The sequence below is a fragment of the Acomys russatus genome, chromosome 1 (assembly GCF_903995435.1).
Source record: "Acomys russatus chromosome 1, mAcoRus1.1, whole genome shotgun sequence".
Lineage (NCBI taxonomy): Eukaryota > Metazoa > Chordata > Mammalia > Rodentia > Muridae > Acomys > Acomys russatus.
Genome location: NC_067137.1, coordinates 110,883,191 through 111,089,887, shown reverse-complemented (window position 1 = coordinate 111,089,887; position 206,697 = coordinate 110,883,191). Strand labels below are relative to the sequence as shown.

The 206,697-nt window shown below is 51.2% G+C and overlaps 2 protein-coding genes across 2 annotated transcripts; one reads left to right on the top strand and one right to left on the bottom strand.

Moving 5' to 3' along the window:
• The first annotated feature begins 34,704 nt into the window (after nucleotides 1-34,704).
• Itpk1 (inositol-tetrakisphosphate 1-kinase) lies at nucleotides 34,705-176,244 on the top strand. The gene is made up of 10 exons (XM_051150728.1): nucleotides 34,705-34,916; nucleotides 68,765-68,789; nucleotides 120,675-120,800; nucleotides 138,594-138,711; nucleotides 156,120-156,218; nucleotides 156,486-156,526; nucleotides 160,004-160,169; nucleotides 165,654-165,721; nucleotides 171,243-171,405; nucleotides 175,110-176,244. Exons 1-10 carry the CDS (start codon nucleotides 34,822-34,824, stop codon nucleotides 175,469-175,471), a joined length of 1,263 nt encoding a protein of 420 aa, XP_051006685.1. The 5' UTR covers nucleotides 34,705-34,821; the 3' UTR covers nucleotides 175,472-176,244.
• Nucleotides 176,245-181,034: 4,790 nt separating this feature from the next.
• On the bottom strand, nucleotides 181,035-192,577 carry Chga (chromogranin A). Its single transcript, XM_051150716.1, has 8 exons — nucleotides 192,343-192,577; nucleotides 191,562-191,608; nucleotides 189,356-189,449; nucleotides 188,514-188,582; nucleotides 186,481-186,591; nucleotides 184,295-184,690; nucleotides 183,298-183,755; nucleotides 181,035-181,460 (listed from the first exon to the last, which is right to left on the bottom strand). The coding sequence occupies exons 1-8, from the start codon at nucleotides 192,386-192,388 to the stop codon at nucleotides 181,377-181,379; spliced, it is 1,305 nt and encodes a 434-aa protein (XP_051006673.1). The 5' UTR covers nucleotides 192,389-192,577; the 3' UTR covers nucleotides 181,035-181,376.
• Nucleotides 192,578-206,697: the final 14,120 nt, after the last annotated feature.

Below are 206,697 nucleotides of genomic sequence, written 5' to 3'. Positions count from 1 at the left end.
AGCACTCGGGAGGCAGAGGCAGGCGGATCACTGTGAGTTCAAGGCCAGCCTGGTCTACAAAGTGAGTCCAGGACGGCCAAGGCTACACAGAGAAACCCTGTCTCGAAAAACCAAAAAAAAAACAAAAACAAAAAAAAAAAAATGGATGTTAACCACTGCAGTCAAACATTAGGGAGTAACGGGAGCACCCACCTTTCCCAAAAGTTACTCATTTAAACACCGCTAAATGGCCCAGAGCACTGAATAGATCCAGAGCAGGCAAATCTCTATGAGTTCAAGGCCAGCCTGATCTAGACAGAGTTTTCCAGGTCAGCCAAGGTTACACAGTGAGACCCTGTCTAAGAGAGAAAAAAAAAGTTATATTTCTGCTTTGCTCCAATGAAGATTTCCTATTTGTGTAATGTTGCAGAAGTTGGACAAATAAGGCAAAATGAAACAAAGGAGATAAAATACAAAAAGCCATTTCTTTTTTTTTTTTTTTTTCCTAAGTTTGTTATGAATTATTCACATGTAAAACTGAGTAAAATGGCTCCTCTTTAGCAAGTGAATAGGCCAGCTGCTCAGGAGTCTTCCCAGAGCAGAAGAAAGGTCCAGCCTGCGGAACTGCCTGGTCCCTTTGAGCTTAGTGCAGACCAGGACAACTGAAGGGACAGGTGTTCCCATCCTCCAGGGACCCTTGCTGTCCTCCTGAGCTGAAGTCATCTTCCTCAGAACAAGCCCCAAGTTTGAGGACTTTCCCTCACCCTAGAGGCTCAGCCACTGACTAGAGGTGGGTGGATGACAGCCTGCGAGCCCAGTTCTTCCTGACTGTACCCCTATGGATTTAGAGGAGGGCTTGTGACACTAGGCTGTCTAGACTTCAGCTCCCAGCTTCCCACTGACATGTGCAGTACGCTGGCTGCTCCAGTGGTCTCAATGCCGTCCTGGTTTGCTTGCTGGTTGCAGTGATAGGCATCGAACCCAGGGCCTCCTGCGTGCTCAACTACATCCCCTGTACCTCGCTTTACCACTCTTTGTTTTGGTTTGGTTTTTATGGTTTTTTGTTTTTTGGTTTTTTTTTTTTTTTTTTTTTTTTGAGACAGGGTTTCTCTGTGTAGCCTTGGGCTGTCCTATGCTCACTCTGTAGACCAGACTGGCCTCGAACCTCACAGTGATCCACCTGCCTCTGCCTCCTGAGTGCTGGGATTAAAGGCGTGTGCGCCACCACGCCCAGCGCTTTACCACTCTTTCATACTTGTGTATAGTCTCTTTCTGCCTGCCTCCCCCCAAGTGGAGTTGCTTGTCTGTGGCCTCAGTTAGAAGTCCTGGAAGTTGCATGAGGTTCATCACTCATCCAGCTATTGGCGCTTGGTCAGCTCATGCTGTGCCGTGTATCCACACCCAAGATTTCATCTGCCAAGACTGTCTGCGTGACCAGGGTTTCCTTACAGCACAGTAGGGGGATTTCTGTCAGCAGTGGCTTTTTTTTTTTTTTTTAAAGATTTATTTATTATGTATACAGCATTCCACCTGCACAACAGAAGAGGGCACCAGATCTCATCCCAGATGGTTGTGAGCCACCATTGCTGGGAATTGAACTTGTGACCCCTGGAAGAGCAGTCAGTGTTCCCAACCTCTGAGCCATCTCTCCAGCCCCCTCAGCAGTGGCTTTTATTCTGAGGGGCTGTGCTATGTTTGCTTCATGATGGAGACATGGCAGTTCCTATTAAATGAGCCTCAGGAGAATGTACACCCAGCGGCCTTATCTGGAGCTAGAATGCTTTATCACATGCCCAACTCTGAAGACCTTTAGCCCTGCCCCAATCCATATGGATTGTGAAAACAAGGCGTAGACGTGCCCTGTACATAGGCGTGGTTAATTTAGAGGGATCTGCATATATCTGAAACAGTTTACCGTTTCAAACTTTTTTTTTCTTTTCTTTTTAACTTGAAATCTGCTAGAAGAAATAGCAACTCCAAAATCTGTCTTTTTTTGAAGGGTAGTGCTGGAGATTGGACCCAGGTGTTTCTAAGTGCTAAACAAGCTCTGATAGTATACTGTGCCTCAGGCCCCTCAAATTCTGTTTCATGCCAGGTGGTGGTGGCACACGCCTTTAATCCCAGCACTCAGGAGGCAGAGATAGGCGGATCACTGTGAGTTCGAGGCCAACCTGGTCTACCAAGTGAGCCTACGACAGCCAAGGCTACACAGACAAACCCTGTCTCCAAAAAAAAAAAACAAACAAACTCTGTTTTATGTAATATAAGTTTATCCCACAGGCAAATAAAAGCTTGCCATAGGCAGAAGTCTTGTTTTTTTTCATGGAAGAAACACACTCCAACTTCAGGCACATTCTCACTCAGGTCAGGAGGTCCTCATCATTGTGTTGAGTACAAGGGCCTGCTGGAGTTGATGTTCCCTGTCCCTTTTCTGACAACCACACATGTCCCTTCTTGCCAGGGTTGTGTATTCTCCCAAACATTGTCAAGCTATGAAAGAAAGTGCCCGGAATTGTAACCTTGTGAGAAGTTAAGCAATCAAGTCTGGGTACATCCAAAATAAATAAATAAATAAGAAAAGGCCTCAAATGATGCACAATTGTTGGAACGTGGACTGTCACACAACTTTTTTTTGTTTGTTTTTCGAGACAGGGTCTCTCTGTGTAGCCTTGGCTGTCCTGGACTCGCTTTGTAGACCAGGCTGGCCTCGAACTCACAGCAATCCGTCTGCCTCTGCCTCCCGAGTGCTGGCACACAACTTTTAAAAATTGACCCAGGATCCCTTCAGTTCAAAACTGGCAAGAGTAAGGATGATGATCAGCAATGGAGTGTTTGCCTACTAGCATAAACAGGCCCTGAGTTCCACCTGCAGGACGGAGGAAAACACAAGCCAAACAGAAAGCAAAAAGAAAAGAAAAAAAGGAAGAAAACAGTAACAAAACAACCTGCCGGGGTCATATGCTATTCACAATGTGGCCACAGTGTGGCGCCACTCTAGCACGTAGAAAGAGATAATAGCCTCACAGCAGCCAGGGCACCACAGCTGGCTGAGATGTGCAGGGACACATACACCTTCCTATGGAAGTGCTTAGGCTGCAGAATGCTTTGGGGTTACAATCAACTTTGCAGGCAGATTGGCTGAGATAAAAGTGCTCTGAGAAGAAACTAGGTACTACAACTGTATTATTAGCCCAAGAGCGGGAGCAAAAGCTTCCCCAGCCCATACTGCTGTCCTGACTGTAGAATCCATATTCCTTGAGTCATGCCCTCACATTTACAGTTGTTTGTTTGTTTTTCGAGGTTGTGTAACCTTGGCTGTCTTGGACTCGTTTTGTAGACCAGGCTGGCCTCGAACTCACAAAGATCCGCCTGCCTCTGTCTCCCGAGTGCTGGGATTAAAGGTGTGTGCCACTCCCCCCAGCTAGAGTTATTTTATGAGGAAAAACATTCTTGAAATTACACTTTTAGATGATCCTGTCCCAGAATCCCATTATTTGCTCTCAGTTCAACTGATTAGGTCAGACAGAGCCTACCGCCACACATAGGAAGTACAGCCCCGCCCCCCCAACACACACACACCCCTTAGCCTTGGCTTCTTGTCTGAAGATTCTGCCCACTGAGAATCAAAGATATTTGGGGAGAAAAATTATGTCTAGGACTGGAAAGACGGGCCACTAGTTAAGAGTGCTTGCTGCTCAGCTAGGGGGTGGAGCATGCACCTTTAGTCCCAGCACTCAGGAGGCTGAGGCAGGCAAATCTCTGTGAGTCCAAGACCAGCCTGGTCTACAGAGCTAGGGAGAAAAGAAAAGAAAACGAGGGGCTAGAGAGAAGGCTCAGAGGTTAAGAGCACTGCCTGTTCTTCCAAAGGTCCAGAGTTCAATTCCCAGCAACTACATGGTGGCTCACAACCATCTATAATAAAATCTGGTGCACTTTTCTGGCCTGCTGGTGTACATGCAGGCAGAATACTGCATACATAATAGATAAATAAATCTTTTTTTAAAATGAGGTTCCAGATTCAGGGAATGGCCCTGATTCATAACCAAAATGATTTAAAGTAGGTTATATAAAGGGCTGGTAGTCTTTTTTTGTTTTTGTTTTTGTTTTGTTTTTCATGACAGGGTTTCTCTGTATAGCCCTGGCTGTCCTGGACTCGCTTTGTAGACCAGGCTGGCCTCAGACTCACAGCGATCCTCCTGCCTCTGCCTCCCAAGTGCTGGGATTAAAGGCTTGCGCCATCATGCCTGGCACAGGGCTGGTAGTCTTTTGTTTTGTTTTGTTTTGTTTTTGTTTTTGTTTTTCGAGACAAGATTTCTCTGTGATAGCTTTGGCTGGCCTAGACTCACTTTGTAGACGAGGCTAGCCTTGAACTCACAGTGATCCACCTGCCTCTGCCTCCCAAGTGCTGGGATTAAAGGCGTGCGCCACCACGCCCGGCCCAGGGCTGGTAGTCTTAAACCATTTCTTGATTACTTTATAATTCCTAATGCAATGTAAATGTTATATAAATGGTTGTTGCACTGTATTGTTCAGGAAATAATAGCAAGGGGGAAATGTATCCATGTTCAGTATAGACACGATTTTTAAAGATTTGTGTATTAACCGGGCAGGCGTGGTAGCACACACCTGTAATCCCAGAACTCTGGGAGGCAGAGGCAGGCAGATCTCTGAGTTTGAGGCCCGCCTGGTCTACAAAGTGAATTCAAGACAGCCAGGGCTACACAGAGAAACTGTGTGTATGTGTGTGTGTGTGCACTTGTATAGTTCACCTGTAGTGGTCAGAGGATGACTCTATGAGTCCCAAGGATTAGATTCTGACCCTGTGTGAGAGTGTGTGTGTGTGTGTGTGTGTGTGTGTGTGTGTGTGTGTAAATCAGTCTTCCAATGATGCCAAGAGGTGCTTATAAAGGAGCCCAAACTGTACAGCGCATACAGCGGACAACCCACAGAGAGTTTGCCTAGAACTAGGTCAGGCTGACGAGGCAGTCACCTTCCTGCTTTAAGTCAGGGTGCATCCACTCAGTGCCTGAAGGCTTACCTGAGGACCGGCTCAGCAGAACCAACAGGCAGGTGTCTGTGATGAGGGGGAGAGCCAGCACTTCTCATCAACTATGTGAGCACTTCTAAAGTCTGTATGATTTTGAAAGCCGGGAAGCTGGAAAGAGTCACACCTTCTCTCCAGAAATAATGTCACCGTCCTGAGGTTAACAAGGCAACGGTGCATCAATCAGCAGAGCTCTCAGTGATTCACTCCCAAGATTCTTTCTGTGAGTCAGCAACCTTCTCATTTTAAAGGCGATGAAAGGTCCCTGGGAGCAACACAAAGAGGGAAGGGAACCTGTCACCCCACAGCAAGGACCTATACCAAACCTTTCCTAAATCCTTGGGAAACCCGACTGGTATTTCTATCAAAACAAACGAACAAACAAAACAAATGCTATTGCATCACTCTAAAAGAAGGTGGCTTAGATGGTTCCTGATTAAGCAGAAAGGGAAAATGCAATTGATTCTCATAATTACAAGTGAATTACACAGCCAGGGCGGTTCCCCAAGTCCCCTTTTACATCTGTTATCTTAATTTATACCTAGGCAATCTCCTGCTTTGAATAACCTTTTATGACAGCACTCATTCTCCTGGTAGTTAATGTTTAGTGTATATGTCTGGCCCTCTTGCTGATTTTATGACCTTCTTGGGGGCAGAGCCCCCAAGCACTTGGCATGGTCTTCGTTAAGACTTGTCTTGCAATCCACAGAAACCCACTGGTTGCACCTGAAACAGAGAGAGGGCTTTGTTCTGAAGAGGCCCCAGGGCAGTGGTGCAGCCACATCTTGGGCGCCCAGAAACCAGGTCCCACAATTACTCCAATCTTTCGTCTTCCTCATTAACACCTCGCACTGTTTCTCTTCATTCGCCTGAAAAGCTGGTTGCCGGCATCCGCCTAGCCAAGGACCCAACTTGTCCAGCCCTGCAAGCAGAGCCTCAATCCTTCTCTGGGTCCCAACCTTCCCAAGTCTCCAGGGCCTGAGTCTCTGGTTGGTCCAGCTTCGGTGAGGTGTTCATCTCTAGTCCAATCAACTGTGGCCAGAGGGGTGCGGTCCAATAGTAGGAGCGAAGTTGTTCCTATGGTAACCATGTGAGGTGGGGGTGGGGCGGCGCAGGAAGCAAAAAGGCACTGTTCCCAGAAATGGGGAGAGGGCAGGGCTGCTGAACAATAGGGGGCCACGTTCTGGTAAATTCTTGGTGTTCCGTCAATGCTCGCTGAGCTGCTTTGCTTTGAACACAGTAGGTCCCTAATCGCTGCCGAGTCGTTATGGCTCTGGCTGTCTGATGGCTCTCGGTAACCTGCATTCCCTTGGCCTGGCTCACTCCTGCTCTCCCTTGGGCCTCCAAAAGGTCTTGTCTGACCCGGACCCAGAATACGCTGGCGATTGGTGTTCCTTCAAAATCCTCACCTAGGCTGGGCGAAGGAGTTTGTAATTCCCAGCAATGGGGAAGGGGTTAACTGAAGGAATTACAGTCCTTTGACCCACTCCTCCCTATGAAGTATCCGGAAGTACCCCTGGGGAGGGTTCTGGGCATCCAGGCTTCCTCCCGTTGAAGGGGCTGCTTGTCAACTCACCTCCCTTGCTTGCCTTCCATCCCTGGTCTCTGGTCTTGCTCTTCCTTATGAAGGAGGAGCCAAATAGCCCTTTATTTCCCATTCTTTTTCCTGGGGAGCTCTGGGTGTCCTTACGAAAAATTACTAATCGTAATAGACGCAGCACTTAAGCAGTGAATCAGGCACTGGAAAGAGAGCTCAGTGGGTAGAAAGGCTTGCCATGAGTTCCAATCTTCAGAACCCACCTAAAAGGCAGATACATAACACAAATGTTTGTAATTCCAGCTCCTTTATGGGGAGATGGAAAGTGGAGACGGGAATCCCTGGAGCTTGTGGAACAGTGAGCCTGCCGTACACAGTGGAAAACCAAGGAGGAGGGCAAGGACTAAGACCCAAGGATGTCCTCTAATCTCCACAAGCCTGCCACGGTGTGCACATGACTACATGTACACACGTGTATACACCCACATACACGTGCACATGCATACATGCACACACACATACATGTACACACGCATGCACACATACATGCATGCATGCATGAGTGTGTGCGGCAGCACGCGCACACATACACACACACACACACACACAGGAACACCAGGGTTGTCAGAATCCCCTGTTTATCTTTGAAATTTGAGTTCTATTTTTCTCCACACTGGTTCTCTGTTTACTCAGATATTCTCTCCCTCTCTGTCTCTCTCCTCTCTGTCTCTGTCTCTCTGTCTTTGTCTGTCTTTCTCTCTCTCTCTCTCTCTCTCTCTCTCTCTCTCTCTCTCTCTCTCTCTCTCATTTTATGAAACAGCCGTCCTGGACTCCTTTGTAGACCCCGCTGGCCTTGAACTCACAGAGATCCACTTGCCTCTGCCTCCCTGAGTACTGGGATCACAGGCATGCACCACCACACCTGACTTCTCTGTTAATCAGACTTTCCATAAACAGAAGCAAGTTTGTTTCCAGACCTATCTCATGTCTATTATTTTGTTTTTTCCCTTAAAAAGATGTATTTATTTATTATTTACATTTATGTATTTATTTATTAACTTATTTATTTATTTATTTATTTTTTTCGAGACAGGGTTTCTCTGTGTAGCCTTGGCCATCCTGGACCCACTTTGTAGACCAGGCTGGCTTCGAACTCACAGCGATCCGCCTGCCTCTGCCTCTCGAGTGCTGGAATTAAAGGCGTGCACCACCCACGCCCGGCTCTTATTTATTTATTTTGAGACAAGTTTTCTCTGTGTAGCCCTGGCTGTCCTGATGTATTTATTTTTATACTATGTCTATGGTTGTTTTGCCTGCGTGTATGTCTGTGCACCACATATTTGCAGTGCCTACAGAAGAAGACGTTGGAAGCTCCTGGAACTGGAATTAGAGATGATTGTGAGCTGCCACATGGGTGCTGGGAATAGAACCTAGGTCCTCTTTAAAAAAAAAAAAAAAAAAGTTGCCAGTCTCTTAACTACTGAGCCATCTCTCCAGCCCCTTACTTTGCTTTTATTTTATTTTATTTTTTAAAGACATTGTATATAGTCCTAAATGGCCTCAAACTCACAGTGATGTTCCTGCCTCAGAATCTCAAATGCAGGGATTACGGGTATGAACCACAGTGTGAGGCTTCCACTTCGTCCTTAAATGCATAGACTGCCTCTTTCCCCACAGGTCCAACCTAAGAAGCTTTCCTTGAGGGCTCTGTCCGACTGGCCTTTGGGGTGCTGTGTGCGTCTCAGGCCAATCACTAGGAATCGAGCACAGTGCTTGCTCTCCAGACTCTTGTCTTTTTAGGTTTCTAGGTAAACTGAGGTAGTACTGCGCAGAGAACAGCATAGGTGTGGAGAGCTAACGTTTTTGTTCCTCATTCTCCCCAAATCCAGTGGCTGTGTGGAGAGGAAGCGAGTAGAAGGGTAGGGCTGAGCCAGGCGGTAGTGGCGCACGCCTTTAATCCCAGCACTCGGGAGGCAGAGGCAGGTGGATCGCTGTGAGTCTGAGGCCAGCCTGGTCTATAAAGTGAATTCAGGATAGCCAAGGCTACACAGAGAAACCCTGTCTCGAAAAACCAAAAAAAAAAAAAAAAAAAAGAAGAAGGGTAGGTTGGGCAAGCAGCTGTCTGAGTACGTGAGTGGGAAGATTGCGTTTCTCACTGCTGTGACCAAAATACCTGACAAGAAGCAACTTCTGGAAGGAGGGCTTATTTTGGCTCATGGGGTCAGGATAAAGCCTATCACAGCGAGGAAATGAGCCACACAGCTCACTCCCGCACTCCTCTTGACGGAGGCCCCGCCCACCGGCTGCCACCACCTGGGTTCAGGGTGTGTCTTTCCTGTTCTGCTAAACCCTTCTGGAAACACCCTCAAAGGTATGTTGCCATGGTGATTTCAAACCTCATCAAGTAGCCAATGAGGAGCAACCATCACCGAGACTGAAGCCAGAGCTGGCTAGGGGCACTGTCTGTAGACAAGGTCCTGGCACCCAGCTGGGCCCACCTTTCTTACTCTGTGGCCCTGGCTAGGGTCTTATCTGTCGCCAGGTTCTCAAACTGGGCGCAGGCACCTCCATCACTCAGCAGCCAGGGGCCACGCAGAGACCCGGGTCTGTGGGGTCCTCACTCACCACAGGCATCCAGATGGCATAGAGCCCTTCCCCTGCAAGACACACAGGGATGTTGGCAAGACCAAACTCGAGAAAGCTGTCGGTTCAAGGAGAGTCAGGATTTCCCCAGAGGTCTCAGGCCAGCAGCTCCCCTGTGGGCCATCTGTCCATTCACTGGGTCCACTCTCTTGTCCTTTTCTGATCTCCTGGTCCTTGCCTTTCTTCTCATATCCCCTTATCCTCACAGTGCCACACTACATCTGTCCCTGAGTCCCCTCTCATTTTCTTTCTATGGTGTTTTTCAAGACAAGCTTTCTCTGTGTAGCCCTGGCTGTCCAGGGACTCACTTTGTAGACCAGGCTGGCCTCGAACTCACAGAGATCCTCCTGCCTCTGTCTCTCGAGTGCTGGGATTAAAGGCGTGCACTACCCTCTCCTGGCAGCTCTCATTTTCTTTTGCCTAAAGTGATCTGCACTCACAGAGCACGATGTAAAGAAAGTTCCTGGGTTTGGTGACTCTCAGCTGTAACTGGGCACTTACTATAAATCACCTGGGAAGAAAGTATTACTGAGGGATTGTCTATGCTGACTTGGTGGGGAGACCCATCCAGCTGTGGGTGGCACCATTCTCTAGGCAAGGGGCAGTAGTGGAGAAACTGAGGTAAGCAAGCAAGCATTCACTTCCCTCTGCTCCTGGTATGGATGGTCCTATGACTAGCTGTATGGGGTTACTGCCTTGGTTTCCCCCACAGTGATGGGCTATAACCAGGGCAGTTTGTCCCAGCAAGTGAGGCTGGTACAGGCTTTAGGGTTGCTGACTCAGACCACAAGGCTAAGACCCTCTGGACACCATGCGTTGGTCTTGACTAGAACTCCATCTGAAGAGCACAGCCAGGAAAAGGCACTTAGAGGACCTTTAGGTCAGCCTGAGTGCAGCTGGGGACAGGGTTGCATAGAGGAGTCGCTGTTGAAGGTCGGGCTGCCTCTGCTGTAGGGGGATGTCATTTCCTTAAGCACACCTAGTCACTTAGCATGAGATTCTGTAATGTCCTATGCTTTTCTTTCTTTCTTTCTTTTTTTTTTTTTTTTTTTTTTGGTTTTTCGAGACAGGGTTTCTCTGTGTAGCCTTGGTCATCATGGAGTCACTTTGTAGACCAGGCTGGCCTCGAACTCACAGCGATCCGCCTGCCTCTGCCTCCCGAGTGCTGGGATTAAAGGCGTGCGCCACCACGCCCGGCTGCTTTTCTTTTTGCTGTTGTTTATTTTGTTTTTTGTTTATTTTTGTTGTTGTTTTGTTTTGTTTTGTTTTTGGAGGGAGGCTGGTTTTTGGTTTTTCTTTCTTTTTTTTTTTTTAAGATTTATTTATTATGTATACAGTGCTCTGCCAGGCCAGAACAGGGCATCAGATCACATTATAGATGGTTGTGAGCTACCATGTGGTTGCTGGGAAGCGAACTCAGGACCTCTGGAAGAGCAGTCAGTGCTCTTAACCTCTGAGCCATTTCTCTAGCCCAGTTTTTAGTTTTTCAAAGCAGAGTCTCTGTGTAGCCTTGGCTGTCCTGGACTCGCTTTGTAGACCAGGCTGGCTTTGAACTCACATTGATCCTCCTGCCTCTGCCCCCAGCGTGCTGGGATTAAAGGCATGCATCACCATGCCCGGCCCATTAATTTTTTAAAAAGCTTATTTATTTTATGTCCTATTACAGATGGTTGTGAGCCACCATGTGGCTGTTGGGAATTGAGCTCTGGAAGAGCAGCCAGTGCTCTTAACCACTGAGCCATCTCTCCGGCCCCGCTGTTGTTTGTTTTTGAGACTGGGTTTCATCAGATAGTCCTGACTAGCTTGGAACTTGCTGTATAGCCCAACCCTCCAACTCACGGAGATCTGCCTGCCTCAGCTTTCCAAGTGCTGGGATTAAAGATGTGTGTGCCACCACAGCTGGGATTAAAGATGGGTGTGCCATCACATCTGTCTACACTTTAAACTGCTTCAGTGATTAGGCTAAGTGTGGTGTCACATGCCCGCAATCTCAGCACCAAGAGGCTAAGGCGGCTGGATAGTGAATTTGAGGCCAGCCTGGGCTGTACTGTAAGGCTCATCTCAAGAGAACAAGAGGAAAAGGAAGAGAGACAGAGGATGCGGAGGTCAGAGGGCAACCTGTAGAAGCTGGTTCTCCTTCCACCCTGTAGGTTTGGGTTTTGAACTCAGGTAGTCAGGCTTGGTGGGAAGCGCCTTTAACCACTCACCTCAATCGCCCTGATCTTGCTGGTTTTTTTTTTTTTTTTTTTTTTTTTTCCTTGCCATCAACTACCATCTTGCTATATATAACAACCTCTTGTTCCCTAGTCATAACTGGACTGGGCCTCTGACCTACGCTGGGCCAGTGGGCTTCCTCTAGGGAATTTGAAACTGGGACACAGCTTCAGTCTGGTTTCTTTCTTGTCAAGAGACATGAAAATGCAGCAAATATGAGCAAGAGGGATTCTTTGCTCCTTGGATCAGGCACAGATGCCAATTTGCCACAACAGGAGAGGAAGTGTACCCAGAATGGTGCAAATCAAGAGAGAGAGAATGAGATAACCCAGGCTGCGGAACAGTGCCAGCCCCTGACTCCAGGCAGACCAACACTCGAGTCATTCCCCTGTTTCAGTCCCCAACACACACCCCCATGCTTTTATAATAAATGGGGTGCAAACACGGGTGTGTGGAGGCAGGCCTGGGCTGGCTAACAGGGCCAGTTATGTATGCATAGTTACCTGGCACTGGTGGGTGGCAGTCAGCTAGGGGGGCACGTTTACACTACAGAAATTAGAGCACGCTACCAGACAGGAACCCCTCCCTGAGAGTACCTTGTGCATGTCCCAGTGCCCCCACCCTCCACTCAAGGCAGTTCCTGGACAATCCCAAAAGTTACAGCCCATAACTTCTAAGTGAATTGGCTGCTGAGCGAACCCCTGTGTGTGCTTTGAGTCCCAATACTCTGAAGAAGCCTTCTGAATTGCCAGCAGAAAGCCAGTTGGATGCATATTCTCAGTGCCAGGAGGACCTCCTGAAGCAGCCCCGAGTCCGGAGGCTTCTGTGACATAGCCATGGGTGGGCACAGACTCATGCAGGCCGTAAACGCCAATGGGCATTGGGACTGACATCCGTACTTGTGTGCCCGACAGGTGTCCCTTGTCCTCCTGAATGATAGATGACCCTCAGTGCTTCCTTACCATCCCAGCCCCATGCCCTGGCCTCCTCAGCTCTTCCACCATCTACTCCATGTATGAGGCTCCAGTTGGAGAATGAGATAAAGATGGTTGACCGTCTCCCTGGAACCTCCCAAAATTCTCTAAGGCTTTCCTCCCCCCACATCCTACGTGGCCCACTCTGACCATGACCCCAGCACACCAACACCTTAGAGCTAGTAGAGCTTTTGCGTCTCCATATCCCTTTTGGAATCTTCACTATGCTGGGAGCTCCTTGGGGGTGGGGTGGGGGGATGCCCAGGCTGTCACTTTTTTGAGCAGTGGAGTGACTGAAGGACAAGGTGTGTCCCCCCACTGAAAGCACTTATTCGCATGAGGCCAGGGTGGAGCTGCTGGAAAAGCACACAGGTGTGTCGTCCAGGATGCCGTTGACATTTAGTAAAGGAAGATGCTGCCCACAGGGAGGCCTGACGCCAGCGGGGACAGCTCTGGACAACGTACCCCCAGCACTGGGGTCACAGGGTGGAGAACCTGCAGGCCAAGTATGAGGCTAAGAACCTGAATGGGAGAGTCCCAGAAATCTTGGCTCCTACGCTAGCTGCCACAAGGTTTGAGAAGAAAAGCAAATTGTCCTTCAGATAATCAGTCCCCTCACTTGTTCAAACTGTTTTATTGAATTGCTATCAAAACTGTAGAAGATGGGTCAGTAAGATGGTTCAGTGGGTCACGTCCCTGCAACTAGCTGGAAAGAGAACACTGATTCAAGTCCTCTGACCGCCAGCATGCTGGGGCTCATGTGCGTTGGCACGAGTTTGCCCTGCCCCCTGAATGAATAAATATTTAAAAGAATGAAATGGGGGACTGGAAAGATGTCTCATTGGTTCATAGCACTTGCTCTTTCAGAAGACCCAGGTTGGGTTCCCAGAACCCATGTGGTGGCTCATAGGCATCAGTTCAGGAGATCTGATATTCATGGCACACATATGATATATTCAGGCACATACTCTACACATAAAAAGTACCTAAATCTGGGCTGGAGAGATGGCTCAGAGGTTAAGAGCACTGACTGCTCTTCCAGAGGTCCTGAGTTCAATTTCACATGGTGGCTCACAACCATCTATAATGTGATCTGGTACCCTCTTTTGGTGTGCGGGTGTACATGAAGTCTAGAGCGCTGTATACATAATAAATAAATAAATCTTTTTTTTAAGTACCTAAATCTTAAAAAAAAAAAAAAATTAAAAATAGCTGGCGAGGGGCTGATGACACACAACTTTAATTCTAAGCACCTTGGGAGGCAGACGTGCTTTGAGTGGTCAAGGCCAGCCGAGGCCGCATGGTAAGGCTCTGTCTCAAAAATAACTAAATATTTAAAAAGTAAATATACATACTGAAAGAAGACAGAGCTGTCAATCTGGAGTGCCTTGTGTAGAGGATGGTGGGTGGAAGTTAGTGTCACATTTGCCTATGTGCCTGTGCTCTGCTGGTCACGTGTGAAGGAACTAGTTCTCTTTAAGGGAAGCAAAATGAGGGATTTGACAACAGGAGCAGAAGTGCTCACTATCTCTCGGCTCTCACTACCCCGTTTCTTACATGGTAAAGTTATTTTTAGCCAGGTTCAGAATTGCTTAATTACTACGCGCTTCCCCAGCCTCCCTTACAGATTGACACATTCCATAACCAAGCTCTAGACGTCGGGGGTGTGAACAGAAGTGAGAGAGAGAGAGATATGTATTCTAGGTCATATCCTTAAAGCAAAGGCACATGTTGTCATCTTCCTTTTTATAAATTTTTTTTTTTCTCTTTCTTTCTGGCCTAGAACAGCAAAGTGCTGCCAGGAGTCGGGCAGCCATAGTGGTTTGTGAAGGAGAAGATGTATGTTTGGGATGGAGACAAGAAGAAAGCAGAAAGCAAGGTGTGGTGACACACCCTTTTCATCTCAGCACTTGGGCGGCGGAGACGGGCAGATCTGAGCATTCTAGGCCAGAGTGGTCTACATCGTGAGTTCAAGGACAGCCAGGGCTATATATTCTCATTCTCTCTCTCTCTCTTTCTCTCTCTCTCTCTCTCTCTCTCTCTCTCTCTCTCTCTCTCTCTCTCTCTCTCTCCCCACCCCTCGTTTAAAAAAAAAAAGCAGGGGATGGGCTGGAGTGACTTGGAGCCATGCCATCCCATCCAACAGCTCAGACTTTCAAGTACAAGAGAAAGTCAATTTCTGTTCATTTGCAAATCAGAGACATTAAGTGTCCATTTATTCCTGACTTGTCACCTTTGGGTTTTATTTTTAGCATCCAAACCCAACTTCTACCTTGTTCGGTCATCAGGGAACTAATGACATCTGAGAAAGAGGCAAGATTCAGACAGCAGGGGAACCAGCCACGGGCAATGCCCCCTTCCCAACTGCCAAAGGTCAGTCTGCCTCTGACAGCTGGGAGTTTATCCACTTGGCTCTGCTGTTTTGAGTCCTTTCTTTTCCATACAGTGTTTTGGGCTCAACTTGTAATTTTCCAGCTCCGGCGTTAGAACTGACATTCCAACAATCGCTTGTCATTTTATTTTGTCATTGCAGAATGGTAATTAAATATCTGGGCACTAGGCATGCAGGTTTCTAAGGGCTGTTGTTTTTCCTAGGTTCCATCAGGGAGAGCTAGGAATTATTTGTGGTGTGTGTGTGTGTGTGTGTGTGTGTGTGTGTGTGTGTGTGTGGTGTTGTTTGTTTGTTTTCTTTTGTTTTGAGACAGAGTTTCTCTGTGTAGCCTTGGCTGTCCTCAACTCGCTTTGTAGACCCATCTGGCCTTGAACTGACAGAGAACCACTTGCCTCTGCCTCCCCTAGTGCTGGGATTACAGGCGTGCACCACCGCACCTGGCTATCCATATATCCTTCAAACCTAGAGTTCACATCTGCATCTCTGGTCCATCCGGAGCACGAGGTTGCCACAGTCCTGTTTCCCCGGGAAGTTGACTATCTGCTGGGACAATGAGAAGCTGTCCTATTCACTCAGCCTCACTGTCTGAGCCAATCCTCATCTCACAGCTCACATCCTCCAGCGTTGGCCCCATTGGTACCCGAGTTGGTCCTCAGCCCCCACCCAGTGATGAGGGAGGAGCCCAGAGGTGCTGCAGTGTAGAGTGGGCACCATGCATCTGCTCATCAACACATTTCCTCCTACACTCTGGGCCCCTGCGCCAGCTCCTGGAAGGACCATTTGCACTGTGCCCGAGTGTCTGTGCGTGCGTGCGTGCGTGCGTGCGTGCGTGTCTGTCTGAACAGCTCAGATTGGTTTTGTCCGCTCTCAAAGAAAGGGCTCCAGAGAAGCAGCTGGACGGTAGGTTACAAATAGTAGTGCTGGGCTCTGGGGCAGCACTACCCCACGGCAAGGGTCCAGCCAACTCTCCATGTCGGGTGTGGTGGCAGACACCTTTAATCCCATAGACAAGTGAATCACTGTGAGTTCGAGGCCAGCCTGGTCTACAAAGTGAGTCTAGGACAGCCAAGATAACACAGAGAAACCCTGTTTTCGAAAAATAAAAATAAAAAAGCCAACCCGGGGCTGGAGAGATGGCTCAGCGGTTAAGAGCACTGTCTGCTCTTCCAGAGGTCCTGAGTTCAATTCCCAGCAACCACATGGTGGCTCACAACCATCCATAATGTGATCTGGTGCCCTCTTCTGATGTGCAGGTGTACATGCAAGTAGAACACTGTATACATAATAAATAAATAAATAAATAAATAAATAAATAAGCCAACCCTCCACCCAACCCTCTGGATCCCGTCCTCAAGTGTAGATATATCCCTATGTTTCCTGTCTTCAGTTGGCTGACTCCAGGAGCCAAGCATCCTGTGAGAGGCTTCATAGGGGGACAGTCCTCCCTCAGGACCCTCATGAGACACCTTCCAGGACCCCTGAACCTAGACATTAAAAAGTTCACTCAGGATGATCTTTTCTAGTTCCATCCGTTTGGCTGCAATTGTCAGGATGTCTTTCTTTTTAATAGCTGACTAGTATTCCGTGCCAGGTGTAGTGGCACACGCCTTTAATCCCAGCACTCGGGAGGCAGAGCTCTCTGAGTTCAAGACCAGCCTGGTCTACAAAGTGAGTCCAGGATAGCCAAGGCTCCACAGAGAAAGCCTGTCTCAGGAAAAAGAAAGAAAGATAGAAAGAAAGAAAGAAAGAAAGAAAGAAAGAAAGAAAGAAAGAAAGAAAAGAACACCTGTAAAGTATAACGTCTCTGTGGAATCTGAGTCAGATATGTATCAGCCCACCTGTGTCCCTGTGACAGGTATTGTAACTCTAGGTACCCATGCAGACAGCTGCCAGAACACTTATATGTGGAAATATATATTCAATGCCCCCAGCCCCAAGATGTCTTCCACCACCCCAACCACAGGGTGCCATGGGGTTCAGTATTCATTGGCCTGATTTCCCCACTCTCACCCCCAGACCCTTAGCTTCTTGAGACTAAAGATGGTGTCTTCCTTCTTGGCCTCTCCAGAGTGTGACTGGCCCCTCCACAGACACATGCTAAATGAACCCTGTGGATGCTGCAAAGGCGGGCCCATAGCGTGGGGGTTAAGCATCCCTCCCTCTATCTTTATCCCTGCACATTTTGTAGGCAGGGTACATTTTGGATTAGAGTTTTTCTGTGGATGAGTTGTGTTCCCCTCCCTCCACTAGGAGGTCCTGTCTAGTTAGAGGGTGTCCTCTTCAGTCTCATGGCCCCTGCTACTAACAGTCCCAGCCAGAGTCACCCCCAAGAGCCTACCCTGTCCTAGGTCTCCAGCTTGGCACAGAGATGACCCCACCCACCCATGGTTTTTCTTCTCTCTGCAAGGCTCTGTTCTCCCACCCCTCCCCCACTGCTCTCCCCAGGGCTGATCTCTACCCTCATTTCTCTCCTTGATCCCTCTTCTCCCTCTTCCCTTTCTTCAGCTCTACTTCCTCCTTTGAGGAAGGTTTAACCATTCTCCCTCGGGTCCTCGTTGTTACTTCTCTTCCTTGAGTCTGCGAAATGCAATGTGCTTATCCTGTACTATATGGCTAGAATTCTCTTACAAGTGAGTACATACCATGCATGTATGGTATGGGTTTGGGTTCCCTCACTCAGGATGATCTTTTCTAGTTCCATCCATTTGGCTGCAAATGTCAGGATGTCTTTTTTTTTTAATAGCTGACTAGTATTCTGTGTTGTGTAAATTTTCTTTATCCATTCTTTGGTTGAGGGACATCTGGGTTGTCTCCAGTTTCTGGTTGAGGAAATGTCCAACCAATGCCTGGCCCAACTCAAGACCCACCCCCATGGGAGAGAGCCAACTCCTGACACTATCAATGACAGTCTGCTATGCTGACAGACAGGAGTCTAGCATAGCTTCCTCTGCGAGGCTTCTCCCAGCATTACATTGAAATAGACGATGATGAGACTTACAGCCAAACATTGGGGGCGGGGAGCACAGGGAGACTTCTGGAAGAGTAGGGGAGGGGATAGAAGGGAGGGGACCAGAGGTCCACAAGAAGACCAACAGAGCCAACTAACTAGCTCCCAGAGAGGCTTTTGGAGGCTGAAGAACCAAGGAAGGACCACGCATAGACTGAACCTAGGCCCCCTGCACAGATGTAGGCAATGGGCACCTTGTTCTTCATGTGGGTCTACTAGTAAGCGAGTGGGGCCTGTCTCTGACATGGACTCTGCTGTTGCTTGCTTTTTGGTCACTTCCCCCTGGGGGAGATACCTCAACAGGCTGCAGGGGAGAGTACTGATGCAATTTGGTATGGTCCCAGTGGGTTGGTAAAGGGGGGGCTCTCCTTTTCTGAGGAGTAGGGGAGGGGGGATAGGGGGAAGAGGGAGGGAGGGTGGGACCGGAAGGGGGCTATGATGGGAATGTAAAGTGAATAACTAAATAAATAGTACCCCTTCCTCTTCCTTACAACAGCAAACAACTCCTATGGAGCAAAGACCTGCCTTCCCTTCATGTGCATGACTCTTGAACTCTCAGTGAGTATAAAATTCTTAATATATAATGATAAAACTGAGGTGGGAAAGCTGGGCGTGGTGGCGCACGCCTTTAATCCCAGCACTCGGGAGGCAGAGGCAGGCCGATCGCTGTGAGTTCGAGGCCAGCCTGGTCTACAAAGTGAGTCCGGGACAGTCAAGGATACACAGACAAACCCTGTCTCAAAAAACCATAAAAACAAAACAAAACTGAGGTGGGCTCTGCAGGTATAAGCAAAAATTTTAGCCTACATAATTGGCCTTCTACCAGGCATGATGATCCAAGCCTGTAGTCCCACCACTTGGGAGGCAGAGGTGAGGCCAGCTTGGTCTACAAAGCGAGTCTAGGACAGTCAAGGCTACACAGAAAAACTCTGTCTCAAAAAACAGACAAAGAAAATAATCTGGCCTTCTGAGACATTCTTGAGTGACAAAAAACGGGTTGGTTTCATTCCTTATATCGTTAGCTCTCTTGCGTTATAGCGGGATGTCTGTTGACCTTGGCATCAGTCAACTAACACCTGGTGTACTCTGTAATTAACGGCTAACCTATGCCAAAATTCCAGAATGACCACTAGGTAGCGCTGCTGCATTGGGCAAGAAACGGTAAGGTCTTGGTACTATTTCCGCCCCCCCATTCCCACCACCCACCACTCTCTGTACCTGCCGCTTGTGTGTGTGTGTGTGTGTGTGTGTGTGTGTGTGTGTGTGTGTGTGTGTGTGTTGCCTTTTCTGTACCTCCAGTGTGAGCATCAGGAAGTGCTCCCCAGTGGACTGCCTGGGACAGAGTGGGCACTAGATGGAGAGGCTACCTGAGTCAGGTCCCTAAGAACCCTGAAAAGGGTTCAGACTCAACTCTAGGAGACTCAAGATTTGGCACATTCCATCCTTTTTAAAAATCCACTCCCTGGTTGGGGGAAGCTGGGAGTGGAGTGCTTGTCCGGTGTTCATGAGGCCCTGGGTTCAATTCTTGGGACTACATAAACTGGGCGTGATGATGTATACCTCTAATTCTGGCATTCAGGAGAATAAAAAGTTTGGGGGCTATCCTCTCCTGCATAGGGAATTTGAAGTCAGCTTGGGATATATGAGACCCTTGTGTCTCAAAAAATAAAATCTGAGGCCGGGCGTGGTGGCACACGCCTCTAATCCCAGCACTTGGGAGGCAGAGGCAGGCGGATCGCTGTGAGTTTGAGGCCAGCCTGGTCTACAAAGTGAGTCCAGGACAGCCAGGGCTACACAGAGAAACCCTGTCTCGAAAAACAAAAATAAAATAAAATAAAATCCGGGCTGGAGAGATGGCTCAGCGGTTAGGAGCACTGACTGCTCTTCCAGAAGACCAGGGTTTAATTCCCAGCACCCACATGGCAGCTCACGACTGTCTGTAACTCCAAGATCTGACACCCTCACATAAACATAGATGCAGGCAAAACATCAATGCAGTAAATAAAAAAAGAAAGAAACTTTTTTTAAAAAAGTAAATAATTAAAACCCACCCATTAACTTTGTATATAGTGTTGGGATTTTCCCACAGGCTGACTGAGGTCATCCCCTTCTTGCTCACACTATATTTTAGTTTGGTTGTGGTAATAGTTACCGGCATTTGCACCAGTGCACACACTGCAATGAGCGGTCCCATTTTATCCTCAGGAAATGCCTGCAGTCCGGTATTGCCATGTTCCATTTACAGATGAGGGAACCAAGACTCGGTGTCACACACTCAAGCACAATGCCTGAGGCATTCACTGTCCACAGGCAGAGGTCAAGACCGTATGCACCCTTTGGTTATACTGTGGGCAGGAAGGTGTCCTTAGGAGGCCTGCATTCATCACGTTAACTCTGCCTCAATCCTGGGGTGTGACTCTGAGAAGGTCACTTAACGTCAGTGGCTTTGCTGATGAAGCAAGAGAGCTGCTCAGAAATGTAGTTTGCCTGCAAGCCACAAATACTGCAAATCTATTCCAGTAGGAGACAATGAGAGTCTGCCATGGACCAGGCAGGTGTGCCCAGGTGTATCCAGGTGTGCCCAGGTGCGCCCAGGTGTGTCCAGGTGTGTCCAGGTGTGCCCAGGTGTGTCCAGGTGCACCCAGGTGTGTCCAGGTGTGCCCAGGTTTGTCCAGGTGTGCCCAGGTGTGTCCAGGTGTGCTCACAGTATATTGGAGATTGTTGTGAGTGAGCTTGAGGGGCAACATCAAGGTAGGAATGGCTTATTGTGACCTTAGAGACAAGGCTGGAGGTGGCTGTCATAGAGCACAGAGCAAGGGCTTGCTGGTCACAGCCCCTAATCTGGCTAGATCCCAGGCCGCTGTCCACGCCCTAGCTGTCCTGCTCCTCATGGCGCCCTCAGCCTCACGTTAGAAGTATAAAGATCCAGCTGGGCATGGTGGCGCACACCTTTAATCCCAGCACTCGGGAGGCAGAGGCAGGCAGATCGCTGTGAGTTCGAGGCCAGCCTGGTCTACAAAGCGAGACCAGGACAGCCAAGGCTACACAGAGAAACCCTGTCTCGAAAAGCAAAAAACAAAAAAAAAAAACAAAACAGCCGGGCGTGGTGGCGCATGCCTGTAATCCCAGCACTCGGGAGGCAGAGGCAGGTGGATCGCTGTGAGTTCGAGGCCAACCCGGTCTATAAAGTGAGTCCAGGACAGCCAAGGGTAACACAGAGAGACCTTGTCTCGAAAAACTAAAAAAAAAAAAAAAAAAAAAAAGAAGTATAAAGATCTGATTCCACCCTGGAGGAACCAACCAGGGGTGGGGCACAAAGGGAAGAAGAACTTTCTAGAAGCCAAGGAAGTAGATTCAGAACAGGTTGTCCTGGTAGAAGCAAAAAGCTGAGGTGTCCAGTCAGGAAAGTAGTCCAGTGAGGTTTAGTAAGGTCTTTAAAGCCCTTTCTGTCACCAGGATGTGGGGCAGATGGTCCTAGACATTCCAACAGTCCAGCCTGCATGTTTCATAAGGCCAAGAGGCCTTCCTTTCTCCTCTGAGTGGTCCTCCAAGTCCTGGCTGGTGGCTTTCCAAGGGACAGCAGGGAAGACGCATCTGTGACTTATTTCTCCAAATCTACTGGAGCTGGGCCTGCCTGGATATTTCTGTCTCTTCCAAAAGAAAAACAAAGCTTTAATAACTAATATAAGCAGGCAGTATTTTCACCCAGGAGAACAAACAGGCCAATTCAGATAAGCCATGCCCAGCATTCCTAATATGGCATTGAGGACTGTGCCCTGGGACCCAGTAGACATGAATACCCCGTTCCCAAAAGAGGAAAGGAGATGGATTCCAGGTGGTAGACGAAGGTTTCAGAGGTTGGCTGGGGGCTCTTCAAGACAAGGGTTGCCAGAAACAACTGAATTTCCTACCCACAGTGATGTTTTCCGTGTGAGTATATCTCATTTGGGATATACTCAAGCTTAAGAATTATTCCTTGCTTCTCAGAGTTCATCTACAACCTTGTGGGCTGCACATAAATATGGCCAGAGACCTAGAACGAACGGCTTTAAAGGGACAGAGTACCTGCCAAAGAGGGTGGGGCTCCTACCCCAAGGCTTCTGTATGAAAACACAGCCTCTTTTGTTCCCAAAGCAACTAAGGCGGAAATGGTTGCTGCTGAGAAGACTTCACCACCCAGGAAGTTAACGTCACCTTGAGCCTTTGGGAAATACCTATGAGTTGGAATTTGACCCTGTAATCCACACAGGAGGAGCCATTTCCAAGAATGGAGTCATAGGTAACTTATACAGGCCACAATGCCCAACCCACACTATCTCGAGTGACCGCACACACTTACATAGCTGTGCTGAGCTGCAAACGAGTGCTCAGCTTATACAATTCCAGCACATCAAAATAAGAGGAATAAGCAGCGCGCTCAGTACGCATGGACTGGTGAAGGCGACGACCCGATTCATTGTCAGGCTAAATATTAGGCACCCATTAAAGCTAATGATTATTAAGGTTGTTATAACACAGGAAATGAGCCAGGTGGTGGTGGTGCAGAGAACTCTGTGAGTTCAAGGCCATCTGGGTCTACAGAGCAAGTTCCAGGACAGCCAGAGCTATACAGAGAAACTCTGTCTTGGAAAACAAAGGCGACACATGCCTTTAATCACAGCACTTGAGAGGCAGAGGCAGGTGAATCCTGTGAGTTCGAGGCCAGCCTGGTCTACATAGTGAGTCCAGGACAGCCAAGGCTACACAGAGAGATCCTGTCTCAAAACAAACAAACAAACAAACAAACAAAAAGGAAAAGAAAGAAAGAAAACAAAACAGAAGACTACAGGAGACGTGTAAGGGATATTGACAAGAAGGGGAAGCAGGCTATAAGATTAAAGATACATTATCCATTTAATAGAAAAGCCACAAGGAAGAACTCTTTTAACTGTGATCACTTTGGGTAAATTTTACTCTCAGAGTTCCATTTTTGCAAACAGCCTTTAATGAATGCATTGTCACCAGCATTTAAACCAGAGCAAGCTTAGCACACCTGAGGCCCTGGAGTAGCTCTCCAGCATCCCACACATGTGCACAAAAGCATGAGAGAGAGAGAAAAATGTCAAAAGGCTTCCAGAATCTTCCTTTTCCTCTGGTCAGGCGGAACCCTGAGTCTACTCCTGGCTGTTGCCCAGAAACCCGCCTTGCTGCTTTTGCCTTCTCCCCTGCTTTCCATTGAACTGAAAATAACATTTCACAAGGTCATTTTAGTTACCAGGACCTGCGAACAAGAGCAGTTGATGATCGGTAGCTGAGACACACACATAGGCCTGCCTTCCAGGCCAGCGGGGCCACAGCACTTTCATCTTAGTGGTTATGACTGCTCTTAAGGTCTCTAGCCCCACTACCCCAACCTCAGGGCACCTACCTTAGGGCCCAGTAGTCGTTGGCCTGACTCTTGCCACTCCCCACTCCTGGACCCTTAGCTTCTTGAGACTAAAGATGCCATCTTCCTTCTTGGCCTCTCCAGAGTGTGACCTGGCCCCTCCACAGACATGCTAAATGAGCCCTGTGGATGCTGCAAAGGAGGACCCATAGCTTGGGGGTTAAGTCTCTCTCTCTCTCTCTCTCTCTCTCTGTCTCTGTCTCTCTCTCTCTCTCTCTCTGTCTCTGTCTCTCTCTCTCTGTCTCTGTCTCTGTCTCTCTCTCTCTCTCTGTCTCTGTCTCTGTCTCTCTCTCTCTCTCTCTGTCTCTGTCTCTCTCTCTCTGTCTCTGTCTCTGTCTCTCTCTCTCTGTCTCTGTCTCTCTCTCTCTCTAGTTTGACGTTTGGTTTTGTAAGTCAGCTGCTTGTGTGTTTCCGGTAGGGGCCCAGGCTCGAGGGGGACTAGCAGATGCTGTGTCAATGACAAAGGTAAGCCCTAAGGCTTCCTTCCTTCTGTGGTAAATGTTGTCATGGTTCACACATCCAGACACTCCTAACATTTGTAGTCACGGAATCAAGTTCGCCCACCAAATATCCTGGACGAGCAACTGCTTGACTTTTTTTTTTTTTTTTTTTTTTTTTGGCTTTTCGAGACAGGGTCTCTCTGTGTAGCCTTGGCTGTCCTGGACTCCCTTTGTAGACCAGGCTGGCCTCGAACTCACAGTGATCCGCCGGCCTCTGCCTCCCTAGTGCTGGGATTAAAGGCGTATGCCACCACGCCCAGCATTTTTTTTTTCCGAGACAGGGTTTCCCTGTGTAGCCTAGGCTGTCCTGGACTCCCTTTGTAGACCAGGCTGGCCTCGAACTCACAGTGATCCGCCGGCCTCTGCCTCCCAAGTGCTGGGATTAAAGGTGTGCGCCACCACGCCCAGCTAACTGCTTGAATATTAACTATGATGACAACAACAACGATGATGTTGTTTTTATTTATTTATTTATTTATTTATTTCTGATATGGATGGGTGCCATGCCATGCCATGTATGTGGAGGTCAGAGAATATTTATTTATTTATTTATTTAGTGCGGATATGGATACGGGTGCATGCCATGCCATGCCATGTATGTGGAGGTCAGAGAAGAAGTAGAGGGTTATTTCTCTCTTTCCACCATGTGGCTCCCAGGCATTGGACTCAGGTTGTCAGGCTTGGCAGCATGCATCCTTACCCACTGAGTCATCTTGCTGGCCCTTGCTCGACTTTATAAATCTAACTTTAAATATGTTTAAATTTAGTGGTCCTTGGCATCTCAGTGAAATGTAAGAGAGAATGGGGAAGAGTGAATAGTGAAACCCTTGTGAGCAGGATTGGCGGGCCTGTTCTACAAGACTGGATGGCAAAGATTCTAGGCCTTGCCAGTCATCCTAGTCTCTTCCCTTACGGCTGGAGTCGCTGTTTCAACAAGGCTTGGTACCGGCGGGATGCTGGGTTGTTTTGTAACAAATTAGGAATGAGGGCGATGCTTTTGCCTCTCACCCTCAGCCATTTAACTGTGTAAGCCTTTTTTTTTTTTTTTTTTTCCCTGAGACAGGGTTTCTCTATGTAGCCTTGGCTGATCTGGACCTCATTTTGTGGACCAGGCTGGCCTTGAACTCACACAGATCCACTTGCCTCTGCCTTCCCAAGTGCTGGGATTATATCTGTGTGTCACCATGCCCAGCCTTTCCTTTCCTTTTCTTTCTTTTCAAGACAGGGTTTCTCTGTGTAGCCTTGACTGTCCTGGATTCACTTTGTTGACCAGGCTGGCTTTGAACTTTTTTTTTTAAGATTTATTTATTTATTATGTATGCAATGTTCTGTCTGCATGTACACCTGCAGGCCAGAAAAGGGCATCAGATCACATCATAGATGGTTGTGAGCCACCATGTGGTTGCTGGGAATTGAACTCAGGACCTCTGGAAGAGCAGTCAGTGCTCTTAACCTCTGAATCACCTCTCCAGCCCCTGGCTTTGAATTTATAATGGTCCGCCTGCCTCTGCCTTCCCAGTGCTGGGATTAAAGGTATGCCCCACCACTAGACAGTCTTCTTTTTTCTTTTCTTTTCTTTTTTTTTTTTTTTTTTTTTTTTTCGAGAGAGGGTTTCTCTGTGTAGCCTTGGCCAGTCTGGACTCACTTTGTAGACCAGGCTGGCCTGGAATTCACAGCGATCCACCTGCCTCTGTCTCCCGAGTGCTGGGATTAAAGGCGTGGGCCACCACGCCCGGCTTTTCTTTTCTTTTTTTATTGAGCCCATGGAGATTTCTTTTCTTTTTTATTCAGCGCACGGAATGGCTCTGCCTATATTTTGGGTGTGTTGTCATCTTGACTCAGTTAACCTAATCAACATAACCCTTGGCCAGCATGCCTAAAGTCTTCTCTCCTAGGTGACTCAGGAGCCATTCAAGTTGACGGGGAACACTAACCATCACAGGCCCCACTGGGTCAGAAGTGGCTGCAGGTCGTTGTTTAGGGGGGTTGCAGCTTGTGGTTGAACCCAGAGCCTTCCACATGCTCAGTATACAACTCTTCCACTGTGCTCCCCTCTAGGTCCCCAAACCCACAGTGTGACAACAGTCCCAATCAAGTGAAGTGACACAGCTCTTGGGTGCGTGCACACTGCCTTCCTTTCTTCACCGTCCTGTGTCCAAGCATGGTGTTTGAGCCATATAGCTAGAAGTGGATACTGTTTGGACCCCTGCAGGTACCAATTAAAGCTCTGCTCATTGAGGTCTGTGGGCTGTGAGCTCCCTCTATTCCTTTTCCCTTGGATCTAAATATCTCATAAAGGGAGTTAACTGCAACGGTCGGTCTAGCAGAGCTCGAGGGCAGGGCTCTGCCAGGAAAAGCAATTTAGGATCCAAGAGGCTACCAGAAGACTATTTCCCCATGACCCCATAGGGTGGACGTCACCAAGGCCCAAGGGGCTGGCTGAGGGTAGGCAGTAGTTGGTATTTCTTAATATAGTTAGTCAGCCGCTGTGTTTTCCAAGGACCACAGAGGAGTAGAGGAATGTCACTAAATGCTTGGCCCAGATGGAAAGGATGGCTTTGCGAGGGATATTTCCCAGGCTTTGGGGACAGATATCAATTACACAGGGGCATTTGTGGAGAACACTCCCTGTTGCTAGGGCTGCTCACTGTGTCTGCACAGTGGCTTCAGGCTGAAAGCAGTGGTTTGGGCAGAACCAGCAGGTAGAAGGATGGTTGAGCTCTGAGCTCCAGGCTCTGTCATGCTCAGGTGGCAGGTAGGCAGGGCTGTGTGTGGCAAGCTCTCTGACAGACTCCCCTAGAGGCAGGCTCCCCCTCTCCATCTCTGTTTACTGGCCTGTATAGAAGGCAGTTGCTGGAAAGCTCCCTTTTAAAACCATATGTCTCTGAGCCTGTCCTTCCTTCCCCTGGAGGGTCTAAGAAGGAGGATTGCTCTGTACCCTTCCCCATGGACTCCATGTTTTTGTTTTTGTTTGCTTTTGTTTTTTTGAGAGAAGGTTCACTGTGTAGCCCTGGCTGTTCTGGAACTCACTCTGAGACTAGGCTGCCCAGGAACTCATAGGAATCTGCCTGCCTCTGTCTTCCAGATGCTGGGATTAAGGCCTGTGCCCCCACCACCCACCGACTCCATATGTTTAAGTGTCTCTTTTATCTCGTCTTTTCCCCCTCTCTCTTTCTCTCTCAGTCGAGGATTGAACTCAAGGCTTTGTATAAGCTAGATAGGCACTTTACCTCTATGCTACATTCCCAGCCCTAAATAAACAGCTCTTTAATCACTTTTTAAAAAAAATTTACAGTTGTTTATTGTGTGCTATGTGTGCCACAGTGCACTGAGTACAAGTCAGAGAACACATTGCAAGATTAGATCTCTCAGCCGGGCGTGGCGGCACACGCCTTTAATCCTAGCACTCGGGAGGTAGAGGCAGGTGGATCACTGTGAGTTCGAGGTCAGCCTGGTCTACAAAGCAAGTCCAGGACAGGCGCGGCTACACAGAGAAACCCTGTCTTGAAAAACAAACAAACAAACAAACAAACAAAAAGATTGGCTCTCTCCTTTTACCATGTGGCTTCTATTGAATTAAGGTTTTAGTACAGGTCTTTTTAATACACTAGCTCTCAAATAATTGACACAGAGATCTAGTAGGCTTTTTTTTTTTTTTTTTGTATTTTATTTATTATTTTATGTGTGAGAGCTCTATCTGCATGTATACCTCCATGCCAGAAGAGGGCATCAGATAATATTATAGATGGTTGTGAGCCACCATGTGGTTGCTGGGACTTGAACTCAGGACCTTTGGAAGAGCAGACAGTGCTCTTATCCACTGAGCCATCTCTCCAGCCCTCTAGTAGGTTTATTAATAAGCTTTAAAGCACTACAGCTGGACAGATATTCTAACCCATCTATACTAGCCAAGCAACCTCCCAGCCACGCGTTCTTTTATCTGTCATCTCAGTCTTGCTTGGTCTTCTGCTCCATGTTTGTTCTCTCGGCGACTGCCTCATGGCAACCTCCTCTCTTTCTCCCACCTTCGCTGGGATAGGAAGTCCAGCCTTCCTATCTCCTCTGCCAAGTCATTGGCTGTTCGGAATTTTATTAACCAATCAGAGATAATTGCCCCCCCCCCCCCCGCAATACTTTACACATGCTGATACAGGAGATTTTTCAATAATCATGACAATACCCATGTCCGGACTGCATCCTGATCTCAGGGCACAGAAATCAGCCTCTGAACACACAGTGCACCAGACCAACACCAACAGGCTTCTGAGGCTCAAACTTAGGCGAGCACCTCCACTTCCCAGCTCCTTAAATGATCATCTCTTGAATGAACTCACCTTTCTCCTTCTGGGTTCCCAGTGTCCTTTTAAGTCTCTTCTGCCCCACTCTCTTCCAGGGATGACTTTAGTGTCTGCCCTGTCTTCCTACCTTCAAGGAAATCACTAATTTAGGCAATATTATCTATCAGGATTTAGATCATTAGGAAGTCTATTGTCAGCAGGGAAACATAGGACGTTTGGCTGGAGAGATGGCTCAGCGGTTTAACGCACTTGACGTTCTTGCCGAGGTCTCAGAGGTTTGAGTCCCGGGGGCAACATGACTAGCTATAACTTCCATTTCAGAGGATCTGGTGGCCTTTTCCGGCATGCACATGGTTGTAAGCAAACACATGCACACCTATACACAAAGCAAAATAAAAATACATTTTAAAGGAAAAAAGTATAGAAACACACTCTTGGGTGCTTCAGATAGATCTCTTCCTGCAAACATCCCTTTTTCAGGGTAGCTGTGTCCTGGACTCATGCTGTGCCCAGCCCTTTAGAGACGTTCCCAGTTTGTGATGGCCATGCGTCCATCCCTTGCTATAACTATTTCTAATATATGTTAAATAATATACAATGATACATATTTTTACTTATTTATGTATTTATGTGTATGTAGTCTATGTGCGTGTGTGTGTGTGTGTGTGTGTGTAGTAGGCCTGAGTCAGTGTTAGATGGTCTTTTTGTTGTTGTTGTTTTGTTTTTCTTGTTCTTTCTTTTTTTTTTCGAGACAGGCTTTCTCTGTGTAGCCTTGCCTGTCCTGGACTTGCTTAGTAGACCAGGCTGGCCTTGAACTCAATGATCCGCCTGCCTCTGCCTCCCAACTGCTGGGATTAAAGGCATGCATCACTACCCCCAGCATTAGATGGTATTACTCTCCATCTTTTTCATTTTCATTTTATTTATTTATTTTTGCTTTTTTGTTTTGTTTTGTTTTTTGTTTTTCGAGACAGGGTCTCTCTGTGCTAACCTTGGCTGTCCTGGACTCGCTTTGTAGACCAGTCTGGCCTCGAACTCACAGTGATCCGACTGCCTCTGCCTCCTGAGTGCTGGGATTAAAGGAGTCTGTCCGCCACCTCGCCGGGCTTTATTTATTTATTTTTGAGGCAGAGCCTAGTCACTGAACCTGGAGCTCACCAATTGGCTAGCCTGGCCGTCAATCAAACTTGGGCTCTTCCTGTCTTAACTCCTGGGAGCTGGGGCTACAGATGCCCCCTTCCCACAGCCAGCTCTTATGAATGTCTGGGATGGAAACTCAGGTCCTCATGCTACATTCAAGCCAAGAACTTTACCCACCGACTCATCTTCGCAGTGCTCCAAAGCATTTCAATAGTTCAATAAATAGGCAGTAAGTCTGTATTCTTATGTATCTTTTCAGAAATGAGACAATCTCTGTTCACACAAAAATATCAAGGGTCACGGTTCCCTGAGGGTGTTTTGTTTTGTTTTGCTTTTCCTGAGACAGGGTTTCTCGGTGTAACCTTGGCTGTCCTGGACTCCCTTTGTAGATAGGCTGGCCTCGAACTCACATCGATCTTACCTGCTCTTTCTTTCTCTTTCTTCTTTTAGTGCGTGTGTTTCTGTGTGTGTGTGCTTGTGGGTGTATGTGTGCAGGTATGTATGTATGCATGGAAAGTCTTGGAAGTTGTCTTCAGAAACACCATCCAAATCCTTTGAACCAGGTTCCCTTACTAATCGGCAACTCTCAAGTTAGGCTAGGTAGAGCCCCAGGAGCTGCCTGCCGCTGCCTCCCGGCTCCAGGGATTACAGGGATGTTTCACCACACCTGGCTTTCTATGTAGGTGCTGGGGGCTGAACTCCGAATCTCATGCCTGTGATGCAAGCACTTTATGCCGGAGCCATCTCCTCAGCGTTGAGCTTTCAATGCAAAGGTGGCCTGCCACCGGCTTTCTGCTGCACCCAAACGGTCTTTCCTCTTCTCTTTGCTGTTTTTTTTGAAACAGGTTTCCTCTCTGTCGCCCTGGCTATCCTAGAGTTCGGCTTGTTGACTTGGCCAGGATTAAAGGTGAGCACCACCACGCCTGGCAGGTTTTTTCTTTTTTAAATACCATATCTGAGAGATAAAATTTGATACCTGCCCTTCCAAGGGTCACCAATAACCATTCTGGCATTGACTATACTAGCAGGGATCTCAGGTCACCATCGGTCCTGCTCTTGCTCTCCAGCTGGTGACCCCTTTGTGACAGAAGTGCTTCCCTGACTACACATTCGCTTAGCTCCCTGACTACACAGTCCCTTGGCTTCCCTTTTCTCTCTTTATGGCTTTGCTGGTTCCTCGGCTCCTCCCGGCCTCTGAACCACGACCCTCAGCTTCATCCTTGACCTTTCTTCCGCTTGCTCTTACACCCTAGGTGATCTCATCCAGTCTCGTGGCTCGCAGTAACAACTTGACACTCACACCACCCCTCCCGATGCTATCTCTGGCCTGAGTCACAGGCAAGAACTCCAGCCTCTTTCATCGAATGGCCTTCGTGATGTCTCTCCACCGAGTAGCTGGTAGAACTCCTGATTCAGGGGGTGGTGGGGGGGGGGAGAGCCCCCGAGCCCCATGCCTCCTTTTGTCTCCCTGTCTACATAGTTGGTGACTCCATCCTGCAGTCATTCGGGCCAGGATCCAAACCACGTATGCAGTCGCACGTACCACTCCTAGCGGATGCTACTGGCTTTTCCTTCCAGCTCCTCCCTCAGTCTGACCATGCCTCACCACCTTCCTTGCTGCGCCACCGTCTTGGGTTACTGCGATAGCGCCCTGCTTTCCTCTCTCCCCGCCTCTTCTTGCTTCCCCGACAGGGGGGCTCAACACAGCAGCCAAGTGATCTGAGTCAACAGACAAGGTCCTCTTGTCATCCGTGGGCCTCCCTTTGTATTTAGAGGAGGAGGCCCACAGCCCTCTGTCACTCAGCAGTCCCCTCCCTACCAGGCCCTCCTCAGCTCATGCTGTTCCAGCCAGCTGGCCTCTTCAAGGAAGATTGCTAACACCAGACCCAAGCCCCACCTCAAGGGACTTGCTGTTCCTCAGCCTTACTCTAGTCAGGTGTCTGCCTCATTCGCTTGTTCACCTTGGTGAACTTTTGTTCAATGATCACCTCCCTAAGGCGTCTACTTCTGTTCAAATCTTCTAGCTAAACATTCCAAGGCCTGTACTAGGACTCTTTTTTCTTTTTATTTTTTTCTGAGACAAGGTTTCTCTGTGTAGCCTTGGCTGTCCTGGACTTGTAGACCAGGTTGGCCTTGAACCCACAGTGATTCTCCTGCTTCTGTTTCCTGAGTGCTACAATTAAAAGCATGTACCACCATGCCCAACAATGGACTAGGACTCTTCTTGGTTTTTGTTTGTTTTCTTTTTTTCTTTTTTTTTTTTTTTTTTGGTTTTTCGAGACAGGGTTTCTCTGTGTAGCCTTGGCTGTCCTGGACTCCCTTTGTAGACCAGGCTAGCCTTGAACTCACAGAGATCCGCCTGCCTCTGCCTCCCTAGTGCTGGGATTAAAGGCGTATGCCACCACGCCCAGCATTTTTTTTTTCCGAGACAGGGTTTCCCTGTGTAGCCTTGGCTGTCCTGGACTCCCTTTGTAGACCAGGCTAGCCTTGAACTCACAGAGATCTGCCTGCCTCTGCCTCCCAAGTGCTGGGATTAAAGGCGTGCACCACCACGTGCAGCATTTTTTTTTGGTTTTTCGAGACAGGGTTTCCCTGTGTAGCCTTGGCTGTTCTGAACTCACTTTGTAGACCAGGCTGGCCTTGAACTCACAGTGATCCTCCTGCCTCTGCCTCCCGAGTGCTGGGATTAAAGGCGTGTGCCACCACGTCCGGCATTGGACTAGGACTCTTAAGATAGGTCTTCCTGAAAACATTGCCCAAGGGGCACCACCACCCTTTCCCTCTCTCCCCTGTCAATGCATGGCACATTTTAGCTGGCACAGCCATTAATTTTTCCTACCCTGAAGTGCTTTGGCAGAATACAGCTTAGTCCTTAACTAGAACAGAGGATCTGAGACCCTAAAGGCTATGTGGGGACCTGCTAAATCACCAAGCAAATCAGTGGGTCCCTGGTCACTTTGGAACTCTTAGTGGGGACAAGCCTTTCTTAGTTGCAGTTCAGAAGGCCAGAAGGAAAAAGGGTTCAGGGAGGTAAACCAGCCCTGAGGCTGGGTCTCAGGAAAGGTTTTCTGTGAGCTCAGAGACATCTAGGGCCTTGCACATTCTTGCCCGGAAGGCCAGGTCCCTGCTAGCATATTCAGGTCTCTAGGAAACTCCAGGTGGAGCACTTCCTGCCCATATTACAGAGGAAGGCAAGAGAGGACCTTCATCCAGCTCACATGAGGAGGCGACCACATGAGTCAGTCCTTGGTGTCTTTCCCCAGAACCCCTGGCTATCTCTCCCATCACCTCATACTTTCTTAAGTAGGTCCACTGTTCTTGCCTCTTCACCCTTTGAACCACTGCACACACATTCTCTCTGTATTTTTTTTTTTTTTTAAATCTAGAAAACTGTCCCCAACCCCAAGTTCCTTCATCTTTCAATGCCACAGTCTCAAGGCACTCAGTAAAGCAGGGCAGACTTCTCTGTCCCTTCCATTCTCTCACAGGGCTCTAATCACATGCTCCGGGAGTCAATGGCTTGTGTGCCTCTGCCTTACTCATCTCTGGACTCCAAGAGATTACCCAGCCACACCCTGGCTTCCCTGCTCTGGTTGAAGGAACAAACTCCGGCAGGTATGCTGAACCACCCAGACACTGGGCTCCTGAGAAACTCACAGCCTGTGCCAGGGTGCAGGGATATCTACTGTTGACTCCAACAGTGAGACACTTACTGTCTGTTCCCTAACCTTTTCTTTTGACCCCCTTTAGACTTCTTGTCTCCATTTCTTCCCTCAGCCCTAGGCTTCCCTCAGTCCGTGATGTTCCCACAGAAGCAATCTTCCTGATGCCCGTGCAGGGCTGAACCTTGTTGCTGTTCCTCCTTGCTTTCTGGCTCCCACCGTCCAGGATACAAAGTCCCTGCTTCCCAGGACCACATGGGTACTCTGCTTCTCATCCTTTTCTCCAACTACAGAAAAATTAAAGTCATTAGATCTTATTTAAAGAAACACCTCGGCTCCACAGGCAGCAAGCAAATGAGCTCCACGCTGGCTACAAGGAGAGATGGGAAGTTAGTACCAACGGGGCAGAGTGGGACATCTGTGGGTGGAGAATTACCAAGCAAAAACACCAGGGCTCCTGGGATTCCCACTCAATTTACTTGACAGGATTATTATTATTATTATTATTATTATTATTATTATTATTATTATTATTATTATTATTAACATTTGTGTGTGCATATGCCACAGCGGGAGTGTAGGTCAAAGGAAATCATGGGAGTTAGCACTCTCCTTCCAACCTGCGAGCCTCAGTTGTCAGGTTTGGCCTGACAAGTGCCTTTACCAGCCCCCCTTGACAGGGATCTTACTGTAGGCAGGCCTCGGTGATCTGATGTCAAGGATGGCGAAATTTTCTGACTCAGCAGGATTCTTGGTTAAACTGAACTTAGGGGACCCAAGGACATCGCCCAAGGTCAGGATCTACGGTGAAAAGAGGAGGCAATCTGACTTCTCCAGTCCAGTCAAGGCCCGGTTTCTACCAACAACTTTCGTTTCTCCTTTGATCCAAGCCTTTTCTCATCTCAGCCCTTCAAATATTGTCTTTACTTTCAAAGCTATCTTAAAGGTTTCTTCTTTTCCCACGGGAACCCATTTTTCCTGTCTGTGTCTGGGGAGGGCCTCTGATTTCGCCTTCCTATCCCTGGATCATTCTGATGGCTGGAATTCTAAGTACTGACCCATACATAGGCCGGGGCAGGGCAGGTGGCTCAGTGAATCCAGACAGTGAGGTAGACGCCGCCAACTATGACCCTTCACCTGGCAAAGAAAAGGCTTCCCCTGAAGATGATCTGTGCACACTTGCTCTGCCTTCCCTTTTCTCCCTCGATTGAAAGGGACCCCAGAGTGTGAACCTTGGGGGAGCCGTGGAGACAGTACAGTACAATCGCAACGAATTGCCTCGGGGGCAATCCCGCAGGGCTGCCAAGGAGCAACGAAGCCCAGTGGTTTGGCCGCCCTCCAAGACAGACACAAGGCGCCCACACCACGACTCCCTCACTCCACACTCTGCACTGGCCACCGTCCAGCACCCCGCCACTAGAGGCGGCGCCTTTAAGACTCAGCGGCGCCCCCTGGCGTCAGCCCGCGCTTCCTCCTTCGGGAGCTCTGCTCCAGGCCCCGAGTGTGCGCGGGCGCCGGGGCAGGGAGGGCGGGGGACACGGCGGCGCGCGCCCCGAGGGGTCCACGCGCGCCCAAGAGGCACGCGCAGAGGGGGGAGGAATCCGGCGCCGCTGGAGGGCGTGGTCCTACTCGGGCTCGAGGCACGGGTGCGGTCACGGGCGGCAGTCCGGGGATCCCTAGAATCCTTGAGCCGCGCGCGGTGCTGCGGGGCGTACGTCCCAGCGCGGGCGAGCCCTGCGGGGCCGAGGGGGCGGGGCGGCGACGGTGCGCGCCCACCCGCGGGGCCCAGCCAGTGGCGCGGCGCGCTGAGCCTCCGCCCCCGGCCGCCGCCCCGCCCCGGCCCGCCCCGCCCACCGCCCCGCCCGGTAGGATCGCGCGCTGAAGCCCGCTCCGCGTCCCCGCCGCCGGAGGAGGTGCCCGCACGCTCGCGGCGCGCGCCGGCCTCACACGCTCGGCCTGTGGGCGATTTCCTCCGGACCCAGGCTCCCGGGCCGAGGAGGAAGAAGATGCAGACCTTCCTGAGAGGGAAGAGAGTTGGCTACTGGCTGAGCGAGAAGAAAGTCAAGAAGCTCAATTTCCAGGCCTTCGCGGAGCTGTGCAGGTGAGGAGGGAAGCGGCTTGGGGACCCCCCGCGGCCGGAGCCTGGCTGCTCTCGGCGGACGCGGGGCAGACTACGGCGACCCAGGAAGGAGCGGCGCGCTCGGAGGCTGGTTCGGAGCAGCAAGGTGGCCGCGGGGGGCCGCGGGCTGTGTCCGAGGGGAGCCTGGCCGCTGTGGGCGATGGGCTCGGACCGCGGCTCTCAGGTGCATTGGGGTCGTGCCGGCAGATCCCCGACCGTCCAGGGTGGTGGGACCCGGGAAATCGGGGAGTCCACGCCATCAGTCAGAAGCTTGAGGGTACTTTTTGAACCGGTGTGTTTTTCTTCTTCTCCTTAGTAGAGCAGGGCACCCGCGTTTGTGTGGAGCCTACTACGTGCCTCGCGTGTGCACAGCTCCTGAAGCGAATCACCCGGCTTAAGCCCAGTTGAAACAGTAGGGATACTTGGCTTGTCTGTGGTGATTTGCTGTCTCATTAGAGCCTCGCAGCAGCCTTGCAAATTAGCCAGAGTGGTGATTCTGGGCCACGTGTCTGAGAAGAGGTTCACCCGTCCCCAGAGAGGTGGGGTACCTGCCTGTGGTCCCAGGGGCAAGGAGTGGCAGAGCATAGAAAGTGATGGGTGGACCCATGTAGGGTAGAACTGCCTTCTACCAACCGGGCTGGCCACCTCATTCTCACCGAGCTGGTGCTCCAGTGGCAGAGACCCGGGGCTTTGATAGATCTTGTTCCTAATACATTACTGAAGCGCTGAGTGTGTGAGTCAGGTGTGCCTTGCCTCTCTGCAGAGCTGTTGGTTAGCAGCTTCTCAATGAAAGCCTAAAGATAACCGGGCCCTCGAAGCCTTTTGCAAACTTGGGGCGGAAACCTTTTGTTAAGTAGCGTTTCCATTTGGTAGATTTGACTCTTGAGAATGGGGTTCACTTGTATTTGCACTCCTGGTGGGTCCCCGGAATCCTGGAGAATCGAACAGTTGGCTTTCCTTATCCCTCGGTACACAGAGGTTAGTAGCAATCTTAGCTGGCACATAGAGGCCGTCCTGGCATCACTGTCTTGCCCCCTCACGGCTGTCCAAGAGCCTCCTTCTCTGCCTCAGGCGAGCCTTACAGGCCCTCTTTTTTTTTTTTTTTTTTTAATCACAGCTGGATGGGATGACGCTGGCATGTGTTTATAAGGGGCCCTGGTTCTGCACCCTTTAGTACCCTTGTGGGTTTGGCCGAGTCTCCCAGACAGGCCTCTTAGGAGAAAGCAGGCTTTTCACGGTTGGCAGGGTGTTCAGTGCAGCCCAGAATTCACAAGGAAATCCAGAGGAACTCGAAAGCCAGAGCTTTGGAAAAGCCCAGGGCTTATGGAACTTTTTTTTTTTAAAGGACAATTGGATGTTTGTACCACAAATACACACACTGTGAAACGGATGCCCTAGACAGCAAAGAAATTTGGAGAAGCCCCTCTGAAATGTTCTGGAAGTCCAGTGCTGACGTGAGGGGACCAGAGCTCCCCCTGCTGTCATACAGTTCTTGGGAAAGCCTAGTTCATCCCTTGCATCTTTTTTTTATTGATAGGAGTTTGTGTCACCCTTTACCTACACCTGAGGCTTGCCCTTGGCCTGGTGCTGTCCATTCTGCAGCTCGCAAGCTGAGGCAAACCAGTCCCTCTAAGACATAAGGGTTGGGGTACACACACACTGCCAGAACCTGCAGCTTAGCTTGCCCTCCTTGTAGGCTCCCCACCTTTAAAGCAGCCAGGGGGACTCAGGGCACTCCAGGGTGCCAGACCATCTCAGGGAAGTCTTTTTGAAGCATTGATTTCTCAGGAAGGGTTTTTGAATTCAAGGTCTAGTTGCCTTCCTGTGCTCAAGTACTGGCTTCAGAGAAAGGGCAAACAGTCTCTGGGCCATCCTAGCAGCCTAGGAATCTTAATGTGGGTCTCTTACATTAGTATAGCTTTTGATGCTTTGGCCGCTGAAGCTTAAGAAGGAAAACACCAGAAAGAGTTTTTCTGTTGCTTCTTTACTTTCAGGGCAGTGCCCCCTGGTGGCCACATTATTAACTAAACAACTGTTGAGATAGTGACCCGTTCCCCCCTCCCCCACCCCCAACCCCACTACTGTATTTTGTTTATTGTGAGTACTGGTGTAGTCTGAGTGGCTCCAGAGACATTGTGAATGGGCATCGACCTGTTCCCCAGCAGCGCTTGTCTGTTGATGGCCAGTGAATCGGCTTTGAGTTCCTGACGGAAAAGGGCCGGGGACGTTGGGAAATGACTTGAACTCTATTCCAAATGTTTGGAGCAGCATCCGTGCCAGGAGCACTGCCTGGCTGTGCTGGGATGAGGGATTTAGTTCACTGTTGAGGCCTTGTAAAATTTCTGTCATGGCCACAAGAGATCATCTCATTGAGCCCTTGTTTTATAGACAGGGAAGCGGGTGCCAGAGGGGGCAGGGACCATGTGCCTCCTTCCCTTTTAGAGCTCATAAGTCCACCCTGGAGACCTTGAGTCTTGCTCAGAGAGCAGAGCCTGTCTTTTTAGTCACCCTTGTTAAGGCCCCAGGGTCCAGCCTGCTGCTAATTGCGTCTCAGGACACCTTCCCTTGCCAGACCTGTGCCCTCTGCTGTGTGACACCTTCTGTGTTTTCCTGAAGGAGTGAGCAGGGCCTTTCCATAGGTAGTTGGAACCAAATGTATCAATGGCAGGTTACAAAAGCCAGCCTTTTAAATGTGTGCCCTATAAGATGAGACCTCTAGCTGGCCAGCCAATGGGCTTCGAACCAACCTGTTTCCAACAGCGTTGTTTATTCCTGTTCCTCCTCTTTGTCTTCTTCCAAGTACAGGGACACGCTCTGGTTGAGTTCATTAGCTCTTCCCACTTGCTTCTCTGCCCCTAACCTGAGAGGGACTTAGACATCCCCTCATGCTTCCTCAAATGGCTTTTCGAAGTCAAGGTTCCCCGGGGGGGGGGGGGGGGGGGGGGGGGGGTGGAGTGGAGAAGCAAAGCTGGGTTGGGCCTTGAGGAATGCTCAGCTGAGGGTAGCTGGCTGGGCTGGGTTTCTGTCGTCTTCGGTGTTTAAGCCTCTCTTCCATTGCCTCTCCTCTCTCTTTTCTTCTGGGAGACCAGAGTTGTAGGTCGTGGTGGTGGGAGATCTTTGGTGAGCCTTGTCCGTCTTCACTGTAATTGTTGTTTGTTTGCTTTGAGATAGCGTCTCCCTCTAGCCCGTTCTGGCCTCAAAATCCTGGTGACCTTCCTGCCTCAGGCTCCTGAGTACTAGGATTAAAAGGGCGAGCCGCCACACCCAGCTTTCCACTGTAGATTTTAATGTGCCTTGCAGGCTTTCTAGTAGAAATGGGTATTGGGAGACGTGGGAGCTGTGAGGCGCTGCATTACCAGTTGGAAGGCTTCTGTGAGCTCAGCCTGAGTCTTTTTTTTTTTTTTTTTTGGTTTTTAAAGACAAAGTTTCTCTGTGATAGCTTTGGCTGTCCTAGACTCACTTTGTAGACCAGACTGGCCTCGAGCTCACAGTGATCCACCTGCCTCTGCCTCCCACGTGCTGGAATTAAAGGCATGCGCCACAACGCCCGGCTCAGCCTGAGTCTTTATTGGAGAACACAACCTCCTTGTTTGTTCAGTGTCTGTCTCTTCCTCGTCTGGCTAAGTGAGCCTTTCCAGAGGCTCACTGCTGCATGTCCAGGAGGCTCTTGACTTCTAGAAACCCGGAGGCCATCTGGGGCTAGCTCAGCTTTTGGGGAGATGTCTCATGGGGACATCTCAGACCAAGCTGTGTCCTAACTCTCCTGTTTAGATGGGTCTCAGAAGGAGACCCAGGAGTTTGCTGATGTTTATGTATACCAAGCACTTTCTGGGGTCCAGGCTGGGTGTTGGGCAGCGGGCTGGAGGACAGTGGCAGTGTAGGAGGTTCGAGGGGTTTGGGGATTGGTGCCTACAATAACCTAGTCCTGGAGGGGGCGTCTTTCTGGGCCTGTCTCTTTCCCTTGGGCTCTGCATTCCCACCCCATCCCACTGATTGGAGACAAGAGGTTCACTATGTAGCCTAGGCTGGCCTTGAACTTGTGGTCCTTCTGCCTTGGCCCTCTTCCTCAGTGTTGGGTTTATAGGCATTCCCAAGTGTACCTGGCAGTGCCTATGCTGGAGATTGAACCCATGAATGGGAGGCAAGTGCTGCTAAGCTACCCCCACCCCCCCCGCCCTGTTTTATCCTTTAAAACAAGGCCATCTGGAGGTTGCTTTCTGCTGAAATAGCTTAGTATTCTGGGCTGGAATTCTAGGGAGTCTGCAGAGGAGAAAAGATTGTCCTTACCAGGAGTGAATGATGCTGGTCTGTGTGGCCCGGCATTTTTTTTTTTTTTTTCCCTGTGTATTTCAGTGGCGGGCTCTGACACAGTCTCAGAGCTGTGGAGGAGGGACGCAGTCTGAGTCAGGTTTGGTTTACAGCAGCACAGGAAAAATGTAACCCATGCAATAAACCCTTTTCTCCAGCTCTGAGGTGCAGCCTGGACCTGCCATGGGGGCAGACAGACATCCAGTCTGTGACTAAAAACGGCCTGGGTTTCTGTGTCTGGATGTACAAGTGACCGTCCCTGTGATGCCCGTTTGCCTTTGTAGACTTAGTGATCTTGGATCACTAAGATCTTAGCGATCTTAACCATCTTAAACTGTGAACTGATGGTCTGTGAACTGACCCTCTTGCCAGAGGGTGGGGCTTATGGACTTAAACATCAGGTCATTGGGTCAGGCCGAAGACGGGCCCAGCCTGCCTACTGGCCACCCTTTACAACCTGTCTCTGGCTCTTACAATTCCTGTCTCAGTCAGGCTGCTGCAGCCTCCTACTGGGGAAGCTGAGAAAATTAGGAAAGCAAGGAGGTCGCCTCACTTGGTTTGGTCACTCAGAAGAATTCATTCTGTGCTTTGTGAAAATGCCATCTTCATTAATAGTCTTGTTATTATTATTAGCTAGTATGTCTTATTTTCTCTCTTTTTTAAAAAGATTTATTTATTTATTATGTATACATTGCTCTGCCTGCATGTATACTTGCACACCAGAAGAGGGCATCAGATTTCATTATAGATGGTTGTGAGCCACCATGTGGTTGCTGGGAATTGAACTCATGACCTTTGGAAGAACAGACAGTGCTCTTAACCGCTGAGCCAGCTCTCCAGGCCCCCCCCTTTTTTTTTTTTGGTTTTAGAGACAGGGTCTCTCTGTGTACCCTTGGCCATCCTGGACTCACTTTGTAGACCAGGCTGGCCTCGAACTCACAGCGATCCGTCTGCCTCTGCCTCCCGAGTGCTGGGATTAAAGGCGTGTGCCACCACGCCTGGCTTTTTTTTTTTTTTTTTTTGAGACAGAGTTTCTCTGTATAGCCTTGGCTGTCCTGGAACTCTCTTTGTGGACCAGGCTGGCCTGGAACTCACAGCGATCCGCCTGCTTCTGCCTCCCAAGTGTTGGGATTAAAGGTGTGCGCTACCACGCCCAGTTAGATTTTTTCCCTTTTAAGTACTCAGGGCTTGAGTTGTAGACTGCGTTACCTAGCATATAAGAGCACCTCAGGGTTGTTCATCTCCAGCACCACATAAACCCGGCCGCAGCGGCGCATGCTCCCGCAGTCGCACCCCTCTCAAGGCAGAGGCAGGATGATCCGTTCACGGTTGGCTGCTAGTGTGTTCAAAGCCATTCTGGGCTATGTCGCTCAGAATGGTGACCTGGGATTTGCTTGGTAGTTTAAGCTGGCCTCGAATTTACAGAGAGATCTTCTGTCTCTGCTTCTCAGTCCTTGGGGTTTAAGGTGTGCACCACCACACCTCCCTTCCCACCACCCCTTTACAATAGGCACATGCTGCAAAATTCAGAGGGCCTAAAGCACATAGCAAAAAGCCAACCTGGGCCCTGAGTTCAGCTGCTTAGGGAACTCAGCAGGCTGTCTTCATGGGGGTTGATGTGACCGAAGAGGAACATGCAACCAGTCTCCATTCTGACAGTGGTATACTTACTTGGTGCATGGGGCTGTGTGTCTTGGAGATATTCCACATTGCTGCTTCTTTTATTGCATGTATATGTTTCATTCATTGCATATATATATGTGTGTGTGCATATATATATATATATATATATATATATATATGTATATATATAGCAGTGCAGTCCAGCTTGTCAAAGGATGGGACATTTTCCTTTTTCCTAAGGTTATCTCCTGTTGGCCTAGACAATTTGACGGTGGATGGCCCATCCCTTGCCTGGATGCGCCTTGCTGGATGAGTGTGGTGCTGAGTCAGAGGTCACAGACGTTCTACTTTTTCTTGTAGTTCTGAAACAATTTCACTGTTTCAATTCCAGTGGGTGACAGGATGGGAGGGGACACAACCCACGTGTTCACTGGGCAGTGCCTGGCCAGATGCAGGGGTGAGAAATGCTGCTCTGGGTTTGCATTTCTGTCACCATAGCGAGGTCTAGGGGACTCGGCAGGCACCAGACACAGCTGGGCTCACGACCCTGGGTGCCCGTTCCTAATCATCAGGTCTCCCAGGCTCCAGTGGTTGTTTCTGTCACATGAATTACTGGGTTTGGGGCATTCAGTGGAGACTTTGTTGTGTGGTCCCTGACCGGTTGGATGTAAGGAGGGCTGTTGTTTTCGTTCACCCTGGTAAACTGACTTCTGAGAGAATGGTGCAGCACATCCTTTTAAAAAGCAATATTTGGGTGGCCAGGTGTGGTGGCGCATGCCTTTAATCCCAGCACTCGGGAGGCAGAGGCAGGTGGATTGCTGTGAGTTCAAGGCCAGCATGGTCTGCAAAGTGAGTTCAGGACACAGAGAAATCCTGACTTGAGAAACCAAAAAAAAAAAAAAAAGTAGTATTTGTTTTAGAAAGCAGCTCCCTCATGGGAAAAACCTATGTTTTGAGTGTCTTCTTCCTTTCTGCTTGAACTGGCTCTACCCAGTTCCCCCTCCAGTGCTTCTGCAGAACTGTTTTTTAGGGAAAATGTTGGAGAGAGAAGCCGAGACAGACTAAGGGGTTACACAGTGGGCCCAGCTCCAAGGCCCGTGCCCCCCTCCTCTCAGGGGAACTAAAGTCTCCAGCGAACGGCCCTTTCCAGAGCCGTGAGTGAGGGCATGGTTGTACTGGAGCCGTGAGTTAGGGCGTGGTTGTACTGGAGCTGTGAGTGAGGGCGTGATTGTGCTGGAGCCGTGGGTGAGGGCGTGATTGTACTGGAGCCGTGAGTGAGGGCATGGTTGTACTGGAGCCGTGAGTGAGGGCATGGTTGTACTGGAGCCGTGAGTGAGGGCGTGATTGTACTGGAGCCGTGGGTGAGGGCGTGATTGTGCTGGAGCCGTGGGTGAGGGCGTGATTGTACTGGAGCCGTGGGTGAGGGCATGGTTGTACTGGAGCCGTGAGTGAGGGCGTGATTGTGCTGGAGCCGTGGGTGAGGGCGTGATTGTGCTGGAGCAAGTCTGGCTGTTCCTGTTTGAGTTTGTCGGGGGCTTTGTCTTGCCTGCTCTGAGCCTCCTCAGAAAGCAGCCTTTGTGGCCTGCGTCTCCCAGCAGGGCCTCACAGGCTGGTGTCTGGGCCCCTTAGGGTGCCAAGCTGCAGACTGACGCCCCCCTCCCCCCCCCCACGGTATCCTCCTACCACCTGTTTTTAAGGTTCAGTATGGTGGCTCTCCTTCTAGATCCATGAAGATGTGAGCATCACTCCCAGCAGGGAGCCCCCCCCCCCAACTGTTTCAGCACCTCCACAGCCTTTTTTAACCACCTCCCCCTCCAGACCTGAGTGTGCCTGGTGCCCCGCCCTGTAAACTGCTCACAGTGTCCCAGGGCACACCTAATGGACTCTGCTAAGCCACCAGTTGTCCCTGGAGGGGTGAATCAGGATAGGACAGGCCAAAGGCCTTCCCCCAAGAGCTGGTGGAGATGCCTTTCCTCTTCTACTCCATCTGCTCCTCAGTAATGCCCTGAGACCCGCCCCACCCCCATGGTTAGGCTTGCCTTCCCTTTGGTCTGCCTTGTATTCTGTCTCTTTTAAAAATGGGCCCCTTGAAGGGAGAGATTTGGGATGTCAATACCTACAGCAGTGCACATGGGTACTCAAAGGCGTGCATGCAATAGGGGCCAAGCAACTTCCTGGTGCTTTTAGGAGCCTCTGTTGATCTCTGTGGCTCAGCTGAAGCTCCTTGTGACCCTGAAGTTCTCTGGGTCAGGAGGGAAGAACCTGAGGTGGGAAGTGTAGAAGGAGGAATGGATAAGTCCCCGGTTTGCCTCATCCATTAGCTCAGTAAATCCTGAGCATCTGCCCAGTGCCCCTGTGCTGGGTTCTGCTCTTTCTCCACTGGTGCCTGTGGAAGTGAAGGGGAGCCAGCACGCATGCATGTCACACACTGCAAGGTGCAGTGAGGGCCTGGATGCCTACAAACTGGAGAGGACTGTCCTGGGCCACTTAGTGCTCTGGTCAGAGAGGGTCTCTCCGGGGAGGTAGTATTTAAGGCTGAGAGCTCCTTGAAGGAGCTGAAAGACGTACTGAGTGTGCAGAGTGCCTTGGTGGTACAGACATGGCTGCCTTGGTGGTACAGACATGGCTGACTTGGTGGTACAGACATGGCTGCCCTGGTGGTACAGACATGGCTGCCTAGGTGGTACAGACATGGCTGCCTTGGTGGTACAGACATGGCTGCCTTGGTGGTACAGACATGGCTGCCTTGGTGGTAAAGACATGGTTGCCTTGGTGGTAAAGACATGGCTGCCTTGGTGATACAGACATGGCTGCCTTGGTCACAGCTGTGAGTTCCACTTGCCTGAAGGGAGCCATCTAGGAAAGGGCAGGCGGCTTTGTGTATACTGCAGGCTGGCGCCCTCATCTAGAGCCTGTTCCTTGAAAGTGTGGTGGAGGTCATGTGGGTGGCTGTGTGACCTTCCTAGCATCCCAAGGAACTGCCACCATGCCCTGGGGCTGGGGACAGGAGAAGGCATGCTCCCCTCTGTACTAGCTTATTAGTTCAGCCTTTGTGTTCAGGAAGTCAGGAACTGGGCCCAGGGGTGGGATGAGTGGGCCCTAGGCCAGCCTGCCTTGCCCAGAGCCTGGGTTGGTGAAAAACCCAACTGATGCACGCGCATTTTTGGTAGTCATCTGTTACTAACTGGTGCTTGCCCAACTTAGGGCACCTGGGCTGACGGTGAGACACACATCTGTCTTCATCTTCGTCAAGCCATCCCAGAAGGTGAAGCTTCTTTAGGAAAGTGGGCTGGGGATCTTCTGTGCAATGCCCTGAGGATTCTTCTGGAAGATTTCCTGTGTTACTGGGTCTCATAACAAAACTCTCATGTGTAGGCAGCGTTGGGTTTAAGAAGCAGGCTACCAAGGCTAGGCAGGTCCCTGCTTCTTGGGCAGGGCCTTTTTAGGTGAGCACACTGGAAGCAGAGATTCCCAGGCAGGTGGTCTGTGCATATAGTCTTTTGCTGTGGGATCTTTTTTTTTTTTTTTTAAAGATTTATTTATTTATTATTATGTATACAGAGCTCTGGCTGCATGTACATCTGTAGGCCAGAGGAGGGCATCAGCTCACATTATAGATGGCTGTGAGCCACCATGTGGTTGCTGGGAATTGAACTCATGACCTCTGGAAGAACAGTCAGTGCTCTTAACAGCTGAACCATCTCTCCAGCCCAGCTGTGGGATCTTGATGTCTGGGTTTCTCTGTCCCTGGTGCTCACACTAGGTCTACCACAAGGTAGAGGTCAGCTGATGCCTTGCCTGGATCCCCAGCCCACGGAAGAGAGGCAAGGCAGGGCCAGCAGGCAGGCTGCTTGCCGTGTTTTCGAAAATATGCTCTCCACATTTTTAAAAAATAATTCTTGTCTCTGGCTGCTGGTTTGCCTTGGAGTACACCGGTGGGGCTGGAAGGAGACATTCCTGGGGCCTGACCTGGCCACATGCAGTACTGGATCTCCAAGGAGGCTCAAGGCTTCGGGGGAGAGATGAGGACACAGCCCCAAGGCTGGGAAGCTGGGAAGCTGGGACGGCTGCCTTGTGCAGGTGGCTGCCAAGCTTCTCAAGGGCTGTGTTTTACCTCCTCCGCTCTTCTTTCTCCCTTGTATGAGAGCAGCTCACATTAGACCTCAGAGGCTGCTGGGAACCTCCACAGACCTGACATGGTTCTAGATGGGAAACGGACTCTCCCAGGTGGGCGGTGCATCTGTTTGCTAGATGAGGATTTCGATTCAGAGAGAGTCGGATTCCCCCTTGGGGCTGGTTGACTCTTGAAACCACATTGCCTCCACCCCGCCGGGTCACCTTGTCTTAAACATAATATCCAGCCACCATCCACTTGGTACCCAATTTCAGGGGGGAGGGGGGAATCAAAGGATTGTAAGCTGAGCATCCTTGGTGCTCATTTGCCGTCCCAGAGGGTGGTGGGCGGTGGAGATGGCACTGAGCTCAGAGCTCAAGACTTGGCCAGCTGGCTCTGATGACTGTGCGCACTATTCCTCCCGCCCCTGCCTCTGGGCCGGCGAGTGTGTCTGGTGCTTAGTGTAGGAAGATAGAATCCTCTCCTAGGGCTAGACTAGAGGTCAGCGGACTGAAGGCTGTTTTTCCCCCCTGGGGGAATGCTGTCTCCAGGAGGGTTGAGGGTGGCAAGTGGGCCCAGGGGTCAGAGAGGCGTCTTGTTCAGTGGTTTCACTTTCATTTCTCTCTTCCACTCTTGTTTTCACCCGGCAGCCAGGCCTGGGCTGCTGTGGTGAGGGCACATTGGACAAATAAAATGGGTCATTTGTCCTTGTGAGGTTCCCAGGCCACTTCTACCTCCGGAAAGGATCTGGGGGGTGGGCCCGGTGTCTTCCTTTGAAAATCTCCTCATTCTCATTCGCTCATAGGATAGGTACCAAGACTGCCTGTTCCATGCCGGCCACCCCTGGGGTCAGGACAGCTGAGCAAGTCCTTTCAGGGCCATTGTTTGGCCACAGTGTGACAGGTTGGGGGCCTCTCAGGACCCTGTGATCAGAGTTTCTTTACAAGGGCCTGTTGGATGACAGTTCCTCACCGCCCTGCGTTTTCCTACTTGCCTTTCGGAGATGGAGAGTAGGCTGCGAAAGAGGAGGAGTTAGCCCGAGTATAGACCTGGCAGATGGGGAGCCCAGATTCGAACCTGGCCTGACTGACACCACAGCTTAAAGATATTATTGGGGTCCTATTCATTATGATGCCCCCAGGGCCAGTGGTCTTCCTCCTGAAGCAAGCCTGCCTGGCTGCTTGGTGTAGAAACACAGGTTCTTCCTCATGTTTCTTTTTTTTTTTTTTTTTTTTTTTTTGGTTTTTCGAGACAGGGTTTCTCTGTGTAGCCTTGGCCATCCTGGACTCACTTTGTAGACCAGGCTGGCCTCGAACTCACAGCGATCCGCCTGCCTCTGCCTCCCGAGTGCTGGGATTAAAGGCGTGCGCCACCACGCCCGGCCCTTCCTCATGTTTCGTGTACCCTTTTCCTCATCTTGAGCCAAATTCAGCCACATGCTCGCCTGTGTTCAGGGAGGTTTCGGTACCCAGTCCCTTTAATGCTTTGGGGGAAGAAGGCCAAAGCTGGTGGGGGGTGGGTAGAGAGTCCCATTTCCAGCTTCCGGCTTTTGAGCATCTGAAGGTGCCCCAGCTGGTGGAATGTGGTTCCTCACAGGGTGGTAGAGCTGTCATGGGCTGCATGGGGTCAGGAGATCTTCCTTTTAAAGCCATGGGAGCCGAGCTTCCCGGAAGACGCAGCAGCCCTTCACAGAGCTTTGGCGTGTTCACAGCCATGCCGCAGGCTGTTCGCAATGTCACCCACTGCTTCCAGGCTCCCTGTGGAAAGTGAGGCTCAGAGAGATGCCTTTCTGGAGTTTCATGGTTGGTCCCTCTGGCGTGTGGAATTTGGATGTCCGTATTGGTGACTCTGTAGCCTATATCCTTGGCTATGTATTGCTTGCCCGAGGGTGACAGGTACTGATTCACTTGTCCCCCACACTCTGGTTAGGGTCTGCCAAGGAGCCTTGCCAACAGCATAGCTTTCTGTCCTGTGCATGGCTGCCTTGTTTGTAAAGTGTTCTGCCTAAATTCTGGCCCTGGGTAGATCCTAGTGTCCTTACCCATCATGCCCCGAGGCCCTCAACCCCCACCCCAGACAGGGTTTTCTCTGTGTATCCTTGGCTGTCTTGGAACTCTCTTTGTAGACCAGGCTGGCCTCGAACTCACAGAGATCCACCTGCCTCTGCCTCCCGACTGCTGGGATTGCAGCCATGCGCCACTATGCCCAGCTATGCCCTCACTCTTGAGCATAAGGCCACGGGATCTACTCTCTCTGTTTAACAGCTATTCATAGCCTTCTGGGGGCCAGTCTGGGGACCCAGGGACCTTATCCACTGAAACTAGATCCTTAGAAGGCTTGGGACACTGTTTATAAAAAGATCTCCCAAATCTGGCAGTCTCTTGGGAATGTTTCTCTCAGGGGCAGTCCCTGGGCCTCAGAAGGGCGGCTGAGGGACTGCTTTCTGACTGTGTGACTTTGGGACCCGGGCTTAATTTCTCTGTGCAGATGCTGAGTGAGGGCATCTGAGTGGCCCGTTCCACCAGCTCAGCAGGTGGGAACTGTCCTCTGGAGTTGGCCTAGGAAATGGTGCCACTGTCCTGGAACTTCAGCAACCCTGCAAGGAGGGAGACAGGGGACAGCCACACTAGGTGGCTGACTCGGCTATGTTTCAGTCGTCTCTTCCTTCCTGGCTGGCTTGGCGCTTGGTACGTGTGCACCAGAGGTATTCAGCACTCAGAGGCTTCCCTTCTTTATCCTGTAGGCCAGAGGCTAGGCCTGGAAGGAGCTGCCCTCAGCTACCTGGGTCACACAGGTGCTAAGGTAACCTTGTGAAGCATGGGAGGAGGGTGGCATAGTTTGTGATGGTAGGGGAACACTGGTTTAGAGCCTTTGACCTACAAAGGTCTTTGCAGGTGTGAGGTCCGAGGGGCAGGCCTTGCAGGTCTGTGCAGTGGATGCCCGTCTTTACAGGGTCCTCAGGGAGCCGTCTTTTGACCTGAACAGTGCGTCACTTCTGTTCTTGGCCATGGCTGATGGACCCCCATTCCTGCTGTTGATGAGTTACTTTTTTTTTGTTTTGTTTTTTGAGACAGGGTTTCGCTATGTATCCTTGCCTGTCCTAGACTCACTTTGTAGACCAGGCTGGCCTCGAACTCACAGAGATCTGCCTGCCTCTGCTTCCCAAGTGCCAGGATTAAAGGTGTGCTGCACCGCGCCCAGCTTATGAGTTACTTTTGTTGATGAGCCCAAGGCGAGCAGTACCCTCCTTGCCCCAATCTAGTGGTATTTCTTTTGGCCTTGCTGAGAATTCTTTGGTTTTGGGGTGCTGTCATAGGCAGGAAGGATTGGGTAAGTATCCCTTCACCTGAGGCAAACATTTGGGATGTTTGTATGGTTGGTTTGTGAGCCAGATCTGTGGGTGCCTTGACCAGCAAGTGTGAGTTGTGAGGATGGATGGGGTGACTGCTAGTCCTGCAGTCTGAAGGGGGGATGGGTTCTGGGAGAAACCTGGGTACTACCTGGGACCTGTGATATGGGGGGTTGTGCTGGCTCCCATAGTATTTGATGCATGGAGAATCTGTTTTCAGATGTAGGTGAATCCAGGGCCACAAGGGGTGGTCCTTGCAGCCTGTCTGTCCGTTTCCCTGCCTCTATTTATCTAGCTGGTTTATTCTCGGGCCCATGTGGTCTGAGGCGAGTCCTCACAGCTGGCTTCTAGTCAGTACAGAGAGTTGGACTCAATTCCTTGGTGTGTTTCCTCATTTGTTCTGTCACAACCCTGTGACTGCTGTATTTTCAGTACCCCAGTTTCCTCACTGAACCTACTTGGGGTCACACAGCTTATGGGTGCTGGAGTTGGTTCCCTGCTGGGCTTGCTAGCTCTAGGGCCCTACTGGGTCCTCAGGCCCAGGTTCATAGGGATGGGGAGTCACTGTGATCTGTCATCCTGAGCCGAACCCTGCCTCTGAACCAGGCCTTCATTTAGGCAGTGATGTGTGCTAGGTGTCTGAGATGAGCCATTCCTTGTCACAAGGTCTCAGTGGTAACTAGGTGAACCCCCCCAAAGGAGCTGGGCTCTTCCAGGAGGTGGTGAAACAGAAGTGGCAGCCAGGTATAGGGAGGGCCTCTCTGTTTCTGGGCTTTAGTTGCCAGTCCTGTGAGGGCAAGGGCTTAGACTGCAAAGACCCTGGGTGGATGCCTATGATTTCACACACACTGTCTAGAACCAGTGTGTGTTCCTAAGAGGAGAGAGGTGAAGACCCCAGAAGTCAGAACCTCAGCACTGACCACCTTTGTCCTTGAATAAGCCTGATTCTGGTCTTTTTCTTTGGTTAGCCTACACAGGCACATCCAAGGAGCCAGGGTCGAAGGCTGGTCAATGGACATCCTTGGAGCCGGTCCTTCTCCCAAGTTCACAGGGCCTTGGGTAGGCTTCCCAACACCTCAGAGTGAAGGATGAGGCTGCTGTGCAGACCTTGTGGTATCGAGACTGAAGTGTTTTGGTGTGAAACAGTCCATGTGTTCTGTAAACATATCGGCCTGTTGCCATTTGGCCGTGCTTGGGGAGAGCTGAGCTTTGTATCTGCCAGGATCCCTGAGGATCCTGTGAGCTAGGAGCAGCTGTGACCAATCAATTGGGTCACTGGATCCGGAGGGGTTGCTGGTTAAAGGGGGGGACATTGACTTGTCCGGGCCTCAGCTCCAGTTATGTGTCAAGCCAGGTCCTGGCATCATGCTACTTAGCAAATCCCATAGGAAGTGTAGGAGGCCCCCCTAGGAATATTTGTACCTAGAAAAGTGGAGGCATTGGCCACCAGGCTGCTGCTGGCCACAGACTCCAGCATTCTCCCCACCTGAGGACCCCTCTGCAAAGTAGACCTGTAGCATGGGGGATGCTCAGGCCTGGTTAGGGTTTGGGGCCTCATAGTTCTTCCTGGAGCCAGAGGAAGAGGATGCCTGTTTGGAACCCTTCCCTAGGCTTGCTCATCCCCTGCAGGTGCTTCTCTTGGCTGGCCCAGATTCCCAGGTGTGGACCTTTGTAGGCCGGGTTAACAGCTAAGCAGAGACTATGCTGTAGAAGCCGCCTTCTTCGCTATGGCCACCATGGACAGCAGGGTTGGCCCGACCTTTGTCCTGTCTGCTAGGAAGAATCCTCTTGGGCCCAAGCTGCCCGGGGGAAGCAGAAGCTAGTGTCAGAGCTCAGCCCACTCTGTTTGGCTGTGTGGGGACGTTTTAAAGTTCCTATGTGAGGATCCAGCTCAGAGGTCTTGGGGAGTGAGCTTGCTACCCACTTCTGCTTAGCTGTGGAGCTTCCTGGTGTCAGGCTGGACATCTGAGGAACCCCATGGCAGGGCCAGCCCTGGCATAGGAGGCCATGGAAGGTCGCGAAGAGGGTCGTTGGTTAATCAGCTAATGAAGTCAGGGCTCTGAAACTGAAACCAGGCTCAGGAAGTCCAGTGACTTGACCCGTGCAATTCTGAGAAGCCTCTGGGGCCTTCTCTGGGAGACTGTGAAAGATACCAAACAACTTTGGTTAAAAGATCTTACCCCAAGCCGGGCATGGTGGCGCATGCCTTTAATCCCAGCACTCGGGAGGCAGAGGCAGGCAGATCGCTGTGAGTTCGAGGCCAGCCTGGTCTACAAAGTGAGTCCAGGATGGCCAGGGCTACACAGAGAAACCCTGTCTCGAAAAACCAAAAAAAAAAAAAAAAAAAAAAAAAAAAAAAAAAAAAAATTAAAAGATCTTACCCCAAAAGCAAAGAGAGATGGAGGGGGGCACACTAGCAAATCCCCAGAAGTTGGATGTGGTAGTCCATGCAGGAACCCTAGCACCGGGGAGGTCGAAGCAGGGAGATCGCAAGTTCAAGGCCAACCTGTACAATATAGCAAGACCTGTTTCACATGAAAAATGATCAGGGGAGAGCGAGAGGGGAGGGAGAGAACAAGAGAGCAAGGGAGAAAGAAAGAATGAACTGCACATGCTAAAAAGTCAAATGGCACCAAGGTCCTGTGGGTAAAGAGAGTCAGTCCCCTTACACTAAGCCAGTTCCCAGAGATAGTTGTGTTGGCGTGTGTGTGTGTGTGTGTGTGTGTGTGTGTGTGTGTGTGTGTGTGTTCATGTATGTTCTTAGACCTGTTCTAGGTTTTGTTTTGTTTTTGTTTTTGTTTTCAAGACAGAGTTTCTCTGTGTAACGTTGGCTGTCTGGACTCACTTTGTAGACCAGGCTGGCCTCAAACTCACAGAGATCCACCTGCCTCTGCCTGCCAACTGTTCTATGTTTTTATAAGCAAACATGAGAACGGACATACATGCACTCCTGCAGGCACCTGAGGCTCTGCTGCACTCTTTCTCTGTGCTGACTGATTGTCAGTGTCTAGAAATTACCTCAAGCAGATACTTCTGCTGTTCTTTGGGAATACCGGGCCTGTACATATGCTCTTGTCAGGCTCTGCAGGCTTGGCCTCCCCAGGGCCTCATGGTGACCCCTTCCCCTTGTGTCAGTCAGCTCCTATAACAAGCCTGGGGGCTTGAAACACATTCAGTTGTCCTGCTTGGAGACTAGAAGTTCAGGGAAGGCTTGCAGACCTGGCTCCTGCTGAAGGCTTTTTTCCTTAGCATACAAATGGTTGCTTTCTAGGTATACCCTCAAGTGTCAAGGAAGGAGAGCAAACTGACCTTTCTTTTCTTTCTTTCTTCTTCTTCTTTTTTTTTTTTTTAATAAGAGCACTAATCCCACATGGGAGCCCCATCTTTATGTCTAAACCGAATTGCTTCCCAAATACTTGTCTCCAAGTACTGTCGCAGTGAATAGTGAGGCTTCATGTCTGAGTGCTTTGGAAGGACACACCTTCCGTCTGCCATCTCTCTTCCACTGTGGAGGGGATCCACCTCAAGAGTCACTGCCCTCACCAGCCTGGTAGGGACTTCAGGATCTGGCCATCCGGTCAGATACGGTCTAGGAGGCAGGCTGTCCGGCGTGCTAAAACCTGAGCAGCATGTAGGGCATGGCCAAACTTGAGTTCTGAGAACCGGGTTATCAGCATCCATCTGTGGGGCAGTTTGAGGATGAATTGGTGGGTGTGGGTTCTAGCATGGTGAACGGTGTGATTCTGATTCTCATCTCATCTAAACTTCCCCCCCCCCCCCCCAGCTGAAGATGCATTTGAGGGCTGAGCTCAGAGCTGGTGTAGGGCAAGTAGCTAGCGTGGCCCTTAAGCCGAGAGGGGCCGATCTTGGGCTATGTCTCTCTCCTGTTTTTTTTCCAGCCAGGGTGGGAGCCGAGTCCTGTGGAGGGCTGGGGAGGTTCCTGGAGGGGCCTCCTGTGGTGAAGACCCCTCTTCCCTTTCAGCACAGTCTCCTCCTCCTCACCCTTATCCCATTTGCTTTCCAGAAGGGTCCCAGCTGCCCTGGCTTGCACTGAGCCCCAGCTGAAGGAAAACAAAAGGGTGTCACCTCCTCCTTGATGCAGACAGCATCAAGCCAGAGTCTGAGGAGACATAATACCACACGCCTGTCCCTGTCTCTTTCCCGTGCAGCCTCTTCCTTTTAGTATATAATTGCCTAAGACGCCGAGTCATTGTACATGGAGCATTTTGGTTTCTGCTTTCTACACCTGGCATTGTGGGGCAAACAGAGTCCATATTTATACTTTATACTGTCTTTAGCACTCTCTTCCCCTCCCAGTACCCCCCCCCCCTTCCTCTCTCTCCTTTTGATGCAGCAGCAGGCACATGTTAAGGTCTCTTGGTGACCAGGAGCCCAACAGTCTCCTCCTGAACTACAGCCCCCCAGTCCTATATAATGGTCTTTTAGAATTTTTTATTTTGAAGGCTGGGTGCAGTAGCACACACCTTTAATCTCAGCACTTGGGAGGCAGAGGCCGGTAGATCTCTATGAGTTCCAGCCTGGTCTACATAGAAAGTTCCAGGCTAGCCAGGACTACAGAATGAGACCCTGTCTTGAAACAAAACAAACAAAAGCCAACCGACCAAACACAAATTTTGTTTTGTTCAATTTTCTTATTATAAAACTTTTCTAACATAAACAACAGAAAGATTAATAAAATCAGCAATGACCCCTCCTTTTCTCTTAGTACCTACCAAGGGCTAACTGATTTCTATTTTTGTAAGTATTTTTTGTGAGAAAATATAAAAAAGATTTCCAAAGATGTTGACCTATCTGAGATGAAAGTACAGTAGATTTTTTTTGGTTGGTTTGTTTATTTTTGTTTTTTTGAGACAGGGTTTCTTTGTATAACAGCTCTGACTATCCTGGACTCTATTTGTAGACCAGGCTGGCCTTGAACTCACAGAGATCCGCTTGCCCCTGCCTCCCGAGTGCTGGGATTAGAGAATCATTATTTTTAATTGCTATAGGGTGAGTCTACTTATTGCCTATGCTATGCTTTATTGAGCTGTATTTTATTATTGCGTTTTTAAGATTGTTTCAGTGTTCTTGCCAGGGTTGGCAACACTATACATACATTGTTTTTGTTTTTGTTTTTTCGAGACAGGGTTTCTTTATGTAGCCTTGGCTGTCCTGGACTTGCTTTGTAGACCAGGCTGGCCTCGAACTCACAGCGACCCGCCTGCCTCTGCCTCCCGAGTGCTGGGATTAAAGGCGTGGGCCACCATGCCCGGCTACACATACATTGTTATGATTGTAAATGTCTTCCTTTCTGTTAAATTCTTTTTTTAAAAAAAGTTGCCGATAGTATTGATACAAGCCTTTAATCCCAGCACTCAGGATGCAATCAGGTAGATCTCCCAGTTCAAGGCCAGCTTGGTCTACAGACCCAGTTCTAGGACAACCAAGACTACATAGAGAAACACTGTCTCAAGAAAAAAAATTATTTATTTTGTTTTTAATTATACGTATGTGTCTGTGTCAGAGTGTGGGTGTGTGCACATGAATCCAGGTGCCCATGGAGGTCAGAGTCCTGGGACCTCCCTGGCCTGTAGGTAGTTGTCAGCTTCTTGTCCCTTGGAGCTTTAATCTGTGGATGCACGTGGGGACAGTTAAGGGGGTAATTTCAGCAGGGACCAGAAGAAGGAGAATAGATGTAGGAGTCCAGGGCAGTCCCCGCTGTGACCAAGGAAGCCACCTTCAAAGACTGGGCTCCTGGCTGCTGTCTGTTGGTGGGAGAGGAATTAGCTTCAGAAAGGCTGAGGTGGGGGAACCTCAGGCAGCAGGGACAGTAAGTTCAAAAGCCCCAAGATATGCCATGGGAGTTGGGAGCTTGTGTTTGGCGATGGGGTCTGTGAGAGGGAGGGCCCTGGAAAGGCTGGCAGGGCCCAGTGCTTGGAGATTTAGGACCATGGAGTGCCTGAAGGGCAGAGCAGCTTACCCTAGAAATCAGTTCATGGGCATCAGGTGCCCAGCCCTGTGCATGTTATCCCCCAGGGGACATTACGTGTCAAATGAAAAGTCCTCCAGCCTCTGGGGCCTGCACACCTTCTGTGGGTGACAGTGTTCTGGAGTGGGCCCTTCTCTTTAAATGGGTGGAAACGTGCCCTGGTCACCGGACTCTCTCCTGTGCTCTCAGAGCAGCCTGAGCTCCAGCAGGTTCAGTTCTGGCTCTTCTTCCAGCCGCCCGCAAGACGCAGGTGTTGGCTCTGGAACAGGAAGGACCTGGGTCTACACTTGTTTCTGCTGCTGTGGATTGAGGCACATCACTGAGCTTCCCGGGGCCTGTTTCTACATTTGCTGCATTAAACAGAGCCCTTCTCTGCAGGGTGGCGGCAGTGGTGCACACCCACACCTGCAGTTGCAGCACTCGGGAGGCAGAGGCAGGCTGTGAGTTCGAGGCCAGCCTGGTCTACAAAGTGAGTCTGGGACAGGCAAGACCACACAGAGAAACCCTGTCTCAAACAAACAAACAAACCCAGAGTCCTTCTGTCTTAGTCACTGTTCTCTTGCTGTGAAGAGACTCCATGACCAAGGCAACTCTTAGGAACTTGTTCCTAAGTATTTCAGTTTTCTTGACGCTGTTGTGAATGTTTTTGGTTTTTTTTTTTTCTCTCTCTCTCTCCCTAGTTTTTTCCTTGGCAAGTTCATTATTGGTATGTTGAAAGGCTACTGGTTTTTCCATAGGTTGAAGGTTCACCCTGCTGCTTTGATGAAATACATATCAGCTCTAAGAACTTTCTGGTGGGATTACCAGGATCTGTTAACCACAGGATCATGTTCTTTCTCCTTTGTGTCCACTTGCCTGTCTTGTCACGGTGCTCTGGCCAGGATTGTGAGCCCTATCCTGAGTAGCAGAGCTGTGAGTGGGCAGAGAGCGGGCATGGGAGTGTTGCCAGCTAGCTTTTATGAGGCTAAGACATGGTGGTTCTGGTTCTAGTGGCCTGTGTACTTTTATCAGATATTGCACTTTGTCAAAGTCCTCTGTGTCTGTTGAGATGACCATGTGACTCGAATCTGTGTGTTGTATTACATTTTTTACTTGCATATGTTGAAGCAACATTGTCTCACCTAGGATGCAGCCAACTTAGTCATGGAGTGTATCTCCTCTTAATGTGTTGCTTATTTATTTTTAGTTTTCTGAGGCAGGGTTTCACTGTGTGTCCAGGCTGGCTTTGAACTTATGGTGATGCATTAATAAGCTCTTGACTATGATCAATCTGCAAGAAGTTTATTGAGGATTTTTGCATATGTATCTCAGGGATATTAACTAATCTGTAGCTTTCTACTTGTGCTGCATCTACCTGGCTTTGGTATGAAGATCTTAGTGACTTCATAGTGTTCCCTTCCTTTCTATTTTGTTGAACAGTTTGAGGGGTACTGTATTAGTTTGTGGCACTGAGGTCCCGCCCCTAGCTGAGGAGCTACTGGTGATTGATAGCTGTGGGAAAGGGGGAGTTGGTTTTCTTTAATGGCGTGGTGCTTGGTAGATTAAACGTACTTCAGTGGATGGCCACACATCCAAGAGTATATAGCCAGGACTAACTGTGTTAATTTTTTTGAATACCAAAAGTTGGGTGGGTTTGGAATGAGGCAGATCTGGGAAGAGGTGGAGGGTATGGGTATGATCAAAATACAATGTATGAAATCCTCAAAGAATTTATAGTGGTTTATAGTGTGTGTGTGTGCGCACATGCGCAATACCCCATTCCTGGTACCAGCTTTGGTCTTAGTCACTGTTCTGTTGTTGTGAAGAGACATCACGACCACGGCAACTCTTAAAAAGAAAACCTTTAGCTGGGGGCTGGCTTACGGTCCCAGAGGTTTCGCCCATTATCGCCATGGCGGGAAGCATGGCAGCATGCAGGCAGACATGGTGCTGGAGAAGGAGCCGAGAGTTCTGCATTCAGATCTACAGACAGCAGGAAGAAGAGACGCTGGGCCTGTGACAGCCTTCTTCTAACAAGACCACACTTCCTCCAAGAGGGCCACATGTCTGAATCCTTCTAATCCTTTCAAAAGTTCCATTCCCTGATGACTAAGCTTTCAAATATATGAGCCTATGGGGACCATTCTTACCCTACCACCACACCTTTTCTTTTCTCTTCTTTCTTTCTTTTTTCTTCTTTTGGTTTTTCAAGACAGGGTTTCTCTGTGTAGCTCTGGCTATCCTGGACTTACTTTGTAGACCAAGCTGGTCTCGAACTCACAGAGATCTGCCTGCCTCTGCCTCCTGAGTGCTGGGATTAAAGGTGTATGCCACCATGCCTGGCTGGCCTTCTTTTTGAAAAAAGATTTATTTATTTTATTTTATGTGCATTGGTGTTCTGACTGCATGTATGTCTGTGTGAGGGTGTCAGATCCCCTGGAACTTGAATTACAGACAGGCATGGGTGCTGGGAATTGAACCCAGGTCCTCTGGAAGAGCAGCCAGTGCTCTTAACCACTAAGCCATTTCTCTAGCCTCTGATGCCAACCTTCTTATGGTCTGCCTGCTGTTAGCATATAAGCCTGTGAGGACGGGAATGTGAGGAAGAAGGGAGATTGCCAGCTGCCTTCTAGGGAAGGCCCCGAGCTGAATATGTGTTGCTCCCCAAGCTGGTGCTTTCCCTGGGCCACTGGAAGCACTGCTGTGGGTGCCTCCTGGTCCTGGCGCCTTTGTTGGCTTCATTCTCTGCCTGCAGGGAGGGTCTTGGGCTCCAGGTAAAACATTTATAATCAGCCAGGCGTGGTGGTTCACGCTTTTAATCCCAGCACTCGGGAGGCAGGTGAATTGCTGTGAGTTCGAGGCCAGCCTGGTCTACAAAGCAAGTCCATGACGGCCAAGACAACATAGAGAAACCCTGTCTTGGAAAACAAACAAGACAAAATAAAACAAAAAACATTTGTAATCACTCTGCAAGGACATTTGCAATTATATGTGTATTTGGGAAACTAATTTTCAAGAGGTTTTTTGTTTGGTTGGTTTGGTTTTTCGAGACAGGGTTTCTCTGTGTAGCCCTGGCTGTCCTGGACTCACTTTGTAGACCTAATTTGTATTGTTAGCATGCATGTATTTGCAAACACATGTGCATGGCCAGTGCCTGCTGAAGCCAGAAGAGAATTGAATAACTCTGGACTTGAAGAGACACGTGATTATTTGCTACCATGTGCATGCTGGGAACCAAATGTGGGTCCTCTGTAAGAGTAACAAGTCCCCTGAGCCACCTCTCCAGCCCACGGCAGCTTTTGTTGTTCTTGTTTTTCAAGACAGGGTTTTTCTGTGTAGCCTTAGCTGTCCTGGACTCACTCTGTAAACCAGGTTGGCCTCGAACTCACAGAGATCCTCCTGTCTCTGCCTCCCTGAGTGCTGGGATTAAAGGCGCGCACCACCATGCCCGGCTCAGGCTTTTCTTTTTTTTTTCCCCCCTTCCTAATTATGTCCAGTCAGCCAACCAGTGCTCTTAGGATCCTCTATCCATCCTCAGCTGAGAGGCACTTGCTTTCTAGCTCTGGCCTGCCAGGATATCACAGAGAGTCCTTTTTGTGGAGACAGGGGTGAGAGACAGGAGGATGGGGCTGGACTCTGGTGTGGTTCCAGGTTGGAGGAGGGTGGTCAGTATCAGGAGCCAGGTTGGTGGGGCAGTTGATGGACGCTGAGTGGCAAGTGACAGCAAACTCAGTTCAGATGAGCGTCAGCCAGAATTTCTGGATTCAGGCAGTAAGGCCAAAAAAGGCCTGGCCCCTGAGGCCTCAAATCGTTACCTCTGTCCCCTTCTCTACTGTGGCCCGGCCACTGGGGACCTCTTCTCAGATCCAAACTCTGCTACTGCCAGCTTCCTACCTTAAGCCCTTTGATTGTGCTTGCCGACCCCAGTGACTGGCAGATTCGCTCCTCCTTCCTCCATCTCGGGTTCCTCCTACCTTTAGAACCAGGTGCAGCCCTGCTCCAGTCTCTCATGGTCCCAGCCTGTACCTATTTCAGGGCTTGCTTATTTACCTTGGGGTCAGGAACCTTTCCTGCGAGTTTCACTGTTACGATCCATGGGTGAAACCGCCTGGCACTTAGTCAGTCTTCAGAAGCATATAAGTGAATGGATGAATAAAACAATCTCTTAGAATAAGGAGGGGAGGGGCTGAGGTGAAACCCAGTCACCCCGAGGACTTTAGTTTGAGAAACTTAAAACCAACTGACCCATTGTGAACTGGTCTCATGGCTCCCTCTTGAGCTGCACGCTGACATCTGAGGTCATTCTTGGACACCCACCGCCTTCCTGAGTGGGTTTCAAGACACAGATGGCCTTTGCATTGACCTAGACAAAAGAGATAGGTCCAGAGCAGGCTTCTGGCTGATGGACTTGGCAGGCCTCTGGGCACCATGGTGTCCCTCCTTCTATACCCTTTGAGGGGTCCTTCTTGGGCAAAGATTTAGTGATAAATTATAGAAAACGGGGTGTATCTGGCGCTGGGGTGAAATACAGGCAGGTGGTCGGTCAGTGTGTGTGGGAACCGGTCTGTAGGCAGGACACAGCAGACGGGGTGTGGACTGTGGGTGGGGAGGTGGCATCTGTTAGGGGCCTCGGTGCCAGGTGCTAAGAGAAGCTGCATGACGGGGCAGGATGGTGAGGCGAGTCATGCTTCTGAAGTAGAAGGTCAGTGGCTGGAGGGTGGACACATAGGGCAGCAGGGAGCCTGTCTGGAGACCTGCCTGCTGGCCCACAGTGCACAGGTCTGTGCCTTTTCACGTGTTACTCCTGACGCCTGGCAGGCATGTCTCCCGCTTTCTTCTCTTCTAGCTAGAGGAAGCTATTCCCGTGTTTGTCGTTTCTTCTACACAGGGCCCCGGCTCTTGGCATTGGTGCATTGGCTGTTGTGACCCCCATGTGGGGCTCTGAGGGATTACTGCAGATGTTTGGGCCCCGTTGCCATGACTCCCAGCTGCAGAGGCTGGCTGGGCTTGAGCACTGGGAAGGAAGGGGGTGTGTGTCATGTGCCTGCCTGCAGGGAGCGAGCTCTGGAGCTTGACTCTGGGCAGTGGGGTCTTCTGAGACCTCATGCTGTCCTCACCTCTTCCAGCAGCCTCCTCCCTCTTCCCGCCTGTACCACAGTCCTTCAATGCAGCTGGATTTTCTTGTTAGCAGGTTCAGGCATTTTTGGAGGTTTGGTGGTACTCTCTGGACTTTTGCTCCAATCTCCTCTCTTGACTGTTGGCAGGCATCTAGAGCCTGCTTGCGTTCCTGTCAGCATGGGCGCCCACCTCCTACCCGGCAGTCTTTTGCCCTGGGAGCTAACTGCCTCTTTTTGGTTTAGTAGACACCTGCTTTCTCATCCCTTTTGATTCTTAGAAGTTCCCTTCTGCTTGAAAAGTCAGCCCTGTGCTGAGGGACGACCAAGGGGACCCTGGTTTATCCTAGTTCTAGACCTTGGCTGTGGCACGGCACATCTTGGCCACAGTATTTCCGGATGTTTGAGGACAGTCACACCTTAAGGAGTGTCTTCTGTGCCCTTGGCTTTTTTAGTCATGGTTGCTCCTCAGGTGTGGAGGACTCTGCCCCCTTGTGCATCAAGGCCCCAAGAGAGGATTTTTAACCAGGCTTGGGCCAGGGGTGGGCTGAGAGACCAGAGGCAGCTGTGGTTAGAACACTCTCTCTTATCAAATGTCCCATAGGCCTCATCCAACAGACCTGAGCCCCATACAGGCAGGTGAACAGCCCCATACAGGCCACCGTACCTTGCTGTGGGCTTAGGAGACTCTTGCTGAGAGATGACCCTGAATGTAGACTGTGGCTTTACTCTCTGCTTGCTCTCAGCCTTGGGCAAGAGTGTTAACGGACTCTGAATTTGGGACCCCAAGTGTGTGTCAGTCCCCTGCAGCAGAGCGGCAGAGAGCCTACAGGAATGAGACAGGCCAGGTACTGCAGGTGTTGGCTGTACAGCATTTGTTTGGCCGTACCCAGGCGTTCAGAATCCTTGGAAACTGGAGGGTTTCAGGCACCAGATCGAGTTGCTGCCTGCTGGGATAAGGTGCTCAGTGCATTTGGGGTGGAGACTGGGGCCAGGTCACTGTACCCCCTTGGCCTATAAATGGGGAGCTTGACTGGCCTTTGCATGGCCCTGGTATGCCTGGGTGCTGACCCCGTTTTAGGTTCCAATTGGCTCCATCCATGCTTGGAGAATCTGTTACAACTCAGAGCATTGGCAGAGTCTGGGGGTGGGGGCTTACGTCAGAGCAGGGAGACCTGGAGTTAGATGTGGCTGGCCTGGGCATCTTTCCTTGACCTCAGAACAAACCTGGGGTCAGGATCGAACCTGGGGTCAGGATCATCACCCTTCTCCCCAGCTCACTGCCAGTACCTGAGACCCAGGTTCTTAGGGTTCCAGGGTCCAGGACCCTTCCCTGCCCGCCTCCTCCTAGGTCTGCTGTTCTTGTCAGGGACACCTAGGGTTGTGTCTGCGTCTGCTCATTGACCCTGTGGGTACCATATAGATTTTCTTTGGCCATGTGGGTTCCCTTGAACTCCTGGCAGGTCCCCTCTGTCCCCTTTCTACCCTGGGTGCTTCAAGGGAGTGTCTGGGTGTTCCAGGGTGGCAACTGCTGCAGCCTTGGTGCTGTAGCTGACAGAACAAGATCCCTGCCAGAGATGGTCGGTCCTCCTGTTCAGACTCTGTGACCCAGCCGCCTCCCATGCTCAGAGGGCGCAGTGCCATCACAGGGATGATCCTGAGGCAGGGAAATTGCCCTGAATTAGCTGGGTGGACCCAGGGCAGTCACAAAGGTCCTGATAAGAGGAGAAAGGAGTGCCAAAGAGAGGGGATGAGGCAGTACAAGTGGAGGCTAGTCAGCGATGTGGCCGGGAGCCAGAGACTGTGACAGTTTCCAGAACTGGAGAGGACGGGGCAGGGTGGAGTCCTCCCATCCTGGGAAGGAAGAACAGGCTGACCCACTCCATGGAAGAGTCTGTGTTGCTCTTAGTTATCCACTGCGCTGTTTTAATTTGTTACAGAGGCCAGAGACTATGAATACAGGACTCGCTCACATTGCACAGCTCAGGGTCCGGGGTGGGGTGTGACTGCAGCCTCAGAAAGCCGGTTCGGGTCAAGGTCAGTGTCCGGCTTCTTGGCTTTCTACCCTACCACAGACCAGTGGACAATGACAGGGTAGAGTCATCCATTGTCTGCTCCTTGGGCTTGCCATCTCAAGGTGCCTAAGGTTTGAGCAGTATTTAGACAAGTCTGAGGGGTTGGGTGGTGGGTGGGAGGCCAACTCTTGCCCTTGCTGTGATGTGAACCCTCAAGCGCCTCCTGCTGGTGAGGAGAGTGAGGATGTTGGCTCAGCTTGGGACCTCAAGGCAAAACACACTAGCTCATGGTTTGTTACTCTGCCACCTTTCATGTGGCTGTTAGCACAGGGCTGTTGCCTAGGGTCTCTGTGCCAGGGTGGCACGGTGGCAGTCAGGTAGGGAAAATCTGTGCCCCTGAGTTCCTGTATTGTCTGCGATCAGAATCCCCTTTGGTGGTCCTGGGACTAGGGACCAGGAGGGAGTTTATAGTTGAAGGGTGTGTTGTTGCTCAGGACACACTTTGGTTGCAGGTGTGTAGCCTTTCAGACTGTCAGTGCTCCGCATGCTTGCTGTATACATGCAGGGCTGCTGCTGTAACATCCGGAGTGCCTTGAAACTAGGTGTTAGGAGTGTGTGAACCACGGAAGGCAGACTTCTCCCTCTCAGAGCCCCCAAGTACTGGCTTTCTGCTCACAGCTTACCTTGCTGTCCTGACCAAGATTGATGCATTCTTGGGTCTCAGAGTACAGTGTCCAGGAAGCAGGCTGCACTTTGGGCCTCAGTAAGGCTGGCTGATAGCTAGTTGGGGGAGGCCTAGAACCCTAATAGGCTCTTCTCATAGTCCGTTTCTCCCAGTTGAGAGCCCAGAAGATTTCAAGTAGAGATTCTTTTACTTAAGAGAGTTTAGCTGGGTTGGCCATACTGTGGATCTGTAGAACACGTCCTAGAGGGCTTTGTGGCTCACCCCAGCCCCACTGTGACTCCATTCTGAAAACCTAGGGCTGGGTTGCGTGGGCACTGTATCCCCAGATGCATGCTTCTGGAAGGGCAGCCGAGTGAGTCACTTGCTCTGCCCGTGTGGGTTTACCATCATGAAGAGCCACTTCCGGGGCCCCACCAGCTTGCTCAAGGTCCGAGGAATTGATGAGTCAGTGTACTGAGACCCACACCTGGGCCTGATTGCCTCCCTTGGGTGGGGCACATAGTATGGGCAGGGTCTTTAGGATGCTGAGTTTCCAATGAAGGGAGTGAGCCCCCATCCCATAAAAAAAAAAGACACATGGCAGCTTTTAGTTTATCTGGTTCATTTCTGGTGCTGTCCAAACAATTCATATGTTTGTACTGGCTTTAAAACTCTGTTCATATGTTTTCTTTATATCAGGCCATTTCAGTTCTTGGCACTGTTAAATAGAAGGGAAATCCAAATCACAGAACAGTCGGCAGGGAAACCAGGATTCCCCGGAGGGAGCAGACAGGCAGGTGGCTCCAGGCTGAGCCTGGTACTGGAAGTCTGGAAAATGGGTGCTAATGCAGTGTAGCAGCTTGCTGGGCCTGGGCTGTGGGCATGGAAGGCAAAAGATCAAAACCAGCCTCTGGGTCCAGGGCCTCGCTGCCTGCAGCCTCATGTGAGCTACTGGCAACATTGGCTGGTGGTGCGGCCGAAGAGCCACTGACCCTTGGTGTCTGTGGTACGAGAGCTGGCCTCAAGGGTGGGCTGCAGTTTGCTATGTGAAGGCAGGCGTTTGTGAAGAGGAGACAGCTGTGAGAGACCAGATGTCAGCCAGGGTTAGGGGACTTAGAGAAGACTATGGGAGGTGGGATGGTGGTGAGAGAAAGGTCCTGCTGTTGGTACTGGCTGCTCAGCACCTTTATAGGCTGCGTTTTCGCTACTGGCCAGGAGTTGTATTAAAGCTTGGGGGGTGTAGTGATAGGGCATAGCCCTGCTTCTCGAAGGGCAGTTGTTATTCAGGGCAGGCTAGGTCAGGCTGCAGGGACAGATGCTCAAGAGGGCAGAGACACCAAAGGCCTAGCTCAAGCTCATACAGAGTCCACTGTGGACTCTCCAGTGCTGTGGCCCCTTAGCCTTAGCCTTAGCACTGTGGTCACTTTAGACCGGATGATTCTGTCCTGTACATCACAGAGCCCCTGTCCTCTAGATGCCTGCCTGTGGCACTATTCCCAGTTGGCAGCACCCCCTACTCCTGTGGGTGGGGTTGAGGGAACAGCATCTCTCCAGCTTAGGCTGTTCTCAGACTCAGTCCTCCTGCCTCTGGGTGAGGGTCCATTGGGTGACTAGCTTCTCTTCCCAGGCTGGAACCTTCTTATCCTCTAATGTTGCCCAGGGCAGGAGGACTAGTCAGAGGGGCCAGTGGTCATAGTTGAATGCTGCTTCCTGAAGTACGTGCCATTTCTATTCATGTTTCATTAGTCAAGGCAAGTACTGGGCCCATGGCTAGCGGTGAGGGATGGGCCATGGAAGAGGACTGCTGGTGTGGACGGCCCCATCCTGAACCTGGAGCTGCTCCTCTCCAAAGGAGGGGCCATCTTTCTTCTCTCCAGAAGCTTTTAACTCCTGTAGGGCACACTGTCCCTGGAGTTCTGGGGAGGAACGTGCCTGGAAGACAAGATTATAATAATTCTAAGTAGACCTCTGTACCCCCAAACTTACCAAACTTTACCAAAGAACTTCCCCTAAGTACTGGCTTCTAATAATATTTAAATTACAAGGCTTTAACATTTCTGGTGTAGTTGAAAGTAATGGATTTGCTCATAGTAGAAACACAGAAAACGAAGACTCGCCTCCAGGTCATCTGCTGCTGCCCCAGCCTTGTAGCCCCAGTGAACACTGTACTCTCTGGGCCCTTCTGACCTGCCTCCCAAGGACCCGGATGTTGACACTGGCCTAGAACCTCAGTTCTGAGTGTCTGATGTGGCCGTCCTCGATGTGCGGCCCCGCCATGGGGATCACTTCAGCTTGACTCTGGGGAGGACTTGGGAGACTGCCTGATGTTTCATTCGCTGGCTGTCAGGGACACAATAGAGAAGTCCTTTCTCTCCAGCCCCTCCCCCTAGCTGCCCTTGCCCATGACCCCGAGGCCTTGCTGAGGTCATTTTCTTGTGGCTCTTTTGGATTCATTCTGTATACACAAGTACTCCTTCTTCTGGGAGATTGTTCTCAGCGGAGCTGTGTACGGAACACAGGGTTCTGCCTCTCACAGCTCTCTTGTGGCCTTGGAGTTGTTCCTCATGGGCACACACAGAGCTTCCTGCTTTATTCTTCTTACTGCCTCATGCTGTTCCTTCAGTGGCGTGTGGCTTGTCAGTGGCGCTTCTCCTGGCAAGTACTTTGCTCTGGTCTTCCCCACTCACAAACAGTTTGGCAGCTGCCATCCCAGAGCCCACAGCATTCATCTGGGTGATGAGGTGGGACGGTGGAGTCACGTGACAGCCAGCATCCCTGGTTTCTCTCCCCTCTCCTGCCTTTTATGTTCCTTTCTTTGGGCGTCAGATTTCCTTTCTGAACTTTCTGGTTGCAGCAGGATTTCAGAAGTCTGCCCTTTGAGACTCCCTGATGAAGAGTTGAATTGAGTCCAGTGGGCTATTTAATTTTCCTGTGAGTGGATGTGTAGTAGGAGATGAGATGTGGTTGCTATGACCCCCACCTGCCTCTTCCCTAGCACATGGAGGTCTCAGAGGCTCAAGCGCCTTACCCAGCACTGAAAGCTTTTCTTGCTTATCTGGGGGTCATGTCCAACTGTGTCATGCCAGTCTGGGAACCTTTCCCAAGCCTCTGAAATCCTCCTCCTTCCTCAAGTAATAGGATAACCCAGGCCTGCCCCTTGTGGGACTGAGTGTTGCCAGTGAACAGTGAACGCATGTGCATGGGGTGTGGACTGAGAGGGGACTCTCTGGCAGTGTCCATTTGTCCTATCTTTGCCTAGAGGCTCTGAGCTGGGTGAGCTGCTGGGGCTTCTGGGGTACGAGCTCAGCCCTTTGTAGGGTGCCAGTCAGGCCAAACTTGCTCAGCTACCTTTTTTTTTTTTAATTAAATACATCCCATCTGTTTTCAAAGTTAGAGACCTCCCATTGCTTTTCAAGGATGGGGTGGCATAGAATGGGGACTGTTTGGACGTGACTACAGGTGCCTTTGCAGGTGAGAGCCATACCCTGCCATCATTTGGATATCAGCAGATTTCCCCAGGGGACAGCAACCAACACCATAGGGAAACCGAGGCCCTGGTGAAACTGGCCCCACCAGGCTGGGCGATATGTGCCTATCTGTCACTTGCCCTTCCCATCCAGATCTTGTTGATGTTTAAGAGTCCACCTCTGGGGGCTGGAGAGATGGCTCAGTGGTTACGAGCACTGCTTGCTCTTCCAAAGGACCCAGGTTCAATTCCCAGCACCCACATGGCAGCTCACAACTGTCTGTAACTCCAAGATCTGACACTTTCACACCAATGCACATAGAGTAAAACTAAATAAAAATATTAAAAAAAAAAAAAAAAAAAAAAAGAGCCCACCTCTGAGCAGCTCAAGGCTGTGTGGCCTGGGCCAGTTTCCCTCACCGATGATGCCAGCCACAGTTTTCTCTTTCCAGTTGATTTTGGGGGGTTCCTCAAGATGCTGTCTGTTCCCTTGCTGTGGGCATGGGTAGCCTCAGGCCTTGCTGCTGCGTGTCTGGCCTGTGCCTTGTGCGGTCATGGGAGCAGGTGGGGGAGTGGCTGCCATTTCTTCAGGAAGTGAAGGGACATGGAATGGCCTCAGAAACCCCAGTGATAATCAACAATGGCATTCTCTTGTCGGGCTCTTTAGGGCCACATTGTTTTGGGGCACAAAACTGAAGGGTATTGTAGCCCTTGCTGCCTCCAGTTGGCCCAGCTTGTTCTAGTGGCCTCCAGCCCAGCTGTACCAGTTCCTGTGCTGGTCCCCAGGAAGCGTTTGCCAAGCAGCTGGCAAACATGTCAGAAATGATGAGGGTGACCTCAGCTGAGGGGAGATCTTGCCTGCTTCCCGAGGCTGCAGGGATGCAGGCTGGCTGTGGTATTCATTATACCTTCTGAATGCTGTGCCAGGGCCGGGAGCTAAGCTGTTTTTTCCATATTTATAGCTCTACTGGACAGCAGCCCTTTATGAGGAGCTGTTGGCTGGTTGGTCCCAGAACTAGGCCTGAGGCACGGTTTTTAGTTTTACTCAGTCCCTGTCTCAAAGAACCTAGGTGAGTAAACTTCAGGCCTCCGACCTTGCTTGGGCCCAGCATTCTCTAAACAAATACTTTTTCTCAGTAAAATACACACATGGGCCATTTCAGTCCGTGTGGGTCTTGCTTTTACCATTTCTCCCTGAGTGACAGCAGTCTATACTCGGGGACTAAGGGATGGAAGAACGGAGACACCGGTTTATGGGTGGGTTTGGGGGGGGCGAAGGTTGGGGGTGGAGAGTGCACACCCAGGAGAGGGCTGAGACAGCCCTGCATGCTGGACTTCACAAAGAGGGGCCGTAGCTGGGTCTTTCAGTAAAAGACGCGAAGGCAGCAGGGAGCCCCAGTGTGACAGTGTGCACTGGAAAGATGCACACAGCGCCCGTGCGCTTAAATGGGGTGAGTGAGACAAGTGTGATGGATAGTTGGCTGTGGGACTGTGTAGGAAGGTGGTGGAGAAAGATGGAAAACACAAAGCCAGGCTAATTCCACTGTGAGCGAAAACAGATTTGTTTCCCTGAGCCTGGCTTATTTCATTTAGCACGGTGATCATTTTAGTTCCATCCATTTCCCTGCAAGTGCCATGGTCTTTTTCTCTTTACAGCAGGATGAAATTACACTATTTGTTTGTTTTGTTTTTCACTGTATGTATTTCTTTCTGCATTCCTCTGTTGACAGAGCTGTAGACTGGTCCCATATCCTTATCTGTTGCGAATGGTAGCAGTAGACATGGGTGTGCAAGAATGTTTGTGGTAGTCTCACTTAGAGTCCTTTAGGCATATACTTGAGGACAGGTTGAGGGAAGGAAGAGGTCTAACAGAAGGGAGAGGGGAGCTAGTGAGGGTAATGAAACACATGTGACATGCAATCAGGAAGAAGGACTGTTTGAGAGGAGAAAGGTGACTAGAAAGGAACAGGCGAGAAGAGTGAGTGTGAACAAAGTGCAATGGTGTATATGTATAAAAATGTCACAGTGAGTAATAGCATAAAAGTATATGTAAGCCGGGCGTGGTAGCTTAACGCCTTTAATCCCAGCATTTGGGAGGCAGAGGCAGGGGGTCGCTGTGAGTTCGAGGCCAGCCTGGTCTGCAGAGTGAGTCCAGGACAGCCAAGGCTACACAGAGAAACCCTGTCTCCAAAAAAAAAAAAAAAAAGTTCATAATAATGGTTGGGTGGTGGTGGTGCACTCATTTACTCTCAGCACTCAGGAGGCAGAATCAGAGGCAGGTGGATCTCTGTGAGTTCAAGGCCAGCCAGGGCTAAATAAAGAAGCCTTGTCTTGAAAAACAGAGGTGTGGGGGGGGATTCATAATAAAATATAAAAGCTATATTGGTTACACAGAAACATGGTTAGTGGCAGGTATGGTGGTGCAGACCTTTAATCCAGCACTTGGGAGGCAGAGGCAGGTGGATTGTTGTGAGTTTAAAGCCAGCTTGGTCTCCATAGCAAGTTCTAGGCTGAATACAGCTAGACAATGAGTCCCTGTCTGAAAAACAAAACAGAAAACCAAGACAGAGAAAAATCTTAAGAGTTTTGTCAGGTACAGTAATCACTCCTCCCCCCCAAACCCAAACAACCTCCCCCTCAAACAAACAAACATACAAAACCAAGCTCAGGCTAAGAGTGATGTGACCAGCGAGAGCTCAGGGAGTCCCAGAAAGGGCCAGGATTGAAGAGGCACAAATGAGGATGTGGCTGGCTGGTGTGCTAGGCTGTGACAGACCTGGGAACCAGGCCAGGGTGTTCAGATCCAGGTGAACGCTTGGACATCACCCTGTGATAGTTGAGGCAAACCGGAGTCTTGGGGCTGACCAGGCCAGAGTGCTTTCTGCTGAAGGCCCAGCCTGGCTCAGGGCTGGGAGGGTGGGGGGTATGATGGGGCTAATACTTGCTGTCAGTTCTACAGGGCTCCATCCAAGCTCCCCTGGGAACCAGCCATCTCTTCTGGTTATGAGAGGAACTGGGGGTTCAAGGGCTCATAAACTGTGTCCTTGAAAGGAGCTTCTTCTGAGGCTGCTGGCAGGAGAGGCATGGCCCGAGCAGCCCTCATGCCTCTGTCTTAGCTGGCCCTGCTTCCAGCTGGCTGTAGTGGCTGGTCTGGAGAGGACGCTCCCTTCCCACTGGAGTAACACTCCTTTTCTTTGTTTTCTCCACAGGAAGCGAGGGATAGAGGTCGTGCAGGTGAGTATGGGACCACTTCTTCACATTGTCATGTGATAATGTAAGCATGCACTTGATCTGTCTGTGAGAGTTTGGGTGGCTGACCACTTTTTATGGGCACCTGGAATTGTGACACCTCCCCGTCGTCGTCTCCCCCCTTCCCCCTGAGATCTGCCATAGCTTCTGTCCCCAGCTGGGTACACACTTGGGCTGGTGGCTGCTTGTGTTGGGAGAGTTACAGTGGGCGAGGAATAGGAAGGGCCAGGGTCCCCCGGGGGTCATGACACTTGGGTTGGATTAGGAAGGATGAAGGAACAGTAGTGCCTACCTGTGTCCCATCATCCCGTGCTCTTGTCTGTGCTCAGTCTTGGGCACATTGGCTGGTGGAGGAAGGGAAAGGGGAAAAAAAATGTAAGGAGGAGGCGGGAAAAGAAAGAAAGCATGGATAGCGTGAAGGAGGGAGGGAGAAGAAAGAATGGAGAGATGGCCTTGAAGTGCATATCCAGGCTCCAGCAGCGGCCGTCTCAGGAAGGCTGGCAGCTTTGACCTGTCTGAGAGAGCCTAGCTGTGGTATTACCTGCTGATATTCCGGGAAGAGACATTGGCCCTCATGGTTGTGTTTATCCAGGGATGGGGAAGTGGCATCTACCTCCATATAAACTCAGAAATACAGACCCACAGTGAGGGACAGGTTATGACACATGCACCAAAGCTGTGCCTGGTTCCCTATGTCACCGTCACTGCCCCTTCACTGTCCCTATCCAAGACAAACTTGACCGGACCGTGTAGCAAGCTGCTCATCCTCCCTTCCAGTCGCTTTGAAGGCTGTATCTGCCTGCAGCTGCAGAGGGTTTACCTGAGATGAGGACCAGACCAAGGCTGAAGCAGGCATCGGGAGGAGGGGCATACATCGAGCCTTAGTTTGTTCAACTTTAAGGAGGCCTCCTATGTAGCAGCTGTCAGAAAGGGTTTCCCCATCCAGGCATGTACATACCTGGTGGGCCGAGATCGTCTCTGTACCCTGGCTGTGGGTGGAGCAGGAGCCTGGAGCCGTTGTTTAGAGTGGGCCAGGAAAAGTCTTCTGAAATCTTTCAGGATGTGTCTGTTGTTCATTTGGCTGGTAACTTGAGGGAGGAAGTGGTGGCTGGGGGCAGAGTGAAGTCAAGCTGGGCACTTTCTACTCAGGCATCTAAGAATAAAATCTGAAGGGATGCCTCCCCCTTCCCCCTCCTCATGGCATCCGGGAGAGTCGTGAGAACTTAACAATTTGAAGACATTGAGAGAGACTGCAAAAAAACCGGGGCAGCAAACCACTTGGCTGGATTTTCAAAATCATCTGGGCTTTCCCAGGATATGGTCTCCTGGAAGCTGGGCATAGGCAGAGGGCGCTGGTCACTGGGTTAGATGTGAGTGAGTTAGAGAATCAGGGTGACCTTGTTTGAGCCATCCCCGCATCCATGGCCTCTGTCAGGGCCCGATTGTATGGGAGGAGGAGGTATCGCTCTTGTAGAGATGTGGAAACATTGTGGCCCTTTGGAGCAGGCAGCTGTATGGTGAGGTTAGGGTTGCATTCACAGCTGTGGTCTCCTTTCTGCATTAATGCATGATCCGTTCATAAGATACTTCCCACCTAGTGTGGCTGGCCTTTCACTATTGTCTACGTGGACGTAGGACCTCGGTTCAGGACCCAAGCATATGAGGAACCTGGGGAAGATCCTGCCTGTTTATCCAGGTCACGAAAGCCATTTCTCTTCCTGGTACCCATTGGCAACAGTGACAGCATCAGTGATGGGCATTTATGGGGACTGTGGTGTACCAGGAAGTGGCCGTTTATTCTAAAGGAACGTTGCTGTGTATAGCCTTCCCTAGGCATGGGATGTGCACTTCCTCGTGATGTGCAGCAGGGAGAGTTGGCAGATCCATTCTTTTGCCCAACCACTCCTGACAGGGAAGCGTATCTGGCAGAGCATGGTGGCCTGGGCTCAGGTTTCGGGCTGTGTGATGAGCCCGCCGGTGTATACAGTGGGCTAATCGGCAGGCCTGTCCCAGGCTCACGAGGCCTGAGTCAGTCCAGGTGACATGACTGGCACTGGGCCTGGCACACAGAGGCTGATGATCCACAGAACTGTACCTCAGTGTGGCACCACAGGACACAGCCCTCCATCATCGAGGGAGGCAGCTGGTCATTATAACCCCGGGAGATAATGGCTGGACATAGTGCCTTGGTGCTAGTAACAAACCTGAAAGAGGACCCGATAGAGTTATCAGCTGGCTAACACATGGGTGATGAAATAACAGTCACCTCTCCTTTCCTTGATTTTTTTCTTTATCGTTCGTGTCTATAAAAACTGAAAGCTGGAGGTAGAATTAAAACTGTCTTACTCTGGCAGTAGGTAAGACTCATCCGTGGGGGCATGAAATGACTTTTTGGAAAGTCCCATTCATCCCTTCAAAGTTGCGTTTCTAACGGAGTTTTCTTTTTATTTATATCACTCGTGCAGTTTTGAGTCTATGTTGGCTATGTTGATCAATTATATATTAATAACCGATAGTGATTTAGTTCAGAAGAGACTTCTGATGTATGCAAGAGCTTTATGACTACATTAAAAGTCTTTGAAGGAGGAACAGTATATACATAGATTTCCTTAGCTCTGCGGTATAGTAGAATAATTAGTGAGAGGCTTTCTGATGTAAAATGCCCTGACAGTTTAAACATCTCCAAGGGAGGAAAAAGGAACTGTGTTTGCTTTCCAGCTGTCTAAGAAGGGCTTGATTATATAATCTGAAAATGGATGGTGGTGGATCGCAGATCACCAGGGTATTTAGACCACATTGGATCCATTTGAAAGAGAAATAGTAACAGTTTTACTTTCTAATGTTAATATTTACATCATGTTGGATATGACATCCTCCACAAGTATTTAAACTACAGGACATTTCAGATGTCAGCTTAAAAAGGGGGCCATTGGAGACAGTTTTAGACATTAATCTTGCGGTTTGGTTTGAAGACTGTTTACATCTCAGAACCAGGTACTTCCTTAAAGAGGGACAACGGCAGGTTCCCCCACAGGGTGTCTGCGAGGTGTCCTTGGCTGCCTGGCTTCTCCTGACCTGATTTACTGTAAGTTGTCACTGTGTGCTCAGGTTAACTCAGGAGAAGGAGTAGGGGCCCAGCTTTGTGTTTAGTGCTGAAGCGCTGGGCGGAACCCAAGGGTTGAGGCACAAGGTGTGGATTGAACAGGCATCACTCTCTCCATGGCAGCCTGGGCACCTGCGTGAACAGTCTGCACTAGGTGACCAGGGGCATATCTGGTCAGACGGGAAGCCTCCCCAGGGGAGGAGTCTGGCTGGTGAGGGTAAGCTTTACGTACCCAGTAGGGCCTGCCTGAAAGGCACGATCTAAGCCATCAGACTTGCTTACCTGCCAAGCCCGAAAGCTTCGAACATGGCCAGGTGCTAAATTGGCCAAGTGCTAATACAGAGCGGTGTCCACCTTTTTGGAGAAATGAATCCTGGGAACAGCTGGGGGCAGCGGACTGTTGGATTTAGGGCTGGGCCTTGGCCTTCCCTCAGGGCTCATCAAAAACCCTGTGTTTCTCTGGTCTGGTCTGATAAATTCAGGAGAGAGGCCTTCCTCACATATCCCCGAACTCAGTGGAGCAAGACCCAGGAAGCCTGCAGCTAGGATGCTGAGGAGAGCCCCCACCCCAGCATAAGCCTGGCTTCCAGCCCGTGGGGAGAAGGCAAGGACTGTTAGCCTAGGCTTTTATTTTAAAATGCAAATGAGTAAGCCACAAGTGTGAAAAGTACAGTAGCCAATTATAGATTCTTCTTTCCAAATTCTTGGCGAATTCAGACATTATGAAACCTAGTCTTGGGACAGGTGCTGTTTCTCAGGCTGACAAATAACGTTTCCCAGATTCACGAGGGGGCAGGCCCTCTGTGCTGGTCTCTCCTGAGCTGGCACCCATTTGAGATGTCATATTTAAATTTTTTTTTCTTTAATGCATGTAAGTATTTTGCCTGTGTGTATGTCTATGCACCACATGCATGCAGTACCTGTGGAGGCCAGAAGAGGGCATTGGATATCCTGGGACTGGAGTTACAGATGGTTGTGAGCCACTGTGTAGGTGCCAGGAATTGAACTGAGGTCTTCTAGAAGAGCAACCAGCCTGCCTCCAAAAGCTGGCCGACAGACAGCCTCCAAGGACAGGCAAGACGGAGAAGCAGAGAGGAGCAGGCCGGATACCTCCGAGAGGAGGCCATGTGCTCAGGGTTGGAGTCGATTTGGTGCTGTGCCTCTGCGGTTTCCGGGGTGGGGTGTAACTCTGGTGATGCCTGCTTGGAGTTGATGGGCAAGTCCTGTGGATGGAGCAGGCTTTCTGTGGTGAGTTAGAGTCTTTGAGGGAATGGAATGAGGAGGAGGTGGCAAAGTGGAGGCCCCGTGGAGAAGGTGGTACCTCTTGATGAAGAGTAAATGGGGCTAAGTGTGATGGGACGGTGTCAGGGTGGCATGGTGGGATGCAGAGTAGGCCTGCATCCAGAACTGGAGGCCAAGGGAACCAGTCTTCTTAGTGATTAGTGGTCTAGGCGGGCTTTGTGTCCTGAGATAGTTAGCAAGAGACCAGGCTGGAGAGAATGGGAGCGGCATCTCCCACACTAAGGGGCTGGGCAAGCTTGGGTGGGGCCAGAGCCCGGGCACTGAAGGGTATCTGATGGGAATGAGGTGTGCTGTGATTGAGGTGGGAGGAAGAGCCCCCCTGCGGGCACAGGGAGGTTGTCAGGGAAAAGCTGGTTTGGAAGGCAAAGAGCCAGGTCTCTAGCAGGATGCTTGGGTTATAGCCGAGCAAGGGGAGAGCCAGTATAGCTATAGCTATAGTCAGTTTCCATGGTGACAGGAGGAGGCAGGCCAGGTGGCACATACTGGTACCTGGGTAGGTTTGGAAGTAAGAAAGAGTGAGGGGTCAATCCCCAGGTGTTCTTTGTTTCTTTCTGGGTTCCAGGGACAGGAGGAGGAACAGCCAGGAAGGGGAAGGTGTTGATGACGGAGAGGTGTACTGAATTCAGGGGACACAGACTTGTCCTCAGGTGTTGGCTAATTTAGAGCGGGGCCAGTTGCCTGCCTGCACAGTAGGCTTCTCTGTAGTGATCACAGCTCTGAGTTCTCCAATTCAGCAAATGTTACTTATAGGATGTTTATTTTTTGCCTAGTTTCAGGTGTGTTTTGATAGGTTCATTAAAGGTATCGAGTGATCAGCCCAGCTAGGTCTGCTCTGCTGCTCCATTCTGTCCCGTGTCCCCAGCACCTGGCCATGGTACCCTTGTAGACTGTTTCCAGATGGAGGGACCGTTCTTACAGCTCTTCTCTCTTTCCAGTTCTCCGGGGCTAACAGCACAGTGGACTTTAGTAGCGCTTTGGCCCTTAGAACAGGAAGAACCTGTGGAAAACCTGTCTGATCACCCCCATTGTACGCAGTGGCTTTCTGGGGACTACCTGCCCACAGCTGACCCTCAGCAGACCGGTACCACCAAGGATGACCACCACAGTCTGAGAGGCTGGCTCTGCATGCCTGAGTTTCTGCCAGGGTGTTTCTGGTTGTGGAATTATTTCTTCTTCTTCTTCTCCTCCTCCTCCTCCTTCTTCTATAAAAGTGGACCTTACTTGGCACCTTGTAAGTGCTGAAGGAATCTGAGTCGCTGCTCTTCATCCTTTACTGTGGACAAGGTGGCCTCTGAGGGGACAAATGTGGCTTAGAAGAAGCTATATGACTCACTGGAGAGGACTTTTGGACAAATTGTATATGTCCTTTTTTTTTTTTTCAATTAAGATACAGATTTTTTTTCTAAATACAGAAAATTATTTTCACTTAGTTACTTATTTGGATATGTTAAATAGACAAACTTAATAATGGCACATGGGGTAGGAAAGTTATGTAAATCAGTGTCTGTTGTTCATACCAGGTTTTTTTTTTGTAGCCATTAAAGACTTCTCATTTTTGGAAGACCTTTAGTACCAGCACTGTGGAGCAAGGAGTGGGCAGATCTCTCTAAGCTCAAGGCCAGCCAGAGCTACATAGTGAGACCCTGTCTCCAAAAACAAAACAAAACAAAACAGAAATCCCATCTTGGAAGACAGTGTGAGAGCATTCTAAAGATGGCTGCTGAGTCCTGTTAGCATTTTCCAGGCGGTTTCTGTTCTAGTTGCGTGTGTGTGTGTGTGTGTGTGTGTGTGTGTGTGCGCACGCGCGAGTGAGTGCCTTCCGCTGCTCAGGATCCCTATAGGTGTAGCCCTGATGGCTAGCAGGCCGCAGCCCCATCTAGCCTTCCTGTTCTCCAGCCTGACTCACTGAGTCAACAGGGGAACATATTTGAACAGAACAGTTCTGCTTCATCATGTAGGTGAGAGAAGGTGCCCAGAGAAACAGGCTCCATGTGCTTGCCCACGCGTGTCCTCCCTCACAGGCATCGGAAACCAAGGTCTTTCTTTCATTTATTTATTTATTTATTATGTATACAGTGCTCTGCCTGCATGTACACCTGCACACCAGAAGAGGGCATTAGATCACGTTATAGATGTCTGTGAGCCACCATGTGGGTGCTGGGAATTGAACTCAGGACCTCTGGAAGAACAGCCAGTACTTTTAACCTCTGAGCCATCTCTCCAGCCCATGGTCTTTCTGACTCCATTGAAGTGAACTGGGACTGAGCTTCCACAGGCTCTACTGTTAAAACTTCCTGATGTCCTCGGATGGAGCGTGGCAAGCAGGTTCACATGAGGCTAAAGGAAAGCGAAGCAAGAAGAGCAAAGAAAAATATGAAGGGATGGAAAAGGATTTGGAGGGGGAGGAGGTGATGTTTGGAGGGTGACCTCCAGGGGTGACATTGCTACTCAAAGGGTGGGTCTTGAGATTCCACCTACCGGTGCAGGTGCCGTGAGAGGCTTCCCCAGCCCAGTCGGAACCTGTTTGCGATCTGGTCCATTCTGCAGCCGGAGACATGTGGTGCCGAGGACATGAGGTCATGCTGGACTGGGCACGTTGGGTGGGGGCACATTTTGGGGAGCGTAGGGGCATCCCTGCAGCTGAAGGGATGGTGTGTTGATGTGACAGCTGTCACAGTTGTCACAGTCACAGGCAGGACTTGTGCTCACCTCCAGAGAACACAAAGCACCATGCCCAGCCCCTCTTGAATTCTGCCTTCAGAGCCGATCAGGCATCCTCTTGCCCATGGCCCCTCCCTGCTTCTCTCCCAAAAACCCCTTCTCCGGTCTCCAGCTGGAACTGCCTGATAACTGTCGTCCAGGGCTGTAGTCTGTGAGGGCCGCTGGGTCCAGCCTGTGCTCCATGCTTGTGGGATGAGTGACTGGAGTGTGACGCCATTGCTTCCCTCAGGCTGTGCCGCCTCTGGTGGTTAACAGCAGCTCTGGATTCATCTAGCACTTCTGAGTAGCTGTGCTCATTGCTGGGATCTTGGGAAGTAGAACCAGAGACTGTCGTGATGACACACTGTTATGTCTGGGTGCTCGGACCTGCGTTTGGGGGCCAGACGGACTGTTACACTGGCTGTTTTCCATAGCGCACCATCCATGTGACTGTCCGGAGCCTCGGTTCAAGATTGCTTCTGGCCTACAATGGCTGACAGTGTTGCCGTGGATGTCTGAACCCAGATCCTTGTAGGCGTAGATCGTGTCTCAGGGTTCACTTTGGATAGAATTCTAGAAATGACCTTACTGAGTCGGAAGCATCCAGACCCTAAGGTGTGATGGTGGCTTGCTTGCAGGCTGTTTGCATTCTGTGCAGTCCCACCCACAGTTCCTATAGGCTGTGTGTCAGGCCAGTGTCTACCACAGTGTCCCTCAAGCCTGGCTCTGTACTAGAAGTAGGACATTAAAGAACCCAGGGGGGTGCACGGCAGCAGTATTAAACAACCACTTTCTAGGATGACTTACAGTCACCACCCCAGCATAGTGCCTCTGGGTAGTGACCTTGATCGAGCACACATTTTGTTCTCTGGTGCAAATATTCACATACATTCATGTCCTTATATATAGTCCAGTTAGGTCTATAAGATTGTCATTTGTGTTATAAATATGGAAACAGAAAAGGCAAGCGGCTGCCTAAGGTTGCTTAGGACAAGAATAGAGGAGTAAGGAGGTGGAGGAGAGGTCGTTGAAGGCAGGCAGTAAGGTTCTAGAAGGCTTGTTTATTATTACTTTTAAAGCTTTCTATTATGGGGAAACCACAGGACATTCCAAAGCTGGGAGAGCATAGTCTTAAGGAGCTGCATGTGTCCACATATGGCCAGCATCACTTCAGGGAGGCCTCACTCTCACTGGCTTTTTATGATCAGCCTCACCATTCTGTCATGTCACCTGTAAATGTTTCTGAAGATAGACATGCTCCTCTCCTGGGCAGCGGTTTGGGGATGGGTGAGGCTGCCACGTGGTGGGGCTGTATCTGATTGCTCCTGCCTCTGCCTGCAGGAGGTGAGGAGAGCATGATGCCCTGCACTGGGCTCTGAGCTTCTGGAGTGGTGGTGGTCAGAGACCTGGTGGAGCCACTGGGTCCTGAAGACCTTCTTGCCTCCATACCTCTTCGAGAACACGAGAAGTGGCCACAGCAAGTGTGCATACAGCCTCGCTGTACTGTAGGATCTTTCGCCAGCACCAATCTACTCGAATCTTCCTGTAGCCATCTGACAAGGGACTCGTAAATAGTTCTCTTTAGTAGATAATCCCCCATTTGACAGGCAAGCAAACGGAGAATGCTTACCAGAGTCCTACAGCAGGGAGGCTGTGAAGCTGGCCTTTGCATTAGTACATTGTCTCTATGGCCCACCTCTTTTTAGACAATAGTAATGCTAGTTATAAATACATAGGCTACAGAATCTCATTCCGCAGTCTAGGCTGGCCTCAGACTTGCTATGAAGTGCAAGCTGAACCTTGCTTCATTCTGCATCAGCCTTTCGAGTACTGGGATTACAGACATACCCCACCATACCAGCGAATTCAGGTTATCACTTAAAATTTTTATTTTCTCCAGGTGTGGTGGTGCACGCCTTTAATCCCAGCACTCGGGAGGCAGAGGCCAGCCTGGTCTACAAAGTGAGTCTAGGACAGCCAGGACTACAAGAGAAACCCTGTCTCAAAAAACAAAACAAAACAAAAATTTTGAGTCTCTCTTACTTGTGGGATCATAAGCATTTCTACCTCTGAGCCATCTCACTGTCCCTTAGTTAACTAATTAATTATACTATATTGAGAGAGAGAGAGAGAGAGAGCGCGCGCGGGCGCACGGGGAGTGCTTTTTGAAACAGGGTTTCTCTGTGTAATAGCTCCAGTTGTCTTGGATTTGATTTGTAGACCAGGCTGGCTTCAAGCTCACACCTGTCTCTGCCTCCTGAGTGCTGGGATTACAGGCGTGCACCACTGCACCTGGTAGGTGTTCTTTCTCAAACAAGTCCTGTGTTGTTACTGTTTGCCACTGTCAGGGTGTAGATTGATGGACCTATTTCTGGAAGGGTCAGTGACACCCGTGTTGTTGATTCTTGCTACAGGGAACCCAGTTCTAGCCTCAACCACATGTACCTTTAAAGCCCCCTGAGCAGAGCCCCTGTGTCCCTTAGTGTCCCTGAGACATGCCCCATCCTCCAGACATTCTGTCCCTACAGCCACCCACATCCCACCTCTCCCATCTGGTAGACATGCATCGTTCCCTCAGAACCAGTCTCACAGTCCTCAGCTGCCTAAAGCCATCCTGGACCGCCCCCCCCCCCCACCTCCAGGACCCTACCCTGATCACTCAGCCCCACAGGCAGGCATCCGAGCTCTCATCTCAGGGCGTCATCAGGCTAAGGGCTTTCCCTGTCTTTTTCTGTAAGTTCTTTAGGGACAAGGATCACATCTCATTCTTCTGGGGGGTTTGGATGCCTAGTGTACATTCTTGCATATAGAAGCATCTTGCCAAGACATCTTTGGAAGTCAGCAGAAAATAATTTAATATTACAGAGATATATTAACTGGAGACTGGTTCCATAATACTTATTTTATACCTTTCAGTGCTTTAAAAATTGAGACATTCAGGTTTGCCATTTTGGCCATGGGGAAAAGTGCCTTGGAGATGGTGATGGAGATGGTGGTGGTGTGTCTGTGTGCCATGGAAGATTGGTCCTATGTGTAGGAGGGCTTGCGGGGGTGGGGTGGGGCTGCTGTTGGCTCCCTAGTCCAGGTTGATGCATCATCTGGCATCTCTTTCTTTCTTTCTTTCTTTCTTTCTTTCTTTTTTTTTTTTTCTGGCATCACTTTCAAAGGTTCATCCCTTGGGAGACTGATTCCAGAAACGCCATGGATGCTTTTGTTTCTCATAAAGAGCATGGGGTGTTTGCACACAGCCCACACGCTCTAACCATCTCTGACCACTTATCACACCTCGTACAGTATAAACACTATGCAGGAAATAAGGAATAAGAGCGCGCATATTCTGTACATGGTAAGCATGCTTGTAGCTATTTCTTTCAAATATTTTTGATGTGAAATTGATTGACGCTTGGAAGCAGAACCTGCCAGGCCTAGAGACTCAACTGTATTCATGAACTGGAAATAATATATGTATTTTAAATGCTCGGGTTTGTTTGCATCTATGTATGCGCACCATGTGTATGTAGTGCTTATGGAGGCCCGAAGAGGTCACTGAATTCCCCTGGACCTGGAGTTACAGATGGCTGCGAACCACCACGTGGGGGCTGGGAACTGATCCCAGGTCCCCTGTAAGAGCAGCCAGTGCTTCTGACCACTGAGCCATCTCTCTAGTCCCCATTTTCTTTATTTTTACAAAGTTCTGTTTTCAGAAAGTGATGCATGAGCTTTTGTGGTCTAGAGTGACTAGGTTTTCAGCATTCTGCATGTCTTTTTACCCCCTTCTCCCAAGGAAACTCTAGTAACTATGATGAAGATCGTCAGGGACAGAGGAATCCCTCCGCTGCTGTAGGAGCACATCAGGGTAATTCTGAGCCTCCTGGCAGCCAGTGCGTATGGGAAAATGAGATTAGTTACCATGGCAAAAGTCCCCAGGGGGGAGAATAAGAACTGTGGAGAAGGCTGGGTGTAATGACACATGCCTATAATCCCAGGAGTCAGGCGGTGGAAGCCGTAGGATTGCAAATTCCAGGCCAGCCTGGACTGCATAGAAAGAAAAACAAAGCAGAGCAAAACACAACAACCCACACCAAACAAACAGGATCAAGTCTTTCTTCTGCACATTGAAGAACGGGGCAGGTTTTAACACAGGGAGAAAAAGAAGACTTACAATAGAAGCAGGAGACGGGGCCTGGAGCCACTGTGGTTTCCTTGTGCAAAGCTATTGCACATTAGGCCAGGGTGCTTCCTGGTCCCAGCCTCACCCTCTTGCTCTGTCTGGCCAGCTTCAGTTCTCTAACACCCTACACCCCTGAAGCTTTATTAGGGGGACTGGTGAGATTTCAGCTGTAAATAGGGGACTAGAAATGCCAGCAGCCCAGAGAAAACATGATGTGTCTGTCTCCCACATTAAAGATGCTGGATACCGACAGCCCAGGGCTCCAGAGTGCTGCACCACGGCCTGTGACATTCCACCCCTCTCTGCTGGCCTTGTGGCTCCGTGTTGGTGGGACTGCTGCCACATTGTTCCCTTTCTGAGCAGTGGAAGCAGTGTGGGACTAGGCCCTCACACAGCACCCGGGCGAGTTCTCCCTTGGTGGCCTTCCTAGAAGTCTCTTGTAATAGTGCTTATGTCCATGCCTGGGTCAGAACCGAGCCACACATCTGGTGTGAGCAGGCAGGGAGTATGATGTTTTCACTGGGTACACTGTCACCTCGGACGACCTCAGGATTCTGTTACTGCGAAGGACGGGGAGGTGGGGAATGGGTGTTGGGCCTTAGCTGGTGAGTCTCATGAAGGTGAAGCTCAGCAGGGCTCTCACTTATAGCTGGACAAGTTGATCACCTCCCCCAGCCTCCGTCTCCTCATCTGCAGAGCAGGAATACTGATAGGCTCAGTCTCACAGGGTCTAAGCATTGGGGTAATGCAGGTACGGTGGGCACAGAGCTTGGTCCGTGGTTTGTCTTGGAAACAGTGGTTCAGTGCTGTCGACAAGTGCTAATGGAGTTGTCATGATCTGCAGAAAATGCAGTTACAAAGGGGGCTGAGCCACGATGCAGGGGTCTCTCTGTATGATGTATTCCCACAAAGAAGGAACCAGCCACTGCAGCCGTGTGTACACCTGTGTGGTTTGCGCAGAGTAGGGATGACCGGGCATGATTTCTCCACAGTGGTCCTGGCTTGTGGTCTCTCCAGTTCTCCCCTATGATTAGGGGTGGGTGCTGTGTGGCCTGCAGCACCCTTTGAGGCAGGAGTGGCTTTTGTTCTTGGGTCTGTTAATGGGCAAAGGCTGATTAAGTTCTCCTTCCTCCTGGCTCTTCCAGGGTCCAGCAGTGAAGGGGTGTAAGCGATGTGGATGCTGGTCCTCGCCTCATAAGCCTCGGCTTTCTCTAAACCTAGCATGCCATTTATGGCTGTCTGGGGAGGTCCTAGGGAACCCCCGTGCATAAGAGTTTTTAACAAAAGCTGGAGTTATAGCTTGGCTCTGCTTTTCTCTCCCCATTTTGTCCAGCCCCTGACTTGAGACTCCCCTGGGAAACAGAGTGGCCCTTCCTTCTCCACAGATCGCAGATGCTATGTACAAGCAGCAGGCGGGGACAGCCTTTCCAGACCCAGACGCTCTGGGGACTTGAGCTCCTGCCCCAGCCTGCTCTCCAGCATCGCTGTCTGCATCTCGCTTTCTCTTGGTTTTGTAGAGTGGCTATAGAGCATGCCCTATAAGGCGATGCCGGCTTGCTGGGGCCCAGCCAGCAGCGGTGTCCCAGAAACTTGGTGTTGTGGGGCTTAGTCACACTCCAGAAGCTGCTTGGGAGGCCCTGCTGATCCAGTGGAAATGAGGTGCAGGGCCTGGGCTGCGAGTTTTGTTCGGGTCGCAGAAGGACATCTGGAAGTAGGAGACAGCAGTGGAGTTTGGGAGCTAGGGAATACCTGTGTGTAGGAATTCCAGAATGCTGTTGTCGTTGCCTGGGCCTCCATGATCCGGCCCTGTAGTATCAGGATCGGCTATCTGTGCCTTCCCTTGCTGGCTGCTCTTATTAGTGCCCACGTTCAGGCAAAACTCGGCCTTCCCGCGTGGAGCCAGCTTTGCCCTGTGCTGCCTGGTAAGATAGCAGCAGAGCTGGGTTTGGGTCCCAGAGGCAAGTGCTCCCCTGTATGCCACAGGCCACTGGCTAGAACTCACACTCTTTTATAGCTGTGTAGCTCTGGGCAAGCGGACACAATCTTTCTGGGGCCCACTGACTGACCAGATAATGGCAAGGCTTGAAACTTGAGATGAGGCGAGGACAGGTGAGAGTACCTTGTGTATCTCAGCCCCACTGCCAGGAGGCCAGGCAGAGCTGTGCTGGGCAAGGACTTTGTAGAAGCTCATCTTCTTCCAAGATGACTCTGGTCTTATGAAGCCCACCCTTGACTAATTGGGAATTTGGCCTTGATTGGTGCTTCTCCCATCTCAGGTGGGAGATAGTGTGGTTTCCTGGTGGGAGGAAGGCTTTGGTTTGCCACCTTCTCCCATTGTTCCTGGTGTTCTGACAAGATCGATAGGAGCCAGGTTGTGCAAGGATGCCTCTGGGACTGAGCTGAGGGCCCAGGAGTAGGGCAGCAGCAGAGCCCGGTGTCGGGGAGGGTGTTGGAGTACACGGTTCCTGAGCTTGACACACCAGTGGCCCAGATGTTCTGGCCTGTCACTCAGAGCATTTTGTTACTTTGTTACCGGTGACCTCAGTGTCTTCTCTGGCTAGTGGGGATGGGGACTCCTGACCATCCATATTCTAGGGAGAAGACAAAGTATCCACTGGCCAGGACTCAGCCTCTACTGCAAGCTATGGGGTCCCTCCAGCTGGACCGTTAGTGATCTCTTTTACTTCTGGGACAGCACAAAGCTGCTCTAGGACCAGGGCCCCCTTTGGAGCTGTCCTTCGGTCCTTGTGATTTTTTTCTGACCTTCTAGGAAGCATCTTTAAGTGGCCTTCTAGAAGGTCCAGAGCCTCCTATGTAGCCTATAGAAGCAGAATATGTATCTTCACACTCCGGGCATCTAGTGGTCATGCATCCTTTGACTGTAGAGATAGGCTGTTTGTTGCTGCACTTTAAACAAATTATGGCACAAATCTTGTAATTTGCTCCCACAATGCACCTAGCTGCCATGAGCGCTGATAACTGTGGCGTTTGTTGTACTTATTTGATGGTCTAGTTGGATTGGATGCTGTCCCTGGTTCTCCTTTGTGGCTGTTGTAAATAGCATTGCTGTGCGTGTCCAGCTCTCGTGTTGTGGGGGCAGTGTGATAGTCACTGGGTTTTACATAAATACAAATATTTATTGGGTTGTAGCTTGTTGAAGTAACATATACTTCCTAAGGGGAAGTGACCTGGGCATCTGGGGGCATTGCAGAGCGAACCCTGCGTTGGAGTGTGACCTTCTAGGCTCAGCATGCTGTCTTTGCACGTACAACAGGGATGCATATGACATTTGCTTCGCTATCCTCCTTACTATGTCACTCACATTCTAGATCCTTCTGTCTGACCTGGGGTTGCCAGGCTCCAAGGCAGGAATATGGACCGGTGAGAGGTGGACCAGTGAGAGGTTCTGCAATGATTCTGTTGATGGCTCCCACTCAGGGCTCACTGCCAGGCCCTGTGTGGAGTCCTGTGAGGACTCTGAGATGACCAAGCCTCTGACTCACTCTTCACCTGAGACTTTGGGACGTGGATGGCCATATGACTGCATTACAGAGCTGGGAAGAAGGGCGGTTTCCACCTGGTCCACATCTCTCTGTTGCTAAGCAGGTCTCCTGCCAGTTCCATGCGGCACCTGCTTAAAGTGGTCCCTTAAGAGATTTGCCATTACTCCACCAAACCTCAGGTCATGATCCTTTCTCCATCGAGGCCCGTCCCCACGAAGCCTAGTGGACACCCGTTGGGCATGTGGTACCTACTACAAGAGAAAGCATTGGGCTAAGGCTGTTGGCTCCCTGCCTGCCCCACAGCCTAGCCACTTTGGTTTCCTGCCTGTAAAGAAGAGTGTGCCGTCCCCTCGGTCCCATCTTTGATGTGCCTTTCCAGAGTCCCTGACTCTTCAGAAAGCAGGGGTTGGAGGGATCTCTCCACGGGAACCATTCCTTCCTGCCTCCTCTCAGACTTGCATCTTATGCTGTGCTCATTCTGCAGACTCCTGGGATCTGAGCCCTCCACCCCGTGGGTGGTGAATGTGTGAGACTTCCTTGATCTGCTTGAGGCTAGCCCTGTGGATGGTCAGATTTCCAGAGAATTCAGCCAGCTCCCTACACCCAGCCTCACTTACATGTGATAGTTCTGTGCACAGCAAGTGGACATGAGGTTGTGCGTGCACACATGCAGGAGATTTGGAATCCTGCTGACCTGCGGGTTTGCATCTTGCTTCTGATCTCGGCTGGCCTTGTGACCTTGGGCCACTCACCGTGTTTTCACTGGCTGACTGAGGTCATGCATGCTTGAGTTCTTCACCCTTGGCTCGATGCGGCCCAGGTGGCTTTGGGAGGGCCAGGTGTGGAAGCGCTGAGGGGCAGGCACACGCACACTGGCGTGCTCCTGGTGTGCAGGCGCAGGAGGCATTTCCCAGCAGGCCCGCTTTTAGCTTCTCACCATCATGCTCCAAAAATGCTCGCGCGCAGTTTATTTAACTTTAAGTGGGGCAAATTCTGAAATGGGTTGTTTATTGTCGAAGCTGAAATTTTAATTTCTCATAAATTCCCCACAAATTGCTGTAGTACATTTATATTTATTGAATCTGTCAGGATTGTTTGCAATACTGAAGCCTGGGCTCCCTATGTTTATGGGCCGTTGCTACAGCGACACTGGGGTCTGAGGCGCTGGGCTGGAGGCCTTGCTCTCATATGGTGTAGAAGGTTCTGGATTGAGCTCCGGGTGGAAAGTGTCGCTGTGCCCGGCTTTGGCTGGAGTGAGCTATTTAAGATGCCGGGTTGTGTTTTAACTTTGTCCCCCTTGTCTCTTTCCCCTTCCTTCAGGGGGTGCTTTACCTGTCAACTCATTCTACTCCCCAGACCCCTTGAAACTGCAGTGTGGTTTAGAACCAACAAGTATGCTGTCAGTTCCCCAGTGAGGAAGGCAGGCTCCCTGTGAAGCTGGCTGCCGTTCCACAGGGATCTTCTCAGCATGGGCACAGTGTAGCCCACACCTGCCGCACAGCCGTGCACGATCAGAGGCGCCTTGCCTAGCGACTCTGTGCTGCATTGTTACCATTACTCTGTACTCTCTCTAATTCCCCCCCTTTGTTCTTACTGGCCAGGAATGGGTTTTGCTCCCAGCCTTGCCACACCCGGCCCAGTCCCAGTGTGTGCTCCAACTGCCAACCCTGTCCTCTATGTGGGAGCTTTGGAGTAGGGAACCGTGGAGATACCACTGCTGTGAAACCCTCCCTGCTTCCTCAGACCACGTCAGGCACAGATTCCCAGAGCCCCCCAGGGGCCTGAATACCTCACTCTCTGCCCCTTCTTCCTCACTGCACCCTGCCCCACCCCCCAACAGTGCTATACCAATCTCCTGGGTACTCAGCCACCATCTGGTCGTCAGGAAACCTGAGTCTGGACTTGTCCCAAGAGCCACTGTGATCTCTCTCTCTGTGTCCCAGGGGCTATAAAAGTGGCTGGGGGCCCTCGGCTTCAACAGAAGTGTTATTGGCAGCCAGGCCTCCTGGATGAGGCCAGAGCCTTGGGGGCTAGGAAGGCATCTCTTGGAAGAAGGACTCTTAGAGGTGCCCTGTGGGAGGAGCCCTCTGTGTGTGCGCACAAGTGGAGGCCGAGGTCCTCTGGCTAGCCAGTACTTCTGGTGCATCTGTCCGGGGCCAAGCAGCGCCCAGGGGACACAGCGAAGAAGCCTGTCCTTCTGGAGTGCACATTGACTTTCAGGGTAAGGGACCAAAACAGTATTGAATGCATGCCATATGTGACAGTAGGGGGCGGGGGCGGGGAGGAGAGAGAGCCCAGCAGGTAAGGGACTGACTGGGTTTGGGAGAGTGGCTTGCTTGGTCAGAGCAGAGCCCAGGCTACCCTCCAGGGAAAGACTTGCTTATGCCAATCAAAAGTGTAGTGGATGCCACAGTGAGGGTGAACTGGCTGCTTACCGTAGCTGAGTCCCACAGATGAATCTAACAAAGGGGCTAAGCTTGGAAGCATGCTCGGCATACCTGACATGCAGGTGGAGGGCGTGGGCAGGCAGATCTGTCCTCTGGGGTGAGAGGCAGGCCAGATGTGGGGAGAGGATGCTGCGGGGGAACACAGGATATCTGTAAACATATGTTTCTCAGTCTTGGTCCTGGCGTTCACTTACACTAACTACCCTCTTTCTTTTTCCCTCTTCCTTTTAAAAGACACCACCTCATTTCCTTGTGGTAATAGGGGTTGAACCCAGAGTCGTAGCCTTTTTGTTTTTGTTTTTGTTTTTTGAGACAGGGTTACTCTGTGTAGTGTTGGCTGTCCTGGACGAGACCAGGCTGGCCTCAAACTCACAGAGATCTGCCTGCCTCTGCCTCTGCCTCCCTGAGTGCTGGGATTACAGGAGTGTGCCACCATGCCAGCTTCAGAGTCCCATTCTTATCATGTGTTTGTAGTTCAGTCAAAGCGTTATTAGAGAGGAGAGGCAAGGCAGTCCTGGGAGACGGGGGAGGCTGTTTTCTGCTGTAACTATGGTTCTCACATGGCCGTGACCATCAGAATAGGGGTGCCCCTCTTCCTGAGGCTGCTTGCTGGGGAGGCCCCTCCCCTCCCAAGACGCGGGCTTCTTATGAAGCGAGCTGGTAGAAGCTGGAAGCCTCAGCAGACAGGAAGGGAACTTCCGTTAGTCAGGGGGTACAGCCTGTATTCCAGCCTGGAGTCTGCACTGGAGCAAACGGACAGTACTTACTGGATGGAGGGACCTGCGTCCCAGTGATGTCCGCTGTTTTGGGGAGTGTAGGCTCTGATTCTGGGTGGGCAGCATCATTCCCCATTGTGATATCAGTCTGGCCCCCAGTCCAAAGTGGAGCCGGCAGGAGCCGAGGCAGTCCATGTATGGTACATTCGACACAGCAGGTGCTGGCTCTCCTGTCTTTCAGGAACTTTGTGCTACCTTGTTCCTGGCTGAGGCTCACTCAAGCTCAGAGGTGAGACAGTGCACACAGGCTCAGGTTCGATTCCCAGATTGGGGGGGGCGGGGACACCTCTGATGACCCCATATGGAGTGAGCCCCAGGCTGATAATTTGCTCCACAGTCTGTGCTGGGGAGCGGTGACGGCCATGTGGGGAAAGAGGGTGCTGATCCAGGGTTGGGTGGGTGAATGGATGCTTGAGAACCTTCGAGAGGATGTTTTCATGCCCTTGACTTTAGTGTTTTATCTATTGTCTGTGAAGCCTGGTTTTCCTGGCTATACTCCTGGCGTTCTTCCAAGTTCCACACACAAACAGAATCACCTTTTATTTATTTATTTTTTGCTTTTATTTACTTTTTCTTTCTTTTTTTTTAAAGACAAGATCTTTTGTAGTCCAGGCTAGCCTTCAATTCACTCTTTAGACAAGGATGACTTTGAATTTCTGATTCTCTTGTTTCTATCTCCCAAATTCAGGGATTATAGGTGTGTACCACTGCACTCATTTTATATAGTGCTGGGGGATTGAACTCAGGACTTCATGCATGCTAGGCAGAGTCTCTCCAGAGCTACATCTGCAATCTTTTACTTTGGGGATTAAAAAAAAAATTGGTTTTTGTTTTTTGTTTTTGTTTTGAGACAGGATTTCTCTGTGTAGCCCTGGTGGGTCTAGAAATAGCTCTGTAGACCAGGCTGGCCCTGAACTCATAAAGATCTGCCTGCTTCTACCTCACAAGTATTGGGACTAAAGGTATGCATCACCGCCTCCTGGCTGGAAAAAAATTTTTTTTTGATAGCAGTATTTGGAGAGGAAGTAGTGCATCATGCAATTGCTATGCCCTGCCCCCATCCTCCCCTCCCCCATCCACCACAGTATACATCCCCCACTACTGAAGTCTCCCCAGAGTGGTGAAGTTGTAGCCAATGAACCTTCTTGGACACATCATTCAGAGTCCACAGTTGGCATTAGTGTTCATTCCTGGGGCTGTGCCTGTGGGCATGGGCGGACTGTCCTGAGATGTACCTGCCGTCTTGCTGCTGCACAGAGCACGTCCTCAGCCCTGAGAATCTTCCTGCCTGCTTCTCACAACATTTAAAGAAGGGGAAGGGCACCACTAAGTAGAGTGCCGCTCCCTAGGGTGCACCCTGACTGACTGACTTAGACATACTCTAAAGTTTCCAGCAGGCTCTGACTGAGCCAGGCTCTGCAGTTGCAGACACAGATGAAAGCTGTGGCTCTCAGTTGCCTGTGTGCCTAAAGGCCCAGGATGCACATTGAGATTGGGTGGGGGGGCAGCTCCACTCAGTGTCTCTGTGCCCGCAGATGAGAGTGGGGGCTCAGAATGTCCAGGTAAGGTTGATGCCACGTGTCTGAGCAGCCTGACCTGAGGACAGTTTTGAACAGCGATGCGGAAGGATGGGCTTGCATTCCGATTGTTTCCCTCCAAAAGAGACAAAATAGCCTCCCGAGTCCCTAGGCCTGATGTCTAGAAGCTGACCCTTTCCCAGCTTGCAGTGCTTCCTTTTAGCAGGGGACCAAACCAGCAGCATTGTCAGCATCACCAGTCCTGGGGAGACTTGGTTTAGGAGGAGGTTTGTGGCAAAGTGGACTGACTCAGGAGGCCCCGTAAGACTTATGGGTGTACTCTAGCCCACTGAGTCTCTCTAAGGCTGTCTCTATGCCCTCTAGGGACCCCGTCCCTCCCACCTGGGCAGACAGAACTTCTACTATAAGGACAGTCTGGATAGGCCTTCCCAATTAGGAGTGGAAGTTGGGAATTCACAAGACCTAGACCTTGCACAGTGTCCACCAGGGTCTGGCAGTCCTATGGGAGCAACAGCCTGTCCCTCAGCCCAGCCTGTGAGGGTGCCTGGCATCAGTTGCAAAAAGGCCTTGAATAGAAGCCGAGTCAGCTCCTGGGAGTCCAGCAATAAAATCAATGTAAATATAGCTAACATTTGGGAGTGCTTTATAAAGCACTTGAAAAAAAATCCCTCATATAAACCCAAAGCCAGTCCTGCAAGCTCTAAGGACAATTAATTGTCCTACCTCTTGGCTGTGGTAACTGAAGTTCAGAAAGGTTCACCTGATTACAGAGCAGTTGAAGGGCAGAACTGGGACTCGCACCCAGGACTCTCTGTTAATTTCTGCTCTCTTGGATGCCTCATTGGTGCATCCTCCTGCCAGGATGCAGGCTCTTCCTGTTTTTGTTTTGGCTAGAGAAGGGAGAGGGGGGTAGGTGCTCTCCTGCCTGGAATATGGTAGAGTTTCTTGTGGCACCATCTCTGAGGTGGTGGTGGTTCTTGACACCTCTCTGTACAGAGAGGCATGGAAATGTGTCCCCGTGTGGATGGTGGCAGGGTCTGGGGGTGGCTTAGCTCTTCAGCAGGCCAACAGGCTGAGGAGTCTGTGTATTCCAAATTCACTGCAGTAGGGGTCCTGTGAAGGGATAGTATGGTTGTTTTCAGCCTTGATTCTTATCAAGCGCTCTGGGGGCACTGGAGGAGGCACCCATTCTTGGGGTGACCTCACCCCTATTTACAACAGACAACTTTTGGTGTCTGTGCTCTGGAGTTCCCATGCTGTCAAGAAAGACTTGCAGTCAGAGAGCATGGCACCCTCTGGTGTGGGGGTGGGGTCCTGCGATGTATGGCTTCTCTGCGCAGAGTTCTGGGAGCCTACCTGGTGTCATACCCCGGAGAGTGATGTCAGCGGTGACTTGGCTCATTGCTCGTTTCCCTGGCCAAAGAAATGCACAGACCACCTCACCCTCCTGCCAGGCACTGCCACTTTGCAGAGGAGACCAGAATGTCTAGGGTGAAGTTGGACCCTCCTTCAGCACCCTCCTTTTCCCACACAGGTTCCCCTGTGGGGGGGCTTCCTCTCCTGTCCTTTTTGTTAACTGTCTCTCAGCATTTGCAACCCGGCCCTGTCTTCCTCTAGCAGAGCTTAGCCACCTGCACTGTGACTTGCCTGTCACTTTTTTGACTGGGTGCAGCTCACAGGAGCCCAAGCAGGCCCTCAAGTGTACTTGAGTGCATTCAGAGGTGGGCAGCACTGTGCTTCAGTGCTGGCTCAGTCTCTGAACCTCTCCTGTACTATAAAGGAGAGAGTTGCCAGCCTTCGGGCTCTTGGAGAATCCTTTGGAGTGTGTGGTGTATTGCTTAATTGCTATTATGTGGCCTCACTGGCAATGTGTACAAGACAGTGGTAAGTACTTTACTGTGCCTGCAGGAGAGAGAGGAGCTGCCTCCCAGCTCCCACACCCTCACCCCCTCGTGGATATGGTGGACAGTAGAGCCACCTCAGACCTCTCGTTAGATATACAGCCGCAAACCCTAGTTCTCTTTCGCAGGCTGGCATAGGTGGTAGGCCAGTCTAACCACTGAGATTCCTTTATAGCATTCTAGCCCACAGCCCATCCTCCTCTGCAAACTCTCCACCAGCCCTGGCTCGCTTCTATTTGAGCCAGAGAGTGCACTTCCTCCGGCCTGCTGCCCCTGGCCTTTGCTTTGTCCGGGAAGCATTTCTTACAAAGGCCTTTTGGGACTGGGTGAGGCCACTGGGAGCTGCATTCTGGGGAGAGGGCTGTCTAGCCACCACTTCCTGCAAGCCTTTACTATTGGGGGTGCCTAGGCTTGGAGAGGCTTGAGCCCAACAACTCCAGAAAATGCTGTCTCCATTTGCGTGCTGCACTGGACCCACCTTGGCACCACAGCACCACCTTCTCTAGACCTGGGCATGGAGCAGACCAACACCCCTCTCCCTGGCTGCTGTATGCTTCTTGTGCCAGCCTTGCAAGGGTTCCGCAAGCTTTCTGGGCTCTTGGCACACACCACAGTACCTAGCAGAGCGCCTGGCACAGAGGGGGCATTGGGAAAGGGTTCTTGTGAACTTGTTTACTTTACCCTAGGGCCAACTTAGAAACTACAGAGTGATTTTTTTTTTTTCCTAAGGATTTCTAGGGGCTAATAGACTCTTCTTGTTTGTTTGTTTGCTTGCTTGCTTATTCAGCGTGAATGATTGAACCCAGGACCTTCCTTGCACATACTAAGCAAATGCTCTGCGCTACACCTCAACTCCTTTTGTAAAAATTTGAGGCGTGCTCTCGTGAACTCATTCTGTAGCTCAGACAGGCCTTGAACTCACCTCTCCTCAGTGTAGCTGGGATGACCACGCCTGGTGCTTCTCTATTCTTATTTGTTTGTAGACTTGGCTTACCAGCCTGTCTTCACTCTCACCCTCCACCATCTCTTTGCATCGGGAGGCTTTGGATTGGCCTACGCTCGCCATGCAGACATAGCTTCCCATGCACTAACTGATTTGTTTCACTTCTGACCAATGAGAGAACAAGCACAGCTCCTTGGCCACGCCCCCTTCTTCCTTCCAGGTACCCTGTTGGCAGCTGTGGCAGTCAGTCATTTAATGACCATGAAGCAGACCAGAGTCACTCATAGTAAACATGGCAGAATGGAAACTTGAAGGAAAAAAATTCCTCAGTTTTTGCTGATAACAAGCAGTAGAAGCACCCAAGATCCCTACCTCTAAAACTTTGTTTTTTATGAGGAAAACTGGTTTTCATCACCATTTGAAACCAAGCATCTCTTTACTTACCATTCTGAGCTTGGAGGTACTGTTGTTGTTGTTGTTGTTGTTAGAAAATTCCAGGGCTGGAGAGATGTCTCTTCTTCCAAAGGTCTTGAGTTCAATTCCCAACAACCCCATGTGGCTCACAACTATCTACAATGAGATCTGGTGCCCTCTTCTGGCCTGCAGGCACAACACTGTATAAATAAATAAATAAATAAATAAATATTTAAAAAGAAAGAAGGAAAATTCCAAGCTGAACATAACAATGAGCACACCTTTATTAATAACCCTCCCCCACCCCACCCCGCACTGGGGAAGGCAGAGGCAAGCGAGTCTCTTGAGTTTGAGGCCAGCCTGGTCTACAGGGTGAGTTCCAGGACAGCTAGGTCTACATAGAGAAACCTTGTCTTGAGAAGCATTGTTCAGGTACGTGCAGGCTAGTCATCCCCGAAGCAGAACTTGGAAGGGTGAAGATGCTGGACACAGAGACCTGGCACTTCAGGAAGGTTCAGGTCCCGTGGGAGATGACCACTGGTGTCACTCTGCTGTAGACATGCTTACCCATATATGAGAGATTGTAAAGGCCCTGGAGGGGATCATATGTCTTGAGCATAGGTGGAACTGTGGAGGGGACGTCAGAAAATTGTGTGTGTGTGTGTGTGTGTGTGTGTGTGTGTGTGTGTGTGTGTGTGTGTGTGAGAGAGAGAGAGAGAGAGAGAGAGAGAGAGAGAGATATCAATGTCCCCAGTGGTCCAGAGATAGTGTAGAGAGGTTTCTAGTCCTTAATAACTCACTTGTCTCATTGGAAATATTTCCTCAGGCTCGCTGAGGAAGCTCTTTTGGGTAGGCCTTTGCCACGTCACGGGACGAAGGCTGCCAGCGCTGTGTCCCCTTGGCGTATCAGCTTCCCTGGGCCAGGACTCAGCTTGAGGCTCGGGGCTGGCCGGGGTAGTTGGCTCCGATGGATCTGGCAGGTCCTGTAACTTTCAGCTGAGGCTGAAAAGAACTGAAGCTTGTTCTCAGCTCCTGTCAGCGTTTGAAGTCGGTGTGCTGACAGGGCCAGGATGCCCCCAGAACCTCCTGGAATAGGCCCTTCTCCAGCTGCAGATACTGGCCCAGGAGAGCCTGGTTCTAGTCTCTGCCTCCCAGTCTTCCCGAGGCCATCTTTGTGTGTAGGCCTGTGTTGTCGTGGGTTTTCCTTGGTGGGTGGGGGAGAGGGTGAGTAAAGTAGTGGGTGGCGGTGGCAGAGGACAGCTTTGAGTGACTCCTGAGTGCTGCTTACCTCTTTTTGAGGGGGTGGCCTATGTAACTGCTTAGTTAGGGAAAAGTAGGTGGCTATGGAGCCCCCCGACTCTGCCTCCCTAGAGCTGGGATTATAGGCACATGCCACCATATCCTTCCCCCCCCCCCATGAATTCTGGGGATCAAACTCAAGTCCTTGTGCCGATAAGGCAAGTGCTTTCCCACTGAACTGTCTCCCCAGCCCTGACCTTCCTCCTCCTCCTCCTCCTTCTTCCTTTTTTTGTTTTTTTGTTTTTTTGGGTTTTTTTTGTTTTTGTTTGTTTGTTTTGTTTTGATTTTTGTTTTTTGTTTTTTTCGAGACAGGGTGACTGTCCAGACTTGCTTTGTAGACCAGACTGGCTACAAATTCAGTTATCCACCTGCCTCTGCCTCCCCTAGTGATGGGATTAAAGGTGTGCACTGCCGCCACCCCACCTCACCCCTTAAACCCCCCCACTGCTCTGACCTTTTTTTCCCCTGAAGACACTTAGATCAGCATGCCCTCGATGACTTCACTAACCTTAACCTGATATCTGCAAGATCCTGTTTCCAAATGCATTCACACATGCAGCTTCTGAGAGTGAAGACTGCAGCTTGTCTTGCTGGGGGACCCCATTCAACCCACGTGCCAGTCGCTAGTCTGTGCGTTGTGATGTTCTTACTGGCCAAGCCCGTATCACCCATCTACCTGGAAGTAAATGGAAGATTCTCTGAGGGGGACTGCACTGAAGCAGGCCTTGGCTTAAGGCCTGTTAGAAGCAGCAGTCAGCGGGGGATGAGGGGGGCGGGGTCACCAGCATGGGAAGAGGGCTTGAGTGATCTTTCTTTCATGTTCCTATTCTTGTGTCCTAGTGCAGGCCTCCCCTATACTTTGTCTTGGGGGAAAGGGCAGATCGGTAGGAGACAGAAGAAAGATAGCCAAGTATAGTAGAGGCCTCTTGTGTTATCCCCAACCTCATCCTGTCCGCACTGTCTGAATCACGGACTGAGGCTACACACACACACACCTCGTATGGGAGTTTTGAAGAGCTGTTGCAGTACTGCCTAGGTAGGTGATGTCATCAGAGGGCTGGGAACTGATGGGCCCACCGATGATGTCCCTGTTTACCGACAGGTTTTCCATCTACCTTGGAGGGCATGAGGCTGTGTCACAAGCAGGAGAAGGCGTACAGGTCACGGAGAGATGGTGGAAAAGTACTGGTTCCCAAGTTCTCCCAACTTTCCAGTTGGCCACTCATTTGGTGATGCATTTGGCTGTTGGGTTTTTTGTTTGTTTGTTTTGTTTTGTTGTTATTTTCTCTTCTTCCTACGCAGCTTTCTGTAGAAGGTCCCAGAGCCCCAGAGCTCTTGGTAAAGCCTGAGAGCTGACCTGGGCTCTGCACGCTCAACGCTTCCTGTGTGCTGGCCTTATCGCCTTTGTGACAAAGATATGGCTCACAATTTCCTTATATTTAGAACACATGGGGTGACATGTAGGAGAAGAAGCTGGAACCAGGCCGACCCCATGCAGAAACCTGGTGCTGCCATTGAGCCCCGAGTTAGTGTTATTTCTCTGAACCTGTTCCTTCCCTACAAAATAGGAAAGGGAAATAGCCCCCAACCTGTGCCGTGCTTGTAATGTCCCTGGGCTGGTGTCCTGCAGGCTGGTCTATATATGTCTCAGACCCTGAGCTAATGATTGTACTGGAAGCTGAGCTCACAGTACCCTGGGAGGGAAGGGAGAGGTGTGTGATTGCTCTGTCCTCCCCTTCACTCTGGACCCCCTCCAGTGGAAGAGCTGGGAGCAGAGAGCTCTTTGATACACGATGGAGAGCCTGGGGCCAGGTGCCCAGGCCAGGAGTGGACTGGTCTGACCAGAGGAGTGAGCTGCTTCGGGAGGCAGTGAGGCGAGAGGAAGGGAGGGAGCCAGAGGGAGCACTGTGTCCTACTTTAGGGCAGTGGGAGCTGTGGAAGATTTTGAGTGGGTGAGAACATTTTCAGGAGGGAAGGCATTTTGGCAGTTCTTATCCAAGGTGGGTTGGCTTTTGCCCAAGCTGGAGACTAGATTCAGAAGTTAGTCCTGAAACGGCCAAAGCATCTGAACTAGAGGGTATAAGCCCTATATTTAGTTCTGGTCCTCTGAACTGGTTTGTTGACTGTAGCAGGCGGAGACCCTGGTGGTTGAATGGATCTGAGTGTTGTAGTGTTAGGCAGGCCCACTCTTTGCTTTTCTGTGTCCTGTGTTCTGGTCGTCAGTTGCAGAACCTTGTGGGAGAGGCATAAAAGAACCTAGGCCCATTTGTTGTCAGCAGAGCCCTTTGGAGACCTCAAGGGAGCTGAATTAAAAGGTCTGGGTTACTTGGCCCTGTGGTTTCCTTGGCTGGCCACCTGGCCCAGCACTCAGTGGGGCTGAGCATTGCAAATTGGCCAAGACAGTGGGCCCTGAGGTTTGACTAGGGAGGGGCCCTTTACCCTTGGGTAGAGGTTCCTTGCTGTCTGTGCATGGCTAGCTAAGCCATGATGCCTGGCAGGCTACTGCTGGGCATTGTGCTCAGGCAAAGGCTCTAGGCATGGGCTGTGCACTTAGGGTTCTGAAGTTGGGTAGCTCTAACCAGCGTGGGTCTTTGGCTGCTCCTTCCCTGGCCTGATGGGGGTGGGGCTGGGGCTGGACGCTGGTCCCAGTGTCAGAGAGCTCTTCCACTACTGCGGCTTCATCCTTAGGCAGGCTCTCTTCTGGCTGGACCGAGGACAGAGCGACAGAAAGCACTCTGCAGAGCTGGCGTCCTTTGGGCAGCTTCTACTCTCCTCCTTGTTCTTTTTTCTTCATAGATCTGTGGCCCAGAGATAGTGGAGCTCAGCCAGACCACTGGTCAAAGCAAAGCGTGAATGGCCCAGGCGGCTCTGGGTCCTGTGGTTGCGGGGCCCTGTGACTTCAGCTTTGCTGGCCAGTGTTGTGAGTTGACTTTTATGCTGCCTTTCTCAATTATTACCACCGTATTTAGTCACTGTCCCTTCCTCTTGGCTGGGCCTCAGCTTCCCCTTTCTGTGCAGAAGGGGTTGGACTCTCATCACAGACGGGTGACTCAGATGTATACCCGGACCCATCCATGGCTTCTTTGTCCTACCTAAATAAGTTTTTACTTTTTTTTTTTTTTTTTTTTTTTTTTTTTTTTTTTTTTTTGGTTTTTCGAGACAGGGTCTCTCTGTGTAGCCTTGGCCATCCTGGACTCACTTTGTAGACCAGGCTGGCCTCGAACTCACAGCGATCCGCCTGCCTCTGCCTCCCGAGTGCTGGGATTAAAGGCGTGCGCCACTACGCCCGGCTGCTTTTTTTTTTTTTTTTTTTTTTTTTTTTTTTTTTTTTTAATTCCTTGTCAGCATGTAAACCAGTTGCCCTGTTCCTGCACTGGCCAGGCTCATGACCATGTCTTCTGTGGCCATTTCAGGTTGGTGTTGTCTGTGTATGCTGAGGCTCCCCTGCAGCCTCTGGTTCTGACTTCCGGAGTGTTGAGGCAATAGAAGAGAGAAGTGAGGGGCTGATTGCTCCCCAGAGTGCCTGCAGCTGGGGACCTGTGCTTGGAGGAGGAGGTTTTTGGGGTGTGGGAAGGAGTATTGGTTAGCCGACTTGGCTCGGCTAGAAATACCTCAGGAACAAAGCTGCAACCAGGATGGTAGCAAGGTGCATGCTGGGGCCACGCAAAGAAAGAAGAATGAGCAAGCGATATGACAAGAGCCTGGAGCGTGTCCCCTGCAGGGCTCAGTCCTGACCTCCAGACCTCAGCTGCAGGGTTAAGAGAGGCTATGGCTTAGGGTGCCCCATGGAACCTCGGTTCCCTTCTATGGCTTAGACCCAGATTTGGCAGCACTGCAGCCTTGGGGTTTGTTGGCCACAGAGGTCAGATTTCCACTGAGCCCCCCAGGTAGGACTTGCTGAGTCCGTCCACGTGTGGGTACATAGTCCTCCTGGTGCCCTTTGCTCCTCTGGGAAGGGGAGCAGTTTGTACCCAGATATCATTGCCTCTGTGTCAGACGTGCATGGATTTCCTATTGGAAGTAGCCCCTAAAGGAAAAAGCAGTCAGCTGGGTGACTGTGTGAGCATGGGGAGCTTTAGACTGGACAGAAGAGTGAACATGACCCTTTTTGTGCACACTGGGGTGGATTTGCACCCTTGCACCCCAGTGTGTGAGCTGCCACTGAGCTTCACACCTTTGTGTTCTTAACTCACCTGTGGCCTACTTGGCCTTCCTAGGCCAATTTTTAACTGATGCCAAGAAGTTTCAAAGGTTTTCCTCAAAGAGTAGGCTTTGGGGGAAAGCTTGCCATGGCTGCATGAGAATTTGTACTTGAAGTCAAACCTGAGAGAGGACTGAAGCTCTGTCATGTCCCCCCATCTCCCCTTGAGGAGACCCTGCCCTACCCCACCAGCTTCACCCTCTTTTCTTAAGGTCCCTGTCCAACCTGGGTCTCCCCACAACTTGCAGGGCTTGGCAGCCCCAGTGGAAAAAAGGGACAGCCCGGGTCTGAGTTTGGATCCTTGCCTCGGTGCTCTGTCAGGGACAGCTTACTTGGTCTCATTTTCTAACCTTGTCTCTTGTCTCGTTCAGGGTGTGTGGCGCATCAATGCCTTCAAAACTGATGGGACTTCATCTTTTTCCCAAATGTCTGTGTGGCAAGGGGGTTGTGGGGGACCTGAAAATGACCAGACCCACAGCATCGGGTCTTCCAGGCATCCTGGTTGAAACTGTTTGGCTGGGAGGAAGGGGACCCACGTGCCTCACTAGGCACAGATGAACAGAAAGCAACTCTTTTCCAGCAACTGGCTGCTCATTGGAAGTAGCAGAGTATAGATGGGTCTGTTTTGTTACCTATGTTTGAAGCTCGGCTTGTTCCTGTGGGATCCAGGACACGTATTTATTACACTCTTAGGAAGTTAAACCCAGGAAGTGGCCAACTGGCCCCACTGCAGTGGATTGTCAAGAGAAGGACAATTGTTTTGTTTTTTTGAGACAGGGTTTCTCTTTGTAGCCCTGGCTATCCTGGAACTCACTCTATAGACCAGGCTGGCCTCAAACTCAGAGATCCGCCTGCCTCTGCCTCCAGAGTGCTGTGATTACAGGTGTGTGCCACCGTGCCCAGCATATAAAAGAAGCATATATTAAATCAGTGAAGGTTCATAGTATCCTGCAGTGCTGTGTAGATAGGATGACATTTATGTTATCATTTTGTGGGTACCTGTAAAAGGGACCTTTATTCTTCTGAGGAAGCTGTTGACTTGGAGGCTTATAGCCTATGTCTGCTAACCTAGGCCTAGTCCTGGAAACTTCTAGCCTTTGTACAGTCTAGCCTAGGCCTACCATGTTTTCAGCCCCTGAGACTTACTGATGAATAAGCTCACCCCTTTCTTGTTCTTTACTGAGCTCGGGGTTGGTTGTAGAAGATTTTTAATCCAGAACATTGCTGGCTGCTCTGGCAAGAGATCACATCCAAAGGTCTGTGTGATCTGGCTGGAATACAAACACGCCTTTAATCCAGGAGGCAGAGGCAAGCAGATATGACTGAGTTCAAGGCCAGCCTGGTATAGAGCAAGATTCAGGTAAAGAAAAGCTTAGGTCCAGGTGTGTGGCACATGTCTTGAACCGCAAACTGTGAAGGTAAAGTTAAGTTGTGGAAGGAAGCACCCAGGTTTGAAAGTGATGTCTAATTGAGTGGCAGAGAAAGTGACGAATCAGAGAAGGATTTGACAGGCTAGGATATGCCCAACTCTCATGAGAAGAGAGAGGAAAGGGAAGCTGCTTAAGGGGCAATGCAGGGAGAGAGGAGGCAGTTTTACAGGGAGAGTTCTACAGAGAGAGGTTGATGGAGAGAACAAGCTGGACACAGGTGAAGACAGAACGAGCCAGAGAATGAGGAGGAGCCAGGAGATGAGAGCAGGTTGCTGGAGCTAGTTTGAGGCCAAGCAGAGCAATTCAGAGGCCGAGAGGAAAGCCGGTTTGAATAAGTCAGCCGGGAGCTGAGTTTGAAGCAGAACAGCTGAATTTAACCAGCCACGTTTGAGCTCAGAAAGAACAAGAAAGGGTGAGCTTTGTAAGTCTCAGAGGCTGAAAACATTCTAGGCCAGGTTAGATTTAGCAGGAGGCAGTAAGCCTCCCAGACAACAAAAGAAGCAGGGTAATGAAATTTCCCTTTGTAGGTACCTGTGGCATTCATTGCAGTTGAGGACACAGACTAGTGAGATGGGACCCTTGGTACCTAGAATTTAAAGGATATTGGCAAGGACTGTGTGTGTGTGTGGGGGGGTGTTGCACTGTATTTTGGATATTCCTAGCATCTGACCTCCCTCACCCTAGTTTATACACAAAGATGCTGTAGTCTGGATTTGACCACCTCTGGCCTTAGAGGCCAGTCCCAAATGACCTTCTTTCCAGATGGTTCTTCAGGACAGCTGTCGTGGTGTTTCTACAGCAGAGGAAGGTTGTAGGTGAAGAACAGTGGACACTGTGGTTGGATTCAGGCAGGGTGACGGGTCCCACAGCGGCTGGGAATTATTTTATGTACCTTTGGGTCACTGGCTTCTGAGCAGGTCTCTGGCTTCCTGCTTTCTCTGAGCTGCAGAGTGGCATTCCAGTGAGGCCCTTTGTCGCTCAGGCCAGTCTAGTGAATTCTGTTGCTTACATCCTGGATGTTGAACCCCTAGGATTTACTATTCACACTTGCTGAACACAGGCTACCCAATCCAGAGAGAAGGGATTGCCTCCAAGCTCGGGGGTAGGGGTGGGGGGTGGGAGATGATCAACGGAAGGGTTTTCGAAGGAGGAGTTGCTTGAAGGGGCATTTTGTAGCACAAGGACTCAGAGCCCCCAGGGAGGTTATGGAAGAGCCTGGACCCTGTCCAGTGTGGGCTTCATTTGTTCACAGAGGTCATGGAGCAGGGTCAGCCCTCCTCACATCTCAGCTTGCCAGCCTCACCCTGGCCCAGTAGCTTCTTTGAATCTCATTCCTCACTGTGAATGCAAATGACACTAGTGTGTGAGTGCTGGGGCCTTGGGAGGAGGGGACTCCTCTGGGTATGGGGCTCCGGCTCTGAGGCATGCCACACACTGAGCCTGCTCATCCTGCATGGATTGGGATAGGTGGCAGGGAGGGGTTGGGGTGGCTGTGTCTTTTGACCTATAGCATACCTCGTGAAGTGGGCCTGAGCTGCCCTTTATACAGGTAAGGATGTGTAGCTTTGGGGAGGTAGTAAATTGTCCTTTTCCCAGGCCGGCCAGCCGGCCAGCAGTCACCTCTAGTGCCGTATTTAGTTCTTCTGCCTCCCAAGCCTGGCTGGTTCCCACCACGTCATAGGCCTGCCCCGAGAGGGCCGGTCACAGAGAGTGAGCGTGGCAGTGGTCCAGGGTAGGCACAGAGCCACTTCCTGCTCAGGGAGTGCCAAACGGCTTCCGGCTTCCCAGAGTGCAGAGGGCATTTAAATGGCCCTCAGAGATGCAGGGTGCAGCAAGCAGGCAGAGAGCTAGAGGAGCTGCACACTGACCCCTCGGAGGGAGGCAGGAGTAGGCGGTGTGGGAGTTGGCGTTCGGGGGAATTTGATGTCGTTGGTGTGTGAGATGGCTGGGCAGGGATAGTGGACAGGAAGCTGTGCACTCAGGTTAACCTAGAACTCACTCTGCACTCCTGGTGGGCAAATACGCGTTTGTGTTTCTCATGTCCTGCTTTGCCTTGTACCTCAAGAGGATCGTGGGCCCCTAGACACTGCTTTGACAGGGAAAAGCAAGCCTTGCTTCGCGAAGTCAGTCTGAACCCAGCTGGTCCCAGTGTCCCCCCATAGAGGTCCTCTAAATCCTAAATTCCCTGGTCTATAACATGGCCATGGATCTGGTGTTGTGTTTTCCCTCTGGCTAATGGAGACAGATAGCAGCTTATAAAACATGTCCCCAAGGAAAGCAACACTGCTGGAATTCTCAGATATGCCAACATCTGGCCAATGGTCTGAGTGGAAGAAATGGCCCATGCCTGCTCCAGCCTCTTCCAGACCCTCTCCCCCTGCTGACAGGAGGAGGCAGTGTTGTGAGGGTAAGGTTGGGGAGAACCTTTCTAGGCACAGCCGTGAGTAAAGGGCAAGGTCTGAAGGTGGAGGTAGGTGGGCACTGAACCATGGCAACCAGAACCTTGGCTTCGCTGGGTAAGAGAAGGAAAGTCTGTGCTGTTAAGCATTGTGGCAGACGATGTATGTCATTTGGGGGTGACAGGAGCTGGGGTCTGGGGAATCAGGGAATTTACTCTCAAACTTAGGCAGGCATCCTAAGGTCTCAGTTCAGGTGGGAAAAAAGGCAGGGGATAGCCCATAACTTTTTGGACCAATTCTCAGATATCCTTGTTTTCGGGCCTGCCCTGGAGGGAAACGCCCTTTTCCCCTGGGACCAGGTTTCAGGTGGCTGCCAGAGCCTGGTCCTTTGTGGAAAGTGCTTTTTCAGATTTAAATTCATTCTACTCTCTTTCCCCTCTAACAAGGGCATATGGGTGTAATTTCCTTTTCCTGTGTTATTATAATTGTACAGTTAGAAGCAGCCAAATGTTAAATAGTGGGAATTAGCTCAATAAATGACACTGTGTTGACCTTTTGCTGGTAGTCCTTTGGAAGATACAAATAGCATTGGAACCTGCTCCTTATAGCATGTTAGTTAAAAGTGGCATCCAAACTTGTCATCCCCCCCCTCTCCAATTTTGGGGGGGGGCGGGTAAAAGAGTTGGAAGGATATATTAAAAATGTTATCAAATGCCTCAGAAATCAAGTTGAGATTGTTTAGTATGAGCAAGTGGGAATTTTAGACCCCTTATGATGATATGGGTTAAATTGATAAGGAGAAAAAGACAGCGTTTTAAAGCGGCATTTCCTTACAGTGGCAGAGACTCTGAAAAGTAACTCAGGCGAAGCTGCAGGTTCTACCCCCAGGCTAGCAGAGGAAGTGGCACCTGATGCCTCTCGGGCTTGAGCCCTCAGACCTGCCCTTAACTGGAAGTGGGTTTGAATCTCAACCTTGTGTGCTGAGGCCCAGCCTCGGAGGACTGGCCAACTCTGTAGATGATCACCCAAGTAGTCACAGAAGGTATAATATGTATCAGTCCAGGTTACTTGGGCCTAGAGCCAGGCCCCAAGGCCTTGTTGGCTTTTAGTCTCTGGCTGCCTTTTCCTTCCCACTGTGTGGCCCAACCTCTGTGGGTCTTAAAATACTCTTAATAATTTTTAGTAAACTTTGAATTTTCATTAGAAGTCGGTATGAGTTTGGTTCACAACTATCTCTGAAGAGAAGGCTTATTATCTGTGTTCTGTCCTGTCCACTCATCAACATTGTTGTGGTCCCCTTTCCATGCAGGTGGGATCTGATGTCCTTTGTAAAGAAGTGATGACCTGTTTGGTTTTTGTTTTCTTTTGGTTTTTTGTTTTTGTTTTTGTTTGGTTTTTTTTTTTGTTGTTGTTGTTGTTGTTGTTTTGTTTTTCCTTTTCTGAGACATGAGGGATCTCTTTTATGTAGCTGGCTGTCCTGAAACTTGTTCTGTAGACCAGGCTGGCCTCAAACTCTCACAGATCTGCCTGCCTCTGCCTCCCTAGTGCTGGGATTAAAGGCGTGCAGCTATGATGGGCATGTCCTTTCCTGTCAGCACGATAGCTTCTTGCAGGACAAAACAGGTGGCTAGGAGGTTTGCTCCTGACAGGAGCTTCTATAATCCCCAGGAATTGGGACTTGCCGGACCCAGAGCGACAGCTACCTGGCGGGGAGCAGGGCAGCCCTCTTGGCTGGTGGCCTGGCTGCGCAGACTCCCCTGACAAGCAGGAGTCATTCATTAATTTAGCAGAACAGGAGCGTTGCTGACTTTGTAGGGCTATTGCCAGAGGGAGGCATTGTGTCCTGAAGTTTTCCCCGCATCTTAGCACTGGACACTGGAACTCCCACCCCGTGGCAACAGGTAGCCTTCTTCTGTCCTTCATGGTTGCTAGTGTCTTTCAGCCCTAATCCCTCTCTACAGCGAGAGGTTTTTCTTAGCTGGTCCCTCCCCCACCTGCCCGCCTCCCTGAGTGGAGAAGGCAGCTAGTTGTTAGCAATGATCCCAGAGCAGCAGAATAAGGCAGTGTTTCTTGGGGAGAGCCCTCAGCTGGTCCAGGCCTGAGTCTGATGAGTCATGAGCCACATGGGTTTCAGAAAGCTGGGGGTAGGCTGGGGGTGGGGAGCACGGGGAGACTGTCACCAGCAGGGACAGGTCTTGAGGGCCAGATGGGGGTCTGTATCCCCGCCAGCATCGTGACCATCATATTTTGGTTTGGTTATATTGGTATGACAGGCGCTGACATTGGAAGCCTAAAGGCACTTTGATCCTTTGCTTTCTTGGCATCTTTGAACTTAATCTTGAACTTCGAGAGATGCCTGCAGTTCTTCTCATACGGCCTTAGAGAACTTGCCTCAGAGCCCTGGCCATTACAGATTGGTGCAAGGGACATGGGCCAGGAGTGCGTCCTCCCGGCTCATGGGTCCTTCTGGGAGGGGCAGGTTCATTCACTTGGGCAAAGTTGGGCGTGGGCTTGGTGAACATCTCCCAGCATAGCTGCCTAATAATTCCAGACTCTAAGAATGTTACTTAGGAAGGACAAAGCTTTGAGTTAGGCTCCCTAGCGCTCAACGCAAGCTGGGACAAAGTGGCCGCTTAGTGCCACGTGCACATGTCCTAGCATTTGGAATGTTCAGGTCCACTACGCACATGACCCAAGGTGCTGGCCTTCTCCTCAGCTGGTTCCTTACAGGGAACAATGGGGCTAGTAACTGAGGGGAAGGCTCTGGCAGACGGCTACTCCAGGCTCCTGGACCCTGCCTTTGCTGTCTCATGGTGCCAAGTAGGACTGGTAGTATGTGGTGCTGCCAGGCAGCAGTTCCTGTCAGCTGTGCTCCCCACAACAGCCCTGGATGTGCCTGTTTGACCATTCTTTCCTTTTCACTAGGGTCCGGAGCAGTCATGTGGGATTGTGGTCCTTCTTCCTGTTTCCCAGGCAACCCCCCCCCCCCCCCGCTGCCCGTCCCCCCACCCCCCTCCCCCCGGGCTGTCTGCTGACCTCACATTCCTTCTGGCTTCATACACAGCATTTCAATATTTATTTGGGACTTTGTAGTGAAGGCATTCAGTTATATCCACCTCCGCTGAGTGGACTTGACCCCAGCCTGAATTGCTGTCATATTCCTGCCATACCCTTGGGCCATTCATGGTGAGCCCCTATATTCACTTACCTCCTTGCCCCATGACACACCATGTCTCCCGCGATCCTGCCACCATTGCCCTGGTGCTAGCTATGAAGTGAGCACTGGTTACTATGTGTGAATGAGAGACTGACACAGTGTGACCAGGGCCTCCTAAATGAGAGCTGGCTGACCCCTTAGTCAGCTTGTTTCAAAGAGGGTGGAGGGCAGAGGAGAGCAGGTCGCTGTCTTAGATACCCTAGAGCCCGGTGGAGCAGAGAGAAAGGCCTAGAGAAGCCACAGAACTGGATCGAAGCCTGCAAAGTGGCCAGGGGTTGGGCTTGTCAATCCTCCTGGTCCAGGGGAAGCTAGCCAGGCTGAGGTGACAAAGTGACCGGAGGGCCAGAGTGTTGGGATGTAGGGTACCTGGGAGACTGGGCCCAATAGTACAAACCCCTGAGCTTTGGTGTTGTCCACTGCCCCTATATGTTGGGCAACTCCATTTGTCCCTGCTTACACCCACTGCTAAGACCCCCATCTCACTTCTCTTTGGCTCTTCTTGGTGGGCCAGTACATGTCTACAAGTTAGCACAGACATTCCTTGAGCCATCCCCAGCTGCATGACATAAAGGTCCCAAGGCATCCAGGCAACAGGCGGTGCCCTCCGGGAGAAAGCACAGGTTCCCAGATGGCCAGCTATGAGAGAGCCTGCCTCAGTTTCCATTCTAGGAGAGGGTTCCCACAAGCATACAAGTGGGTAAGGAAGTCATGTGGGAACTAGATGGAGAAGCTGGGGTCACCTTCTGACGCAGCTGCGGGGCCTCCAGAGGATCTGCGGGGAAGGTTTGGGGAAGGAGAGTTGCTGAGTCTGAATTGAGAAACCTGGGAGCCTGTCTGCATCCCAGTGAGTGCGATGGCTTTGCCCTTGATGGCGTGGACTTTCCATAGTCAGCTTGCTTCTGCAGGGCGTTGGAGGGTGGTTGCCAAAGAGACTCTTGGTCTCAGCGGGTGGTGTGTGACTGAAGCCACCTCCCAGTTCATTCCAGTGTGATGGGGGAAGGATTCTGAGAGGGGCCACAGGAGGCCAGGGGTTAGGAAACTGGAAAGCACTGGTCTACTACTTTGGGCCTTCACATTTGGATAGGAACCTGGCACCCCAGCGCCAGAGCCCACTCCTCTTCAGTTTCTGACAATGGAGAAAGGCCATGGGCCAGACCTTATCCCCCCACCCCTTGACTGGAACAAAATTCCGAGCTCCTCCTCGCTGTCCCCAGCCCATGGCTCTGGCCATGCAGGCACTGCGTGTCCTCAGCTCCACTGTCCCTTTCTGTTTCTTCCACTTCTGTTTGTGTTCTTGTTCCAGATCCATCCTGGCTGCGTGCAGACCTTCCGGCCACTCTCCCTTACCCTGCAGGCCATTCCTTCTTCCCCCAGGCATCTCACCCGGTGATCAGTCTAGTCAGGACACAGTACCCTCCCAGAAGGACACCCCTGATTGCTCCACCGCGTACCCCATAGCTTCTGTAACAGTCCCATTCTGGGCCTCACTCCCCTGCAGCTACTGTATGCTCACTGCACCAGTTTGGCCACTGTTAGGGTGTCGGATGAGAAGCCACCGCAGGAAAATTTTATCTCTGTAATTGAAGTGAGGCCTGTGGGGGTCTGTGGCACACCCTGCCAAGTCCTTGTGAGGCGCAGCCCTGCTGGTGCCATTAGTACAACTTGGCATCACCCTTGAGAACCCCTCCCCACCACCCCTGCTTGCCCTCAGCTTAGTGAGACCAACCAAGGTCCTGCACGTAGTCACAGGCTTCTGAGTGTAAACTGGGGCCCTTAGTAAGTATGTGGACGTCCTTTGTAAACCTAGAGAGCCTCAAGCCTGGTCAATTGTGATGACCCAGGGCACAAAGCACATCTTTTGTCATCATCCCTGGTGACATCCCTTCTTAGTGGCTCACACTGATGACCAGTGAGATAGAATCCTTCAGGGCCTTTGCCAAAGGCCCCATGTCCACTTCCAGGGGGAGGAACTGGCCTCCCAGAGTATACAATTGTTGCTGGTCTTTGTCACGGGTTGCCCCCAGTTTCCAAACAGTCAGCAGACACCCTCCTCCCCACGAATCGTAGTCATTTGCCAAGGTCACAGCTAGAGCCAAGCTGACACAGTCATCCAGGATATGGCTAATTGGAAGCTTCTAGCAGCATTCTCTCTCTCTCTCTCTCTCTCTCTCTCTCTCTCTCTCTCTCTCTCTCTCTCTCTCTCTCTCTCTCTCTCTCTGTGTGTGTGTGTGTGTGTGTGTGTGTGTGTGTGTGTGTGACATACGTATATGTGCATGTATATTCCACAGGGGTCTTCACCTCCTAGAGAGGCAGATGGTTTAGCTGGATCTTAACATGTCTTTGAATTCTGCTTCGCTGTCTGGTATTCTTCCAGGTGAATCAGGCAGGTTTCAGCAACACCTGTCTCTAGTGCATCAGCCCATTATAGGAGACCTTTAATACTCCTTGATATTATGTCAAATACCGGGTTGGAAACTGCCACAAGGGATGCTGTCTTTGGTTTGGAAAGAAATGAATATAGAGAGAATACTACCCTGGGGCTTCAGAAGAAATCCATGTAGGCTTTGTAGAACTTAGACTCCAAAGTTTTCGCTCTTTCTTGTTAAAGAGAGTAAAAGGAGATTATTTTGGGCTTGGAGAATTCTCAGTGGCTTTGGTGAGGGCTGCCATTTGCCGTTATGGAGGAACATGGAGATAAAGGAAGCATTGAGACACTGAGATGTTTTCCTTTGTCAGCACAGAGAACCATCCTGGGCCTGAAGCCAGAACGGAGGAGAAGGGAGGAAGCTTGGAGCATGAGCTGGGATCTGGATAGGACTGGCAACAGATCCTTAGAGCTAGACCCCATCTGGGCCCACAGTTTCAAGCTGAGATCTTAGGCTGCCATAAGGGACGGTGGTTCACACAGAGATCCCCTGCCCACTGCCGCCTTCATAGCATTGTAGTGTTGAGGTTCTTACCTCAGCCCCCTCTTCCATGGAGCTAGGAAAGTGACCACTGTAAGCACTGTGTGCTTATGTAGTACGTGAGGCGCAGTGTTGATACAGCTTGTGCATTGGCTCATGCAGCTCACAGAGTAACCTCAGAACAGGGCTTGTCTGACACCCTGCTGAGCCACTGGCCTCTTCCCACCACCCTTGGAATACCAACTTGTAAATACTTCTTTTGGTTTTTGGTTTTTTGAGACAGGGTTTCTCTCTGTAGCCGAGGCTATCCTGGAATTCGCTTTGTAGACCAGGCTGGCCTCAAAGTCAGAGAACCAGCTGCCTCTGCCACTCGAATGCTGGGATTAAAAGTATATGCTGCCTCCACCTGGCTGCAAGCACTTTTTTAAAAAAAAGATTTATTTATTTATTATTATGTATACAGTGCTCTGCCTGCTGTTCATCTGCAGGCCAAAAGAGGGCACCAGATCTCATTATAGATGGTTGTGAGCCACCATGTGGTTGCTGGGAATTGAACTCAGGACCTTTTGAAGAGCAGCCAGTGCTCTTAACCTCTGAGCTATCTCTCCAGACCTTGAAAATACTTTTTTATTTAAAATATTTTATTAGAGCAGGGGAGTTGTCTCAGTGGCTGAGAGTACTTGTTGTTCTTGCAAAGGACCTGAGTTCAATTCCTGGCCCCACATGGAGGTCCACCCTTTCTTCTGGCACCAGGCACACACATGTTAAACAGACATACATGCAGGCAAAGCACTCCTACACAGAAAATAATAAAATCTAAAGGTTATTTAAAACATATTTTATTAGTTGTGTGTTTGTGTGCGCGCGCACGTATGTGTGTGTATGTGCACGCGAGCTTTCAGGAGCTAGTACTCTCCTATCTATCATGTGGGTCCTGAAGGTCAAATTCACGTCACCAGGCTCATGTGGGAAGCCCTATGTCATCTTGTTGGCCTGCTCTTATTTTTTGAAATAGGGTCTCTCTGTATCATACTGGCTGGCCTTAAACTCAAGGAAGTCCTCCTGTCTTTACCTTCTGAGTGTTAGGCTAATAAGTGCTACCATGTTTGGCTAGCCAACTTTTAATTCCATGTCCTCAGCTCTAAGCCTCTAGACTACCCCTCCAACCCCCTCCCCTCCCACTTCCTCACACCCACACTGCTTGTTTTCAGGACACCTAGATGCACCGGTCTCACCTGGATCCTTCTGCTCAGGTCTCACTTAGGCACCACTTCCTTGGAGGGGTCCACGTTTGCTTTTTGGGGCTGCTGTGACAAAGCGCCACCGTCTGAGTAACGTAAACAACAGAAATGGGACACCCCGATAGTTAGGAGGCCGTGGTGCGGGTCAAGGTGCAGGCTGTTTTTCCTGAGCTGTGAGGTGGGATCTGTGTCAGGCCCCTTCCGAAGCCTCTGGAGCTCTGGTAGCCTTGACCGCAGATGTGCCACCCTGGTCCCCGCCTTCACTGTCAACTTGTGTTCTCCCAGTGCGCAGACACCCAAATGTCCACTTCTGACAAGGACAGCAGTTCTTCTGCACTGAGGGTCTACACCACTCCCAACATGATGCCATCTGAATTATATGTGCAGTGGCTTTTTCAGAAAAGGCCACATTCTGGAGTAATGGAGGCGAGGGCTTGAACGCACTGTCTTTGCAGAGCCAATTCCACTCCGGTCAGGCCTCCTGTGATGAGTGTCTGCTCTTCCCACCAAGCACCCTGACTCCCTGGCCCTCGATGGTCCCCGGCTTTACCATATTTCTTTGTAACCCGACACCCTCCCTGTCGTGTTGCGGTGCGCTGCCTGAGCAATGCCTGCACAAAGCGACAGTCCAGGGGCGGTATTAGGATTCAGGAAAAGCAGGACAGAATAAAGAGCCATCTTTTGTGGGTGAATGGTGAAGGGCTGTGTGTTTCCTTTATATGTGTGTGTTAGACAAAGGGCTGAAGCAAAGAGGGTTGTTGCTAGTGAGCACTTGCTGTTCTCAGCGCTCGTCAGGTGGGCACACGCCACCCTTCCGGCTTATTATTTTTGTGCGTGTGCTCCAGGCGCGTGCTGAGCACAAACACGCATCCTTTTGCATGGAGTGTTCCCTTGACCCCAGTCTCTCCACCTCCTAGTGAGCTAGGATGGGTGTGGTTTGAGTGCCGCTGCAGAGGGTGGGTAATTATTGAAGGGGGTCAGGGGTTGCCATTTGCCTCTGGGAGGGTTGCATCCATCTTCATCCCACAGTGGAAGATGCAGGGGAAGTGGGCAGCCCCGTATGGAGTGGCGTTTCTATGGCCCGTTCTGAGTTTATCTGGCGGGGAGCTCAGAAACTCACGCCTTGCCGTAATCGTGCGTTCACTATGTGACAGTCAGATATGTTGAGGAAGCTGAGGCCTTGAGTGTGGATTGCTTCCTGTGCTGTCCTTTCTTGTATGTGTGTAGGACAGTTCAGTCTTCTAGGTAGATGCTGAGAGGGAGAGTCAGTCACCTGATAGGCATGGCTGGCTTGGAGCAACAAGCCTTAGGCCAGCAAGCCGGGCTGACTTCGCCCTGCCTCTTTTGTTGTGTCTGTGGGAGCCATCGCTCCTTTAGCTTCTAGGATCATGGCTGCTAGGGTTGCAGTGAGCATGGCTGTAGAAAGTCTCTTGGCCTCCTGAATACTCCATGCTGTGTCTCCTTTCTAGGGACTGTCACAGGGCTAGAGCCAGGCTCCCATGCCCTTGCTTGCTTGCTCCATAGCCCAGAAAGTCCGGGGATTTTCTTTCTTTCTTTTCTTTTTTGGTTTTTCGAGACAGGGTTTCTCTGTGTAAGCCTTGGCTGTCCTGGACTTGCCTTGTAGACCATGCTGGCCTCGAACTCATAGCGATCCGCCTGCCTCTGCCTCCCAAGTGCTGGGATTAAAGACATGCGCCACCACGCCTGGCTGGTCCGCAGATTTTCTTTCCCTGGTAGGTCAGAGCTTGCAACTTACTCCTGAGCTACCTTGGACTCTTGGGGTTGTTAACTTCCCTCGTAGGACCCACAGAGAAGCACCCCCCGACACACACACCCAAGCCCAGCACAGAGGTCCAGAAGTGCGAGCGTTAGGGAGAGAATATAGGCAGAGGGTCAGAAGTTATGGCTGCAAGAAAGTAGTTGAATTTGTGGTCAGAAAACATTTGCGCCAGCCCCTTCCAGGCAGTGACATTTTTATGACTGACCCAATGACTGAGAGGGATCTCAGACTTCATTCCACTCAGTGCGAGATAGGGTAGCATTTGTTTGGAGTGGTCCCTGTCACGTGGAGGGGTGGATGGGAGGACGAATGCGTGGGCCGTGTTGCAAATCTCTCCTGTCAGGGTATGTCTGCTGCCTTGGTGCAAGCAGGTACTTCCAGGCCATGCAAGGCCAAAGGGAGGGACAGGACCCAGGACTCAGAGAGGTCATAAACACAGGCCAAGAAGTCTTTTTGCAGCTCACAGTGGGCATGACTGGCCAAGCCAGGCTGTGTCAGTTCCTCTGAAGAAGGAGGCTGAGGGCGCCTGGGAGCCGCCATTATGGCCAGGCCCCTGAACCCAAAAGACACGTCCTGTTTGTCATTGGAAGTGGCAGTTCCCCCAAGAACTGGGACTAATGACGTGTTAGAAGGATGAAAGCAGAGAAGCCCAGGACACATGCTGGCATCTCCTACGGGTGAGGCCTCCTGAGAGCCTGCTCTGGGCTGCCTTGTTGCTGAAGCCTTGCCAACATCGCCTCTTCCAGTGAGGAATGTCCGAAGGGACTCCAGGGCTCCATCAGACAGATGAGGAAACGAGCTAAGATGGGCTAAAGGTCACTGCCTACAGCTGCCTGCCCTTCTTCCTCAGTTGTAGTCCCAGTCACCAGAATCCAAAGGCCACTGCAGGGTCCCAGCGAGAGGTCCCCGCCGCCCCATAAATGCAATACTTTATGTGCGGCATGCTTACAGGTGGGTCTGGCGCACAGAGCAGGCTCTCAATGGGTGTTAGCTACCAGCTAGATTTGAATCCAAACCTCTTTGCTTCTATACCTGTTCTACACACGGCAAGTTACTACACTGACGTGAAACTCTCGTAGCACAGGATGAAAAGATTGATCTCACCTTGTCCCAAGGAACCCCTGTTACTCTCTCTAGGGGGAGTATCACTTATATCAGTCCCCTGGGGTAGGCTGAGCTGCTTTGGGCCCAGGCTGGTTGGTGGCTGTAGTCTCCCTCTGCCCATACACTCCACAGAACACTACACTGGATCACTTCCTAAGCCTTCCTATGGCAGCTTTGATCACTAACCACATCCCTTCTCGGTGGATTCAATTTATCACTTTTGGGTGATTATAAGTAATGTCCTGTGTGTTGGCTTGCCAGCAGGATGAAAAAACCCAGAGTCCCAGTGCTGTGTATGGAGTGGTGTGGGGGTAAGGGGAGGGGGCAGAGGTAGGATGTGTGTGTGTGTGTGTGTGTGTGTGTGTGTGTGTGTGTGTGTGTGTGTGTGTGTACACTCTGTGCTTCCTGATGAGGGGTCAGAAAATAGGATTTTGCTGGAGAGGTTTTGGTTCTTCCTACTGGAGTTTCAGAATCTAGAGCTGTAAGACTGCTGAGACCCATGTGGCCGAGATGCCCAGGCAGACACTGTCCTTCCTACCTCAGACATAATCTTTGGTTACGTTGTCACTGCCTGTCACTTCTACGAAAAGTGTCTAGCTATCACCATTTGAGGAAAGCAGAGGAGCTTTGAAACTAGACAGAACCTGAGGGTGGCCATTCCCCTTGCTTACTGGGCTGTCCAAACTCAGTTTATTGTTTTTGCCTTCTGGAATCTTCTTCGCCTCACCAGGCCTCAGCTGCTTCAGTGTGGGAGATTAGGGAAATAATATGTATGACTTGCTCAGCTCAGCACCTGGCACGGGGCTGGGCTCCTGTACTTCTGGAGAAGGGATTACTTGGATCGCCCTGGCCCAAGCCAACAGGGATTAAATTGAAGCTAGTGAAATCCGTGCAGCTGACATCTGCATGGTGGGCTGGCTCTGCTCAGAGGGATTGCCTGATGTCTGGGCTCTAGTGTGCACTATGGAAGGAGGCTTCCTTACCTTTGCTTTGCAGGTGAGGAACCTAGTCTGAGGGTGAAGGGTGCACTCTCCCTAGGCCGGGGCTTATGCATCCAGACATTTAGCCCCAGTCTTTCATCCTTTGGTGCCCTTTTGTTTGGAGGGGCCACCTCATGCCTTGGGTAGCTCAGGAGGAGTGGAGGCAAGAGGACCCTGGGAGTCTCTTTCTCCAGTCTTCGTCTCACAGCACACAGGACAGAAAGCCATTCAGATGTGGCCTGTGGCTCCCCTGCATGTTGGTACAGATTTGCCAGCTCTTGTCTATCTCTGTCTGCCAGCACGTGCTGTGTGTGTCTCTTCAGGACAGGAAGAGACTGCCTGGTGACATAGGGAGGGGTTGTTTCCCATCATTCTGTTCTGGGCCCATGGACGCCACTGTGAACAGTAACAAGATGAATAGCCAAAGTGGCCAGAATGGCTGCCATCAAGGGATTCATGGCCAGGTGGAGGAGACTCTGGGGGCTTTTCTGGGTGTTGGAGAACAGCCAGGTTCATGTGTGGCTTGTTAAGGTTTCTGCCTAATGAGTCTAAGAATCAGGAAGTATTCTTCCGTTACAGGATAAATCTCTGTTGCTGTATTCTATCCAGATTACAAATGGTAGCTTTAAAAGCTCATCCAAACCCAATGGGGGGCCGTTTGCTAGCATCTAACAAGCCCTTCGTCTCCGTAAATGAAGGGAGAAATGGAGCAGGGGACCTTCCTGTCACATCAGTCAGGTACATGTACAGTTCTAGGTTGACAGGTTCAGGTTATCAGGGTCTCCAGGGAAAGAGGGAGAATATTCCACGGCCCTCACTCATTAAATCTCTTCCCAAATGGTGGACATGGACCACTTGCTCCGAAGCCAGAGCTCATCACACCTGGTTTCTGATGAACCAGGGGGTATGCTGTCCTGTGCCTTGCTCCTGCCAGATCACCTTCTCTATTTCCTGTTTCCCACAGGGACTTCCCTGTCTCCACTGGGACTTCTTTGCTGCCATCTTGGTGGCTTCCAGATGTCTCCTTGAGGTGGGCACATTGACACTCAGCCAGCCCCCGTCTTCTCACAGGGGCTCTGGGACTGTACTTGTCCACAGGGGCATTTTCCTTAGACTTCTGAGAGTGGGCTTTCTGAACAGACACATGGCGTGTAGGCTTTCCATCTGTTCTTTAACTTGGCCCTCAGGCACTGGGATTTTGCTGTTCTTTCTTTTTTTTTTAGTTTTTTTGAGATAGACTCTCTCTATAGAGCTGTGGCTGTCCTAGAACTCACTATGTAGACCAGGCTGGCCTCGAACTCACAGAGATTCACCTGCCTCTGTCTCTCAAGAGCTGGGATTAAAGGTGTGTGCTACCATGCCCAGCTATGCTTTTGCAACTCTTAAGACTATTTTGTTCTCTCTCCCCCGTCTCCTGTCTCTCTGTGTATGCCCGTGTGTGTGTGTCTGTCTGTCTGTCTGTCTGTGCTTATATGTGAGCATGCAGATGTGCACGCACATGTGTCCTTGTGCACATGGAGGCCAGAGGTAGGTGTCAGCTATCGTTCTTGATCACTCTCTACCTTATTTTTTGCAGCAGGATCTCACTGAGCCTGGAATTCGGTGATTCAGTTCAGCTGCCTGGCCAGGGAGCTGCTGGGATCTTTTGGCTCCCTAACTCCTCCCTCTAGCCCTAGGCTCACACATGTGTGCTGCTGTACCCATCTTCTATGTAGTGACTGTAGATGTGGACTCAGGCTGCTATGCTTATGTAGCAGACTGGACAATCATCCCCTGCTGCTCAATGCTATTTTTTTTTTTTTTTTCTTTACCCTGTTCAGATTTAAATGTAAGTGTTGGTGGGGCTGGAGAGATGGCTCAGGGGTTAAGAGCACTGATTGCTTTTAGAGAGGACTAGGGTTCAATTCCCAGCACCCACATGGCAGCACACAACTGTCTGTAACTCCAAGATCTGACACCCTCACACAGACATACATGCAATGCACATAAAATATATATATATATATATATATATATATATATATATATATATATATATATTTTTTTTTTTTTATTTAAATGTAAGTAATGTAAGTATTAAGTGACTGTAATGTTACTGGAGCTGTGAGGATCACAGTCTGGATTCTAGCTTCCTTAAGAAGCTGGACCTGGCCACTACCTGCCAATTAGACAGACAAGTAGGAGTAAAAAGTAGAGAAAGACTTATTCTTTGTGCCCACATGGAGAGGAAGAGAAAGCAGTCCAGTGACCACTCCTGCCCCCTCCAGAGTCCATCCTCAGGGTCCTGACCTGAGGGTCAGGTTTTAATAGTGGTTAAGAAGTTTTGGGCTGGAGAGATGGCTCAGAGGTTAAGAACACTGAATGCTCTTCCAGAGGTCCAGAGTTCAATACCCAGCAACCACATGGTGTCTCACAACCATCTATAATGTGATCTAATGCCCTCTTCTGGCCTGCAGATGTACATGCAAGCAAAACATTGTATACAGAATAAATAAATTAATTTTTTAAAAAAGGTTTGCAAGCTGAGCAGTCTTGGTCAAGGTGTGGTGCCACCATCATTGTCCAGGCCACAGTCTCTCCTACAAGGTGACCTGACAAGTTGTTAGTTAGGACTATGTGGAATCTCTTCACAAAAGACAAGTTCTTCTGGCTGGCTACAGGCTTCGTCAAATCCACAAGCTCTATAAAATTCCAGCTTGGAGAGGGGAGGTAGGCACAAAGTCCATCTATAGCTATTGGTCATTGATTGCTGTCGGGGTAGGAGACTTGTTTTTCTCTAAGTGGTAGCTTGGCCGTGCTTAGTGGAAGGGCATATGGGCAGCTCCCACTGTCCTTGATGGGCTAAAAACAAGTAAAGTTGGGTGGGTAGGGAGTCCGAGGTGGATCTGGGAGGAGTGTGTGGAGGTGAATATCATCAAAATACATTGTATAAAATTCTCAAAAAACCAATGAAAATGGGAATAAAGACTTTCACTTTTAAAAGGGTTAGTGTGTGTGCATGCACTGTCCTGAAAGAAATGAAGATGTTTATCCAGTACAGTTCTTCAGAAGCCGTGCTGCTGGGTGGCTCTGTACCTCTCAGAATGTTCCTGGAGATCTTAGAGTCAGAGCTTGGTTTCCGGCAACCCTGACAAGCCAGGCTTGGCACTTTACCTGCAGTAGGCTCCTGGTCTCTCAGACGTTGGTGCCGCGAGGCACTGCCGTTGTCTTAGCCCTCCGTTGGGGTAGGATGCTGTCTACTCTTCTGCCCTAACTGAGTTGATGCTGCTTCCTGTCTCCCTAGTCCCTGGGAACAGCCCTGGGGGGGGGGGGGTTGGGGATGTGGGTCAGGGAAGATGAGCACCAACCTCTCTCTTTGATCTGGGGCAGAGGCCATCAGGATGGCAGTATCTTTCTTGGAATCAAACCCACAGAGAGATCCTACTGCCTTTTGGGGCCTATTGTTGAGAGGCCCAGACTGGGAGACCTACTTCTGTCTACTAGACTGGTTCTTCTGCTAGATCCCAGGCCTCTCAGAGCGTGGCCACTCGCACCAGGCCTTTGATCGGGGCCATTTGCCCCACTCAGCCTTGCTAAACTTTTGATGTGGTGGGTCCCCATTGAAGTCACAGCTGAAAACTCCTGGACCACATGCTGGGAGGAAAGGCGGAAGAAATCCCTGTGTGCCCTTTGGCGTGAACAGACGTCTAGTGTCAGCAGGAGAGAAACCCAGGCTTCCATATCGTGAAACTCCATGCCTTTGGGCATGTCGCTGAACCTCTGTGTGACTCAGTGTCTTCATCTGCACCCCGTGTAGTCAGCGCTTGTTAGGAGCACAGCGTGTAGCTTCCGGTAAGCACCGTGTGGGTGACAGTTGTCATTTACAACCACAGAGAGCTGAGGTGTGGCAGCACGCTCTTTGAGGATGTTAATGGGAGCCAGTGCTAGTCCCCAGGCTCTGCAGATGTCCAGCTCTGGCCCGTGCTGAGTTTTCATGACGTGCCACCAGAGGGATGGGGGGCTGGTGGTGGTCTCATGGTGGTCATACTATAAACAGCAAGGAGAGGGCGATACAGCAGCTGACATTTGTTGAACATGCCATACTCATTGGCAAAGCACCATCAACATGAGTGTGAAACGTTGGCAAAGCACCATTAACACGAGTGTGAAACGGTGTCACATAACAGGTGCACGCTGCACTATTTATATCTAGCCAGTCTGCTCCTCTGAGCAGCGTCTGGCCAGGTGTGCAGCCGCTATGTGTGCTGCTGGACAGTTGAGGCTCTGAGAAGGTGGCAGCCTCAAAAGCCAGTCCTTGCACCTGGCTGATTTCCCACTCCAGCTTCAGGTGTAGCCTCTGAACTTTGAAGGCAGGTTGTATCCTACCCTCTGGGAAGCCATAGGTAGGTTTTGCTTAGCAGCCCTGTGTCCCCGTAGCCTAGGGGTTTTGCTTAGTAGCCCTGTGTCCCCATAGCCTACGGGTTTTGCTTAGCAGCTCTGTGTCCCCATAGCCCCTTGTTGGGGACTTGCTTTGCAGTGGGGAACCCCGAGGGGCACAAACTGATGAGCAATCCACAACATGGTGATGGGGAGAGTTGCCCTGGGGAAGCAACAGGAAGTCGGGGTGTTCCTGTGGGTATGGGTGGCATGAGGGACCTATGAGGTCTTCCTGTTCATTGCAAGATGAGTTGAGAGATGTAAAAAGTCAGGAAGCTATTGCCTTGAGACCCACCACAGCCCTGGGCAGCATGTGCAAGAGTCAACAGCTTCCTTGTTTTATGAATGGGGAAACTGAGGCACAGTATATAGTTAGGTGACTTGGCTACCCAGAAATAATGGAGTTAGCTGGGTTTCCTGGCCTTGCTCACAACTCTGCCCCATTCCAGGTACTGGTACTGGGATGGAGCCACAGTGTCAGGGCCTAGCTTGCTTACCAGATGCGGCACGGCACGGTTATGCTAATTATTGCTGTTTTGGAAGTCAGAGGTGACTCAAGGGCCACTGGGGTTTTCCAATTTTGTTCCATACCCTACCAGCCCTGCCTGCGCCCCTCATGAGCCTCACTGCCTTTGTCAAACAAGGGACACAGTCGCCCTTTGTTCTTTCTGAATTCAGAACTCTGTGTGCCACTGGACATGAACCATGTCCAGTGTTGGTCTCATAGGACTGCGGGACTTAGAAGCAGAGCAGCCATGGACTTCCTGGCCTCAGTGGGCAGGCCTTTCATTGAGATGCCCTTACCTCTCACTGAGAGATCACACCCCTTCCGAATGGGAGAGCAAACCATCTCTGGGAAAGTTCTGGGGGCGGAGTGATCAGAGAAACAGAACAGAGGACACAGATCAAGTACTTTATCCTTAAGTCCTATCCTCACCCTGTCGAGGAGATTGCGCTTTGGCTGTGCCATCTCATCCTCTTCTGTGATGTACTCTCTCCTTAAGGGACCCTCCTTTGCGGTGTCCTCTTTGTAGCATTCTGGTTTCAGGAGTTCTCTACACCCATCAGGCCATATTCAGGCCTTGGATGAGACCCATCTCCTCTCAAGGTAGTGGGGAGAGACTGAGCCTTCTTCTTTTGAGGTCCCTTCAGGGCACCATCCCTTGAGAATGCTGGTGGCTTCTTGGGCCACTTGAAAAGCAGAAAGGCCCATTTATACAGCTCAGAGGTGCAACTGCAAGGCCAGCAGCTATGGTGGCACACACCTGTTAACCCACCACTCACAGGGGAGAATCAGAAGGATGGTTGCAAGTTCAAGGCCAGCTTGAGCTCTAGAGAAGAAAGAGTAGTGGTTCTGGAGGCAGAGACAGGCAGATCTTTTGTGAGTTCAGTGCCATCCTGGTTCACCTAAAGGCTACATAGAAAAACCCTGTCTCCAAAATAACAAAACAAAACAAAACAGAAAAACCCAAACAAACAAAAAACCAGGGAGGGGGTAGGTGGGAGAGAGATGCCATGGCAGGAAGTGGCTGTGCTGTGGAGTAAAACCACAAGGGGCCTGATGTGTGTGTCCCAAGTTGCTTTTCTTGTGAAAGTGCTTTATTGGCATTTATTTAAAAAAAAAAAATGCTTGGAAAATACACAAAGGAAGGTGGCTGGCTTCCAGACTCAACTGTTTACCTTTTGTAGAGCAGCCAGGAATGCAGGGAGCTTATTTTCCAAACAGCCTCCGTTGTCAGGTCTACAGGCCTCAGGCTGATGCCCACCTCCTTTCTCAGTCCCCAGGGCGACCCCTGGCCGCTCTCTGCCTGGTTTCTGTCCTTCCAGACTCCGGTGGCCCAAGATTCACCTCTGACTTGCAAAACAACAACACTTGACACAACCATGCCATACCTGGTAACAGGTTAGGCCCTTGCACTGTCCCCACCCCTCTCCACCTTCCCCATACCTGTCCAGGGAGGCCTGGAGATGGAGACCAGCGTGGCAGTTCTGTCTGAACTCGGGAATGTACCACTATCACTCTTAGGACCCACTTATCTCTTCATAGCTGTCATGGTCTGAAATACTGTCCTTCTGTCTGTCTGTGGTGCCTATCACAGAAGAACCTAGCAGGCATGGCTGTGGTGCTCTGGGTGCCTCTTCTCATCCTGGTAGCTTCTTTGTTTCCCTTCAAATCCTGCTGGGCTTGGGGGGAAAAATCTAGGGTGAATCATCAGGTAGAGCCAGAGAGGCCCTTCCTCAGGGGAAGCTGGGGCCAGAGCCATGACAAGCACAGGTCAGCTGGTGGCTTGGCAGGGCCTGGTGCTGGCCTCTCTCCTGGGCCTCAGTCTACTTCCAGCTGCATGACGTGGTTAGCCCCTTTCCCGTCCTAGGTTCTTGGTGTTCTGTCGTAGAAGGTCGGAAGGTCACCCCCGTCTCCCAGCCTTGCTGTGAGGTCTCTGGAGACACCCGGGAGGCCAAGTCAGGGTGACCACCTCAAGTCTGAGACCAGCCGGACCCAATTTCAAACAACAACAAAAGACAGTTGGGCTGCATCCCTTCCCCTCCTCAGTCTGGTATCTTGCCTATGTTTGTTTTGTTTGGTACACAAGCTTGTCACCATGGGAGGGGAACATAGTCCTTGATGATTTCTTATTAGGAGGTCTCTGGTACACTCCCCCCCTCCCTGCTTTAAATATGAGTGACCTTTTAACATCACTCCTGGCAGACCATAAAAATTGGAGTTAAGGACAGCAGGAAAGCGCTGACACATTCCAAAGGCTTATCAGAAAAGAGTTAAAATAAGGGTGTATCTGCGACAGGTGTGAGCAGGGCCCAAGAGACCGGCAAGGCGGAATATGTTATATGAACAAGTGTGGGCTGTTGGGACAGGGCAGCCAAAAAATGTAACTGGAGCCACAGAGATAGCGGGTAGTCTTGGAAGATGGGCTTTCCAGAAATACCAGGATTGAAGGTGGCATGAGGACCAGGTGCGGGATCAGTGTCCTGACCTGCCTCCTTTCCCACCTTCTGCTGTGGCCCCTGTCTAGGATTCTGCCAGGGGCCAGCAACTCTATGGTTATGACATATGATTGTCACAACCAGGGGACAGAGTGGACATGGAGCAGAAGATAGAGTCCCTGCCTCCACTTGCTTTTTTGTGATATCTCTTCCCATAGTGTGTGGGAATAAAAGGAGACAGGTATGTGTCCTGTTAGCTTGCTGTCTCCTCAGAATGACTGTCTGTAGCTGTCTTACGTCACGAATGACATGGACACAGCCAGCCCTGAATCCCTGGAAGGAGCTGGCTGCCCTCAAGGGTGAGAGTGAATCAGGGTTAGCCTCCTCTGGGCTGGCTGAGGCTGTGCAGGGGGTCAGCCAGGTGCCAGGCTGGCGCCACTTTGCCTCTAAAAGTCTGTCCGTGCAGGTGGTGGCGGCCACATGCTGGCGGCAGACATCTGGCTCATCAGGAAGCGTGGTGTCAGCCTGCCCCGGCTGTTGGCAGGTGCTTTTGGCTTGGGGTCCGGTGATGCTGACTATCAGTCGGCCACTCTGGCTCCCTCGAGGCTTGATCTTCCCAACCTCGTGTTCTTGAAAAAACAAACACATTCCCTAGTGGAGCAGTGCTCGCAGCTCTCAGCCGATCACAGGCAGCGCTGTAGCCCTCCTGCACTCCTCCCGCTGTCAGTGACACACCCCGGTTCCAGGGTGGAATGCAAGTGCTTCAGTTCCGAGGCGTGCCCGGAACACCACTTTGCATTGGCCTTAGAACATTAGGCAAGGATATCTGCTTAGATGGAGTTTTGACTGGTCACGCCTGGTCATTTTTCTTCATCTCTGAGCTCTGGTTTCTGTGATTGGGTAGATGAGGCATGTTCAGTAAATGCTTTCTCCGTACAGCCAGTGCGTAGCCTCCCCTGCTTGTGTGCTCTCTGCCTTTGGGGACCTACGTGCAGACATGGGATCCATTCAACTCCTAGGAATGATGAGTAGAGGAGCCGCTGGGCTCTTACTCTGTTGGCCCACGCCCTTTCCCTCCCGGGTGCTAGCAACGAGGCTCAAGTGTCCCAGATGTGGGCTCGGGCACTGAAGCTCTCTCTTGTGTCTTCTCGCCTTGCAGCTGAACCTCAGCCAGCCGATCGAGGAGCAGGGCCCCCTGGACGTCATCATCCACAAGCTGACCGATGTCATCCTTGAGGCTGACCAGAACGACAGCCAGTCCCTGGAGCTGGTGCACAGGTTCCAGGTGAATGGGGGTGGTGATGCCTGGCTGTGGGGCCTGTGGCGCTGTGGGGCCTGTGGCGGGGTGGGGGTGTGGGGGGAGGGGGGTTGGACAGAAGGGTAGCTGTAAGTAAGCTTAGAGCCGTGACATCTGTGGAAGCGGCTCTGCCACTGGCGAGTTGTGGTTTCCCGGGCAAGTGCTCAGCTGTGGTCTGGACCTCAGTCTTGAGTGTAACCCAGGTTTGATGTCTGTTGCTGGTCAGGTGCTCCTGAGCCCAGGTAAGGTTGCTGTGTCTTTAGGCCTCTGGCTGGTGACTCCGCGTTGACCCCAGGATGGGCCCTTTCTGTTGCGCCTGGGGTGAAGGGTCCCTGGAACGCCTCTGAAACCATGGCCTGCATTGGTTGAAAAAGCCTCTGTGTTGTTTCATTTGATATTGTGTTTGCCTTGCTTGACATTTCTCATGGGCCGGAGGGATGTTCCCTGCTCCCCACCCATTTCCCCAGCAGCTCCAGGGCCTATCACCTTTGGGCTTTCGTGTGGGGTGGCAGCTGCTGCTGTCACCACTGCTGACTTGCTCCGTGTGTCCTCTTTTGTGGACAGACGTGATTCTCTCCTCTGACAGGCAGCTCCGGGGTCATGAAACAAACTCAAGTTATCAGCGGAAATCTGAAATTGTGGCTGTTCCCGGGCCTCCCTCAGGGCACGCGGTGCTTGAACCAGCACTTTTCATCCGCAGTAATTGGAGGTTGGAGATCCTTTCCTCTGCCAGGACAAAGGGACTCTTGTCACACAGCAGGCATCCTGCTGACAGTGTTCCTCCCCTGCCACGTGTTCAGGGTTGGTGGCCTCAGCTCTCTGAGTGTCTCATGGCTTTCACCTACTTCCTGGAGACCTCTTGCTGCTGCTGTTGCTGCTGCTGCAGTCGTAGCGCCTCCTCACCTCCTGCCTGTGTTCTAGGGGCAGCTGTGGTGGGGTAGGGGTTGTGTCCATGGGCCTCTGTGTGAAGTCCCTCTCGTTTGCTCATGGGCTGAGGCTGTGGCCGTGGGCCTCCTCCACCTTGTGGTACCTCAGTTTGCTTGTTTGTAAAGTGAGTGCCTGCAGGGAGGAGCATCTGGGCAGTAGTGGGAAGTGCCTCAGTGCTCAGCCCCGAGGATGCTCACTGCTATGTAGCTTGCACGCTCTCTGGGTCCCTGCCGTGTGGTAGTTCTCCAAGGCCCACTCAGGAGAGAGACAAGGTCTGAAGCTTTGACCTGAGTGGCCCTAACATGGCCTTGACTCAGCCTGAGCCTGTTTCATCTCTTACTTCCCTCAGGGCAGGCCTCATCAGCTTTGTTTTATAACCAGGAAACTAAGGCTAGGAAGCGCGTGGGGTGTGGCAGAGCCAGCGCGCAATATTGACTTTCTGAGAGAACCCACTGCTTGTTCCCTGTGAGTGGCTCTTACACAACCTCTCATGACCAAGTCTGTCATCACTCCCCACTCGTGCCCCTAAGTGTCCAATTCCTATGCCTACAGCTCCTCAGGCAGTGGCTGTTCTCTGGGGAGACAACGGAGCATGTGTGGCTGTGTAGCCCCTCGAGGCAGAAATGTCTGCCAGTCCCACAGAGCTCACACCTTGCAGGGACCCTGCCAAGCTCTGTCTGGGAAGGCCAGGCCAGGTGTAAGGAAAGTGGTGATGACTCCAGCAGGAGACGGTCAGAGTCACTCCGGTCCTAAGTATCTCATGTTGTATTACTTGGACCAACATACATCCTGACTGCCTCAAGGCGAGGAAGCCAGGACAGGTTGGATAGTGTATTAGTTACTGTTCTGTGACTATGATAAAGCACCATGACAAGATGACTTATACAAGAGTTTATTTTAGCTTATGGTTCCATAGTGTAGAGTCCATAGTGTGAGGGATACCTAGGGATAGTGTGGCAGTAGGTGGCAGCCTGGCAGCAGGAGTAGGAAGCTAAGAGCTCACCTCTTCAACTGCAGGTGTGACCTGGAAGTAGGTGAGGGATTTATTCTCAAAGTCTGCCCACAGCAATGCACTTCCTGCATCAAGGCTGCACCACCTGAACTCTCCCGGAACAGTGACACCAACTGGGAGTCAAGTATTCACATGCCTGAGACCACAGGGGGCATTTCTCATTCAAACCGCCATAGGTAGTTCTTGCAAGTCTTTGCAGTTAGAGAGTGGTCAAGTGACACCGGACTCACCAATGGTGATTTTGCTCTCCTCCTGCCCTGCCACTTCTCCAGAGTCAGGTGAGGGGGAGGACTACAGAGTTAAGCCACACGGGAGGCGGAGCCAGCCTCCAAAATCCATGGGCCACGTAATACACATGTGTTATTGTTAAGATGGCACCTTTTGGAGCTGGAGAGATGCTGCACGTTTAAGAGTGCTGGCTGCTCTTCCAGAGGACCTGGGTTCATCCCAGAACACCCGTGGTGGTTCATAACTATTTGTAACTCCAGTTCCAGGGAGTACAAGGCACTTTTCTGGACTTCATGGACACCAGGCACACATGGGATGCACAGGCATATATACCGGCAAAGCAGCCATATACATGATGATTGTAGTGGTAGCAGCAGCAGCAGTAAAATAATAATAACAACAACAATTATAATAATAATGAGTGAATGTGGCCTCAGATGTTGCCACATTCTCGTTCACTCCTGTCAGTACCATTTTTCTGTAAAGCTGTGGTCTGGTCAGTAGTTAGCTCAGTGCTCCCAGAGGAGTGACCCTGACCCTGTCCCTCTGCCCCAGACACACCAGAGTCCTCAACCTAGGGCGGGTAATTGCTGAGTGACCGCCAAAACTGCTCTGGGTGTAGAAAAGGATATTCTGTAGCGCGTGTGCTTGTGGGATATCTCACAGGGAGGGTCTTGTCTGGAGCCTTAAGTCTGCAGAGCACACACATCGCTGGTCCACAGCCTGCGATGGTGACCTCATGACACCCTTCAGCTAGGGGCTTCTGGGGGAAATTCTTACCACAGCGCATTTCAGCAAGAAGCCACATACATGGTAAAGACCAGGATGTGTCTTCCTGGGGAAGAGACCAACCCTTTTGAGAAAGAGCATCAGGCTGTATTCCGCAGAGGCCCCAGGAGGTGAGTAGGAGTGTGTGTAGTCACGGGACAATGACACCAGCCTAGGAACAGGTTGAGGGACTCAGGACAAAGGCTAGGGAGTAGGTCACTTGGGGCTGTCAGCACTGATTTGGTCATCTCTTCCTGAGAGACACAAGTTCAGAGTAAGACCACATGTCCCTGGAAGCTGACACTTGACCTTGACCATGCTATGGCTTAAATTTCAAACTCTTGTTCAGTCTTCCCTACTGGACATTAACAGGAAGGTATTGGTTTGGCTTGGGACCCAGAAGGGACAGGGATGTCATGATGAGGCATGTGCATTGCAGGAACAAGAAGCAGACCCCTGTACCCTCCTATTATGTGCAGTAGAGCAAACTCAAGGGGCTCTGCCTCAGAAAGGACTCTGTCAAAAGGCCTTATCTGTATTCAGATCCCCAGGGAAAGGTTGTAGGATCACATATGGAAAGAAATGAGTTTTGGAGATGCTCCTCATGGCTCCAGAGCATTGCACTATGGATGCTCCCTGGTCCTTGGGGAAGGAGGGGTTCGGAACTAAGGTCAGCTTCTTCCTTGTGCCCAGGTAGGCAGGTTGGAGGGTGTAGGCCTGGTGCATATTGCAATCATTTGAGGCGGCTGTCATGGAAACCACCCCCAGTCAGTTTTCCTTTTGGATTAACCTCACAATGAAGGATCACTGGGGTGATTCAGTTTTTCTGCTCCAAGGGTCATGTGGAGTCAATAGTCTGGCGCCATTGCCCTCTGCCTGAGACTTAGTTATCTGTGCACACACATGGGCAAAGGTCCCCCAAGGCCCTGCCTCCTGGGCCACTGGGGATGGGTGTGACTGGTATACAGGTACCCCGGGGCCTCTTGGCTTCTCTGCTATTTCCTCAAGAGAGCAGTGGCAACCCTCTCTGTCACCTTTGGTGCCACCTGTCTAGAATAACAACAAGGGTAGGACCTGGTGGCCTTTGGGCTCCAGAATCTCCCTATGCTGGTTGTAACCCACCAGGCATGTGGCTCTTCCAGGCATTGTCCCTGATGTTAGAGGAAAGAGGCTTGAATTCAAACTAATGTTCTCTCCCCATCATTCGTGTGTGCATTCATGTGTTTTGTGTGAGTGTGTGGGCACATGTGTACATCATGAGTGGGGAGGGTTTGTCTGTTGATTAATTGATTGTTTTTGAGACGGGGTCTCTCTTTGGCCTGGAAATTGCTGAGTAGGCTAGACTAGCTAGCAAGCTCTAGGGGTCTGCCTGTCTGCCTCTGCAACACTGAGATTATAAATATATGCCACATGCTCTCTCTCTTGCGCTCTCCCCCTCCCCCCCCCCCTTTGAGGAGGTTCTTGGGTTTGAACTCAGGACCTTGTGCATTGTAAGCCAAGCGTTTTACCAGCTCACGTTATGCCTCAGCCCCTCCTCTGCATCTTGGTCAGCTGAAGGAGGTTGAGTGCTCCCGGACACTGTCTGGCTGTTTGACTATCTTGCCCCCCCCCCCCCATTCCCCCAGACAGGATTTTTTTTTACCTTGCTCTTGCTGTCCTGGAGCTCGCTATATAGACCAGGCTAGCCTCTAACTCACAGAGCTCAGCCTGTGTCTGCCTCCCAAGTGCTGGGTATAAAAGCCTGCACTGTACTGCTGTTTCTGGACTCTTTCTAAAAGGGCAGCCTTGGGCTGTTCCTCCTGCCTCTTCATTGCATGCTAGCCCTCCACAGCACTCAAGCCCGAGCCTTGCCCACCCTCTGTGCGGGCCGGCAGTTCCCGCAGCCAAGGTCCCCTTCCCGAGGCTTGTCTTCATCCTGATAGCCGGGTCAGTTCCTGTTCCAGGCCCTCCCCCACCTTTGCCTTTACTTCCCACTGTTTGGAAGTTGGCATTTCATTGTCTCTCCTGGGGCCACCTGCTCCCAGGCCCTTTGTTCTCACTGCTGCCCTCCACCCCTGGCACATTTTGAACCTTTGCTTGTATGTTTGTAAGTAGGACCGAGGGGAGAGGGTCTGGCTTGGTGCTCCATGGACCCTGTGGGTCAGTAGTGGGTGGAGTACATAGCTCTGATGGATGACCAGGAGCAGGGAGGGAGAAGGCCAGGAGACTTAGGGGACACGTGCTGCTTGCCTGGCATGTATGGAGGAGTGCACCCTGGGGCCAGCAGGCCGGAGAGAAGGATGGCAGCGCCAGGGCTCAGGCAGCTTTGGAGCCAGGCTATAGCGTTTGGGTTTTCTTGTGCAGACAGATTGGAGAATAAGATGACGGTGATACGGTCACATTAATTGGCAGGAAGAGGCTCTGCTCAGAAGGAGTTTTGCCAATACAAGCAGAACTTTGAGCAGGCAGGACACCAGGCAGTCACCAGAGCTTGGCCATCTGGGCTGAAGAGGGAACCAGGTCTCCATGCTCAGCCCCAAGTATGCTATAATGCAGTGTCCCCTCCCTCGGCTGCCAGGACAAGACAAACGCCACACCACTTGCTACATCCTGTGGGTCCTCAGTGTATAAAGGGAGTCTGCGGCATGAACGCTCTAATCAACCCCCCAAAGATACGGGAAGGGAATTCACACCCTTCACCCCTGTGTATCGGTTCCTTAGTTTGCCATTGGGTACCAAGGGCTATTTGGTCACCCTGTAGGAGCCCTGAGGCAGGAGACAGAAAGCAGTTGGGTCTGGACTCAGGCAGAGCGTGCAGCTTGCTTCTGGCTGGCTGCAAGCAGTGTCCAAGGCTCCTCCTACCAGCTGGCTGAGGCTCTCAGGCTTTCGGGACCTCAGGTACTGGAGCAGTCCCTAATGATTGATTATGGCAGGGGGATGAGAGAAGGTGGTAAAGCTCATGCTGTTCTCAGTAGGCTCACTCTGCAGACGAAGGACTGAGCTCAGTCCAGGACTCTTGTTTCCTTTAAAAGTTCAAATAGTCCATAAGGTTTTGTGAGCGCTAAGCAAATAATGTATGCTTATGTGCTTGGAGCAGTGCCTGGCGTGGAATGAGTCCTGTGTGTCCCGGCTATGTATGTGGGGTGGGGTGGGGTGGGGTGGGGGGTGGGAGCATCGATCACTTTGCTGCTTGGTGGTACATGTAGACCCTGTGGCACTCAGCCATACTTGTAGTAACACTGTTACTACAGTGACAGTAGCACTTTGCTGCCAGCCTTAGCTGTAGCCACAGCCAACTTAAGAATTCTCTATTGTAGTTGGAGTCAATGAGGCAATCAATGATTATGAAAGTGTCCCTTGGTGGGAGGCACGCCTTGAGGGGGCTGTGGAAATGAGGGCTTGCTTAGCCTAAGAGGCAGGGTCAGGGAGACGAGGTGGTCAAAGGGACTTGGCTGTTGCTTCTGGCTCTGGCCCTCGCCAGTTAGCCCACATGGGTTCCAGCCACCCCGCCTGCCACACAGGGAGCATTTTAGATGGTACTTAAGACAGTGACCTTGGGGTCAACCCGAAGTGTGGCTTACACCTTCCAAGTCATAGCTCGATCCCACTCTTCGCCCTCAGGTGCGGATGTGAGAGCACCTCAGGGGTGGAGTTAGGCCTGGCAGCCTCCGGTGTTGAGCAGCCACTAGCGGAGGGTCTGCACTGTGCTGAAGGATGGAGGGGAAGGGCAGGGGACAAAGGTTTCCTTGTTCTTGGCCTTCCAACCCAATTAGGAAGCCAACAGCTGAACCCACAAGAAGTTGTGTAACAGTCTAAAGTGAGCTTCTGTTGGCTTGTCTGTGGACCTCTGGGATCATAGTGAGAGCATGGGGCCCAGAAAAGATTTGTATTGTCACAGCACATCTATGGCAGAGGCTGCCTTCGGCTAGTCACGTGCCATGTAGACACGTTCATCTCATACTAGCCAGTCCTCATCTCAGTCCTTGAGATACTAGAATTAGTTATGCAATTCTCAGGCAAGAAAACCAAGGCCTAAGGAAGCTGCCGCCTGCCCAGGGTCATTTAGAAAACAGCAGGGCCAGGGTTGTATATTCTTTTCACATGTGCCTACTTTGGACACTAGCTGGTGGTGTCCCTTCCCTGTCCTTCAGCTGGCTGGAGGATCAGTGGCTCAGAGTCACCTAGGAAGAGGTCATTACCTTAGATTGCTTCTGAGCCAGCTGGTGCTGATGTGCTGATGAAACATAGGCTGGCAGAAGCCAAGGGACTCAAAGTTGGGCATATCCCAGTTCCAGAACAGCAGACTCAGTACCGGGGTGACCATGAGGCCAACCTCAAGATGACTGCAACTCTGGGTCAAAAGGCCAGTTCCCCAAACCCCCCCCCCCCACACACACACACAGAAATGGCCACACAATCTGCCCATTGTTTATTTAGGCTGAGCCAGGCAGTTGGGACTGGGCACTGTTCTTTCTGCCAAAGGAGGGAACTCAGTTTAAAGCCCTTGTCTGCTAGAAAGGGAAAGAAGACCCAAGCCTTACCGCCCACTGCCCAGGATCTGAGTCCTAACGAGTGACAGGGACTGTGTGACCTCAAGGTTCAGAGCATGATGAATTTTAGAAATGTGTTTATTAGCGGAGCCTAGTGGCACACCCCGATATCCTCGGTGCATGTGAGGGGGAAGCAGAAGAGTCAGGAGCTCAAGGTCTGCTGACACAGGACGATGAGATTGTCTCAAGTTGAACAGACAGACAAAGATGGCTCCTCCTATGTTTTCTGCCAGGCATGGTGGCACGCACCTGTAACCCCAACAGTTGGAGGACTGAAGGAGGAAGATCGTGAGATGCTGCCTCAAAATTAAGCAAACAACACCAAAATACTTTCTAGAGTTGTTAAGAGAGCTTTTGTACCCATTATCACATGGTTTCTTAGCTGCAGTATTGCTGACGTCTTGAATTGGATTATTCTCTATTGTTGGGACCTGTCTGTCCTCTGCCAGCCAGGATTTTAGTGGCCTGTTTGGTCTATGCTTGCTATATACAGTAATACCCCCACCCCAAACTCCCTGTTATAAGAACCAGCTGTGCCCCCAGATACTGCCATGGAGCTGTTGGGAGTTGTCACCCTGCTTAGGTGCCACTGTACTTTTAAAAAAAATATTCTTTTTATCTTTAGGTGTAGATGTGTGTCTGTGCACAAGAGGGCAGTGCCCACAGGGCCAGAAGTGGGCATTGGATTCTCTGGAGCTGGAGTCGCTGGGAGTGGAGCCTCTTGGCATGGCTGCTGCCAGCTGTGCTTGGATCCTCTGAAAGCCTGCTCTTGACTGCCGAGCCATCTTCCCAGCTCCCACCGTGCTTAGGAGATGGCTTCAGTAGCTTTGAGAGGTTGGGGTCAGAAAAGCTGGTTCTGCTTGCCAGTGTGGATGCCAGAACCCCAAGGGGTCTGTGGATGGATGCTCAGCCCTAGAGGACTTTGTCCCAGGGGCTTCTTTTCCTGACTGTACAGGCAGAATGGTGCCTATCTCCATGCTCATCACGTATGTAAGCGTTCTATATGCTGACTGGTATCTGTGTCACCCACCTGGGCCGCAGTTACGAAGCCACGTGTCCTTTGACTTCATGTAACACACCCTGTCTATGTGGATGGTGTCTACAACCCCAGACTCGGGCCTCCACACCTTCTGAACTCCAGCCCCAGGTCTGCCCCGCTCCCCGGCACCACATTTGTAAATCTCTCCACTGATCTGTGGTATCAGTCAGCAAATGACTATTGGAGTCATTCGCCCATTCATTCAGCAAGCCCTAATTGGGTACTTGCTGCATGCCAAGAGTCAAAAAACGTTGCCAAGACCACAGTAGATTAGACAGGCCAGGCAGATACAGCACATGCCTCATGGACTGAGCTCACACGTGTGCCTGGGCCTGTGTGTGTGTGTGTGTGTGTGTGTGTGTGTGTGTGTGTGTGTGTGTGTGTGTGCAGGAATGGCGCAAACAAGGCACAAGTTAACAGAAGAGGAAAGAACACAGCTCCAGTTACAGTAAGGACCAGGGTTAAAATAAGACAAGGCCTGTGATAACTGTGCCTGCTGGTTTTGTGTGTCAGCTTGACACAAGCTAGAATCATCAGAGAGGAAGGAGCCACAGCTGAGGAAATTACGCCATGAGATCCAGCTGTAAGGCATTTTCTCAATTAGTGATCAATGGGGGAGGGCTCAGCCCATTGTGGGCAGTGCCATCCCTGGGCTGCTGGTCCTGGGTTCTTCTGTAAGAAGGCAGGCTGAGAAAGCCAGTAAGCAGCACCCCTCTATGGCCTCTGCATCAGCACCTGCCTCCAGGTTCCAGCCCTGCTTGAGTTTCTTTCCTGAATTCCTCCAATGGTGGACTGTGATCAGGAAGTGTAAGCCAAATAAACCCTTTCCTCCCTGGCTTGCTTTTGGGCCATGGTGTTTTTGTCACAGCAGTGGAAACCCTAAGACAAGTGGAGACACGTGGCAGGGATTGGTGACATGAGTGCGTTATACACTTACTGGAAGAGCAGTTCCCTCCTCTGCGCATGCCCGGACCACTGTTTAGAGCATGTGGCACTGGGTCCCTCAGTTAGTGTCTAGCAATGAGAACTATCCTCTGCAGCTGGAGCCTGTTGGAAACCAGAAGGCTGGAAGGCTGCAGGAGCAGGTGAGATGCTCAGTGCCCTCTCCCGAGTGAGCCCTGGCCTTCCCAGAGTTCAGCAACACCACTGCAGACCGAGGGAGCCCCCAGACCGGCTTTTCTCTGCGAGTTCCAGGATGGAGGCTCTGAGTTTTGGTTGTGGCTTCCAGCAACAAACCTACAAAGCCCTGGGCGAAGAGGGTGGAGAGCCTGTGGCCGCCAGGAGTCCCTGCTTCCTGGAACCCAGTCAGGCAATCCTGCAGGCTGCCCTGGCTGTGCTGGGGAATCATGCACCGGCCCATCTCTCCTGCTTCCTGTGCTGTTAGGCTCTGACCATCCCACCTTGCTCACGAGTGTAAACAGTGCTGAGGGGCAGGGAGGGCTCCTGTGGATTCTGTTGTCCTTCCTGTCGGCTCTCCCAAATCACAGAGGCAGTGTTGGTGTAAAAAGACAAGTTCCAGGGCCTGGAGAGATGGCTGCTCTTCCAGAGGACTGGGGTTCAATTCCCAGCACCCACACGGCAGCTCACAGCTGTCTGTAACTCCAAGATTTGATATCCTCACACAGACAAAACATCACTGTACATAAAGTAAAAATAAATAAATAATTGCCAAGCTGCAAGAGCCTCTCAGTATTTCGTGAATGTGCAGTACAGCCCACATGCCCCAAGGCCAGCACTGCATCACACTTACTACCAAGGCTCTATTTTGTGTGGCCATTCAGGGTGCTAGACTGGCCACTCTGTGCTTTAAGGATGTCTCCGTCACCTCTACTCCCCGGGCCAAGGGATTTTATTGCTTGAGGATCAAGTCCAGACCCTTGGCTGTTCTGTCTCCAGGACCTCTGCTTGCCTGAACTTCCCTTTGAGAGCCATGTCTGCTCCAGCAGCACCAGCTTCCTGATTCTCAGGTATGCCAAGCGCTCTGCCTGAAATGACGGGTCTCCTCCTGTGCCTGTGACTCTTTAGCGTCAGTGGCCTCAGAAGCCCCCCTGACCCTGCATCCCCTGTATCAGTAACCTCCTGTCCCACAGTCATCCATGCTGACCCTTGGGAGTCCTTTGTCTCCGTGGTGGTGGGTGGGAAGTGGTTGTTCTGTAGCCTTAATAGGGGACAATTATACCCGCCCGCCCCACCCCCCTTCCCAGGGGCTGGCCTCTTGTACTCCTGGAGGCCTTGGGCTGAATGCTCAGACATGAGAGAGCTCTCTGGAATACAAATGAGGGCCGGTTAAGACCCTAACTGGCCCATGTGTCTGCCAACAGGAAGCTCAACTCTCCCAAGAAGCCTTTTCTCAGAGACAGACAGACAGACAGACAGACAGACAGACAGAGACAGAGACAGAGAAAGCTGTGGTTGAAGAAGTACTCTCTGCCCACACCAGGCAGCTCAGAATGTGTGTGTAGACTCAAGAAAAGGCAGCCCCTTCCCCCCCTCCGGGGCATGGCCTTGTCTGGCCTACTGTCTGACTGATGGGGGTGAGGGATAGGGGTTGGGAGGGTGGGAGTGGCTGTGCTCAGCCCAAGTGCTTTCTGCCCCAGCCTGTGTGGGTGCATGCCTAACTGGCCCACAGCAAGGAACCTGTAGCCACATGCTCTGCTCTCAGGGCAGCAAGGCCACAGACTTCCTAAATTTGTATGCCTCAGGCGTGCCTCAGCATAGAGGCCCAGGAACTTTTTCTGGTTTGTTCTGCACATTACAACCCGAGTCCCAGGATCCTAAAAGCCAGCAATGCTGTAAATAAGTCACTTCAAACTGTTCACTGCACAGCTAGAACAACAGAAGCCGCTAACTTAGGTGACTTTAATGAATTCACAGAAGCACAGCACTGCCTCAAGGGCTTCATCCCGTTTCTTCACTCTGCTTTTCTCTCTGCCTGAATGGTGTCTCTGGGTCCTTGTGTTGGGCTGAGCTGGGTGCTGCTGGGCTGAAAGGATGATGTGCATATGATTGGAAGGCAGAAGCCTTGACCAACCACCAGGCACTGTTACCACAGCTTGCACATAGCACAGCTCTGTCTTTGATACCATGAAAGGCTAAGCTTGGCACCTTAGCTCCTGGTATATTCTATATGCTGCTAAACTGCCTCTTAGCTCCTGAAAGCCTAGCTCCAGGATTTAGCTGTGTGTATCCTGAGGTTCTGGCCTACACTAGGCCTGCTGCCATCTGGACATGTCTTTCTGCTCCAGGACAGCCAGAACTATGTATGCTCTTCTCTAAATTGGGAGGAATGGGCAAGTGATGGGAAAGCAAGCATTGCCTGGGGGATGTCGGCCTTGGTTAAAGTGAAGTCTATCAACAGTGGGTTGACATCTTGGCTTCTTTGGTATGCTGTAGGGTCCACTACTTGTCCTCCCCCAAACCATTTTGCACTATGGTGGTGTTGAAAATATAAAATGTTATTAATTGTTTATTATTAAATGCCTATAATTATTACGGTGGTTATTATTAGCCCATTACCATATCAGTAAAAGACACGGACACCTGTTGTTTTTAAATACACCTTGTTTCACCTGGGGCTGGGCAGATAGTACCCCCTAATTACCTTGTTACCTCCCAGCCCCACATCCCATGCCATTTGCTTTAATCCTTCCTGTCTGGGCTACTTCCCATCCTGTATCTCCATAAACACTTGCACGTGCTTTCCATCTGGGCCGCGTCTCCTCAGAGCTCCTCCTTCCAGCCCATGTGGTTCTTCACTTGTCCCATGGTGACTCTCCTCAGAATCTCTCTCCTTCCTGTGATCCTTCTGTCCTCAAAGCCCTCAAAGCCTTAGCTCTGCCTCTCATTTCTACCCTGCCCAGGTGTGTAGGCCTTTTATTTAGCCAATCAGGGATCATTTTGGAGGCAAGGCTACACAGCAACATTTGGGGTACATGATATTCGCTTCCAAGAGACAGCATCGGGGAGCGAAATAATTAACAGTCAAATACAAAGCACTAGGCTGTGCTGTTACGCTGTGGCCTGCCTCTTCATTCTCGCATGGCCTCGGCATCCTGGGGCCAGGTTCCCCTTTCTGCAGAACCTACCGTACCTTTACAGTATGGCTTCCTTGACCCCACTGGAGTCCCGCCTTCTTCCCTCCATCCACATGGTCCCCTCATTTCTCAGTAGGTTTCCACTACTGTCCTGCCCAGCTCCGTGTCAGTCCCCTGCCTCAGAGTCCTGCCCAGGCCCCTTGTCTGCGCCTTATGACTCTTCCTCACATTCACTCCTCTGGACTGTCATCACTAATGCAGTCTCCCAAAGGTATCTGTCTTCATTTACGTTGGTCTTAATCTAGGGTTGGGAACCTTGACATAGTTACTGCTTCCTTCCTGAGAAGACGGGCGTGCCTAAGGGACATTTTCTTTGCTTCTTGCTAGATCCACAGGACTCCCACACCGGGAGAGAAGGATGCAACCTCCCTGTGCATCTTTTCCCTGCGTGCGTTATCCCTGCTGCTGCCGCCACGGGGAGTGTTACATGTGTACAGCTGTCAGGCTGCGGGCCAGCGCCTCATTGCAGCACAGGAGAAAGACCTCTTAGGAATGAGCTACGTGGTTCTGGCCCAGATGCAACTGAACCATCCTTCCTGGAGCCAGGTTTCCTTGTGCTGTCTTTCTTCTCCTGGTATTAGAACCAGGATCCCATACGGACCATCTTGCGCTGAGGCCCGGTTTCTTTGTCAGAGTGGCTAATAACAGGCCCCCCCTTGGTAGGGTAGGTGTGAGAGAAGTGCGCCTGTGCCTGTATGTAATTAGTACGATGGTAGTAATTCACGCTGAAGGGGAGGCCGGGTCCATCATGGTACCAGAGCGTGGGTGACAAGAAGACTCCTGGCTCTCAGCCAGCGTGGGAGGAATGCATACGAAGGCCAGCCTTTGTGACTGTCAGAGGAACAAAGAGGACGAAGAAGGCTCAGGGTCCACTCCTTCTCGTAAAAGCCCTCACCAATAATCGTCAGCAGCTATAAGAAGTTGGTTCAGCTCTGATTGGGAGCCACGCCTGCCATTCCTTTGGTGGCCAGGTGCTACTGAAACACACACCCCCTGATTTCCAGGGGCCCGTGATTAGAACAGGGTTTCCCCTGGGCTTGACCTGCCGGCCCAAGATGCCCAGTGTGTCCCCTTCCAGAGCCCAGTGAAGCTGGACTTAGCACACAGGTAGCTGTCATCCACAGGGCATAGCTCTGGGTGAGCGCTGGACTTAGCACACAGGTGGCTGTCATCCACAGGGGATAGCTCTGGGTGAGCACTCGGTTGGATTGTGTTCATTGTGTCCTTGGCAGGCTGGGAAGTCAGGGGACAACTCCCCAGTGCACAGCCGGTGATCTTAAGAGTCTTGGGGGAGGGGGGCAGGGTGACCTCAAGGCCTTGGATGAGGTCTGCTGAGTCCCATGTTGCAAAACCCCAAACATTTTTTTTTTCCTGTGTCCTACTTGCTCCTCACGCATCGGTCATCCCTGGACCTCCCAGCAGCTCCCTGGGGTCACATTATCCAAAGCTTAGGCCACATTGTGGGATTGCAGACTTGACTCCAGAGTCAAAGTTCCCTCCTCTTGCTGTGTTAAAACCCATAAGTAAAAGCAGTTGAGGATGACGAGGTTTATTTCACCTTACGGTTACTACCACCATTGCCGAAGGAAGCCAAGGCAGGAACTCATGGCAGGAACCTAAGCAGCAATCACAGAGAAATGCTGCTCACTGGCTTGTTTTTTTTGTGGGCCTGCTCAGCTTCCTCTCTTAAACATCCCAGGCCCACCTGCCTAAGGATGACACCATTCACAAGGGTCGGGCCCTCTTACATCAGTTAGCAGTCAAGACGTGACGTGCCTTCTGCAAGCCAGTCTGATGGGAGGGAGCAGTCACTCAGTTGAGAAGTCCTTTTTCCCAAGGATGTCCAGGTTTGCGTCGGGTCAACCAAAACTAACCATAGCACACAGGCAAGATCTGAACCTAGAGCTTCTGGTGGCACTTCTCGTTAGAGAGCAAAGTCTACCTCGCTGCCAGGGGACCACAGAGGTGCAGTACAGGTGGTGGCCCCCTGTATTCTCACTTATCTCAGATTGCAGTGGAAAAAAAACCTGCCCCCCTCGCCCCGTAGTGTGTGTAGCATCAGTGCCCCTAATGACATCATCCTGGACCAGCTTGTGCTTGCGTGGGCACCTGTTGGCCTATGCCTCCTTATCCCCTCTGTGGGACTCCCTGCCTCCTCCTGACCTTCCTGGCCCCAGACTGTCCATTCACTTCAGGATCTCACTCCGGCCCTGCTTGGCAAGCCAGCTTTCCAAGGGAATGGGTGTTTAACATTTACCATGGAGATGGTTTGTGCCTTTCTCCCAGCAATTTGGCGATTCTAAAAGACTTGTTGAAAATGCATGCAGCCCTCCATACAGTTGATGAGCTGGAAAGCTTTGGAAGAAAACATGCTTGTGATTGCAGGGAGGCTGGGAGAAGCCTCTGCCCCTCTCCCGTCTCCAGAGAGATCGCTCGCCTGGCCAGAGATTCATTCTTCTCTGTGCACCGCTGCTTTCATCCCAGGCCCAAAGCTTGTTGGCGCCTGCTTGTCAGATTGCTTCCCTCTTCAGTTTCATGTGGCTTCTTTCCCTTGTGATTTTGGCTTACGTTCCTGCTTTGGTGATACCGGGGGCCCCGTGAAAGGTTTCTGCCCTGGTGCAGGAACATAAGGGCCAGCATCAGCTTTGTTGTGACATAGGGGACACTGTGAAGTGACATGTCTGAGTTTAGGTGGCTTCAGTTGCTGGGGAGAACAGGTCACCCCTAGGTGCTGAGCGTCTCAGACAGTAAGTGCGTGCAGCCCTGCTGTCACCTGCAGTGCTACCAGCAAACAGGTGTCCTTCTCTCTCCAGGGAAGCCCCCTGAGCCTTTGGAACTGTGCTCCTTAGGTTTCCCCAGCCAATAGACTTAAAGGCATTTGTGCAAAAACCTGCAAGGTCATCTGCAGGGAGTCTCAAGAGACCCTGAGAAGCCTAGTGGGTGGCTGCTGTGGTCGCTGTCACATGCTGTCTTCCTGGCACCCCAGGCTGCTTCTGGAAGCGTGCCGTGGGAAGGGGTTTGAAGGGCTGGCACTTTCAGGGCCAGCCAGACCCAGCCGGGAACCAGGCACAGAGGTTACCACTCACTGGTGTGTCTGCTGCACCTGCAAGACACCCCAGCGCGGGCATTTGTAGAGTCGTGTTTATAAGGCTGTGTAAGCAGGGTCTGGTGGAGGGGAACTGGTGAATGCTGGCCTTGTGCGTCAGCATGCCTCGACCGAAGGAAAGGCCAGCGAGGACGCTTGCCCGTCAGCAGCCTCTATGGGAGAAGCAGGGCACAGAACGGCTCTTAAGTCAGCTGAGACTAGGAAAGGGTGGCAGTGGGCACAGCAGTGTGGCCTCGTGGCCAATTATTCAGAGATCTGCATAGTAGCTGTACACGCAGCAAAGGGACTCTCAGGAGTGAGCTGGTGACTGGAATCTACTAGAGTTGTTAGAGGCCTCCCAAGGTGGCACACAGCCACTTGCAAGGGAGAGGGAGAATTAAGTATTCATGGGAGAGGACAGAGAGGAGGTCCTGTGGGAGTTCCGTGGGGAGGACAGTTTCAGACAGAGTGGGTATGAATCTGGCTTTTGCCTCAAATGCTCTCAAAGTGATACTAGGAACAAAAATAGATTCTCTTTAAAAAGGGGAAAAAAATCCAGTGGGTCTTTCTTTGCGATGATAAAGCTTACAAGAGAAGCAGCATTGTGGAGAAAAGCAACATTGTGGGTGTTTTTTCCTCAGCCTGGCCGGTAGACCAGGGTGGGGCTGGGTGGAAGACAGCCGTGGATAAAGTGACCTTGTGTGATTGTTTGCCAGAGCTGTTTTGACCCTATGCTTCGTAGCTCAACTGTTGTTCATCCTGTCACAGCTTGGGGTCTGGTGCTCTAAAATCGAGGTATACCAGCAGGGCTAGCTCCGCTTGGATGCCAAGGGAAGGTCTGGTCCACACCCACTCATGCGCAGTGTAACGGTACCCTAACTTGATAGTGGCTAAAGACCCCATTCCCAAGTAAGTCTATATCCCCAGAGGCTAGAAGATTAGGCTCGAGGGCTTTGGGGGGGGGGGGGGGGGGGGAGCTCAGTTCAGCCCACTACAGTGGGGAAGGCCTTCCTCAAGCCCGGCCCTGTAGCTGAAGCCTTCAGCATCTTGTAATTGTATCTTCCGAATCACAAATTGGCAGAGCCAGAAGACAGTCTCATTTCCATTCGCCAACAAGTTGCTGTGACTCACCGAGGCGCCTGGGGCTTCTGGAGTCACAATGGAGTAGCTTTTTTTTTTGTCTCTTGGTGGGTGTTACGGTGCGTGCGTGTAGGTGTGCATGTAAGTATGTGCACATGTGTGAGGGGGCTAGAGGGCCCTCAAGTGTTGTTCCTTTGAAACTGTCTACCTTGTTTTTGGAGGTGTTCTCTTACCCACCTGGAACTTGCCAAATAGGGTAGGTTGAGTGGCCAGCAAGCCTATCGGTGTGCCTGCCTCCTCTCCCCCCAGTGCTGGGATTACAAGCGTGAGCAACTGTGCCCTGCTTTCACCTGGGAGCCTGGAGGTTAAACTCAGATCCTCATGCTGGACCTTATCCATTAGTGAGGGAAGCTGGACTGGCATTCTGATGGACCACACTGAGCATATGGACCAGGTCTGCGTTCAGACGAAGCTTTTACCCAAGGGTGAATGGCCTCATCAAAAACTGACTGCTGCTGGGGTGTGGTGGTGGCGCACACCTTTAATCCCAGCACTTGGGAAGCAAAGGCAGGTGGATCTCTGTGGTTCGAGCCCAGCCTGGTCTACAAAGCCAGTCCAGGATAGCCAAGGCTACACAGGGAACCCTGTCTCAAAAAATAAAAAACAAGAAAAAGCCTAAAAAAAAAAAACCCTGACTGCTCTTCAGTCCTGAGCTCAACCTGAGCTTAAATTCCCAATGTGGCTACTCACAGATTCCCAGCCTCAGTGTTTCTTCCTTCATGAGGCAGAGAACCCCTTTGTCCCAGCATCCCAGCAAGAAGCCCCTAGCCTGCCTCTGATTGGACAGATTTAAGATCACGTGTCCACTTCTGAGCCCTTTATAAAGTCATGTGACCAAATTAGTATACCCAAAGAAGGACGAGAGAGGGACAGATGCGCAGAGGGTTCTGGGCATAGTCTTGTCACTGCCCTTGTCACAGTGTCAGCCTTCACTGACCATACGCTGGCTTTTCTTTCAGGAGTACATTGACGCTCACCCTGAGACCATCGTCTTGGACCCACTTCCCGCCATCAGGACCCTGTTAGACCGTTCCAAGTCCTATGAGCTTATCCGCAAGATTGAGGCCTACATGAAAGGTACAGACACACGTGGCTCAGCCTTCTGGCAGGTGCCCCACTTCTGTGGCCACAGGTCATCACTGTCAAGGAAGGGCAAGGAGTCTTGACTTCGATACAGGAAGGAATTGAGTTATGGGGGCAGCCATCATAGGGAGGGAGGGCCTGCGTTCACCTTTGCAACTAGGGTTAAGAGGTAAAAAGCCACAGGATGCTCTTGAGAGCTGCCCTGCCTGTTCCTCCCTGGAGGGGAGATGAGGTGTCCTGATAACCCTGGGACTGGGAACAGGAGTATGTGCTGAATTGCTCATGTGGAGTTATATAACAGGGCAGAGGAGACAGTGGGAAATCAGGGGCCTTTACTCAAGCACAGAGAGACACACGGTACTGCTGCTGGACATCATGGAGTACACGCTGTTCCCCTGGGCGGGGCCTCCCTCTTACTGTGGAACCTCTGCCAGCTGCTGGCTCTCATCCACCTGACCCCAGGGAGCAGAGCAGAGTCCCCGAAGTGCAGACTGCCTTTTCAAGGTGTGCATTTCTGTGAGAGAGGTGTTCTAGAATGGTTCTTTAACTGCATAGTCCCTCACCACCACCGTGTTCCCTGCTGAGCCTTTCTGTTTTCATTTTAAGCAACAGTTTTTCCTTTGCCGTGGCGTGCACTGGGGGGCATGGGGGCGGGAGGCAGGCAGGGGGGTGGGGGACAGGGGGCAGAGAAGGTTGCTGCTGAGTGGTCCTCTCCTGCCTGGCCATTATGTAGACCACATTTGTGGCCCTAAGCTGCCTTGAACCCTAACTTGGATGGTCGTTTGCTGTGCAGTGGGACCAGTGAGCACATTTTGGTGGACAGGACCAGAGCTAGTCCTCAAAGAGGGGAGAGGAATATGGGCGTGTCCACTCATTGGGTAGGCGTCACGTGCTTGTCTTAAGCTTCTTGCGGTCTGTCTTTCATCATTGTCCCCTGGGCCACGCTGATCCCGTCCGTCTTACAGATGGGTCACAGAGCCTATGTTAGTTGGCTTTTTGTACACCTGAGCTAAGCTATCTGTAGAAAGGGAAGGTCTAATTAGGTCCCAGTTTTGAAGGCTGAAGTCCAAGCAGAACAGTGTAGAGCTGTCCCTGGACTCATTACCTCACGGTGGGTGACACTGGCAGGGACACAGATGGAAGCAAGCAAATGGCTACGTCCTGAGCCATGGACACAAGAAGCTGAGCAGAGCCAAACTCTCTTCTTTTATAATAGCGCTCCTCGCCTGGCCCTCCAGTTCTCGTCCTTCCGCTCCCTGCCCCTAAGTTTGCCTTTTACAGCCATGGCCAGAGGGTGGACAGTGCAGCCAAGGTCCTTCCTGGAGCAGTGGCAGTCCCTCCCTTCTCTCTAAGGAACATGTCCTGCGAAGACCTGGGTTTGGCTGTCTTGGAGGGGGTCTAGAGGCTTCATTCCTGGTGCCTGATGCATGCTCGTTATCATGGGACCATGCGTGTGCGAGGGGGCACAATGGCAGGCAGCCAGCCACCTTCTTCCTTGGGCGTTGATGGTTTGCGTTGCTTTCCCGAGGATGGGTCCATCCAGACCCCTAGGTGAGAAAGAAGAAGGACACCCATCACATAAAGGACAAGTAGCGTTAAGTATCAGAGAAGGACCAGCTGGTGAAAGATGGCAGGTCCGCAACCTCACCTGATGTTCTAGGCCTGCCCATGACAAGTGACAGACTCGGGTATCAGGAAGGTGTCACCATGGAGCTAAATGAACAGGCCGTGGAGGAAGACAGGTTGAGGTTGGATTGGAATCTGGCTCCATCTGCCCGTGTGATCTTGGACCGGTCACTTAGCCTGTTCTGTGTACACTCTAGACGCAAGTAATGTGGCTCATCCTCAAGGCACCAGTTAGAATAATGGGGATTTCATCTGTAGAAGCACAGTGTGTTGTTTGGCCCACCGGGTCACCTCAAGTAGTGGTTTCTCGCTGCTCCTGCTGCAGCTGCCGGGTTCAGACATCTTTATTGGGTCTTAGAGCTCGTTGAACACTTTTATGAGTGGGGTATCAGAGCCCTTTACACACATTTCAAGGGCAGCTCAGGCCTTGTGGTCAAGGAGCAGGGCTGTGCTGACAACTCGGCCTCAGCCTGTACAGGAAGTAGTGAGCCTGGGTTGTTGCTGAGTGGGTACAGACAATCAGGTCCTACAATGAGGCAGTGAAGACTAAGGTGTGAGGGGCGTGTTCCAGGGGGGACCCAGTGGCTAGGTAGCTGGGCTCTCCAGGCCCCAGGTAGATCCTGCTATTCTTGGGCACAGAGAATGCTACCCTGGGACACTCCCAATTGTGCCCACGGGATGGTGGTCTGTTTCCTTGAGTCTTTAGGGCATCTAAGGGGCATAGGGATTTCTGATTCATAGTTCCTTTGCTCGAAGAGACTTCATTAAACACTGGCTTTTATTGTAGCCGCTGTCTTTGTCCCTGTCTAAGATGGGAGCAGGCCAAAGACTCAAAGCTTCTGTGTGAATGACAGTCTCCCCTGCTGAGCAGGGCTTCAGAGGGCAAAGGCGCTAGAAGGGCCAGCAGCACACTTGCCTGCCTAGAACTGCTCTGAGGCCAGCTGCTAGGCCAGGCCTTCCTGACCTTAGGAGCCTTACTCTTTGTTTTAATACAGCAGCGGTTCTCAACCCGTGAGTCAAGACCCCTTTGGGGGCTGACCAGCCATTTCACAGGGGTCGCCTTCAACTATTGGAAAACACGGATACATACATCACCGTTCATAACAGTAGCAAAATTACACTTACGAAGTAGCAACAAAAATAATTTGTGGTTGGGGGGGTCACCACAGCATGAGGAACTGGATTAAAGGGGGGCAGCGTTAGGAAGGTTGAGGACCACTCTGCTACAGCATCAAATGTGGAGCAGTGGGCCCTGTCCTAGGAGTCTTTTCTGACAAGATGACTCGGATTCAGAGAAATGTAGGGGGCCTTCATGCCAGCTCCTTCCCTAGGTCCCTTTAGTGAGGGACTTCCCAGGATGCACAAAGCTAACGTAGGTGAGGACTGAGGGCGCAGTGCGCTGCCCTGAAGAGGCGCATCGTGGTGAGGACATTGGGGAGAGCTGCTCAGTGGCTGCTTACACAGGACTTTGGGAATGTCAGGCCAGAGAGGAGGCTGCCGACTTCGTTTTTGTTTTCAGGCTGTGTCACGGTGCTTGAGTGAGCAAGTGTGAGCATGAGATGAGTTTCTCACTCATCAGACTGGTATAGAGGGGGCCGGAAGCAGCCTGGAACAAGCCATCACCGGTGTCCTCATCACCCGTGTCCTGCGAGGGGTACCTGGGTTCTGAACCTTTGGATGATGGCACACACTAACTAGCACAGGCTTGAGAGGCTGGGGGTAGATTGCTGAAGTGAAGGCTCCAGGCAGAAGCCCTTGAGATGGATCCATAGCCACAGCCTCAGGCATTGTCCTCTAGAAGCAAGCAACAGGATGGAGGAACTGTGTAGCTCCTCCAGGCGGGGGGGGGGGGGGGGGACCACTAACTGCACCCTAAGGCACTACTGGTTCTGGGGCAGCAGGATGTGTTAGGGGATGGGGTGGAGCCTGTGAGTGCTGCACCCTGAATTTTCCTTATTGTCTGTACCAGGCCAACTTGTATTCTTCCAGGAGGGCAGTGGGCCTGGAACTTCCTCAGCCCTTCCCTGCAGGTGGGGCAGTTCCGTGGCAGTATGTATGGCGGGCTTTCTGCTATATCCTGCTAGTTCCTCTGCAGGCGCAGGGACCCTTCCTGGGAAGTGCCCCCTTGTGCCTGTGCCCCCAAACTCTTGCTTTTCCTTGGAGGCACACAGCCCTTTTCAGGCATGTTCTTAACAACCATAATTACCCCTGAAATTCCCTCAGATAATTATAGCAATCCAAGCGACAGGGCTTTTGTGTGGAGAGAAGGGGCTGGGTGAGCCTCTCCAATGCTGCCTGCACCCCTCAGGCTGAGGTGGCCTTCCCTGTTCTTCAGGGAAGCCAGAGCTGGGAGAGGCTGCTGCAGAGTCTTTTGGCTTCTCTGGACTAGGGAAGGAAGATGACTGTGGCCCTTAACTTCAGCCCATGGCGAAGGCACCCCAAGAATACATAGCATGTAGACCAATCAGTGTCTATACGTATGTGTGTGGCAGTCATCTCCAGGCAGCTAAAGCATTCCCTAAAAGAACCATCCTCCTTTGGTATCAGGGAGACAGGGAGGCCTGTGGCCTAGAGCCCCAGCCTCAGCGGTCAGAACACCTGACCACCTGTGTGTGGTTAGTGCCTTGTGTGGTCTTAGCCCACACTCCCAGGGCCAGCAGGGGAACCAGGGCCCGTTGGCTGCCTCACATCTGCCAGCCGAAAACTCTCAAGTTAGCAAGCATAAGCAAAGCAGGGCGTCCCTGGACCTGGGTAAAGGGTGGCCTGGCCTGCCTTGGCCTTGCAGCTTTGCTGTGTAACAGCACCCAGGCAGTTCTAGGGACCTCATTCTCTGGTAACATGGCCCTCCTGGTTCACAGTGGTGCCTGAAACTTGAGCCATCACATCCCAGGACTGTTACGATGGAGAGCAAGCAAAGGGGGAGCAAACCCTATTTATCTTTCGGAATGCTCTGGAAGCTGCAAGAGGTTGTCTTTGTCACCCCCACCCTTACCCCCCTCCCCCATGGCCAGAATTAGGTGAATGCTTAGCTTCAAGGGAGTTGGGAAATGAGTTTTTCTTCTGGATAGCTATATTTGTCCAGCTAAAACGTATAAGTTGTCACTGGAAAGAGGGGCTGGCACGAATCTGAGGGAGCATTAGTTATCTGCCAGGTCACACCAAACATGTGAGCTCCTCCTTTGGAGACCTGACATGCCTTTCCCATATGAATGGCATTTGGAATAGCCAGTGGGCCTCTGGCTGGTGTAGGGTGTGGCCTTCACACCCCTGACCACTACAATAGTCCCCTCAGTGCAGCGGCTTAAGATCTTGAGGCTAGGAGGTTTTCACATGACACACCCAGAGCCTAGCCCAGACCCATTAATATAAATGCTCCTTGGAGATAGTCACTTGGTGACAAGCCTGTACCCATGCCTATACCCACCACCATCCCAGCCCTCAGGCAGAGAGAGGCACAGGAAACCCCGAACCTCATCTCAGCTTAGACTAGAGGTAGAAGTTCCCCCCAAACATGACATTGCCTGGTACAGGCCTTGGGGAGGTAGGGAGAAGGCCATGATGACAATCCATAATTTGCTTTGTATGCCTTTGAAGGCCAGTTCTCATAGGGACAACCCACTGTGCTATACAAGGTCAGGGTCCAGAGACACAGGGCCCAAAGCCAAGGTTCAGGCCTGCTGTGCCAGGCTGGGTAATTCTAGGCATGACTCTAGCCAGTTCCCAAATTGACTGAAGCCATATGTGAAAGGCAGCTGAGTGTCACTGGATGGCATGGGTTAGTGTCATTGTCCTCAGGGATAAGAGATGTGAAGGGTCTTGGAATAAAGGCAAAGCCTAGAAGGCTCCTTTCGGGCTCCAACAACTTGAGGGTGAGGTTGGCTTTCCTGCCCTCCTTTTCCTGTAACCTCCCACACAATCTGGGGAGGTGACCAGATGGCCTGTCCCGGGCCTCCCCAGGGAGGGGTGTGCACAGTGGAAGCAATCTTCTCTGCCTGTGGTTTTATGGGAATTTAATCATGGTTCATCTTGGAGGCAGTTTTGGAAGCAGGATTGAAATTGAGTAATCCTGACACCAAGAGGAAAGAAAAGATTGTTGCTTAGTAGGGCTCCGGACAAATGGCTCGCTAAAGATGGGGTGGGGGGTGGTGCAGCTGTCTACCCTAGGAGAGCTAGCATCACCCACCTTCTCTTAGCCATGCTTCAGTCAGTCACTTGGCTTCCTGTATGCCTGACACTGCCAGAGCTCTTCCCAAGATGCCTCTGTGAGGAAGGCTTGTCCATTTCAGAGATGAGGATACCCGGACACATTTGAACTGGATGACTCAGGGTCCCAGGACGACCAGAGGCAGGTTTGGGATGGATTTGTGTTGTTCTGATTGCTTTGAGCCAGGGTTCCTGAGTTTGGCTCCTAACCCCCAGGGTTCTCTGGCCCCTGTGTGCTTGCTCATCTCCATGCCTATTAAGGGCTGTGCTGTGGAGGCTCGGGTACTTGTGCTTGTCCCATGATTCCTAGGTCCTCCCATTATGGGTCCTTGCCAGCTTGGCAGCGTTCCTAGGAGTGAGTGCCTTTTATGTATAGGAGGTGACCATGACCAGAGAAGGTCCCAGATGACCACTAGGTGCTCTTCAAGTGATTAATCACCACATCTCAGCCCTCTGTGGTTATTGGAACATAATCCTGATCATTCTTTGCAAGGGCAGCAGTCCTGAGGCCAGAACACACTGTAGGCAGATTGCCTGAGGGTCGCTGAGGGTCGCTGTCCATGGCAGCCTAGGTCCAACAGGAGAGCCAAAGGCTGGTTGTGTCCCTTCTGTGTTCCGTGTTAAAAGCTGTGGCCCTGCAGGAGGAGGGAGACAGACAGAATTATAACAAGACTTGGGAACAGAAAGCTAAGTTGAAAGATTGTAAGTACCAACACTGACAGTCTAGCCAGAGAAGAATTCCTTCTAAAGTTTTGGTCCCTGGGGGATGCTGAAGAATCCAAAGCCATTGAAAGAAGCAGATTATTTGCATGGGGATGAAAATGTAGACAGTCTCCTCCCACCCCCCCCCCCCCCCCCCCCCCCCACCGCCCAGCCTGGCCTTCCAGGGACCTAGCAGGGTTCTTGACAATTGCATTTGCTGCTATGAAGCCTGCCAAGTTGTCTCATGAAATTCCAGCACGGCACCTCTCTGATCTACTTGGTACCTCATGGAGCCCCAACAGAGGGAAAGGGAAACGCGTGGATTTTCCTTGCTGTAGCATTTGCCAGAGCCTTGATGGCTACAGTAGTGCAAAATTTCAGTCCAAGCATGGGTTTTAGCAGTCATAAGATGTGATGGCATTTTGTATTCCAGTAAGTGGTAAGTGAATTGTGACATCCCCCCTGTTATGAGACCCATCCCCATGTCATAGATGGAAAACAGAAAAATGTGCCTTAGAATCAATAAAATACAGACATTCGTGTATCCCTTTCTGTCCAGTCAGCTATAGAATTATGCACGTCCCCCAACCCCTGCCATTTTGTGAAGCTTCTAGCAAGAGACCTGCTCCACCTGATATAGTTACATTCCAGGTTGGGTACCCCAAAGGGCTCCTCGCTGCTGCTGACTCCAATATTTTTTAATCATTTATTTTATGTGTGTGTGTGTGGGGGGGTGTTGCCTGCATGCAAGGCTGTGCACCACATGCATGCAGTGCCCATGAAGGCCAGAAGAGGGCATCTGATCCCCTGGAACTGGAGTTACAGATGATTGTGAACTGACATGTGGTGCTGGGAATCAAACCTGAGTCCTCTAGAAGAGCAGCCAGTGCTCTTAACCTCTCTACAGCCATCTCTACAGCTCTGTCTGACTTAAGTCTTCAAAAACAACTACTAATCTTCCTTCTAGAACCTTCTCATACTCTGAAGGAATGTGTGAAATCTACACACATTTTTTCAGGTTATACTCACATATACTGCTATAGCCCACACCACCTTTATATCTGTTGCCCTGTTTCTGAGTCAGGGATTTAAAAAAGGACAAAGAGAACTGGGTATGGTGGCATACACCTTTAATCCCAGCACTTGGGAGGCAGAGGCAGGCTGATCTCTGAGTTCAAGGCCAGTCCAGGTACAGAGCCAGTCTAGGACAGCCAGGACTACAAGAGAAACTGCTTCAAAAAACCAAAAATAAAAATAAAAATAAAACAAAAATATGAGGGAGATTGAGCCAACCTTGTTTTAATAACAACATAATATTTCTATCATTTGATTTATTTTATTATTTGGGTGTGTAGTGTTGTTTGGACTTATGTAGGTATTTTGTTTCTGTTTTAAACTGTTTCTGCATAGTTTTATAAAAAAAATTTCTCCAGAAGTGAGATTTCTTGCTTGAAGACTCCAGGCATGCTCACATTGGCAGATCTTGCTGTACGATCTTGAACGATTTATGTCTTGGGGAGAAGATGCCCATTTCATCTTAATGCCATGGTTAGACAGGTCCAGCGTCTCTTCCAGTGCTTATTGGCCATTTGTATTTCTGTTCAAATGAATCCTCCATGGGGTTTCCCCTTCTCTTGGCTTAAGAAAAACATTGTTCTATTTCTTTGACTAGTTAGAATCCCCTTGGAATGGAGGGAACTATTTTAAAATACAGCTTCTCCGGCGTGAGCATCGTCTTTGTGCCGGGGCCAGGCTAACATCCCTGCTTCCTGGACGCATCCTGTAGAGAGGGCACTCCAAGCGTTGTGTTTTATGTGTCTTGGAAACACAGGGGCTGCTGCAGTTTGTGAGTTGAAGCTGGGAGTAGGGGGGGAGCCCCGCTAGGGTCTGGAGGGGCTGTAAATCAGTGGGGACAGCTGCCACTGAGCTAATCCACATTTCCAGCAGCTGGTCAGGGTTCAGGAATGTCTGGCCCTGTCCCAGCCTGTGTCTGACTCCTTCACTCCTGGGCTCTGAGCATTCCGGGTGCAAATAGCTGCTTGGCTCCAGGAGAAAGAGACAGGTCACCAAGCCCGGTCTGCAGGAAAGCCTCTCACCCAACTGACTATGGGGTGCATCCTCGGGCCCCACTAGCCCCACACCCTGGATATTTATTCCCTCTGGCTCTGCTCTTTCGGTTGCAGTGGCATCCTCCCAGAAGAGCTTACCTGAGGCCAGGGATGGTAGGGAGGGGGATGGGACAGGAAGCTATAGGGAGCAGAAGAGCAGCTGTGGCCACTGTGGAATGCTTCCTTCATCCCCTAGTGGCTCCAGATGACCCCAGCCAGTTGCCCTCTTAGGACTTACAGTGACTGTATGTATAGTAAGTAGTTCTCAGGATAGCATGTGCTCTTATCGTTTGGCACCTTAGCTCTTTTTTTTTTTTTTTTTCTTTCTTTTGAGGCAGGGTCTCTTGAGCTTGTAATCCCTCTGCCTTAGCCTCCTGAGTAGCTGGGGTGCCACCAAGCTCAACTCTGAAGGCCTCTTACAAGGACATCGGTTGTTTTGGACCAGGGCCAACCCCAGTGACCTCGTTTTACCTAGATACCTCATTAAAGAGACCCTCTCTTCTATATCCCCAAGCTGAGAGAATTGGGGCTTCCGTGTGAACTTCAGGGACTAGGCACACCCCTTTAGTGTAAGCTACCTCAGTAGAGGGAGAGTTTGAGAAGTGATCTGAGGTCTCGGTGACGGAAAAGCAAGGGTGCATCGTGGTGCTGGGAGATGTGAGATGCCAGGGAGCCACAGGTTCGATAGAACACTGTGGAGAGGAGATGGTTATGGGTGGCAGTCTCGGGGGCAGTTTCCTGACTGTGAATTCCAGGAACACTTAGGGGCAGCTGGGACGAAGTCTCAGTGCTAGAACCATCTTTCCCCCCCTGTCTGATGTCCTAGAAGGTCAGGCCTAGATGGCCTGGTGCTGAGTGACCTGCAGCTGGGGCACTCCAGATGTCTGTCCTCCAGAGGGTGCCATCACATTGGAACCTCTTGACATTTTCTACGTGTCCTGCATGAATGTAGCCTCCTGTGTTCCTTCAGCAGGTCAGGGGGTGGGTGGCATGATTGGGCCATCTTCAGATGAGGGAGACAAGTGCAGTGACCTGACTAGAGGCACAGGGGCCTGGGGCCTTGGGTAATGCTTATCACCACTGTCACATTTTACTTTGGGGGATCTTCCTCCCAGGAATGGCTTTGTCTTCACAATCTCCCGGACCTAAGTGTCAAAGATGTCAGTGTTGAGCGTGCCCACTGTCCATGCTCTGTGGTGCACTGTCAGCGTTTGACCCACTCTGCTGACCGTCTCCAACCATGGCTTACCCCTGCTGCTGATCTGCAGCAGCCCGGGGTGACAAAGATAGAACAGCCAGGATGGAGAGGTGGCTCAGTCTGTAAAGGGAGCATGTTTCGCAGGCACGAGGACCCAAGTTTCAGACCCCTAGCATCCACATAGAAGTAGGTGCATCAGTGTGCAGCCATAACTCCAGTACTGGGGGCAGGAGGTAGAGATAGGGTGGATCCCTGGAGCTTGCTAGCCCGTCCGTCTAGTTGAAATGGTGGGTTTTAAGTTTAAAGCGAGACCCTGCCTCATTAAATAAAGTGGAGAGTGACTGAGGAAGGTACTTAATAATTGCTCTGCCCCCAGTACCATGGGTACATGTGTGTGTGTGCGCGCGCACACACACACACACACAAGTCACTACAACCAGTTCTCGGTATGTTCTACTAGGACTTGAAACCATGGTAGCTCTTGCTTCCCAGTGAGGCAACAGGCCCTCCAAGCCAGGCAGCAGAGTAGGACCACACCCTTAACAGTTTATTTCTTACCAGAGTTTGAAGCAAAGTTGGGAGAACGTTCATAATTTAAAGTGCATTCTCTCCACACTGGGTAAGAGGAGTGCCAATACTGTTTTTGTCTTGGCCCCATTGTAGGGAAACTGAGGCACAGAGAAGTAAAATTTCAGATGGGCTGATAGTGAGAGGTGGATCTGGGGTGCAAACTTGGGTGGCGTGGGTCCTCCTTGGACCCGTTGGAGGCCTAGTCAAGTGGGAGACGGGCCTGTGTCGTTGTAAGATGGGGGCAGGGGGCACGCACAGCAGGAGGGTTCTCCCCCCCCCCCACGTGAGCAGAAAGGGGTCTTCAGCAAGGCACAAGAAGTTGCTTGAGTGACAAGAGTTTCCCAGGCCATGAAGGGGTCCCTGGGGGCCAGCACATGCAGAGAGGAGGCCCGAGACCTGATTCTGTGTGAATGCTTGCTTTCTGAGAATTCGACAGGAACCTTGAACCTACGTCTCACCTTCCTGTGGCAGCAACACCCTGGAGTCCTCCCTCATGACCCCTTGTGAATGAGAAACTGCTTCCTACCACACTTCAGGGACTTTGGGAGAAGGAGACAGCAAAGCCCAAGCCAGTTCTGATAGACCCTGGCTAAAGCACATAGCCCAGCTTGTGGGAACCCACTTTTCACATGGACTCCTCCTCTCAGAGCTGGGGACAATGAGAGTCCTCCAGCATGCTGTGGTGTTCATTTGTGTGTTCACCAGCCCACCGGGGTGCAGCCACAGTCATGGCTTATTGCGTTGACCTCTATGAACCCCAAGCTCTGGGGAGTCTGGGAAGTACCCCGCTCTGCCTGAGCCCGCAGAGTTTGTACGGAGAGGGACCTGCATGATCACATGTGGCCTGATCACGTGTGGCCTCCTGTGGGCCCTCCCTTGTCTGTCCAGGGTGTAATTAGAAGTGACAGCCTGAACAGGGAGCACCACCCTACGCTGCCACACCTTGGCAGCCCCTCTCTCCTGGGAGTATGCCATCGTTCTACTGCCTGGGAATGGCAACTGCTGGCCCTGACTTCTGTCCTGGGAGCATAGTGTGCCCTCTCCACATCCTGGAGGAGGGTGAGGACAGACCACCGGGCTCTGCCTGCTACCCCAAGAGTGGCTGGGTTTGTATCTTCCGCATCACACACAGCAACTTTGCTCTTCCTCCTCCAGCTGGGCTGCGGCTCCTGCACATGTACAGAGCCAGCTTATTGTCCCCAGACTACTGAGCAGGAATTCCTCACCACACTCCTCATTGTCCTTTCATAAAGGCACTGCCTGAAGAGGGGGCCACCAAAAAGGGTTGGTATCACAGCATACGTAGTACTTCCATCCTACAGGGGACCTAGTACGGAAGAACCAGTGACATGTCCGTCCCATGGACCCCACCCCAAACCTCAGTCCTGGGAACTCAGCCTGTGGAAGCAAGTCGCCACAAGAGCCGCATGCGGGAATGGTGTTCTTGAAGCTGGCTGTGGTGGAGAACAGTCACAGCACGCTGGGGGCAAATTTCAGCAGTCAAGCAGCCCAGGGTCATAGGAATGAAGGGAGTAGCAGTGTTCTGTAGAAGCAGAGATGGAAAAGGAAAATTCACCTATTAAAAAATGAACAGTGAAGATGAAAACAAAAATATACCAAGGAAAGCCAGTGAGAGCTGAGCTCTCGACCTTGAGCTCGGATGTCTGACATGCCGGAGGAAGCTGGACATGGACTGGTGAGTGGCCGTGACTCAGAACATGTCTGCTCCTCCGTGTGTCTCCTCAGCTGGGCTCTGGCTGTGTGCCAGACGGCTAACAACCCAACTCGGCTCCTTGAGTCACCTTCCACAGGTTCTAGCCTCACAGTGAGCGGCTCTGCCCCTGGTCTGCACCGTCACCACTCAGTTGTTGCCTGCAGAACACACAGGGCACCGAGCGACCTGGGTGCCAGCGCTCATTCCTGCGTGAGCCTCTTCTCAAAGCTGGGGCTTGGCCCTCCCCGAGGGCATTCCAGCCTCATGCTCTGTGTGAAGCAGCAAAGCTGTGTGCCTTGGAGTTTCTCAGGGCCTGATGTTACAGCCCTTAGAGGAAGGCAGCCCACCACCTAACCAAAAAAAGCCTCTTACCAACTTCCATCCAGAAATAAGATGACAGATAAATCAACAGCAGTACCCTTCCTCCAGGAGCCAGAAATAGCCTCCCCGGCTCCCAGCGCAGACTTACCAAAAATTCCTTTATCCTGTCCCTGCTCGTGAGGCCACCCTGTGCTTTCTGTGGCTGAGCTGCGGGAGCCTCTGCAGACGCTTTCCCTTCCACGGGCAGCTGATATACTCTATGGGAACCGAGGTGGTGGGCAGCCACCTGGTCCCATCCTCATTTCTCTCTTAGCAAGGTGGTTCTCTGTTCACCTGCTGAATTGATCCCAGAGACAGCCTTGTCATTGGCTGTGCCTTCTGCCTGGAAGACATGTTTTTATTCAGATGTGCAGCCCTTTACTGTGCCTCCCCACCCTGTTCAGCTAGTCTCTCCCTCGCTTTGGTCATGTGCACACACTACCTCCAGGGACACCTCAGTACATGTATGTCTTTGTACCATGTGCATGCCTAGTGCCTACAGAGATCAGAAGAGGCATCGGAGCTGGGCATGGTGGGGCACGCCTTTAATCCCAGCACTCGGGAGGCAGAGGCAGGCAGATTGCTGTGAGTTCAAGGCCAGCCTGGTCTACAAAGTGAGTCCCAGACAACCAAGATAACACAAAGAAACCCTATCTCGAAAACAAACAAACAAAACAAAACCAGAAGAGGCATCGGATCCCCTGGAAGTGGAGTTACAGATGGTTGTGAGCCACTATGTAGGTGCTGGGAGTAAACCCTGGGCCCTCTGCAAGGGCGATCAGTGCTCTTAGCCAGACCATTTCTCCAGCACCTCAAATGTTTTAGAAACATCTGCTGCGATAGTGTCATGGGTTTTGTCTTCTGTTGTCTCATCCAGCCACCCCCACCCATAATCCATGGGTGATGCATTCCAGTACCCCAGTGGATGGTTAAAACTTCAGACAATACTGAGCACTGTGTTTCCCGTGGGTTTCCCTGTTCACACATACCTACAGTGACCTCTAATATATGAGGCTGGAGATAGGGCCCAAGGGGCAGAGTACTGAGTATTTGCGAGTCTACAGGTTCAGTCCCCAACACCACAAAAGTTTAATTTATAAAAAATTGTGTTTAGTGAGGGATAAATCATAATTATATAACAAGTAGAGCAATTATGACAACAGACTACAATCCAGTGGCCACTGCCCCTTTTAAGAAGTCTATTTATTGTGTGGGTACAGGTATTTGTATATGTGGAAGTCAGAAAAGAGCTTGTGGGAATCAGGCTTGGTGGAAGGAATCCCATTGGGTACATTGAGTCACTTTAAGCACTACCTGCCTTTTTTGAGACAGGGTTTCACCATATAGCCCAGGCAGCCTTGAACTCCTAATCTCCTGCCTTAGGCTTCCAGAAACTAGTAAGCATATATCAACTCACCCCCAAAGTATCCCTGATCTGCACTTCGGACCTATATTTGGGGACATGACAGCTGAACTGGCAAACCCAGTCGGCTCCTGAGTGTGTGCAGCATGGAGTTGAGACCCCACTGCAGTGGATGACCAGAAACCCCAGCACCTCAGCAGGCACACAATTTAGGATGTGTGAATTGTTCCCGTACATGTTTTGGGCTGTGCGTGACTACAGCTGATGGAGCCTGTGGTCTGGGTTGGGTGAGGAGGTCTGAGGCCGGAAGAGTTGCCTTGGTGGTCTCCATGATATGTGCTGAAACAACTGTCTTGGGAGACCTGCCACAGACTGGGTGATCATACTGTTCCAGACACCCTGGATTGCACTCTCAATGGATACTTCACATCCCCATCCCACCCCAAATTCAAGTGTCATCCCCTCCCCTCCCGTTTTTCATGACAGGGTTTCTCTGTGTAGCCTTGGCTGTCCTAGACTCGCTTTATAGACCAGGCTGGCCTCGAACTCTCAGCGATCTGCCTGCCTCTGCCTCCCGAGTGCTGAGATCAAAGGCGTGTACTGCTATGCCCAGCTCTCTCGGTCTTTTAAAATAATAACTCACTGAGTTTGGTGTTTGCTGCCTATATGCTCGTGGGGATGGGGTCATCCACTGAAGTGCAGTTGACCTTCTCTTGGCCACCTCTGATACTTCCTCCCGCAGATGCTTGGTAGCTGTCGGTAGCTCCTAATTTAGGGGTTGGTTCTTGTGAGCTCTACCCTGCTGCCATCTTGAGTGTTGACTGGCTTGACACTCAAGCAAGCCTCGATCTCATGCAGGCAACCACAGCTCCTGTGAGGGTCTGAGTGCAGTAGTCTGTCTGTGTCTAGAACACTGTTTTTTTTTTTGCTCAGTCCTTCCAGACCTCTGGCTTTGACAAATCTTTCTCTCTGGTCTTCCTCGATGGTCTCGGGGTGGGGGTGACATCAGTGTCCCATGTGCAGCTGAGCATTCCACTGACACTTATTCCCTGTACTTTGTCCGTTGTGAGTGTCTGAGTCAGCCACCCTTAAGGATGCTTCCACCAGGGCGGTTGTGGCCAGAAACACAGAGACCTGGGGCCAGGCCCCCTGGTGTGAGCCCTTGACCGCACTGCTTGCTCACTGTAGAACTCCATTCAAAGGGCTTCACCTCTCTGGCTGGTTTCTCCATTTGTAAATGGGATGACTGGGTGCTTCCTTGCAGGGAGGGGAGTAGTGTGAGGGTGAGTGACTATGGAGCTGTGTCTGGCACAGAACAAGAGTTTATTGAGATGTTGCTGTAATCGGAGGGGCTGTGTAAATGCCTGCACGGGCCACAGCAGGGAAGGTGCTGAGCTCTCAGAAGCCAAAATCAGAAGGTCAGGCTGGCCTCCCCACTGAAAACTACGGTGAGGGGAGTCTGGCCACTCTTAACAGGACATAGCCTGTAAGACCCAGCAGCTTCTGAGTCTTCCTGAAAGAGGAGGATGGGCCAAGTCCTGGGCCAGAGGTGTGACCAGACCCCTGCCAGGCCAGGTAGTCCCTGCTAAGGCTGCTGCGTGCAGAATCCTGCAGGTTATTGGGTGTGAGCACCACCCTGGGCTGCAGGGTCTGTACCCTGCTACATAAAGCCTCATGTACAGCTTGTTTTTTTCCCCTCCATTGACAGCTGTGGAAGGAAGGGCTGCTGGTCACTCACCAGCCTTCCTGGCCAGTCTCTGGCTGTAGGTCAATGCAGACCTGAGCCTCATTCAGATGATAAAAGCTTACAGCTGTGTGGTCGGACTGTCCCTTCCACCTCCCAGCCCTGATTTTCCTGCAGTCTCTTCTGCTGAACCGCTAGGTCAGCCTGCACCCACTCTGCTCTCTTGGGACTGTCATGTGATTTGGGGTGATGCTTGCTCCTGTGCATCTTATTGGATCTATACAACCAGATACTGGGGACCACAGGTTGAGGGCGAAGACACATAAGTGATTGGAACAGTCTACAAATGCTGGCTTCTGACCCTCCTCCCACGGTCCCCAAGGAACTGCAGCCCCAGACTATTGTGCCTACTTGGAGTTTAGACTTTGCCTAAGAATGAGCTGGGAGGTGGGATTAAACACTTGTATCCTGCTGTGTTGTTTTTCATGAGAAGGATGGGGCTGGATGTTGACTTGATGTGCCGATGAGACAGTGGCATTTGCTGGTTTGCTTTGGACTTGGTTTCTAATCTGTGGGTAGAAGGCTGCCTGCTCCCACTAACACTCAGTACAGGGTGGTCCCCACTCCTGGAAGCTCATGGTCTTTTCAGGGATGGGGACTATGACAAGAAGCAGCAATAGCAAGCCAATAATTGAATAATCATTAGGGATTAAAAATACATTTGCTTTCTCACCATAACCTACGTTGTGGTGACCTTGTTTGGCAACAGAAGTATCAGGAAGTATGCACAGAGCTAGTGAGCCTCCGTGGCTTTTCCCCATATCCAACAGTGTTAGAACCCATGGAGTGGTGGGGGCAATGAGATGCCTCAGCGGGAGAAGGAACCTGCCACCAAGCCTGAGGACCCGAGTTCAATCCCCAGAACTCCCATGGTTGAAGGAGAGAACCAGCTCTGGCAAGTTGTCCTCTGACCTCCACACGTGCCCCTTTCCACACACAAACAAATAAAATCAGTATTATTTTCTCTGTATATCCCTGGCTGTCCTAGAACTCACTTTGTAGACCAGGCTGGCCTTGAACTCACAGAGATCAGCCAGCCTCTGCCTCCCAAGTGGCAGGATTAAAGGTGTGAGCCACCACGCCTGGCTATTAAAAAAAAATTTTTTTTTAAATAAGAAAAGAAAGAATCCTCTGGATGAGCTCCAAAGGAGACAGCCACAGCTTCTGAGGCCAGTGGGTGTGGCAGGTCTGGAGCTCGAGAGGGAGGGCGGAGAGATTAGGAGGCTGAGGCAGGAGCCTGCTGTGTCTGTGTAAGGGTTAGAGTTCTCTTCGTTTCCTCCTTAGAGAGTGGCTTTGCAGACTATAGAGGATGTGTGGGGCACTATCAGAACAGTACAGACCTGTGCTCAGAGCTAACCACGTGACGTTGTGATTCTCATGAAACCATCATATAGGTAGAGGAGGCTAGCTACTGAGTTACGGAGGTGGCAGCAGTGCATCAGGTTAATTTTCAGTGTGCAAAATGGCATCCTGTTGGATAGCCCTCTGGGTGTAAACATAAACTCAAAGACTAAGAATTTAGTGATTATAACTGTTAAACTGGGGAGTTTTCAGCGCACTTCACATTTTCCAGTTAGCTTATGACAGAGGGCTGGAGAGATGGTCCAGCCATTAAAGGCCAGGCTCATAACCAAAACAGCAGGGATTTTATATTGACAGGAACAGTCGTGGAAAATGTGAGCAAGTGCACTGTGCTCATTGCACACACATGTGCGTGGGCTGTGGAGTCGGGAGCCAGTCAGAGTTGGGGGCCGTGGAGGTCGGTGCAGAGCGTGGCTCTGGCCAATGTGCTCACTCAATTTCCTCTGCCCTAGATGACAGGATCTGCTCCCCGCCCTTCATGGAGCTCACGAGCCTGTGTGGAGATGACACCATGAGGCTGCTGGAGCAGAACGGCCTGGCCTTTCCCTTCAGTACGTACGCTGTGGACTCCAGGGTGAACCTCACTGTTGTGGGAGGGAGTGGTCCTTACAGTTTCCTGGAGATTTGAGCTTGCTTGAAGCAATTGAAGGCTCTAGAAGGTCCTTAGCACCCCGAATCCCCTGACTCACCCAATATCAGTATTAAGAGACTGGGTCTGGTTAATGCTTAGGTGGGAGGTTCCTGTCCAGAGGGGCCCAGTCCCCCTTGTCTGGCTATGTGGTTATTCTAATCCCTCTCTGCTTCTCTTCCCCACATAGTCTGCAAAACCAGAGTGGCTCACGGCACCAACTCTCATGAGGTGAGTGGAAGACTTTCCTAGCTGTGCATCGCTCCCGCACCTGCCCATCGCTCTCACTGAAGCCTAAGTTCTGTTGCTAAAGCCGTGCCTGCTGCCGCTCGCTGTCCTGCTCTGAGCAGCGATAGCTGTGTAGCTCTGTCCTGTCTCCCACTTCCTGTGCCTGTTCCTAAGGCTGCCTTCCCCACCTTAGAGCCTGGCTTAGTCTTCCGCAGGATGCTGGGCAGTTCACACAGCAGATCTATCTACCGTCTGGGCCACAGCCTGCCTCTGGTAAGAGTGTACTGTGGGCTACCGCCTTGGTGCATCTTTCTCTGCATGTGTGCAGACATGTGAGGGGGAGATAGCGAACTCTCATGAGGGCTCTCAAGAAGGACCCATTCTTGAGTCGGGGCGTGGTGGCGCACACCTTTAATCCCAGCACTTGGGAGGCAGAGGCAGGCGGATCGCTGTGAGTTTGAGGCCAGCATGGTCTACAATTGCAAGCCCAGGACAGCCAGGACTACACAGAGAAACCCTGTCTCGAAAAACCTAAAAAAAAAAAAAGAAGAAAAGAAAAAAGGACTCATTGTTGAGACCTCATCCAGGCCTTACCACCTGAAAACACCATTACGTTGGGGCTAAGGTCCTCTTTTTATGTTTGGGAGACACACACATGCCGTTTGTAGCAGAACCTACAGAAGTCACAGCACACTGATCTGTCCTTGGTTTTCTGGCCTTCAGTCCATCAGTGGTAGGTGCTGGCTAGACTCTCAAAGAGGCTCTTGAGAGGAGTGTCTCGGTCCTGCTGGTTCAGAGGAGTTTTGGGGATAGACCCCACACCTCCAGTGTGCTGAGACCCTTCCTTCTGCGTGAGTGCCCTCCCTACCGTGGTACCGTGTGAGGACTTAGGGGAAGAGGGGCAGTAGCTATGCAGAGGAACCTTGGGTCCCTGCAATGTTCTTAGCCCTCAAGGCCCCACAGTCTCAAGGGTAAGCTAAGCGGCCCCGTGAAGAAAGCCCGCCTATCAGAAGTGCTTCCCCAAGAGAAGACTAAAAATGGAAGCTCAGACGCCATGACTTTTACCAGATCTAGGCCATGCTCGTCTCCTGGCAGATGTTTACAGGGAAATGTCTATAAACAGTGTCAGAACACCAGGGGACAGGCTGTGCCAGGGGGTGGCCCTGCCCTGGGAAGGAAGTCATTTCCAGCTGCAAGGGCAGCTGTCTGCTAAGGTCAAGAGCCTTGTGGGGGAATCCTAGCTGCCTGGGTTCCCAGCTGTAGCAGCACCCTGAGGTGCATCTCATGAGGAAGCCAGGAGGGAGCAGGCAGGCTCTAGAGAAGGCACAGCGTTGTTCCCTGTCACCGCTAAGTAGCTCCTCAGCTTTGGGATAGCACAGGGCCAGCTACTGCCAGTGCTGTGTGTTGCCCGCTGCGCACCTCCAGGTAATTACTATGCCTCTCTGAGCATCTGCCCACAGTTATAACGGGAGATTTGACAGTTATGGGGTAAGGGAGTTACCGTGGGAGCTTGCCGTGGAGCCAGGCCCACACAATTGTTAGATTCACTATTGTAGCTGTTCCACGGTGTGATTTATGCATACAGATCTGGGCAGGCCCCTGTTGGGTCACTGGCATTCAACCCCTAGGTGTGGTCATCACACCCCCAGGGAGGCCACCTGGCTCCCAGGTATATGCAGACGCATGTCCTCTGTTGCTGTTCTTCCACTCCATAGCCAGCAGTGTGCACCCCATCCTTAGGCACATGAAGACCCATTGCATATGGGGGGGGGGGCAGGAAGTTTGTCACTTCAGAGAATACCTTCTTTGGAGTGGACGGGGTGGGGGGCCGGTGCTCCTATCTTTCATGAGGGTGGAGATGACACCGCATGCAGAGGGCTGTAGGCAGGAAAAAGGGGGCTTCTCAGGGGGGCCTCTCATCTATATCCCAGCCTGGTGCTCCATGCCTCTGCCTCTCCCAGCTCCATCAACAGCCCTCACTGACCTGGAACCCCTGGCTCCTGGCCATTAGTAAGCTAGTGCACACATATGAGCTCTGCAGAACAGGGCAGGGCAGGGCAGGGCAGGCAGTCCTTCTCTCTCCCTCACATCCCACCTACAACTCGGCACAGCCACATTTGCTGGCAGACATTGCTTCCAGCAAGGAATGTGGGACTGGACAGGTCTGTGCTGGATAGTGTGTGTCAGCACCAGGGGCCTTCAGCCTTCAGGTCCACAGCATCTGTACTCTTTGCTGCGTCCCACACTGGGCCCCTCATTCTTGTAGGAAGCTCGAGGGGTCGTCTCTTGAGACCCCCCCCCCCAGCCCTACCTACCCGCATACATACTGGTTTTTTCACATGGCTTGCATTTTGGCTTCTGTCCTGCCCTGCTGAGCTTTGGCAACGGAGCGGTGTTCTGTGGGAGCTGGTGTCCTGTGAGCCTGACAGCTGGTCAGGTGGCCATCTGTCCAGCCTCCTTAGACCTACCCAGTGGCCCTGGAATGTGCCTGGGCTCTTTCCTGGCCATGAAGTGAGTGATCTGGCTCAAGCCAGTACTTTAGGTGGGCAGGGGCAACCCATCATCCTTAGGGCAGATCAGAGTAGACTCCAGACACAGCTTGTGACGGAAGAGAAGAGGGCACAGTTGCCCTCCCTGCCACACTCAGTCCCCATCAGAGCCTCTATCAGCATGTTTGTCCCTAGAGGAGCTGGAGTCTAGAACAAACTTGTATTCCAGTTCGCTAAGTATCATGTGACTGTGTAAGAGGGCATGGTGGGGTGCCCGTCCTCTCATTGTCCTGTAGATCACTCACTGAAGCTTGCGGGCCCTCAGTTTCTTTACCTGTAAAAGTCTTAGGCACTGTGAGACTGGCACCGGGACACTCAGTGCTTGCAGCAATGGCAAAACAAGAGGCGACTCTGACCCAAGGCCTCCTACTCCCGGCCGGTAGTATCGGCTTCCAGTCTTTATCTTTTGGATCTTTGGTGGAAGGGCCACCAGGTGTCATAAGCAATGACTAGCACCCAACCTAGGGACCCCTCCATCTCCAGAATCACAGTGAATGATGCTCTCGGAAGCTCTGGGGTTCGTGGCCCGCTCAGCTTTACATGGCAGACCCTGTGGATGCAGCGTTTTCCAACCCGACCCCACAGCACAGGCTACTGAGTCCACAGATGTTCCTGCACACTGCTCCACTTACCCTGCCTTGAAGCCCTCCCTCTCTGGGAGTCCTCAAAGAAGGACTCATTGTCCCTGAGGGGATTAGAGGGGCCGCCTTGGACTCCAGGGAGGAGCCCTTCACATAGTCGCCTCCATCCATCTTGGGCGTTAGCTCTTTGCCACGGGGCCAGGGAGAGGTCATGGTGGGGGAGAGTCTATGGAGGACCCCCTTTTTGTACCCACCTCCATCCAGCCTCAGCATCCGCTGTCTTGGGCCATTCAAGCCACTGTGTTGGAAGCTGGTGACCCTGACACAGCCTTTGGCCTTTGTTTCCGCAGATGGCCATTGTGTTCAACCAGGAGGGCCTGAGTGCCATTCAGCCTCCCTGTGTGGTCCAGAACTTCATCAACCACAACGCCGTGCTGTACAAGGTGTTTGTAGTGGGCGAGTCCTACACGGTGGTCCAGAGACCCTCGCTCAAGAACTTCTCCGCGGGCACATCAGGTAATCCACTGCCCCTCCTAGAGTCACCCTGTGCCAGACCCTGGGGCACAGCTGGGATGGATACCCAGTGTCTGTCTCCTCCTGGTATTCCTTGTTATTTCTTGGTTAGGGAGAGCTGTATACAGTAGATGGATTAAAAAGGTCCCGGGAGAACCAACAAGAGACCCTGTGTCATAGGCCCTGTGGGGCTCCAGCCCTCGGAGCCGTTGCCAACTCCACGAAATTTCTGGAAGCTTATTGTCCCCAGGAAGGTGGTACCTTGGCCTACCCAGTGTTGGTACTGAGGAGAATGCCAGAGTGGGTGTGGCCAGCCCAAGGTGGGAGGGGAGGGAGGGAGGGAGATGGTTGCTGGCTGCTCTGCGTGCCACCTTTGCCTAGCGTGTCCGCTTTCCAAAAGAAGACCCGGCGTCTGATTTATCTCCAGTGTCCAGAGTCATCAAAGTGTGACAGGGCTTCCAAAGCAGGCAGTCATGGCTAAGTCACAAAGATCTCTGTAGAGGATGTCGGGCAAGTCCCAGGGGGTATAATCACCCCTGCCATGCCACAGTGAACCTCCCTCAAATTGATAGGCAGGCCTCTAGTGTCCCCCATGTCACCTGGGAGAGGTGCTTGTGTGACTCATTGTCCTTGAGGGTCTTAGAGGGGGCCCTCTCATCTGCCTTGGAGTCCGTGGAGGACCCCTTTCCGTGCCCACCTCCATCCATCTTGAGCATCCATTGTCTTGGGCCATTCAAAGACATGCTGACACTCAAGCTGTTCAGTAGAAGGTTCTAGCAGTTCTGAAGGCCCCTTTTAAGGCAAGGTCCAGAATTTTGGGGGTCCGGGCAATGCCTTTTGGAACCAGCATAGCTCTTTCTCCCTGAGGGTGTCTTGGACACTGGATTTCCCAATGAGGCCTGCTTCTGCCTAGGAGGAAAGAGCTGTCCCTAAGCACCAGCCAGCTCTAGATGAGCAAGCAGCGCTTTCCTCAAGGCCCCAGAAGGCCCTGTTCGGGGACTGCCTGTTGTCAACCCTTCAGGGCTTGTTGCGGTTTCTCCTCCCGTTGTCCCCTCTGAATCTTCCCCTCTTGCTGAGACCAGATGGCCTTCAAAGCGAGGGTTTAGCACAGTCCCATCCTGACACTGGTCCCAGCACTTGTCCGCTGAGATCATGGAACAAGGGCAGTGGTAGACAAATGTCACGTGTACCACCAAGAGATAGTCTTACAGGCTGTGGGACACAGGAGACTAAATTTTTGTTTGTTTGTTTGTTTGTTTTTGTTTTTGTTTTTTTGGGTTTTTTGTTTGTTTGTTTGTTTTTTGTTTTTTGTTTTTTCGAGACAGGGTTTCTCTGTGTAGCCTTGGCTGTCCTGGACTCGCATTGTAGACCAGGCTGGCCTCGAACTCACAGCAATCCGCCTGCCTCTGCCTCCCAAGTGCTGGGATTAAAGGCATGCACCACCATGCCCGACTGAGACTAAAGTTTTTACAAAAACACTTGTTTGCCTGACTTTAAAAAATACATTCATTGAACCTATGAAAGGTGTGTTTATTCAGTTAAGTTAGCACTGGCTGAAGACACCTAGCAGTAGATTGTCACTTAGCATGAAGGGAATCCAGGTCCCATCCCCGCTGTACCCTCCCCCCCCCACACACACATACTCCCACACAGTAGAGTATTGCTTAGCATGAAGGGGTCCATGTTCCATCCCCCCCCAGTACTATGTGCGCATGTGTGCACGCGCAACACACACACACAAGTTATACCTTGCTATGACACACCCATTCCTTTCCTACCCAGATCATTTCATCTGATGAAGTTTGGCATCTAATCTCGTTTCTTGCTCCCATAAAAGCGTGTCTGTTCACTACTTCCCCCTCTTTGTTCTCTTCCTGGTTGTAAAGCACTAGGCCAGTATCTGCCTGTGCAGTCAGGGAGCTTGGAATAGTAAAAGCCAGAACCTGTCAGTGTGTCTTCTCTTGTGATTGTTTCTAGGCCACTAAGCGCCCTGAGGCATAAAATTCAGAGGCGGGCTGGGCATCAGAGTGACATTCACTGAGTCCGTCTGGTCCAGAAGTGGCATGGTCCCAGCTTGCCTGCACATCCTTTGCCTGACCAGGAAGACCTTAGGTTTCAGCAGCCCTTTCTCCTGACTAGTTGCAAAGGGAGCTTTGGGGCTCAGGCTTCTGCCTGGAGCCCACCCAGCCTTTGAGTTCCCTGCTGCACAGTGTGGCAGGTCCCTCAGCTTCCCGTGTGCACCTTGGGAGGTAGATTTCCCGGCTTGGGGTTGTTTCAGACAAGGGCACTTCTAGTCCACAGCTGCGATTCCCCTTTGAGTCTCATGTGCATTTCTGCCCTCTCTGTGTCAGTGTCCAAAGTCAGATGTGTGACCCTGTAACCATGGCACTTTATGGGCACCAGAACCGGAACCCAAGGAGTTTACCAAGAGAACCAGCATTGTGCCAGCCATTAAGGAGTGTGCTCACGTTCTCTGCCTTTGGTTCACACTACCCTTTTGGGGGTCGTATATCAGATACTTACCTTAAGATGCATAACGGGAGAATTACAGTTACAAAGTAGCAACAAAAATAATTTTACAGTTGGGGATGACCGTAGCATGAGGAGCTGGATTAAAGGGTCGCAGTGTTAGGAAGGGCGAGGACAACTGCTCTAGGTGGCTCACGTTCCTTCCTGGTTTCCCTTTCGCCCTGTACCTTGATCCTGAAGCCACATTGCCTTGGGCTCATAGCTTTGTGTAAAGGCTTTACGCCCCCTTTCCTTCCTGGTCCTACGGGTACATAAAAGAGTGGTGCCTCTTCTTTGAAAGGATGAGTAAGTACCTCCGGGGGGGGGGGGGTTATCCTAGTCATTTGATGCTATTGTTGGCTGAGAGCGATATGCAAATGAGTGGATGGGTCTGTGCCTCCAAGGAGACTGCAGCTGGAGATAACCTGGTTTACAATCTGTAGTTGGCTGAGCTGACAGGATGCCTCAAGTCATAAGATGCTGCTTTTATTGAACATGCTGTAGACTCACCCTGGGTGGTGTGCTAGAGGACCAGCCAGGAGCCAGCCAGGCAGGTTTATGAGCAGTGTGTGTTCCAGAGAGGAGTACACACAGGAAAGACATAATTGGAGGGCCGGCTAGAGGGCTTCAGGGGACGTGGGCAAGCGCTGGGACACCTGGTTGCAGTGGCAGAGAGCCCTGTGGGGAAGACCTAAGCTGGGTAACTACAGGTGCTGGCACCTCTGCAGAGTAGGTGCTTAATGACAGGGTGGTTGCACACACCATGGGGAAAGACAGGAGGCTGAAAACAGCCTGGTCACAGCTTAGCTTGCTGAGATATCTGAGCCAATCTGGTCCTATACCCTCCTTTTGAATGTTTTTTTTTTTTTCCTCCCTGAGAGCAAAACCACCTGGTGGCCATCCCCTTGGCCTCCCATTCTTCTTGGAAATTGGGGGTGGCCCCCATGCCAAGTGTTTGTGGAACTAGTCCAGGAGCCGTCACTGGCTGGGGCTCCCAAATGAATAGTTCTCCTGAGAGAAGGAGCCTTGCTGCCTCACACACCTGCTAGCAGAACCAGCTGTCTCGAAGCTTCCTAAGGAGCCAGGCACGTTGCTGGTACCTAGCCACCGCCAACCCATCGCAGCTCCCCTCAGTCTCTTGGGAACTGGCATGGCTGGAAGCTGTTCCCTTCCTCCATCTCTGCTGCACATAGCAAGGTGCTGGGCCTGTTCCTCAGCCCGGGACATCACTTGGTTAGTAGTGCTCAGGCCAGAGTGCCCAGTCAGGATAGAGGGTAGCTTCCCTTTGAGTTATCTATACATTTGATCTGTCCGTATGGGGACATGATCTGGCTGGTGTAGTAGGCACCACGAGTCTCTGGCGCTCTCGTCCTAACACCAGCCAGGTGCCGGTGTGCACTTCATGCCAGCTCCTACAAGCCTCCCTGAGCGTTACTGTGTCTACCTGCTCCTGGTGGCCTGGCCTCACACCACAGGCCTACTCTGCTGTTCTGGCCTTTGCTCTTGGGGACCTATAGAGTCTTGGGAGGGAGGTACCCCAAGTTCAGGATGTTCCAGGAGGAGAAGGCTGGCAGTGCCTGCAGAGGGCCAGAGAGCCATCCTATGTGACAGAGTCCTGCTCTGGCCTCTGGCCTGTCAGGCTCTGCCACCTCCTGAAGGTTCGCTTGTGCCCGAGAGTAGGGACCAGTGGGCGTGCTTGACACAAGTCCCGCAGGGTGTTTATTTTCCTCAGGCTCCTCCCCAGGACCATCTCTCATGCCCCCCGTCTGGACTGGCTCTGGTCGGAGCAGCGGGAGGACTGTCGGGCACACCGGGGTGGCCAGGGGCCTCTGTGCCCCACTAGCGGGAAGGATGCCAGGTACTTCAGCGCCTGCCTGCTTGGCTCTGCCTGAATCACTTCCTTGTGCATGATTTTTACGGCGCCGTAGAGTCGTGGAGCTGCTGGGGGTCATGGCAGCCGCAACAGGCACCTGAACCCTGGCACACAGGCCCTCATCCAGTGCCCATCTTGCCCTAACGCTTGGGGGCCTGGGTCCCAGGGATGATCACCGTGCCCCGCAGGGTGGGGTCCATGACACCTCTTCTGCAAGAACTTAAGCAAGGGTTGTCAGGATTCCCTCGGGGAGGCTTCTAGCCCAGATTGGCCCTGTGCTACTCCTGGTGGGGGTGGGGCTGTGAGGGGGTAATGACCAGGACTCAACCCCTAGGCTTGTGGTTTTGTGATTCTCGCCCTAGCTTGTCCATGCTTCCAAGTGCTTGAGAACATTGCAAACTGTCCAGCCAAGCTTACACACCTCCCTGGAGCAGTCGTGGCTTACGCCTCCTCAAGGACGTTTGTACTAGGGGCATAAATGAACGCACCATCACATTCCGGGGACTGAGCCGCCTCTCTGGTGTCCAGTGGGGCTGAGTGATGGTTGGGTGGCAGCAGCTGCGGAGTAGGCCATGTGGCGTGGAGGTGACTGGGACATCGCAAGGCTTTCCTGGGCGAGCCTAGGGGAGCCTTTGCTCAGGTTCCTGTTAAGTAATTGGGAACCTTTGTTAAGCTCGCATAGGAGTGGCCGCCTGATTGGGGGGTACCTGGACCAAATGACGTTTGGTAGGCTTCTTCACCTCAGGACACTCCAGACCTTTGATATCTGGGTGCATGGTGCCCCACTCCCATTGCTCCCCCGCCCCTTTCCCAGCCTCCTGTGCATACTTAACGACCTGCCCAGCCTTAGGCGCTAGGGAATCCACATACAGTGCTGTAAGAGGGTAGTGAAAGTTTCCCAGAAAACCACTCAATTTTATGTGGGAGGACAAATTGAAACTGGGGTCCTGACTGCGATACAGCTGCGGGTGCCTAGCTCCCAGGAGCCCTGGGCTGCTGCTGAGCCAGAAGCCACCCAGAGCGTTGACTGGGGTGCTGCTGCCCCCTAGTGTTGATCTAATTCACTCTGTGTCTTCTGTTTTTGGTTGTTTTTTCTTTTTTCCCAGACCGCGAGTCCATCTTCTTCAACAGCCACAATGTGTCAAAGCCTGAGTCTTCATCAGTCCTCACTGAGGTATGTGTCTCACCCATGGTGGTCTGGCATGAGACCCCCTGCATGGCAGCCTGGAGAGGGATGTGCCTCTTTCATGGAGTCTTCAGCCGAGCTGTCTGGCAGGCCCAGGGTAGCAGGAAGGACCCTTGTCTCCACACAAAGGGCCCACACAGTCTTGTCAGTGGGCATCACGGCCATGTATGTGTCTAGCGAGTGAGCACAGTGGGCCTGGTGAGGACTGCTTACAGGGAGGCATCCTCGCCCCTGACATCATGGCTGGTATTTAGTGAGCACCAGTACATTAGGCTTGGGTGCAGGGAGGGTACTTAGTGGCCTTGCAGCAGTCTCGTAGAAAGGATGACCAGTTTGGAGACACCACCAACCAAGTTCACACAGAGGCAAGCAGGGATTTGATCCCCACCTGTCTGATTGCAAAGTTGAGTCTTCTAGAAATTTCCTTCCTTGCTAGTGACATAAAGTGCCTTGGGCTCAAATCTTCTGTTTCCTTCAGAAGCTTGGCCTCTGCTGGCTTCCTGCTCTTCTGAGGTGCAGCCAGGTGTTCTGGGAGCTCAGAGTGGGTCCTTTTTCCTCTCCTGGTTGGATTCAATAGCAGAAACTGCCGGTGACTGACCTGGTCTCAGGGCCCTGGCCTAGCCTTGTGTTCCTGACCACTGACCTCAGCAGCCCAGCAGTTCCGTTTTTGTTTGGGACAGGGTCTCACTGTATGACTCTGGCTGGCCTCAAACTCCCAGATCCGTCTGCCTCTGTTTCCTGAGTGAGTGCTGGGATTAAAGGCGTAAACCACTAGCTTAGCTACTTCCTTGTTTGTGTTTCCTCCAACTTCTGCAACTTATGCTAAGAAATAGAGCGTGGCATTGCCAGGGACCTAGAAGGATACTGCTGTCCCTGGAACAAATAGGAAAGCTTTGGATCACCAATTTTTTTTTTAACGTGTGTGTGTGTGTGTGTGTGTGTGTGTGTGTGTGTGTGTGTGTGTGTGTGTATGTGTGAACTAATGTCTCTAGACTTTTACATACTAAGCCATCTCTCATCCATCCAGAGCACCAGATCTTAAGCAGACTCTCACAGAGCTGCCTATGCATACTGAGAGAGAGAGACATAGTAGTGTCTTGTATGCAGTTCTGTTCTCCACCCAGCAGGATCACTGGCCCCCTGCTCCTCCCACAAGGCCACTGAGAACCCTACTCACCATGGTGGCACAAGGATGGTGGCCTTCAACAGTCTTCCAGAGAAGCCATCCTTGATGATGTCCTTGCAAAGTATAGGACTGATGGCTGCGGGGACTATTAGCCTATGCCAGAGGGATGCTCTGAGGGCTCAGAGCAGTGAGCCACCTGAAGTCACCTTCTTGGTGGTAGTCACCTTATTGGTCACACGCCGCTTTGCCATGTATGTCATTGTCACAGAAAGGGTCTACATGAATACAACAGGGTTTGCCCCCCCCCCACACACACACACACACCTGAGGCTCACCACATGGAACCCTTCAGAGATGAAACCTTGTGAAAGGAAAAGAATGCAGAAAGGCAAACAAGCCTTTTCCTCAGGGATGTCACCCTCCAGGACACCTTCAAGCAGAGCTGAGAGTTGATTGTCTTCCCAGGAACCAGTGGCCAGAGCATACTCATTACCCTCTGGTCCCAAAGAGTGCTATGCAGAGACCTCTGTTAACCTTGAAGGCCCGCCTCACCCCCAAACAATTGCCTTTGACAGTGGGCCTAGATTTTTCCCTAAGCTTTTAGACCCCAAACACCTTTCACTATGAGAGTCAGTGCAGGGGAATATATTAAGCATAGGCTCCCAGGTGTAGCTCTGTGGCAGGCGCTTGGGATGCACACACACATACGCAGGCCCGCACGCACGCATAGCCCAGCACTACCGTAATGGGTAAGGGGAGTTATCATGGAGCTGCCTGAGATCTGACCTGAGTTGCATCACCTGCCTGAGCCTCATTTGCCCCTAGAGTATCCAACATCTGTGAGTCACTAGGAGAGCCTGTGTCCGATGTGTGCATCTGTAAGCCCTTCGTGTCAGCTGCCACAGGGGTTGAGGGTCACCAGGTTAACCCACAGGAGCACCTGCTGGACAAGTCCTTTTCTCCTTTCCCAGAACTGCACAGCTCAATTGGCGTGGGTTCACAGGCTCATCTGTATGCCTTGTCCGGTCCCAGCCCCGCTGTTTGGTTTTGGATAATCAGATGGCTTCGGGAGGATTTCTGAGATTCTTCAGCTGAGCTAAGAAAGTGTTTTTTATAAGCAACATGTCATGAGGCCCTGTAACAGGCAGCAGCCAGGGCTGCCTCGCTCCCAGGCACTGCGCCATGAGCCTCAGATATCCGCTCAGCCGTCCTCACTCTCGGCCTAGGTATTTTTATTAGCCTATTCACTGGGTCCAGGAGGGCTGTGAGACAGATCAGGGCTGCATAGTGCAGACAGGAAGGCCAAGGCTGGTCTCTGACTTGGTTGGGATCCTGGGCTGGGCCAACCCACTGACCCAAGTGACCAGGAAGCTCAGGCAGGGCTGAGTGCCCATTGTAGCCAGATGGCAGCTGCCACCTGAGGAAATGCTTTCCCTAGGTCAGGCCCTGGGCACCAGGGTTTCAAGTGAAGGCGGCCTGCTGTTCTGCAGAACAGTGAGGATAGCCGGAACAGCAGGGCATGGATGGGGCACATGTGTTTGTCCCTGCTCAGCATATGTCTGGAAGCCTCCTGTGGTCTGTTTTAAGATCCTTTGTATTAATGACCAGGGCTTTTTTATTTGATTGTTGTCCTAGTTAGGGTTACTATTGCTACGAAGAAACACCATGACCAAAGCAACTTAGGGAAGAAAGGATTTACTCGGTTTATGTTTCCACACCAAAGTTCATCATGAAAGGAAGTCAAGACAGGAACTCAGGGCAGGAACCTGGAGTGGGAGCTGATGCAGAGGCCATGGAGGGTGCTGCCTACTGGCTTGCTCCCCATGGCTTGTTTAGCCTGCTTTCTTTTCTTTTTTTCTTTTCTTTTCTTTTTGGTTTTTCAAGACAGGGTTTCTCTGTGTAGCTCTGGCTGTCCTAGACTCACTTTGTAGACCAGGCTGGCATCAAACTCACAGACATCCATCTGCCTCTGCCTTCTGAGTGCTAAGATTACAGGGGCTTTTTTTTTTTCTTTTTTTTTTCTTTTTTTTTTTAGACAAGGTTTCTCTCTGTAGCCTTGGCTGTCCTGGACTCGCTTTGTAGACCAGGCTGACCTTGAATTTATAGCAGTCCACCTGCCTCTGCCTCCCGAGTGCTGGGATTAAAGGCATGTGCCACCACGCCTGTCTCAGCCTGCTTTCTTATAGAACCCAGAACATCAGCGTGGGATGGCACCATCCACAATGGGCTAGGCCCTCCACCATCAGTCACTAATTAAGAAAATGCCCTACAGGCTGAGGCTGGCCCACAGCGTAATCTTAGGAGACATTTGCTCAGTTGAGGCTTCCTCCTGTCCAATGACACTAGTTTGGGTCAAGTTGTACGGGTGTCTTGTTTTTAGATAGGGTCTCACTTTGTGGCCCTAGCTGGCCTGGAACTCTCTACGTAAAGCAGATTGAAATTGGCAGAGGTGCCCCTTCCCCAAGTGCTGGGATTAACGGTATACACTACCACACCCAGCGTTTTCTGTGCCTTTTAAATTGAAACAAAAATCTACATGTGTAAAATCAGCTACTTTAAGTAGCTTTTTAAAGATTTAACTATTTTTATTGTATATGTATGAGTGTTTTGCCTGCATGTGTGTATAGCTGTGCACCACACACATGCTGTGCCTGCAGAGGTCAGAAGAGGGCGTCAGGTCCCATGTGGGTCCTGGTAGCCGAGTGCAGGTCTTCTGAAAGAGCAGCCAGTGCTCTTAACTGCTGAGCCATCAGTCCAATTCCTAAAGTGAATAATTTAGTAGCAACAGTCACACTCCTGATGTTGTATAGACAACCTCTATTTAGTTCCAAAACAATTCCATGCCCCACCCCCATGAGCATTCAGTCCCCTTTCCTCTCACCCCAGCCTCTGGCCACCTCAGGTCTGACCTCCTTCTGGATGGACTGAAACTCTTCCAGGCACCTTATTTAAGTGGGATCTTCAACACTTAGCTCCCCAAATGATTCCTGTCACTTGGCATGGTTCATGGAAGAACCCCAGCCCTTCTCTGTGTGGATGCACTACAGTTTGTCCATTTGTCTGCAGACGGATAGTTAGGCTATCTGGAAGCTTTGGTCATTGGAAAAGTGCAACAGTTACCACTGGTGTCCAAGGGTCCCTTTGAGGCCTTTTAAAATCTCTAATAGACTTATCTATCAGGGCCCTAAGGTAGTCTGTGCTTTAACCTTTTAAGAAAAAAAAAATTTTTTTTAATTTATTCATTTATGTTTGTATGAAGGGTCAGAGGGCAGTGTTCAGGAGCCAGTGTTCTCTTTCCAGCATGTGGGTCCCAGGAATCAGACTCAGGCCATCAGGCTTGGTAGCAAGAGCTTTAGCCCACTAAGCCATCTCACCAGCCCAATGTGTTTAAAGCCCTTGACTCCATTTCATTTCCCACTTTGGTGTGAACCCATCCGTTTGCCCAGAACTCAGTACTTAGTCACAGCTAGTGGGCACCCTATTGTGACTGATTTATTTCAACATGAGCAATGTAGTCTGTCCCCACCTTGGTGTCCCTCCCAGCAAGTCTAAGACAGAGGCCTAGTCAAGCCCATTGTAAAGACACCCAAATGGAGGCGCATGCCAGGCGCTCTTCTCCGGGTCCACAGATCTGAGAAGTCTCTGGTGGGATTCGGATCTGTGTTCTCATCCACAACCCCTCTTCGGGCCTCTTTTCTTCTTCCTCAGAGGCCCTGGCCCACGGCTGTATGTGAGGACACACGCCTTTCCCAGAAAGCAGAAAACACTGTGACACTGGAGGTGTTGGGGGCAGGGTGGGCAGACAGAGGCCTGTGGAGAACATTGCAGGTTAAAGTCGGGCAGGAGCAACAGCCAGTAGCACCTCTGGGAACAGCCCAGGTCACGTGGGATGGGGTGTTGTTTGCAAGCACCCAGCTCATCACAGCTGGGAAGAGAGTACAAGGGTATCTGGGGACCTGTTACCTGGGCCCTCAGCCTCACTCATGCAGGCTGCCAGCAAAGATGGCTTGATGCTGGGATGCCGGTCAGTACCCCTGTACTCCATCTCTGCCTGGCTGTGTCTGGCCCCCATGCTCTCTTCACTTTAATGTCTGCTTCTATAACAGACCACACCCTTCCTCCCTTCTGTGACCTGGACCAGCCCTTGGCCCGCTATGAGCCCGTTTCTCCGCCTGTTAAGGCACTGGTATCAGCCTCTCCAGTGGTGCTTGAGCACAAAGTCCTCTGCTTCCTGCACCAGTGCCTCCAGGGCCTGGCAGGCTTGGACTTTGGTGGGCTGGTCCCACTTCCTTCCTGGAAGGATGGTAGGGCTTTTTATGAGATGGGTCTACTCTGTATGGCACCTTAGCCACAAAAGCCTGACTCGGGTTGTGTGTTTGACAGCTGGACAAGATCGAGGGTGTGTTCGAAAGGCCAAGTGATGAGGTTATCCGAGAGCTGTCCCGGGCTCTGCGACAGGCACTGGGAGTGTCGCTTTTTGGAATCGACATCATCATTAACAACCAGACCGGGCAGCATGCTGTCATTGATGTCAACGCCTTCCCAGGTGAGCAGCAGGGCTGGGTGATCATGTACTGGCGGTCCCCTGGCTGCCTAATATCTTCCATGGGAAATAAGTCAGCTCAGCTGGGGTTGGGAGAGCCCCTCGTCATTCTGGAGTCTAAGGCAAGTGCTAGCCCCGTGCAGCCTCAGCGGTAAAGCCCCAGATGGTCTAGCTGTGGGGGGTACCACACCTGAGCACCACACAGCACTGTACACTCTACCCCATCTTTTAATCCTGCCATCAGCCTTACCCTGACTAGCCTAATCAGTCCATCCCATTGGCCCTTCCAGACCCAAGGAGCTAAACGGAACTTGGAGAAAAGATTCAGCCCCTATCATTCACAGGGAGGGAGGGAGACTGAGGCCAGCCCAGTAGCAGCATTTTTCTGAGGTCACATAGCGTGGCCCTGCCACCACATTGCCCACTGTCTGCTGCCACAAAGATTCTCCACCCTGCTCCTTGGGACACTTCTAGCTTGGAGCCTGACTCTGCTGAACGTCCCTAGGTCTCCACTCAACCCGGGGGCGGGGGGGCCTGGGGATTACTACCAGCTGAGTCCTAGCCTGGACCCCTTGGGCTGGCAGGGAGAGAGAACAAGTATAACGCACAGAGCCAGCACGCCAAGGCTCATCTCATGCCCTGGAGACCCGATGGCCAGTGGTCTGCATCGTCACTGCAGTTGATGCATGCCTGTCATCTCAGCACTCAGCGGGCTAAGGCATCCTGGGGACTCAATGCCTATATCCCCTAAACGTCCAAGAGTATACGGGAGCCACGCTACAGCATCACCCTCTGGTGTGTAGGTGGTGGGTCCTTTGAGGTCAGCTAGAGTATAGAATGAGAGGATTGCTCTGTGTGAGGAGTGTCAGAAGGGGGAAGTAAAGACGTGGGGTGATCTGAGAGCACAGGCCACTGTTGGGTTGAGAGTGGGGACTTAGGGCCACTGAGAAAGCTTTGGGAGAGCGGGACGCACTCCTCCACCACTGATGGGAAGCCCCTCCCAACAGCCAAATAGATCGCAAAGGCAGGAGAGCCTCTTGTGTATTCAGGGAGACGGTAACCGAGAGCCAGTGTGAACACGGACTCTTCTGCCAGGGGAGCCAAGAGCTGGGCCGTCCCAGTGGACTGGGGCACGGAGGTGGCTTGATAATGCTGCAAGCGGGTGAGCCTAATGCCAAGGACTGGCCTGAGGTTCTTGTCCCTGGGGCCTCCTCAGGCAGAGAGGAGGTGGTGTCCAGGAGGTGCCTTGGTGCACCATCTGTGGTATAGAGATAGTGGCTCTGGGTCCTGCTCGTCCTCAGGAAGCCTGTGGCAGAGCACCCAGCTTGTGAGATCAGGAAGCCTGAGCAGCAGAAGCAGCATGTGCCGGGCAGAAGGACTGCCATGGTCTCTGCTTGCCCATGAGAGGTGACACTGGAAGCTAAGGGACTTTTACCCACGGTTACAGTCCCCACAGGACTGGGACCCACCAATCTAGAGCCTTCGCTCTGACTCTGAGACCTTTGATATCTTAGGATACCAGGGTTCCGATCTTGACCACCTTCTTCACACTGTGGTGGCTCAGGTAACCTTATGTTAGCCCCTGCTTTCACTTCTGTGCAAATGGGAGCATTCCTCATGCTGCAGACGGTTTGCATGGCATTGGGTATAGAGCTGCCAGTGCGCCCTGCTAGTTTTCTCCTCCCCGGCTGACAAACGCTAACCTGCCTCAGCCTATTTACTGCAGCCCCAAGGAGGTGACTGTATACTCACGAAGACTTTCCCTTGTTCTCTGCTGTAGTCTACCTGGTCCTCTGGGCCTCATCTGGGAGCTAAAGCAGAATTGTTACTAGGGAGCAGCCTCCTGGGTTTCCTGGCAACCCGACTGGGCCCTGGTGCTCCGCCCCTCCCTGCATTATACTTGGCCCATGTCTGCCTTGCCTTCCACCCTCTTTCCAGGGCCTAGCAGGATATTGGTTCCTGCCGGGCCAGGGGGGTCGGGGGTGGGGAGGCCTCTGGGTACCAGGTGTTACAGACATACACAAGAGCAAAGGGTCTGGATTAGACCACAGTTCTGTTATGTTACTTAGGAGCTTTGTGGCCTGGGGCCTCAGGGGCCCTAGAAGTCCCCTGAGGGTGCAGCAAAAAGCCAAGGATCATGAAGCTCACAGCCCAGTGGTTGGCACTTCTGACCCCCTGGGCACACCAGCACAGTGGTATCACCATCTTCCCCATTGTGGTTGGCTTCCCTCATCTCCATGTGTATATTGGGGATAGAGCTGTAAAGATGACATTGGCCCCAGGACTCATGAGACAGAAGCAGGCGGATCACTATGAGTTCGAGGCCAGCCTGGTCTACAAAGTGAGTCCAGGACAGCCAAAGCCACACAGAGAGACCCTGTGTTGGGGCGGGGGGAGAAGAAGGTATTGGCATTTGTAGTGAGTTCTGCTTGCCAGCTATTTATCGGCTTTAACATGAGTGCCCTTGCTTCTTAGACAGCCTCAGGCTTCCTCAAAGCCACAGGGTGGGTGGTTTGCCAAATAACACGAGGTGGCCCAGTGGCCTGGCCCCCACAACAGTGCCACCTCAGCTTGTGCCAGTAGTATGAATGTCACTGGAGCACATGCCAAGGCTTTATTAACCTCTTGGTACTCCCTTGGTTACACTGTGGTGTGGCTGTGATCATAGCCAGTGTGTTCCTCCCAGGGGTCGGGGGAGCTGGCACTCACTCCTCAGCCCCAGCCCAATCTGGTAGCATGTACCAGCTCTAATACAGGCACATTAGTTTGTTCAGGGAAGGGGTAGGGGTGGGAGGGGACTCAGCTCACATCATTTTTTGTTGGGAGTCAATAAGTACTCACCACACATCTGAAACCTGGGTAATTCCTGGGGTCTCTGCTGGCATTTGCGTGTGTGTGTGTGTGTGTGTGTGTGTGTAAATGTTCTCCCCACAGGTACTCACCAGCAATTTTTTTTTTCAAGACAGTATAGCCCTGGCTATCCTGGACTCGCTTTGTAGACCGGGCTGGCCTCGAACTCACAGTAATCCACCAGCCTCTGCCTCCCTGAGTGCTGGGATCACAGACATGCACCAGCAATTTTTATGCCAGAAATGGAAGCCTTGGCAGTCTGTTCCTAGGTGCCAGTCCTCAGAGCCTGGGGTACAGACAGCCTTCCTGAAGGTGGTTTTGGGGTGAGAGGGAACAAATTTGGTTTGGGCTGTGGGGCTGCTGGGTCAAATCCACCCAGGTTCTAGCCCTCCTGTGATACTCTGAGGAACCTGAGTGTGAGAGCTGGTCTCCTGTTGCTGTGTGGACAAGAAAGCTCAAGATGGATACAGTGGCCAGGGCCTTGGGTGGTTACATTTCCCAGCTTTCTGTTGCTATAGCAAAATGCCCAAGACATCAACATAAAGAGGAAGGGTTATTTGGGTTTTGAAGGTTGCAGTCCGTGATGATTTCGCCCTGTTGATTTTAGCAAATGACAGGGCAGGTGTTACAGGAAGCAATACCATGATGGGGACATCTTCCAGGCTCTTCCACTGCCTCCCAGCAGCTTCTTGAGCTGAGGACAACCGTTTAACACTGTGGCTCCCACCACCCTGCCTTGTCCGCTGAGCCTGAATTTCCTTTGTCAGTCCCCAGATCCAGGAGTATGTTTGTTCTCCATCCCTCTCCTCTCCTATGCCCTGGCTGATGCCCAGTGCCTTCTGTGTCTCCATCTCCAGGCTATGAGGGAGTGAGTGAGTTCTTTACCGATCTCCTGAACCACATTGCCACAGTCCTGCAAGGCCGGAGCACAGGCGGAGCTGCCACAGAAGAAGTGGCCCCGCTGAGGCACAACAGGCTCCCGGCAGAACCTGCAGCGGGCAGCCTGGCTGGTGAGCGGACGTGCAGTGCCAGCCCTGGCTGCTGCAGCAGCATGAAAGGCCAGGATGCGCCCTGGAAGACTGAAGCCGAAGCAGGCACCATGGGTGCTGGCGGCTCTACCAAGCTGCCCCACCAGAGACTTGGCTGCACCACTGCTGTGTCGCCCAGCTTCCAGCAGCACTGTGTGGCCTCACTGGCCACCAAGGCCTCCTCACAGTAGCCACAGAGCCCAGGACCCAGAGGGGCGGCGCGGAGCATGGAACACACCCACTGGGCAGCAGCTCCAACCGGGAACACTGTTAAGAATTCCCGGTGATCTGATGCTTCTCTGTTTTAATTTTTTACCTGATTTTCTGATGTTATGATCGGAATGAGGGGGGGAGACGAAGCAGAACACCCAAGTGGTCCAGCCTCAAGGATGCCGCCTAATTCCTGCTGTGCAGATCTCCTCACTGAGTTTACACACGCTTGTGTTCTCAACACTAGGTCTGAATGTGAGGTGGGGTGCGTGTGTGTGTGTGTGCGTATGTGTGTTTGTGTGCATGCGTGCGTGCGTGCACATGTCTGTCTGTCTTCATGGCTGCTGTGGGCCAGCCTCTGGGCACCCTAGAAGGAGGCCCATATCTGACCAGGCTGTTGCAGCTAAGTAGGTGAAAGGACAAATGTTTTCCCAGTTCCTCCCAGTCTCCACACCTGCCCACACCCAGACCTCACCCTCCCTCTTTTCCCAGGTGTGGTCTCCAAAGCTAACCCTTGCCCCTGTGCAGCTGACCCTTGCTTCTCCAAAGCCATGGAAGCAGTAGTGCGCCCCTACCACTTACCCCCCAGCTCTGTTTGGGAGATCTGGGTTATAGGAAGGGAAAAGAAGCTTCCTGTGGATGTAGCCAAAGCTCCCTGGCTATTGCTAGTCCTCACTGGCTCCATGGAATACACCAGGCCACTCCTCTCTGCCCTGGCCCTGTTGGCTCACTGGGACCCAGACAGGAAGCTGCCTGGCTCGGAGCCCAGGTGTCTGCCAGAACCCAAGGGTTGTGCTGGGACTTTGAACAAATCATTCCATGAGTCTTCAGGCCTCCACTTCCTTCCTCATCATGTCAGGGTGCCTCCTGAAACGGAACTGAAGGCCTGACCTAGGATTCTAGCCTCAAGAATCCCTGCTTTGTGCCAATACCTGGGTCCCTCTTCTCGGGTGAGAGAAGGCCACAGATAAGGCTGCTCCTGTTCATACATGCCAGCCCCTCATGGGGCAGCAAGGCCCAGCGCAGCCCTGCTGTGTTCATGGCAAGTCACTTGCACTGAGCACTAGGCAAGCCCCCAAGGGAGTTGAGCCCCACTTCAGACTCACTCTGTCCCCACAGCAGCTGGCAGACCACCCACTGGCCCCCGAAGCCCACAGGAAAGGACACCTGTGGAGCCTGGATGAACGGCCCCGGATCCCCAGGGGTGATCTCGTGTCTTAAGATATCAGTTCACTTTGCAAAGAGAAGAACCTTTGGATTGTCCTTAGGCCCAATAAGATGGAGGACACTAGAGGAAGCACCCAGCAGCCCTGGGAAGGCCACTGAGTGGAGCCATGGTGGGGCATCCTTTGGGCAAGGGGAAGCTGGTTGGCTTTCTCGGAAGCAGAACCCCAGGACTAACTGCGTTTACAGGACCTGAGTGTTGAACCTGATGATGTACGTCGCCTTCCCAGGCCTGACCCTGAGTACGCGGGCTGGGAAGCGTGGCCAGCTCTTGCACTGCTTTGTCTCCGGAATAAACTACTGAGATCAAACTGCGTTTCCTACGTGGTCATAGTCTTTAAAGGGAAGGTGTTTAATCAGACAGCTTTGCCTTTTCAGAATAGAACACCCAGTCTCTGCCTTGAGAACAGGCAGGGTAGGCAGTGCCCTGTCCCCTAGAGCTCCTTCCTCCCCAGGGCCACACACGGTAAAGCAGGCCCAGGTATCAGGTAACTACCTCTTGGCGATCAGCACTTTCCACAGGTCTCCATGCGGGTATTGAGGAGGGGAAGTTGCACTTTCCGGGGCCTGGGTCTGCGTTCCTGCAGATACTTTAATGATAACAGAAATGTGACCTTCACGAACGTGACACTGCAAAACACGAGCTGCTGGTATCTGTCCTCACCAAGGAAGATGAGTGGGGTCTGCTGTAGGACTAGATCATTGCTGGTGTCACAGAAGAGTTTGTTTCCACATACCATGGGTAGGCTAGTCTGCAGAACTGGATCCATCAAATCCTTGGGGATTATTTAGGGGACCATCCCTATGAGCCTCATCAATGGAAAAACCCCCTCCCCAGTGGCCATCACTCAGGTTCCACAGCCAGTCAAGACTTCCATAGGTCGGTGGGGGTTCTGGAGAGGGGGTTAGGAGTGCTTGCTGTGCAATCATGAGGGCTGGAGTTCAAATCCCAGCGCCTATGTAACAAGCCAGGCACCCAGCACTAGCTAACTCCAACTCAGAGCGTAGGGGAGAGAGACGGACATCACTGGGGCTTGCTGCCTTCCAGCTGGGCCAAGTAACAGAAGCAGATACCCCAATTTAATTTATTTTATTTTTTTAGCATTTACAGGTGCCTCCACACACAGAATTTTTTTTTTTTTTTAAAGGCCACAGCAAGAAACCAGGTTTTTGGGTTTTGGTTGTTTTGTTTTTGGGTTTTGTTTTTGTTTTTCCTTTGGTGGGGAGGGGTGTTGTTTTGTTTTTTTCAAGACAGGGTTTTTCTGTGTAGCCTTGGCTGCTCTGGATTGCTTTGTAGACCAGGCTGGCCTCAAATTCAAAGCAATGTTTCTGCCTCCCCCTGGGATTAAATGTGTGTGCCACCACGCCCGACTAAGAAAACCAGGATTTTAGCAGCTAGGGGAGGTAGCATCTGCTGGGCAGGCATTCAAAGACAAAAGGACACGGTCACTTTTGTGACCTGATGACTAGCCTCATCTCTAGGTCATTCACACTGGTTCTTGACCATAGAGCCTTGCTGGTGCCCTTGCTGATGCCCCTACAAGGGTTGCCTGCCCTTTCATATTTCCTATAAATCAGTCACTTAGCCAGTGAGACCCCCAACATGCTGTCACCCACTGCCCCCTCTTTCCAGAACTCTCAAGCTGGCCTGAAAGAGCCCACCTGCCGCATGGGTGAACAGGTGCCCTGGCCTTCCGTGGCAACTCCTGGGGTCCCTGAGCCCACATTTTGGATGGGCCCATTGTGATTCCTGCTGCCACCATGGCCAGCCAGGTATAATTCAGATGATGGCTCAGAGCCTCCCCTCAGGGTAAGGCCTATGCCTCACCCCTTTCGCTGTGCCAAGCCTATGCCGGCATACTCTGGGGACGACCCCTTCTGGTGCAGAGAAGGGGTGACCTCCGTAGCAGCATGGCCCTCCTGCCTCCTGCCTGCGTCCTCTTCCTTCTGTTTGTGTCTGGAAGGTTCCTCCTAGTCCTCAGAGTCCTTCTCAGAAATGATTTTTCTCGGATTCCCAGGTCTGATGGGCTTGGCATCTTGTAGGGGACCCTGAGGACATATGAGGGGATATTTCCCTGAGGCTCCCTGCAATAGCCAGCTCACCCGGGGTTTATACAGAGCTCTCCTGCCTGAGGAGCTGATAGTGTCCATGCCTGAGCTTTGTGGTGGCGGCTGTTAGCCTCCCTGTGTATCTTGTGCACATCTGTACGCCAAATGCACTTGGCCCTGTACTGTCTGCAAAGCTGTGCTCTATCCATTGGCTCCCCATTGGGCTGCATTTTTGCTTCCTGGGATATGACAGTGCAGGTGGCCTGTCTTTGGGTTGGGGTCCTTTGGTGACAAGGTGTCCCTGCGTTGTGTTGCCACGTAGTCTTGGTGGTGGATGGTTTTGGTCTCTGGTGGGGGTTGGTGTAGCCTGAAGAAAACCATGCATCAGCAGTGACCTCGAACAGGGTGTTTTTCCTCAGGTGCAGGCACAGAAGCAGCAGGAAGTCAGGCCTCACTTGCAAAATCCAGGCTAAGACCTCCCCACCCCTACCACTATCCTATAATGTCTTCCACTGCTGCAGTTTTTGGTCTGTGCTGTCTGGCACTGTCAAGTCTTACCATGATTCAGTCAAGAGGTTAGGTATTTCATATTGGTAAACTAAGGCTCTGGGAAGGCCAGAAAGGTACCGAATAGGTGGTCTGAGGCACATGGAAGGCAGGGCTTGGACTGTTGGGACCCAGCTCTCATATCAGCTGGAACTCTGGAGTTGGCTCTGCCTAGGGTAGCAGCGAAACCGCTGTCCCTCGGTCACAGTGCGCACGCTCTTGCTTTTCTCAGCAGGAGAGCCTCACGCAGGCAGACCGCTAAGGGTAAGGCCAAGGCTAGACTCATCACCACCTGGAAATCCCTTGGCAGATGACTTTTAGTTGAGGTGCACAGGTGGAGAACGTGGCAAGGTAAAGTTCCTACCTGAAGCTGAACCCAGCAGAGCCACGTACAGGCCTAACACACCAGAGGCCGCTTCGGCTACAGAAGGATCCAACTTACCCCTGTGAGGCAACGGGTTTGCAAAGACAGGACTCATCCTGAGTATTGTGTGCAGGCACGCTCGGCCACATAGAAATGTTTGCTGAGGGACTGAATGATTGGCTCTGGGAGCCAGCACCTGTGGCCCAGCACGGGATGCATAATCTATAATATCCCTGTGCTTAAGTGTGTCAGGGGCTAGAGAGGATGACTCAGTGGTTAAGAGCACGTCTTGCTCTAGCAGAGGACCTGGGCTCGGGTCCCACCACCCACATGGTGGTTCACAACCATCTGTAGCTCGAGTTCCAGAGGATCTAGAGGCACCAGGCAGCACCTGGTGCACAAACATGCATGCAGGCAAAACACACACAAAATAAAATGATTAAACCTTAAAAGAAAAACACACACACACACACACAAAGCAACAACAAAAACCTTCTTAAAAAGAAAGTTTGGTGTTGTGGTGGACCGAGGTGGCACATGACTTAATCCCAGCACTTGGGAGGCAGAGACAGGCGGATCTCTGAGTTCTAGGCCAGCCTGGTCTACAGAGCTAGTTCCAAGACAGCCAAGGCTATATAAGAAACCCCTTGGGGTGGGGGGCTGGAAAGTTGGCTCAGAGGTTAAAAGCCCTGACTGCTCTTCTAGAGGTCCTGAGTTCAATTCCCAGCAACCACATGATGGCTCACAACCATCTATAGTGTGATATGAGGCCCTTTTCCCGGCATGCAAGTGTATATGCAGACAGCATTGTATACATAATAAATTAAAAAAAAAAAAAAAACCTCGAAAAACAAAACAAAACATGATATGTGAGCTCTACCTGTGATTTTAATTTCCCTCTTCTCAAAATTTGATCTAAGACCTGTTATTTTCTAGTAAACTCCATGCTTCAGACACCCTATGGTCCCATGCACATATGTCATAAACCTGTGGTCATGAGCACCGTGAACTTGCATGGAGGAGTCCAGTATTGACCTGGTGCCTAGGGCCTGTGGAAGGCATGATGAGGCCTGCCAATCTCCACCCAGCACCAAGGTAACTAGGGGAACGTCTCAGCAGAAACTGCCTGGCTTGGGCATGGCTGGGAGACAAAACAAGCAAGAAGTGCTGGGGTCTGCGTGCCCATTCTGGGCACAGACGAAACTGAGGTTCAATGATGCAAAGGCAGTTGCCCAGGAAACAGCCCAGAAAGGAGTCCCCCAAAACACACACCCAGCCCAGGGTGGAAACTACCCTGTCCCTTGGCCCCAGTCCTACCCAACTCAGGTGGAAAGGGGGGAAAAAAAAATCAAAGCAAGGGAAAGAGCCCAAAGCAGGTTTATTCTTCCTTCAATAAATTTTATCTTATGGTCAGGAGTTCTTGGCTTTTGCCCAAAGGTCAGAAGTTATTGCAGATGTGCCCCATGGATAAGAAGGTGGGAGAGAAACTTCTAGAAAGCTGCCTGTGTTCCAAGAAGGAATCTGTGTTGACAGTCAGGGCTGTCCTGCAGAAGTGTCCAGGGTGGGGGGCTGAGAACAAGAGGGTGCGAGGGACAAGGGGGCAACCTGGGCTCCGGCGGCTGGAAGCAACCCTACAAGGAACAGCGTTCAGGCCGTGGGTCACGGTGCCTTGAAGCCATGGCTGGCCCCCACCAGCCAGTGCCTCACCCCCGTCGCAATGCCTGCAGCTGGTGAGCCACTTTCTCCAGCTCTGCCTCAATGGCTGACAGGCTCTCTAGCTCCTGGTCCTAGGAGGAAACAGACAGAGTCACTTGGGACTGGCCCATTTTAGACGCGTCTGGGAGACAGTCAACAAGACTGGCCCTGCTAAAAAAAAAAAAAAAAAAAAAAAGACTGGCCCTGCTGTTTGTTAGCTGCTAGCCTCTGACAACTGGCTTTGCCTCTGAGCCCCAGGAGACTCAAAATGATGTCACCCAGCAATGCTGGGATGCTCTGGGGACCCTCACGCCTATTGTCCAGTCCCCATTTCATGCCATGGGACTCTGGACCAGGAGGAGTCTGATCCTTCAGAGTATCTGGTTCCTTTTAGGACCCTTCCTTGGCTTGAATATCAGTGCTGGCCCCCAGGGTGCAGCCAGTCTGGCTTGAGCTGTCTCCTGCAACCTCTGTCTGTACCTGCTGGGCCAATGGTCAGAGCAGCATCACCACGGACCTGCCCAGGGCTGGGCTCTGACCTCTGGTCCTGGCCCTAGAGGATCCCACACATTGGTCAGGGCAGACAGGGAAGCAGGAGAACCTCCTCTGAACCCCAAAGTCTCAAGCTTACTGTCCTGCCAAGACACTGTCCATAGGACGTTGACAGGAGCTGACTTGGACTTTGGGGTTCTAGAGCAGCCCCGGGGATATGAGCTGCTGTGTTGCTGAAGTTTCTAACAAGACTCTCCTGTACTTCTCCCTGTCCGTAACACCCAGGGTCCCCACTTCTTCACTGCAGGTTCCCTTTGTCTGTAAGAAAGAAGCTTTTATGGGTGGGTAACGGGGTTCTTGAGGCTGTCCATCTTGTTCTGGGGGCAGGGAGCTCGCTGCAGTTTATCTCACCTTCCTCCACTTTCATGAACAAATGCTCCCTGCCAGTGCCCACCCTAAGAGGAGCTTATTGCTCTCAGAGGTCAGCAGGACCTTACTCCAGGTCAGAAGATAGGGGCAGGGCCTAAAGAAGGTGTTACCTCTTCCGGGTGAATAGAAACGAGCCTTGAGGTCAGGGTGGTGGATAGATCAAGGTCCCCATAGAGCCCCAACTCCCTCCGGAGCACTGGCTTAGCCAGGTTCCACCAAGGCCTCCTCTAGCTCAGGAGGCCTCCTGCCTGCTGAGAAGCCTATTTTGTACCTCCTGTGAGGTCACATCCCTGTGTCCCTGTACCACCCTCACAGCTGCCCAAGTGGCCCTGTGCATACTGGGGTTGTGAAGGTCGTGTTCTGATGGTGATAGTGAGGTGAATTAGAGAGACTCCACGCTCCCACTTCACAAACGGGGAAACTAGTGAGACGCAGAGAGGGGCAGTGACCTGCCCAGAGTCACACAGCCAGGAGCAGGTGGAACCCAAGCCGGCTGGCACCTCTGTGCTCCCCTATCTGCTTGCCAAGGTCCAGCTAGCCCTGCCCTTGCTATGCCACTGTGGGCTATGTGTAAGCTTGAACCCAGGAAGAGGTATACTTGGGTTGCCTGGGGACCTGGAGGACATGGCCACCAACCGGACTGGCTTCCTAGGTCACCAATGGTCCCTTAGTATCCTTCCTCAGTCTCCAGGGTCACAGGTATCCTGAGAGACCCCAGGCCAGTCCTGCCAAGCTTTCCATCCAAAGCACGTGCCTGACCCCATTGCTCCCATGTCTTGCTCACACGCCAGCAGAGGCAATGTTCTCACTTCATGTCCATCAGCCATGCCCTGTTCACCCAGCCCGGTAGCTCTGTTGAGCCCCTGCCGTAAGCCAGTTGCCCCCCTGCCCTGCCCCCCCCCCCCATCCCAAGCCCAACTGAGCACCTTTCCAGATTCCAGCTAAGGAAACCACATTACCACATTGGGAGAGTGGCTGCTGGGCGGGGCTGCCCTTGGCTATACCAACCTCTGCTCTGCGGTTGGCGCTGCCTTCCTCCTCCTTCTTTTCCTCAAAGTCACCTCGGGCCTCCACACTGTCTTCTCTGGAAGATGGCCTCCAGCCCCGGCGTAGCTGAGGCCCGGGGTCTCTGAAGCCATAGGCCCGGGCCCGGAAAGAGAGCTTCATGGAGCGGTCAGGGTCATCTTCTGCCTCCAGCCGCTTCTCCGCTGTCAGCTCCTTGGCCAGCTGGTCCATCCTGCTCCATCGCTTGTCCTCCCAGTCTCTGGACAGATGCTCCTCCTCCTCCTCCTCCTCCTGCTTATGTTCCAGCTCCTGGCTCTTCCCGCCTGGGAAGAGACCTTGGGGGTCCCCCGCCATCGAAGCATCTCCATCTTCCCCCTGCTGAGAGTGCTCCAGCTCCCCCTTCCCTTTAGATGAGGTCCCAGCCTTTCCACCTCCATCGACAGCCTGAGACTCCGACTGACCTGGAGCAGGTGGTGGCAGAAAGAGGAAGTGAGGAAGGACGGCCATTTCTGCCCCCCCCCCCCCCCCTGCCCCCGCGCTCCTGCCACTCCCCAAGGTCCTCTGTGCAGCCACCTCTAAGGTCAAGCTCACCATTCCCAGTCCAGCCAGCCCCTCCCCCACCCAGAGAACAGAGTAGTCTTCATGCAGTGCTTTGCGAGACCCACCTCCCTTAGCTCGAAGTTGGCAGAGCTCCTCACTGAAGCTCACCCTGTCTTCTCACTACTCTGCGAGCACCTCCCCCAGAGCCCCCTCTTGCCTCCCAGGTGTAGAAGAGAGATTGGTGTTTGGTTTAGGAGTCAGACAAACTGGACTTGGAACCACAGCTTTTACTACCATTTAGCTGTGTAGCCTTAGCCAAATTATAGAACTGCACTGAGCCTGTTGCTCCCCTGGACAGTGGAGATGCTACCCAACTCTCAGGGTTGTGACGGGGTGGCATCAGGTCCCTTACCACCCCTCTCCCAGACACATCAGTTGAGGTCCCTATCACCATACATACCATCATCTTTCTGGATCTCCTTGTAGCTGGTTTGGAAATGGGGCCTGGGGGCTGCAGTGGTGACGCCTTCAGGCCCAGCCTCCTCTCTCACCTCCTTTTCCTCTTTCTCCTCCTGCTTGGCTTTTCTGGTTGGCTGCTGGGCATTGAGACCTTTCTCACCGTCCCCCGTGGCCTGTGGGTCCACGTGCTCCTGGCTGGGGAAGGTGGCTGGTGGCTGGGTATTGGTGATTGTGTCCTTCTCAAGGGACTGACTGTTCCCCATCACAGAAGACTCCTGCTCTGGAAAAGCCTGAGGCCCGGGTCCCTCAGTGATTCCCTCAGAGCCTTCGGGCTGCACCTCCTCAGAATCCTCTCTCTTCTCCACGGTGTCCCTGGAGGGGGCTTCCGCTGCCATGTCTACGAACACAAAAGAACAGAGTCAACTGAGAACACAGCTGCCCTCGGGAAGTCCTGAAGCCAAGTTCTCATCTGCCATCAGATGTCTTGGCTTCCAGAAAGCCCACCCCAGGAGAAGGATTGGGGTCGTCCTTTCTTACAGGAATTTGGGCTGAGAACAATCGAATCAGGCTTCTTTAATTCTGCTTCTCAAAGCCAGTGCGATTTTGGAAACAAAAATGGAGCCCCAGTAAAGATTAACATAACTGAAATGACCCGAGAGGATAAAGCCCTGAACTGTAGACCAGGATGACAGCTGGGCTGCCGTGTGGTCTGGGGTAAATCACTTCACCCTTCTGTGTGTGAGGAAACCCCTGCGTGTCCATGTACAGCTTCTGTCTTGACGTGGTTGTGTGGTTAGTACTCACAAGGCTGCACTAAGAGATGTTTTCTTGAAGATGGGCTTTTTTTTTTTTTAAAGGTGTGAGTCACCACTTCTGGCTCTTGCTGAGTTTATTTATGTATTTACTTATGTATTTATTTATTTATTTATTTATTTTATGATGAGTGTTCTACCTGCATGTACACCTGCATGCCAGAAGAGGGTATCATCAGATCACATTATAGATGGTTGTGAGCCACCATGTGGTTGCTGGGAATTGAACTCAGGACCTCTGGGAGAACAGCCAGTGCTCTTAACCTCTGAGCCACCTCTCCAGCCCGAAGACAGCCTTTGTTTGTTTGTTTGTTTGTTTGTTTTTTCGAGACAGGGTTTCTCTGTATAGCCTTGGCTGTTCTGGACTCACTTTGTAGACCAGGCTGGCCTCGATCTCACAGAGATCCACCTGCCTCTGCCTCCCGAGTGCTGGGATTAAAAGCACGTGCCACCACTGCCCAAGCCAAAGACAGCCTTTTAAGAGTAAAAAATCCCTCCTGCTTCTGAATTGACAGCTGCTGAATAAAGCACTACCAGGCACATGCTGCTGACTACTTGTCACTAGAGCTTCCGAGTACCCAGCCCACAGGAACTCAGAATGATGACAGAAAGACAGGACCTGTCATTACTCAGACTCTGGATGGTCACCTTGTTCATGCCTCCAAATGCCAAATGCAGGGTCTCTTTGCATTAAAGCCCCCAGTTGTGTACACACACACACACACACACACACACACACACACACTACATTACACTCTTACCTTCTCATGGCACCACAGTGATCTAGAGGTACATAGGAGTCTGCGCAGCATGACAAGACGCCACCAGGGTGACAGTTCAGCCACCCTGGAGGTCCCTGGTACACCTATATGTGTCCCTATTTGACTCAGAGGATGGCCATGGATGGACAGCTGGGAACTGGTCTTTCTGTCCACTTAGACATAAAAATCCCAGCTTGCATTTTTTTTTCTTTTGCTGTACTTCCAGGGTAGGAAGCTGGGTGGCGTTGCTGACCTCTTTAGCTTCAGGACCCAAGTTGTTTTGTGTTTGGAACTCACTCCTCTGAACCCTTCAGTACCTTCAACTAAGAAGGACAGAAATGGGAGACAGGAACTGTGTGGCAGGGGCTGTGACATTTGCCCAGAGCCACTGCTGTCTCCAGAGCAAGGGGCTGGTACGGGGACAAGCCAAGGGCTTTGCATAAGACAGAGCCAGATTCAAATTCCCAAGGGATTTAATCTCCTTGGCCTCAGTTTCCCGGTGTAAAGGGAAGGGAAGGGAATGGTAGCTGCCTTCCTGCTCTGAAGAAGCAGCGCCCCCTGGGGACCACTGTTCTCCTTGCAGCCCCCTCCCCTCCTGGCTGGGCCACACTGACCTCCATGCTTGGCCTCCGGTCTCTGGTTTTCAAACACTTCTGAGAGCTCGTCCTCGAAGCTGCTGTGTAGCTGCTGCTTCGGCTGCTGCTGCTGGGCCCGCTCCTTGGCACCTAGGGGGAGGGGACAAAGGAAGGTCCCACGTGGCTGAGCCCTGACATATCTGTCTATGACAGTAAAGGCCTCCCTCGAGGGTACAGGCTCTCAGTTGGAGCCTATTGGACCATGCCATCCCTCTGAACCAGTGTCCCCAGTGGGAGATGTAAGTTCTTCTTGTGCCTTAGAGAGCAATAAAGACCCAAACGGAACAGATGGCTCCCCAAGGCAGCAAGAGCCGTGAGGAATCCTCACAACCCAGAACCCTACAGCAGCCCTGGACTGTGGCGGCTGCTGCCTCCCCCGCCGCTGCCACCCTGAGGATCCTGTGTCTGCATCAGGACACAGCTCTGCAGCTGTGGGTTCACTGTAGCTAGGAAGAATGCCCAGGCCAGCTACAGTGGGCTCCAGGCCTCCCCCGGCCCTGTGACCTTGAGCAACACGGGCTCCACAAGGTTCAGGTGCTCACTTATAAACAGACTCTGGGCCAGGCGTGGTGGCGCATGCGTATAATCCCAGCACTCGGGAGGCAGAGGCTGGTGGATCGCTGTGAGTTCTAGGCCAGCCTGGTCTACAAAGTGAGTCCAGGGCTTCACGATGGGAACACGTTTCAAAACAAACACAAACCAAGGATAAAACTGATTATAAACAACTCCAGCACCACCCACATCCCCTCTCTACCGACTAGACCATGGATATGCCATGGATTGTGGGGCTGGGGTTCAGGTGGTGGAGTGCTCACCTGGCATGCAGGAAGCCCTGGGGTCCACTCACAGCACCACATAAAAACAGTGTGGTAGCCCACACCTGCCAGCACTCTGGAGCTGGGGTGGGTTAGGAGATCTGAAGTCCAAGGACACCCTTGGTTAAACAGTAAGTTTCAAGCCGGCCTGGGTTGCACGAGGGACCCTGTCTCAAAAAATAAAAATAATAGCCGGGCGTGGTGGTGCACGCCTTTAACCCCAGCACTTGGGAGGCAGAGACAGGCAGATCTGTGAGTTCGAGGCCAGACTGGCCTACAAAGTGAGTCCAGGACACTCAATACTACACAGAGAACCCCTGTCTCGAAAAAACAAACAAACAAAAATAAATAAATAAATAAAAATAAAAATATAAAACATGGGAGATTGGTGTTTATTGCCAAGTAAGTGAGAGAAAAGGGGCAAGCAGGGTTGCTAGGGTTCATTTTTTGCTTGCTTTCTCCCCAGACCTCTCTCCATTTTCACACACACCCTCAGGATGGCCTAGGTTGGGTAAAGATGAGAGATTCATGTGTAAGGCACCTACCCCACAAGCATGGCTACTTTGCTCAGGAGCAGTGAGGGCAGACATAGGTCTGTAGCACAGGAGTTCCACCTGTGCTCACCCTCCCTCAAACCAGGAAGGAGCTGGGAGTAAGTGGTGGTGTGCTGAGTCTAACTCCATCCTGGCCAGCTAGCACCCCCTCAGTGCTGTGAACCCTCAGCCTCACACTCCTGAAAAGTGTCTGTCTGTGGGTTTTTCCCTTCTTTACTTTTTGTTTTTTGTTGTTGGTGGTGGTGGTTTTTGTTTTTTTTTTTTTTTTTTAAACAAGGTTTCTCTGTGTAGCCCAGGCTGTCCCAGAACAGCAAAAAGTCACATGGAAGGGAGAGCCTTCTCTCCATGTGGGCTTACTTCTGGGTCTGCAGAGAAGACACCTCCTGGCCTCCCTGGATGACTGCCTGCCCTCCCAGAGGACAAGGCGTGTCAGTGCAACTGTATCCGCTCTTGACAAGGTCTACTCACTGTGTGACCTTGGCGAAACCACTGTGCCTCTCTGAGCTTTGATCTCTTTAGAAGTGTAGACAATGGAGCCAGGCTTTCTGCTCTGCAACTGAGCACCTGAAAGAGTCTGCCCGACCTCCACCCAGGTTCTCTCACACTCTGTTGCTGGCTTTTTCCCAGAACTGTGCTGAAATACCTTGGAGAGCCAGGTCTTGGAGTTCCTTCAGCAGATTCTGGTGTCGCAGGATGGAGAGGATCCTCTCGTCTGCAGAGGGAGAGAGAGAAAGCACGCGCAGTTACGGGTGGCTGGCAGAGGACAGCCCTTGGGGGAGACTGGTGTGGACATTTTCAGCTGAGCTCAAGCACTCATTCTGGAAACTCAGCACCGGGAGGCAGCAGCAAGCCTGCATCTAGCTTGGTAGAACACATTGGAAAGTCTTCATTTCCAAGTTGTCAATCACCTTCCTCCCGCAGCAGAAAGGTCACTGGCTGACTCTGTGCCCAACCCCCCAGGGAATAGCCTGCAGACCTCAGGCTCCAGTGAGTGTGGTAAAGGCTTCCCACGTTCATGCTGCCTGTCCTGTGCCTCCTTCCTCACTTTCTACGTGCCCATCACTAGCCCTATCATGTGCTAGACAAACTGGCTTGTTAGCTTGGAAAGAGCTGGTCCCTCTCAGGCCCACTCAACACCTTCTTCTTCATCCTGGATACATAAAATGGCTAATGGTGTCAGCGGGACTCTAAACACTGGAAATACAGCACACAGAACCCTGGTCCACAGGATGCCCGGTCTGCAATTGGCTGTTCCATCCCCCCTTCATTCTGCCCAGGCTTCTAGTTAGCTGCCATATGTCTCCTCTGAGAGTCTGCAAGTTTCAGGGTCTCAGGATGTATCACCTCTTCACATGTGCTCCCCAGATTCCAGCGCAGAGCAGAGGGCACTGGGGTGCTGACTGCTGGATGAGATGGTTAATCCTGTGATGAGCCACCCACCCACATCCTGGCCTCCCAGTCCATCCTCCGGCCTCTGGATCCTACCTCCTTGGAGGGTCTCCAGGCACTCAGGACTGACAGGCATGGGGCTGGGTTTGGACAGCGAGTCAGAGATGACTTCCACGACACACTTCATCACCTGGAGATGGCAAGGCATGCTGTGGCTAGTATGAACATGGAGCTCAGCCCCCCGAGGTGCTAGGACAGTTTCCTCAGGAGGGCAGAAGAGCATCAGTGTTGTCTGCAAAGAGGCTCTGGGTCCATATCTGCTTCCTTAACCATAGAGCCATGAAAACAGAAAACACACACACACACACACACACACACACACACACACACACACACTGTTTACTGTGGGGCAGCCCAATCACATAGACATACTAGCATGCACCTCAAAGGGACCACTGCTAAGAGAGGGTTGAGAGTAGGTGCCTGAGTGAGACACCATCTCACTTTTAGGGCAGCTACTCCAGGGACGGTGCTGCCTCTGAGACCTAAGAAGACCTTTTGCAAAGGGCTGGGGTCCAGCAGATTGCAAAAGACCAGCTCCCCCAGGCTGCCCAGTGAAGAACGCAAGCCTACCTGGGCTTGAACTAGGCAGAAACAGGACCACCTCCCATTCTGAGGCCACACTGTGTGGCTCCACAGGGTTCTGTGGGAAGCATCATCCCCTGGCCGGACGTGGGACGATGACTAGTTGCACCTGGATGCTCAACTCTGGACCAACAAGACACATCTCTGAATGTGTTATCCAGCCCAGTGAGGTGCAGCAGGTGGCGGAACACCCAGCAGGTGGATGAGTTTTGAAGATGGTGCTCTCGCTGTTGTGTGGTATGGTCTTAGGTGGTTGCTGTGTGATCTTAGTCTCTCTGAGCCTTACTTTCCTCATCTGTAAAGTGGGGTGGGGGTAGGGGGTAAGAACACCTACCCAGTGAAAACACTCTATTCAGCGGTGGGGGTGCAGCTGGGTGGAAGAGCAGAAGGTGCCAGACATGCGTCAGGCAACACTGGCAGGGAGTGAGGGCGTGGGAGGCTGTGTCTATGGGACTCTGAGACATCCAATCCATGGTTCCAGGATAGCAAGCTGACAAAGGCTGTCAGGGTGTGTGGTCATAACAACATCAGAGGGAACAGACAGGTCTTCTCCAGCTGCTGGTATCCCTGAGCCCTGATGCCATAGTACAGTGTTTGGAGTGGATATAGCAAACAGCTCCTAGAATCATGCACCCTGTCTCCCCAACACCAGACTTTGCAAAGCAAATACCTGGCAACCAGTAGCCTTGAGAACAGACACTAGGAGACAGGAGCTGGGCAGAGGCCTTAAGAATGCTGGTGGGGGCGGGGCTGGGTGTTGTGCACATAACGTCTTTAAACCCAACACTAGGGAGGCAGAGGCAGGTGGATCTCTGACTTGGAGGCCAAGCTGGTCTACATAATGAGTTCCAGGACAGCCTGGGCTACACAGAGAAACTCTGTCTTGAAAAAAAAAAAAAAAGGTTGGGGAAGGTGAAGGCTCTAGAAAAATCAGTATCCAGGGCCTACTAAGTCCCCCAGAGCTTCACCCATGAATCCTATGCTTTCTTCATAGGGACAAAGGGACACTTTATCCCTATGAGATAGTTGGAGTTATCCCTAGAGAAGTTGAAATGTCCAAGGTTGCATCGCTAGACTTAGTGGTAAAAAGGTAAACACTGGCCTATGCACAGATAACAACATACACACAGGAAAATACAATTCAACAAATAAATGGTGAGTTCTCTTTGACACCAAACTGTGGCCCCTCGCAGAAGAAGGTAGAGACCAGAACTCTCTGCTGATCAGGTGAGGAACACCCCGGCTCTGATGTCAACAAAGTCCACGCATCTGGCATAGCATCTGTCTTACTGCCAGAGGAAACCCCAGGCAGAGAGGGTCGGGGAAGAGGCGAATGGCAAGGTAAGGCCACAGCCAGGCAGGAAGGTCTGTGGACACCTGTGACAGGAAAAGCTATGGCCCTGCCTCAAAACAGTATTCCTGGGTCCCTCACCCAGCAGGTGAGACAGAATTCCCCTGGAAAGTCACCATGGCTGGACAGCAGGGGAAGCAAGAGATCTTTGATGTCTTCTTGTGCGAGCTGTCCCCAGTTCAGCCGCTGCAGTGCTAGCGTTTGGCTCTATGCCAGACTCCTTCCTGCAGCTGCCTAAGCACTGGCCATGAGGCGTCCATAGGGCATCCTCCCTCTCCCAGGGGTCCCCAAAACATTCCTTCTTACCTTGGTGTCCCCTTTTGTCATGGGGCTGTTCACAGGGAGGGCTAAGACTAGAAAGAGAGAGAGAGAGAGAGAGAGAGAGAGAGAGAGAGAGAGAGTCAGTCTGAGATTGCTGACTGGAGCTATTTCTCTGCACCCAGGGAAGCCTAATCCTTCCCTACTGGAGGTTCAAGGGATCCACTCACCCAGTGCTTCCCCTCAAAACGATCCCCACCCAAAACCCAAATAAACTGGCAGTAGCACTGATTCTGCTTCCCCTCCATGCTGCCCCGCGGGGGTTGGGGGAGCCCTCAGAGGCTGCACTGTAGAGCCTCAACCCTTCCCCACGGGAGGAGGGTGTGTGCAGAGCTGAAATCAAGTTCAAGGAAAACAGGCCAGCCATGTAATGGGACTGGAGTAGGAACAGAGGCAGGCAAGAGGAGAAAGCCCAGAGGTGGCGGGAAAGAGCTGGGGTGAGGCCAGAGATCAAGGACAGACTGGAGGGTGGAAGGACAGGAGAGGGGTTGGAGAGTCCCCTATCTCCTCCAGTGACCTTGGTCGGTGAGAAGCCCGGGCACTGGTGGATGATGGACGGGGGTGGGAGTGGGCTGCCCCGAAGGGTTGGGTCAGGCTCTACAGTCCCTCTTAGGTGTGGTGGGAGGCAGAAAGCTACTTTAATGGGTCGGGTCTAGCGCCTATAAGCTAGCAGGAGGCCTGGATGCTGTCCGTGGTGCTGGAGCCCTGGGCCCCAAACGGGACCTAGTGCAGAAGAGGGGACCCTGCTGCGGAGCCGGGAACCGCTCACCTTGGCCGGCGCACAGCAGAAGCGCCAGGACCGCGGCGGAGCGCATAGCGAGCCCGGCGGTGTGGAAAAGGTGGACGAACTGCTGCAGGAGGATGGCGGGAGTGGATCTGTGGTCTGGCCACCGGAGCTCTGCACCAGCGAGAGTACTGCGGTAGCGGTGGCGGCGGTAGTGGTGGTGGTGGCGGCAGCAGCAGCAGTGCTATACCCCACTTTTATACACACGCGCGCGCACGCGTGCGCGAACACATACACGCGCACACACACGCGAACACGCACACACCCAGGAAATTACGTCATAGGACCGCCCCCTGCGCCCTTTTTCCCCACCTTCGGGGACCCGCCCTACCTGCTGCCTCACCTCGAGCTGCCTGCCTGCATCCTGCTCCTAGCTGGTGGCTGTGAAAAGTACCCCAGCCTCCGAAGGTGACAGAGCTGAGCCTCCACTTGTCAATCTGCTGTGTCTCGTGGGCGAGTCACTCCTGTCTCTGAGCCTCGCATTCCTCCCCTAGTCACCGAGGTTCCAGTACCTCTCCAGGCTGCGAAGTTTTCCTCTACTTACACTTTTCTCTTGATTTCACTGGCCGAAGGCACCCTTATCTTTCAGAGCTCCCTGGAATATCCACAGCGGGTCGCACAGAAGCCTTCTGGCCCTTGCCTAAGCGGGGCCTCTCTTTCACAAGCCGGTTTTGTGCCTCACATTCTGTCACCGTGTGCGTTTAATCGCTGTTTGATGGAGATCGATGGTCACTGCTCTCTCAGTGCTGAGAGCACCTCACTGACAGCCAGTTGCTACACACTGAAGGTTCAGCCCACACAAGCATGGGTCCTGAGCCCACAGTTCTCAAGGGACAAATGAGGCAGCAGTTGGAGGCAGTCTTCATTAACATCAAGCTAAAACAGAAGTGGTCAGTTCTAGCCTAGCACCCCAGAGACAGCTCTGCCTCTAACAGCCCAACCTTATCTCTTCTTAAATTTTCTCAAAACCTGGGTGCTTGGGGTGCAAGCCTGCTCCCCGGTTGTTTTCCTTCTGCCCCACCTCACCCTCAGCTCTACTCTCCCCCCCCTGAGGACCACATGGGAAGCCCTATGTAGCTTGCACCCAGTGCCATAGTGACAGTTTGGCACTGCCTGGCATCCCTCAGAGCTGTTCCTTCCTGTTCCCAGATGCTGCTGCTCTTTCCTGCTTCCTGCCCACACCCCTGCCCACTCATGCCTCTAAATGAGAAACTTCCTTGCATGTATTCATTCAACAACCATGTGTTAGACGTCGGCATGGGCTTAGAACACCTCAGAATACCACTCAGCTGCACTAGATGCCAAGGAGACAGCAGTTAAACAAAACAGCAAGACCAACCCTTTGCAGAGAGACAAGAAGCAAGATGCACAGTGTGTTGAGTAGTGGCCATGCTCCAGGCAAAAAGCAGAGAAGAGAACGGAGTTCTAGTGAGGGGTAGGAATATACTAGAGAGGATGGATCTGAGGAAGCCTGACCAGGAGGTGGCATTTGAAGAGGTAATGGAGTGAGCCAGCACCTGTCTAGAGGGAGAGCTCTTTTTTCAGGAGAGGGGCCAGCCAGTCAAATGCCGTGAAGGAGGAAAGTGTCTGACCTAAGGGACAGCAAGTGGGTGGCTCACACAGGACTTCCAGAGCACTGGGGAAGAGTAGCACTCATCTCATCTAGAGCTTGAGAAGTGCAGGCTATCCCTCATAGTGGCTCCACCCAGGGACAAGTGCCAGCCATTTTAAGGCATTTATTCTGCATTGAGTCATCTCCAATCGTTTAATATTAGTTTTTAGAAAAGGACTCCAGCTGAGCATTGAGGGAATAAGTGTTCCAAATCCTAGGGCATGAAGCCACTGAGATCATGGGCAAGCTCCTAACATGCTTTCTCCAAAATATAATTTCAATAATACTGGCTGCAACAAGGCATGGTGGCATACACCTTTAATTTCAGAACTCGAGAGGCAGAAGCAGGCAGATCTCTTTGAGTTCAGTGCCAGACCCTGTCTCAAAACAAACAAACAAACGCTACCTGAACCATGGCCATTATCATGCCGGTCCCAGACACCCTTTTTGGGACATAATTAAGTTGTACTGGCTGTTATTTCTTATAAAAATACAAATATATTTTAACATAATTATGACTGAGAGATGTACTGGTAGCCAAGGGCCACCACCAGCTTCAGTGTCCACACCACAGCCAAGCTTTCTCCCTTTGGTGGGATGATTTGAGGAGGACTTCCAGTAACATCACCATCACCCTCAAGTATTTAAGGGATGGCACCTTATCAACAGTGCACTTTACCAATGGCATATACACTATCAGTAATGTACTTCATCAACAGAATTTCATATTAATAGCACACTTTGCAGATCTCTTCATCAATAGTGCACACTTCATCAATCCTCTGTCTATTCCCCTCCCTTTGCCACATGGCCCCCATTCCTGCCTCTCTTTCTCTGACCAGGATGGAGACCTGAATAGTGATGATGGGCTGGTGGAAGAGTCCACCGGGTTTGGGATTAACAAGGCTTTATCTTTGCCAGCTCTCAAGGGCAGAATGAGGGGGTGGGGAAAACCCTAAGATGTGGGGTCAGCCCAACATAGAGACAGCCTGAAGCTTCTCCCAGCTCCCCGTGGCACACTCACTAGCCACGTTCCCATGTTCTACTGCAAGGAAGCAAATGACATTTGTTTGAGTGAAGAGTATAGCAGTCATGGCCAAAGGGTCTCATCTGGCGTGCAGACTCGGAGGTGGGGTTCAGAGAGGGTACCAAAACCGCTGCCACCACACAGCTGGTACTCGACAGGCAGCTCTGTGCTCAGGCTGGAGTCCCAAAGCTGCAGTGTACATGTCTGTTGCTTTTAGACGAAGAGAGCAAAAACCAGTCTAGTGCCCCAGAAGAGGAAATTGAGTCTCAGAAATGGATAGGCCCATGGCCCCAGTCACACAGCATTATAACAGCAGGGTAGACAGAGAGCCAAGTCCTTGGGTCTTCCTTTATGGATGAGGCTGCCTCCTTCCTGAGACTGTGGCTGATGGCGCATAGCTAGATGGCCTGGAAGGGCCTTGTTATGAGCATGGACTCTTGTCACTAGTTCTACTAGGATTATTTGGAACTGAGCCAAAGAGACATTTCATTAGTCATCAAACACTTCTTGAGCACCTACTGTGTGCTCTGTGACTGATGCCTGGAATATGCTGGTGTGGAAGGAAGGCCAGAGCTCTGCCTTCTTGAAGCTTTGCTAAGCCCAAGAGGCAGACAATGGGTAATGAGCACATTAGAGTAAGTTAGAAGGCTGTGGTGGCTGGGAGAAAAGGAAAGCCTTGGGCAGGGTAAGGAGACTTGAGTAACAGGGACCTGGTATGGGCAGGCTTCCTGATGGTGGCAACTTGAATAAGGACTGGAAGGAAGTGGGAGAACATTCTAGGGACAGTCCATGCAAAAGCCTTAGGGAAGTCATATATCCAGCAGGAGGAGAGAGAGAGAGAGAGAGAGAGAGAGAGAGAGAGAGAGAGAGAGAGGGGGAGAGAGAGGAAAAATAAAGCCAATGTGACTGGTAGAGCGGGAGCCCAGTAGTGGGTGTGGCCGGGGGAAGACATTGTTGAGCTGGGATCATGAAAAACTCGCGGGCATCACACAGACTTTGGCTCTCAGTGTGAGGGAGAGGAAGTCATTAGGGGAGTAGCAGCAGCAGGAGGCACCAGAGGCTGTGGTATTGTGTTGGATATAGCCAGTCTCTGGAGCTCTGTCACCCTTCCACCTTCATTCTTAGGCCTGCACCATTGCAAGCACTTGCCCTCAGTGGCTAAAAGAAACCCCTTGAGTAGATGCGAGGTACTGATGGGCCTCTATGGCTGAGGCTAAGGGTGTCTTCAGGCTGACAGGCTCTGCCACAGGTCCCGAGAGGAAGAACTCTGCCAGTGCCCCCAGGGAACGTGGCAGCTGCTTATCTGACAGTAGGTTCTGGCATTGGACAGAGTCAATACACTCTGGGCCCTGCTTACAAAATCATATTTTTTCCAAACACAGAGCCCTACCAAGCCTCTTATCAGGCCTCAGGGTGGAAAAGCTCTGTTGCCTGGCAATGAGGCTTTATCTGTGAGGTGCGAACCAAGGACTGTGTGAGGTGGTTTCATTAGATCTCCTCCCATCAGTCTCTGCAAACAGCCCTGGGGGCCACCAATTAAGGATTTGCCTTCTTTGTTTGTTACTGTTTGCTTCCATCTAATAAAGCAGTTCACAGGTCTCTTCAGCAGGTGTACTTTGGCTTTAGTGGGCCCCAGACTAGGTAGGGGTGGCAGAGGGAAGTGCCACATATACCAAACTCTAGACGCTTAGGTTGGTTCATTAAGGACACTGAGCATAGTAAGAAGGCTAGCAAGAAAATCCAAACCTGGGAAATCTTGGAGGCTGCAGGGCTTATCCCTCTACCCTGCTTCCCCGGCAAGCATCTCCTCCTGCAATTAGATTATGAGTTTCTGCAGCCAAGGCAAAAAAAAAAAAATCCCAACCGGTGGGTCCTCAGGGGCTCCATAGGAGGGTGATTTGAGTGGGACTTTGCTCTGACATGCAAGCCCCAAGGTCATGATGCAGGTTTTCCTTGGAGCGTGTGTGCGTGTGTGTGTGTGTGTGTGTGTGTGTGTGTGTGTGTGTGTGTGTGTGTGTCTGTGTGTGTGTGTGTCTGTGTGCGCGCGTGCGTGCGCGCGCGCGCGCCCCGCCCCCCAGTCTCAAACTCAGCCCCTGTGCTCAGCTGGTCGCTGTCCACGGTGCTGAAACACTCATCCTTCGTGGAATGCCTAGCTTTAAACACATGGCAAGGATTGTGGCGTTAAGATACTGTGGGTTGTTCTAATGGCTTAAACAAACAGCAAATGGATAAGTAAGTAAATAAATAACCAAGACAGAATAATTAGGACTATGTTTTTTCTCAATTTGTGAAGTTTTATCAAATTCCCAACACTTGGATATTTTCACTTCTGAGACGCTAAAGCCTCTCCTCATCATGCCCTTTACCATGGTGCTTTTATAGTCTAAAGACCCTGCTTTTTCTATAGGAAACTCATCAGTACTTTTGGGAGATAGGGCCCCATGTGGCTCAGGCCAGCTTCAGACTTGTTGTATAGCAAAATCTGGCCTTTGGACTCCTGATCCCCCCACATCCACCTCAAATGCTGGAATTACCAGGCCCCCTTTACCCTGTGTTCACTCTAGTAGTCAAACCTTCCAATACTTTATTAAGGTCTTTGATCTGTTTTGGGTTGGGTTTTTGTACAGGGTGAGAGGTAGGGTTCTGGTTCCAATCTTTTATATATGGGTACACACCCTTCCCGGCACTGTGTGTTAAGGAGGCTGTTTGATTCTCCAACAGATATGCATGGGTGTTCGGGTATCTTTCTGGATTCTCTTTTTTATTTTCTTTGTTTGTTAGTCTATTTAATGTGAGTACCATGTTATTTTACTTATGGTGGCTCTGTAGATTGTTGTTGCTGCTGCTGCTGCTGCTGTTGAAGCAGAGCCTTATGTTGCTCAGGCTGTCTTTGAATTCAAGACCCTCCTGCTTCACCTTTGCAAGTGCATGGATTACAAGCATGCACCATCACACCTAGTTGTATTAGTTTCTTTGCATCATTAAAAAAAATCCATAGTTCCAGGCCTACCTCATACTGGCTAGATGATTTTTTGACAAGTCTGTTCACCATTACAATTTTTCCCTTTATAATGGTGAAAACAGTCAGGTGTGTAGTTACTGCACCTGTGATGCTGAGGAAGAAAGATCTTGAGTTTGACTCCATCTTGGGCTATATAGTGAGTTCTATCTCTAATTAATTAGATTAACTGATTAATTGGTTGATAAAGTGGCAGAAGAAGTGAGAGAAATATGAACTGGATTATCTCCAGATTCCTTTCTCTGGTGAATTGTGTCCTTTGTTTCCCTGGCTCCACTGCCCACACCTCCTCGTAAAGCTCTTTACAATATACAAAAAGATCTGAGACACTTGAGAGGTGGCTCAGCAGTTGGAAGAGCCTACTGGGACTAGATGTGGTGGTGCACACCTTTAATCCCAGCCCTGGGCAGGCAAAGGCATGAGAATCTCTGTGAGGTCCATAGCAGCCTGGTCTACACAGTGAGTTCTAGGACAGCCAGGAGCAAATAGAGAGATATCTCAAAAAAAAAAAAAAAAAAAAAAAAAAAAAAAAAAAAAAAAAAAAAAAAAACCAGAGCCAGGCAGTGGTGGTGCACACCTTTAATCCCAGCACTTGGGAAGCACAGGCAAGTGGATCGCTGTGAGTTTGAGGCCAGCTTGGTCTGCAAAGTGAGTCCAAGACAGTCAAGGCTACACAGAGAAGGCTACACCCTGTCTCAAAAAACCAAAAAAAAAAAAAAAAAAAAAAAAAAAGGAAAAAAACAACAGAGAGAGGTGAGAGAGAGAAAGACAGAGACAGTATAGAGACAAGGACAGAGAGAGCACTTACTACTCCTGCAGAGGACACTGGTTCAGTTCCCAGCATCAATGTGGAGGCTCACAATCACCTGTAATCACAGTCCTAGGGGATCCAGTCCAAATTTTTGTACTGCAAGCAGGATGGAACAATCAAGTCTGAGATAGCCTTAGAACTGGGGAGCCAGCCACCTTGGATGGCCCCAGAAAGTTTCTGCTGCTGCCACCATTGATGAGGGAACCCAGAAGAAGCCAAGTGCTTCTTCCCCTCAGCTCTAAGACACATAGGTCAGGTCTAGTGGTGAGAAAGGGAGCTCAGAACCCTAATCCTGACTCTGTTCTTGAGACATTGACTACTAGTAAATAATACATACTAAAGTGGTCCTGGGACAGTGGTAATGAGAGGTCAAAGACAATTTATACAAAGGGGATGCTGAGTCTTGAGCGGATGTGTCCTGGAATCACAGGCCTGGAAAGTTCCTTGGGAGGGCACCTGTCCCTTATAGTTCTCTCTTAACAAGAAGAGAGAATGAGAGCACACACAAAGAGCTCTAGGGCTCTCCAAGCCCCACCCCACATCTCAGCTAAACACAAATGGATGGAGAAAGGCTTGGGGCCCAGATGTTGCTGTGAGTGGGGTTGGGTTCATGCTGCAGCCTAAAATACAGTTCTTTAACCCTTTGGGCTCAGTTCCCTAATCTGTTTGGAACCCATGTTCCTCACCCCATTGAAGGGCTTTGACAAGAACACTCAAACCTGTTCAGTAACCACCAGCCATGTCACTCACCCATCATTACCTCAACAGATGTTTATTTGAGCACCCACTGTGTACTATTACTTGAGCACCCACTGTGTGCATGGCCTGGGGCTTGATGCCAAGCCTCTTGCCACAGTTTACTTTCTCATGTTGGAGAGAGACTATGAAAGGTGCTTACGCAGTGGGATACTCAGGGAGGCAGGGTCTCCCTTGCCCAAGCCCTTGGAAGAAGATGAGGAGGAAGAAAGGTGATGATGAAGTCAGAAAAGACGGGTGACCTAGCAAGTGAGCAATGAGTGAAAAGCATTAGCTTGACCTTTGCTAAGACACTCAGAATTAAGAGAAGCCAAAACAGGCAGGCATGGTGGTGCATGCCTTTAATCTCAGCACGCAGGAGGCAAAGGCAAGTGGATTGGTGTGAGTTCGAGGCCAGCTTGGTCTACAAAGTGAGTCCAGGATAGCCAAGGCTACACAGAGAAACCCTTTCTTGAAAAACTAAAGAAGAAAGAAGAAGAAGAAGAAGAAGAAGAAGAAGAAGAAGAAGAAGAAGAAGAAGAAGAAGAAGAAGAAGAAGAAAGAAGAAGAGAAGAAGAAGAAAGAAAAGAAAAGAAGAGAAGAAAGAAGAAGAAGAAGAAGAAGAAGAAGAAGAAGAAGAAGAAGAAGAAGAAGAAGAAGAAGAAAAGAAGAAGTCAATACATGTTGGCAGCACCAATCAGGAAATCTGAACCCCAATATGTGGTAAACATACACACATAAACATGTGAGATGCCATTACAGCATTGTATTGTAATAGTTCCCAAGTGAAAAACACCCAGCGTTCATATACTGAGAGGAAATGAGTACTATTAATTTACATACACAGTAGAATACGGTATAGACATTTGAAATGATGCTATAAGATTTTATCAATATGGCAAATGCTCGTGATATGTAGTTAAGCAGAGAACACAAGTCTAATATGATTTCTCACATACATGTATGCATGAAAAGTGTCTGAGGACATACAGTCATGTTAATAACAGCTATTTAAGGTGCTGGGCTTTCCAGTGTTTTTTTTTTTTTCTGTTTCTTTATACTTAATGGTATTTATGGTTTTTGTTTTGTTTTGTTTTGTTTTTGTTTTTGTTTTTTTGTTTTTTTTTTTGTTTTTTTTTTTTTTTTTTTGGATTTTCGGACAGGGTTTCTCTGTGTAGCCTTGGCTGTCCTGGACTCACTTTGTAGACCAGGCTGGCCTCGAATTCACAGCGATCTGCCTGCCTCTGCCTCCCAAGTGCTGGGATTAAAGGTGTGCGCCACCACGCCCGGCTACTTAATGGTATTTATGAAGTAAATATTTTTTAATGGAGCTACAATTTTTTGTTGGGCATAGTCTGATGCTTTGTATTTGATTGCTAATTATTTTCCCCCGAGACTGCTTGCTGTCTTTTACGAGCAAACACTCACATGCCTCAAAATGACATGTGTAACCTTGGCTAAGAAGTTATTCCTGATTGGCTGAGTAAAAGGCCTAAACCTGGCCAGGGCAGAATGGGGTAGGTGTGGCCAAAGTTCAAGAGCTTTGGCAGAGAAGGCTCTTGGGAGAAGCAGACAGGTACCAGAGGAGGAGGAGGGAGGAGGAGGGTTGCCATGGGATAGGAAAGAGTCACAGGGGCCCAAAGGGGGGAACTCTGAAGATCCACATAGAAAAAATACCCCAGATGAATAACCTTAGCAAGTATTTTGGGATTATGAATGGGAGGAGCCCAAGAAGAAATAATTAGAAGATGGCATGGGATGGAGGCTGGGAGGTAACGGAAGGTAGCCTAGGAGTTAGTATCAGCCATGCCCCAGGCGATAAGGCTATTCTAAAATATAGCAGGTGTCTGTGTCTTTATTGATTGTAGAAGTAGGTTAAATAATATCACCGTGATAATTATAAGCCTAATAATAAGCATCTATTAGATCATCACCATTGAACTAACAACAACAGTTTTTCTTTCAAAAGTTGCCACACAAAGAAACCCATGAAGAGTCTCAGCAGAGCTGGTCATCAGGGAAGTGCAAATTGAAAAGAGCTATCAGTGCACAGTGGTCAAAAGGAGTCAAGAGTCAGGTAGTGCCAAGCGTTGGTGACAGGCTGATGGACCCTGGCCCATCACTGGTGGTGGGACTGTTAGATGGCGCAGTCATTTTGGAAACCAATTAACAGCTTCCTTAAAAATTAAGCATATGGGGGCTGGAGAGATGGCTTAGTGGTTAAGAGCACTGCCTGCTCTTCCAAAGGTCCTGAGTTCAACTCCCAGCAACCACATAGTGGCTCACAACCATCTATAATGTAATCTGATACCCTCTTCTGGCCTGTGGACAGAACAGTGTATACATAATAATAAATAAATCTTTTTTAAAAGGGGGGGGGGAGGTCCGGTGTAGTGGTGCACATCTTTAATCCCAGCACTCAGGAGGCAGAGGCTGGTGGATCACTGTGAGTTCAAGGCCAGCCTGGTCTACAAATTGAGTCCAGGACAGCCAAGGCTACACAGAGAGACCCTGTCTCAAAAAGACAAAAAAAAAAAAAAAACATATGTAGGTGGGCATTACAGAAATGGGGATAGTTCCCAGAAAGTTGCTTAACTAGATTTGCCAGTATTTGTAAATTCTGTGTCCAACTGAGAGACTGCCTCCATGCATAATTATGGAGAAAGAGCAAAGAAGGCTCTTGACATCAATTTGTGCTTATACACAAACACACACAAACACACACACATCCATACACATATACATGTACACACGCATTCATGCACATGGGATTACATGCACATGTGCCACACACATGAAAAAATTTTTTTACATTGAGCATATGCCTCTTTAAGCCCTCATTTATAGCTGCTCCTAGATATTTACCTAAGGGAGACAAAAGCATTCAAGATTTGTACGTAACTGCTCACAGGCACTTTATTAGTTAACCCTTGCCCTCCCAAATGGATACACTGGGCATGTGTGCACACTGGTAATCTCAGCACTTGGGAAGTGGAGGCAGAAGGATCCGAAAGATTCAAAGCCAGCCTGGGCTATAAACTTGTCTCAAGCAAACAAACCAAGCAAAACCTAAATGTAGACAAGCCAATTATCTACCAACAGATAAGTGGAAAAATAAGTTGCAGCTTTCCCATATAGTAGGACACAGCTTAGCAGGGTCGTGCCTGTGATCCCAGCACTCAAGAGGCTAACCAGGAAAATTGAATTAAAAAAAAAAAGACATTTATTTATTTTTATTTTATGTGCATTGGTGTTTTGCCTGCATGTGTGTCTGTGTGAAGGTATCAGATCGTGAAGTTACAGACAGTTGTGAGCTGGCATGTGGGTGCTGAAATTTGAACCCAGGTCCTCTGGAAGAGCAGTCAGTGCTTTTAACCACTAAGCCATCTCTCCAGCCCCCACAAAATTGAATTTTTAAGACCAGCTTGGGCTACAAAGCTAGCCCTTTGTCTTAGAACAGAAACTAAAACAGCAACAGCAAAACAAAAGCAAGCAAGCAAACAAACAAGGTGATTCACCTAGCCACAGTTTTGATTGTGGTGCCCAGACGCACCTGCATGTAGAGCTGTCCCAAACTATACAACTTAAGTATGTACAAATACATGTCAACAAGGTTGGTGTTATTTTCAAAACCGATGTGAGAACACAAGGATTAAATATAGGAGCATCTAAGCTTCAGGCTGGTTTGAGCATTGAAAGAGAAAGCTACTGTTCCTGTCTGACCCCTGTAGACTCTGGAGTCAGAGAGATTGAGTGAGCATTAGTTCTGAGGTCAAATAGCTGCTTTGTGCGGAGTATGCAGCAAAATCCGTGTTCTTTCCCTAGATACGGCGCTCCCCGCAAGGTACTGGATGTGCTCCCAGGAGCCATAGGGGCTTTCAGCACACCCTGAGCTGAGGGACTGGACGTCCTTTTACCTGAAGATGCAATCTCACCTTCCCCCTCTCCTCCCCCTGCCCCCTGTCTAGTGGCAGTCCTTCAGCCTGCTTTGTAGGCTGGCTTGTGGAGACGCCTCAGTTCACAGGAGACTGAGATAAGGACAGATACAATTGCCTAATGATGCTTTTATCTGCTGAGGAAAGGGCAGCCCTGCCAGGGGTTCCTGCCCCTGGCCACAGTGTTCCGAGGAGCCTTCTGGGGCCACCATCCCTGGAGAGCCCCAGGACAAAGGGTCAGAGCAGAAGCAAGAAGAGTTGGAAGACAGTAGAGATTAGGGTAGGTTTTCAGGCTGGCCCAAGCGCAAGCTTTCTGTCCCTTGGGTCTTGCTCCAGCTCTGGGCACCCACACAGGGGTCGAACTCAGAGCAGAGCAGATAGCAAAAGACAAGCAAGTGTGGGTTGTGCTCACGGCAGAGCAGGATGTGTGTGTGTCAGCCACCATGACCTGCATAAAGTCCAGTTAACACTAATCCACCCCCCTCCACCATCACCTTGACTCCCTGCTGGCTCACTTTCTTCCTACACTGAACAAACCAAGGATGAGACATGGTGAATTAAAGCAGGAGACCTTGAGCCCTGAGGGTGGATGAGAGAATGAGATCAGAACAACTGAGCCAAAAGCCAACACAGGGCACCTACCGTATTCCAGGCGTGAGCCAAACCTGTCCAGGCTTTGTCATTCAGTCCCCACAACTACTCACTATCCACAATGCCACCAAGAGCATGAGGTCTCACCTCGCTGGCACTGGCCCAAGGTCGCAAAGCAGAGAGTCAGGACAGGCCTTCGCCTCAGGCCATCTGACTCTCAAGTCTATGGCCTTGTGCACAACACCTGTCGCTTCAGCAGCACGATCTCCGGTCTTCCCCTTGGTGGGAGATTCATTCCTGCAGCTCCATGGCCAGGTTCTCTCTGCCATTTTATCCCTTCAAGCCCTCTAGAACCCCCCAGGGGTGCATGGCACCCAACAGTTTGTAAAGATGTCTCTCATGACCTATCTAGTCAGTGTTCCCAAACTCTGTGTGAAGAAAGTTACTATCGTCCCTACTTCGAACATTTACGATCATGACAGTGGAGTTCACTTTCTTGGAGACAAGTGGATATTTACAAACAGGGGCCATTTTATCTGTATGACATTCCTGAGAGGTAAAGGTGGTTAGGAGCAGTTAACCCAGTTGAAACTGAGGCCTGAGTTCGCAAAGCGAATGAGTGGCTTAGCCGTTGCTTCTGGCCGGACTTGACTGACCCAGTGGCCTAGCTCTCCTGCTTGCTGGCATTGCCCTTGACCCTGAGTTGATGCTATCTCTCAGGCACTGAGTCAGCCAGCTCAGGAAGATGATGAGATTGGCTTCCTCAGCTCCAGAGGGAGGCTCATGTCAGCATCTGCAGACTTGGTTTTGCTGCTTCCTGAGTCAATCAACCACACTCCTTCACTCAACAAGCATGGAAGGGCGATTGCTGCCTCCCAGCACCTCTGGACTCCTGGCTTCCGAGTGTCTATGAAACAGACCTTGCTTCATTGTAGAGGAAGAGGAACAAGATGGGTGCCCTCTGTGCATGACAGAGGGCAGCAGCCCCACCCTAGCTCCTGTACCTTACACAGAGAAAACCTATTTCAGGTATCAATAGTCAGCAGTTTCCATGGATACCAGATCATAAGCACTAGACTGAATCAGGGGCAAATCAAGTGTTTATGTCAATCTTTAATGCCATCCATTTTTTTTCAACCTTTTATGCACTTGTACGTAGGAATGTCTCAACTCATTCAGTAGCCTTGGTACTAAAATGCTTAAACTACAACGATAATCACATCTAACAAAAATAACTGTCATTTACCAGGATTTATCATCGAGAATCCACTGTTTATTCTATTCTCTGCTGTGGCCCTTTAAGGGAGGTCCTAGTTCTATCCACTGTACAGGTCAAGAAGGCAGAGCTGGGGACATGAGTCATCCTGGAAGAGACCCTCAGCGCCTGACTGCTGCATGAGCCTAACAGGGTTAGTGCCGAGGCCTCAGATGCTTGCTCCCCTCTGCACGGGGGTGGGGGGTGGGGTGGGGGTGGGAGGTGGGGGATGGTTGATGCAGGCATGGTGCTTGCCTTGCAAGCATGAGGACCCAAGTTTGACTCCCAGAAGCCACATATTATAAAGCTGGGTGTAGTGGTGTGAGCTAATAGTCCCGGTACTGGGGTAGTGGAGGCAGGCAGGCCCCTGGAGACAGCCAGCCCAGCCGACTTGGCAAATCCCAAGCCAGTAAGTGACCCTGTGTCAGAAAAGCAAGGCAGCTGGCTCCTAAGGAATGACATTCAAGATCACACTCACACCTGCACCCACAATGCACCTACATGCACATATGTTCATTCATACACACACATGAACACATACATGAAGTATATGATACTCTGGCATCCACACACACCTGCACACGTGCACCTACATACACATGTGCCCTTAAACACACAGAGACACACACATGCATACACACTCTTCTGGGGCAGCTCCCCCCTCTCCCCCCTCGATTCATTCCAGCTTCAATCTTTATCATCTCTTCACCTTTTATACAAAGCCTGCATGAAAACAAGCAAAGGCCTATGGGTCCAGTGCCCACACACTAGCCCCAGGGCCCAGCGGCTCTCTGCTCAGCATCGAAGTGCTGGCTGCTCTTCTAGTGCAGAAGTACCGTGGCCAGACACACGGCCTTCACCATCACCCAGTAAACCCAGCCCTCATACACAATCCTGTGTAGTCAGACCCTGACTCCCAGTCAGATGTCTAGGAGGATTTGTGCAGTGCCAGGCACGCCAGCCCATTTGCAGGGAGATAAAGTGCTGAAGGGTAAGACACCAGGCAGGGCTTTGTGGTGCCTCGTTTACATTGTTGACTTAGCACAAATCTAGAACCATCTGAGGAGATAGTTTCACTGAAGCCTTGTCGGGATCAGGGAGACTACGTGACTGGCATTTCAAGTTTCCTCACTGATTGCCCAGCCTGGAACTGGGAGCTGAGTAAACCCTTTGGCCCTTATGGTTGCTTTTGTCAGTGTTTTATCACAGAAACAAGAAAGGGAACCTAAACAGTCCCTGTTGCTGAAATCAAGGCAAGCCATCTCCATTTGTTAAAGCCTTGGGGACAAGGACATGGTCTCCTCCTGACCTCTGCCACCTCAGAGAACCTCATGAACTCATAATTGAGGGGTATC

Excerpts from the sequence above, each read along its gene's own strand:
- Itpk1 (XM_051150728.1), top strand. The coding sequence starts at position 34,822 with ATGCAGACCTTCCTGAGAGGGAAGAGAGTTGGCTACTGGCTGAGCGAG. Across the intron at positions 34,917-68,764 it reads GCCTTCGCGGAGCTGTGCAG|GAAGCGAGGGATAGAGGTCG; the intron begins GTGAGGAGGGAA and ends TTTTCTCCACAG. Across the intron at positions 156,219-156,485 it reads CGGCCTGGCCTTTCCCTTCA|TCTGCAAAACCAGAGTGGCT; the intron begins GTACGTACGCTG and ends TTCCCCACATAG.
- Chga (XM_051150716.1), bottom strand. The coding sequence starts at position 192,388 with ATGCGCTCCGCCGCGGTCCTGGCGCTTCTGCTGTGCGCCGGCCAAG. Across the intron at positions 191,609-192,342 it reads TCTGCTGTGCGCCGGCCAAG|TCTTAGCCCTCCCTGTGAAC; the intron begins GTGAGCGGTTCC and ends CTCTCTTTCTAG. Across the intron at positions 188,583-189,355 it reads CCTGGAGACCCTCCAAGGAG|ACGAGAGGATCCTCTCCATC; the intron begins GTAGGATCCAGA and ends CTCCCTCTGCAG.